Source organism: Syngnathus typhle, linkage group LG13, assembly GCF_033458585.1.
Source record: "Syngnathus typhle isolate RoL2023-S1 ecotype Sweden linkage group LG13, RoL_Styp_1.0, whole genome shotgun sequence".
In the NCBI taxonomy this organism is placed as follows: domain Eukaryota; kingdom Metazoa; phylum Chordata; class Actinopteri; order Syngnathiformes; family Syngnathidae; genus Syngnathus; species Syngnathus typhle.
The window spans coordinates 10359209-10629593 of NC_083750.1; the positions used below are offsets into that span (position 1 = coordinate 10359209).

Below are 270385 nucleotides of genomic sequence, written 5' to 3' on the forward strand. Positions count from 1 at the left end.
GAATTCAAGTGCGCATGCATGGTTGTTGTGATAACTAAACAATGACGCGATTAAGCGTTTGGGTCATGTGAAGTTTGCCTAAAAGGACAAAAAGAAATATTTCAATTATAATTTCATCTTTAGAAAAAAAAATTGGAATTATCACAAAAATCTAATGAATTTTCCCCCGAAAACGCGCTTATTATTAATATTGAGCCTATTCGTATTGTTATAAGTAGTATATTGGTCAAAACGATGTCAACGCGCATTTTGCCGCACTAGCAAGCATCTATTAAACGCTTCTTAAAAAAACTGCATCCTACATTCAATTTGATTGATATTTTATTTGTCACTATTACCACATTTGTGAAACTGTTGTTAAATCATTATACTGTTAAAAAAAGAATAAAGAAAAGCGTCTTTTTACAACTGTTTTGAGCTTTTTGTGATCAATCTGTCTCATATTAGAAAGCAACTAATAAATCCTTCTTTTTTTTTTAAAGCAGCCTTTTACTGCTCTTTTTAAGCGATTGTGTATCAAAATGTGACATTTTCCACATGGTGCCAGCCGGCATTAGTTGTCACACAAAACGTCTTTTATTCATTAATGGATAAAGATACGAAATGTGCCGTTATTTTTTTCACATGGACTTATTTTTTTGCACGATTAAATATTAATGCATTATAATTTTCATTTCTATTTTGATCTCTACTTAATAGAATATTGTGGAAGGGGGGGGGGGGGTTGAGGTCATAAATCTGTGCCGCTATCGGTAAAATATCACCAGTCTTGTATTGAAAGCGTGTAAGAAAACAGTCTTTTAAGAACGTCTTAAATTCACATAAAATGACCGTTTATTAAACAAACAAGCAAAATCCTTCCCAAAAAATAAAATAAAAATACTTATCAACATGTGAAGAATCTTTCAAATAGTATACGGCAATATACACGTTCCTTCAGTCACTTTTATAATGGAACACTTTTTTTTTTTTTTTTTTCGCTTAAGTCAGTTTAGGAAACACTGTCGTGTGTGTGTGTGTGCGAGTGTGAGGGGGATGTTAGTGTGTGCGTGTGTGTGCGCGCGTGTGTGTGCGTGTGTTTGGTCCATAATATCCTGGCTACAGTTTGGAAATAAATTACTATATGCAAGTTACACGTTCATTGAAAAAGAAGACATTTTTACCGTAAAAAGCACAAAAAAATAGAGACTTACGTGTTATTTGTGGTAACACTGTTTAGAAACATCAAGTCTTTTTGTTTGTGTTCTTTCTCATATTAGTCCATTTTTTTGTGAGGATGAATCGGGTAGGGATTTAGGGGACTGGACCGCGGAGGTTGTTTTTATACCTACAGTATCAGAACTTGCTGCAGTCATATACAAAAGCTCCCGAAGTGCGATAGATGGACTGGCTGGGCGGGAAGGACATCTGGCAGCTGTTATTCCCGTTCACCGGCGAGTTATTCAAGCCGATTCGCTGCGACTCGAACATTTCGCGCACCGAATGAAAATTCTGCTGCTGCGCCGCAGCGGCGGCCGCCGCCGGGTAGGCGGCGCCCAAGTGGCCCAGGTCCCCAGCCTGGTTGAGGTACCATGAGGTCAGCCTGCCCTGGTGGGCGTGCGGGTGGCCCTCCTGGCCCGAGTTGAGGCCGCCGTGGCCCAGGGAGGACGAGGTGGTGGTGACCGAGTAGTCTGGGAGCGTCTCGTCCTGCACGGTGGTGCTGGGGGCGGCCAGGTGGCTCGCCCGCTCCCCGGCGTACAAGCTCATTGCCTGCATGTTGCAATGGTAGGTGGCGTTGGAGGTAGTGGAGATGGAGTTCTGGTTGCACGGGGAGCTGTACGCCGAGGTCTGACTCGGCGAGTAGCTGAGCGACAACGACGGGGCGATACCTGTCCTTGAGGGGGGAAGCTCTGTTCCCCCTTGCGGGGACCCCCGGAGGGAGGTCATGATATTGTCCACGCTGAAGCCCTGCGCCGAAGCCTGGCCGTGGTGTTGGTGTTGATGGTGGTGGTGTTGCTGCTGCTGCTGCTGCTGCTCCGCGGTCTCCAGGCCCACCATGGAGCGGTTGGACGGGATGCTGCTGTGCGGGCTCCCGCTGGACATGCTGCTGCTGTCCGGGCTCTCGATTTTGGGCACGGCGCTCAAAGACGGCGAGTTGGCCTGTGGGGGTGTCACGGTGCCGTTCTCCGTTTTAATATCCTGGATTCGGACTGGTTGCGTGCCGGCCTGCTCCTGGTCCCGGGATTGCGGTTGCTGCTGCTGCTGCTGTCGGGGCGGCGCGTCCTTCTGTAGCCGGTCCTCCTTCTCCTTGAGCACGTCCTTCTTCTTGAAGCGCCGTCGCCTGCGCAAGAAGCTGCCGTTCTCGAACATGTTGTACGAGTCCGGATCCAGGGTCCAGTAACTGCCCTTTCCGGGTTTCTTGTCGTCGCGTGGCACTTTGACGAAACACTCGTTGAGGGACAAATTGTGGCGGATGCTGTTCTGCCAGCCTTGCTTGTTGTCTCGGTAGAAAGGGAACCGCTCCATGATGAACTGGTAAATCCCGTTCAGGGTCACCTTCTTGTCGGGTGAGTTCTGGATGGCCATGGTGATGAGCGCGATGTAGCTGTACGGAGGTTTCACCATATCCTTGGGCTGAGGCTGAGGAGTGTACGGTCCGTACGCGCGCGCCATGCCGGCCGGGTACTGATCGTGCGCGGCGTGGGTGTACATGTTCATGGGCGCAGGCATGCCCGTGTATCCCCCGCCGGCCGCGGCTCGGTAGTAGCCCGGGTCGCCGCTGATGTACGGCACGACGCCCAGCGAGTTCGGGCTTGAGACGGAGTAGCGCGCCTGCATGGCTTCGGCTCCTCCAGAAAAAGTTGGATTCCTGTGCGCCAAAAAACCGATCACGGCTCCCTTTTTAACAATAAAACAAATGTAAAGGGGGAAAAAGAAACGTTTGGGTAATTTTTAAACCGTCCCCATCGCAGAGCGTTTGGAAAAGTTCTGGACTTTGGACATCTGTCACCACGCAGAACTTTTGCGCAGTTAAATTCTTTCCTCCTTTTTGCTGCCAGTGAAGCTCCTCCTCGCTCAGGGCCACCGGCGTCCAATAGGAAGTTTTGTAGGGGCTCACCGGGGGGAGAGGGGAGGGGGGGGGCACGTCAGGCCCACGTCGAGTCACAACAACCCGATGAGGGAAGAGTGAGTTATCCTCCAAATGCGTAAATATCACCCAAATATGTCATATTGTCAACACATTTCATTTGGTTGTCGCTCTAATTTCTTTTTCGTTTTTTTAGAAAAGCAGATGGCTGCTGTTGGAAAGGAAACATCAAAATCTGGATTGGGTTCATTAATGGACAAAATGAAAAAGAAAATTGGGGAATTCAGGTGCGAAGATTTCCTCAGGGTTGCAGGCCCAGAGCCAAATGGCGTTTGGTCGTCTCAATTTGAGTCCAATGATCAATTGGGGGGCTTCTCTTATTCAGCACAACACAATTTGATGCTTTAGAGAAAATCCTCCCCGGTCAAGGTTTGCAATGTAGGGTAAAATAATAGAAAGAAAGAAAAATGACAAGAGTGCGCCCATCAAACGGGCTTCCAATGCACAGCGTGAAATTATTCATTTTGAACGCCCGGCGAGGCAAAGTTACGCTCGTGATATGAGTGTGTAAGTCTTCGCACGTCGTCTTAATTAAAATGTCCGTGCAGTGCTCGGGCGGTTTCTCCTTACATGGACCCGGGCATGAACTTTTTCCACCGCCTCGGGGCTGTTTGCACGCGCAGCCCACGATGGGCCTTCTCCTTAATACCAGCGCCTGCCCACCCAGGCCCTCTTAAATCCCACGCAATTGCAGCTATTCAGCTTAGTTAACCTTTTTTGTTGTTTGTAATGGATATATAAATAGGAATCATTTGAAATAGAACATGCGCAGGCTGTGCGTAAATGGGTACATATTCCGTCACAATTCAAGTGAGGACAATTTATTATTCACATTTATTTAATAAATAAATATTGATTTAATAAATAAATGTACACACACACACACACACTATGGATTTTCTTTTAACAGGAATTGAATGTGGCAATACTTTGGGTTGGCATACTCAGGGTGTGAGGAGTACAATCTTAAATTCAGTGTATTCAATTGAAAAAGAATAGGCAAGTGGAGGTTAAGTCATGGATTTGATTGTGGCTCTCTCTAGCGGACAGCAAGGGAGAAGCTGAACAAAATCTACACGGGCCAGGAATTCGGCGGTATTTGGGGGGGGGGGGGGGGTAGATTGGGTGTGACTTGTCGGGTCGTGGTAGGTGACACATAAGAATGTTTATTTGTAAACTGTATTTTAATGTTGGTCATTGAAGTGGTACTTGGGGTCGTTTTTAGGTGGTGGTGTAATATTTAAAAAAGAAGAACCACTATTTTATTTTATTTTTTTTACAAAACACCCATGAATCTTTTCTATCATTGCAGATTGAAACTTGATAGGGATTAAAGATATTTTAAAAAATAACATGTAAATGTGCTAATATGAACAATGCGTCCTATCTTTTCACTGACTAAATCATCAACTCGACTTTTACGCACTTATAAGACGCTGCTGCCACCTAGTGGGCAGCTAGACTATTACTACAGTGTGTTAAACGTCAAGGGAGGAAGATGGGAGGCTTTCTCCAAGAAGTGACCCGGCAGCAAACGGAAAGTTCTGGCATGGTCTTACCTTCTGATTGATGTCTCATCCATCCAGAATGTGACACAGTGAGCTCACGAAGCAAGTTTGAAAAAGCTCCAATGTCAGTCAGTCCTTGAAAGGCTCCTGGATGGAATGGATATCTGTCGTTAAAAAACAACATGGAGACAATTATGTAGACAATATGTGCCCTTTATATAAAAACAAAAAAACCAAAAGAACAGTTCAATTTTAATAATACTGAAAAAAAAAGTATGTAAGCTAATTGATTTTGTGTGGCCCAAAAAGGCATGAACAAAAATGATGCTGGCGTTTATAAAAACAAGTCATAAAGACAACCCAAATCATTTCGAAAGAAGTTACCACCATTAATGTGACCCGTACAACTCTATTGAGAAAAAATCTTCACGAGAGGGCAAGTGAAAATAAACTGAGATGGTGTTGCACAAGTGTGCACACCCTAATAATACTGTACTCTGTTCGGAAATAACCAATCAGATTGAAACTCATGAAAAGGGCCCGTGTTTTGTGATTGCTTACACGAGAGAAGCACTAGAGGGTAGCAGAGGAACAAAACTCAGAGGGGCAGCAAAGTCCAGGACGGTGACTTGGAGTATTTTGATTCGAAACTTGGACTTAAAAATCATTTATATTCTGCTTACAACTCTAAAAAGGTAACCTACCCATAAGAAATAAGAAAATAAAGATATCTTAAAAATACATCATGTGCCGTAGATTGTTGTGTGTCATTTTGTTCACGTTTAACAAGTGAAAACTATCAGACCACAACCAATCACACAAGCAGGCTGCAGAATTGTATCGTACTAGTTATCTGAAAATAAATTCCAACCCGATACATTTTTAGAGTTTGACTACTAATAATGGAAACAAACAGATTAGATAATACATTCCTTTATTGGTCATTTCCGGCATTATTAAGTGCAATGAATATACAAGTGCATCTGAATAAATGATGTACTATTAAAGTTAATTACTTTCACGAGTTCAATTCAAAGTAAACGTAATTTATGATACAGATTCATCCCTCAAATAGCAATTTTTCATAATTTACTACCTAATATCCTTATCAAAAATCATTTTCAATTTCCTGAGATGATGGATTTGGCGTTTTAGTTCAAATTATACAAAGCAAAATCATGAACAAGTTTTCACGTTTGGAATCGAACGACTGAAATAAATGACATTCCCCACGATGTTGACAATGCTGCACCTCTTTTATTTTTATTTTTTATGTCCAGTATTTGATTTGGTCCCTCTTCACATGACACAAGGCTTCACGTCCTGATAGGCGCTCTGGTGATGGTGCAGCTGATGAGGATGAGAATGGTGATGATGATGATAATAAGACGCTCCAGTGCCCGGATGCAGAGGGGACATCCCGTTGAGGCTTAAAACCAGATCCTTCCTCTCGCACATTGCACTAGAGTGGCTGGAGTACCGAGAGAGTCCAGCTGCAAACACCACAAAGCAAAATTAATCGCAAGAAATTCATGTTCATTATTGGGATCACATAAACCGTGATGTTATATTTATAAAATGTAGATTTAGTGCTCTGTACTGTCGCGGTATAGGATTTGAATGTCATCATTTTAAGATTATATTTTGTTGGATATGAACATGGTGTCAATTTATTTCTTATATAAAATAAATAAACTTATAAATAAAATTATCAAATAAATTTAAATGCGACACTGCATCTAGAAATTGCGTCATGTTCGATGTCCGTTTTGAGAATGTTGTTGGGATATGTTATGGACATTTATATGCTGCTGTTTATCATACATATATGTGTGAATTATATGAATTAATATCTACGTCACTTATTTATGCCTGGTGTCAATTTAAATGTGCTTTACATTTATTTTGATTAAATGCAAACGGTTATAAGAATTAAATTAGATGGAAAAAATGACTGAAGGTAAAATGTATTTCTATTTGCTTTCTAAAATTGCGAACGCTTGCAAACAAATTTTAGTTCTTCAAGACGAAGGTAAAAACAACTAATGCTGAATTGATTTCCATTAGGCCTAATTATATTCAAAGCGCAAAGAAATCGCAACAATAACCTACAAATAATTTCCCAACTATTTTATCCCAAATCTCTCTCAAATTGCTTCGTGCAAAAATAACCCAAGTTCGGTCAGAAATTGGAGCTACACGCTACTTATTGGGTCCATCTGACCCAATTTGGGTTGTTAGAGTACAAAACAAAAAATGGGTCAAATTTATCCATGTAGCGGGTCAGTTCTTTTTTTTTTTTTTTTTAAACATTTTTGTGCGGTATGTAATAATACAATGACGCATAAAACAAGAGTTACCTGGAATGTCGGCAGAATCTCGTCCGTTATGATGCAGATAACTTTGATCCAGAGAGTAAGAGGCCATCCCGTGCGCGTGCAAACCACCGTGCGCACCGGTGCCGTTACTGGAAGCCTGCTGTTTAAGATACGGTACCGCAGATGAGCTCCAGTGGGGGATCGCGTTGCCGTAAGGGCTCTGACAGTCCAGGGAAGCCACCACGGCTGGAGAGGACTGCAGCGAGCTGCCGCCGCTGTCCGGGCAGATGGAGTAGTCCGCGCTCGGGGTCGCGGACATGTATGACGAGCCAGAGCCGGCGGACACATGATGCCCCCCTGGCACCCCATCGAAGCCCCCATGAGGCATGGAGTTGAAGTCTAAATTGTAGCCGTTGTGGCACATTAAGGGCCCCGACGCGGCCTGGAAATCGAACCCGATGCCATTCATCATCCTGTACGTGGGCTTTAACGTTTGGCATTTCCTACGGAAGCCGCGAGGTCTGCGTCGGAAGGAGCCTTCCTCGAACATGAACTCACTGCCCGGGTCGATGGTCCAGTAGTGGCCCTTGCCGGGTCTGCCGAGGCCTTTGGGCAGCTTGATGAAGCATTCGTTGAGCGACAGGTTGTGTCGGACAGAGTTCTTCCATCCCTGGTAGGAGCCTCGGAAAAAAGTGAAGCGCGCCTGCAGGAACTGGTAGATCTCGCTCAGGGTGAGCCGCTTGCTGGGCGAGCTCTGGATGGCCATGACGATGAGGGCGATGTACGAGTAGGGGGGCTTCTCCGGGCGCCTCAAACCCGAGTTGCCGCGCTTGACTTTGCCCGATGCGTCGTGCGTGCTCGACGCGGGGATGGAGCGCACCACGCTTGAGTCCAAATGGCCGTGTAGGGGACTCTTGGTCGTCATCGTAATTTTTTATATATTTTTTTCCTAATCACCCACCGTTAGTTAAAAGCATTGAAAAACGCCGTCAGCCTCGCCTCTTCTTCCTCGCCTCGGTCCATTGCAAAGACCAGCAAAGCCCCTGGACTTTGCTCCAACACCCAGGCGACCACCTAGCTATCACTTCTCCAAATCTGCCTCTGCCCCTCTAACCCTTCGTAAGCCCTCCAAGAAATCCTCTGGAACTCAGCTCCCTCCCATCTGGACAAAATCCAGACTAGAAGCCGGACACTGTGGAGTGGAAGACAACCCCACGAACCCTCCCTCCCTGCCCCAACATAAACACTCCCCTCTATGAAGCCCCTTCATTTTTAAGTGCACGCTAAATGATGACAAACAATTTTAAACAAGATTCTCTGACTTCGCATGTGAGCTTTGTCATGCAATGAGACGTGCAGCCCCCAGTAGTGCTGCTCATCTACTCAGTGTTTTGGACTAATTAGAAAGCGTTTCCCATCACAAAAATAAAAAATATATATTTTTAATTATCAGCACAAAAGGCCCGCCTTCAAAAAAGACAATTCAAAAACGGCAGAAAATGAACAGTAAACCAACTCAAGTGCAAGAACTCATTTACTGCATTCCCCCCACGAACTCATTCATAATTATAACAATTAAAGTCCCGCAAGTCATTCAAATTCTTACATGTCACCCCAAATCTGAAAAAAAAAAAAAAAATCAGCCTATTCACGATAGAGGGCAGACCTGGTAAGGACAAGTCTAAGTGCAACTCAGCCCTATCTGCCATCTAGTTGTGAATAGTCCAATGTCTTGGGTTTGTAACTTATGCACTAGGGCCGTCGAGTGCAATTAAGTGTTGCGCAATGTTATCATAGAAACAAATAAAACAAACAACTTGTCATTATGTCAAAACGATTGTAATGAAGAAAGAGTTATTACATGCTATTATATTGGTTTATAATATATCATTTACAGCCCACACACAGACATTAGCTTTGGGATCGGTTTGACCCTGTTCACTGTTAATGTCGGCATAAATATTTTCTTGCTCTATTTTTTGACTCTCTTAATGAGTGGGGCCACTCGGGATTTACCCATTCATAAAACGTTCGTACGTTTTCAATCTTGTGCACTTTTCCCATTAATCTCACCCCGGGGGCTTTTTTAAGCTGTATAAAATATTGATATTTCGTTTTGGGAGATATTGAGGACCCGTTCGACATTTTTATTATTTTATTTTAAAACAGCTTTAGGGCCCTATAATCTAGTAATGCAACAACCACTGATAGTTCATATACGTTCCCCCGAATGAAGAATTGATCAATAAATCACCACACAGATTTTTTTCATTTTTATTTCAAAGATATAAATTGTAACAAATGCTCAACTTCGACCAAATATTAAACTAGCAACAACATAAACAGGTTAGGACATAAACCCCCCAAAAAATTAAATAGAATCTGTCAGATATTCAACTAATGTTTGGTCAAATTGCATTTTCACAACAATTACAACAAATTTCTTTCTCTCGTCGTCATGATAGGCAAAACAAATTTTGTGCTTTTCCACTAGATGGCAGAGAGCACAGGTTAACCTGTGCATTCACCTGTTGCCAGTCATACAACATAATTTGAGCTCTGCTAAACAAACTAAAATAAATAAATACGCGAGGACATAAGACATCTTCCTTATTCAGTTGATACTTTTTTCCCCCCTGTGCTTAGTCAACTTTGGGAAACACTGCAAAGTCACAAAGTCTGAAAGCGATGCCCGCAGCTTGGCGCATGCGCAAATCCAAGGTCCATATGACCACTCTGGTGAAGGTAAAGCGGCGATGCAGGTGGATTGAAAGGCGGCGTCATGACGACGGCGTAGCCTTCGACGTGGTTCGAGACTCGTCTGAACGGTTTGCTGAGGATGCTGTCTATCGTGAAGGAACTTGTGAACTTTTCGGGGGTGCTCGGCGACGCGTCCTCGGAGCTCCTCTGCTCCTCCACCGCCTTGTGTTTGCTGAGATGGATGCTGATGCGCTTTCGCCTCCGCCTGAACACGCCGTCGGCGAACGCGTACTCGCTGTGCGGGTTGAGCATCCAGAAGTTGTCCTTCCCCCACGGTCGGGACGGGTCCCGGAGCACCTTGTGGAAGCAGTCGTTGAGCGACAGGTTGTGGCGCACAGAGTTCCTCCAGCCCGTGTAGCTCCCGCGGAAGAAGGGGAACTTATTCATGAGATACTCGTTGATTTCGGCCAAGGTGAGGCGTCCGTGTGGCGAGTCCCGGATGGCCATGGCGATGAGGGCGATGTAGGAGAACGGTGGTTTGGGTCTGCGTGTGTACGGCTTGGATTTGCCGGCGTGAGGGCTGTGCGCCGCGCAGTCTCCATCCGAGCATAACTCTTCACACTCTCTCGGTCCTGCCGGCCTGGTGGTGGTGTCGTCAAAGTTCATGTTGTGGTGGTTCCCGTACAAAACCCCAAGCTTCATGTTCTTTTCCTTCTCGGTGTTTAAGTGAAATCCCCGTGCGTAAAAGTGCGCAAATTGCTTCCAGTGGTTGTACCTGTGCGATGCCTGTGCTCACCTCCAACCTGTTTGAGCAACACTTTATAGTTTACCTCCGCGACAACCCCAAAGGGGCGGGGCTTGTGATTCCTTCAAGAGAAGTTTCCCATCCTTTGACTCAAGGTACAAAGAAGAAAATCTCACGGAAGAATAACAAAACAATGTGACAAATGCACAGGTTAATTATGTCCCGTCTAGCTTCAAGTGAAAGAACATTACATTTACCTGTCACTGAAGTAGATGAACATGACTTGTAGGCAATACATTATCTTCAGACCAAATAAGCAAAATTCCCCACGGCACTCCTCATCTCTTACGTGTGCCCGTCACAGCTTTATTCTGTACAGTAAATTTATTTCTACTCTCCAGTAGTGTCAATTTGATCAGGCATTCATTCTCAGTTTTGATCTCTTCAAGGCTGTATAGTCATTTTATAGAAAATAAACTTCCGCACACTTGCCACTCCTTTTTTTTAACAGTATAGTTTTGCATATTGCGAATGCATTTTTTCTGTCCGGCTTTAGCGGAAGGTCCCGTCGACAGGTGTTATGGAAAGTCACAAAAGCTCATCCCCAATGACTTGATGACCATCAGCCATTAAACTAATCACTCACTGTGATGTCAGCATTTTTGAAAAAGCTATTTTGGTGTAATTTAATTGAGGCTTTGAAAATTGGAAGGACTTGAATTATGGAAACGCCTGTACCGTGACTCGACGAACGCTTTAATAGGTAAAGCCACAAAATAAGTGGCTGTTTTGAGTAAGCACATCATTTACAAATGCAAAAATACTTTTAGACAATTATCAATGTGCAGTCAGGTCTATGTTGAGTGAAGCACAAGTTAGAGTTAGGCAAGTCGGAGCAGCATTTACAGTGAAGCCAGCGCTTCTGCTCAACACTCCAAACTTTAAACACTAGATATCCTGCCTGCAAGACGACCGATATCAGCACTGACTCACAAGAAGCCTCACAAACATAAGCTGTCCCCAGATGTACTCTGGCTGCTTAAGGATGCAACTTCCAACAAAGAATAGCAATTATTATTGTGTTTTTTTTTAGGCTACCACAGCAACAACAACAACAAAAATGCATTAGTTTGCTTGTCGTGTAAAAAAAATAAAATAATAATGATTGCTACTGCCATCTACTGTAGTGGATGTGGAATTACAGTTTACTTCAGTTCAGCCCCAAAAAAACCCCCCACATTTAAAAGTACTGTTTGACAGCTAATCGAAAGAATGGGAAACCTTCAGATTGCACCCATAAGTAATTGCTGTTTATTTTTACTTTTTTTAAAAAAAAATTCATTTCTATAGCTGTAACTCATCGCAATTTAGGGAAAGCTATAAAGTCGAACTTATTTCCCTCAAAAGCAATATATAACGCAATACTAGCTTGGCAAAAGTGCCAAAGCCCCCCACATAAACATTGAAATATATTTTGCACGATAGATGAAGCCAGGCTCTTTGTAATTATACAAAAAAGCATTTGAATGTCACCAAGCATTTGAGTCATGTAAACCGTTGCAGCAGATTCCACACGGCGTCTAAAAATAACCCCGTAAAGATGTCCGCCTACGTACGTGTGCGGCGCAGTTTGCATAAGTCCCGCTCGAGGGTTCTGCCTGTGTACACAAACAAAAGCTCAGTGCGTGTGAGGCGGCCGTTAGTCGGCGGGGGTCAGGATGATTTCCAGATGATTAGGCCTCTCAAAGCATAAACAGTAGCCTCGGCATCCACAATGCCTTCTCGGGATCAAATTCAAAACACAATTTGATGGTCATTTGAAAAGCTCCATGTTACTATTTTTCATCGGCCTTTAATGCAGACTTTGCACAAACGTGTCATCATGAGACAGCTTGAAATGTAGTTGGGCTCGACTTTTTCCAATTGCCGTCTCCAAACGTGCACTCGCACATACTGTACACAAACGCATTACATGAAATTTTGCAAGCTCAGCGGTCGCACCATCCCTGTAATATTCTGCCATCTATTCCGAGACCAACGAGTTGAGAAACTGGCCCGTGCTCGCTTCGGGATTGGGGATTTTTTTTTTATTTCGGTCTTTGACGTACTTGTACTGACCAATAGATAAGACAAAAATTAAATAAAGGGTTCTTAAAACTATGTGCTAGAGATAAAATAAAAAAAAAAGGGAGGGTTTGGAATCTGTAAAAAAAATAATAATAATCATCTGCACTGTGGGCGTGTCAGGGACAAACAGTGGAGCCAGAAAACCTTTAACATAACAGAGAGAAAAGAGATTAACATCTTAATCAGACAATCTAAGGCACTAGAAAGAACAAAATGGCGACCCACCCAAATGACGATTCGCAACTATTTCACTCAAAGCTTCCGAATGCGTCAAATTTTAAATGCTTCTCGGCAACTTTTGCACCTAAGCTGCAACTTTTTTAAAGCAGCTTTCCTATATTGTCACAATGGTTGATTTGAAAGCTTTGTATGGAATTTGGATTTTGACAATCCCGCAAATGAATGTTTTGTTCCAGATGAGTCAACGCGGCAGTTGTGTATACAAAATAATCTGCCAGCCATATCTGCAAGGACAATGGTTGCGTGAGGCCATGCTTGGCTGCCCATCGCATGCTTACCCAAGGCGTGCGTCGCTCCAAAAGCGACATAAGGGTGCTCGACGACGTTGCTCGAGGGCACCGGCGCTGAACAACTACCGTCATTTCCAATCATAGCAGTTGTTCAAGAACAGATGCTGCATGACGGTTTTATTTGGTCTCCTTGTATTTTCATTTGACAGTCATTCATATATATTAAAATGACATTTAAGGAGCTCAAAAGTGGACGATTATGAAAATGATTAAAAAGTAACTTAGGGGGGAAGCGGTGAACATTTAAAAAAATATATATATATAATAATTACTGACATTTTTCAACCATACCCTACCTGATCCTACACACCCGAATGTCTGTTGTATGATTTCTAGTCAGGTCTATTTTTTCTGTTTTTAGGTTTCTAATCATCTTTTTATTTACATAGTCAAGCAGCAATAATGAGTTCAGCTTAAAAAAAGAAACTAACGTTAAAGCTGTCAGCAGCGGCGCTTAACCTTTCCCAAAAAAAGCATGCTCGACTTGTTTTGCACGCCTTTGGGCATCTTATGAGAACTAATGGAAAATATTACAAGTTTTACTCATGGTGTCTCCCCACACACGCACACAAACACACCTTCAGTTGTGATCGTGCGGAGCTAATGTTATGATACTCCGTCTCCAGGGTTTTGGAAAGCTTCTTCTCAACCAATTATGATGCAAGGGGTGGAAAAAAAGACTATTGTAGAACTGATGACAAAAGAGGAATACCCTTAGGGGAGGAAGTTATTTATGAAATCTCCAACGTGTTGGATGATAATCACAGGGCAGACACAGTCTTGTCATAAAGATTCCGTCTCGATTCAAAAGTGTGTGATTGCTTGCCGTTATTTGTTACCGTAGTTACCGGCGCTTTCTTTCATGATTGAATCGTCGTGTAAACACTCCAGGGCCAAATCAAAATGTGTTAAAAGAACTGAGCGGCAACTATTTCGGTGTGCTTTGGGCCTTGATTAAAAAGTCTTTGCTGGGAATCGTAGCGTAACATGGGAGACTTGAGTCAAAATTAATTTGGGATTCCAACCTACAGTACATCTCCATTGAAATCCTTTGTGCTTAAATCAATGCAATGTCTGTTTCTTATTTCTCGCTCTCTGGCACATTCCATAAACATCTCGTTGGTGGTCTGCGAGTGAGTGAGTGTGCGCATGGGGGTGCGTTTGTAGGAGGGGAGAGGGGGGGGGGGGGGCGGAGAAAGCCAAGCTATTGATGGGAAGAACGCTGGCTGCGGCCCAACTCAATCTGACAGCTCAGCTCAATGATATTTATTTCCAACCCACGTGCTTCCAATCGCGATTCCCTTCCTGCAGGTGGACCACGATGCCGAGAAGCCGCAGTATAGCTCTGGCGGGTCCGCTTATATAATGTGTACGCATTTAAAGTAGGACGAATGCTACTTCCTTGCACTCAAAGCACATCATGAGAGGTTTTTAGGTAATCAGACTGACATTCAGAAACCATAGACATTACTGTCTACATACCTCTGTGAAATTAGGAACACTGCCAGGGCTACACTGTTAAAAAAATAACTTGCAGGTTTTGGGGGCCCTAAAACAGTCTAACTTGGGAAAAACTTCAAAAAGCTGAATTCCTGACATTTATGGCAACAATGTTAGCGCAAAAAAAGCTAGCAATTGGTTTTGATTCACCAAATATTCAATAAAAGGCACAAGCACTCCATAAACTCAATATCTTAACTTCATTTACAAACTTAATATTCCCAATTGAACAGACCGGGCCTTCTAACGGAATGAATAATTCAAATAGAGAAAGTAGAAAAAGCGCTTCATCATTTTCTAATAACTGCTAATTAATACTAGTGACCAAATTTGCCTTTGTCTCGTTCATAATAGCTGAAAGTGCATTTTCGGTCACGTCGCGCAGACAACGCGTCCACGCTGGCGCCATTTAATGGAATGCCACCCGTCCAGATGTCACTCAGGAGCATTCATTTGTGTAATAGGCCCCGACAGACAGACAGAGACAAACAAGTGTCATAGTTCATTATTGTAGCATGTCAGAATCACCCACACGGCTTTCCCACCTCATGTTAAGCTATCAACAAAGTCTACATGTCACACAGAATGTTAATAGGCGTCGTGATAACTGCTCTCGACGCTCAGGTGAAGGATGCACTACATGTTTAGACATCAGAGATATCCTGAAAAGAAAGACTCATAAAAAGCTATGCGCTCAAGAAACACATGGGGGGGGGGGGGGGGGTTCGACCCCCCCCCCCTCGCATATCGCCGTGTGTGGCACATCTACAACAAGCGGAATGTCAACTGCACTTGAAATGTGATCCTCATCTCTCGGAAGTCGTCACTTTTGGAGATCTGAGGGAGATTTACTCGCTCGCAGCCCGCCTTGCGTCAAGTTGTAAAACTCATTCTCATAATGGTATTTCTTCGCAGGCGTCGATGCCTTGGGGGCGTAGCAACGGCGAGTTGTTTTTGCGCCGGGTTGGCGTCGAGCGTTTGCATAATCGAGGGCTAACCTGGGCCGTGCGGTGTTAGAGTTCAGAGGCTTGCGAGAACACATTCGCACAAACAGCCAGCAGCCGTTCTGTGCCAGTTAAGGTGCGTGAGAGACTGGGCCCCACCCCGTTTCATGACTCATGTAACCAGTGACATTTGATAAAGGCGCATTAAACAGTTGTCTATATAAACATTCCTGATTATTAGAGGTGAACACGAGAGGTTGTGTACGAGCCGAGTCGATGTGTGATTCATGTGGGGGAGGAAAGCTGCGACGCCATGACAGAATTTCATAAGCTTATACACAACCGGTTACGGACAGGTCCGAAAGAATTTGTTAGGGGACAATGCTGAGCGATCTCAGATTTGGTTAGATTAGGAAACGTATCATCTTAAAGCCGGAAATGGAAGAAATATTCTTAGCGGTCACGCCAGTGTAAACATGTCGGATGAAAAGAACAAAGGAGCACCTAATGAAAACTTCAAATAAATAGGATTCGTTATTGTTGCAAGAAGGGTGATTATTTTCAAAATTGTTTATTCCATCGATTAATTCAAGAATTGCATAACATTTGATTTTGCATTCAAATGTATTGCAATCTTTTGTCACACTGTATTGACCAATAATTGGTGTTTTTATTTTTATTTATTCTTTTAAAAATAATAACATTTTAGTTTGTATTAAAATGTATTGAAAATATGTTTTCACAACTACTGTGTTGACCAATGATTAGTGTTTTTATTTATTTTATTTTTTAATAATGTTTAGTTTCTCGAAGCTTCATTTTGCTTCGACGGGTTGACAATGAATGCTATAATCAAATTCTTTTGGGCCAGTCAAGGCAAAATAAACACTAAACTGGTCCCGAGTAAATACTAATCTGTGAGAATGTAAGGTCAGCGCGCACGCGGTGACTCACTGGCGGCCTGTTGTTGTTGAACAGGGAAGTTCAGGTTAGACACTTTGCATGCGCCAAATATTTTTCTCAGAAAATTGGGCGCGGGACTACATGCAAAAGGATGTTTTCGTTTCGACACCTAATGTCTGGCGACTTCTGAGAAAGGTGGGTATTAGCATAGCAAAGACTGCTCATGGCAATTTGGAGTCAACCGTGTGGATGGATGAATGGCTCTTTTATTCATAGGGACACATTTATTTCGATTAAGAGCCTGATCACAATAAAACTTTATGCGCACACCTTATTTGGAATATCCTGACCCGATACCAATCGCATTCCCTCCAAAATTTTACTTTGAATGAGTTTGGAAATCCGATCAGCGTGCATGAGAACACTCAAAATGTCCGAATAAACCGTTTTTACCGCGCGTCTGACGACAGAATTCGCGTTTCTGTTATTCCGGGTAGAGAGTAAAAGCGGAGCGAGAAAATCACACGTTCTGATGTATTATTTTTTTCCCCCGAACTGTCTGGAGATTTTTGTTTGGATTTCCTCTTGTTATTATCAAGACTTTGAAACTTCCATTTGTAATCAATGAAATTGTGCTTTGGCAACGTTTATGTAAATGCTGGCACCAAAGTGAGATGTGGGAACTTGAAGAACTTAGTAAAAAACAAAAGAACACAATAGACGACCAAAGTCAAAGAGTCTGAAAGCATGAAAGCATTTCCCGTCCATTGACCTATTGTCAGTCCGAGCTTGCCATGGTGTGGAATGAGATGAAAACAAGCCCTTTGTAATCGGACCCACGTCCAGCATCAAACAATCTCGACCAAGGAAAAAAAAAAAAACACACACACAAGGTAAAAGGGCACAAAAATAGTCAAACACAATGCCCTCGTAACCGCAGGGAAACAAGTCTGATACATGTCCGCTATTGAATTTTGCAATTGAGGTTACAATTATCTGGCGGCAAAAACCAAAGGTTGGTGGTTTAAAAAAAAAAAAAAGATCAAATATCTTCCACTGTACAGAAATGTTGATGGCTTAAACAGTACATGAAAGAAAGGAGAATTAACACAGTCTCTCAAGTTACAAGGCAGTGTGTGGGAATGACGTTTGGAGTAAATCTGATTCCTCGTCGGACAGGTGCAGACTGAGCCATTTTGCACAATTTGGAGGTGTGATGTCATTATTTCAAGCTTTCTCCCTCTTGTGTCATTTAAACTGAAGCATTGAGAACAAATGGGACCAGATGACTAACAAAAATTAGAATAACCAAAATATTTAAGCCCTTGTAAACATAATGAAAGGGAGGTGCATTGAGTGAACAAAAAAAACAACAAAAAAAGAGAAAACAAGACTAGCAGTTCATTAAGTGTCCCTTACAGGCATGAAGAATGGCGCTTTGGAAGCTCTCACGTGTGACATCGTACACTTGGCGTGACATCTTTATCGCACGCAATGTGACTAAACAAACAAAGGCGAAAGAAATGTGTATCTTCTACTAGGAGGGCGGGGGCCATTTTTTTTTTTTTCCATTATTATCTTGCTGGAAAACATCTTTGTGAACGTTGTCATAACTATTTTTTATTTTAAATATTGACTTGGGAAAGTTGTATGCTACTGCTACAGCACCTTTCTTTTCAATAACATTCAAAAAGTATTTATTGCCTGAAATATTTTTTGATTACGTCCGCTATTGAGTGCAATAATGACTTTGTTACTGCTACGATACATTCTAATTTGGGTTACATCACCGTCATAGGAACGGATCTTTGTGGCAAACAGAGGACCGCCACACTCTTATGTTTTTTATTTTTAGCAACATGAAGTTGTAATTGTATATTATCTTTCCTTCTGTGGAAACTAATGACTACTATACCTGAGCTGCAAATTATGTTTTATTACTGTTCCCCCCCCCCCCCCCCCCCATGGCTCCGCAACCAAACATGCATCTTAGCAACCATAGCATGCAATGCTAAATTTTGTTTTACAAGTTGCATGAGGTGTAAGATTGTAATCTTATCTGGTAAAAAAAAAAAAAAAAATTGAAATATTTGGAACAAAGTGTGCTTGTGGGCTGTTATGTGAATGAGAGCTAAGGTTGAGGCCCTGTACGGCAAACATCAGAGGAGAGGCAACAATCCAAACAAGACGGGATGCCACAATGTTTGAATGCTTACTTAATAAGCCAAGTGACAAGATGCAAAGCAGTTACCCAAATAGTTGAAGCGGTAAACAGTAATGACTAATGTCTCAAGGTAGCACAATTCTCCACCTCGGCTGAGCCCCATCTGGCACGCAATGTGGGCTGAGGAACATAAACAGGCATGTGGAAAAAAAGAATACGGCATTCAAGCAGAAATCTGGCCTTGTACTTTCGGAAGGGGTGTTCACAACTAGTTACACATTTGCTTAAGAGTATTTTGTGTGTTTAATATTTTAGGGCTGCTATGTCCTCGTGAAAAAAAATCCGCGTGCAAAAATGACACCCGATACTCGTGTCATACTTCCTACTGCATTGAAAGCAATTAGTATCACCATTCTACAAAAATGTCAAACATTACACCGAATACTGCTTTTTGCCACAAGTCAATGTATGAAAACCACCTTTAGGGACAAGTGAGAAAGTGAGTCAGCTCCCAATCGACAGACTTGCTGACTAATTGCTCGGAAGTCCCCGTGATTACCAGTATCACCAGTATCATTAGCTTGCTGGGAACTCCAAGCCACTTCTGGTAAAGTGTTCACAAATGCTCGAATCTTTATTGAGCATTCCATCGTCGCAATAGCCGCCGGTAAAGCGGATCATTAACTAATGAGCCATCATTTCTTCCCTCTTTATTTTTGCTAGTCGCACACAGTCTTGTATTCAAAAGTTGAATGGGTCTCTCTTTGGACTTGGTGTGCAAAATGTGTGCGTCTCGTCAGCTGTTTTCACAGCTGAGCACGGCGGAGAGGCCTTTCTACACCTCTTGACAGATGCTTTGGAACAAGTCAGGCTACGCTCGTCCTCACCTACAAGCCATTTAACTGGCAGGACTTGGCCGTTACTATGACAACCGCTCCCCAATAGCTTTAATCAAAGTGGGCACTATTATGAAAGAGAAAAAGATGGAAGCAATAAGGGGGCGAAAGCGGGAAGTCGACGTGATTGCACAGAGGAAAAAAAAATCATAAAGGTACTCCAGACATTATTTACAGGTAAACATGCAGCCATACATTCACACTGCACCTACCCGCATTTTATTTGTTATTGTATCTTTGCATAAATGAATAGCTTATTGAAATGTTACTCAATGACTTCTAAAAGTGCTTACCTAAACTTCACCCCGAATGCCTGCATAACAGCTAACTGCACCACGCCCCCTACTGGACAACATGTCCTGAGGTCTGCTATGTGAAATGCATGTAGTAATTTAAAAAAAAAAGAAAAAGAATTCAGTTTGATACAACATATTGTTCAAATTTGGTGTCAATATAAAAACTACATCTCTACACTGTAAAAAAATGTTGCTTGCTTTTTTGGGGCTAACAAAGAATTGTTGCATAAGCATCCTTAATTTATATACGTTTTAAGTTGTTCCAATTTAAATGACTGAAATAACACAAGTTGTGTTTTTTTACAGTGTGATCTTGAGGAATGCATTTTGCAAAACATCTTAGAAATGCCATTTCAAATTTAGACTATTACGGTCTAGACGATTCACTGTATGAACCAAAACACTCGTAAAACTAAAGACTGTTTGTGTAATCCATACGGTAAGAACATGTCAGATCATGACTAATCTTTATGATCACACAGCACAAGAACACCCACTAGCCAGCTACACCAAGATGGTGACGGTGCTGATGTTCCGCAAATCGTTTAATCCGGCGGCGGGGTGTTTCCCTGTCGTACTAGTCGCTGGTGTGTTGCTCTAACCGGGGTTGTTCAAACGTGCACGCCGCAGTTGAAATGCATTCCCTCGCATAAAAGCAGGACAGAACACTCTAAAGCTCCTTTAATGGAAGGTCAATATTGCTTTGCAGTTTTCATTTTCACACTTCACGTGGTGCACTTAAGACGGCCTGTGGTCGCTAACACCCGGGTGTTCTTGAATTTGCTCTGAATTGTGAACACAAGCTAGGTGAGGCCTCCACTTATTTCAGATACAAGCTATTGCTTGAGTGGGTGATTCGCACATCTGAATTTTGGATTAGAATCATCGTTTTAGTTTTTGTACTTATACCAACAACTCTGGATAATCATAACAGTCTACAAATTTGGGGTATTTGGTACATAGTACAACTAAATGTACACAGTGATAAGACAAATGAAGTAATCCTATGAAAATAGTCGTATTTTCAGGAAAACATTATTATTATATATGTGTTTATATATTTTTGAAAGAAATGAACTTGAGTTATGCTGGGGTCTTTTGTTGTTTTGTTTTTTACAGAAAAAGAATCAACCTAATTTTTCTAAACACAAATTTAACGCTAAACTTTTAAATCTACCCAAGCCAAAATTTATTAACAAAAAAGAGAATATAACATGATGATAATTGAATAATCTTTCTGAATTTTTGAGGGGGGAAAACAAAAGTTTGACAAGCTGATTTTTTTCTAATGAGAAAAACTACATCCTTATAAGATTAAGTCAGAATCTTTTAATAATAGTCTGCCTATTTTTTTTTCAGTTAAAAAAAAAGGTAGAATCCGATGCTGTTATCCTTTTGCCTTCTTACTGGCGCCACTTCTGAGCTAATTCACCTGTGCAAAAGTCAGCTAGCTCAAAACGCCACGAGAACACAAGACGTCGTCAACTCATCACGGTGCGCCGCCATCATCACGCAAAAGCTGCGAGCAATGACACGCACCTTGAGTAGGACCATGAAATAAATTCTATTTAAGAGACAGTCCGCACAGTTCAACCAAGTCTGTCAAAATGTGCAGTTAGCGTGCGTGTTTGTGTTTACATCTCAGAGCGGAGGAATCTCCCGAGTCCTTCTGTTTATCCTGCTCGGTTCCTGCACGGCTGTGCGGGACACAGCGAGTCAATTCAACGAACGTAAACAACGGCAAAAGAGGGGAGGGGGGGGGGGGGGGGTTTGAATCAAAGGAATATCGGTACCGCTTCCATTCGGAGTGACTTGGCGGCACATGTCCGCCGCAACCTCTGCACTCGGTGAAACCGCTCGAATTGCAGCCAATGTCCTTAGAGCCACATTTGGAGTAAAAGTGACTCTTAACTCGCCGTCTCTCCAGAGCAATTACGCTAAGTTGTGTGTTTATGCTCGCTAATAGGCCCCTAGATGGGTCCGAGCGGTGAGCGACGGCCGCCGCGGCTTCCCGTCGAGCGCAGATCCAGTAGTACCGTGTCAGGTGGACCTCGCCGTACTATCAAAGCGCAATCTCCTTGGAGACGACCTCTTATCCCAACAAGGACGCTGACCCTGCCTGGCAGCTGCTCCTGGGTGGTCCGGAGGCAAAGCCATACAAGAACGCTGCCTGGCTCGACTGAGAAAAACAGGCGAAGACAGCGCAATTGGGTCGATAAAGATTGGCTTTTGCGAAAAAAGTGGGATTAAAGTAATTGTCCTGGGTTCAAAGAGCAGCTCGGCTAATTAGCCGTTAGCACGTCTGTCTCTGATGACATTTTCGATATGTTTTGAGGTATTTGCAAGTGTCCCTGACCCCGGAGCCTTTTAGGGAAAATGGCTAGAAATGGGCGCGGGGGTGTGGCCTGTCCGCGTCTAGCACGTTTCCTGCCTTCCACACCAGCTCTAATTGGAAATACGGGTGGCCTTGTTTATTTGCATGGTTGAAATGCGGCGAGGTTGTATTTATATTTTCATGGCGCGTTCTCAGCAGTGCCGCATTACATAGCCTTTCCCTTGAGAGGACTGTGGGAGAGGAGCCCGTTGGGCGAGGGGTTGCACGAGGGAAGGGCTTGCATGAGGTCTTATTTCCTTTGCTTGGTCTTAACATTCAACTTGTGTCTTGAAAACAATAAACACCGTAATGACACATTTTAAGATACGCAAATATGCTTTCCGCTGAGTAAAATCAATCCAACTATTGCTTGACTTTCACAAAGCAAGCTACCGAGACCTTCTCGCATGAAGGTCCCATAAGTAGGCGCAGATAAAACTGATCTTAAGATGAGCCGTGTCAGAGCGGTGGTGGCGGGGAGTGTTTATCCATTTCCACTGAAACCCCTTGAGTGCCGGAAGGCCGGGCTTTCTACTCAAGCTGTGGCCACAGAGATCCCGGGCCCGACTCGGGATAAAGTAAACACACACACATATACACACAAATGCGCTCCTGCAAGGGCTCTCCCCGTCCTCCCCTCTGCCCGTCAGCTGGAGACCACACACTCAGACCACACAGAGTCTGAGAACAGGCCCAGTCAGTCTCACGCAACCTGGCGGCGGAACCGTCACTCGCCGTCTCTTTCGTCACCGCCCGCACTGATCACGTGACACGCCAAACAAAGTATGGCTGTGTCTGGAATTTTGTGTGTGTGTGTGTGTGGGGGGGGGGGTGCATTTAATAAATCAACTCCACTGATCTTAATTGATTGAGGGAATTTGATACTATAAACGTCACGTATAATTTATATTGCTGATTGTATACAGGCTATTAAAAGTAGTCTCATAATTGAAGCCAAGACTTCCCCAAGGGATCTTTTTATCTCTAAGCTCAAAACCCAAATGAAGCATAGCGGTCCCTGCTGGTCATATATTTTACTGCAGTAACCTAGGCAGGTCATAAATTAAAAAAAAACTTTAAAAAAGAATTCCACTTTTCCAGATATATTCAACTCTCGAGTGCGACCTCAGCATTTAATTTAAGAATTTTAAAATCGTCCCGTCTCATTTTGATTCAAAAACTTGCGCTCTATTCTGCACGATACCATTTTTTCCTTATCAAGCAGCTTTCCACTATTTATTTGAGCACGTCGACTCAGCAAAAGACACCTGAGTGATGAGCTGTGTCGGTGAGTGCCAGAAAGTACATAAAGCGGCAAATGAGGTCAACGGCCCCCTAACCGCGGGGTCAACAAGCAGGATCAGAGTCGGCGAAGGTTAAGTAAAACTGTCATCAAATTACGGGCGGGGGGCTCGCTAATACCCCTCTTGAAAAACATGCTTAGGCCTTGAGTCTGGTGTAAGGTTACCACAGGTATGTTAAAGTAAGCACAAGCAGTTTGAGTAAAATACATGGACAAGGTTAGCACAACTCACTTTAAAACAATATCATAAAAATGAGAAGGGCTGTAGACACAAGTTAGGAAAGAGCAAGCTTAAAACCCCCCAAATTAAATCGACCATATTTATATAAACTCATTTACAACACGTTCTTGGTGTACACACATTTGTATAGCAGCAGTTTTCAATACATGAGGCGATAAAATACTGCAATTGTCATTTCGCCCCAGCAGAGGGCGCTATTGTACAGGAATCACTTCAAGTAATACATTTTGGAGGTACGTTTGACAAGTTCCTCGTCCATTTGAGACATTTTAAACTGCACTAAAAACGACACGAGTAAAGCTGAAAACAAATAACGAGTCTTTTTTTTTTGTCTTCAATTTTTCATAACCGCTTCTAAACAAATTCCAAAAGAGACATGGACGCTTACTCAAGTAAGCTTGCTGCACCTTCATCAGTATATGCACTTCCAGCAAATTGCACACGCAGTTGGGATGAAATTTGGCCGCACGCAAAAATAAACCTTGAATGTCAAATACAGCTGAGCATGTAAAAAAAAAATGAATGCAACCTTACCTGGATATTTTTTTGAAGAGACGTCATTGGTCCACCATCCAGTCCAGAGAAGAAAAATCCCATCCAGTCCAGAGAAGAAAAATCCCACGAAGCTCTCGTTTTGCTTTTCTCATTGTGCGCAATAAACTTGCCAAACACATCAAAATGCGTTAACTCCATAGCACGCAGCCGCCGTTAAACTGGTTGGTAAGTAAGTTAGCATTAGTTATCATACCTGCGCACCTCATCAGGTGTCGCCCCGCCCCGACATACCTGTTCCAAATTGGACTTCTCAGTTTGCTGATCAGCGCTTGCTAAATTCATGCATATGTATATTGCATCTAATTATTGTTGCATAATTGTTGCAAATCCAGATTTTTTTTTATTATTACTCTAATGATCCCACTCTGCTCTGTGACTGCCTGCTATAAAATAAAAAATAAGTATTTTTTCATTTGCCATTTTCCACTCAATATCAATGTATGTCATCAATGCTTGCATTCTCAAACATCCACTTAAAAAAATTCAATCTTTAAGGAACAAATTGATTGCTTTACCTCTCCCCCACGTTGTTGTTGTTTTTTTCTTTTTCTAAAACTTCAAATGTCAAATTTAAAAGGCAAACACGATGATTTAATCAAGTCTATTTTATTGCTAGCATCTGTACTTCTTATGAACACTGTGTGGTCACTTTACTTTAGCCATAGCCTATTTTTAGTTGGACAATGCTTTAATTTATTATGTGCAGCACGATCGAGGCGCAACTATCCGTCCTGCTCTGAATTCGACTAGAATGACTGGCCGTAGTTTTTTTTTTTTTTAAAACTTTTATTCTACGTCACTTACTCAATTCCGGTAAAGGCTAGTTGAAATAACATATTTTTATGGCGATTGCTTCCCTTTCCCTGCACGACATTTCGCTCGTTCGTTGCTTTTAGGACTGTTGTTAAAGTTACAGGAAGCTAGTTTAACAGTTGTGTTAGCGTCGGAACTTTTAGTCGCATTTCTGCCTCGCTCTCATGTGACGAGCTCCCTTCCGCGGTCCATTGGTTTTCGTTACTATATTATTACACCGATCGGGTTGTTTTAAGGTGGAATTATGGCCACTGCTACGCCGTCTTCGCTCCAACTGCAAGCGACAGATGTGATTCGAAAAGAACACCTGGACGAAGGAGGTTTTGGAGAGGTGTACCTGTGTTATCACGTCCGCCTCGGTCCTGTGGTGATGAAGACCATGTATACGGGCAAACTTCGAAATGAGTATGTATTTTGGCATATATTCCCTGGGGGTTCCCCGTTTTCCATATGCAAAATTGCACATTTGGGATCACGTGCCGGGGAAGATGCCGCAAAGAAACCCGAGATTATTTGAATCAAAATGCTTTTATTAATTAGCGAGGGTGAGGGGCGAACTAGTTTATGTTTTTGACAGTCGTCCAGGGAAGTATGTGATCTGGCTTCCGCCGTTGTCTCAAGTTCCCCATCGCTCTTGCAAAACGAAACTAAAACTGATCTGCAACACAACTTCGTACCTTTGATCTCATATTTAACATGGAACTGCCTAATTGGATAAGAATAGGACAAAATGCCCCAAAAGTATCATTTTTGTGTGTTCTAAAATGCACCAAATGACTGATAGTTTACATTAACATACCGTAATTTTCGGACATTTTTGTGTGTTCTAAAATGCACCAAATGACTGATAGTTTACATTAACATACCGTAATTTTCGGACTATAAGTCACGTTTTTTTTTTTCATAGTTTGGGTGGGGGGGCGACTTATATACATACATGTTGTTTTTATTTCACTTTTTTGGTCATTTTATGGCTGGTGCGACTTATACTCGGGTGCGACTTTTTCCGGAGTAATTCCGAAAATTACGGTACAACCTAAACTACAATTTAATTACCTGTGGCTGTGGTACCATTGCGGAATACAAATACAGCTCTAATTTGACATTACTGAGAAAACATATTCAAAACTGACTTGTCGCTGAGAACGTCTGCAAATCTCTTCTCCATTCTCTCCAAATATAACCAGGGATAATAAGCGCTCTCTGCTGGAGGAAGGTAATATCATGGCGAGCCTGAACCACCAACGGGTGGTGAAGTTGCTGGGCGTTATCATGGAGGACCGAGGCTGCTCTTTGGTCATGGAGTTGATGCCCAGGGGCAACCTTCTGGCCATGCTGGAGACGGTTAGCGCCACGCCAATTTACATTTTACGTATGATGAATTCTAATACATGCTTTCCTGCTATGTAGGTGACTGTGCCAGTATCCATCAAGGGGAGAATTATTTTAGAAATCTTGGAAGGGATGGTTTACCTCACCGAGAAGAAAGTCATACATAAGGACATCAAACCGGACAACATTTTAATTGACAAAGATTTTCACATCAAGGTCAAAATGTTCTCCCCGTTATTCCGTGCTTACCCCCGCTATAACCGTTGTCCCGCATTGTCCAGATCGCCGACCTTGGCCTTGCCGCCTGCAAGACGTGGAGAAAACTCACCAAGGAGGAATCCCACAAGAGGAGTCACCTGGGCCTGTCAAACAGGACGAGGGCTGCCGGCACGCTAAGCTACATGGCGCCCGAGCACTTGGAGAGCGTCCACGCCGTCTCCACCGAGAAGTCCGACGTCTATAGCTTTGCTATTGTAGTCTGGGTCATCGTCACAGGCAAAGAGCCGTATGCAAGTAAGTTGACATCGAATATTGATTTCTGTTGTCTTGCTTTCCTCTGCTCCCCTAAAAACCTACATTGTCATCTGAGTTTCTTTCCCAGGAGAAAATTTCGTTCGCAATCAGCAGCAAACCGATAACCAGGAACTAGTTGGATCAAACCGGTTTGCATTTTTTTGTTTGTGTTCCAGATGCCAGGAATGAAGATCAAATCAGTCAGTGCGTCCGCAATGGCAACCGCCCAGCGATGAACCTCATCCCCGACCAAACGCCGGAAGAGATCTCAAACCTCATGGTGAGGTGTTGGGCACACAATCCGCTGCAAAGACCGACATTTCTCGGTAGGCTTGATTTCAAATGTAGCTCGTTGCAGAGGTGACTTCCTCACTCGACTCCTTTCCCAACAGAGGCCTACCACCGCTTTCGTCCCTTCTACGAGACCAATCTCGCACCACATGTGGAGAAAGATTTAGTTCATCTACAGGTGGATGAATATTTGGCATACTTGTGTTACGCCCATGACAATATTTAGAATGTCTGATCTCAATATTTCAACGCAGGCTCTGTACGAAGGCCCGGATCAGCTTGTGGAAAAGATGAAGTCTTTAGCGCTAACCGATGAATGTATTTCCACGGGTAAGCCTCGATGTTTATCTGCCATTTTAGTTATTCCGTCAACGTTGAACCTTTGCAAGTAATATGTCAACTCTAATATGTACTCTGATGAAGGCGGAAGATTCCACCGAAACATGTCAGGTAAATGAACCTAAAACCAATTTGTTTGATATAGAAGAACCAGAGAAGTAATATGTCAGAAGTTCAATCCATAAAGTCAACTATTTCATGATTGTATTTGTCTGTCAAATGCTTCTCGTGCTGAGAAATCAAAGCTGATGTGTTTCCTCCTCTTACCTTTTATAGATGGTCCAGCTTTTTTGGAGAGCACAGACAAAAGCGTCAATGGGCCGGTCGAAGACAGTATCGAGGACAGTGATGCCCTTGAATGTGAGACCAATGTAGCGTCTCTGGCAGCCACCAGCGAACCAGACCCAGAAGACTCTTTAGAGGAAAAACTGCAACCGGAGTTAAACTACCACATACACGGCAGCTACACCCAAGACAGCCCGTCTGACTTTGTCGCTAAACCGCACCGGAGAAGCTTACCAGATAGTCTGTCTAGTTTTACAAATAACACTCTTAGACCACCAGAGCGCGACACACCGTCCTCCGTCCACTCCTGGACAAAAGCGCAACCTGTGCAGCCCAGTAGCCAAGACCGCACTGGGTATTCCTGCCTCCAAGAGTCGATGACCACTTCCATGCCAAAGTTATCTCAAATCCATACGTCTGCTAGCAATAATTCCTTGCCACCTTTCAATCAGCAACATCCGTATTACCGCCTGCAGTCCTGTCCTACGTCCTCAGTGCCTGAAACGTCATGGGGTGCTAGCAACTACGGTGCAGCCCAAGAGTCCGGTACGTTAGAAGACCACGTTGAGTATAGGAGAATTTCTGATGACACTAACGTTAATTGTCTTGATCTTGAAGGCTCGCTTCACATCAGTAATGCAAGGGGGATCCAGATCGGTAACAACAACAGCCTCAATATTCACTTTGGCAACTCGGACGTTTCTTCGTTTCATCCTGGTCACATCTGGACCAGTTCTCAGCTCAAAGAAGGAATTCAGAAATATGGTAAGAGGTTGAACTTATTCAGGTTAACCCAAAAGAGTCAATCAAATGGGATCAAAGACGGATCCTTGTGGAACACCGCATTTGACTTACTTTTACTTTTCACCCGTAGAGGACCGCGCTGTGACCGGAGAGCACCTTGATGTACTGAGGAAAAACATCGGCGCCAACTGGAAGTTTTGCGCACGGCATCTGGGTTTGAGCGAGGTGGAAATAGAGACCATCGAGCACGACTTCCACTCGGACGGCCTGTCGGAGATGGTGCACCAGACACTGCAACACTGGAAACGGACCGGAGGGAGTCTCGGCTGTAAAATCGGGAAGCTTTGCCGCGCTCTCGAAGGCACCGTAGAAGCTAGCGTGATTCAGAAAATATTGCACATTTGCGCTTCTACTCCCAATATCTAATGAACTTCTTTCTTTTGTAGTTCTCCTCAGATTTGCCAAAGTCTCTTGTAGGAAGTCAAAATGCAATATTCTCTTGTAATAATAATAAATCAGCCCAAGATAAATCATTTTAAAACTTTACCCAGCGTGAATGTGACATGTCTGATTTGATTGGAGGCTCAAAGTGACATTTTATCAAGAACATTGAAGGAGCTGGGAAAAGAGTTGATGAATGTATATATTTTTTTTTAATCACAAAAACATGCATTGAAGCAGGTACTGTATATGTAAGCTTTTTAAATCAAATCATAAAAGTTTAAATTCATCTCACAACATTTTATTGCTCTGTACTTACTGTTTAAAATATTTTAGAGATTTCTTTTCACGCTGTAATGCCACAATCAATTTCTATGCTGTTTTTCCCAATTTCTCAATTAAATCAATAAAATGGGCGCCTGCGCTCTCTCAAAGTGAATTTTGCTAATCAGTGACAAATGACCCAATCAATCTGCAAAACAAACAACTGCCCTGCGTGAGTCTAAAGAACAAATAGAGAGGGGGGGGGGGGGGCACAAATAGAAAACTTTTTTTTTCTTTTTAGTGCCACTTTTGATCTGGGGACACCCTGTACACATTAATATGTAGTGACACCAAGGTTAATATAATATGCCGTGGCTCTTAATTTCACATTCCTGAACCATATTTTGTGTATTGCTCATTAAATTATTGGGTAAATGAAGGCCAAGCCACTTTTGCTTGGCCTGGAACCATCTCCAAGTTAATGTTAAGACTGTCTGGAGTTCGTTTTGAGCACGTCGGGCACAGCAGGGACCTGGTGCGGCTCACACTTGGACCGACTCTCTCCTTGAATAATTCTGCATAGGGAGCGGGATTAACGCCGGCGTCCATTGGAGGACATGGCCCGGAGCAGCGTTCAACAGTATCCTTGTGACATTTCAGCACGACCACTGGCGAGTCGGGTAACGGGAACTGTTCAGTCCTTCTTTGGACTAACTGAAGTCTCACCTTGACTCTTGGCTGGCAGCAGCATTTTCCCGTGGAGTTCTTGAGAGCGCCAAGGTTCCTGAAAAATACCTTGCGGAAGTTAGGCCTGAGTGTGAGGTAGATGATGGGGTTGTAGATAGTGGAGGTCTTGGCGAACATGGCCGGCATGGCGAAGGCCAGAGGCGGGATGTCGTCGATGTCGCCGAAAGAAGCCCACATGGAGACCAGAGCGTACGGGCTCCACGCCACAAAGAACCCAATGCAGACCGCCACGCTTAACTGAGGGCAAAGAGCACACAACCCATACGTGCTGTGAGGGACACACAAATATGATGCAACACGTTGGGTATCTTTGATGATCTATGGATTCAATTTGGGGAAATTTCAGGATACGTTATTGGTTACTTAATCATTGTGGATGTCTGCTGATGAGTTTATCGGTGGAGGTGGCACTGGCTTCTCATCCATTAAAACGCATCCGGAGTCAATTGTTTCTTATGAAAGCACTCTCCGATGTGGCGCCTTGGGCGACATTTTACTGCGCCCCCTCCCACACACACATTTACGATTTACATATTCCTGCTAAAGAAATCCAAAAGCATTGTTTCTACAATTGTCTTGAATTTCGATGGTAATGTCAATCAACTTAAAAAATAAAATACCAGACTAACTTTTTATTTTTTAAATTAGTAGAAGGAGCACACTTGCCGTTAATTTAAAATTTTGGAGCAGCAACTTGCACAGTTTACTTTACATTTCCTAAAATGTTCAATCTAATTCTGCCGATACCGGCCACCGATACTTAAGGGGGAAAAAGTCCTCCTGGTCAGGAGTTGAATAGCTACACTATTTGTGACAGTTTTCTTCCACAGATGATTCCTGCCTTGAAGCTCCATATCATATATGTTCTTTCATTCTACTAAAACACTTTTACTCTATCATTTTTTGTTTACCTTGATAATAATAATCTGGATGCTACTCATGTGCATGTGTCTGGAGGCATGCTGCTTCATGGTCTTGTGCGACGCGTGCACGGTGGCGAGGATGCCCGCGTAGGACGCCAGCATGACGACGCACGGAAGGATGTAGCAGAAGAAGAAGAGCACCACGGTGTAGGAGCGCGCCGTCGGCAGCTGATTGGACAGACGCCAGTCGATGCAGCAGGCGGTGCCGTAGGGCTCCGGCCCGTACTCGCCCCAGTGGCCCAGCGGGCAGCAGGCGAACAACAACGCGTAGAGCCAAGCGCAGGCGACGAGGAGACGGCCGTGGAGGCAATTGAATCGGTTCCCTGTGGACGTAGTAACATTATTTTAGATTCCAGCAATGTGCTCGTTTCAAAGAAAGAAGGCGCTCTGACTTTTTATAAGGAATAATTGAAAAAGGGATTCAATTATTTCAGAATCTAATGAGACAATTCAATCAATTACTGGAGCCTTTTTACTTCATTAAAATGCAACGGATGCAGTGGCGACATTGTGGTTCTATTCCCATATTAATGCCGCAACACCGATACCACTAAACTTTCCGGGCAGGTTGAGTAGCATCCGTGTTGTCTGTCGAGCAAGCGACAGCTCCCTGAAACCCTGAAGAGGTTAAGTGCTGTCGAACATTGCGTGTCGCTATACGTTCTTAATTGCACCTCCATCCACTTGGTGGTGCTGTTTTAATAGAAGTCATTAAATCACACAATGGCAAACAAGCGCAGTTGAACAGTTGGCTCGATCAAAGCCTTCTGTGCCGCCAGTCGGGAGGAAAACATTGCGGAGGTCAAGTAGGGGACTCCATTGCACAAGCGATATTCGCGGGCGGGTCATCAAAGAGGGTTTTAGCGCCCGGCTCTCGGCGGAGGGATTAGCGGGAAAATCGACAATGGGCCATTTAGGGATGCCGCCGTGGATCTTTTGGTGGGAGACTTACCGTACAGTGGAAAGCACACTTTGATAAAGCACACCACGCTGAGCAGGGTGAGAGTGCTCAGACTGCAGATGCCAAACAGCATGCTGCAGAAGGCGTAGATGGAGCACGCCGTATTCCCGTACAGCCACCTGCGTGGGAGGGCAAAAGGGAGGCAGGGAGAAAAGCACAAGGATCAATGACGTAAGATGCGGCTGAGTGTGAAAAGGAAACGTGCATTGGCACGCCTGTTACGGTGGAAACAAATCAAAGGTGCCCAACAATTGATGTCATTGGGAAAAAAATAGTGCTGAACAACTCAAAATCACAGGACACGGTTAGAATAGAAGAAGAATAGAATGGCCTTCATTGTCATTTTACAACTTATTTGTACAACAAAATTTGGAGAGCTGCTCCCTTCCTAGTCCAAACATACAAGATTTTTTAAAGAAATTATAAAAGGAAGTCTGAGAATAAAAGTGAAAGATATTATTTACAGTTTAACTATAAGTCTAAGAATGAAGGTCCAAACTATTAGTCCAAAACATTGATGTATAATCAATTTGAAATATTGATTTATTTATTGCTCGTCTTTATGAAAATATACATGGGAAGAGCACCTTGGAAAAAAAAATAAAAATCTCTCTCTCTATATATATATATATATATTATATATAAATATATATAAAATATATATAAAATATATATAAAATATATATAAATATAAATATATAGAATATAATAATAATAATAATATATATAAATATATAAAAAAAATAACACGATAGGCCGGGTTGGTCACCTGTGGTAGAAGCTGGATGTTACGGCCATCGGGTAGAGAGAGAGAGTCAGGCCCAGGTCGCTGACAGCTAAGTTGATGATGAAGAACTCGGCCGGCTTCAGGACATGTTTTTTCTTGTAGGACACATACAGCAGAGTGCTGTTGCCAAACACCGAGCATATTCCTGCGCAAAAAAAGTGTGTCAACCACAGCAGAAAGACTAGACTGACTTTTAATCTTTAGCAATAAAAGTAGCCTTTTTATTGCCAAAGATTAAAAGTCAGACACGTTTCAATTTTGAGCTCGTTTGAACGCTGTTGCTAATCATAACCAAAGCACTCTCATTGTTTCTAATTAAAGATCTTAATAATTAAGAAGACTTGTTGATACGTGAACCCCCGCTGTACTGTGCATAAACAAATCAAATGAATGAGGATTAAATCTTCCATATTGTCGATCCCAAAGGGAGGTTCGTTGAAAGGTAAATATTAGACAGTCATGTCCCCGTTAAACATGTAAACATGAATGTGTGTGTGTGTTTTTCCCCTTGCATGCTTTGGATTATTCTGTGCAACACCCAAATTGCATATTTCTCCTTGCTTGGGGAAAAACGACTATTTGCGTGTACCTCATACATACTAAACATGCGTATACGGAAAATGAAACGCAAGCGGCGCCACGATCCACACGACTAAGTAGCCGAGCAATTTACAGAGGTACCAGGCTGAAAATGATTTTTTGTTTTACTCACCAAAAAGAGAATACACCACAGCCACGGTGATGTCCAGAGGCACGGGGATGTTGGACTGGAAGGCGGTGTCGTCATTCAGCCATCCCATCTGAACACAACAAATGCATCACTGGTTGATATTTTTTTTTGTCGCCCTTTTAAAAATTGCGCTTTAGTGAAGTCAAGTGTATACGGTCAATTAAGTGTTGGATTTTCTCAGATACTCAAAGTGAGAAATACAGAATGAAGGCTCTACTCTTCATAAAAAAATGATGTGCCCGGCCTTTAACCATTAATATTTTTAATTCTGTAATTAGATTGAAGACGACCTCAATTTTGAAACTTACCAATATCCAATTCAATGAAAGATTATCTTAAAATGGACTCAATGTGGACTGTCGTGGTCGCCAAGGTGACGTTATAGACTGGCAGATAACAATTTGTAGCTTTATTAGAACATTTAAATGCATATAAATCAATTAAAATACATAAGATTTGTTTTTCTTTCTTCCATTGGAAACAAAATCTCCAAAAATCTTAAATTACATTACCAAAGTGTGCTACACAGTTGAACTACCCGTCCAATAATTTGACAGATTACTAGTTCAAAGACAAAATATCATGGAGGTCATAATGTCACCATGAAGACAAATTAGGAACAACATTAAAATGCTGGTCATTCTTACTTTGCGTCTTCAATTGGCCCCAGATAAATTCCTGAATCAATTCGGGGGGAAAACAAAATGCCACTGGAGGGGCGGGTGACGTGTCGGCTCCAAAAAAAAAAGTGTCCCGGATGCGCTGAGAAGCAAAGTGGACAGCATTTGAACGTCGGATGCTACTGACACACACTTGAGAGAGAGAGAGAGAGAGAGAGAATGTGATGGAGAGGCTGCTCTGCTGTCCAGTGAGCTTCTCAGCACCCCTCCACGAAGTACCCCCCGCCCACCCCCCCCTCAGCGCGACGCCCACAGATTTTTTTCCAACAATGTTGCAACAAAATTACTTAAGGCTGCTGGTTGATTTCCACGGCTCATATTTTTTATTTCCGTGGCCCCGAGTGATTTTCCCGCCAGGGCTATCCATTTAGTGAGTAACGCACGCGCTGCCTCACTTTGCCTAGTGCTGGACAAAAAAAGCCCCACAGGCAGATGCGGCTGAAGTAACCAGGGCTCTTTGAAAGATGGTGCTAATTTACAATGTGGCATTTTGCCCCACATGTCAGAAGATGTTCAATGGGAGCAACCTCGCCAAACATATTGCCATGTTTGGCCCCGACCTTCCAAATGGGAACACAGCGTGACGGGAACAATGACAGAACGACGGAGATGCTCTCGCGTCAGAGTCATTGATTTGCCCGTGACAAGGAGTCAAGCAGGCTGCAAAGATGTGCATGCCATTGTTTAGTAAAGGGCCATGAAATTCAGGGAAGTTGTTTGGTACAGCTGGATCTTAGTTCTATTCTCTATGTAGTCCTTTTTTCTTTTTGAAGACGATTTTTTAAACTTATTTGCAAAAATGTATTAAGTTGCATCTAAGCCTTGTTTTTCAATATCAACAAATACATATATATATATATATATATATTTTGTATTAAATCTTGCCTAAGTTTTGAATTTTTAAAAAATCAATTGAAAATCAGATGTCTCAATTGCCGATTAAAAAAAGTAGGCCACTTCTGTAGATAGCATTTGTAGTTAAGTACATTAAGAACATCGGGGAGAAACAAATAGAAGAGATATTGGACACAACTTCATGGTTTTTTAGGTCACTCTCAGGACACCGAATCGACTGATGTAGCCGTCTTAGGTCTTGGAAGGCAATTGATTCTTAGAAGCCTAAAGACGACCACAACAAGCCAGTTTGAATCGATTCACTGCTCTCACAGTGAAATGACGTGAACGAAGCATTTTAGGTCACATCGCTAATTGTTTTTTTAAACATGGTTTTGTTTTAAAAAAAAATACATAAATACGTATATGGGGTTTTTTTTCCAAATAAGTATTTTTAATTATGATTTTTTTAGGTGAGCTATATGTAGGTTTTGGGGTTGTATCTGTGATTATAAAACAAATGATGTCCCAGCTGTGCTTTTATTTATTTTCAGTTTTAGACCATATTTCTATACCTCACATTTTCAATTATTTTATTTTAGGTCACATCTACAGTTTTTTTTTCTAATATTATTCTTAGGTCTCATTCAGCTGCTCATTTTGCAAAAAGTAAAGGAACCTCATCAGTGCCACTCCATTAGCTACATCTCTGCCTTTAAGTGATATAAAGCATAGTGCCCCGAAATATCAATAAGTAATCAGCGACATCTAAAATAACTATTCGGTTTGTATGATTTTGATGACCGATTTTGTTGGCGTCTGCTTTGGCCCCTATTTACAGCACATATTTTCTAGGCTGCCAAACTAGGCTGCCATTATTCACAACAAAAATTGAAGTTTAAAAAAATAATAATAATCACTCTTCAACAAGACACGTTAAGATTTTTAAGCAGATAGCAGAGCCCGGGAAGCCATTTAAAGTCAGTGTATCATTTTGACCCTTTGGTAAGCTGTCAATCATTCACCTGTCCCATCACGTGCATGCTATGAAACTCCCATCACGCAAACAACTCTTGCAACATGAAATGAGCTCTCTCTCACCACGGCATCATTAATTATTGCTGGACATGGCGGGAGGAACATGTGTGGTCGTATCATGGGTGCTTCACATCGCTCTTTTGTTGCGTGGCGCCGCACTGTGCATGGTGAGAAAACAGAAAAAAAAAAAAAGATCTGTATTGATTATTTTTGTCATTTCATTTTTTTTTTTACTTTATTTCTTTAGCCCACAGAAATATTACCGGGTAAGTAAGTGACAGTTGGCACGGTGAGTTTTCTACTCACGAGCCTAACGATGAATTTGATGGCAGATTTTGATGTCGATGGTGGACGAGACCTCGACATTTTTGAAATCAATGAAGGTACGTGTGCTTGATTAATAATCCTCAAACATTTCAAGCATTTCCTTGTTGTGCTTTGGCTTCACAGAAGCAGGATTAAATCTGGTAGAAGGCGACATTGTGCTTGGCGAGGTTCGTGTGTTCCTCATTGAATATTATTATTCGTATTCATTTTGGGGAAGAGTATTTGATTTTTGCTCTCGCACGCTTCTCATTTTTAATCAACAGAAACAAAGTCGGAACTCCATAATAGGTGAACAGTACAGGTGGCCCACGACTATCCCGTACCACATGGGGGATGACCTTGGTGAGTACTATTATTCTTATTATCATCATTATTATTATTATCATTATCAACATCATTATTATTATTGTGCATTGTATAATACTGAGAGCTGTTGCTAATACGGTGCTGGGATCCTATCAAATGTTTTTGAAAGCACCCCGTCCAACACATCTTCTCAGTATGACATGACCAAGTGACATTTCATGGCCCGATATGAGGTGGTGGAAACAATCGAGGTGATTTTGCCGTGCAGAAATCAATGCAAAAGGTGTGATCCTGAAGGCTTTTGAGCAATACCGCCTGAAGACCTGCATCGACTTCAAACCGTGGAGCGGAGAACCAAATTACATCAGCATCTTCAAAGGAAGCGGGTAAGTTGCTTGAGCCGTATTTGAAGATGGCGATTCAAATTATGAATGGACAACCCCCCCCCGCGTTCTTCGAGGTGCTTCTCCTCGGTGGGCAACCGGCGCGTCGGGAAGCAGCGGCTGTCTATCGGGAACAACTGCGACCGCATCGCCACCATCGAACATGAGTTCTTGCACGCGTTGGGCTTCTGGCACGAGCAGTCCAGAGCGGACCGGGACGACTACGTGGAAATTATGTGGGACCGCATCACAGAGGGTAAGCACGAGACTTTAAGAACAGCTCTCACAACAGCGGTCCAAACAAACACAATGAGGAGTTTTATATCGGACATTATTAAATGATACGACCTGTTGGGTTGTGGGGTGTCGTAAATTACTTTGCGTGCTTGTTGTTGATATGCGATAAGAAAGGTCCAGCGTGGCAAAACTACACTGCTGTTTGTCCATAAAGTCAATAATAGCTGCCAATAAAGTGCAGAGAACTTTGATTAATTGCCCTATCGAGCAATAAATACGACGTCGAGTAAAAATAAGTCGACACACCCAAAAGAGGGCAAACGAACAGGGGTGTGTAGACTTTTCCTAGCCTTGTTTTGTGCGGCATCCAGGTCGAGAGAACAACTTCAACATTTACAACGACACCACCTCCAGCTCACTGGGCATCCCCTACGACTACGGTTCCATGATGCACTACAGCAAGACGGCTTTTCGAAACGGCTCGGAGCCCACCATCGTCACCAAAATCCCCGCCTTCGCCGACGTCATCGGCCAGAGGATGGAGTTCAGCGACAACGACCTGCTCAAGCTCTCCCGCCTCTACAACTGCAGTGAGGACTTTTATTGACACGCTTGACGTTCCGGTTGACGCTGGGCCAGAGCAGAAGACGACTTTACAGCCGTTCAAAGGTGACTTTGTCTTTCAGCTCGGGGCTCCACCTTTCTGGATTCCTGCGACTTTGAACGGGAAAACATCTGCGGGATGATTCAGGGAGCCGGCGACCAGCAGGACTGGCACAGGTTATCCAAGGCGGCAGGCGGCCCTGACACGGATTACTCCAACATGGGCAAATGCAGCGGTGAGAGGAGCCGTGTCGAAAAATCGATTTTTCTTCTCCTGAAAAGTGACCCCAGGCCAGAATTTGATTTCAATGGACGAATGTTTATCTTTAGGTTCTGGCTATTTCATGCACTTCAACACGAGCGAGGGCAACACCGGCGACACGGCCCTTCTCGAGAGCCGAATCCTGTACCCCAAGCGAGGTTTTCAATGTCTGCAGTTCTTCTTCTATAACAGCGGTGGCCCCAATGATTCGCTCAAGATCTTGGCGCGGGAGTACGACACAGCTAACCCTGCTGGGAAACTGCGTTTGATCACCACTATTGATGGTAAATGTCACTCTTTAGCTTTGGTGCAAACTGGGTCAGGGGTGCCTAACCTGTGGTTGGTGGGCCACAAATCGGACCTGTTAGCCAAGTCTAGAAACTCATTTCATCAGCCAGAAAAAAAAAAATCAGCATATTTATTTAGCCAAAGCCACCAATGTTACCGTAATGGCCACCAGTCGAAAAAGGTTCTCTACCCTTGGGTGGTTGACCAATAACCAAACTCATGTGACATAACAGGACCCCCTCAGGACCTGTGGCAGCTTCACCACGTCAGCCTGAACGTCACAAAGAAGTTCCGCGTGGTCTTCCAGGGAACCAAAGAAGGTGGGGGACCACCTTCAGGCGGATTGTCTCTGGACGACATCAACATCTCGGAGACGGTGTGTCCCGAGTTTGCGTGGCGTGTGAAGAACTTCAGGCACGTGTTGGAGAACACCCCAGCAGGCGAGGCCTTCTATAGCCCACCCTTCACCTCCAAGGAGGGCTACAGCTTCCAAATGAAACTTTACCCCAACGGGACGAGCACCTCCTCGGCGCAAATGGCGGCCTACGTGAACCTGGTGGCCCGCGAGGGCGACAGAGTGCAAACGTGGCCTTGCCCCTGGAAGCAAATGACCATGATGCTCATGGACCAGCACCCTCACATCCAGAAGCGCATGTCCAACCAGCGCAGTGTCACCACTGATCCCAACAAGATGTCTTCAGGTTGGCGTGGGAAAGCAGCGCTTCCCGTGATTGACTCGTGTTTAACGTCTACCCCGTCCATCAGGCTCAAACAAGCTCTTCTGGGACGACCCTCGAAAGGTGGGCGTGGCGGTGACCGACGCGGACGGCTCAACGTACTTCAGAGGGCCGGGCAGCGGTACCAAGGTGTACCTGACCCACCTGAGAGCCAAGAGCAGGGATTTCATCAAGGGAGGGGACGCCATCTTTCTCCTCAGCATGGAGGGTAACGTCTTTGCAAATCCTTCTTATCGCAAGTGTCTTACAATTCATTTGAGTTAAATGGAACATTGCTGTGTTTTGCCGTACCTCTTCAGACGTGTCTCATCTGACTACAAGCCAACCGTTGCCCAGCACCACGAGCGAGCCACAAGCCACCGCTTCATCCCCCCCTGGAGTCTGCGCACAGTGCCAGAATGGCGGCGTGTGCGTGCAGGAAAACGGGAAGCCTGTTTGCAAGTGAGGACACATGACACACGCATTAAATGGAAAAAGTTTGGAATCAGGAAATGCAATCTTAATGACACGTGATAAGGAGTAATATTGCCGGTGGAGGTGAACCGTTATCATGCTTCGATGTGATTGGATCACTCACTTTTCCACCGGTCTCAGGTGTGCCGTGGGGCCCGACTGGTGGTTCTACGGCGACAGCTGCCAGCATAAAGGCTCGACGGCGGACAACAGCATCCTCGCATTGGCCTCCTCGCTGTCCGTGCTGGGCGTCATGCTGGTGGTGACGGTGACCACCGCCGTTTGCCTGAAGAAGAAGTACAAAAAGCAGCGTTATGAAAACAACCTCGTCATGGGGAACAGGGGCATAATAGCATGAAGTGTTTTACCAGATTGCCCCTCGTCGGCTATTCCGTGTGAATACACCGACTTACTTCAGTTATGTACGATTCACTCCAAACACAAAACACCCAGACATTTGATTTTTATATTCACAAATTTTAAAATTTATTATACCAAAGACGGGAACATCTGCGTTGTCTCTTTTCCACGTGGATATATATTTGTTTGTATTACTGAACTCGACACGAACATGCCGGTGGTAACAATTACTGCTGGGAGGGGGTTGTGTTATGAAAATAGAATGTCAATCTTCATGTATGTGTACAAAAAAAAAAAAAATCAGTCTATTAATGTTCATTAGATACAGTGTCGACTACAGAGCATTAAAATTCAAACAAAGAGGGGGGAAGAGTTGTACTGTTGTTGCTTGACATATTTTGAACTGCAATTGCGCACGTGTGTGTTGTCGTTTTAGTCAGTCGAAAGGTTCTATAAAAGAGGGGAAGGAGCCATGGTCAACCTCCAGACGAGCAAACGCCTTCAATCCCGACACGAATCGAGGGCGTTTGCTGGCCTTCACCGACATTGATCCTTTAGAAGCGTCCGTATACAACATTTCTCTTATTTACAATCATTGGAAAAAAAACACAAATCACCATTTCTCTCAGAGAAGATTAGTAAAAGTGACTGAGTCACCATATAGAGTATGCAACTCCTAGGAGTTAGTATTCATAGTTTCTACCCAAAAAAATACAAATAAAAGGTCTATGCCACTTGATCGGCCGAGCGAGAGCCAGGAATTACTGAAGAAATACAGTATCGTAAGTGCCCTTATCTACAACGTGTGGTGTTACCGGTGTACCATTCCACAAAGTTGAGAGTAAAAAGATGATGCGTGTGTGTGTGTGTTGCTCTTAAAAAGGTTTTCTGCTGCTTTCCAGTCAAACGATATGGTGAGTTCAAACGAGTTCAACTGAAGCGTGGGATGCATATTAACACGCACGCATGTCTAAAAAGAGACTAGTATTGGTTACTGGGGTGTGGAAGGAAAAGGGGAGAGAAACAAAAGTTCCATTGCTTGAATGAACAAAAGAGGATGTTCAAAAGGGGCCGGTTTCATTAAAGGGCTCATCTGCGTGGTTTTCAATCAGGGAGCTGCTGGGAAACAAAATGCAAAGGAACCGAAAGGCAGTTTGGAAGATGATTTGGAAGATTCTGGAGTACTCAGGGGTGCGTGTCGTCATGGTGATGATGTCAATGGTGTGCATGCTGAGATGAGGCTGGCGTTCTAGAGCGGGGTGTCAAAGTAGTCCGCCGGCTGGTCCGCCCCGGGCGGCTTCTGCTGCTTCTGCTGATGCTGTTTCATGATCTCTTTAACCTCCTCCTCCAGCTCAGGGGGGATGATGAACTGGTCGTCCGGGTCGGGTTGCGCCGGGGCGGTGAAATACCCGCCGGACTTCTTGGAAGGGGCGTCGGCGGCCACTTCGATGAGGTTGTGACTCTTCTCCTGGCGAGCCACCGAGCCGTTGGCCCGCCACTTTCCGGATGTCGTTTTGCCGCCGTCGCCGCCACTTTGCCACGCCTCGTCCTTCTCCGGCCCATTCTCGTTGCCCGCTATGCTCATGTCCGCTCCTTCATCAGGGGGCTCGGGGGTGCACGGCGGCGGAGGAGGCGGCGGCGGCGGAAGAGACAGCAGGCCGCGCTCGCGGCCAAAGGAAGACGCTTGCGGCGAGGACGACGACTCGGATTTGAGGCAGTGAACATCCGCTTCGACTTCCACCCGGCTTCCGTTGGAGAAAACGCCGGCGATGGGCTCCTCGTCCTCGCTGTCCAGGCCGTTGTCGGAGAGAGCGCTGGAGAAGGTGGCGCTGGACAGCTGGCGCTGGAAGGAGCTGGCCAAACAGGCGGGGTGAAGTGCGCAGCAGCCGCGGGCTAAGGGTAGCTCGGGGCCGCTGAACAGATACTGGCAGGGCTGGGCGGCATGGGCCTGCTGCTGCAGCTGCTGCTGCGGCGGCGTCATGGGCTGGGCCTGGTGGTGCAGGTGCAGGGGAGGGTGGTGGCCCGGCTCGTGCAGCAGCACCAGGGAACTCTGCGGGGGTTCGTCGGACGAGGCGGTGGAGCCCACCTCGCTGCTCATCTCGCTGGTGCTGATCTCACTGCTCATCTCGCTGCAGGACGACGGCGGCACGGGCAGGGAGCCGTCCGAGGGGCGCTCCTTGATGCCCGCGGAGGACGCCGACGCCGGGTAGGGGCCCAGGCCGGGGCTGGGAGGTGGCCGGGGAGGGTCCGAGCAGCAGCAGGAGCAGCAGTCTTCGCTGACGCTGAGCTGGACCACCACGGCGCTGAGGCTGTCCGTGCAGCCGTAGCCCTGCGCCAGCGTGCACAGCTTCTTGGCGGCGGCCAAGCCGTCGGGCACGTTCCGCACCGCCTCCACCGCCTCGCCGGGGGACACGGCGTCCCACAAGCCTCGGCTGCCCAGGATGAAGAATTCGTCCTGCGGGGTGAGTGTGACCGTCTGCACGTAGGGTGACGGGATGACAGACGGATAGAGGAAGGAGTAGCCCATGATGCGCGTGGAGTCTGTCACGCCGTTGACCTTGTTGTCCTGCGGGGAAAATTACAAAATATATTTAGAACGTAGTCATTTCATAGCTTTTTTGTTTGCTGCAGCTTCCAGGATGCGTGGATATATATTTTTTTGTTCCAATTAGACTTCAGCCTCCATCGCAGGGCTTTTGGCACCATCTTCTGGCATCCAAAGGTGCTGCAAAGTGTGACACATTCTCCTTACCTCTGTGACAATGGCACGGTGCTGCCTGATCCGGCGATATTCCTCCTCCAGGCCGACATTGTGGAGAAGGGACAGGGACAGGGGCTTTCCGTTGCGGCACAGGATGGCCTGACACTTGCCCACATTGGCGGCCGTAAGAACGAAGCAGCCGCTGGGGTCGGTGGGATCGTGGCGGATGTGACACAGAGCTGCCGAGCCGCCCAGCTTCTGCCCGGCCGTTCCCAGCTTCCTGCGATGGTAACAAAGGGAGCAGCTACAATTACGGACCCAGTAAAGGTCGCGACAAGTTTGGGAGCTGAGCTTTATCTTGAAGTAATGAGTGGTGGGAAAATGAAACTTTAAATTTGCTTCATGGACCAGTTGTTGTATTCTTTGACTCCTCTAGGTGGCACTGTTGGTTTAAGAAATGGCAAATCAGTGCCATCTTGAGAGCCCAATAAACACGACTGGTTCATGAATCTTGAAGCGTCGTTTTCCCATCATTACATTTAACCATTTTCTACAGTGCTTAGTCTCACTAAGGTCACAAGTAATAATAATAAGTCATACGATCCAACACAACACATCCGTAGCTGCTTTTAAACACGAGATGGACCTTTGCATAACAAGGAACGTGTTGGTCATGTAGTCCTCTTCGCTCTTGGTCTTGTGCAGCTCCTCCGCCAGCACATCGTTCATGGTGCACTGCAACAGGTAAGGCACCTCCACGTTCCTGTCGCCGTCAAACACGCCGTAGAGAGCCTCGCGACTCCCGCAGAACCTGTTTACCGACAGCGCTGCCACACACAATCTGAAAAAGGAAAGAAAAATGGCCGTGAAGGGTCGACATATGCGTCTTTTGCTCGCTATCGATTACGCGGCAGGCTGATAACCATGGTAACGAGGCCACTCCAACCCGTATATTGAGCGAGAGGCGCACGCACGGCTTGCTTCTTTTTTTCCCCTTTGTCCGTGCGGAGATGTTTTCTATCAGCACCCTTAATAAAGTCGAGAGCCTCCACTGATTCTTTTCCCCCCTTCTATTATTGACTGATTAAACTCACTTGTTTTTGACACCCGAGGCCTCCGTGTAACCGTGACTCCACACAGCGGGCCCGCCAGGTGCCTCGTTCGATGAGAAGGTCGGCGGCGGATCAATACGAAAGCAGCGAATATTACTGGAAGAGGAACAAGAAGCGGAGCAAATTCAGCCGTCTTGCGTAGAAGCGAGAAGGAAAAAAAACACAAAGGTAGGACGAAAAGAAAAAACACGCCAACAGTCCCTTAAATTAATTCAAATGCACATTTTCATTTCAGATTAATTTACCTCATTACAATAAACAATATAAACAAGACATAAATATACATTGATTTAACTGAATGGAAATGAATCATTTTAATACGAAAACAATTTCAAACATTTTACGCATAAATTTTACATTTGTTTTAAATCTCCTCGAACTTGTTTGCTGGTTTTAAAAATCCAGTGTGGCCCTGGGCACAAAAAAAAAAAAAAACTCACTTGAGCTGCTCAAGGGTTTTGTGGTCCAGGTTGAGACGAGGATTTCCAGTCAGGTCCAGTTCCTGAAGCTTTGGAGGCAAATTCTCCGGCAGCGTGATCTCATTCAGCTCGTTGCAGCTCAGATCCACGCACTGACGTCAGAGGAAGACGTGCAAACGCTCACGCAAAACGATTGGCAAGCTCATCTTTCGGTACAATTTCGTTGCCGTGTATCTCATGTGGCCTTACTTTCATTTCCATCAGCTGCATGACCTCAGGGAAGACCTCGATGGAGTTGGAGTGGGCGATGAGCGTGTGCATACGCCGGCAGTTCATGATGGTGGTGGGCACAGTTTTCAGCATGTTGCCGCTTAGGTCCACCTCCTCCAGCTCTTCCAGCTTGGCCATTTTGCTGGTGGAGTGAGGACAAAGTATTTATATCATTGATCCAATTTTGGTATCAGTGAGCGTTTACCTTGCCGGGAAGGTCTGGAGGTGGTTGTAGGCCATGTGAAGGACCCGAAGGTGCGAGTGGCCCGTTAGCATGGGAACGCACTTGTCCGTCAGGCGGTTGTTTGTCAGATAGAGCTCTTGCAGGATGCTGTGGCTCTCTTCGGACAGCGTGGAGGGAGGCAGGTGCTCCAGTTTGTTGGCTGAAGCGTTCACGCATCGTAAACTGGAAAACGCAATGACAAGACGATGACAAAGGAAGTCCCACTGGAAATTATTCTCATTCTTGCAGCTACCTGACACATTTGAGGAACAGGTTGCAAGGCAGCTCCACCAGTTGATTGTGGTGCACATCCAAAACCTCCAGCAGGGGGCGCTCCACCCTTTCAGGCAGCTTCTGCAACTGGTTGTGTCCAACGCTCAGCTTCCTCAGGCTGCAGCTGCATAACAACCTGCGGCATCAAGCAGCAGGACCCAGATGGCTTTGTCAGAGAACCTCCAGCATATATGGGAGGTGTGCCGCGTACAAAGGGACTTCTACAATTTGGGGGAAGCGAGTGTCTGATGTGATTTATGACCCTCGGTGCCGCTTTCCATTTAGAGACACTCACCGCGCTGGGAGCTCGCCGACCAGGTTGTGGCTGGCGTCCAGCACTTCCAATTTCTTCGCTTCGCACAGCCAGTCTGGCAAAGACTCCATAAGGTTCCTTTGGAAGGAGCGGTGGGGGGGGGGGGGCAGAGAAAAAAAAACAGGGCGATGATGATGACAAATGGTGTGCAGTTTGTTAAAGTGCGGCAGCTAATATTTCTTCCGTGTGTGCTTAATTCATCACGGTGCCACGGTGGAAGCATTTTCAAGGCCGAGATTCTGATTAAGTGCTTTGAAACATAAATCCAACTCGAAGATTACTGTCTTCCCACTGACCTCACCTTCCACATTTCACATTAAAGGTCATTTTATCTTCTTGGCATTTTTCTCACCGTGAGATGTCCATGTAACTGAGATTGGAGGGCACGGGACTGACATCCAGGCTCTGCAGCTCTGCGGGGAGAAACGCAGAGCCGTTAACCTACAGCAAGGACGTCGACAAAAACAGGTAGCCGGGAAAACGGACGGGAGACACGCGCCACGTTACATATTCACACCGCTCGGCTGGGTCTGAAAGGAAGGAGGAGCTTGGGACCCACCGTTGTTGGAGGCGTAGATGCCCTTGAGCAGGCAGCCCTTCACCTTCAGGACGGCGATTCGGTTTCTCTCGCAGTGAAGCACCTCCAGGCGGGGAAACACCGAGGCATCCAGCTGCGTCAGCCGGTTGTCCCTCACGTCCAGCTGGGTGACGTGCCGTAGCAGGTCAGGCTCATCCGGCACCAGGTTGGAGATCTTATTCAGCCTGGTGGAACACAGAACACGTGTTCAAAAGCGGGCATATTAGGTGTATCATCATTTTCTAATTGCTTGTATACAAATCCAAATCGTCGAGTGGCGGCCAAACACATCAATCATACTCGACACTCTAAACAGGATGCCACCTAACTTTCATTAAATGCAACTAGAATGAAAATTTGAACCTAAAAGCTCCCGACGGCGAGCCAAACACGCGACCCACTAGGCCGCCCCGCCTTGTGTAAAAACCCGTGATTCAAAAAGTACTCCGATGCTGACACGCACAAAAGTAACTGCCCTATAAACTCTTCCACGTGAGCATGTCGCAAGCACGTTTGTTTTACCGATTCTTTTTACTGATTGAGCAAAGTTACAAGGAGTGAGGCATTAACTTGCAAATAGTGCACCTATGGCGGCCAGACAGCCGTCGGAGTCACGACGAGCAAATCATTCCCTGATTCTCTGCGGTCTGGCTTGTGTTTCTTCCCATCGCGAGAGGCACAATCAAAGTTCAATCTCTACCTGAGATCGACGTGTTTGACGCGGAGCAGCCGGAAGTTCTGCAGGGTGAGCGTCTCCAGGTTGTTGCCGGCCATGCACAGCTTCTCCATGCAGGCCAGCCGCTCCAGCACCTGCGGCACGTGGCCAAACTGGTTGAAGGAGAGGCCCAAGTACGAAAGCCTCTGGAGGGTGCCCAGCTCTTCGGGGAGTTCCGTCAGGCTGTTGCCGTCGAGCAGAAACGTTTGCAAACTGTGTGGGTGGAGGAGATTAATGAAAAGAAACCAATGATTAGTGCCCATGAAGTCGCATAAAACGACCAGCAGGTGGCGTCAAGCATCCAAGCGGCCACTTCTGGTATGTGCAGCATACAGGATCATTCCGACAGATTAACTTCTCATCCATCGCACTCACTCATGCGGCCTGTGCGTGCCTTTATGGTCATGTTCAATCAAAGCCGTCCGAGTGCAGCTGCGGAATCACGCCTCGCTAATGGCAGTGCTTCTCATCGCATATCTCAAAACAATAGATTGGCTGTGCGATGGGAAATCTCACCTGTCCATGATAAAAGCAAGGCTGAAAACTTTCAAGACACACATTATAAAGTGAAAAAGGAAAACTTGGGCGCAGCTGCTCTCACTTCCAAGCCAAAAGGTAAGCAGAGCTGCACCGCCTTTGATTGGGCGAACAGATTTGCTTGAAATTTTTGTCTGTCACCCTAAGTGCATATGCAGAATTTTAAAAATCCTCGCGTGACTCAAGAAGAAACTTCCTCCTTAACAAAATGAAATATTTCACAAAACACGTTGACACGCAATCCGGGTATCAGTCAGTGTTAGGTCACATGGTCACGCCAGACAAAACCTCAACTAATCCCATCTGACATAAAACAACAATTTGATTTAAGAGGCCTGTAAAGCAAAGCGGAGCGGAGTGCTACAAGCAGGCAGCGAGTAAACGCATCAAACAGGCCCAGAATTAATACGCCAAAAAATAAAAAAACAGCAGAGACGGACGGCCGAGGGGGCGGGGAAGACGACGTCTGAATGCCTCAAAAGGGGCCGAGCGTGTTGGGACTAGCGATGCGCCGCACGGCGTTTGCACTGCCAGGTGCTTGTTACTAGGTAACAGCTACATTTGACTATGTAAACTTTGGACGCCCGGGGGTCAGGTGAAAAGTTCAGCCAGTTTGAAGCTCGTGACGACCTCGCCTAAGTTCTGTCGATAACAAAAAAATAAAAGGGGTACTTCAATAAATTGTCCTTTTTTCTGTTTGTGTGCGCCACACTGTATGTTTGACTTTGCGCCCTAAAGACCAAGGTGACTCGCACCCCCAGTGTTACCTACTTGGTCATGGCCCCCACGGAGCCTGGCACAGAGGGCAGGTAATTGCAGCTGAGGTTGACCTCGGTCAGCGTGGGGATGTCACAGATGGCCAGCGGGAACTGGGCGAGGTGGTTGTTGGACAGGTTGAGGCTCCGCAGACGAGAGAACCTGAGAGACACCGCACGGCATTAAGAGCCTCTTAATGGAGACTTGCAGTTTAGCAAACACAACCCTGACGTCGGTGTTGTCTATTCAAACCGAGAGCGCTGACATTTGGAGAGGCGTCCCAAAGCAGAAGGGTGACCTTCACGTGGGGGAGACACTCCCTCATCTGTTTTTACTCACATACCTGAAAAGAGGCAAGTTGTTTAAACTGCCCACAATGGATTTTTTTTCATCCCACTATTTACATACACACACTAAGGTGACAAAAAAAAAAACCAGGTCTGCACGATTGATCAGGGCTGGCAAGTCATTCCTGCTGAGGGTGACTCCCGCGGGCAGTGTGTATGTGTGTGTGTGTGTGTGTGTGTGTGTGTGTGTGTGTGTGTGTGTGCGCGTGTCATTCAGCCATTCCATCAACCTCTGCAATCTGCTGAGTAATACCCGTATCACTTTCCTACTCGTCTGCTCGTCTGTCCTATCGTGCCATCATCTTCGAACATGCGCCTGCGTCCTTTGCGTATCCGCCCGAAGCCGCTCGAGCGATTTTATCTCCAGCAACGAGTTTAGGATCTAACAAATCTGTTTGTCTCTGAGCAGGATTAAAGGACAGTTTGGCAAAACTCAATGGAGGGGGGGTGTGGCATGGCCTGTGGTGGACGAAACCATTCAAATGCAAGAAGGGGAGAGACAGGGCGTATTTCACTTGGATTAATAAAATAAAATAAAATAAAATAAAAAATAAACACATTGGATGGGTGACAACCAAAATACACAACTTGGCATTCATCACAATTTTTAACCAGCACGTTAACAACTTAACCAAACAAACGAAGTGGAATTTCAAACAAAACAGATAATCATCATCAATATTTGTACTGCGCTACAAGTGAATTTGCATGGCCGGTGAGGAATGACCTCAGGCTCAGACAGGCTCACAGATGCATGCTGGGAACGTTTGGTGCCAAAGGAAACGGCCAGTCCGATTATTGCCTATCTGATCTGCCGCTAAGTATTTGGCCAGCAGAGCAAAGGCGGCGGCAGAGAGAGGAGACAGGCGGCGGGTCCGTGCATGGCTCTCCCAAAAGTGTGATGTTACATACACACACACACACACACACACGCACGTGCAATGCTTGTGATTTCTTTCTTTTTTTCCACAACCCCAAAAACAGCCTTTCACAAAACAGTCCCAAAAAAAGCACTCATGCACATGCTCTGCAAAAATAATTCTACTCTCAGCTAAACACGTCTTTCTCTTGACTGACCTCATTTTGTGTCATCGCGCTGAGTCAAACGAGGACGAGTCCACTCACGTTTGGCAGCGCTAAGGGGATGTTTCCGCATTTGGCGAGCGCGGAAGCTGTGCCTCGCCCACAATAAAAAAAAAATGAAAAACTGACTTTGTAATTGCTCGCACAGGGCTACGGTCCGATTGGAAATGTTCCGCTTCTGACTTCGGATCACAGAAGCCCGACGCGTTCGCCATTTGATCCGAAAAAAAGCAGCACGGGAGAGCGGATCGTACGTTTCCACAAGCGCGACGGCGCTCGGGCATTCCTGTCATTGCATTCGAACAAGAAGACAAGCGAAGCCCGCGGACACGTACTTTTCCTCTGAGAACTACGAGTGTTCTCTTTCCGCAAGCGCTTCGAATCAACAGAATCCGCCGGCAATCTTGAGCATCCACGTGACTGACCGCACAATCACGTGAGCTATACTGTACACGTTGGCAGTAAGCAGATGGCGGCCGTGGCGAGAGGGAGTCACATTAAAAGCGCCCCCCCGCTGATGAATATGACCTTCTGGGCTTCTTTGGCTCTGCCTGCTACATTGCTAGCCTCTTTGTCCCCTCATTCCTGTTGTTCAGACTGCAGGTGGGACACCTTAGCGGTCCAAAGCGGTCAGTCACGGTCTGCTATTATGCTGTGCTGTGAGTGACTTTTTTCCCCCCATCAGACAAATGTTTTAAGCAAACTGAAGAATGCTTAATCGTATGAATGCGGTACCTCTGCAGCTGCTGCAGCCATTGGTCGGCGGGCAGGAAGTTGTGTTTCAGGTTGAGATGGGTGAGGTCGTGACTGAAGAAGAGGTTGGGGGGAAGCTGTTCCAAGCTGCAGCAGGACAGATCCACAGAGTTGATCCTCTGCGACACCATCTAGAAAGGGGCCGGCCAGCGCGTGGGAACAGAGACGCGAGCGGTTAAGGGAGATTATAATCTGGACAACGCTGTGCGCATGCGGATTAGAGCCGAGGGGGCGAGCGGCACCAATCGCTTTCCAACTCGCCGAGAAGAAAGGAAAAGCGCAGCGGGTTAGTTCAGTGACCTAACGCATCATCGTGTTAGCTGGCCAACTGCATGCGTGCGCATGGCTTGCTTCTTGGCTAGCGCATCAAATACAGACAGGACCGGACACTCGCTTGTTCGATAGCAACAATTGGACCCAGAAGAAATGGACAAATTCTATTTTAGTTGTTGTGAAACTGAAAGGTGTGAGGTGAAGAGGTGATTTTTTTTTTCCCTTATCATATTGTAACTGAGCGCCAAAGGGGAGATGGCAGATAAATAAAAAAATATATTTATCTTCAAGCTCATAAATCTCAAAGGGGAAGTTCTCCCTCAGGGCGGACGTCAGAGTGAGGAGGCGGCGACCTTCATCAGTTGGCATCTTTGAGTCTCGCTTGAGGCAGTGCTCGAATGCAAACCGGCCGCTCTCCGGCAAAGCCGATTTCACAAACCTTCAAGTCTGAAAGAACGTGCTACTGACACCTACTTGGACGTCCGACGTGACGGCGTCCGGCTCTTTCCGAGGCGAGAGCAAAATTAATGTGTGGTCGCTGCTTGGCAGGCAGCGCCTCTATGCAGGCTTCTATTATGAGTGTCCCTCAGGGTGCTGCTGACATGCACGGCCCGATTCATATTTAGAAAAGAGGTTTTCTGGCTATGACCTACTTGAGTTCAAATGAGAGAAAGGAGAGGGCGCGAGGGAGGGAGGGAGGGAGGTTGATGCGAACCGTGAGTTCCACACTTAAGTGTGGACCACGATGAGGTACGCTCACTTTGCTGCGCTTGCACATGCCGTGTAATCGCTCGTGTTAGCTTTTTTGGTGTGCGTGTGTTTAGTAATGCGGTCGGTTGACCCGTATGTGAAGCACACGCATAATAAGCACACGTTATCTCACGCTTTTACCTTGGCGGCGTGTCTGTGCCAGCGGAGGTGTTCCGTGAAGCTGTCGAAGCTGACATAGTACGTCTGACTCTGAGGCCCGGCCGAGCTAAAGGCCAAACAGTGATTGTGCTTCTTTACTTCCTCTACCTGCAGACAAAACACGCACACGCACACACACACAAAAACAAACAATGAGAGGCATGAGCTACTCGAATGGTCGGTTAACGTGCTCAAGACGAAGTTATGTGACCATAAGGCTTTGTCATTGTTATTTGTATTCAGTTTGAATTGATTATCGTGGCGAATGACGTCCATAGAGGTTAAACGTGTTAAACATTTCCAATGGAAAATCCTTCTGTGTGTGTACAGTTCAACAGAGTGTAACCGTGCCGCCGACTCGGTCCGTGACTGTGGTGCCAAGGGCGACGACAGTCTGGTAGGAAGCGAGCCGTTGTTGACAGAAACAATTACGGCATGTGTCGAGATGCGACAAGAGTTTGGGTCAAATCCATCAAGGACGAGCCTTGAGCATATCTGAAAGGGAGAACGTACTTTCCCTCCGATGAGCGGCAGGATGTGCATCTTCCCCGTCTGGCTCTCCTTGACGGAGGAGACGATGAGGCAAGTGCCGCAGAGGATGACCTGCCGCCTGGTCCAGCGGTTGACGGGCAGCTGCAGTTTCCCCTTGCGCACGTTGTACATCCCCGACAGCTGCACCCGCTCGGAGCTCTCGATGTTTTGGGGCTTCCCTGGAGAGCGAGAGGGAGGAGGGAGGGGTTGAGTAAATGTCCATTCTCTGGCCGAGAATGAGCGCACACTGTACGAGATTGGACTTGGCAAGACGTTTGTCGATTTCGTAGACGAAGCAGGAAAATAAAAAAGAGATCATTTGGGAATTAAGCAACTTTCCATCCATCCATCCATCCATCCATCCATCCATCCATCCATCCATCCATCCATCCATCCATCCATCCATCCATCCATCCATCCATCCATCCATCCATCCATCCATCCATCCATCCATCCATCCATCCATCCATCCATCCATCCAGTTTTACGTGGGCTGCAGCCAATCCCAAACGACACCCCAATTAGAGGTTGACGACGGTGGTCAACTTTTACAGCAGGGTTAGCATCCCAGGTTAGCATCCGAGCTACATTCATTCAGCGCAACCGTAAGCCTCACATGTCCTACTTTGAATATTGCAACTGAATAGTCTGGATTTGACGAGTATAATCTCCCATCCAGTGCCAGGTACACTTGTGCTGTGATCTGGCGTCAGTCACCTCGCCAAGCAGCCCGCCAAACCCGACAATCGGGTTTGCTTATCGGACCTCCTTGTCAGACTCGCGACGCCTTATCGCCGTGTTGAAACATCCACCTGCTTTCACTCAAGCTCCACCTCCGTTTTGGGGTGCCTCCGCCATGTCCAGTCTCTCTGTTTGGTGTCTATTTTCACGAGTCGCGTCGTACTCTGTCGGCAATGTTTAAAAAAATCATTCGGAGCAACAGTTTATGTACAAAAATGTTGCGCAATCCCCCCGACCTCTCATTCTCATATATTTCACCTCAGTGTGAACACAAATGTGTGTGTGGGGCACAAAAATGGGTGAGGCTAAATTATGGGAAAAGTTTGAGAGCTAGGCAACGTTCATCGCCGCTTGTAGCTTTAATTGTGGTTACAATAATTGAATGAAGTCGATCGCTGATTTTGTTAAAGTGTTATTTGTGATCGCTGACCTTTTGTCCGCCAATCTTGTGTTTGCAGCAAAATCAATTGCTTAGTTTGCAGGAAGCGTTTGCTTTGGCTTGTCCAGTGGATAATGTCGATTGTACACGTTGGACGCTTTGGTGCTTCCACGGCAAAGGTGGAGACGTTGTCCCTCGTGTAGCCATCGACTAGTCTTGGGGTTTGTGGTGTTTACCACAGGGTAGGATGCTGCAAGTAGTTGGCCACTGGGGCATGTGCATATTTGGTTCTGGTTGCTAAGAAACAACCGGGCGTCTTTTTGCATAGTAGTTACAGCCCTGGTACAGGTATACGTAATTTTGCGGGCTGGCCGTCAGTCCGCCACTCATTTGCCAGTCCGTCGATATCCACGCAAAGCTATGCCGCATCTTAGCCGGTGAGTAAGCAGCCTGCCTCGCGCCTTCTAACTTCGCCATAAGGCAGAAGTAAGCAGCAGGAGGAGAACTGCATGTGAGGCATTAGACAAATTATTTAAAAGCTTTTAGCCTCAATATGTCACATGGGCACATTTTGTGCTATTTTTAGGCCCTTTTGTTGAAACGTGCCGTCCGCCAGCGATGCCAGCGAAAATACCGCTCCTCAATTTCTTCTTAATCGTCGCTAATATGCGCAAACACGCGCTGACAATAATCGTTGTGTCCGTCTCATCGGCCCTCCTAAATGTTGCTGGAGCGTGAAAGTCAAAGCCTGCCTGCTGCCTGCGGAAGGACAAACTTTCCAGTTGTGTGGGGAGATGGGAGGGACGCCCACGTGAGCATCCGGTTTACACTGCTGGAGGAAGCCAATGGAGGCTCTTGTCTTAGCTCAGACGTCAAAAAGAATTTCTGGAGTCCACGTGCGACACCTACGCTGAGAGTATTTTAAGACGACATGATGTTACTCATGCTGGGCATCCCATTGTCTTGGAAGGATGCAGCGGCAAGAAGCAGAGCTGTGTGTGTGTGTGTACTGGACAAATCTATTCCTAGACCGACTATGACAGGAGTGTGTATGTGCGCATGTCTGTGTGTGTGTGTGTGTTCCTGGGGATGCTTCCTTCCTTTTCTACAAGTTCAGGATGTGCGAATCTACACACGCTCACTAAAGACGACATCACCAACTACTGGCCAAAGGCGAGAGATGCGGTGGAACTTGAGGACGCGCTTGACACAGCTGCCTCACGGTTCCGAGGCCGAATTCCGGCTGACTGTGGAGTTTGTTCTTCCCGGGTTTTTGCGGGTTTTCTCCTGTTGCTTCGACTAAAATTAATTATCGTTAGATTGCTGGACGAGAAACACAGATGAGCACGATGTCTTCAACACGTTGCCCCACTGGGCTCGATATCTGTCATTGTTAACAATCGGTACCAAAGGCTGACCTCCCTCCCGCCATCCATCCCTTCATTCCCCAGATTCGGTTCTTTTCCCCACACTCGAAGTTTCCCGGCGATAAAAAGGACACATCCTCGCTCAATCATCCCGGCCTCGCGAAATGCAAGCAGACATCGGCGCACCTCGGCTATACGACGGGGGCACGCGGTACCGCGGGCCAGCCCTGACCCACATAAGTCACGGAAACACATTTGCAGCATCTATAGCGGCAGACAGATGTGATGAATCCCAATAATCCCTCAGCCTCTGTTCCACTCTTCCTAGTATTAGCAACTTAATCAATCTATTATATCCATAGCTAGTGGATATGGTTTGGTTCAGGAGCCATCAACGGGAGCTTATGCTAATCAAGAGCTCGACCCCTGCCAACGCTGAACTGTTCAAATGAGGGATCGGCGCAAAACCGGACACTAGGACAGAACGGCTGCTCGGTATCTGCAAAAATTGCCGGTACCTGATGAAAAGCATGCAACTGGACTTTCAGTGGACACAATATATTTGACTAAAGGCGACAACAATGGGGGAAGAAACAGGCACAGATAAGACAGAGCGAGAACAGTTAGCCCGTGACACAAATAGCTTGCCCTGCACTTTGCGGTCCGAATTGCTCTACAGCACCGCCGGGCACCTTGGCAGAGACAAGGACCGTTTGCCACCATCACAGGCGAGGTGAGCGGCCATTGTTACCGTGGCGCCTCCTTCTAGCCTCGCGTGGCCTTTTACCCTTCAGCAGAGACACGCTTTCAAAATGTGACAATCGATCCCGAGGCGCTTAAATGCCACGGCTTCGCATCAGATGACCTCACGCTAAGACGACGCCAAAAATGAAGAGTGCAAAATATTGGCTAATAAATCTCTACAGGGTGTAAATGCTAGAAAGTAGCATTAGCATTAAGGAGCAAGAATTTCTGCTATGTCTCGTGATGAGCACAAGGTCACTGACTGGATGCCATATGCATCTGCCTGACTCCATCTGTTTTGTGCAGCTTCACGCGACTTGCATCAAAAATAGCTCACGTGCATATTTTTAGCCGGCCGAGCGCACGCCTGTGAAACGTTTGCCGACGCGTCTCGCGGAATCACCGATGCTGTCTTCAGTGATCGCCTCCGCGCAATCGAATCCAGTAAAAGGATTGTTGAAGTGACATTTTAGGGGAAAGTTCATTCAACTTGTTTTAGACTCCAAACTCATGATACCAGATTCAGGCCAAGGTTAACTCGACTGCAGTGAGTTGAAATTCCAAAGTGGATCACGCACACAAAATTATAATCAAATGTAAATCCCGCTTTGTTTGAATGGCAACGTGAGCAGTTGATTAGCTCGCTGAGCTCCTCGTTACGGCCGGCGTTCATTGCGAACGCCATTAATCGAGCGAACAAGATAAAATTGCGCCGCGGTTTCGTGGTTAATCCACATCGGCGGATGCGTGTCGGGGCGCGAGGAGACGACTCGGTTGGCAAATTCAAACGCTCTCGACAATGAGATGATTTGCGATAAGATGACGGGAAGTGTACGCGAGTGGAAAAAGCTTTGTGACATGAGCGTTGGCGCTGCTGTTTACTGTCACGGAGGATCTTTCAGCTTGAGCGCCTCGGCCGTTGAGTTGTGTCATCGCTTGGCTATGCGGGTCTCAACGGCCATATTGATTGATTTTCTTTTCTTTTTTTTTAAGCACTTGCAATCATTTTAATGAGTTGTTGAAAATAGTTATTTTGTTAGTCTAAAACAGTGGTTCCCAAAGTGGGCGGTACCGCCCCCCTGGGGGCGGTGGAAAGCTCTGGGGGGGCGGTGAGGAAGAAAGGGGCGGTAGGGGGGCGGTAGGGGGGCGGCAGTCGATTTGTACACAACACGCACGCCGCTCTGGCCCAGTCAGATACGACAGCATAGCTACAAAAGCAAAAGCTCAGGTTTGTAATTTCAAGCTTGTAATGTTCAGAATTTTATCTTATAATAAAAACCGCATTCTGGCGGTCAACATCATCTTGAGTTCAAGTCAACATGAAATTGGGGACTCGCCAGAACGCGCCGTGTTGTGTTGTGTTGAGCTGGTTAGGGCAATGGTCCCCAACCACCGGGCCGCGGCCCGGTACCGGTCCGTGGGTCACTTGGTACCGGGCCGCCAAGCCGCACAGAATTTTTTTTTTTATCGACGATCAATTAATTCAGGTCAAGACGCTCGTCCCGGTCACGTGACATGTTTCCCCAGTCGAGCCCGCAAAGCTAATATGTGGCGACAGGCTAACTAACCAGGCAGTGAAGCATTCAAAACTGCTTCAACACATGGAGACCAAGCATCCTGCAATAAAAGACAAACCTTAAATCACTTCGGGTGTCATTGTCTCCGATTACGTCTAGATGGGACCGGCTCGTTTCTGAGAAACAAACTCAGTGCTCCCACTAATTCAACGTAATGGTAATGATATTATAAATGTATTATTTATTTATTTATTTATATAAATGTATTATTTATTTATATAAATGCCGGTCCGCGAAAATATTTCTGACATGTAACCGGTCCGTGGCGCAAAAAAGGTTGGGGACCACTGCCTTAGATCACGTCCGCCACCATTTTCTGTGAATAAATGGAAGAAAATGAATACATGAGAGGGTAAACTTGCTTTTCATACCTTCAATGTTGTCATTTTTGTCCTTAAGTAGGCCTATTTATGAAATGCGATAAAATGCTGTATTTTACATGGTTTTATTTTTTTGTTTTTGTTTTGGGGGGGGGGGGGGTAGGAGGGGGGCGCTAGGAATTCACTGGGGAGCCAAAGGGGGCGCCAGCCTGCAAAAGTTTGGGAACCACTGGTCTAAAAGGAGCTGCTGATGAGCTCGTGTCTCTTTTGTGCTTCGTGTTAACTGAACCGACGTTGACGCGAACAAAACCGCCGTCGCTTGTCGGGATTATGCTAATTTGTGCCAGCACACTCAATTACAGTGCTGGCAAATGTTTATTGGCTGTAATTATGACATCACTACTTTGGTGCTAAACTCGGGCGTGTTCCTACATGTACAAATTCAAGTTACGTCGGCATAAAGCGTCATGATGAATCGAGTACGGTTTGACATTTAGCAGCTGCTCTATCTCATTTTTGCAGAGCGTACTATTGCACAATCTCTAAATCGCCCACAAATCAAGATAACCCTGTGGCCAATTGCTGTTCCAAAGCAGAAGCGGATGCGGAAATGCTAGTGAAAAAAGGCCTCGCCACACGGTTTATCAATCAATATTCCGCAGCTATAAATCTTGACAGAAATGACTTTTGGCGCTATACGGTGAAAGCCGCAGCGCCATTTAAGTCTGCGGTCCCAACATGCTTTATCAAGTAATTCGATCAATATTTGCTAAAAACAGCCCCAACCTCAGAATCTCAGGTGTTGGCAACATTTTTTCCCCCCAGTTCCTCCTCAGTGATTCCCACAGTGGGGGGCGGATGCTGACGTAGATGAATGTGTCCCCGCCCCTGCCCCCTCCTTGCACAGAGCCGTCCCCCTTCCCCCCCAAACTCCACTCCTGCTGCTGTTATGTAACGTGCGTGCGTGTTACGAAACCTTACACTGGAAAACACGAGCCTGCTGATCAGCCAGCCACTCGTAGAGAAAGACTCGCGCTAATAGAAGAGCTGCGGGGGATTTTTCGACCCCTCCCCACCTCTCCTTTTGTTCAAGACATGCTGATGTCACCCTGGTGAACAATGTCTGTGAGTGTGTGCGTTACCTCACACGCACGCACACCCACGAGATGCATGTGTCGGATGCATGGCTGTGAAAGCGTGCAAAGCTCATCAATGAAAAATGAAGTGTGTTTGTAGAAAAGTATGCGGATATAATGCGGTGGGGGGGGGGGGTTGTCGTTCAGAGCGCCTACTGCTTTTTGTGGCAAAAGGGATTGATTGGAATAATGAATGGGGAGGCGCGTAAACAAGGTGAAGTCAAGCAGAGGTGGTCAGTTCTCAGAAAGGGCAGCACAGTAAACACTTTAATCGCATTAACTGACTTGCACGCACGTAATTGTAATAATCGCTTCAATTTCGCTCAGGAAAAAGCACGACGCTTCAAATTTAGATGTCACCCCCCCTAAAATGTTGGACTCCACTTTACCTGGGACAGATATTACAAAAGAAGAAATAGATTTATTTTTGGGGGAATAGATTTGTCCATTTTTAGGCTTACAGTCCAGTTGTCATGTAATTATGTCATGATGCACTATTAATATAATGGGACATGCAGTGTGAATCCACCCGTAGAATATCTGGCTGCGTGTCTACTCGCCGACAAAGCCCACCAGCGTTTACGTAATACAGTGTAGTGTAAAATCAGCTCAGACGTTAAAAGTTGTCAGCGTGCGCATTTGACTCCTTGTGAAAGATGAATTAGCCGCACTCACACACACACAAGTGACTTACTGTTGTGTGATTGTAAAGCAGGCCGAAGATCCAGGGTGGCCTGTTACGTAACGTGCGCCTCTCTTTTTCCCCCCCTCACACACACGCACGCACGGAACAAGACTCGCTGCTTATGCCTTCAAATTGAAAATATGAGCATGCAGTGATGCTGCTATCCATCTTCCTCCTCACGTTCATATTTAAAGGCTGACTGGTTTCACGTGCCAGCCGCTATTTCGAAAGCAAGATACACACGGCGTGACCTCGTTCTTTGCACAAAGGCTAAGAAGCCCCATTTGGGAACGTGTCACAATGTGTCCTTCGCGACCCTAACCCTACTCTTGACCTGCAAGAAGTGAACACGTGATGCTCGACACCGTTATCGGCGCGCCCTCGGTCTCGCTCATCGCCGAGCGGCTCGACGGGTGCACGGTCGACAGCTACGGGTCAGCGCCATCCGGGCACAGGGTGGCACACACACTCGCTTAGGCTCATGAATGATGCAGCGCCTGCCCTCGGGCTTCCCGCTTTCTCGCTGACACGTGAGGACACATAATCAGCCGGCGGCGCGGAGAGAAGCGCACGCTGCGACGGCTGCTGTCGAAGCGGGCCTAAATTAAACGGCGCAACAGGTGAGCAAATTAGGCCGAGAAATGTAATTAATAGCAAATTTGTGCTTGATTAATTGACATTCCCTGCTTGGAAGAAGAAGAAAAAAAAAACACTGGCAATTTGGTGTCTTAATCTAGATGGGCAAAAGCCTGCACGACAGAGCGCGGGCGGGCGGGCGTACCTCTGCCAAGGCACTAATGGTTTCATTGCAAAATCAATGAGCAAACACTTCTGGAGCTTTCCATACAACTAATTACAACCTGACCTGATGACATATTAGCATGCTACGTATTGTTTAAAGCTTTTGGAGAGTGTGCGACGGCACGGCAAGGAAACGGTAGCGTCATCCTAAGATAGAGTGCGGCGTACCCCTCTAGATCCTGCGGTTGGGGCTTAGTGATGCTGCAACCAAACCCCCCCCCCCTCAGGAAATGCAGCAGGGGATAAAAGGAAAGCATAGCGGCGTCAGAGCGGGGCTGACAACGGCAGCCTCTGATACGCCGACTAAAGAGGCGAGATGAGAACGTTAATTGGGAGGCTGGTGAGCGTTTGATGTGGCGGGCATACACACTTGCGACCGAGCAGACACTGTTCCCCCGACTGTTTTGTGGCCCCGGGTTTCCCTGTTCCTTTGTACCTAGACAGCTGGAAACGGTGGAGGAGATTTTATATTCAGTCATTACTGTGTCTGCTCTACTCTGTTGATATATCTGCAGAGGTTAGGCACCAAGCCCATAATCATACTTTCATTACTTATAATAGTGAGACAGCAGAAAATAGTGAGATGTTCTAATTATAGACGCATCAGGGGACTCGCATTAAAAAGAAAGCAGATTATGGAGCTGCTGCCAAAAGCAACTACCTACGAAGGTGGATGGGCACCTTCAGTCCAAATTGAAAGGAACCTACTCTTCTTCTACTCTACTAAAAAAAAAAACCTGCATTCCTGTACTCTGATCTGTGTGTGAGGTAACCGAAATAAACTCGATTGATCTGCCTGTCCAGAAATTGGACAAAAGCGTGTGCAATTTGTAGTCTGCAACCTGGCCAGCCCTGGCAGCATTTCCTTCCAAAGGCATTTGTTCAAGGCAATCTTTTCTCTGCTCAACAGACGCCCCGCTGACTTGTGGTGCCTTGTCGTTAATAATGCCCGACTTCAAATTCTCCCGAGAGATCCTGCGAGAAGCGCATCTTGGCTATCACTTGTACTTAACCTCTGACGGCGCTCGATATCAGACGCTGTGACTGGCAAACTGCATCGAATGCTCCATAACAAAATTAAACACTATATTTTCTTTTTTTTCCGCAAGAGCTACGATCCACTCCGGTGTTGTCACGCATCGTCGCGCATCTGCAATCCGGTAACTGCTGCTACCAATTGGGTTGTTCTCTAATCCCGGCAGAAGGGCACGGTGCTGAGTAATCAGACCCCGCATCTGTGCTTAAAGCTACAATCAGTCCCGACTAAGAGCCGACAGAAAGGCCTTTCACACAAGGAGGGCGAAGGAGGGGAGCGAGCGAATGAGAGGAAGAGAGAGATTTAAAGAGCTAACCCCCCCCCCCCCCCCCCCCCCCACAAACGACTAGTGAACGAAACGGGGGGACTGCCATGTTGTGGCACATTCCCGCGGCCCCGCCGGCCGGCCTGCCCTCCCTCCTCCTTTCTCTTTGTTTTGTTTCAAATGTAACAAGGCCTGGAACAGTGGAGAGCTGAGGCGGGCATCCGGGGTGTTTTGGCTCGCCGTTGTGTCACATGCAGGGGCCATGTGAACGCCGTGCCACACGGACGGACAAGCGGGGGGGGGAAAGAAAGGAAGTCCTTTCTTTAATGAGGGACACTTGAGAGCGAAGTGGTCCAGATCTGGTTGATGCTAAAGTTAATGGCAAGCAAGTGCAGCTCTTTCTACATTTTACGACCGTCCAAATGTAATGGAGCGGACAGGCAAGCCTGACGCTACAGTTGTCTGATTTGCATGCAAATACATTCCTTAAATGTCAGATTAAATGCCTTCTCATCATTTTTTTAATCAATGCCAGATAACCTCCCGAATGGAGTCAACACAAAAGTAGGACAAGTTATACGACACGCGGGTTGTACTTTGCTCCTTCCTTGGGTTCTTTATCCTGTCATGTTTCCGTTCACACGCCGGCCAATGAGGAAGTGTCATTCCTGTATTTCAGCATTCTTTGAAGGAGACGACCTTTGAACCAGGTGATTTGAGAGCGCCAAACCCCTCCCAACTCGTGTCCGAACACGGGGTTTAAAAAGCTTATCTCGCTGTGTGCAGACAACACAAAAAAAGGATTCTGTGAGAATTTGCTCAACAATCCAAGTTGTTAAGCATCGTTTTGGGCTTGGGGTGAAAGAATCGGCCTATTATTGGATCTTCATCCTGAGGGTGAAAATTGGAATGGCGCATTGACGCACTTGTCTTGCCTAATCGGAATTTTTGGTCGCCCCCCTTTCACGGCGAGCGCTGCAGATGTTGCGTGGTATTAGGCCGTGCTGCGGCTGATCAAAGCGGCGGCGAGCGAGCCCCCCTGCCGACCTGTCCCTAATCCCCCGAGGTGGGGGGGCCGTTGCTTAGCTCAGGGACAATGGGCCTTTAAATGCCTGAAGCACTGAATTACCTGGCGTTTGAAAAGTGCGTTTGAAAAAGCTGCTTTGCCTCTAGAAGTGATGAACCGATTATCAAATGAATCGTCTCGTATTTTAATAATCGTGTTTAGACACACACCTCACTTTGCAACTCCCACAAACTGAGAACGGCCAGCGGCGGGGGGGGGGGGTTCATATCTTTGATCAATATTTTATTTTTAGGTGACCGCTGATTGTTAGGGATGAAGAGCAAGTTGCAATAGAGAGATAGGGTGAGATAAATGAAAAGTGTCAGCTGGTGTGCAGGAGGAGGAGATCGAAGGGGCGAAAGCAAGATTGAGGGAGGGGGGTCCATCGATCGTGGGAGCGCGAGCATGGCGGGTGGGAGGATTTCAGCCAAGGAGACAATCTCCGTTAAACAGAAGAGCGTTCCGCTCCTCGCTCTCGCTGCTACGAGCGGACGCCGCCGTCCTCTGGGTAGATGGAGACGCGTGTATCGCCTATTTTACCGCCCGTGGCTGACGTGTGAAAGGATGAGAAAATGGATGAAGACTCAGATGTCAATAAAACCCAGACCAGTACGGTCAGAACACACAAAATCCAATTATGGAAGTCCAGAGCCGAGATCTGAACCCCGCGGCTCCAAACTATGAGGCTGAGGTGCTAACCACTGCTCCACCGTGCTGCCGCCTACACACACATTTTAATTTGGAAAACAAAAAATAAGCGCAGAGAGACACCAGCGTATTGAGTTTAAGTTCGGGAACGTGTCAAATCTGATTACATAATTACATAATGACTCAGCCATAGAACGCCCATTGGATGTCAGGTGATGTTGCCTTTTTTTTTTTTTTTATCTCCAGGTTTCGAAATATACATCGCAAACCGAAGACCGAACGGCCTTCCGGTCCGGTTCAGTAAAATCCAGTTTCTGTTACACAAATTAGTTTTGACCATTCACAAAAAGGCTTCTTCTCCTTCAGCCTGGTAACGGAGACGTACGTTATCATGAGCGTAATCTGCTTCTACGGGTTTGTGCAAGTCAGAGAGACACAAGAGATGACAGACGGAGTGATTCTCTCCGTTCTAGCAGCGACCGACGAAGCGGGATCTTCATTAAGCCTTTAAACCCTGCAGAGTCCTTGAAGTCATCACGTTAGCGGCCCGCCTCCTCGGAGAAAGCCCGAGGTAAAAAAGACGGAAGGACTCTTTTAGCGCCGTCGTCTTTTTTGAACACGTCTACGAGGAATGGAGACATTAGTAGCCGGCTCGCAACTTAATTAATACGAGCGATACGGCGTCGCGAGATATCTAATTACCACGGCGCGCTATTATATTTCCATGTTGCCATTTGGCCGTATTGATATTGCGTTCATTTGAATTTTAATTACGTCGAACGTCTTAAGGAGACCTATTAGGCGCATTCACCACACGCGGCAAAATGCGAGCGCGGGCTGCTCGAGGCAATAAAGCAGAGGCTTAATATTTGCAAACGCGAATCGCAGCAACACTGCAATACGGCTGCCGCTGAAATAGGTTTGGAGGATACCAAATCGCGGGGCAATAAAAAAAAAAGGATATCTATTCAAATGGATGGAACATTCAGATAAAAGCAATGTTGCCGTTATCATGGAGGTCTGATCAGATAGCGTTTTTTGAGCGTCCTGTCACAAACTACTTCCTCTTACCAAGTCGTGTAAAGTACATCGGAAGACTCGTCCGTCAAGCCGCTATAAACAAACGTGGCATGCTTTGACACAGTGAATTGCAACTGGATGATTTCTACTTGTTCACCGTTGATCGTTCGTTATGCTTGTATCAACAAAAGACCAAACAAAGTGCAATTTACAAGCTAACGAGTCCCGTTTGATAGGGCGAGCAGGGTGCAAAAGGCAACAAAGCGCCCCCACATGAGATTGTTTGCAAATCCGAGTTGGCTAATGAATCTAAATAATTCAGCGCCCCGCCTTGGCTTGGTAAAGACCTCAAGGTCCCGGGCCTCTTGGGAAACTTGGTGCCAATGTGCGTTAGGGCCCACTATTTCCTTTTCAAACACACACACACACACACACATTGTGTTTTGGAAGAGAGCCATCCAGGCAGCGGACAGCTTCATTACTTGCTGAGTAAAAGAGTGACCTGCACATTAGTCAAACAAAAGCCACAAGAAATTGAGATTATTTTAGCCTTCATACTTTTGTGATTTATTTGGTGTGCGGTAACATTTTTCTGAGGTGAAATGCTTCCAAAACTGTATCTCAACAGATAGCGCCCATTTTCTCTTCCGGATCGCAGGAATGTAAACAGGAAGTGCACAAGTGAGTAGTACGAGTGTGATCCCGCGTCGCTCCGGCAGGCACATAAATAGCCGAGCCGCAAGCCAATTATCCTCGGCGGCGCGGCGAAAACACGTGTTGTTTGAAAACACGTGCACGATGACAGGCTAAGCTCATACGTGCTAAACCCATGACTGCTTTGGTCGTTTACCGTTTACGAACATTAGGCTGTTTGGAGTCAAACCTATGTACAGTGTTCGCCTACTCAAAGCGTGCTATTGCGAGAGACGCCTAGCCTCGGATTGCTTTGCTCCAACAACGAGCCGATTCTGTCTGGGACTGTACCAGGACCACAAAGCAGTTGACGAAATGATGCTGGATTGAGGAGGCCCAAATTCCTCAGTGGAAGCACACTTGGATTCCGTGGCAGAACTTTGAGTCGACTGAGGTTGGATGCCTTTCTCACCATAATTGGCGTCAAGTATGCGAAGTTGGAACAGTACCGAAAGAAAGCATGCGGCCGTTGAATGGGTCTTCACGTGACCTGAATTTCATTTCTGTCTTTACACCTGAGTTCTAATAATGCAGTCGGGGTGCAAGGCACTACAAGAGGCTCCCTGTGCGCGCCCGCTCTGAGCGGATCACTCGTCAGCCTGCCAAAGAGGACAGCGGCTCTTTGATCCGAGGCGGCCCCGCTGTACATGCACATGTTTGGGTGTTTGGACAGCGCAAAAATGAGCTCCCTCCTCTGGTCACACGGCAAAAGCTTGACCTGACCGCGTTGAAGGTCAACCTGTCCTTCGGCGAGGCCCGATGTGTCCAATTTTATGCATCAAGCAAAGTTGGATCCAGTTTGGCACAATGCTTTTATTGAGCCACATAGCAGTCACACAATAGATACTACACTTCCTGTATCAAAAGGTCTGCGCAGACAAGGAAGCCTTCACTGCGGCCGAGGACTACAGTGGCGGCAGCTGCGCCAGAGAGTCGCCCAGAAAGTCAGCTGAGGCTGTCTGTCTCCACTATCGGGCCTGAACCAAGCCAGCTCAACATGTGGAAGAATGGCATGACTGCCCCCACCCCACACACACACACCCCCTTCTGCACTTCCTCCGCAGTAAACATGCTTGACATTCTCAAGAAGCCGGCGTACATTCCGCACGTGCTGTTGACGGCGCGACATGTGAAAGAGCGCGGCAGATGTCACGGTGGGGGTGGTGGCGGGCGTCGAGCGACGGTCCCGGTTCGGACGAGACGCCCCGTCTGAGGCACCTGTCCAAGTGCTATTCGGTGTCCCTCTGTGCTAGGCTGAATGAGCATTAAGGCCTTGTGCGCACGGCACCGTCGCCTTGGTTGGAGCGGAGGGAAAGGGAAGGGGAGGGGTTGCTTAAGTGAGTTACTCAGGTGACCGAGGTTAAGCCGTCTCACATGGGACGTGGCGGCGGCGCCCTCAGAACTTGTTTTTTTTCCCCCCCAGAAGAGCGAGAACAGGAGCGCAAGTGGCCATTGACAATGTCACGTTTGAGCTTCCGCTTCATAAAAGGAACCTCGAGAGCCTTGCACCGTTACACAAGTAGTCCCTCCCCATTTCACATCCCAAAGCAACAGCGTTGCATTGGAAAGGCTTTCCGAGCCGCGCCACAGCACGTTAACCCGGCCTGGCAGGAGGTTGTGACAGTTGCGCCGCTGCAGGCCGGTAGTACAGGCAGGCCCGGCGTAGCATCTCAATGACCACACAGGGAGTTTTAGAGCGTCCCGGGCCACGCTGCTCCCCGGCTCTGCTCTCCATCCGACCACAAAGGCATTCAGCCTTTTCACGGGGCGGGGGCCGTAATGGGGCGAAAAGCTGGAACAGGGCCCCCGTGTCGGAGCGCCATAAGTTGTGGCGGCGGCTTTGTGGTGATGTCATGCGTGGCCATGGGAGCGCAGTGTGCGGCTGCGGTCCGACAAAAGGCGCCCGAGGCCCGGAAGAAGCGACACAAACAACAATAACGACAAGAGATATTTCAAAGAGGCCCGAGTTCAACTGCAAAACTTTGCCCAGCTATTCTGCTTGGATTTGAAGGGATGCTCGCAACAAGCCAGCCTAGCACGAGGACCGGATGCAGAAGGATGCAACAGTCCAGTTCGCGGGCTTGGGAACCACCAAGGAGAGTCAAACATCAGCCAAAAATAACAGTTTAGTAGCCTTACCGTTGACAGCAGTTGCGCACATTTAACACTGGTTTGAATAATTATGAAACATAAATCTATAAATCAAACATGGATATGTTAAATAGGACAGACATTCAACGAACAGATTAAGTGCTTGTAACTTTAGTAATGAGGTGTATTGTGCCACGCAATGCATTCTGGCAACCTAAAACTGAACTTTTTTTTCATGCACTATACATATTTACAGTTGGCCTTTCACCTTTACTTCTCATCTGTCAATATGGGAAAGATGGCAGCATCGTCAAGGCCTGCAACAACATTCAACAAAAGAAAATTTACATACCTGCGTAGAAGCGCAGCAGGGAGCCCATTTCTGTATTAAGGCCTTCCTCTTGAACTCTCCAAGGGTCCTTAAATCCAAGCTTAAAGAGAAAGTCAGTCTGGATCTGCAGGGGCCTCTCATCTGGGCTAAGCCTCCTGACTGCTTCGCCGTGCAGCTGAACATACAGCGTGGGGCTGGACTCCACTGAGGAGCCTCCTCCGTGGCCAGGGGTCAGGGCCGATTTGCCGGCGTCGCGGCCCGGGTCCTGGATGTCAGGCGTGTTACCTGCTGAGCTGTCTCTGGAAAAGGAGCCGGCACTGCTGCTCGCGGGCAGGCCGTCGGCCATGTCGCTAAGGCAGACGTTGCTGCGCTGCTTGTAGCCGACACCGTTGCAGATGGGATCCAGGCCGGCGCCGGATGTGGGGCAGTCCAGCTCCAACTCATCCGAAGAGCTGCCGTACATGTCAAGGCCCTCCGTGGCGCTGTCGAACGACGGGCTGAGGACGGACGCGTCCGTGCCGAGGATCATGTCGTCGCTCAGGGAGTCCCTGTGCTCGCTGAGCCGGGCCCCGGAGCTCAGGTCGTCGAAAGCGCTGCTTTCCACATCGGAGCCAGAATTGAGGCCGTAGCTGTCGATCCCATTCCTGTGCTCTGAGTCATCGTCGTTAGGGGTATCCATATTGGAGTTCAAGTTCAAGTCTGACAGGGACCCTGTTATGTTGTCTTGGGACTCTGACTCAGGGCTGAAAAGTTTTCCATCCTGTTGCCTCTCATCTGCATTGGTCATAAGCAGCAGTCTCATCTTGTCACCAGGGCGCCCCCCTAAATCGGACGCTTGCAGGCCAGGCAGGTGGTCATATTCGATACCGGGGTCTTCGTTGACCTTGCACAGATTGTAGTTATACTCGTACTCGACGCTGCAATTGCCGTTTTGGTCCATCTTGGGGTTGTCTTTGCTTAAAATGCGCATGACAGAGGTGGACTTGCCGCAGAGTTTGCTGAGGCGGCTCGCAACCTCGCCGGCGGTGGTGTCCGCGGTGCAGAGGACCGGCCTGGGAGACGCGGACGTCAATCTGTCGTAGACGTGGATGGCGCCTCGGTGGAGGTCGGCTCTCACCCACTCGCGGTCGGCGGGCTGCAGCTGCATGTTTTGCCGGTGCTTGAGCAGCGTCTTGCGGTCCAGACTCCGGGTGTGCAGAGAAGCAGACGACAGGGCCGAGCTCATTTTGGAACCACCGCAGCCGGCCGTGACAGCCGAGGTGGAGGCGGCGGCGGCGGCGTTGCAGGAGGCGGCTGTGGCGGCGCTGAGGTTCCGCTTTAAGCGCCTGCGTTTTAGCAGCAGGGAGCCGGTGTTACTGGATAAGCCTCGACCGTTCAACGCCGCAATTCGGCTCGCATGGGGAACACCGTTGCCGTTCTTTGCGTCTATGGGGGAGGGAGCTAGATGTCCGCCGCCGTCCGCTGGAGTCCGCCGGCTGCTGGACACTCCGCTGGGCTTCTTCGCCAACTTGCATCCATCGTCAGCTGCAGCCTGCTCACTCTCCATCGTTGCCAGTGAGAAGTCCCCCGCTCGGAATAAATAAAGGTGCGCACTTGGTTCGGCCGAGCGCGTCTACATTTGAAAGCCCGACTACGTTCCCACCGTGGTGAATACCCGCCAAACGGGCGGCGGCGTCGCTCACTTGTTCCACTAGTAGTCATTCACTCCTCGCCTTTTCTTTCCCCTGTCGCCGTCTCCTCCGTCGCTCCGAGGGAACATTTTACCGATTCAAGTCGATGGAAAAGAGGAGGCAGGGCGCGTAGGGACATTTCAGGGCGGAGACGTGACTGCGCGTCCCGCTTGGACCAAAATACTCTGCTCGAATATGCAATGAACGTCGGGCGACCCTCCTACGCAAATACCGCCTGATGGATATTCATGAGGAGGAGTCAAGATGGCGTTGCCACACAACAACAAGGCGGTGCATCCTGGGATGTGTGTTGTACCGGCTCGCGTCCCTCTTGGAACAGAGCTGGGAGGAAAGGCTTGAGAACTACATCTCCCATTTTCTCAGCTCTGGGCCATGTGAGGCGGCTAAGGAAGGGAAAGCTTCACTGGATGTTAACCGTTGGTTTAGCTTAGTTCCGTGGAGCGACGTATTTTCTCACCTACTTTAGTGACGTTGAAGAGACGACGGTCGTACTGTGGTACCCGCTGATAAAGTTGTCAAATCCGCAGCGAAAGAAAGCTTGGTGGCGTTTCTGTCAAGTGTCCAAGCTGATAAAGTTGCAACCGGGACGCCATTTCACGTGAGCGGCATCTGTCGATATGAAGGCGTTTCCCGCCCTCTGGAGGACTAAACGCGAATTAATATTCGTATCCGCGGGCCACAGCGACCCCGCAGGTGAGGAGGGCATACTGAAAACAAGTTTTTTTAAACAAATTTGAAATTAGAGGCTAGGGAAAGTTGTGGCAAACAATATTGAGAGTAAAAGAAGAATGCTTGGAATATCTGTCATTTGTGACACACAAAAAAAAATATGATTTGCAAAAACGAAAATTTCCATTTAGCAAGCAATATGAAGATGTAAAACGACGTGGCAGGCTTTGGCAGGCCCCCAAGATTTCATATTTGTGTGAGTTTGTCAACAGTGGTGTAGACTCTAGTGGATAATCGCTCCCGATCATCTTTAATAATAGGGGGATTTCTCACTTTGTTTGCAAGGGATGGAAAACGGTCATACCTGCTAAAAATCGAAAGCTATGGCGGAATTGGTGATCGCCACAATAAAAAACATACAGTAGAAATGCATTCAGAAATGGGATTTTAATTTGCAATACGTATCTTTTACATGGCATTCTGTATTCCAAAAGGGTTGGCCGAGGGTGAGGGAGTGGAATAACACTTTGAAATGTATTGAGGGTGTCCAATTTCCATATGAGAAGGAAAAAGTTATTGCGGAGTGCATTTTCCTTCCTTTTTTTGTTTTGAATATTAGTGAGGCTAGTAGACCGGCAAAACTTTTTTACAAAGTGAACTGACCTGTGCTCCAAATGAATACAACACCCATGCAAACCACACAGCTTGAAATTAATCTCCAAGGGAGAAGACATACTATATTTCCCAAACCTGACATACAATTCACATCTTAATTCAATGTATTACAGAAAAAAAAACATGGAGTGCCCACAAAGCTTTAGTGGCAGTGCAAATGACTTGAATGAGGAAGTTTAAAAATCAGTCCATTAAAATGCACTTATTGTCCAGAATTGTGGCTATGTTCAATTTGTACAGAGGCAGATATCGAATTGGCTCAGTGGAGATGACAGCAGGAAACTTCATCCTGGCACAATGCTGTAGAAAATAATAATGCATAAACTGCATAAGCACTGTTTAAAAAAAAAAAAAAAAAAGACAGTGGCATATTGTTCAACTTGTAAAAAGAAAGCATACAATGCAGGTTATGAGGGATAAATACTAATAAAAAAAAAAAAAAGACAAAGAACACTGCAATTAGTCTTGCTCTTGGTATTATTTCAAAATACTTCCACCCAAAGACCAGCGACATCTACATTTAAGCCTCGATCTCCCCCCAAAAATATTTTAAAAAATGAAATATAAAACATATGCACATCGGTCAGATGCATTTTTTTTTTTTTTTTTTTTACATAAAATGTACACATTTCTGACACGAGTGAATGAAATATAATTTGTGACTTGATCAATATAAACAAAATGTACATTTGGAGAGAGCAACCCGCCCCCCCCGGATTCACAGTTAGCGATTTGGATGACAACATTGTCGGTACAGTACAGGACATGGGAAGGACAGAACTGTAGAGGGCGCTATAGCGTTGCAACCAAATCAAATACTGTATTGCACATAGTGACATGACGTTCTCCCCGCCAATGCGGTGGAAGATGGATGGCCCCCCCCTTGTGGTAACGCTGCATCCTCCTGCACAGTTCAGGAGCATGGTGGGGGGGGGGGGATGTTCTGTCTCCAGCCAGTAAACGGACAGCTGAGCGCCTACCTGAGAGCTCAGCGTGGCGACGTTTCAGTGAGCTAATTCCACAAAACGGGTTGGCTGAAGTGACGGGACGTGCTACTACAGCGGGTGGTGGCTTAACTGGTTGGTGGGTGTCGTACCGACGGGGTTGTCTAGAAGGGGGGGGGGGGGGGGCAAAAAGGCATTGACCTTATCAAAGAAAACGGGCACCGTTTGACTGTCCAGCACTTAAGGTTCTACCCCTGCAGCACCGCTTGACGCAGCGATGGTCAACTATGGTCGGTGAAACCTGGAAGGGGGGAAAAAATAAATAAAAAGGGAAACATTTCAGAATATTTGGACGCTCAGCAAGTGTATCTCCAAGCAGTGCATGCAGATAGAGACTTGGAGGCATTGAGTTAGGCGGCAACTTACCTGGTTAAATGACGACTCGACTCGTGCACTTCCATCTCGTTGCTCTTGAAGTCGTTGAGCTCTTTTCGTATAGCTGCCTGCACATTTAAAAACACACCTGAGCGTTAAAACCCACAACAAAATGAAATGCTAACTTTGTCGCTTTTTTTTCCTGCACATACGAAACGCCATCCAAGCGTGAAAAAAATAGATTACTGAAAAATAGATGCACTGCAAGAAATGTTCCAGCAGGGGGCACTGTGATGCAACGATACTATTATCTCTTAAAAATGTGACTGATATGATGCAGTTTTAATATACATTTAATATGTTAAATGTCTATTTTGGGTCACTTCAGGAAAAAAAAAATCATCAAATTTCAAAGCAATAGAATAACATTATTATCTCTTACTAGCAGCCAAGTTCCTCAAAGAGGAAGGGGAAAATATTAAAAATGCGCCTTTGATGTCGGGAGCAGGAAGGAAGACAGACATGTCTACGGCTCGCCGTCCCCAGGCGCCCCTTGTCCAATTCCTCCTTTACGTAAGCCGAGCTATTGCGTAATCAAAACAGTCAGTGAGTTCTACGAGTGGTCCTCAGGTGTGATCTTGCGTGCTCAAAAGGCTCACGAGCCAAGCAAAAAGGGCTTCGGGGGGCCTTTGCCTCCCCAGGAGTATTAAGTCTGAAATAACACTGTCAAGTTCCACCACGACGTGGCCTAAAAGTCGATTCATTTTCTATTAAATATTTATAATAGCAATAAAATGCATAATAAGAGGAAGCACTACTGGCCTTGTCAGCCGCGGTGAGTCGGGTCCAGGGCTTATCCGCCCGTCGGTCGTAGTCCTGGGCGTCTGAGACCTCCACGTAGTCGCTGAATCGGATGAGGATTTTGGCCAGTCTGAGCTCCTCCACGGTGGGCCTCTGGCTCAGCTACAACAACAAAAACAGCAGTGTTAAAAAAAAAAGTCCGCCTTCACCAGTTGTTGAGACATTTGCTCCATCAGGCATGAAATTACTTACCTGCAGAGTACCAGGAATCCATTTGAAGGTGGGCATTTTTTATTTTTATTTTAAGTGACTATTTGAAGTGTTTGAGAAACTAAATGTCTTTCTGCAAATCACAAATTGGCTTTTTCCTGAACCACCACTAGATGGCACCAAAGTCCAGTCTAATAAAAAAGTAGTCATTTGGTGCCCGCTTGCTAGGTAATTAGAAACTGTATTTCATTGTTATTTTTATGTAATTACAATCAATTTAATAAAACTGCTCTGTTGATAGTAATGTGAAATGAAACTTTGCTGAGGTCTTTTGAAGGAAATTTGCCCAGAATAATCTGAATTGAAAACCAAATTGGGGGAGCTTGCTAATGAGTATTAACAAGATATACAGCAGACGTCAGATATTTCTTTTATTTGTCAAGAGGGGAACGCTTGCAGGGGTGCTTAATTGAAAGCGACAGGAACACGCTCAACGGAGTCCAAAGGTTTGGCGGCCGGCATGATGCAAGGGCCAAGGGCAACAAGGACGCGGATCTCCCCGGGAACACAAAACAATGCAATTTCTTGTTCTGCTGAGTTCGCTCACCTTGCGAGTCAGCCGTCGCTTGATCTCCCGCTTCTCCTCGATTTCCTCCTGCTCGTTGCGTGCTGCGGAGAAGGAGGAGCGTTACCGCGGTTGTGCAATTACTAACGAGGGGCGCAAACAGGCATTCCGCCTAATGTGGCCAATTAGAGAGCAGCCCGATACGAAATCCAATATGCTTGTGTAACCTCAAATAGCTTTCATCATTAGCTCTTTAATAGCATTAGCGATGCGCGTCGGGGGAGCGCGATTGCTTTGTTCTCCCAAGTTTTCCCTTTGGTGCGCGCTCATGATTGCATGATTAGCCAATTGGATCAAAATAGAAATCCCTCCTTATTAATATGGATGCATGTGTTATCAAGTGGCCAAGATTGTCATCTTGTGATGGTAGCGTGTTAACAAGTCTTCTGAGTACTAAGACTCCGCCTTAGCATGTCTGATATTAACATAACATTAACATTCCACCGCACTCCTACAGGCCATGACGTAAAATCCTCACTAGCATGTAAACAAAGCGCTCCTCCGTTTTCGATTTAACCTTGCACGCTTGCGAGCAACGGAGGAGGCCGTGCTCGTAAATTCTTTGACAACCCCCCCCCCCCCCAATGTCGTCTTGTCTGCGGAGCCTCCGGGTGGAGCGGGGAAGTGTTGGTAAATCACACTTTGATGTGAAAGTCACAGAGTACCCCGGCAACAGGGCTGCGAATCTCTGATACAGCCGAGAGTCTGCCCGGCTGGACTTCCTCGGGGAAGCCCGCTCCACTACCGCAACCAAATGAATTGTTAGCGTTCCAAATGTTTCCATCGATGTAAACATTCCACAAAACTGTCTGTGTGTGTTGACGTGCAAAGGGTCAGAATGCTCACGTTTGAGGATATTCCTCTGCTCCAGCTCTTCTGCCGTCGGTCTCTGACTCAAGCGCCTTGTTAAAAAACAAACAAAAAAAAAACACACAAATCATCCATGGTTAGCAGAGTAATTGACCTGTACATGCTCTAAGACACACAAGACAGAATTTCTGAAGAGGATTAAAATTAAAAAAAATCTAGTTGACGGCACTTTTACAAGCTGCCTTGAAACAGGTCTCTAAAAAATAAAAAACGATGTGCTCTAATGATGATCAAGTCTGCTCAATCTGGCAATAAAAAGACGACCTTACAGGGCACAACGCTGCCAAAGAAACGGAAAGCGAGAGGATGAGATCTTTTTTTTTTTTTTTTTGGAAGCATGACAAGAAAGCGGGCAGGCCTTCTGGGAACATGCACCGTGTTCCAATCACAGAAGGAACGGCTGATTCGTGCGGACGATAATATTCCCTTCCTCGCTTGCAACCATATTGCCGACTTCTCCTATCGTTCGTAAATTGCTGCATTCGAGGTGGCGCTGCGATGTGGAGCAAATCGGGTAGAGATGCATTGCGGTGATTCGGTGTGATGCGCGAGCGACGAGGGGGGGGGGGGGGCGCTACGTGCTGCCAAAATTAGGTCAGCACCATTTTAAGAGCCTCATTTCAGTGAGATAAAGAATTTATCCTTGTTGGATTTTAAAATGGAAACATGAAAGGGGAGAAAGAAGCGTTTGAATAAGAAACACCCCGCTTTCTCATATTTCCTTCAGCTCGGAATTGGAAGTATTGTCAGTTCAAATTAAGACAGAATGATCATTTTGGCAGACGGGAAGAGTGAGTGCCGTTTTCCAAAATCTTGTTGACTTATGAGCAGTATTGGGATGTGCAGTCACGCTTGGGGAAAAAAAAAATCCTGATGCCATAATATATGAATTATTAGTTACAATTTGTCATTTGTCCTAATTTGGTGACACTTTGTGTACTTGGGCAACAATGGAACCATCACGACCCTGTGGTGTGCCCCCAGCCTATTCTAGTAAAAAATGGGAACAAGTTAGGGGGGGGAAAAAAAATTCTGTTTGCGTCGCCATAAATAAAATATTCTGTTATCCTTCAGTCTGAAGTTGGCTGGTTCTCATGAGCTTCTCCGTTTTATGTCATTCTTTCCAATCCCGCAGTAACTCAGACGTCTTTTAATTAGGGACATGGTCCTGAATTACAATACTTGGCCAACGCAAGCAGCCGCTAAGAGCTAGCTTACCTCGTGAGTTTGGTGCCAATCTGCTGCCTGGACTCCAGCCGCTCCTCATCCGTCTGCACTGGCAGAATGTTCTTCTCCTCCAGCTCCCTCTTGGACGGACGGTTGCTCAGCTTGATAGCCAGCGAGTCTTTGCGGAGTACTTTCTGAGCCAGCGTGCCTGAAATTCAACGGCTGGTGTGAATAGAAATTGAGGAAGCGCTGGAGGTGTTTTATAAATAAATAAATAAATAAATAGCTTAGCACTAAATAATAGATGGGTAAATAACAGAAGGGGCACAAGAATGTTTTTAATATTTTACCAAAGTCCCATAAGTGCTTAAGTGAAACTCCAGAACACATACGAGGTCTTGTAAAACTGTCTTCCGCTTCATTAGCATATTAAACCACTCCCGCTTTCAATGCACAATCTCAACTCACTTGTAAATATGGAGTCGTCGTCCTCATCGTAGTCATCGTCATCCACGTCATCCTCATCCTTGTACATGCTCGGCAGATCTTCATAGTCGGACTCGCTGGGCATGTTTTCCTTGTCGTCTTCGTAGTCAACGATGACCGACGGCACTTCCCGTCTGTCCTGAGGAGCGCACTGACTGCTGACGTGTAGCAAAGAGCTAGGAGAGAAAGCAAAATGATAATTTTTTTTTTTTTTTTTTAAGGAATTACGGCTCAATTTGTTCTGGCCTATATCAAATGAAAAAAGGGGCCGAACATAGCCCACGGGCCGCATGTTTCCTCTCCCTTGAGTTCTGTGTATTTCTGATACGTTGAGGTATGGCTTCCTTCCCATCGGTTTCATCCGATGACCCGCCGCCGTTACATAACCGTTTCCCCTCTTCCGGACTAATTGTACGCAGTGCCATGAGCATTTTCCTTCCTTACAAGCCCTCTCAAATGGCTTTTGGCGACAAGAAGACGGCAGCCGAGGAGCTTACGTAAGATCCAATCAGATTTCATGTGGCTTTTCTGCAAACAGGAAGGTAGTAAGGAGCTCTTGCAAAGGAGCAGCTGATCGCGTTATGTCAGGCCGACTTGATGCCGGGGACGCCTACGCTGCGCGCGAGCTTGCGCCCACACAACCACAAACACACACACCGAGTTCAAATCAATCTAGCCATGCTGCGCTGTGTTCAGTCAGATTTTGGAACGGCGCGGCCTCGTCGCGGCGTTTTTGATATCAACGGGCAACCTGACGTACACACACACCTGATAGGACTAAAATTGTGCTCAAGCATCTCAAGTAGTAAAGGGATATTATTACCGTATTTTCCGAACTATAAGGCGCACCTAAAAACCTAAAATTTTCTCAAAAGCCGACAGTGCGCCTTATAGTCCGCTGCGCCTTATATATGGACCAAATTCCTAAATTTAAACTGGCCCGAAGCATTGTGTCATGAAATCAATCATAAGTGGCCCGCTGAATCAAAAAGACTATGGATCATTATAAAGTAATTTGTTGCGTCTGAAGTTGAAATAAAAAAGATAAAATGGAGAATTATTTGATTGGGATTAAAAATCTGACATTAACGGTGCGGCCTTATATAAGGACAAAGTTTTAAAATGGGCCATTCATTGAAGGTGCGCCTTATAGTCCAGTGCGCCTTATAGTTCGGAAAATACGGTAAGTCTTGATTTACAGTGTATGGGGATGTACAAAATTGAATATCCTCAGATTGGAATCAAGCCAGGTCAACTAAATGCTTGGAAATATTTGGATAATCAATGATTACTCCCTTGTTGTCTTTGCTGTCCTGAGACTTGAGTCATTTATATGCACTTAAGGCGCAACATTTTGGTCCAGTTATCCCAAATCTAAACGGGAAGTGGGCACTTGGACCTGCGGTGTAAATCCAGCCAAGCATAAGAGGCATGGGAATAAATGCTAAACGCTGATCCATAATCCCGCCCTGCTTCTGCTTCACTATCGGCTTTACTGACCCCGACGTCAGGGGGCGACTTACCTCTCAAACCTCTGCATGGACAGCGCCAGCGTTTTGTTGAGCTCCTCGATGATGCGGCTCGGCCCGTGCAAGCTGCCGTACTGTAGCTGCAGAGGATGACCGTGGTTCTGGTGGAGAGCCGACAGCGCGGCCAACTGAGAGGGCAGCAGGCTGCCGTGGTGGCCCGGCATCACCTGGGCTAGGCCGCACTTTTGGGACACAGCGCCGAGGGGGTTGGGGGAGGGAGACGGGGACGTGGCGCAGTCCAGTCCCCCCAGAGGCACGCAAATCATGACTTTTTTGGGCGGGAGGGGCGGCGAGTGCTTTGCCCCGGGCATGCAGGGCAACTTCATTGGCTGGCAAGAATCTGGAGAGGAATCATAACGCGACGTTATTCAGACAAACAAACAAATCTCGTGGAGCTCAGACGCGCCCTGATGGAATTAGGTCAGCCTAATACCACTTTGCGCTGACTGACAGATTGACGACGGGAGGATTGAATAAAAGTACGGCAATATTTAGAACATTGGCTGACCTGTGCAATGGTTTGGGATGCGAGCAAAAGGCTTGGGAGGGAGAGCCGGCGGCTGTTTGTGGTACAGCGGCGGCTTGGCGGGGTTGTCCTGAAGGTCGCCTGCGTAGCTGACAGACTTCTTGGGGGCTAGGAGCATGGACGACTTGATGGGGGGCTCCTGAGCGCAGACTCCGCCGTCCATGGAGGAGCGAAATTCACCTGTTGCTGAGCGGATGGAGGGAGGGGCAATCAGTAAATAAATAAACAAATAAAATAAATAAAAATACAAAGAAGCAAGAATCTGCATGAAGCACCCTGCCTGCCCCAAAGTGCTTTTATATACCGTAATTTTCGGACTATAAGTCGCACCGGAGTACAAGTCGCACCAGCCATAAAATGCCCAAAAAAGTAAAAAAAAACATATATATGTATATAAGTCGCTCCTGAGTATAAGTCGCCCCCCCCCCCACCCAAACTATGAAAAAAAAGAACCGCGATTTATAGTCCGAAAATTACGGTAAGCATATAAATCCCCCCCCCCCCTCGAAAAAAATGTATAATGAAAGATTCTATCAGCAGCTAGCCTGCGTGAGATTTGAAGAGTGCACTTCAGAGATTGCTGATTAATGAAGAATTCAAAGAACAGCCAGGAGCTGACGAGTTTTCATCTGACAGGCATAATTTGAAAGAAAAGAAGAAAAAGAAAGGGGGGGGGGCGTGCCATTATGATGATGTGGTATGAAGCGGCTCACCTTTTTCAAAGATCTCCTTCAGCACTCCCCTCTTGATCAGCTCATCTCGAGTCTGGCGCATGGACATCTTCCTCTCCAGTGCTGGGTGAGCAGGAAAGGGGAGGAGATTTATTCAACCATCCATTTGCTGTAACCTCACAGCACGTACATTTGATCATCTAATCTTCTATAAACTGGAATGTCCAACTATCTGGTCCGGCTTGATGAACGCACAAGCGGAGGAAATTGAGTTGAACAACGCTGAATTGGGAACACTCCATTAAGAGAGGCGATAAAAGCACAAAACCCAAAGAACAACATTTTTATACTCTTGCTGCATAATGCACAAAATGATCTATTTTTAGGCTCCCGAGCATGGGAAGGCCTAAGTGTGTCGGGAAGGCTTGAGCAAAGAATCCTTGTTTGAAAAATCTACGCTCGGCATGAAAACCAATTAAGTGGAATGAGGATGAGCTGCAACACTCAAACGAATCCTCATTGTCCATTTACAGCATTTGTGGCCTCTAATTAACTCAGACGGAGTGAACGTGGATTAAAAATAGCATGCAAAGCGTTGAGATTAGGAAACGAGTCTGCAAAAACGCTCCAGACTTGATTTGCGTCCGGTAAAATGATTCTTTTACATCAATAAGCGGGGTAATTCATTATTTGGCCGAATGTTTAAATATGCTAACAATCAAATGGTCAGATTTTTTTGTTGTTTTTTTTAAAGCACCTGTCGGACCGCTTTACACTTCATGCCAAGTATAAACCAGCAAAGGCAAAACCTGTCAGAAAAGGACGGACGGGATTATACTTCAGTTTCATCCAATATGAAAAGTAATGAAGCAAAGCTTGACATGACATAACAGGGATGGACGCTGTTACGCAACGCCATTAAGTCAAAGGCTTAACGAGGACGCATCTTTGACAGTCATTGTTTTTTTTTTTTTGCCGGATGTATATCCAACCTGCACGCTGGAGCTACTCTGCGCAAAAATAGATTCATGGGTAGAAAGCTTAAGCTCGCAATTGCGGGAGATTTCATCAGAAAGAGCCGCCAAAAGACATTTGCTGCAAATAATGACATATTGCCAAAACATCGCAATAGATTGCCTGGAGTCGCACGTTATTACAAAATTACTCATATCGACCCATCTGAACTCTGCGCGATCACCCCCCCCCCCCTTTTTTTTGTAACCCCCCTGCTGCGGATTACTTTGACTCGTTTTATTTCCACTGCGCAATGAATGAATAGCGATGACGCCTACACGCTGGCATTTTGTGACAGTCCCGCAGCGACCTTTTTTTGACCCTGTGGATTATGCCGCGTCCTTTTGTTTGTTGATTATGCAAGATGCCTTTTATCATCAATAACTGGCATGGAACGATCGCTTTACGGTAATTGTATTATGACACGTTTGCCGTACACGCGTTCCTGCTTTTTTTTTTTACCATGTGGATTATTTCGATTATGCAAGTTATCAATAATTGGCAATGAATGGTCATAAACAACTTATTATACAACATAATGCATTCAGGCATCATTGAGCATTCCATGGACTTTTGATCACCGTATATTAAAATATAAAAAAAAAAGATATATTTAAAAAAATGCATCATAAAGAAGAAGAAATAAACAAGCCACTCTGGAGTATAAATCAAATTTGGGGGGGTGAAATTTATTTTACAAATTACAACTGTAAAGCTAAAGCCGACTGATGTGCTGAACGGCCGTCAGTGCTAAAGTAGAATGGTGCTAATCAAGAAAAAGCCTTAAAATAAAGTTCTATTTTAGGACGCCCCTGTGTGGAGTTGGAAGGGGCCCCCGAGTAGCCACTCAATCTGCAGCGCGAGATGAGAGGATTAGGTGCTCATCAGAGACTCGGCTCAGGGCATATTAAATCAGACTGGCATATCTGAGCTCTGCCCGTATTGATCTGCGAATGCTTCACTTCCACTGCGAAGTGACCCAGATAGTCGGAACACGTTCTACCAAAGCCCAGAGGCTCAACCGTGACTATTTATTTTTGTTGTTGTTCCCGAGACAATCCTCAAAGATCGAAAAAGAGGGTATTAAAACTTTCATGGGGATTTATCAATGAGAAGCTCGGGCATTAACGGAAAAAACATCAGAGGCTTGGCTAAAACTCATTGAGATGCGGACGGTTGGGCTTTCAATCTGGATTCGGGCCTCTCACACATACGCACAAACAAACACAGAGACAAAAAAAAAAAACCGGCCTCAATTGCATCAAGACTGCTGATCACCGTCGCTGAATTCCTAATGACGTATTTATTTGTTGTTTGCTCTATCTAGTACCCGATGACAGAACCAAGAAAGAAGAAAAGTATTGAAGCCATTGTGTATCCGTTTTCCTTCAACCAAGTTCAATATGGCGATCTTGCCGAGCGTCTCCGCGTTGACTGATTACATGCGGCAAATTTTCCATTTTAACGGCGATCGATTTGGAACGGGGTTCAAACGATGCTGAATGAGATGAGCGGCGATGACCTCCTCCTCTTAATAGCGCCGCTTTCGGCCTTGTTTTGAAATCTCATTTTGGCTTCAAATCGAAATGCAGCTAAGTAAATGTAAAAGTACAATTAAGGCTAATGATTGTTCCATTACCAAACTTTTGAAATGAACAAATGGCGAGATCGCCGACAGAAAAAGCAATGAGGTCACGGCGTCATAAAAAGCTCGGAGCACTCAACGGCTGGCCGGCACCCACTCGGTGTGACGCCATCCGACTCCTGCGGGGCAGATTTGCTAGCTAGCCAGCCAGAGGTCAGCGAGGTGAGCTGATGCAGATACTTGATTCATCCCCGAGGAAATGTGCTGACTTTTAATGGATTGCCACAATTTGCTTTGATGAAGCCATCACTTTCCCTGATGATGAATGCGCTCCTTCAATGAGCTTCGGGAAGGCACTTATCGAGCGTTCACACACCATTTCTGCGGGAAGAGCAATTTGTTTTTTTGTTTTTTGTTTTTTACTTTTCAACACAATTTTCTACACCTCTCAATTTGCAGCGACGGTGATGAGCTGAGCCTTCAAGCTGCATGTGAACTAAATTCTCCGGGAAAATAAAACGTTTCACTCAAAAGGTCAAAAGACGTGGGAGGAACATTTCCCGTGACCCAGAATTGAAATATCCACATCCCGCTTGCATACTAGCGTTTGTCAAAAATGGCTTATTTTGATGAAACATACCGGCCGAAGTCTGCTTGAACTTGTCGCTCTTCTTCTTCCTCCATTTCCAGGGTTTGAGGAGGCGGCCCAGCGTGGCCAGCCTGCTCCGACATCGGATGGGCGGCGTGTGGGCGCCGGAAACCAACGTCTCGGATCGCATCACGGCCAGCCTCTCGACCTCCTCGGCTGCGAGGGAGCAAACAATAGACAGAAAGGTGAGGATAGTGCGATGTCGGTGCCAAAAGATCCAGCACTTAAGCGCACTAAGTCCGAGCGGGATGCATCTGGGCCAAGTCGCCTCCAGAATTCTCAAGTAACTGGATGAGCATCAAAAAAAAAAAAAAATCCTGCATAACAGACTGCATTAAAAAAAATAAAAATAAATGCAGCCCCTCAAATATTTATTCTAATAGAACACAACCATAAAATAGAAATAAAGAATATCCTAATATCCTAAAAGAATGTAATATTGCTGCTAATTTTTGGACTCATCAGTACGTCAGCCATACTCCAAAATGCCAAACATTATACGCTTCAAGTGTTTTACATAAATCTGCCAATAAACACTTTGCAAGCAAAACGACACATCATCAAGAAGAACTCTTGCTGAGCTTCATTCAATATTTACACGACAACACCCTTCGGAGTGCCGTGTTTGATTACGCTGCATCAAAAATTGTTTAGTTGCAAGCTATGGCAAAGTTGTCGAATCTGAACGTTTGAAACAGCTCCCTAAAGTAAACAGCGATCATATTGCCGTCTCACTCAACACTGGATTGATTACACGAGTCGGTCAGCTAAGCATTAGCAACCAAGATGGCGGCACACAAAACGGCGGCGCACAAAAGGCCAAGCTCAGAACTAATCAGTAGAGTTGCTTGAAACGTGTTATGTATCACGCAAAAAACAACATTTCAAACTTGTAAAGTCATCATGTGCGAATATTAGCAACTTTAAAAAAAAAAAAACAGAACAAAGTCACCACAAATTAAATTATCGACATGCTTTGTTTTCTACTTTTATGCTTAAATCAAATGGAATGACACAGTTATCACAAGAAAGTACCGTATTTTCCGCATTATAAGGCGCACCTAAAAACCTCCGATTTTCTCAAAAGCCGACAGCCAATATTGAGCCACTACAGCAGACGTGTCCAAAGTCCGGCCCGCGGCCCAAATATATATATCCTATATATGGACAAAGTTTTAAAATGGGCCAGTCATTGAAGGTGCGCCATATAATCCGGTGCGCCTTATATATGGACGTTTTAAAATGGGCCATTCATTGAAGGTGCGCCTTATAGTGCGGAAAATACAGTACATTTCCCTTTCTGTAGTGTTTCCAGGAAATATAAAATGCTCTATCAAGCAAAATGGAAAACGCTGACATGACCTGGCTGCCTCATGTGTGGACATGCGCAGCGACCTCTAACCAAGTGTGAAATGCGCGTCAAGGTCAGCACATCGCTCGGCATGAACACCGCCGTTTGCCAATCCAACACAAACGTATCACTTGAGAAGCTAGTCAGCCGCCACCGCCACCACCCCGAGGTGTCGTAGGACAAGACAACAGACAGCGGCTCACGGTCCATTACTTGACTGCTCTGCTCCTTCGCGACCGACGTCGGGAGACCAAACACCGACGTCACGTCGGCTGATAAATAACAATGCAGATTGAATTCAGGCGGATTTCAAACAACTTCATTAAAAAGCTTCGAGTGAGATAGGATGGAATTTACACCGAGGAGGATCCGGAATCCAACCAGCTTCAAAGAACAAACTGGGTTTTAAAAAAAAAAAATAACACCATCGGCAGTGAGTTCATTGTGTGACAACAAACTGTCAAAAGAAGCTGTTGCTGGGGCAAAATGACAAAAATAGCGCCATAAAAGACACGCCGATGTTTGATACATCGTGGTGATCTTACGTTGCAGTTCTGAAGACGATCTCAGAATGAGTGCTGATGATCATGTCATGACATCATTGCAGCTTTTCTGTAGGATGTTTTGACAAAAAGATTTTGGGGTGTCAAAGTCTTTTTGTCAAAAGTCCAATATTCAAGAACTTATGATTGAGAATGTAATTTTTTTTAATGACAACACTTGTTCCCAGGTTGAGTTCTCCTCAAACCCTGAGAAATTTTGCTACAGGAAAAAAAAAAGGTGTAAAACGGCTTAAATATGTACAAAATATGCAATGCAATTTTAAAAAAACAGATATTAAATAAATTCCCTGAAAAAATTATAGTGGATAAAAATAAATGGACATAAGAAATTAAACACGAATGCATTAAAAAGTGCTTCAACTCATCCATAAAGAGCTAAAAATAAATGGCACGTTTTTGAAGGCAGGTGATCCTTTTGTGGCTGCCTCGGTATCTCCGCAACACCCAACAATGAATAATAAATAACATTACCGTAAACATTTATTTGCATCCCAAGAGGCCTGAGAGATGTCATGTGACTCAACTGGAAATGCCTTATAGGAGCCATCTCTATGTATTTATTTTAATTTTATACCGGCAGCTGTTTAGTAACAGTAAACATGCAACAAATATGAAGTTAGAAAGCGCACGAGTGGACGCATGGAGCGATTAAGACGACGATGATAAAGATGGGGGAAAGTGTGTGTACTGTGCATCCTCCTGTCTGTAGGCGCCGCAGGGCCCCCCCGGGGTGCACGCACGCACGCACGCACACGCCGCCGCCGGCCCACTCACCGTCCTGCGTGTTGTTCCCGCGGCTGCAGTTGCTGCAAATGTGCTTGATTTCCTTGCCGATATGACAGTGGATGGCGAAGGGCGTGTTATTGTTGTTGTTGTTGTGCGCGTCGACGCCGTGCTGGCCTTTCTTTCCGCCCAGGGACATGATTTTAGCCAGGCTGAAGGCGTTTTTCTTGGGCTTCTCCGCGGCGGCCAGGGCCACCGCCGAGGGGGCGGGCACCGCGTTGTGCCCGGCGAGCCACCAGGCGCCGTGCATGGCGGTAGGCGCTGGGTCCGCGCTCGGGTAGTGCGCCGTCTTGAACATCTTAGCTCCGGCCCTGCTTGAAGCAACGTGGAGCGCAAGTGCGACTTGACGGACGGCGGTGCAGCGCTGCAATCTGCGGTGGAGCCTATTGTGGCTAATCCACCATCGGGGAGAGAAGCAGCGCGTCGCTCTGATTGGCTGAGCCGTGCGGGCCCTCTAATAGGCAAGTGCGAGTTTTTTTATGCCCGGTCACGTGAACGACGCGCGCGCGCATGCGCACACAGACGTCCAAGCTTGCTTTCGGACGATAATTAGGCCAATCAAAAACAGTTCATCGTTATCTCACTTTGTTAATTAATCAAAATACTGTCATCGTTTTATAACGTGAGCAGAAAACAGAATTGTTGCTGTTCACAAATGATAGCGACCAAGCCCCATCAAAATGGAAATCCGAAAATTATTGACATCAATTTTCAATCAGTATTCTACAAGGTCCTCATGTGAGCTACTGACCCAGTTCCATCATCACAACACACACCTGACCCATATGGCTACTAATAGATTTGACATATTACCAATCATGGTATTAATATTACTTTTATGTTCCAACAACCAATACGTCTATCTCTGGTGATGTGTCCTTGCACTGTTCTCTGGTCTTCATCACACTTGTGTATGCTACGTTTCCATGCCACTCTAGTTGATCTCCAGATTATTGGACTGGGGGATGGTTTGACGATCAGAGTGCGAGCAATTGGGATTATCCACAATTGACCACCTACAATAAAGCCACGGAGGCCACGGACAGTGCAACGCCCCACTTATTCAAGACAAACGACAAGAATGTAATGCAAGCAGAGTAACAGACAAGCATCCGGGGAGTAGATTCATCCAAATCAAAGTCCAGAGAAGCAGCACTGGGAGTTTGGTCAGCACTTTAAATGGCTTAAGATCAAATGAAAGGCCCATTAAAGATTCCTGATAGGCCTTGGTGTTACTTTATCAGCAGTTGCGGGTAATTGTGTAATCGGTGTCAAATATTGGGAGGGATCAGACTCCCAAATTGGTTTGAACTGGCTTCCAATGTTGTGATGCAGGTTTTATTTGAAAAGAAAAAGAAAAAAAAACCCGAAAAGGTTGTGAGTGGACAGCCTGTCAGTACAAATCTGCTGTTCCTTCTGTCCATATCGCTGTGTCCCTCCCTACCCATCCGTCATTCTCACCTTGCATTCATCCAATGTGCTGCTTTGCTGAATAAAATCAAACTTGAAAAAAATACAAATGTACTTCAATCTAAAAACAACACATCCCCGGGAAGCTACTTTCATATGATGTGGTCATTTCTGTTGTTGTTTTTCTGCAATTTAGAAGTGGTTGTGAATATCTGAGTTGCTTCAAGAGAAGGGCAAAACTCATACAGTGGCACTTTCATCCGTTTCCATTCATTCTATACAGTAGCCTTTACAATGCTGCCACCTAGCGGCCATATTAGTAACTTCAACAACTTAAATTCTTTCCTTGAACTGTGTACATTCTTTACATCCATTCCGTGAATATTCCCATCCCAATGATATTTTAATAGAGTTTCTATTTCTTTTAAGTAATCTTCTGTTTTTGGTAAGGTTACAAAACAAAGGCCAATTGTAGGGGAAGAAAATGTTTAAAAAAAAAAAAAAATGGGTCTTTGAAGCTTTCAAACGTCATTAAGTCACATCATTCAAAGACGATCTTACGTATGGTAAAGCCTGCTATTTATGTCCTTTATGTCCTTTATATACTACAGGTTTCCGGTCTAGTGAATATTTTTGTTCAACAAAGATGTAGGGGGTCAATTAGACCCAATTACGTTACAGAAAACTTTAATTTCGTATATGTATAGGCTTTGAATACTAAAAAAATCAAATCTAATTTACCTGTTAAATGTTGAATCCGCTTACCGCATCCACGTCCAAGCACATTTGCAACATCCATTGTGTGAATGTTTCCACTCCACTGCCGGTGAAAAAAAAATGAGAAGACGGTAACCAAATGTAAACAGCTCCGTGCGTGCGTGATGATTGCCACACAAGTTACGTCAGACGTTTTCCCATAGTTGAGCTCTTTGCTGCCAGCCAATGTCCAAACATTTCTGACCACAGCTGCAATAATATCAGATTTTTACTGCGCCACATAAAAAACCGTCGAATTTAATATTTGGCAGCGTGTCTGCCGATTTTACCACAGCTTGCAAAGTCGTTTGACGGCAGCAACGACGCATTCAACTTCAACGTTCACTTGCCTGCTGCTGTCTCCACTCCACTAGAGGGCAGTAGTACTCCTTCCAATCTATGCACAGACCCGTCCCCTCTCACTTTTTTTCCCCACAGCCACAATCATACACATATTGTTCATTTATATACATTCACATCTGGCATTTGTGAGGTTCTTGTGCAAAACAAAATGATAATTTGGGGAATGATTACTTTTTGTGTGTGTTTTTCTGCAGACATAACACTGAGTCATTGCTGAGTGCTGCATTGCAGCTTGGACTGAACTGACTTGGGAGTATTTGTTGAAGGGACACTTACTCAGCAGAAATGCAGCAACAGTGAGAGCAGCACTGGGGACAGCAACCATAAATAAATGCCACTCAACATTTAATGGATGCCTCTCTTTCTCTTAAAGACCGCGTGACTGATCACAATAACACTGCTTCATTTGTTTTATGTGCAAATAATTGCGTGGATGTGTGAACTTGAATGACTTGGTTATAATCAAGATGTGTGATGTCCATTTAATTTGACAAATAGATACCACCCTCAAATAAATGTCTTTCTTTTTTTTCCATCTGGAAAAATGAATATCACAGTAGATTGTATAAAATACAACTAAAACAAGTGTAGAGTCTTATTACTCGTAAACAAGTTCCCGCCTCAGCAAACCCAGATTCACACACTTCATTTTTTGTTCACACAAGGACGAACGGTGAATTACAATGACCCGTGGATCGATGGCGCCCACCGCTACAGTATTCCCTCTGTCCTCACTTGCTTAAATATTGCATTGGCTTTTCTTGCCTCTCTGTGCCCAATGAGCTGACACACACTTACTATAAATATCAGCCATAAGCATATTGTCATGCAGCTTCCTTTCTGCTTGCTTGCTGGTAAAACACACACACGCAAAGGATTATTATTTCTCGGCTGGCTTGTGGGAAGCACATCACAGTCAGGAGCCGTTCCCATTTCCATCAAGTGTGCCACAGAAGAGCCGTTAAATGAGAGTGAAAGGAGCACACAGTTCCATTCTTATTGAAATCGTATTTCTTTTTCTCTCCATAGTCTCGGATATTGCATGACTATTTTTACTCATATTTCCCCCAGATTGATGTTTTATTCAGCACAAGAAGGCCCGGCCCGCACGCAGCCGAGCGGGGAAGATGGGTGTGTGTTTTTTTAAGATGCAAGATTTAAAAACAGTCAGTTTACATGCGTGTTTGAGGCTTAACTAGTCTTGCCGCCTCCTACCAGCACTCCTGTTGTGAGGAACACGGCACAATGCTTGGCTAACTGAATTTAGCTTTACTCTCTACCCCAATATTTTTTAGGTCATCCATTTTTTTCCACAATTTAAAACTGTTCTACGGTGTCTTATTGACATACTGTATCTGTAATATGCACTGAATGTTTTGCTCAATGTTGTTAGCGAAGCTAATGCTAATCTGAGCTTCCGACAAAACTCAATGCAGCTTTGCTTACCTTATGGTTTGATTTATAATATACGTAGTTATACAATAGTAGTTTCGACACTACTAATGAAAGCCTCTTCTATTTGTATTCTAAATTGCAATCCACATATGGCTGGATGTTGTCTTTATTTTGCCAAGCTCTTTTTGGGTAAAAATGAAAGTGTTGTTCTTCCATCTGACAAATCCTCACACAAAGCTCATCCAAAAGCCACAACCTTGCCCACCAGCCTTTTGGTTTCCTTGGCGATAAGCAAGCTAAATTCTGCTCTACTTCTTCAGGTGGAAGTGAGTCAACAGTGCTGTTGTACACGTCGCCCCCGTAGCGTCCGCACGCTCCACGGGTTTGTTGTAGAGTCGAGAGAGATAACAAATGTACAATTTTAACCACAACAAGCTGCTCTCCATAGAACTCACACACACACACAACGATGGTTGCCGTGTTTTGGACCTCAAGTGTCTGTTTGTGCAGACCTTTTCTTTCTAAATAAAAAGGATTCATTCATCTGATTGTGCTGGCCCGAAAAAGGTTTATCTACTCAACTGCAGATGAGGTGGCGATAAGCACATGCTATCTATCTATCTATCTATCTATCTATCTATCTATCTATCTATCTATCTATCTATCTATCTATCTATCTATCTATCTATCTATCTATCTATCTATCTATCCATCTATCCATCTATCCATCTATCTATCTATCTATCTATCTATCTATCTATCTATCTATCTATCTATCTATCTATCTATCTTGGTCTTAACGACACATGACAGCACGATATGGATGTGGCATGTACAACAACACAGCTTAGTGACTGCCACACACATACACACACACGCAGACATCACCCAAAATGTCACCATAGCAACGGGATGCGACCTGCCTTGTAAAACGTAACGTATAAATAATAAGAGTGCATTGCAGGGTGCTGGTCCAAAGCAAAAAGCAATGCATTTGTGCGTGTGCGTGTGTTTGACCACCAACAGCACAACATGGGGGCTAGTCCAGGACACGTTGACGCCTCTTCCCCTTACGTAATCGCGCTGGTAGTAATTACCAAGCATTAAAAAAGCTGCTATTCACTTCAGCATTTTGTTGTGTGAGTCCACAAAGTTGCGTAACATCTCAGTCCCATCCGCCGCGGGGAATGGACGCAGCCCAAATGGAGCAGTAATACATCAGCGTATGTGGTTTGGGTTTGATCGTCAGCATGACGACATAACGTAAAAAAAGGATGGTCCTACCTGTCCGCAGGTTGAAGGAGAAGCGGGCTTCGACCAAATAGGGGGTGTCTCTCCTGGAGCGCAATCTGCGGATTAGTCGGCGGTCAGTGCTGTCCGGTGTGGTCGCCATCAACCCGAGCCAGGGCCCACCGATAATTGCTCGCCGACTGGGGCGAGCTTCACCACAGTGGCGGCCACGCTGGGATGAAGGTGTCGATGATGAAGAGGAGGAGGAGGAGGAGGAGGAGGAAGAGGGAGTTGGAGAGGAGAGGAGAGGAGAGGAGAGGAGAGGAGAGAGAGAGAGAGAGAGAGAGAGAGAGAGAGAGAGAGAGAGAGAGAGAGAGAGAGAGAGAGAGAGAGAGAGAGAGAGAGAGAGAGAGAGAGAGAGAGAGAGAGAGAGAGATAGTCCACTATATTTATATAATCTTCCTTCAAGATGCAGCACCATCACTATTTAGTTATCATAAGAACACATATACTAATAAAACATATGCAAACATCTGAAACATAAAATCTGTGGAATGAAAAAAAGCGACAAAAAAAACGGTTTTTTTGGTAAATTGGTCAACTTGAATACAGTGTTTTTATAAATTTGTAAAAAAAAAAAAAAAGAAGAAAAATCCCAGCAGAGGTCACTCCGCTCCTCCCTTACGACTTTTAAAAGCGGCACGACACTTGGATGAGATTTACGACTATTAATTGTGGCCAGCAGAGTTGAACTGGATCAAGCACGGTCGTTTGCCAAAGAACTACAAAATAAAGGTAACTGCGTCGCGAACATATGAGCAACGAAAAGTCTTATTAGTGTCCATGACCACCACTCGTTTCGAAAGTGGGCTTTACGACACTCAGGTAAGGATTTACGTTAGTTATTTGTGGCAGGCAAGAAAAGTAAACAAGCCATCCCTTGAGGTCGCTTTTCGAGTTCCTTGACACCAAAGAGCTACAAAAAAGAAGTAAGTGAACATATAACCAACGAAGAATCTTTTAACTTTCCATTATGGTTAAACAATTCCGTTTTTAAAAAGTTCCTGTTTGCACGGACACAAAAGTAGTAAATAAGGTAACTTCTCGGGAAGTTTCTAAATTCTAAACTAAATTCTTTATATTAACATAATCGGAAACTCTATTTGTATCAAAAATGTCGGTCAACCTTTTCTCCAAGGAACTCGTTTTAATCAGTTCCTTTTTATACAGCGAGCAAAGCGACCGTCGCACATCGACACATCGCGAGATTTCAACGGCAGGCAAACAAATACAATAATCTCATTTATTCTCGCTCGATGTTAGTTTTTCCTTTTGAAAGTCATTGCAACGCCAACAATAATAAAAATTACAGTACGTGAATCTGGAAGCCTTTCTTGCATTTGCCGAATTTTAGATTTCAGAGTTGATATAACAAACCAAGTTGTTTAATCTTGTAAAACCTGTTCGGACACAATTTAGGGAGTGTTTGCTCTTCTGCACCCATAAAGCAACATGCTAGTTATTGTGAAAACTGAACTGATGCGATTTGTTTGAGTAAATCACATCGCAGTTCAAAATATTAACCCATCAGATTGGGTTAATAGTCCTCTTCATATGCTATTTATTTACTTACTTACTTACCACAGTTCATATTTATGCAAACCTGCAACAACTATACTTTTTGGGTGAAGGCTAAGGGCATTATTATTATTGTCCTCTGCCCTTATTTGACTCTTGAATCTGTCTAAAGTATAATGTACTATTTTCTTTTTGACCTCTATTTCAGTGACAATGCTGCTTCAGCGTCGCGCTATTGTGTCATTCGGCCTCCGCTTGTATTGCAGTCATGCGACCAGCGGACCTTTGGCGGAAAAGACCAGCTCCAGCTCAGGTAGCAGGAAGCCACTTTGATATAGTACAGTGGCAGAGTTTTTGTTGTGATATTTCATTATTCATAAAAGTAACACACTATAGAAGTCATACAATGTTGTGAATTTTATCTATTTATGTGCGCGTGTCTGATTCAATTCATTTTAGCATAGTGTCGTTCCAGTGACTGGTTAAGAATAGTAGTAAAATTCCCTCCTACAGCTGTCATACTTATTCATCCAATATTCAATTTTGGAATTGTTTGCTTGTTTTCTAGACATGTCTGAATTCCGAAAGGTCTTTTCTAAAGCCCAGCACGTAGCCATCATCACCGGGGCCGGTGTGAGCGCTGAGAGCGGGGTCCCAACATTCCGGGGTGAACATGAGAAATGGAGGAAATGGCAGTCCCAAGTGTGTGCTTTTTATTTTTTATTTAAGACACATATATCTCAGCAACTTTTCTTCAAATTTGTCTCGGCACAGCCAGCCAGTAAAGTTAGGTTATTTGTTGCATATTTCACGTGATTGATGTTACGCTTCCCTTTCATTTCCATTGAAGTCAATTGAAACCACTATCTCTTGGATTTGACAGGACCTGGCTTCCCCGGAGGCCTTCTCTCGCTACCCATCGCGTGTCTGGGAGTTCTACCATCACAGGCGAGAGGTGGCGTTGAGCAAGAAGCCCAACGCCGCGCACCTGGCCATAGCCGAGTGCGAGGCCCGGCTGAAAAAGCAAGGCCGTCAAGTGGTGGTCATCACGCAGTGCATCGACGACCTGCACCAGCGGGCGGGCTCCAAACACGTGCTTAGGATTCACGGTGGGTGGACTGAAAAAATGAATTTGCTATCAGTAACTATTAGTTGATAAATTGTGTGTGATGAACCCGTCGTGTCTAAGTGCAGGCAGCCTGACAGAGACGCGCTGCGTGAGTTGCGGCGATGTGGACGTCAACAGGCGCAGCCCGATATGTGCGGCCCTCAAGAACAAGGGGTACACACAAATGTGTTTTTTTTCTAAAAGCACAACGCGCACTTTGCTCTTCCATGCTCGCCATTTTTCTTCTCGTGCAGTTCACCTGACCCAAATGTGCCCGATGCTGACATTCCAGTGGATAAACTGCCAAGGTGAGTCAAGTGGAGTGTGACAAGTGGCTGCCATCACTGTGGAATTTTTCAACATTGACAAATAAGGAAGTTTTACTGGTTTATCAGAATTGTTGAGTTTTTTCCCCCCAATGGCACAATATAATTTTTTCCCCATTTTCAACTTCAGCCTCCCATTTCATGAAGTGTAGTGGGCTCTCAACTTCCTACTTACGCAAGGTAACCACTAGAGGGCAGTGATGTTCTAAAGCTGGATTTGCCCTGCAGGTCCATATGCCTGTTTTCATGTCCAATGTCAAGTGATACATATGGCTACGTTCACATTGACAGAACACAGAAAACAACACACCCCAAAACATAAGTTGAAGTCATTTTGGTGACTATTTTAAAAAGCCCCAAAAAAGAAAACCCACTGTTATTCCACATTACGCCACAGGCCAGCACAGAAGAAACCGACTGATGGCTCCGACGACATTGAATTTAATCACCTAAAAGCTTGACTGTACTTTTAACAAGGTGTTCCGAAAGCGATTGCAACGGTCTGCTGAGGCCCAACGTTGTGTTTTTCGGAGAGACGTTGGACTCTCACCTCCTGACCAAGGTGGAAAAAGAACTGGAAATCTGTGATCTTTGTCTGGTGGTAAGTAGTGTGCATGTGAAACACTCGTGTGGTACATTTCACGTATTCTAACTTGGGGCTGTCATCCCCCCCCCCCGCTAGGTGGGTACGTCGTCAATCGTTTACCCGGCGGCCATGTTCGGTCCCCAGGTGGCGTCCAGGGGCGTCCCCGTGGCGGAATTTAACCTACGAGCAACACCAAAGTCCGAGTACTTCACGTAAGTGGATCGTGCAAGAGGATCAAATGATGCGGGAGATGTTGGTGTGACAACATATTCGGCCCTTATATCATAGCTCAGATTGTTTTGGTTTGGCGCAGGTACCACTTCCAGGGTCCGTGTGGAACCACACTGCCAGCAGCTTTGGCGCCACACGAGTCCGAGGTGGTCTAAAGCGGCGCTGGGGCAAAAGAGGCTTATTTTTTTACTCTTGTTCTATTCCAAGTGTTTGCCTTGGAAGCACTTGGATGCCTACGACGTAGCGAGCGCTGCACATCTGTCAATACTTGAATACACCGCTCAATATGGGGAAATGAGATATAGCCCAACTATATGCTGATTGATTGATGATCGGGGAGAAGTTGTTACACATGCAGTCATTCGCGCTTTGTCTACGTTATCCTGTACGGTGGAACTGCTAATTTGCCCCTATTGGAAATAATATTTCACTTTCATCAAGCTTTCTGTTGAGGTGATGTTTTATGTAACCTTCCTCAAATATTTAACATTCACAAATTAAAATCACAGACCCAAAATGTCGAGGGATCAAGAAGGTGTTGGCCGAGGATTGTTATCACACCGCGGGGTTATTTACGTACGTTCTGCTGCTTTACTTTCGGGGGTTACTGATCTTTGCCGCTTCCATTGTAGATAAATTGTCATCCAATATGAGGTGCTGGGTAGAATGCAACAAGAGGATATTTCTTGCCTTGACCAAATGTTTGCTTTAAACTTTACAGAGCAATATCAGCTCACGTTACACACGTTTATTCTCATCGATTATTTTCCGTGCTTTATTCGTACTAACAGGATGGACAATCGCCGAATTGTCAGTTTATGTTTCACTAAAATTACAATGCACACTTTCTAAACTTGTACAGTACTGAAAGTCTGTTCATGCGTAGTCAGCCGGTGCAATTCTTATTAAAAGATTTCATACGCTGGTCTTGCATTGTTTATTCTATTTATGAATCTCCCCAACCTAAGGTGCATAATCATTTTTAACATCTATTTCGAGTTACTGATAGAGACGTCATGCACGGTGACCGATTTAGTCATTGAATTTCACATTCAGTGCACATTTATTTAATTCAGATCTGATCGTGACTATTATGACGCCTCGGCCAGTCCCAAAAATGCCCCGTGGCAGCGCCACTGCTATTTGGCATGACTTGGCATTAGGCCACTAACGGGAAGTGTCTGGCTGTAAACTGCACGGATGGATGGCTGCACGCATGCGGCGCAACATAGTGTGAGCGAGTGCGTAGATGACTATTGATCTGTTTTTTTCTGCGTGTGACTGATTTTCATTCGACTGGCAACTGTTTTGTACAGTGCTGCACACATGATCGGGATTTGTCGTTTTTACTTCAAACGTTGTAGGGCTCCAACTTTCTGTTTATCACGTACTTTTTATAAACGCCAAGAGACGATTGAATATTTTAAGATTTTTATTTTCTGAATTTTTAATCATTAGTATTTTATATTTTTAATATGTTTTTGTTATATTTTTTAAAATATCTAAAAAATTTAGGGCCTTGTAAAAAATATGTGCCAGTGTACTACTAAAATTTGAGATGCACAAAAAATTAATAGTATAAATATAGCATTAAAAATAACAATAAGCGTTTTAATGAGACGACTGCAATAAATCCCACTTTTTGTTTTCCATTAAATGAAACGAAGCCGCATTTAAAGTGATAGTTGCACCACTTAGCGGGCAACTTTGTGAATTACAACTCAATCAAGCCAACGATGGGATATTTTAGGTCCCCAATGAGCTTTTTAGCACATTTCCAAACGACAATATAACACAACCCCTCCTCCAAATTGTAGAGTTCAGTAACGTGTGGTGCTTCTTAATGAGGGCCATAAAAAAAAAAAATAAAAAAAAAACACACCATGTGCAAGCTGTAAACCCATTGCAGGTATTTTTCTATTTATAGCACATCATAACAACAACACCGAAAGGGAGACGGGTGTGCACACCCGCACACTCCTACGCACACTCCCACAAAGTGCAATCCACTCGCAGTGTCATCTTGCTAACCTTTTCCTGAACTGTGCATGTGTGTGTCTGTGCACAACTCAGCTGCCGTGACAAATCCTTAATAGTTAATCCACCCCATCCATTCTTTTATTATTTTAGAACCTTTGCATTGAAATCTTTGTTTTGTAACACAAACGATTAGCTGTGTTATTCTGTGAGGTTGTGTTTGCTGTTTGTGATGTCCAAACAGTGGTGTGTATCCGTGGCCCGCCCCATCGCCTCCCACGCTATGCTGATAGGGAGGGAGTTGTTGTTTGAGCGTGGCGAAGATGGGGAGGGGGGGAGCCCAGGTGCAGGCTAATCTGTTCTCGCTCGCCACTAATTAGGATCCAGGCTAGCGGCCACTTTCTTCCATTATCGATCACTGGCCAGAGAAGTATTTGTCTCTCGTATGGAACACAATCACAAGCCCTTCAGAGGCCTGTTTATCGGCGCTTGTTTATGTCAGTTGGAATTCCGTATTTTCGACGTGAATGATGATGTCATCCACGTGCAAGCACATTTCCTGCAGGGCTTCTATGCGAGCGTGGGACGGCATTCCATCTTGTTTGGCCAGCGCCGTACAAGCGGCCGGCGTGACCTTGCCTTGCCGCCCGTGAGCTGTCAAGTAGTCTATCAAAAGATGAATTACGTCTGAATCGCAGCTTTGGCAGGTAATGCAGGTTGAGGTCGCACAGAACCACGCCGGCCGGGAGCAGAGGGATAAGATGTGGATCTTTTTCCTTCCCTGATTTTTGTTTTTTCTTTTCTGTAATTGTGTTTTTGTTTACAGATGTGACAAATGGAGTCGTTCGTTTTCATGCTTAAAGGTGACCTATGCTTCTTTTCACAATTTAAATAATCCCCATCTATGTACGTGACAATATTCCCCCAAAGATCAAGCACACTTTATACCCTCGAGTTCTCGACTTGCTGAAATGAGTTGAAAAGGGTGAAGATGGACGCCGGGCTCCATGCTGCTTAGCCAATGGTGAGCAAGGATTTCATTTCATTCATTCATCTGTGCATTTCATGTGGTTGCATTTAAATGTAGCCGTCCCCCCCGCCCCCCCTACTGTACTTTTGCCGGCATGTGTGTGAACCCGCACGGGCTCACTGCACCTTCTCAAGCAGTAGCGGCGAGTTAAGTGGCCACTTCCTTCCTCGCACATTTTAATTAAGAATGACTCCAGCTCATTCGCAGTGTGCCGACGTTTCCTCCCAGGGGTCTTTTTCTGGCGGCTGTTTCATTTGCTGGTGTCGAGTCAAAGTGTCTGCAATTTTCAGGGCACGGGACGCTTGGGCCTGGACACGCACACACGCTCGCACACTGGTCTCTCCTGGACCGTATTGATTAGGATCAGGTGCTTCCAGAGTCCAATCATGTCGGTTTGAATTAAGGCCTACACACAAATTTCGTGACTGAGGAAAATAACAAGGCGATGCTTTCGAAATGGGAGCCCGGCAGGAGGAGATGCGAGTGTCTCCTTCTTGCCCTTGGTTTGGCCCTTGGAGGCATCAAACTCCCACGGCATCCCCCTCTCGTCTTTTGCGCTCAGGGAGGGGGTGAGGAGGTGTGTGAACGTGCACTTAAACCCGAAGCCAGCCAAAGTGCACCGAATAACACTTTTTGATGTCATTCACGGGGTCCACCCCCCCAAACCTGCTCACCTTCACATTAGCACATCGGGATCCACCTGTCAATCAAACGCACGTGAATGTCATCTGTCCAACACATTGTGGCGGATGTCTTATGAAACGGAAAAAAAAAACGGTCGTTAGTAAGATTTGTTTTGGATGGAGGGGGGGGCACTCCTCCCGCACAGCGGGAATATTGAAACTCCAATGAGGCGATGATGACATCAAAATCAATGCAAGATTAATCACGCAGCGGTCAAGCGGCTAAAAATAACAAAGCGTTTTTGTTCCATTTCCATATCACCTTGGTGGCGGCTGACAACAGTGTCCCTGTCAAAACCGCACCATTAGCATAGCGCTAAAAGCCTTGTCAAATGCTAGCGTCAAGTGTGTGCTCACCATGTTGGCCCTGAAGCAAAATAGATCTGTCTTTTTATACAAAAGTAGTGCTTTCAAAAATTTTTTTATTTACAATTGAGTTCATTTGAGCCTCACTTTAAACAGACATATTATGGCTGACCAAAATGTTTTTCTTCCAAGTAAAGGTTCTGCTTAGAGAAAACCATCTGAAAGGTGTGACTAATTTTCACTTTGACATTGCAGACTATTTTTAGATGTTTTTTTTTTTTTTTGGAACTGCTTTTTCACTCCTGTGTGTTTCTCTTTTCTGTGATCCCATCGGTACAGCAGAGTTGGACCCGTGTGAATGGAGGAGAATGAAATCGAGAGGGGGGGGGGGGGGGGGCAACAGAAGGCACAAGTGTCCTTGGAACCAGGCTGGACTTGTGCATGGAGCATCCATCTGTCAACTTTGTTGCTCCCTCAGTCTGTGCCTGCCTGGTGACTAATCTTGTGGTAATGAATGAAACAAGAGCCCATGATTCTGGTGCTGCCAAAGCGGAAATGATCTCGTTCCGTACACGGATGCATGTAGCCTTCAAACGTGCTGCTCTTAACCTGACACTTGAGAACATATTTATAGTTTTCATATATATCACCATTTTGTTTATGTTTTGGACTTTTTATTCCAACTCCTCTAAGGTCAGCAAATGCCAGTTTATCATGGGGGATTTGTTCCAGAGTAGTTTTTGCCTATTATTCCCATTATGATCACTCAAGGGTTTCCTTGATTTTTATTTGTTGTGAATTTCTTTTTTATCCTTTGAGCCAAAAGTCATTTACTACAGATGCCGCTTTTACAGTCAATATACTCAGCCCGTGATGTTCAGTATAAAACTTGATCCCTTCGAATGTAATGTAAATTGACAGTCAAAAAACATGATTAATAATATTATTGAAAATTCAATAATTTATTAAGAATTAGTATTACTAGCCAAACTAAAGGTCCCCGGATTATGTTTGCATGGTGACTCTTTGGTCCCACGACTTTTCTTTCCCCACTTATGTTCATGCGTGATGGATGCGAGCAGGAAACGATCATGTTGAGCAGATGCGACCATTCTAATCGTGGAAAAAGGCGTGTAGGTGGCAGACAAGGGAGTGAGAGAAAGCTAGGGACGCTGCGTGGACAGTCCCATTATTATCATCTTGAGACTTATCGTCGGCCTCGCACTGCGCACGCGTGATCCCAGCTGAGCCTGAGCTCCGCCAAGAGCCGTTAAGTTGCGAGGGGACGTCGCTCCGTCTTCCCTTTTTTTTTTTTTTGCCTGTGTGATTTGTACATTTGTCTCGGTGTAAAGAGATGACGCTGCTCCTAGTGCCTTGTTGTGGGTAAAGTGCGCCCCCCCTAAAAAAAAATCAAGCTGACTACATCTTCAGTTTATGAATGGCCCCGACATGGAGGAAGCGCCGCTTGAGAAAGTCCGAAGCCGGCGGAAGAGGAGTCCGTGTCCGCCGGGCTTCCCGGTGAGCAGCATCGCCTGCGAGGACGAGTTCGACTGCAAGGAGCTGGAGTCTCTGTTCCAAAACTACAACCTGAAGCTGGAGCAGACGTCCACGCTCAAGGCGCTCGCTGTGCTCATCGTCATGTCGTCGGCGCTGGCCGGCGGGGAGCTCCTGGGCGGCCCCGGCCACCTCACCATCTCCAAGGGCTCGCACCCGGTGCACTGCATCGTCTTCACGTCGCTCTTCATCGTCACCAACGTCAAGTACCTGCAGGTGACTCAGTTGCAGCAGATCGTCAACCTCAGCCTGCTCTTCGGCTTCACCTTCGCCTTCCTCTGCTGTCCCTTCTCGCTGGGCGCCGCGGGCTCCGAGACACACGCGTCGCCCGACCAGGGCGTGTGGCAGCTTGTCCTGGTCACTTTCGTCGCCTACGCGCTGCTTCCCGTCCGGACCCTGCTGGCCGTGCTCTTCGGGCTCATGGTGTCCGTGTCGCACCTCATTGTGACCGCAACCTCCGTCAGGACGCAGAAACTCTGGAGGACGGTGAGTAGCGACACGCACGCGCACAAACACACGTACACGTGTATCCATGAATGTTCGCATGTCCTCTCAAAACATGCGCACGTCACCCGCAAACATGAACACTCACGCGCATGTGATCACAGTGTGAATCTCACATCCGCCTGTAATCTCAAGCAGATGCATTCACGTACGTGTGTTTGTATATACACGTGCACATATTTGATGTGACTTGAGGGTTTTTATTTTAATCATCACTTGCAAGTGGCAAGGGAATGAGGTGCGTGCCCACAGCTCGGGCTCAGGCGTTTGTGACATGGTGGGTTTATCCCCCCTTGTGGATCACGGCCACGGTAGGCACCCCCCCCCCCCTTCTTGTTATTACAAAATAGTCATAAAGTGGCAATTTCAGGGCGAGTGGGGTTGGTGCAGGTGCGATCCGTGTATTCGGGGGTCATGCCACGGGGCTCATCTCCAAGCTTAATGGATTAGCTTCCCCTCGCTATCTATCTGCAGCCAACACTGTCCTTCACACGGCAGCCGAGGCGTCTCGTCAGCCGTACCGACGGGGAGGTGGAGAAACAATCTCCTCAGCAAATACGCTGTCGTCGGCTGGGCGCGTGATGAACTGATCAAATCTCAATTTGAAGTGAAGTGCACATAGCATCCAGTTTACTCAGGCAGCTTTATCTGATACGACTGCTTTGCTCACTCCAAATTTAAGTCAAAAGGCTAAGCCACCAAAAAAGCCAAGACATTTTGGTTTTGTGTGGCGTTTAGACTTGCCCTACTTCTGTTGCTGCTTCCTGGCAGGATGTCGCCCCACTCCCCCATTTCCAGCCATCTCCTCCTCCGAGGGCAATTCAGATCCCCTGGAGTAACAGTCACACGGTTTCTCCCGCCCCATCAGGCTTATTTGTATTCCTCACCAGCAGCGAGGGTCTGCTGAAGTTCACTCTTTATGTCAAAGCCCTTCCTCCCCCTTGGCTTGTCGTTTAGCTGTATTTTTGCAGGAAGGAAGAGACTGCACCCAAAGTGTATTTTGTGCTCTCTGCTAAATGAGCTGCAGGGAGCTGTCCTTAGTACTGAAGTTGCATGCGAGTCCTCTGCTCGATGTCCTTCGCTGTCAGAAAAATGGTTCCAGTGGGTGTTCCTCAAAATGCATGCTCTTTATTAATGTTGGATTGTCTTAAACTCAATCAAAAATAAGCCAGCTTCTTCTTCTTACTACTACCACACGGTAAAAAAAAAAAAAAATTATCAACTCATAATATGTCGGGATAGGCGGATGGATTTAGTCATTTGTTCATGTTGTCTTTCTTTAGACTGTAAATGACTCGAGGAGTGAATCAACAGCACCCCTGCTGGCAATATGCAAGAAGTGCAACCGGTTTCACCTCCATTGCTCCAACACGTGAATAATCAACCTTCAATTGCAGTTACTTTGTAATGACGCCCATTAAAACCGAAGCGCTTTACAAATAAAACACCACCGATTTTTTTTTTTTTTCCTCGCTCATAATTCCTCCGCAGAATGAGCTCGTAAAAACGTCACAGATTTCGTCCTTGTGGACCGCTGTGATGTAGATGCGCCAGATTCAGTGGTTGAACTTTCAGGGCTTGCCGCAAAAGAGCGCTCGCGTACTTTGTAGAGAAATACGTCCATATTTATTAGGAGACAAATCATTGCAGAAAAGCGTACTGCGTTGTGAATAAATTTCTCGTTATAGGGAAGATTATTGTCAAATGACCTGGAAATATGCTTTGGAATAAATTCCTTTTACTTCATGAAAACTCGGGTATCAGCGATGATGGTTGAAGCAGTTCTATAAAAATGGACTTCACACATTCATCACGCGTGCTGCTTTTCCATACCTCAAATTGATGGTAGTCACGTTTCAAAGACAAAGCACAAAAAAAAAAAAAATGCTGTCATTTCCAAACTCTTGTCAACTTCTGAGCAAACAAAGTGAAGTAACATTTATTTGGTTTTGTTTTGTTAGTTGGTGGCCAACACGGTGCTGTTCACCAGCGTCAACCTGTCGGGCCTATTTGTGCGCATCTTGACGGAGCGAGCGCAGAGGAAGGCCTTCCTGCAGGCGCGCAACTGCATCGAAGAGCGACTTCGCATGGAGGACGAAAACGAAAAACAGGTACGGGCCCCCCAAAAAAAGGAATACAGTCGAGCGAAATCGAAAAGAAAATACACAACTACAATAAACAGTATATGGATGCAGCGGAACCTCCTGAGCCCTTTTGTATTTTGCAATGTTGCTCAGTCAAAGTCATGTTTCCCATTGACATGAATAGAAATGCAATTAATCTGTTCTAGCCCCAAACCTGTTATACTTGAAACCAGCGTGTGCTTAAAAACAAATATACTGAAATATCTAAATAAAACTTGCATCTATATTAACTCTCACACTGTAATCCTGACATTTTGTTGTTTGTCTTGGATCCAGGAGCGCCTCCTCATGAGTTTGTTGCCCAGGAACGTCGCCATGGAAATGAAGGAGGACTTCCTGAAGCCGCCAGAAAGGATCTTTCACAAGATCTACATTCAGCGCCACGACAACGTCAGGTAAAGTACCCGCTCGGCTCATCAGACCCGTCTAGGTCCTCCAAGGAAATCCACTCGCCATGGGACATTTCTGCCTGGCAGCTTTAAAAGTGTCTCAGTGCATTTAAAGATTTGTCGTTTTGGATCATTAAACACAAGCCAACCCACGTCCGCTGACATAAAAGATCCAATTAGGGACTTGCTAGGAATCGGATAATAGGCCACCAGTGAGCAACTTCAGGGTCATGGAGGCTCGGCAGCACCCCGGAGGGAAAAAAATTTGGGGAAAGTGAAATGACGCTTGCGCCCATTTCTGCGGTAGTCAATTGAGCAAATGATGTTTCATTGGAAGGGAGGCTCCTAATGATTATTGTCTTAGGAAGTGAGAAACCTCTTACTGTATATGACCCACTTTGCATGGCAATGAAAAAGGAGACAAAAATACAAATCCAATTGAATTTCAATTCAAGCTTGCGCCATTAAGCGTGTCCAGTACCTTTAACTTTTGCCCCCCTACTCCTAGATTATTTTTTCATGAGGGCAGAGCAACCTGAGTTCCTCTCTTGAGTGCTCGAGAAAGTTCGCCTCGCCTCAGGATTGCGACACGACAAGGGAAGCATTTCAATGGAGACGACGAGGTTCTTGTTGCGTAACGCCGTGTGTGACTGTCTAAATATGGATCCCGTTTCAAAAGCCTTCCCTCTGATTGTTTTTGTTATTGTGCCTCGAAACACACACACACACACGCACGCACGCACATTGGACGCAGGACAGGATTTATGTCATTCAGGTGGACTTTAATTACCAGCTCAGTTTTTCTTTGAGCGTTTCTTTATTATGCTCGGCCAAGGTGGAGGTGGACGCTGTTTGGATCTGATTAGAGTCCGAGCAGGCGGATATTGTTGTGATCAGCTGCTATAAAAAAAAAAAAAGTGATTAAACTCCCGCAAAGAAAACGGCTGCCTTCCAACAAGATTTGGAATATAAAAGACCATTATGTTTTTTTATTTTTATTTTCACTATTTGAGGGACCTCCCATTTGCATTGCTTTTCCAAACCATGTCCACTTTGAAGCTAAACACCAACAGAAGATTAAAAAAAAAAATCATGGCTGTTTTCTAAATATGTAAAATTACTATTTTGAAGTCATTCCACAGGGTGAGATCATCAAATATGCAAATACAAAATGTCACTTGGGAATATTTTTCAGTAGAGTAGAATGCTGAACTAACATTTATGACTCTATTTTATAGTATGAGCATTACTGGGGTCAGTGGTTTAATAGTCCCTTTTATTTAAAAATAAAATACAGGACATAGAAAACAGTTTTTGTCATCTTTGCTAACATGTACCTCATTTGAATAAATTAAGCAATTAAAAGTCTAAATTAAATCATATTTTTACCCCTTTAGAAGTGTTCACCTTTCAAGACCGACTATTTATTTCATATAAATTAATTTTCTCAGCTATTCAATCCACTCCCATACATACAGTAGATTGTCAACCTAATAAAAAAAAAACAGAGAGCATAAAATTCTGCTTCCTACTTGTGAAAATAACTCAATGTTTTATTTAAGGCGATGGATTTTCCATGATATGTCTCTTAAATAATTTCAGTTGTGGCCTAAAAAAATTCCAAATGGCTCAAAGCAAATGATTTCTTCACCCAAATGTTGGTTCCCACAACCAGCCTGGCAGATCACAAGTTCACACGAGTGCTAAATGCAGTTTTTACACCTCCGTGCTCCACACGGGTTTTAAATATCTTTAAAATTATGCAGGGGCGAAATGTGCGAGAATAAAAAAAAAAAACTAACAACAATAAACTAGGAAAGTTTCATCAGAGTGTCTTCGACAAACTTTCTTACCCAATAATCGCTAAGGATAATCTTTTCGAGTCACCTGATAATCGGGCCCTTGATACAGTATTTGTACAGTATGTGTGTACTCAACTAAAATAATTTCCCTTGACATGATGTAAGACAGTCGGCCCAACAGTTTCCCAAGCAGATTGGCCTAAAAATCACACCAAAAAAAAAGCACACCCCAAGATAATCACTCTGGATAATCTTTGACATCTGATGATCGGGTTTTTTTCGACTCGGATTGCAAAGGGAGGGAAAATGCTCACATTTGTCTGTCTGAGAACTGATTAAATGGTTTCTCGCTGCTCGAAGGAAATATTCACTTCAGAAAGAACTAAATGAGAAGGAGAAAAAAAAGAAGAGCGAATTGGCTGGGAGCGTTAAGTGGGCCCCGCAACAGGATCTATTGTGTTATCTTGTGGAATTAGATAACGGGGACATGTGTTGTGTAGGCTGCCTATTCAAAATCAATTTGGGCTTTCTCCAGTTCTTTGCTCTATTATTGGCCGCTGTATGTGCCCACAATGCAAGATGAGTGTCGCATTAGGCATCACTGTTAATGCAACATTCAGCGTTCTAAATATTTGGCCGTCACAGATGGCGACCAATCCAAGTGTTGGCGCAAATGAATCCGGCGGCTCGGCGTGGCAAAGACGTCGCCTCGTCTCTGAAGGGTTGAAGTCAAGTTAGGACAGGGATAGAAAATAAAAGAAAAAATAATAAAGAAATATATCCTATGGCATTTTTCCTGACATTGTCTGATTCAAGGACGCCACAAAACGGCTGATCGGCGAACCAACTTGAAGTGCAAAATCAGAATGACTATTTTGACAACAAAATTCCGTAGCCGCGTAAAGCGGCCTGTGTTGTGGAAACGGCGCCAACAAGGTCCCGACGGGATAATATCCCTGAATGACTCCTCCAACCGAAAACGTCTTCACCTTGATCCCCGTGAGAATGCTCTGCCTTCTATTTTGAGTCGCTGTGCTTTGACTGCGGCGACAGTCAAAATGGGGCAGACTCTCTCTCTCTCTCGCTCGCTCGCTCCCTCCCTCCCTTTTTAATCTTTCTTTCCCTGCTGCTGGCCACTAATTGCCATCTTTGATTGGTCCGCTGTCGAAAAATCCAACGTTGCCGTTCAAACTGACCTCCTAAATGTCATTTAAAGAGCTCCCTCGCTGCTAATCTGATCCAGCTCCATTATCATGACAATAACAAGCCATTTCTCTCTTTTTTTTTTTTTTTCCCGCCCACCTCAGCATCCTGTTTGCAGACATTGTCGGCTTCACCAGCTTGGCCTCCCAGTGCACCGCTCAGGAACTGGTTAAACTCCTGAACGAGCTTTTTGGAAAGTTCGACGAGCTCGCTACGGTGAGTCTGTTTTGCATCGCCGCTATTGCTAAAATTGCGCATTTTGGTTAGGGTCTTCATATTTGAACAATTGCTTTGCTCTAAAGCCAGTTACTGTTCTACGGTTATCATCACTTTTCCTCTATGCATCTGTTGTGACCCCTGATAGGAAAAGGCTTCCCTTGTGTGTGTGTGTGTGTAGCATGACTTGAATGGTCTTAGCTGTCAACTCGGCGCGGTGTCACAGTGAATACTGGAAGACCTTATGATGTGTAATGTGATTACCGAGTGCTTCATTTGAGGAAGACTCTAATCTAGTCCAGACTCGCCCTGGGTTGAATTTTTCCGCCACACTGCATGGCTGTGCAAAACGACCGGAGGAGGAAGTTGCCATCGCAGCTCCTCCCCTTCGTAAATAGTTCACTGGAAATTTACATTTACGCCACTTGCCGACACCCCGCAGGAAATCCGGAGCCCTGATTCTAATCACCGGACTCACAACTGTGAGGCACATGTGTTAACCACGACCACTTTAACTAAATCAATGATTCTCAGAGAGCTCCATCTAGTGGTACGTAAAAGAGCTAAAAACATTCGTTCTATTAGTAAGAAACAGCCCAAGGCAAATAAAAGTAGTTTATACATTTCGATTTTCGTGCGGCCTAGACGGGTTGGAGCTTGTCATCCGATGTCAGAGCCAGACCTCGACCCGAAGCCCTCCCTCACGTTGATCCACTCGGGCAGGAAGTGGCGAGTAGCGGTGACTCATCATGGCAGTAGTCAGCGGGCGTTCTTCTCCTCTCATAGAATTTTTTTCTTGCGATGAGCGGGTGATGGTACATGGCCACTGGGCGTCATCTCGTAATAGCATTCCAGCACCATCCCCACACCACCTGTCCACTCTCTGGACCAGTCAAGCTGCTTGGGCTTCACGCCACGAACATAGAGTTCTCCTAAGGAGCACTTCACAATGCACACCAGTCTCTCGGATGTTCATCATCTCTAATTTCCAACGACAATATCGCTTTGGGATGAAGAGAAAAATTGCGGGCAAAAGTATTTCGCAAGTGGGCCTCACTCTTCTAAGATTCCAGGTTTGAATCTTCGCTCTGGACTTTTGCGATAGAGTGTCTGGTTACTTATACGACGTCACACTTTAAATAAAAACATTTAATTTAATTCTTAAATGAATGAATTTATTTATTTATTTATAACATATATACTAAATATATGTTAAATATTATAATATATATAAATTAATAAAACATTTAAAAATGTAATTATATAAATATATTTATATATAAATAAATACTAAAAAACAAACTGGTAACATTGGCAATATTACAGGTTTCTTCCCCAATTTCAATTACTTGTGTGATTACACTCATATGTTGTCTTTATCCATAAAAATTGGGTTTCCAGGAATCCCGCTCACACTGACAAGTGTCGGCAGTTTGATTGCCACCGCCCACTGGAACGCAAACTGAGAATAATTATAACTCTTCAGCGTCGTTGCCAGAATCCGCTAACTACCGCTGAGACGGAAGATTAGCGACGTTAACACCTCTAGGAAGCTTTGGGACCTTAGCACTCCCAAAAAAAACCATTCATGGTTGTTAACAAAATTCAGCCAAGACAATAAATCTCAAGTAGTGCCACGGTGCATCCGATGGATGACGTGTTTAGAGACGGTGGTTGATTTCCAAGCGTGCAAGTTGACACGCCAACTGCTCGCCTCACTCGATAAACACTTCCTCTCCTTGGCTGAGTCTTCGGCAGGCTGTCCAGCACACAAAATAACAGCTGAGAGTGCCACTGGCAAAAATGGCTGGGAAATTTAAAAAATCAAATGCTGTCAAATCATGACGGACAGAAAAAAAAAAAGCAATCTTATTGAAACATTCCATTTATTTCGACAGACATTTTTTGCTAGCATTTTTATTTGGGATATCCAGATTGTTCCCCTCAAATTGACGTAAGTTTTTTTTGCATATGGCCATTTTGGTCTCGGGCCTCGTCATTCCGGTGTGTCTTTTTCTCTCCTGTCACAACACCTCCGTGCATCACAGCTTCCAGACTCCTCCGCTTCTTGTTTCGCGGCTTCTTGATTGACACGCAGCAGCCTAGTTCCCTCAACGCCGCGTCTATTATGCCCCGTGGTTCTCTGGGCGCTCCGTCTCACGCTTCCATTTTTAGATGTAACCATCGACTGCCTTTTTGCTCTTCACCTTCGGAATTTCCCACGGTTGTTCGTGCAGTTTCACAACGAGACAAACTAAAATAGCAGCAGATTTCAAGCAGGTGTAAACATTTGTGCCCCTGCAATTGAGACCGTCACCGGCGTGGCGGCGCCGCTTTTCTGTCAACACCTTAAATCTGACGTGTAAACACAAGCCAACTGCCCTGATGGTTTTGCCTCCCGAGCAGATGCGAGGATCACCGTTAAGTCCCGCCGTTCCCCTCAGTTTCATGGGCTTTGGTTGCCATGGTGACTAGAGATGGCACAAGGGGGGGGGGGGGGGGTGACGAAGCGTGTGAACTATCAAGTCCTTGCGACACACTAAAAGCTTTTTTAGATTGTATTTTCACTCGTGGAGGCAGCACTTCCTCATTAAGATGCTGATCCGTGCATGTGGCGCATGAAGCTGAGACTTTGCCGTCAAACGCAAATATCAAACCGGTTATCAGATGCTAATGCCGTTAGCTAATGCTGTTCTGCGCTAACTCTGCTTACCTTTCGGTTTCAACATGATTCTGCTTTTTTTGGCAATTTCTTGGAAATGTCTGATATTATGTCAGCCGAGCTTCCGGGTCATGAACGGATAAAATTATTTGTTGTTATAGCTATAACCATTTTTGTGTGCATTTCCAAATATCATCATTTCATTTTAAAGGCATTCTCTTCCTTTTTCTATCCTCTCTAAATTGTTCATCCATAGCAATTTAAATGTACGTGCAATGATTGCACAAGAGTCACCGCTGCTTCCCAAATGGAATTTCCAGTTGTGTTAATGCATAGCGAACCAATTTATCCGGCTGAAGGCCATACTGGCTTTAATCACATTCAAAAAATTGACATGGAAGTCAAACGACAGCGACAGTTAAAGGCACAGTTTCGCCCGTCTGGTGCTTTGGGGCCTAAACTTGGAGGATGTGAGGATTTCTAACAAATAACAACATATCCTCTGTGACTCATAGCGCTGCTGCTGTCATCTGCTCGTTTGTGTGTGTCCGCTTTATTTTCCGGCTTGTTTGCCTCTTGCTTTTGTGTCATCCTCTTTGTCGGGGCGCAATGAAGTGTGCGTGCTCATTTGCAACAATATGCATAATGCATATCAGGTTGCATGTGTGCAAGGCGACACACCTGTGGAAATGCTCTATTATGAATCCGGCCATTATTTCTATCGATCGGTGACCATGCGTCTCGTCTTGATGTCTTTCTTCTCTCGATTAAAGCGGCTGTCCTTGCGTCACGTGCTGTGCGGTAATCTCGCTCGGGTTCTCAATCAGCTCCTAAAGCCACAGTGCAGATTAGCAAAGGAAAAGTACAGAGTGGCAGACTTTAAGCACCGGGGCTTTCCCCCCGCTCGCCGAAGCCTTGCCTCGTTGCCATCGCGCCATCTGTTACTGATCACCTGACCCGAGACAGTCTAAATGGACCCGGCTGGCTCAGTGACAACACAAGAGAGCCTGTTTGAAAGATGCTGAAGTGTAGCTTCAGTTGCTCTAACGTTGATGCACTGTGCACGAGCTAATGATGAAGAACATCCCGAGACGTTAATTTGCTACAATAAACGATTGAAAAATCCTTTCGCCGAGGAATTATGTAACAGTGATTTTAATTTACATAATAACTGCCACTGCACTGAGCTTCTAGCAAGGCTGGGCAGAGAGTCAGCACCACTTTTAAACGACTCCACTGTCCCCAACGCCAATCATATCATGTTATGCTAGTGAGAAAAAATAGGGTTGATTCAGAATCGTTTTGGAAAAATTTACTTGCGTCTCTGATTTGGAAAAAAATACTACTACTATTTTGGTAAACAACGAGGAACATTTTTGATTTGAATAAATGTTTTGGTTTTATCCTATTCATCGATTAAACTATTTGACAGGTTAACGGATTACTAAAACAACACTGGTTATTTTTGCTTGTAAATTTTTCAAGATTTTTTGTAATAATCTGTTTTTGCTTTTTTATTATATAGCATATCAGGTTTCCATAGTAGTAGTAATAATCATAATCCATCATTTATGTAATAATATTTGTGATGATGTATACAATACATAAAATAGTCTTCAAATCAGATCCGCCACCTCTATTATGCAATTTAAACGGCTATACACATATTTCTTAATAACAAATCAAACTTGCACCCATTAACAATAATATATATATATATATATATTGTATATATTGTATTGAAATGTATGTAATGTTATAGGAACCTGCTGTAAAACAGTTCTTGAACTGAGTCAGGCCAGTCCATGAAACTTTGATGTTACATGTCGACCTTTCCTTTAAATAAACAAAAAAAAAAAACAAATAAACATATTTATGAATTAAGGATCAGTTTCATCAACAAGTGGATTTTTTTTTTTTTTTTTTTATGAAACGTAAAAACTATAAGTTACAACCAGTGCTTGACCGGAAGTGATATTTCTTCTTCCCTAACTTTTGTGTGTTTAGTCTCTGTGAGCATCCCTGAAATCAGCCAAACTTGCAAACATGGGACACCAGTTTTAAAAATAGCGCGTCCGTCCGCCTAGCCGCGCTTGGGGCCCGGCCGGCCGGCCGCCGCCAACGTGCATAATTCCGAGTCTTTGTTGCTGTCCGCATGCACGGCTGGTGATCCCATTAGCTCCATGGAGACAATGAAGGGGTTGCAAGCGAGCGAGCGACGGACGGCGTCAACAGTAACCCGCTTCCCCTGCCTCCATCGCACGCTTCCATCATAATGGCGCTTTGTATTCGCCCGCCTTCTGTTTTCTTGCTTAGCCATAAAGGGACGGAGTCTTCGCTTTGAATAAAATACATTTATACGTCGGAACCAAAGATGCACTGCTCATTTGCATAATTCCACCCCGCTGCCTTGCTGTATTGTTGTGATGTATGCCCAAATGTTCCCCGAGCTTATTTGACCTCGCTGGCATTCATCATGCATGATTGTACACTATATCTATGCTACCATCATTCCGCTGACAGTGTGTATTTGTCATGTGTGTGTTGCTAGGAGAACCACTGTCGTCGGATCAAGATCCTGGGGGATTGCTATTATTGCGTGTCTGGCCTGACGCAGCCCAAGACGGACCACGCCCACTGCTGCGTGGAGATGGGACTGGACATGATTGACACCATAACGTGAGTGAGCTGATGATTTTATTTATTCTTAATCTTTGCGAGAGGCTGCCAGCCAATCACAACGGGCGCTTATGGACAAACTGAATCCACACTTTGATTTCCCACCTAAGGACACTTTTCAAAGTCTGGATTCTTACTTTTTCTTTGTCAAAGAATCCGTTCATCTCCCAGGTGTATGTACTTTCTCATTCGATACGCTCCATATTGAAGGAGAGAAAAAGATCATTTCTAATTTGATACGTTCATGGCTTGATTTCAGTCTGGCTGTGAAGATTGTGACATGGATTAGAGTTGCTGTCTTCTTCTTTGCTCTCATCTATTTTGGAATTGGAGAGCAAATTATAGCACATTTGAAGAAAAATCATCCTTGTCCAGGTCTGGAAAAGTTCTTTGATAGTCTTAATTTGAAGAGGGGAAAAAACGGCATTATTGATGTTAAATCTCAATCTTTTTTATTTGCCAAGTTTGAGCATTGAGTGGACAATGCTGCAGGTGTGCTTTACTTTCCATCCATCCATTTTCTATAGTGCTTATATTCATTAGCGTCGCGGATTAGCTGGCGCCGATCCCAGGTGACTTTGGGCAGGGGAAGCAAGGTAACCCCTGGAGTGCCCCACTTGCTACACCTACAGAAAGAACAATTTTCAAGTCTTCAATAAACCCTCATCGCATTGAGGAGTCCTACAAATATCAGACTCACCTTTTTTTCATGATACCTCATCCTTAACTCAATATACCTGTTTATTTTGGGTGTAATTCCACTGTCGTCCACTAGAGTAGTGTGTCCATTTCAGTATCTGTTAAAGGTGTTTCCGCCTGCACTCTCAGGTCAGTGGCAGAGGCCACGGAAGTCAACCTGAACATGCGTGTGGGCCTGCACACGGGCAGGGTGCTGTGCGGAGTGCTGGGCCTCAGGAAGTGGCAGTACGACGTGTGGTCCAACGACGTCACTCTCGCCAACGTGATGGAGGCCGGGGGACTGCCCGGGTCAGTCCTTGCCCAGTGGCTGAAAAAATCTATTCATGTGCATGATTGTATTTGTTTTTTGTTGCGTTCCACAGGAAGGTCCACATCACCAGAGCCACACTAGAGTGCCTGAACGGAGACTACGAGGTGGAGCCGGGAAACGGTCACGAGCGCAACGCCTTCCTCCAAAAACACCAGATTGAAACTTTCTTTATCGTGCCATCTCACCGACGCAAGGTAACGGCGGCTGCTGTTGATGACGACGTACTGCGCCACTTTGGGTTGTGTTCTTTATGAGGCCGTGGCCCCGAGTGAACCCTTAATACCTTCAAGGGTGTACTGTGCAGAGATTATCCACATGGAAAGTCAGACGAGGCTCGATTGAAGGAGGAGGCTTATCTCCTGGTTGCTTCTCTTGCTCTCAAATCTCGCAGGAGGTGAATTTAGGGGGGGGGCGCACCCTGAGTGTAGTATAAAGCATCAAGCGTGATCTAATGGAGCTCTCACACATTTGATGTGCAGATGATGGTCACTTCCAGCCTGTAATGGATTCAACTAGCAGGGGGGGGGGGGGTGAAAAAAACGCCTGTGGCGTCTTTTATCACAGATTTGCAGAGTTGAGCTTTGAGCATGCATCCAGATGCACGCGTGCGGAAAACACATCAGCGAGCAGCGCTCTTCTCACATGTCGCGCTTCCCAAATTGTGCTATCGCTGCAAGTCTCGTGTGAAATATGTTCAAGATGTGGCGTGTTGGACTATATGAAAGTGAGTTCAAAACGTCATTGGACAAAAGTAGTGCTTTGCTGCCATCTTGTGGCATCTCGGTACAAAAGAATATTTGGAAGTTGAGGAGTTGGATTTGGACAAAATGAGTGCTTTGCTGCCATCTTTTACGATTTTACTTCCAAAGAGGCACGTCGGACTGTTGGAAAGCGAGTTAAAAACTTCATTGGACAAAAGTAGTGCTTTGCTGCCATCTTGTGGGATCTCGGTACAAAAAATTATTTGGAAGTTGAGGAGTTGCATTTCGACAAAATGAGTGCTCTGCTGCCATCTTTTACCGTTTTACTTCCAAAGAGCTATGCTGAAGTGCTTTGTTGCCATTTTCCGCCATCTTGGTGCCGAGTAACAATGCCCAAGTGAGTTGAGGAACTTCTTTTCAACAAAAATTGCAGTCTTCTGTTTGCTAAATTACGTTTCTGCTCTACGGTATTTTCCGACAACGACACAATCTGCCTTTGATCACACCATATTAAATTGGAACCTTGCACGGAGCTCAATAGCGGAGCTCAGATCTGTTCAATCTAATAATATGACCTTGGGGGATTGACCCACATTGTATCTGTGGTTAAGGTCCTAATGCTGCTAATAATGACTACATGACACACACACACACACACACGTGCACCTTCCATTATACATCAATTCCATTACGCTGACTTTTGCAAATCCTCCTCGCCTCGCCGTCTCACGCAGATATTCCCAGGATTGATTCTGTCGGATATCAAACCGGCCAAAAAGATGAAGTTCAAGACCGTGTGCTACTTGCTGGTGCAGCTCATGCACTGCAGAAAGATGTTCAAGGCCGAGATCCCCTTCTCCAATGTCATGAACTGCGAGGACGGCGATAAGGTAAGCACTCCCGCTTTTTTCTCATTCCGAATATTCCCAAAATGTAACGAATGAAAAAATATATACCAACGCGCTGAGATTTGCGTGAACTACTTTCTGTCTGAGTAGCAACAAGAAAAAAGCAAAAAATGTGGTTCTGCTCCAGTGGTGGCAATTTTGCACTTCTCTTCAGTGTGGCTGCCAAAGACACTTAGTCTCAGCAGGGTGCATCCACTAATGAAGTTAAATGTGACTGCAGCAGCTCCATTTGAAAGTATAATCGGCGGCCCGCTCGCTCGTATTGTTGATGCTCCTTCAGCGCTGTTTCCATTCCAACATGATAACGCTCGCTCTGACCTCTTGCCCGCCCACACACACACAGCGGAGGGCCATGAGGACGGCGCCGCAGAAACTGCGAAACCGGCCCAACGCCAACCAGGCCAACGTGGTCCAGAGCAGCCCCAGAACCCGGGTCAACCGTTACATCGGGCGGCTGATCGAGGCCCGGCAGACCGAGTCGGACACGGCCGACCTCAACTTCCTCACGCTCATGTACAAGTGCTCGCAACGCGAGCAGAGGGTGAGCCACGCTACTCGAACTCCTTTTGGGACATTTGTAACGATCAATACTGACCACTCTGCTCCTTTTTTGGGACTGAAAAGTACCACCAGGTTCCGGATGAGTACTTCACCAGCGCCGTGGTTCTGTCGCTGATCCTCGCTGCCTTGTGTGGCCTTGTCTATCTTCTCATGATACCGCAGTACGTCAGATCACGACTCAGTATTATTTGTTGACTTGTTTATAATCTTTCTTTCTTTCTTTCTTTCTTTCTTTCTTTCTTTCTTTCTTTCTTTCTTTCTTTCTTTCTTTCTTTCTTTCTTTCTTTCTTTCTTTCTTTCTTTCTTTCTTTCTTTCTTTCTTTCTTTCTTTCTTTCTTTCTTTCTTTCTTTCTTTCTTTCCTTCCTTCCTTCCTTCCTTCCTTCCAGTGGCATAGTGGTTCTGGTGCTGCTTGTCCTCTGCATCTGTTTCCTGGTAGCATGTATCATGTATCTTCATATTACCAGCATACAGGTGTGTGCCGCCGGGCCGGGCCTTTCTGATACCTACGGACATTTGTGGATTAGCACAGATTATTATTTTTTTTAACCTGACCTAGATTATTTGCTGAATCAGTGTTTTCCAGGGTGCCTGACCATTCAGATCCGCACTGCTCTCTGCATTCTCATAGTGCTCTTAATCTATGCTGTGGCCCAAGCCTGCGTGGTAAGTAAGTTTCGTTTAGCACGGCGGCTCTTGTTCACTGCGTTCTGAAGTGCACACACGTGCTCTTGTTTGCCTTCGGTACAGGTGGGCTGCATGCCCTGGCTGTGGGGTCCCGCCAACCCCAACAGCTCCATCGTCATCATGGACGAGGACGGCGGCGCCAACCGTACCATGGCCGAGCTGCCGTGCGAGGGCGCCCGCTACGCCTTCCTGTCGTGCGCGTTGGGCACGCTCACCCTGGCGCTCTTCCTGCGTGTCTCCTGGCTGCCTAAGATGGCGCTGATGCTCCTGCTGGGGGTGCTCTACGTCACCGTGCTGGAGCTCAGCGGTTTTCGCAAGACCGCCGGGTGGGTGAGGCCCCCGGCCGGGCTCAGCGGGGCGATGGCGCGAATGAGATGCTCGTTTGCTTCTTTGATTTTCCGCCATTGGCTCAAAAGGAGGCTACGCGTGTTTCATTTGTTTCTCTGATCCAGTGAGGGGAAACAGGAATTTTGGGAGCCTACATATGCACTGATGTACAACACGCGTGTGCGTATGTCACGCTAGTCCGACATTCAGGCAATTAGACAAGTAAACACTGCGACCGAATCCACATTGTTGTATAACTTAGCACGTGTTTGCTGTCGACTGCGTGGGGGATCGCCTCAAGCCTCCCGTGTAGTTTTTCCTGGGTGGTCCGGCCCCGGCGCTGACTTTGTGTCTTGGTCTCTTCCACAGTGGGGGGTCCTTCCACATGCGGGGCTACGAGCCCATCCTGTCTCTGTTGCTCTTCGTCAGTGCCCTGGCCCTCCACTCCAGGCAGCTTGACCTCAAACTGCGCTTGGACTTCCTTTGGGCAGTGCAGGTCAGCCAGCATGTCTTCATCACAACACAATCATGTGCTCCACTAAAATAATCTATTTATAATATTGATGTAGTTAGAAGCGGCCGGGTTTCTGTTCCGTTTGTTTTGGCTCTATTTCATGACGAGAAAGACTATTTTGCATAGTAAGAGGCTTGGCAATGTGACCAGCCAGTTGAAATGGGAATCCATACATGTGAGGGGTTTTACTGACCCCTGCTGGTGGAAATGTGAAGGAATAATTTGAGTTGGCTTCAGACATTTTCACCAACTCACAAATATCAACCAAGCATGACTCACTTAGCAGACATTGTTTGGTTGACAGGCAGAGGAGGAAAGGGACGGCATGGAAAAAGTCAAACTGGACAACAGGCGGATCCTGTTCAATCTGTTGCCGGCACACGTTGCGCAACATTTCCTGCTGTCCAACCCCAGGAACATGGTGAGCACAGCTCAGAAACACAAGCGGGTGGATCAGTGGCGTCACAATTGCATTTTTCTTCTTCTAGGATCTTTACTACCAGTCCTACGCACAAGTCGGCGTCCTGTTTGCCTCCATCCCGAACTTCAACGACTTCTACATCGAGTTGGACGGCAACAACATGGGAGTGGAGTGCTTGAGACTGCTCAACGAGATCATTGCAGACTTTGATGAGGTTCGGCTGTTTTATGATCAACTGATGCTTAATGTGGATCTTAAACGTGAATATGCCTTAATCCAGCTCATGGACAAAGAGTGCTACAAAGATATTGAGAAGATCAAGACCATCGGGAGCACGTACATGGCAGCCGTGGGCCTCGTCCCCACCGTTGGAACCAAGGTGAGACACTGCGGGATGGTTGTACTTCAAAAACAATGGAGCGATACATTTGTATTATCGATCCTCTGCGAAGAATGATACGACTCCCAAATGACATCGTTGTTTGCTTCTATAGGCTAAAAAGTCCGTTTACGACCACCTGAGCACAATAGCGGACTACGCCATTGAGATGTTTGACGTGTTGGATGAAATCAACTATCAGTCTTACAATGAGTTTGTCTTGAGAGTCGGTACGTCTGCCCCCCCCCCCCCCCCCAACAACCACCAATCAAAATATAAAATGTTTGCGACTTATCTGGTTTGCTCAATGCGCCATGCCGGTTGCAGGGATCAATGTTGGTCCAGTGGTGGCAGGGGTCATCGGGGCACGGCGACCCCAGTATGACATTTGGGGGAATACGGTCAACGTGGCCAGTCGCATGGACAGCACGGGAGTACCAGGGAAGATTCAGGTAACAAATACAGAATATATTTAAGGAATGCATTTAAAACCATTATTTATTGACAAATCCGACATTTTTAGCTAGCTAGCTAATTATTTTTTTTCTTAAGCAAGATGTATTTTTAGATAGTGGATTAAGGTTGTCTCAATTTGGTTTCATTCCTCCCATTGACGAGAATCACTTTGAACCCAGGTGACGGAGGAGGTCTACCGCCTGCTGAACTCGGACTACGACTTGGTGTGCCGCGGCAAAGTGAGCGTGAAGGGCAAAGGCGAGATGCTGACGTACTTCCTGGAGGGTAAGGTGCAGGGCGTGGGCACGGCCACCATCTCGTCGGTGGTACGCTCGGCCAGCCTGGCGCGCCGCATCCACTCCTGCGGCAAGACCAGCGTGCCCGCCACCCTGGGCAGCGTCTCCTCGGTCGCCGCCTCCCCCAAAAACCGGCCCACGTGCCTGCCCTCCTCCTGCGTGCCTGCGGTGGGTGAAGTGGAGGAAGAGGAGGGCGAGGAAATAGATGTGACACAGATTGAAATTGAAGCAGTGGCCACCGTGGCCACCGTGGCCACCGTGGCCGATGCTGCGGTGTAGACACAAACACAAGTGTGTGACCTCAGTGAAGGTAAGAAGAAACGAGAGATGGAGGCCTTGAGGAGACCGGCGTGCATGTTTCCTGCAGGTGCGACGCTCATTTAGGAAATGAGTCCAGACAATCATACTCGCTGGATTTTGTTTTCTTTTTCCTTTTTTTTTTAGGGGATTTCAGCTGCTCGCCACTCTTTGGACACACTCAGACAAACCATCCATTCTTTGCAGGTAAAATCTCTGCTGAGGGGATCTTCTACAGTATGTGCATTTATTTATTTATTTATAAATGATTTTCTTATTGCTTTTGCACTGTCCTTCTAATGATGCCAAGGATGCATTGTATTATTTACAGCTGTCACTCAGTGTTTCTAAGCATGCGTGAGTGTGTGTGGTGGTATGACACAGCACAATGACATTTTTGGCTCTAACCGACCGCTGCATGACCTTTGACAAGTTGGCAGCCATAGCCATGAATACGATTGCCCCCTTAAAGTAAACCAAAGTCATGAGCTTTTCAAAACGGCACCCACTCCGTTGGCACACTTTTCAACACCATCCGATAAGCTAAAATGTGTCTTTTTTTTTTTTCTTTTTCAAACCCTGTCAGTCTATGGGTATCTTTTGATGCAGTAAATACATTGTGAGCAACAAAACTTGCAGAATTGGTGCAAACACAAACAACATGGCTTGGGAATGCAAAGCCAGCGGGCCATTGTGGCCAGATGTGTGCGATTCTAAAAAAAGACATTCAGCCCGCGAATAATAAGAGTTGTAGGTCGTTCTAAAAGGAAAAAAGGAGTTCCCTAAACCTGACTCGTGGTATTACATAAGACGGTATTAAAGCACACAAGCAGTCGATCAACCACTGGTGCATTTAGCCCACGTTCCTCTTATAGCCATACAGTGGACCCCCCCCCCCCCCCTCAGTATTTCTTTAGAATCCATCAAAGGTTTGCTAAAAACAGGTCTAAGTTGTGGCGCAGATGCTGTAATGCAATTTTGGTGCGCTAAATTTAAAGGGAATGAGAGAACCCGCTTCCATTGGCTGTGTTCACTCCCACAACGGCGCTACAGTTTATTTCTAACTCTGTTTGTCTGCAAAAATACCAAAAGAAAGAAAACTTAACTCACAAGTCAGAGTGATGTTTGACAATGTTTAAAATGCAATTTGTGTTTCGGGATTCCGTTTTGCGGCGGGGGTCAATTATCGGCGGAGAATCGTTATTTGAGGTGCGTGGTGGTCCGCTGTACGCCATACGGTTGTATCTTTAGCATTTACCTGCACCTGTGTACATACAATATGTCATGTTTCTGCCTTATTCCATGTCAAGCTTAATCGTCTTTGCAACCTGCCTTTTTACACAAATTCATTTTGATATGCAGGTTATACTCTTTTATGTTTTTCTTTGTAAATATCCAAACGCCTGTAAGCGACATTACAACTTGTACAGTGTAAAGATGGTTTCTTGAATATTTTGTAATAAAGATAATATTGGTGTATAAAATGAGGAAATGTCATAGTCATAGTGACTGATCAAAAGTAAACTATGAACTTACAAGGGGAAAAAAAAGTTTGTTGTTTTAACGTGGTGTTCAAGTACACGCACGCACCTTGTGAAGCAAAGAGGGGCAATTTGAGGTAAATGACAGTTCACAAACAAGCCACCCCTCCTCTTTCCATTAGCCAATGTAACTGCTTGCTGGCATATACGCAACATTTCAACACTTTTTTTTTTCCATCATCAGTAGAACATGAAAATTAATCACGTTACTGTATAATGATGACATGTTGCTTCAAGCTCTCTGAACTTCGTGAGCACATTACATACAATGCTTTATACTATAAAGCTAGCTGAAATTTTAAATAAAGCGGATGGAATTTGACCTCTCGCGACCACGTATTGTGCAATAAAAATTGCGCTGATTTTTTTGTCCGACCTGGTGTCACCCTTCTGTACATCGAAGGGCAGCTGGGATTGGCTGATATGACGCAACCGTGGATTTCAGCGGTAGAAAACAGATCTGATGGATTGCAAATGTAATCCTATTTTGAAAGCTAATTTAACATTTTGATTTTAGTAGGTCTATTTTTTACTTTGATAATATATGAAAATTATTTATGACGTCAATTGTGTAAACAGACGCAGTCACCAAAAGGCTCGCGAGCCATAGGTTCCAGACCAGTGCTTTATAGGGAATCCCTAAGCATGCTGGGAATAGTAGTCCTAACTACGTTTAAATGCAATGTCAATAATCTCTTCTTGTGCTAACACAACATTGGGTACAAATTTACATGATCAGTATATATTGACCTATTTTTAAACATTTATAAATATATAAAATAATCGACTATACCTTTTATTAGGCTACCTCACAGATAAATAAAAAGATGGGCTTTTTAATTTAGACCCCACCCACTTGCCGGAATTTCGCACCTAACATGAATTCGGTAAGCCGTTAATTTCTCCCTTGCTGCTCTTGTGTGAAGCACCAAACGCCCACCATGGACTTTCAACAGAGACGTGTGAGTTTTTACAACTTTTTTGTCAACGTACGTTTCCTGAGCGAACGCACGCATTTTAAATGATTGCAAATAATCACAGAAATTTGATTGGTTGATTAAAGTGCATGTATATGATCGCTCGTCTAGCAGAAGAAAGGTTTTGGAGCAAAAAATAAATAAAAACCGGCCAGTTATCCAATTAATTTTCCCAATCATTTACGATCTACACAGGATGAAAATCTCTCTGACATCTTGGAGGAATCTGAGACTACACTTGAAGAGTCTCCAGCAGCAGAACATCAAGCGGGTGAGAAATATGAGCGCTTTGCTCGTGATGTTCCGCTGAACGTTCGCAGGCCTGGAAGATCCCGCAGCGCCGTGCTGTCACGGCAACTCGATCAGCCGGAATTACCCTTAAAAAAGAGACAAGTGGACGCAAGCGGAAACATATCAGATGATCTCTACTCATGGGAACCATCCTTTTGGTCGGTAGAGAAAAAGCAGCGTCAAATGAGGACGAAGAAGAGTCGCAAAAGGAAGTCATTCACGGTAAAAACATGAAATATATTTTTTGACGAAAGTGTAATGAACACACACACACACACACACACACACACACACACACACACTGGAATTAATGATAGAATTAATCACTTGTCAAGTGATTGCTCTGAATAATTTTTTTAATTAGACTGCGCAGCTCGCAATGGTTGAAGTCTTAATACATTTGTAAGAATAGGAAGAATTTAATCACTTTTATAGCTCGAATTTGTTTTTTGTGTGCTATCAATGATCTCAATATACCTTTTGCAGGACGATTCGTATCCCCAGTGGCTGATGAACGTGATGATGAACATAGAGGAAGCGAGAACGCATCGGCTGGTGATTGAGTGAACGCCAACCACGTGCAAGTGTTGATTTTTTTTTTTCTCCCCCCCCCCCTCATGAAAACGCCAACGACGTGCAAGTGTTTATTTTTTTATTTTTTTTCACCCCCCTCTTCATTAAAAAAACAAATGAATGTCCACTATTTTAAACAGCATTGCATTTTTCTCTATATGAATTAATTGCTAGGTTCAGATTACACACGGTGTAAATGAACGAATCAATTGAGATGAGAAAATTATTTCAGTCTTACTGTACAGTATTGCAAATAAATTATTTGTTTAATTCTCCCCAATATGTGGCGTGTTTGTGTTAAATGTGTCAAGTGGGCTTTAGACAAAGCAATTGGAAAGAGGTTATCTTGATGCGTTTTGCAAATCGGGGTCAGCCATGATTCATTGGGTCAGTGGGTCCCGACATTCAGTGCCCAAAACCTGACGGACCCAATTGAGAGGGAGCTCATCATGGGGCAGGTCAAAGTCTAATTAGATTTTGCCTTTTGGATAAAAAAAAAAAAAAAAAGTTTAAAGTGAAGCCGACGCCTACCGATACTACACGGAAGGAAACGACCAATTACCGTCCGTTGTCTTCACACAAACATGTTATGACTCTGGCGACGTTATGCAATAAACGGGGTGCGTGTGTTTGTGTGCGTGTGTGGGTGCCTCATGTCCTTGTTTATCTCGCCTTCCTGATAAGATGAACCTTCACCAAAGAGGCTGCTGGAACAAAGCGGCTTGCGGTGTCAAAACAGCGCACCCGCAGCCAAACATGTTATTCCCTCCTTCATTGAAACATCTTCAAGGTCCATGTTTTGCTAACCTCTTCCGTCAGCGATGACTAAAACGCCCCCACCCCGCTTGTTATGATGTCCAATCACCGCGTCCCAAAGTCAATATTGACCGCAGACCCCGTGAGCCTTCAACCACGCACGTCAAGCGAGGTCAGCCTACTGCTGCTATGTCACAAATATTTTATATCTGTAGGCAGTCGGTCAATTATTAACACTAGTCGGAGGCCAGACGGATGCTTAAATACGAGCGGGCGGGGAGACGGGGACAGAAAAAGTGCAAAGCGTTGACATGTGTGGATTACACGCCAAGAAGATGCTGGTGACGGCCGTGGTTTTGGCAGCGGCGGTGGCGGCGGTCGGGTCATCCCCCGTGGTGGGCCCCGAGCCAATTCGCTGCGCCCCCTGCACGGAAGAGAAGCTGAGCGAGTGTCCGGCCGTGCCGAGCGGCTGCGGGCAGGTGCTCAGGGAGCCGGGCTGCGGCTGCTGCATGGCCTGCGCCCTAGAAAGGGGGAACCCCTGCGGGGTCCACACGGCCCACTGCGCCAGCGGACTGCGCTGCATGCCCAGGCCCGGCGACGCCCGGCCTCTCCACGCCCTCACCCGGGGCCAGGGGCTCTGCACCGAAGACCAAGGTAGCGTCGGCGCGGCGTTTCCCTCGCATAAGACTTAACGCTAATTGAAGTCTTGATGTGTGTTCAGAGGAAGCTGAAGAGGAAGCAGACCGCAGCTCCCTGCAGGACATGCTGGGCTTGCCCAACCAAGAAGCCGCCGACACCCAGGAGAGCATCAAGGCCAAAGTGAACGCCATCAGGAACAAACTGCTGCAGCAGGTACAGTTCATATTCTCCCTAGAGGAAAAAGAACGAGCATTGACACGGACTTGATTTCCCGCTCAGGGGCCTTGTCACATCGAGCTGGGCGCCGCCTTGGACGCCATCGCCAGCTCACAGCAGAACCTTGGTGAGAAGTTCACCACCTTCTACCTCCCCAATTGCGACAAGCACGGCTTCTACAAAGCCAAGCAGGTAAGCTGCAAACCCTCGTCGCTCGTCGCATTCACTCGTCGCCTCCCTTCACCGCTCTTTGTCTTTCTCCAAGTGTGAGTCATCTCTGGCGGGACCACCCGCTCGCTGCTGGTGCGTGTCGGCTTGGAACGGCAAGATCCTCCTCGGGACCGGCCACATCACCGGCGACGCCGAGTGCCACCAGGAAGTCACTCACTGAAGTAGGAAACGAGCCCCAAACACTCGTGAGGACACTTTGGTCCCTTCATGAAAAGTTGTAAATTATTTTATTTATTCACGGCAAGTCTCTCTTTTTTTTTTTTTAAAACTGTTTTCACATCTTTTTTTTGCTGTCTTCAATTGTAAATAGGGCAACACTGTATACATTTGTATTTCTGACTAAATAACTCCATTCCTCCAAAACCACAACCCTGCAACCACTGCCAAGCCCCATTTCAGGGCCTTTTTTTTTTTTTTTTTTTTTTTACAATTCATTCACATCAACACAGCGGCTCATTCATGCAACATGTTGACATTGTCTACACGCATCTTCATTTCCTCAATAGGGGATACTTAAAGTGCCGCAAGTATGTGTATGCTGGTCAAGCACAAACATATCAGAGCTCATCCAAGCTTCTACATTTGTCTACCTCTGCAGTTACCCTCCTTTTTTTTTTTTTTATCCACAGCGTTACTGCTTTTTTTGTCATTCTATCATTTATTCAAATATTTATTATGCAATATTGCAATGTTTATTCTTTTGTAATCGAGGACTCGTGTCCAGCAGTTACTGTATATTCTGTTATTTATGTATATATGTCAAATATCCAGTTCTGCGCAAAAGTTGTTTTTGCCGTATTGTCAAAACAACATATGTATTATAGAATCAGAAAAGACATGATTAAAAAGTAGAAAGTATTTAGTGTGACCTCCATTTACACGACACATTTGCGTCACATCCTGGAGTGATGAAGGCCAAAAAAAAAAATCCAGAGATCCCCGTGCGAATTCTTACCTTCTAAAAATATGAGACGAGAAAATAAAATGGCAGTTGTGTTCTGCTCTTCCAATGTACACAAGAATCAAATCGTCACCGACAATCATGAGGAAAAATCACTCTTCACACACCTCGCGCCGCAATACGATCAATAAGGATAATCTTTTAACGACATCCGATAATCAGGCCTCGGCGGACTTTGATCGGAAGGGGTGCTGGGAGTACGGCGCAAAGAAACCAAAGCCACAAAAGACATAAAAATACACGCCGTGTCTTTATTATTATTATTATTATTTATTCACCTCGAGCAGGCTTTGCTAAATGTTTTCAGCACATTTACAAAAAAAATATGTCCTGTCTTGCCATAACATTAACAGAAACTGTACAGAAACCAATCAGGATGTATTAACTTAATACAAACATGAGTCAAACACTATTTGGGAAGAAATTGTGCGCTTGTTTGATTATTAAAATAGCAATTAGGGATGTTCGATACCACTTTTTTCCACACCGATACCAGTGTGAGTATTTACTCTTTGAGTACTCACTGATGGAGGACCGGTACTTCTAGTACACAAGTGTCCAACTCCGGTCCTCGACGGCCGCTGCCGCTCGTTTTAGATGTTTCCTTCCTCCAACACACCTGATCATCTGAATTAGGTGTGCTGGCGGATGGAGACATTGAGAACATGCGGAATCGCGGCCCTAGCGGACCAAAGTTTGACATCTGTGCTTGTCCTTTTGAAATAAAAAAAAATATTCAGCACAGACTTCTTTCTGACGATTCAGCGATGTGTCAAACTGCCACAGTACAGCGCCAACTACTGCTGAGGAGGACGTACTGTAATATAATATACTGTCATTTTTGCATGAACTCATTCAGTGATATCAAAGATATTAACTGGGTTTGCAGTGAATGAGTTATAGGGCTGGTATCAGCCCGATTGTGATACCCGGTATCAGTATTCACCAGTCCCTAATGGCGATCCAATAGAAATGTACCCGGATCCCATTTCAGGCGCCTGACCAAAACGATGGCTCCTTGCAGTTCTTCCTTTATATTGATTGGATATTAGCGGTTAATTGTGCTGATTGCTGTGCTCACCAATCAACGTGGGCGGAATGCACTGGACTGGCTGACTCCCTGAGTAACTAACGCAAGCTTCCTTTTGGAGAATGCACTTTTGTGATTATTATTCAGGCCCAAGCACCGGACCATGCCAAGCGGTGGTGACGTTTATTTTTACCACATTGACTTATTTTAGGTGGCTTGGAAAACTCACTCACCCATTCGCCCCTTGTAAAGTCCTTGCTGTTCTCTCAACTGTGCCTTCCATCATCTTCTTTGTCACAAATGTTCATGAAGAATCCATCTTGTTCCTTGTACAAAAAGGTCCCGCAGATAGAGAGAGCAAACATCCACCTATCGGCTCTCTCCCGATATCCTCAGCGTCTGTGCTTGTTTACAGATCTTTAGCGCTACCCCCCCCCCCCCTCCCCGCAGAGTCCCTTTTGGGCTCCTACTGGCTCTGCGAGCTCAAGTGCCGGGCGACTCCTCTCTCCTTCCCATCCAAACCTGGCAAGGGTTGCCCGTATTTGTCCACACACCAACAGAAGCCTCGCTTTCTACCCTTGGATGGACGGCACTGCGAGTGAAGAGGAGGGACAAGGTGAAGCTAAATGTAAAAAACAAAAAAACCAGTTGAATGTGCAGCATTACGGCTAACGGGCCACTTTAGTCAATGGAGGAGAACGGCAATAGTTAAGAGGCATTAATGGGCAGATTGTGCTTGAGTGGACGCAGCCTTGGCCGTGCGCGCGGCCAAGGCTGTGGTATTTTCAGCAACTTTTATGGTCCACCTCCTGTTACACACACATATAGAGGCCTTAAAGGTAAACAGAAACCTGCTCAAATATTTGCTTAGGGACCTTCGTGAACAACTGAGAACCCAGATCTATTTTCAGGAGCCGGTGGCAGCACGAATCATCTGTTGCTGATTATACCCCGCAGCTCCAAATTATGGGTACTACAAATGACTTACAGAGTCTGCGTGGAGCTACCCGAGGGCTGTTATTTTATTGCCAATTTTACTAAAGGTCAACCCCCCCCCTCCTTGAGTAAAACACGCAACCTTCGTTAGCGATCGGGAGTACTAGTTGAGCTAAGAATGGCGAAGCGTCACAACACGTTTGCTATGAACTCATTGAGTGCCGTTATGAACTGGGTTCGCAGTGAATGAGTTAAGGAGCAACATCGATTGCTATCAAGGGACGCTTTGGCTCCACGTTACACGCACGTCCAATTTCGAGCCGACCGCACCCGTGGCTGGTGTGCGCGCGTTGCATACTGCTCTGCATCCACTCCACATAAACAAAGACAATGAGCCTGGCTTCTTATGAGATGATTGCAGGTCAAAGAGGAGCATGTCCATTAAGCAGGAGGCCGCCCGGGGCCGCCCTGTGTAATAAGAAAAGCGACGCAGCGGCGCCCTAAGTGCCTCCATATGAACACGTCAGAACCGCTCATTTATCACAACCCCGTTGTGGGCTGAGCTGCTGTGCGCAGGATGCACGAAAGGGGAGGGGAGGGGGCGGGGGCGAGAGCATGGCCGCCACTCTATTTCTGGGACCGCTTCTCAAAAGTCCAGCAATTATGGGGCGAGGACGCCGGCGGCCACCTTGACGTCTGTCTCGCTGGGAAGGTTCCCGAGCGTCGTCCCGGCCAGGCAACGCCGCTGGGGCTTGGGGCCTGCGGTCGCAGTCTCCAGTGCCAGTGGCTCGGGGTCTACCTCACTGGTGTGGCGGTGCAATGATGAGGCTCTAATAACTACCGATGAACACAGGAGGACAGATTCACGTCTATAATTGGACTGCAGGCGGCCCGCAGTTTGAGTCACTACGCTCGGCCTTTGAATCTCTATTAATGCAGCCTGCGAAAAAAAGACGACGTTTGGGCTTGCGCTTTGAACATAATAAAGCTCTCAAGGGCTGTTTATGTTTTGAACGGAACTATTTCGGAGCCCCGAAAGCATGTTGTTGTTGCAACTTTGGCCTTAGCGCTTGCCGCAGAGAGCCACTGATCGGTTTGGCACCGTCGGGTGCCTTTCCTGATGTAACCAGACCATTTCGGTGGGAGAACGTTCTCCAAGGGGGTGTGCGCATGGCGCATTTTCATTCCGTTTTTATTCATCTCTTTAATCCAATAATCCGACACATTTTTTTCATGTCAACGTAGCCACTGACAGCTGCACCTAAAGTGCTTCTGTTTCCTACCTGTTTTTTTTTATAAAAGCCCTTCTTGTCGCAGTTGGGGATGCGGAAACCTCGGGGGTTGAGGATGTCTGTAATCTTCAGGCTGCTGAGGATGCTCTCGATCTCTCGCCGGCAGGGACCCTGCGCACAACACAAAAGGTAAGTTGTTTTGGGTTTTTTTGCCGTAAATAGTTACTATTTCACCCTAAAATGGTCCACGGTTGTCTGTTGGTGATCAGCTGTGGCTCAACTCAAACATTCACGACACTTAATTGATGCGAATGTGAACGGTTGTTTGTCTACGTGCGCCGCGACCCTAAAAAGGACAAAAAGCGGTGCTATTTTTTGATCCACATCACAAAAATCCGTACGCAACTGATTGGCTGGAGTCGTGAGTGGTTCGCATTAGCGGCTGACGTGGGAGACAGATTGATTCACACTTGTCCAGGGTCAAATACGCCTTGCGGGTGGAGTGACTGTGATTCATGCCAAATTCTTCTTGGAGCTGACTTCCTAAATCAGAAGTGGGAAGGAACCATCGAATAACCTGGCTCCGACTGGGTTTACCGTCGAATCATTTGAGTCGTAGCTGCGTTAGCCAGGTGTGCTAGCTCGACTATGAGAAATTGGATTGGATATGTTTTCACTCTGGTACTCTGTTCTGAGCGCCCCTCAAACCTGCTCAAGTAGAAAGCCTTCCAAATCCATTTTAGGTTGGGCTAACTGCATAATTCAACTCCCTGTAATGTACGCCCTCAGTCGGCTGGGATAGGCCCCCTGACACAGCATATGGGAAATTGATGGATGGATGTGGGAAGGGGGAAGCAGTGGAAAGGAAGCTTGAAGGCAGAGCCAAAAAGCTCCAAGTACTCTGCTCCTGGCTAATTAAAGCGAGCACGCAGCCAAAGCCCAGTTTTCGTGTGCGTTCACGTCTCTGACCAAAAGGAGGAGATGGAAATAGTAGCAAGGCTTCCCAACAGCCACTCAAGACGGCCAATCCATCATCGGTTGGCTCCCGGCGCTGCCGGCACGCGGACGCCTTGTGGTCAAACAACCGCCTGACCCGGGTCAGCCGCGGGGCCACGGTTCCCCGCCGCTCGCTGCCGTGCCATTCTGTTGGTCGCGGCGCCTGCCAACCTTCAGCACGCTTCCCCCAAAACATTTCATCACCCGCAGGAAGAGAAAAACACCAAAACACAGAGAGAGAGAAAGAGAGCAGAGGAGAGAAAAACATTCCAACTTGATGATCCAGAGGAAGGAAACTACCGGTTGTGGTACTTACATACTCGGGCTCTGTTTTGATCTCCAGGGAGAAGTTCTGTTGGTCTGTCAGGAGTGGCCCGGGCACTTCCTCCATTTTAAAACTTTTAATTCTCTTCTGCTGCTCCCGTCGTAAGATTTCAGCCTTGGTAGACGGCAGAAAGGCGTTCAGCGGCGGTCTCGCGGCTCCCGTGGTTCTGCCGCGTGCGCCCTGCTGCGTCTTATGTAGGACGCCTCCGGTCGAGTTGTGCTCCTCGTCTCGAGTCTCGATGGTCTCTGCCGGCGTTTGGAAAGAGCACGTGGTTGGTGGCTGTGCCGTGTTTTGGTTTCAGACTCAAGCGCACACATTCAAAAGTGTTAAGTGGAAGTCAAGGCATATAAAAGTAGTGCTTTGGTGGATGAGCTGTCCATCATACAACCCATTTCTTTCCTCGCGGGAGCCTTGACACACCCTGGAGTGGTCGTGACTCGAGATGCACATATAGACAAACTGGGGAACTTCCTCATTAACGTAAAAAAATAATCTTAATAATTGAATTAAAGTAATTGACACCCGCTGAAAATATTTTGCCAATAGATTTTTTTTTTAACCTTTAGGAAAAACCCATTGAGATCTGCGGATCCCTTTTCCAACTTAGTCCCGGCCACACCACAACCCGAGTAAATAAAAACAAATTCTACAATAAAACGACATGAGATGACATTGAAACACGATTTTTATATAAATCAAACTCCCCAACTTACTTTTACATCGCTCTTTTGCCACGAGGATTGCACTAAACTATTACTTTTATCTAAACGAAGCACTCGCTTCCTTGGCACCACGTTCAGCAAGAAGCAGCAGATAAAATCCGCCCAACCTCTGCCAGTGGGCAAATCTTATGTATTCCATGCATGTTAAAACGACATTCTTACTTTGGCCGCTCACATTGAAGACCCTCTTGTTCCTCACCCCCAACACTTAATTAGAAGCCTATAAAGGTCCAGTATGAGCCATAAAGACAAGCCTGTGCTCATTTTGCGCTCCGTTCCAAAATCCTCAATGCACGCCAGTGTGCACGCATGCACGCCGCGAAAGCCAGCGTGGGTGAGTAATCAAGGTGCACGCATACCTGGCAGTTCATTGACGGGAGGCGTCGGGCTCTCCGCGAGCCGTCGAGCGCTGGTGGCGTTGGCGCACAGCCCGCGTCCCTCCAGAAGCGCTTGCAGAGGTCTGGTCTCGCCGGGCTGGTGCTGACAGGAGAGCCCGGCGCCGCATCTGCCCGTGTACACACCGCACGGCTGGCCGGAGCTGAGCGCGCACGTCAGGCAGCAGCCGCAGCCCGGCTCTCGGACCCTCTCGGCGCAGCCCTTGGGTAGAGGCTTGCAGGAGAGGCGCGCGCCGTCGTCGCACGGCTCGCACCTGATCACCGGGCCCAGCGCACCTGACCCGCGGCCAAAAGACAACATGACGAAAGTCGCGCAAAGTGCGCGCAAGCACGAATCCATGCTGGATGGAGTGTGTGGCCGAGGGGGAGTAGTCCTTGCCGCGGGGACTCGTTCTGCGCTCTCATTCACGTAAATCCACCGCACAAAACATCCCAATATATAGACCCAGTGTAGTCACTCCCCCCGGTGGAATTCCACTGATGAATTGCCTCCACTCCACTCCGCTCTGCCATTTCCAATCACAGCAATGTACTTGACTGCAAACGACTATAAATAGGCACGCAAAATATACCTCCGAGCCTATTAACTTCTCCATCTGCAACGGAGATTTTGAAAATAAAATACATCACTCAAAAATAATGCTTGGTTCAGATTGTTTGGATAGTTTGTGCGCATCAAGTGCCGCCTTTTGGTTGCTTCAATTGGATAGTGCTCTTCCTTGGAATAATAGCCTGAGCATCTGACAGTTCCTGTACATGAATCTGTACACAACTTTTCAATGAAACCACAAACTGTTGACTGTGATTTTTTTTTTTTTGATGAATTAGAATTTGAACACTAAGGATAGCCAGCAAGCTGCTTAGTAGCTAGCCAACTGTTTGTGAACCACTAACGAAGCAGTGTTTTTTTTCTCTCTCTTTCAGTACGAATGAAAACCGGTGAAATGCTGGGGATGGACAGCAAGAATATGCTATTTTCATTTTGAACACAAGAAACTCTGATATTTCTTCATTTTTCTGCATTCTTAATGGAAGCCATCCATTCAAACTAATCCGAACAAGTTTTCCAAAAACGCCGATATTCATTATGTGTTTTCTGCAGGAAGTGTCACCAAAAAAAAAAATCTCCAAAAATTGAAAACTACCCAAAAGTCCATTTATCTAACCTGCCAGTGGGCTGCGGGGGCACTGACCCCCCCCCCCCCCCCCCTTCTAGCTGCGCCAGTGGTTAGTTCGAAGGCCCCCAATTGGAAAGCGATTCCCCACCTCTTTCTGTCCAAAAAAGTGAGACATTCCAATTGAATTACGTCTGTGGTGATGACAGATCATAGCGGGACTACGTTAAAAATCAATCCAGCGTCTCCAGTCTCCTTATAGGCTTATATCCAACCAGGCTTGGCACTCTGCCCGTCGTCTCGAACTCTTAACTCGGCAGCTCTACAGCAGAGAGTCCTTCTCACTGGAATGCTAAACATTTGGTTCATATTCAGGAAGAGAGCGGAGGGGGGGGTGGCTGATTTTCCTCCCTCTCGTCTTTTTTGAGCCACCTGCACATTTTCCGCATAGCAGCAACCAATGTTGGCCGCTGCAGGAATGTCATCCCGCTGAGCAGCCACTCAATAAGGACCAAGTGTGAAGAATGCTGCAAGTACACACACACACACACACACACACACACACACACACACACACATATGCTCACACAGGATAGTACTGTACATTACATGTGTTCAACATGGGCTGCCGAGTTGGCACATTCTAATCTGGTGGAATTTGAAAAGTGTTTTCGAATCGTTTGGGCGGCGCTAGCCGGGCAGGTGTAGCTAAAAATAAACCTTGCTGCAGGGTGCGCGCCAGTCGTAATAAGCCACATATGTCCACGGCTGGTGTAATACTCTCAAGTCAATAACGTCTTTATGTGGATTTTTTTTCCCCCCCACTATACATTAAAGTGCTATTCCGCCCCAATTACATGCTAATGATGAACCCAGTAAGAGTCTTGCAGTCTGACCACGTTAAAATACGGCCACACTGTTTTAGGATTTATTCGTTGAGCAGATTGGCTCGGAAAAATATTCCACAAGATAATCACTCAGGATAAAACTGAAGAGACATCTAAAACTGAGGCCTTGTGCAGCTTTGATTAGAAAGTGGCCATAATTGAAATTGGCTGTGACTCCTCCCACAACGGCGCACCCCTCCCTCTTAGATTATTGTAGTGACGGTAGGTAGAATTCTTTGTTATCATTTTCAACTAAACCACTGCTGTGTATTACATATAAAAAGCATGTTTGACAGAAAGCCAAAAGCCATCTGCCCCCCTGAACTATTTTTATGACTTTTTGTGTTTTCCAGAAAATACCAAACGGTTCCTATCATCCATTTTTCACGCCTTGAGAGCAGTCCGAAGCCCAAACTGTACAGATTGTTATTTTGGGATAATTACCTCAATTTGAACCGCTTTCCCCTCCGCAGTGTTTATGTCTATGAACACATACGTACTGTATATACTCTGTAGGTGTGTTTGGGCGAGACAGGAACGGGTGGAGCTGTTGAGGAATAAGTCTGTCGTACATATCACATTGCCAGTCGGGTGAGTTTCATGCTTTTCTTTTTCGCCCGCTGATCTTATCGCAGAAGAACCGCATGCTAACGACTAATATAACAGCTAATAATATAATCCGATATGCTCATCATACCCGTTTAATCGGGATTGGGACAGTAATGGAGAAAAGATACAACTGATGATGATTTTTTTTTTCTTTCAAACTCCACTAAATAAAAGTGAAGGGGCTTTCAAATGATTCTGGTTTGCTCCAAATTCAACATTTCAGGATATTCCAAAGTTATTCAATTGGTAAATCTGTCAATTGCACATCTACCATATTGTAATTGTGCAGGTTTTTACCGAAAAAAATAAAAACCCTGAAATTTGGACCATTTTTTGCTAAGTACCACGCTTGGAAAAACAAAAAAAAAAACGTGCGCCCACACAGATTGTTACGAAACCGCTCATTTTGAACCTTGTAAAAGTTTAGCCTTTATCTGCCCAGTCTGAAATCTGATTGGAGAAAGGCCAGCTTCTTATTTTGGGGGATTTCTAACACCTTGCCCTCCCCCCTCCTGAGGTTATAATTAGAAAGACGGAGGACGTCGGTAGACAAGCTAGCAAGGTCGGCCGTGACAGTTTACAGAGTGTCGGCTCTGAATTTGTGCACGCCTCCCATGCAGACAATATGGCTTCCTATGTCTGCACTCGTCTGTCTGGCGCAGACTTTTTAACATGTTTTCACACATGCGCGTACATTTTCTCACATGTGTGAAGGAGGTCTGAGCGCTCTGTCAGTCATGCCGGAGCGGACGACAGAGAAACGCACAAAGTGCCTTTTCATTCACGCTTCATTTATTTTAGTCTGTTCACACTTCACGGCAACGAGCCGGGCTTTAAGTATACGCTCGGTGAAAAAGCAGCCGAAGCGAGCGGCCCGGGCCTTGTACTGTATCATTACAGACACGCCATTAGTCATTGTAAACAAAGACTCAATTAGGGTGGCGATATTCCAGAGCCTATTTATAAATGCCGTATTTGTTTTTGCGAGCGCCGGTGGTCTGCGGTCGTATAACGTGGTTTGATGAGAATATTGTCGAGAGCAAGATATCACTGTCGAATGTCAATAGCGGTTTCGCGGAAGAGGTTGAAAGCAGTAATGGGCGGCCTGTGGGGCCAATATGTGGCCCTTGAGAGCATTTGATATAGACCATGTAATTTTAGAAAAAAAAAAAGGTGTAAAAATTTGTAACACCGGTTAACTGCTTATTTTAAACAGAATGAGCTTCATGTGCCCTAAACTAAAAACGTAAATGGGAGTTGGCCCGGTTGTTGCACGGGTCAATCCGAAAAAATGGCTGAGTAACAATAGACTGCCCCCTACATGTCAACATTGGAACTGATTTCCACCGGAATAGATTTGATACAATTTGGAGATGCATTTTCTCTGCTCATGTCACAAAGTTTCAGTTGGCTGACTCCAGTTCTCAGTCGCTCCATTGAACTCCCAGAAAAAAAAAAAAACATTTTTCAACCTTTTGTTCCCCTTGGAGGAAATTGTTGCCCCACGAAGGACGTATGCAAAAATGGGGCTCTCCTATATTCTCTTCTGAACCTGGCATGCTGCTGTTTATTGCCACAAGCCTCCTGGAGGACATATTTCATGCTTTATAACTCAAATCTTCTCGACTCTCTTGTGTATTTTTCCTGCAATTACCTCTCCTGCCTCATTAATCTGCTGCTGAATTCATTCATCAGAGCAAATTGCCGCACATGCGCACATATGTGAAATATATTTGTTCCTGTGTAGTTGAACGGTGACGCTTTTTTTTTTTTTTCGTCTGGACTTTTTTTTTCCGCTTCTTGTAATTCAAATAACAGAGCACGATATGAGCCTTTGGTTCCGCTGCAGTCGCCACACCTGCGGGCCTGCGCTTCCTTCCTGCCCACCCCGGGAATTTTTCCACTTTCACCACCTGGAGATGGACAGTATGAGAAAGAGAAGGAGGAGGAGGATTTTCTCTCCCACCGCCATCAACAGAACGTGCCCAGGCTTGTGTCGCAGGTAAATGTTTGTAACCTATCTGTCTTCAGCAATCCAGGTTTACTTCTTTTTAATTAGACACTTAATAAGTGACACTTTAGGCGGAACACTTGACTAGTGGTTAGCACGTCCGCCTAGCAGAACTTCAAAATAACGCACACTATGCGATACAAGTGTTTCCTTGTGTTTATTTACAGAGCACATCAAAACAAAATTCAATTTGCATATACAAATAAAGTTATACACAGAGGTCCAGTATACATGAGGTACACATACATGTGGCCACGTTTAAAATCACTGTAAAGACACTGAGGTGAGATAGGCGTAAATAAAATAGAAATACATGTTATGTTTTCCACAGACAATACGAAAACGGTGGCTTCTTCTTCTCGGACAGACAGCAGTTTTCAAAATGTGTGGGAACAACTCCCTCTAGTGGGCACCAGAAGACTTGCGGGGAGGCGCAGCAGCACGAAAAGAACAAACTTAAGACAACTTCAAATATAGAAAAAATTGAAAATCAAGTTGATGCATCACCCTTGAAGCGCTAGACAAGTGAAAGCCCATTTGCTAATTCTTATTGAGGGCACGTTTTGCCTATAGGGGGCACCAGAGTCAAAATGAGATCATTTCATTGAATTGTTTTTAAATGTTCAATTGGCTCAGTGTCCCGCAAAATCATAAATGGGAATGCGACCTGGCAAAAGGGACAAAAATAAAAACACAATTACATTTCGATATAATTGGACCAGTTTGTGTCGTTTGGGTAGAGGAATACATAATATATATTAAGGTTTACTTCAAATAATCTTCATCTCACACACACAGACACTCACTCTTTTTCATGTAAATGTTGACAGCTGTCATACGCGTAAAACTTAGAGGAAGACTTATAATGCATAACGTGTTTAAGTATGGTTTAAAAAAATAAAACATTTGTATGTTGCATAGTTTATATATGCACGCCATGTATCCCATGAAACCAATCTACTATATACACGCACACCGCTCGTGAGATGCATTCTTCTAATCAGCAATGTTAATGACCGTTAATAGCGAGATAGGGAGAAAAAAAAAATCTACGGGTGTGACAATGACGTCATGAGAGTCCACCAAGATCCTGCTGGTAATCCTGCTCCGTTTACAGTTCCTCGGATCCACCTACTTACTCTTGATCATCACCTTGGAAACAAAGTTGACGATGGCGCTGGCCGGCTGCTCGGGGTCGTGCTCGGCAAAAAGGTGGCACACGTTGTCCATGGAGGTGCCGCTTTTTCTCGCCACGAAGCCAAAGATCCTGCGCAGGAGCCAAGAAAAGGGTAAGAAAAACATTGATTGATTTCAAAAACGTGTAGGGATGGTGTTCTTACTTTGCTGATGAGCAGCCATCCCTTTTCCATCTGTTATGAGAGAAAAGGAAAAAATGACCACCTTGATGCAACATCAATATGCCAGCCCCAACAGCGGTCATTCCCGTCATCTCACTCACTTTCTATCTTGAGGGTCCAAAGCACAGAATATGACCGTGTTGACGTTGTAATGCCTCCTGAAGAAAAGCCTACAAAGCAAACAAGATATATTAATTAGCACTCGTGACAGACATGACTGGATCTTGTGTGTTGGACTCACTTCCTCTGGTTGTCAGTGAGGGTGATTCCTTGCGAGGAGACCTTGAAGTGGACCACTGTGGAAGTTGGAGGGGGGTTGGAGCTCAGAATCATGCCGGTGGCTTTCTGCACCGCCTGCACCCCCGTCAGCGACTCCATGTCCACCGAGCCCAGGAACCAAACGTTACAGGCTACAGAGATGGGAATTGACCATTTTTGGTAATTGTGTCACTCGACAGCCAAGCAGTGTAAATTTAAACCGAACGAGGCGAGTTACCTGCTCCTTGTTTGAGCAGTTCCGCGGCAGAGTTTGTGACTGACTGAGACGTGTTCTCCACCACATCTTCGAGAGGATCTAAAAAAAAAAGTTGGAGGGGAAAATCGATAATTTCAGATCAAAATATGATTCACATAATATAAATCAAATCTTATATATATATATTTTTTTTTTACCTCTGTCTGGTATGATGAGTTTACAGGGCAGGGCCAAGGGAGTTATTGAATGTTGGCAAACCAATGCAGTTAAACTTCCTGTAAAACAAAACCTGGTTTGGTGGGGAAAAAATACATGCAGGGACTTTGATGCGTTCAGATTATCGAATGTTGCTAAATTGAAAAGGGTTTGGGAAATCTTGGATTGTAAAATGCACCCTTGAACGCCAGAGGGCAGCAGAGCGCCGCGCCCGTAGCGACAGATAATTACTAAACTGGTTATCGACTGTTTAACTGAAAAACGTTAGAGAAATCTTGAATTGTAACATGCACCCTTGAACGCCAGAGGGCAGCAGAGCGCGGCCCCTGTAGCGACTGGATTGACCTTGATTTGCCAAATGATGTCACTCACCAAAATAGGGCTCATTGGGGCAACCCTTCAAGCGAACACCCTTCTGTGAGCACTCAATCAGGAAATGGCGCACTAATTCATTGGCAAGATCTCCACCTGCCAAACACACAAAACCAGATCATGACTTCATTGCAATTGTTCTGTTTTCGAGAGATTCCACGGCTCCTCTGGAGCAAAAGCAGCAGGTCCGTCCGAGCTTGCCGGGTAATTCCCTTCAAAGACGTGAAGTTGCTGCCACTCGTGAGATGAATGGGATTATGATTCCACAGGAGAGCCTCGGAGGGTGTTGGGGGCGGCCAGGAGGAGCTGAGGAATGTCTGGACACAAAGGCTTGGAGAAAGACCCGCTCCTTGAGATGGGTTGGGTTTCACACTAATAAGAAACCACAATGGACTAAGCTGAGAGTGCGGAGGGGGGACCGTGTCATGATGTCACCACAGGTGCCTTTGGACCGCGTCGGGACCACGGTGAACAAAAGGGACAGGTGCGTGTGTGTGTGTTGAGAGGGTTCACATAAGCAGTGGCCAGAAAGGTATGTCCGTACACTTTGTGCTGAACTTGAGAAAGGATGCACACGCTTTTATTGTTCCACAGAAGAACGGTGAGATGCAACTCTTTGCGTCACGCTGCAACGTGTCCAGAGAATGTTCGGTTTCAGAAATAACTCCTCACTTCAGTGACCCCCATCGACGTGGGAAAGGAGGCGGCTGGGATGGATGGAGCACCTCCTTTGTTCTAGGCTGAAAGATTAGCGGCTGATCTGAGAGCTATCAGACAGCGGCGCTCTGTTTTGCTTCATGGCGATGACGCCCCTCGTACAGTGAAGACTCTCGGGTTCCACTATGAAGGCGACTACAGTGGACGGTAACACGAGATGGCTTTGGAAGTGATTCCCAGGATGTCCCTGAGACTCGCGTTGCAGTGAGGCCATTTTCTTTCCCTCCCAAAATTCATTCACTTAACGTTTGCTACCGCCACATACTCCAAAATGTTCAGGTATCAAATGTGTTTCGTACCTTTTTTGCTCTGCTGGAGAACAGAGGCCGGGGGTGTGGCCACCTTCATGGCCAGCCCGTAGGCACCTCGGAAGGAATGGCTGTCCCGCACGATGAAGCAACCTGGCTCCTTGTCCTTTAAGACTGAAATGGCTGCGCCAGACAAATATTTTCAGCGAAAAATGAAAGAAAAGTCAAACCTGCATTGAATATTGCTGTGAGTATGAAGCAAAGTGGAATGTGAGGGGCAACGTCAGCGCATTTCTGCCACTAGTGGCCGCCTCTTTTTAGGGCAAGACCTTGGTCCAGCTTGACCTTGTGGAAACGAGTTAGCATACCGTGACAAGTCAAGTCAATTTTCCGCCATGTTTTGCTCACATGCAAAGTTGGAAGCTCATGTTTTGCAGTTTTCCATTAGCCATCTGTGTCCAGTATGTGTGCTTCGAATTTGAACGCCATCAGATTTAATGGATGTGTTTATTTTTAACACCGCCTTGAAGTTAACCGGAATGGGCCACTTCCTGTGACTTTTCACAGCCGCAGGTTTTGGAGACATCTACTCATGATGACTAAGATGAGTCTGGTTTTCCAGGATGAAGATGATTTTTTTTTTTTGACCATGTGAAAGCCAGAACAATTTGAAGGGACAAACTCACCTTGGTCTCTGGAGATGTCAGGCTTGTACCAGAATTTGGATGTATCTTGTACAAATTTGACCGTAACCTGCTTGCTGGCAAGCACATCTGCAAAACAAACAAGAGCAGAGTGAACTTTGCGTGCTCGTCAAGGCCACCGGCTTGCTTTCGTAGCTCCCGCCTGGCTCACCCGGCAGAGGCGAGCCCGTTCTCGGGATCTGAGCCGACAGATCCGGCAAGACGTTGGGGAAGGGGATACTCAGGGAACTCGCGCTGTGCGGACTTGAGAATCCGCTCGGTGCAGGGGATGCTGTGCCCCCATGTTCCCCATCTGGTACCCTCTTCTTCTCAGGCAGATGCGGCAGCTGAGATTGATTCTCATCCAAGGAGAGAATCCCGTTTGGGGGACAGTGTGAGTCATCCTGTTCGTCAAAGCTTTGGGCGGGACTGTGGCCGAGGGCGTAGCGAGCCATACGGCTTCGCTGGCTGCTACGAGGCGAGCTGTGGCCGTTGGGTTCCGGGTGGACGCCTCGGTGGCCGTAGTCCAGTGAGGGGGAGTGCTGGGGGGCTTGCCTGTTGGAGGGGAAGCTGTTCAAAGAGGCTTGACGGCTCAGGACGGGGTGTTCCGGCCAAGACTGGTTCACTGATGGCCTTTTGTTGTAAAAAGGGAGAAAGATGAGAGCACGTCATTTCATATTCGGAAGCAGATGGACGAAAACGTACCCCTCATTCCGCTGATGGGAGCCAACATTGGAGGCGGAATGTGTCGTCCGGTGGCAGTTGATATTTGCCGCATCGACTCCAACGTGATTGACCATCTCTGAATATCCCCGTGATTCTGTGCGAGTCAAGAGAATTACTGACGGCGTTTCTTTCCATTTTGTATTTGTTTGAAGCGAGAGGGAGGAAGTACAGGAACGGCCTCATCATTGGGAAATACTGCCCCGAGAGGAGATGTGGATCGAGTCCAATCAATATTGTGGTGTACAGGAAATGAAAACAGCAGTCGTCAATCTTTATGAGACCACCTAGCAATTATTTCCGCCACAAATCAGATTTAATTGAGCGCTCTGACATAGTTAGCTGAAAGCTCTCTGTTGCTCCACTTGCCGTTTCCTTGTTTGTATTTGCCACTGTGTACACTTTCAAAAGCGGGGGGGGAAGAAAAGTTTGTCTTTGTGTCAAACTTCCTGGCCCACGGTAACCACGGCAACGAGACAGAACTGAATGTAGCTGAGATTCTGGCCCGAGCGTCTCTGCTTTTAAGAGGCGCAGCGGGGGCGGCGTTTAGTTCCCAGGCCTTCCGAGCGAAAGACCGACAACTGCGGGCCGCAACGCCGATACGGGGAAGTTGAGTCGAAATGAAATACAGGACGGCGATATCGTCCGTCTGTCTCTTTGTGGCCGCGTTCAGATTTACAATCTTGCTGCGCACTAGCAGAAAGGCTCCACGATGAAAGGATTAAGTCCGTTTCATTGAAGTCCTCCGGCCCATCCTGGTACCACTTCTTAGCTGTGGGAGCAATCTAGAAGATAGACGGTCTTCCACCACAGATAAAGCCCACAAAACCAAAAGCATTGAATCGAACCGAGGAACCCAAGATGGGTCAGGAAATGGTTTTTGGGTTTCGCTCTGAAAATCAAGCGAGAAATTGTCTTACCGTGGTCTGTCCGGAAGCCTCCGTAGGAGTGAATGGCAGGTGGAGGCGTTTGCCGGAATGACTGAGTAAACTCTGACACATTTTTCACTGAAACCATCAAAACGAGACATTTGTTATTTCCGTATGCTCAAAATAAGGTGGCCTCCACATTTGACAGGATCACAACTTAAGGACTTTGACAGACCGTATGGCGTAGGTGGAGATATAGGGAAGGCGGGAGTGGGCGGAGCCACATCACACCCGGCTTCGACCCTGCTGTCTGCGTCTGGACCTTGCGACCCGTAGTCAGCGCTGTCGTTCCTGCACAACACGGCATGCTGGAGACAAACAGGACAAGTTGCCATCAAGCCAACGTCCGGAGGCAAACCTGCGCCGTTGCATGTACCTGCTGGGATTGCGGCGAGTACGTCCTCTGGATTCTGTACTCCTCGCTTCGCGTCCACCCCGAGCTGCAGAACCTTGCGACGTCGCTCCCTTGACGGCTTAAACTCCGTGCCACATCCCCGTCGTTGGACTGGACAACTGGACGCGCAGAACCGTAGAGGAATCATTAAACGGGGGCCGAGTTCATTCTGGCAGGTTGATCAAAGGCTAACGCCTGAAGTCGTGTTTTGAAAGGACAGCTGAGGAATGCGAGGGAGCAATCTGGTGGGCTACTGTGTGTGGGGGGTTGCTCCGAGTACTCTGAGGAACATCACCATTCAGCACATGGGTGTTAATTTGATGTTCTCAGGACTGTCAAGCCCGAAGAATGCTAATGATGCCCAAGTGCTAAAAATGCAGCTCATCAGTCACATTGTCTAGTGAGTGGACCAGAGCTGTCATGTCTTGGTGGTCATTTGATAAGCAACAATGCATAACCCCCCCCCCCCCCCCGCTCCCTTTGAGTTTGACTCCGCCCCTTTCTTGCAGCTGATACGCTCAGACAGGTATTAGCTTTGTTTGAAGCAAATGGAAAAATGTTTGCCTGCAGGCTTACAGATCTTGGGAATTCCTCAGGCCAAGCTTCCCCTCCCCTCCCCTCCCCTCCACCAGCCGCAAATACATGCTGGAGTTGTGATTCACGCACACACCAGATGGATGACTGCCTCTCCTTTCCGCCTCATTAGTTTCCTGCTCAAAACAGCAACTTGAGTGCATGGCAGCTGTCATTGACCATTCCGAGTTAAGAGAGTGAAACTTAATAACCTTGTTGTTTTTCTAAGCTTGACTCACTCAAAATGGTCATGTGTGACTTTTTTTTTTGGGCATGGTCAAGATCATACTAAAAGCTATTTTGATTGCTAAACGGGAAGTAGCCTGTTGCTTTTCACTGGTAAATGTATTTGTTGAGCCACAATGTTCAAAAAGCCCCCCCCCCCCCCATCTCTTTCTCTCTCCTGGTGCACTATGCTGGTCCTCCTCCAGATAGCTAAACGGGCAGGCCTGAACAACACGGCGACCTGAGAAACGTACTGAAAACATCTGAAAAACGCTGGCAGCAAGCCTGCTATTTCTGCCACTCAAACACGCTGGGTTGGGAGGGGGGCTCTTCACTTCACTGCACAGTGGACAAGAAATAATGGTCTGGACTTTCACATGCTCAACTGTCTTACCCATCTGCTGCGCGTCGTTCTCGCCGAATCGCAGATGGATACCGTTGGAGCGCTCGGAAGCCGAGCCGTTGACACGCGCGCCGCCGTTCCTCTGGATGGAGCCGCTTTTGCTGGAGGGCGGCGTGAAAGTGGGGTCCAGGTCCATGATGAGCTGATTGAGCTGATCGATGGAGTTGTCAATATCCACGGTAAGAGATTTGAACTCCTCGTCCCGTGTGTTGTTGTTGTTATTGTTCAGTGCGGCTTGTTCCTTGCGAGGAACCGTTCCTCCCGGAGAAGACGTGGCCGGGTTCCGCTGCTCCGAGGTCGAGCCTTGTTTGGGCGAACTGCTCCTTTGTTTGTTCCCTTGGTACCTTTCTGCATCATTTCCATCCTCGGGCATGAAAATGAACTGTTGCGCAACCATCTGTTGCTGGCGGACCCACGACTGTGTGGAATAGCTTCCCTGTCTGTAGACATGCTTCGGCACGGAAGCGATGCTGGGGTTGGAAGTCACCACCGAGTTGATCCTGGGACCAATGTGGCCCCTTCTCGCCTCGCCATAATGTCTCTCATAGTCCTCCATAGGACAAGATGGCGGGTGATGGAGCTGGTTCTGGCTTTGCTGCATTTCCTCTCCTCCCGGACCAATGAAGCCGTCGGAGAGCAAGGAGTTCTGGCTGCTTTTGTGGCAGGAGGACGACAAGGTCCCGAAGCTGTCCACGCTATGCAGATCCTGCCCCGTGATGACCTCATCGTCCAGAATGTCCGTCTCCCTCTCTTGAGGACTTCTTGAGGGGTCGCCGTTAATGTGCACTTGAGCCGGGACTATCTGATGGATGGCCACTCTTGGGGCCGGATCATCCATCTCCTCAAGCGAGGGGTCCTCCACTCCGAATCCGCTCAACAGCTGTTTGAGCTGAACTTTCTCCTGTTGGCTGGGACCCTGGTGGGAACGGACGGCGGTAGAAGTCACGGCCGCCGACGAAGCTGCGGGTCTGTCCGCCCAGAGCGAGGTGCTGGACAGGCCTGAGTCGCTGCTGACGGAGAGGGCGTGATCGCTGTGGTCGGGGCTGGAGGTGGCCGAGGTGCTGCAGGTCCTCGCGACCAACGTGGGCTCTCCTCCGTTGGGGGTCTTCTTGCTCTGTGCTTTATCCTGGCTTAGGCTTTGACAGCGCGCCACTGTAACATAGGAAAGAGGTCTATTATTCAAGGTAGTGGCTGGTGAGAAGATTTTTTTTTTTTTTTTTAATCACAGGTCCACCACTGTTGTTGGACATCCATAGAAGTTAATAAATACACAAGATTGGATTATATAATATAAGGGCTCCAGATCTTGACAGTTGTGACCCCTGCATTCCTCTCCCTGCTACGATCGAGCCACCCTTCTCTGCCCCCTGACCTTTGGCATATGTCCAAACAACCTCTTTAATGCTCGAGAAGCACAGGAGGTCAGTGGTATGTGGCCGGGCCCGCTCATCATCCATCACGAGAGACGTCGGGATCAACACTAGAAGAATTTGCTCTCGCTGCTAGTTCAACTTTATGAATCCACTGAGGACACCCAAAAAAAACCCCACAGACTTCTCACTTGATCTATCGCCTTCAGTTCAAGACCATGATCAGATCTAAAGAGCAGACATGCATGATAATGCTCCCCCTCCTCACCCCCGCCGCTGATGTGTGACTATTGGCTTACCCCCCACATGCACAAACACACAAGCGGGAACGCGCATCCGGCTTGCCGGGCCGGGCCGGCTCGGCTCGGGCCTCCTCCCGCAGCTTCCCAGTAAATCCCTCTCGTAACATTCCGAGCAAGGTGCAAGCTGCTTTATAGGCAGATGTTTCCCCCTACGCGCTGACCATCACCCCTCCGTCATTAAAGCCTAACAAATACTCCTACCTTTTTTGCAACTCGCAGGCGGAGAATCCACATCTCCTAAGAAGTTGATGAAGAGCCGAGCCCACGCAGCAGCGCCGCCGCCGCAGCGGACACGGCTTTTTCCATGCCGGATAACGTTCAGGGTCAAATGGCTGGAGTGAGTTCTTTCCTCGCTGAGAAGGTGAGTGTGTTTGCACTCCACACAAGGAGTGTAAAAGGTTGCGGTGGGGTGGTGGGGGATCTCCAAATAAGGGCAGAGGAATGTAAACACGTGAGGCGGGGCTTAGAGGGGGGGCGAGGGAAAGGCAGGAACTCGACCTCCTGCTCTACATGAGGGGGACTACCCCTATCGGAAGGGGGCGGGGGGATGCTTTATAGGCTCCGAGAATGAAAACAACATTCCTTCCTGCTGATTTTTCACTCTTCAGAAAGATACTTTTTAATTAAAGCAGTTGCCTGGCACTCTCCGCAAGAAGTGGCAGCCCGGTAGTTGTCCTCCTCTCGCTGGCGTGTCATTAAATCACATTCCTGACGTCTTTAGCGTACAATATGGTCCAGAAACAGATGTGGCCCGCACTCAATTATGGGCTGCTGTAATCACACTACCTTCAGTGTGGATGGGAAATTCTACAGTGCTCATTCTCTTGTGATGATTGGTGGCTTGCGGAGTGAAAAACAAAAAAATATGCTATGAGTTTGGACCAATCTTCTGATAGTAGCATGTTGTGGAAATATGACAAGGGCTATGTAACATTCCATCTCAGTGTGTGCTCAAATTTTTGGAAATTTTAATGAGACTATTTGAATAGATGTAAAAGATATTTATTTTTTTCAGAATTTTCCTGCCATTTTTGACCGTCTGCTGCTATTTTAAAATTTTTACAAATGGTGAAATTTCTATAAGTCTAGCACAGCAACTATTTGCATTTTGTCCGCCATTTTGACCATGCAGCCACCCCCCCCCCCTTTTTTATTTTATTTTTTAAATTGCAACATTTTGACAGAAGTTCCCATTGCATATTATATTTGTTGGCGCTACGTAGTCTACATAAAAACTTGACGTCAAATATGACGAAGCAAGTATCACCATTTGTCACTTTTTGAAAGTGATTTTTTCCTTTAAGACAAACGTGCTTGGTTTAACTGCTGTAAAAGTTAATAGTTCTCAATTGCTGTATTCCACCCAAATTCTATGTAGCCTTGTCGCCTGTGGTCAGTCCCAACACAAGTGTCGTGTCAGATTTTTTGGAGGATCTACAACTATGCAATTATAGAATGCCCTTCCTTAAATTCCTTCAAATCCAACATCCCAACTGTCCATAATTCGAAAAATGAATGCCGATGCTCCTTTCTTCCTACTCGGCAAGCAACGACTCTAAACTACAGTAGCCCCGACCGACGGTGACATGACAGGCGGTCAGCTACCTTTAAATATTGACTTTCTGCAAGATTACATAGCAAGTGATGAGAGGGCAAAATACACCTATTCACTATTTCTCCTTTAATAAGCAACTTGCAAACGTTTCCAGCTGTTAGCGCCCCTTTTTGTCAGTAAACACCCTCTCTGGGCTGCTTTTGAATCCCTCTCTTAATTCACACATAGAGCTAAAACACACATTGGTACTGATTGGAGGAGAAAAAAAAGCCATTGAAGTAAATGAGTCCCCCCCACCACCCCCCACCATCTTAGCACTCTTGTGGCAAAGGTTTTAGACTTCCTCGGGTTGTGTCGCTTTGGAGGCTGTCAAAAAAAGGGACGCGGGGTGCTGGGAAGAAGATGTAGAATTCCCACAAAGTCTCGCTCGGATGTCGTGTTTGCATGAGAAAGCGGGGCTGTAAATATCCCACATGAACGCTTCGGAATCGAGCGAGGGGGGGTTGCGGCTTTGTTCATGTCTCCTTTTTTTATTTTCTTTTTTTTAATTGGGACATAAATGTTTATGTGAGCATAACACAGCGCAACTTTCATAAAAGTGAGTGATGGGAATTGGGTGGATGGGGATCTATTCTGGGAGGCTCTTGTGAATGGCGCCGTTGCGTGGAGAACGCCGACCACGGAGGGGACGGCCCGCCACCAATCTCCGAATGCCGAGGTTGCGCGATGGTTCAAGCGCGCCTACTCATTTGATGCTAGAAAGGCCCTGAGAACTCAAGTCTCGCTGCCTTTGAAGCCGCCGACGCTCACACATATCAACACTCCCTTCTACCTCATTGAAGCCAGTTCCTTCCCTCCATTTTTGCTCGCGCTCGTCCTCGTTAGCATCGCGGTCGTTCGGCGAGAATTACCGTATTTTCCGCACTATAAGGCGCACCGGATTATAAGGCGCACCTTCAATGAATGGCCCATTTTAAAACTTTGTCCATATATAAGATATATACATTTGGCCCGCGGGCCGGACTTTGGACACGCCTGCTGCAGTGGCTCAATATTGGTCCATATATAAGGCGCACCTGATTATAAGGCGCACTGTCGGCTTTTGAGAAAATTGGAGGATTTTAGGTGCGCCTTATAGTGCGGAAAATACGGTAGCTGAGAATTTGACGAAGCAATTGAGGGGTACTTAGGTGCTACGGTACCTTCTGCGTCACACATGTTCTGGTAGGAGTCCCAGCGGATCAGGGGGTCGGCGGTATTGTAGTCCACAGTAACGTCGGTGCCGTTGTGCCATCTGTCGGCACCTGAGGCCAAAAGAAACATCATATCTAGCAATGCGCTCCCTTTACGACAACTTTTGCTGAGTAATAACTTTGAAAATATCACACCAGAGAGCAATGCAAAAGTCATCAGATTCAAGATCATCCGGGTGTGCGATTCTCATGTCCAGTGGATTTATTTATCTTTGACATTTTTCTAAGAAATATGTGTTTCGTATTTGCTTGGAACCCGACGATCCTGATCCTTGTATGCCTGATAGCATAAATCTCTTCATATAAACATAGTATGCAAAATGAGGGGGGCATGGATTGATTTTTATTGTAAACTCCAAAATATTCTTAAAAAAAAAGTCTGATAAACTGAAAAATTATTTTTAAAAAATCAGATAAACCCACTGTACACAATTCCCACCCAAACGGAGGTTGGCTCTTGAGCGCTTTTCTTTTCTAGAGCTTTTCTTTTTGAAATCCAACTTACCGGGAATCTTTTCCGGTCCCTCCGAGAAAAGCAGCTCAACTTTGCCGTACTCTGGAAATCTGGAATCTGAAACGACACAGGGATGCAAGACGTGTAAATTAAACCTGGCATGCTCCTTGTAGGCCAGACGAGTCAAGACTTGTTTTTCCTTTTTTTACCTTTGTTGGCGGATTCCATGTCCTCTTTATCAAACATCATCTTATAGCCCTGCACTGCTCCCGTGTGGAACTGCAGCCTGAAAATCACCTCCCGCTCTGAAGAAACCTCACTCTTGTGGTAACATTTAATCTAAAAGGGGAATATGAAAATACGGTCAAGTCCTGATGTCATCTGAGGGTGTATTGTGCGCTGTTTATTTTCCTTACCATAATGTCCCCTTTGAGAAGCTGGGCAGGCTCCAGGGTGACGCAGATCCGCCCTCTGTGGCCTGAACCGATGTGACTGTCATGCAAAAAGTTGCAATCAAAACAAACTCTCAGGTCGCAATAAGGATTCCACAGTGAGTGACGGCACAACTTACTAGATTCCAGATGAATACACCGCTTGCATTCCCTGGTAGACTTTGACGTACGGTCGACATACTGGGAAGAAAAACAAACAAACGTGCATTTGTAGGATTTGTGACACATTTGCGGGACACTTAAGCAGTTTTGTGCCATAATTTCCATTTATTAAAATGTGACTCGGCTCAAGGGCTCGCTTTAGCTGAAGTCGGCCATGTGTCTGAGCATGTGTGTGTGTGTGTGATGTGGTCACGGCTGAGTGAACTCAAACGCTGCAGCTGTGCATGCCATGTAAAAATAAAGTGAATAAATATAAATTTAAAAAAATAAAGTACAATTTAAAAACAGAAAAAATAAAACAAATAAAAATAGATCAATAAATAAAAAAGTTTTAACCTCCAGAGGATTCAAAGTTGGGGATTCCGTGGAGGATGATGTAATGCAGGAATAAAGGCGAGGCGTTGATCTTCATGGAGCCGCTTAGGAGGCTGTTGAGGATCCAGACATAGCTAAAAACGACATATGGAAAGCTTGAAGAGTGACTTCATGTTTCTTAACATCAAATTGAAATTCTTCCTTCTTCTTACCGCTTCTGTGACGGCGTCATGAGAGCAGAGACTTTATCATCGTAGTATTTCCTCATGGCGAAACGGTCCAATGCTTGATCAGCACTTTGAAGGGAATTGGGGTGTGGGAGGGGGGGGGGGATGCTTTCAATTTATTAAACACTTCCAGCAACAATGATTCAACTTGCGCTGCCCCTGTCATTAAAGCGCGTTAACCCCGACTTGTACAAGGTCAAAAGTGGCACACATGCATACACACGCATAATGGAGACGAGTGAAAGTAAGCCGAGGGACAAGGGATTCCCGCAGAGAGGAAGAGAATGGCAGCTTTAAGTAAACAGGGAGGCGGAGACCAGGGTGTGTGTGCACAACTCGGCCATTCAGGCGTCCCTAAAACTAACAAGCGTGAGGGCCTTTTCACCCAGACCCTCACCCGTGCCCCCCCCCCCCAAAAAAAACTATTCTTTTGTAAATCGGACGCATTGTTTTCCTCTCTCTTGCTCTGACTTGTGAGATCAGCAATATTTTTCTGACGAAAGACTGGCTACTGTAAATTTGTGGAGCCTCACCGGCTAGACCGAGTCGAACAGTCACAGTGAGTGTCCGAGATGAATAGATGTCATGAAAGTGACACCGTGGCCGGCAGCTATTAAGGTTTTTCTTCTCAGGCTGATTCATGTAATTCTATATGGGGTGATTCACCGCTTAAATTGTGTGGTTTTCCCTTTTTTTTTTCTCTTTGTCAGCCTTTGAATGACATTGACCTTGAATTACAAGAGGTAAACAAATGACTTGACTTATTTTGCGGTCCGCCGGATGAGTCACGGCGCATTGTTGTGGTTTGTTCGCTGCCGACTGGGAGTGGGCAAACTATGACAAACGTTGTCTAGAACACGAAAATAGACAGGAGTGCTTGCTTACCTGGCCGATACGTCTGTGAAATGCACAAAGGATGAAATGACCACGCCGATTCTCCCTTTGCCGCCCTAGACGAACGAGTCATCGAAATGCAAAAAACACAAAATGAAAGGCTTAGTCTGGAATTGAAAACACTTTTTTGCCCATTCAAAATAGAATCACACGGGGAATATTTGAAATGAGATTTTAACATGATCCAAGTCAAAGTCATTTTGTCACAACTGATAAATAACTAGTTTTTAAATCAGAGATTAGTAAAAACTGCTCAACATTTGAAAAAGTTAAATGGTAATAAAAATTGCTAGTAACGTCTCTTTCTTTTTTTTTTTTTAAACGTGAAGACACTTTGCAATTTTTGTATTGACATAAAGCCGACCAAATATAATTACACTCCGGGGCAAATTTGGCCATAGTTTGACATTCCTTCTTTAAGCTCATATCAGGGTAAAAATAAATGACCAAATTTTGTTTTTCATTGGCGATTACAAGGCGGAAAAAAAAAAAATCCTTGCGAATACTCACCCTGCAGTGGATGACCACCACATGCAGCGGGTCGGCATTGAGCCAGCTCTCCATGGCTTTACAGATGGTGCAGATCTTATCTAGAGGCGGGGCGTGCATGTCAGGCCAGCCTGTATCCAAGGTCTGAAAACACACAACAGGTTGAATTCGGGTTAGTCCAATTTCAGAGACGGCAATTATTGTTCTGATGAAGACAATCAGAAAAACAGCAATTACGGCACTGACGATGTATTTTTTTGAGTGACCTCAAACCTTATTTACATACCTTTGGATTCATTCTTGACAGATCATGTCTTTTCTCTGACAGGTTGATAATCTGCGTTATTTTGATGATATAAATTACAGATGAGCTCAGCGTGAACAAAAAAAAAAAAAAGTTGGTCAACACTTTTCAACAGCATTCGACTGACCAGGTAATTGTCTGCGTGCTTGGACTTAAGCATTCGTGTGACATCTTTGAGATTGTGAGCGTAGATCTCTTCCAGGCATCCCCGAGGGAAGGACACGGCGATGATGCGCTCCGTGATGTACGTCAGGTCCAGCTCGTATCCCTCCTCCATGTTGAAAGCGAGATTCTCCTATCACAAGAGACCCGATGAATCGATCGCCGCCGCAGGTAACTCGGCTCGAGTCAATATTTGATGATCAAAGTCCTCGCTGCTTGTCATTGTGTCCCAGTTTCTCGCCGCTATATTCGGAGATTGACCTCAAAAGCAGATTGCGTGGCGAGTAGGCGTGTTTGCACAGTAACCGTCGTCATCTTAGCAATGGAGCGACTTGTTTTATTTGGAAAGATTAAAAGCGCTTATCTTGCAACGAGATATTTAATAGCGGTGAGATGACAGCAACAAGTCAGCAAGGGGGGAAAAAAAAAACTCTAGTTGAAACATGTTGGCCAGAGTGTATGGCGTCTTAGTGATGAGGTCATGACAAGAGACTTCCTGGCCTAGGCAAGAAAAAGCAAAGGCCAAAAATACCTTTCAAAAGTTGTCAACAAAAACACAATTTATCATTCTTATTGTGTTAGCCTTAGCAAGGTGAGTGCTGCAAAAGAATTTCAGAATTTGATCAGAGTTTGATAATTGAAAGTTCACCCTGCTTTTTTTTATTTTTATTATTGTTTCAAACTTTACAGTGTTAAAGAGGATTAATGTTTTATTGTGTTACAGCTTCCTGACAAATAGCCCTTATCTAAAAGTCGTTTTTAAAAAGGCGGGGCTTCCTATCAACGTTGCAAGGATTGAGACGATGCTGAATTCATTCACACACGGCCAATTGAATTAAGTGCACTCTCATATTTGTCATATTTTATGAGCGAGATGAAATCATGAATCCCTTGACACCGGCGGCATTTCTTGATAAAAGACGATCCAAAGACTGGATCCAACAAGCACGCAAACAGTTTCCAAATGAAGCGAAACCATATCATCATCCTTCTCATGTGACCTTCTGATTGTCAACTATGATGAAACTATTGACAGTCAAGAATGTGGTTGACAGTCAATTGTGAAATGACCGCAGGCTACATCCCGGCCGGCGCTTTGAAGGGGGCCCGAGAGGGAGCCAACCGTTTCAGACCGGCCCAATGAAAGAAGCCGTGTGTCTGAAGAGGTCATCGCTCCGGGAAACTTCGGTGAGTGTGTATGAAAGCCTGGCAGAAAGGAAGAAAATGTCAACTAATGGTAAATTAATGAGCAGTAGTTAGGGTCGACCTAGCTTTGTACTTTTTTGGGACGTGTCAAAGATTAGATTACAATCTAAGCAACACTTAACCTCCGTGCGACCCGCTGTTGTGAAAGTATTTTGTTTATACGCAGAGACGAAAGGTTGAGTAAGGTTGGATTTAATTCCACACCTCTAGTCAGTTATCTCTTTATGGTCGTTGCGACACTCCTACAAAACTAATGTTTCAAAGTCTGGAAGTGATTGGACTTAAGATCCGCACCATCAAGACTTGACTATAATCAATCGGAATTCTTGACAAAACCATTAGAATCAATTAGCTACCGACCGCAATCTAACCTGGCCGAGATAACGAAATGTCTGCCGTCACAAACTATTGTCTAACTAAGCAATAAGAAAATCAATGGTAAATTGCCACAGCCCTTATCCGAGACCACGACGTCTCCCATTCATCGGCCCGAGCCGACACGAGCGACTTGCCCCGGCACGCACTGCAGATAATTGCTCTTTAATTTGCTCCCACTGCTTTTGTTCTGCTACGAGGCGCAACATTAGCTCACAAGACGTTTTGATAAGGAGCTCAAATCCCAAGGCCACCCATGGCACTCTTGGCAGGGGAGCCAGCCTAGGCAAAGGTCGAAGAACATAAAAAAATAAAAAAGTGATCGGGTCTGCGCCCAACAAGCTGCGGCAGGATGTTTGGGGGATTTGGGTGTGTCTGGCTCACGCCACTCTTTGCCCTGCAGGTATATTTGGACTCAAGCCTTGTCCTCAATCCATGCATCTAAAAGTGTAAGAGCTTCAGGAAAGAGAAGCAATGTAAACAAAGCTCTATTCAGGAGCCCCGCCCTGTCACCTGGCCATCATTTGTTCGTTTTTTTCCATGGAATATTCCACAGTTCCCATTCCCGAACGTCGGCAACTCGTTGAATCACGGCCTTTTGTTTGTTTTCATTTTTGGAAGTTCATTGTGATGACAAAAGTTGGCAAGAACTTTGCATACTTGGCCGTCTTGGTGAATGAGACTGGCTTGAATCGCGTCGATGTTTGTTTGTGTCTGAGTTTGCCGGTTGCTACATGCGTCGACAAGCTGGCTGGCTGTGTTTTCCATCACCGACGGCGATGCGGTCATCATCGTGCCAGATTATTTCGGCATACTCGGGGGAAGCAAGCTGAATGTCTGAGAAACTTTTTACATAACGTGTTAGTCGTGAACTGAGTTCAAATCCCATCGAAATGTTTTTATTGTCACGATTAAACCAGCGGTTTGGGAGCTGAGAGGCGGGTAAGAAAAAAAAACAACAACTCCATTATCCCAAACGCAGATAGTTTTACCGAGCAAGGGCTCCATCTTGCCAATTTGTGAGTCATGCGGCATTTTTAGCCCAATTAAAGAAAAGTGCGATTCCACCGCAAACCTGCCGACATATGAAAGCAATCTCAGGGGTCCAACGACTTCAATCATTCAAACTCCAAGAAAGCTGACATGATTCAAATACACTTGTGGGGCCCTTGGTGGTTTTTGGGACATTTGAATGGACATTCATACTCATCTGGCATGTTCTTTTTTTTAATTACTTTGTGATGCTTCTGAACTCGTTATATGCAAATAGTACTGTATGGTATCGGTGGCGAATATTTGGGGATCTCAATAAGGCACCTGGTACAACTACGGGGGTCCTCAGTATCCGGAAGTCGTTGACAGTGAGCGGGAGTTTCGCCGGGTCGTGACTGTAACTGCCACTGTTGTGTGTGTGTTTCAGTAAATGTATTACTTTAACAAAAAAAAAGTCCATGCGTGCGACATTAGGCTTTAATGTGAGCTCCATTTGGGGCTTGCATCGGTTAAACAATAAATCATCGAACTTTTCTGGAGGTTGAAAAAAAATGGATCAATCAACATTGTGGAACTAAAGTAAATGTTTTTGTGTTGTAGTTCTAGACTCTTGTTTGCATGGGAGTATGTCGGGAAGAGGCAGGAAGCGGTCGGGACGGGTATTTTTCACCGCTCAGTCAGACATAAACAAGAGCGCACATCTCAGGGAGCTTGTTTAGTTGCATGATTGCGTAACGTGCCGTGTTGGAAACAGTCAAATCTGGTGATTGCTTGTAAAACAGGAAAAAAGATTTTTGTTGCCATGTTTTCGGAGAATCGCATTCTGTAAAACTTGAATTAGTTGTCTTCTATGTCATTTTGGTTATGTGTCACGTCAAGCGCACCATTCGCTAAAAACACTTGACGTTTATTTTTCCTTGTCATGTGTGAGGTTTCTTGTTCACACTTAGAAAATCAGAGGTCAAGTGATGTTTAGAATCTGGTTTTGTGTCGCAGCATTTACCCCCAAAAAAGGAATGACAGATTTATCAATCTAATTTTTTTTCTCCCAAAATAAATGAAGAAAAAAAAAATCCCATCATAATCACAGCATTCCTTAAAATCCAAGCTGACATGAGTTTCTTGACTCTTGATAGTTCAAATCAAAGAATGGCCTAAGTGGCTGTGATTAGCATCATTATTCTTCCAAATGTCTTCATACTTGGCAGGAATCTCAAACTGCAGGAAAGCATGCTCAAAGTGACATAATGGGATCATTATAAGGCCAGAATTTGGTCCTGCCTTTTCCTGTCATGTCCTCAGGCAGGCTCGCACCCATTTGGAACTAAACGAAACCATAAAATAAAAAAAAGCCACATATTGGGAGAAGTTTTTATTTTTAGCAAGTTTATAAGCTGGAAGGCTAACATGTATTTGTCACACATTTTTTATGAACGGAGGGGAAGAAAAACAACACAGGCCTCACAGGGGGAGGAAGAAGAAAGAAAAAAAGGCAGCCTGGTGGTTGCCTTAGTACTCCCTCATTATCCGTTCCTATCCCAAGGTCATGGTGGAATGTGTCCCGAAATGGATTTACATTCCCACTCTCTCCCTCCATGTTCATCTCAAGCATTTCTTGGTCCTTCCGCTCACTTTAATGGCTTTCACATGGCAGCCAAGTGGCGGCAAGTCCTTTTACCAAACTTACGGTGCTTTATCGCAAAATCATTTGTCTCTTTTAGCCATCTTGCAGCACAACATTTTTTTCTCCTGTCTTGCTCGGCCTCTAATGTTGGAAGAGATCGGCCTGCTGCCTTTAGCGGAATGATGCGTGAGGAGGGTGAAGATGGAGGCATGTGGCTCAATTGAACTCCCATGGAACGAGTGACGTGAAAATGATGGCTTGCCCGAGGCTGATGTGTGCGCCAAAGATGATTAAGCAATAGAGCCGAGTAAACACCGAAGAGACTCGGTCTCATTTGGAACGTCCGGCTAAGTCATCCACAATAATGGCTGCACGTGGTACACATTATGAGCTGCGCCCAACATTGCACCGAAGCATGGAAGCAAAAGTCACGGAGTGGCACGGCGAAGCGTTTTCTACGGCTTTTATACAGGGTCTGCTAAATTTATGGGGGGGGGGGGGGGGGGGGGAATGACGATCTATTGAGAATAGTGGAAACGGACCAGAGGAACTTAGGCAACTTTTAATGCAAACAAACACAACTTGTATTTTGCTAACTATTTATAACTAATGTAACATAACTATTGGCATTCATGGCGAGGATATTAGTTAGCACAACAAAGCAAGCAATTTGTTTGCTCCAAAACTATTTGGGGACAACTCTTGTTTTTTTTATTAGAAAAAAATAGAACCAATTTTAGTTCAAATGACTTGCCAAATTTTTTTTTATTTTTTTTATTAGAGTTCAATTGGGAAGTTTTAAGTCCACACAACTTTTTTTACATTGTAGTTATGGTGGCCTCATTTAATGCTTGCAAGGGCTCGAATATGGCCCGCGGCCCCTAGGTTTCCCACCACTACTTTAAGAGGTCAGGCTGACAGGCATACTTTCCAATAACAAGGCTAAAAAAATACTTTCACAAAGTGTTCTCAGTTTGAATGACTCCCTTCTCTGTCCTCAGAGTCCTGTTGAAAGTAGTGAACGAATACACACACGCGCGCGCGCGCAAACACACGCACACACATAGATATGAGGACACGGGCCAAAGGTAAATACTGCGTGAAACTTTCTGTTTTGCTTTTGCAAGCCCAATGAAATGAGTTAGGGGGGTGGGGGGTCGCTGAGGGGGAAAAAAAGCGCCACTGTGCTCCTCCGCTTTTACCTTGTGAGCAGGCAGAGGTTAAAATCCTCCCTGTAGATGGTAATGATTGACTATGTGAAGGTGGAGGAAAAAAAAAAGAAGAGAGTTCAGTCTTACTTTAGCAGGCTGCGTGGAAGCACTTTCAGTAGGCTCGCTTGGACCTCTTTTGTCAGTCAGAGGTGCAGAAAGGGTTGAGAAAGTGTCGGAGGGAGGTCACAGAAGCCTCAGCCCGTCACGGAGCGCGCTCATTCCAGCCGAACCTTTGGACAATCGGAGGGGACTCAAGATGGAGCCCAAACACTTGGGATTGAAGTTGTCTTATTCTGGGAGGGCGTTGAGGGGTTCCTTGCAGAGTTGCGCTGAACCGCTTCTCCTTCGTTACCTTGGCACGCTTTCCTCCAGTCGAAGCTGCTGCGCGCTGCAGTTGCCGCAAGTCCTGGCATGGGGATGGTCCTCCCACAGCTCCACTGGGCCGTCTCGCTTGGATTGCCCACGCCCCCCTTTTCAGCCCGGCCCCCCTCCAGCCTCTTCTCTCCCTCCCTCATTTTGCGCGTTTTTTCACACGCACATTTCCTCCAGACACCCCCTAACCGGACGACCCCTCCTGCCCCCATTCCTAAATCGTCCCATGTGGAGAAGAGAATGGAAATGAGTGATAGTGCGCCACCTAGAACAACACTTTTCTTATGTTATCTATGATTTATTATAAGCCGATTGCTGTTTTTCATGGTCTAATTTAGACTGTAGATGATTATTTTTATTTTTCTTATCATCTAAAATAATGTAAAAAAAAAAAAAAAAACTAGATGCCAGAATTAAAAACAGCTCGTTATATTGCGTCGTAGTGTAGCTAAATACTAAATACTGTACACAATTAATACTCTTTTATTCAATTGATCTTTGGACGTCATTGACTCATGGATTGGTCTTATTTTGTTCTCAAAATTTTAAGCTGTTTTATCAACAAATGAGAATTTTAGCAATTTATTTCACATTTAAGTGTGGTTGTAGATGAATATAAAATCCATGAAAAAATGTTGAAACGTATTTGCCGTATTTTGTAAACAGGTCATTGGCGCCGTCTTGTGGCAGGAATCGATACTGCTCGCCTGAAAATGTTTGCTTTAACTTTTCAAATACATTTCAGTATATATAATACATGAACACAGAGCGGAATCAAAAGTGGAAACAAGATCTTTATTTTTTTTTAAGGAATATTAATGACAGTAATATTTTACAGCTGATCAGCACTTTACTAAGTCAGTGTTTAAATGCACAACAGCATTTGAATTGAGCTTTTCTTCATTCAAGATAGAACATCAAAACTCAAGCTACAACAAAATGTTATTTAAAAAAAAAAGCAAGAATTACAGAAACTAAGTTGAACAAGCATTTTCAAATAAAACACTGCACTCCTCAATAAAAAAAAAGCCAAAATGTATATTATATATCATTTACGCAAGGCTGTGGATTATAATGAGTTTAAAAAAAAAACACCAGCTCCAAACACTCATCTAAACACAATTCATATTCAATTCTTAAACATCCCAAATTCTCATATATACCATAAAAACCTTTAAAATGTTTAACAGGAAAATAGTTAATACAAATCTAGTTGTTAGGCAAGTTATTCTTTTAGTCTGTTCTGTGGACTAAAATGTTGACCTAATAGTTGGCACTTGTGTTGTTGGATGCAAAGCTATAGCTGTATGTAGACGAATAATCCACACTGCCTCTACGAGACCCACTCCTGGAGCCAGACCTGGAGCCAGAGCGAGATCCTGGGTTGGAGACATTGTAAGGACTGCTGAGTCCCTTTGATGACACCGAGGAGGCCTGCAACATCTTCATCCCGTTGCTCTCTTCCACCATGCAGCTATCCATGGCATCCTTATAGGAGATCTTCAGTTTGGTCTTGGGACAGGTCAGGTTTTTCGGATAGTTGCGGACATCCTGAAGTTTCTGTGCCCCCATGCCGTCCAGCCAGCTTTTGCGAATGGCCTCCTCAATGCTAATGCGTTTTCCAGTGCTGGGCTCAATCAGGCCTCCGGTCATGTATTGGAATTCCAGGAACCTCTGGCCGGCATCGTAAGGTAGCCACGTCTCCTTCACTGCCTCCGCTGCCGACATCCTCCTCTTGGTTTTCACATCCTCAAAGCCAAGATAGGCTTTCTGCGCCGCCTTCAGCTTGTTGGCCATGGCTTCGTCGATGACACACTGATGGACGGCGTCCTGCAGTGTTAGTCTCTGTCCCGTTGAGGGGTTGATAATTCCTCCGGTGCACGCTTGGGCCTCCAGGAGCCTCTGCGCCGTGATGGTATCCACGATTCCTCTTCTGTGCGCCTCGGGAATGGTGATCTTCTCCAAGGTCTCAGTGTCAAATATGGCCGCCACTGGGCTCTGGTCATCAAACATCTCCGGGGGAGAGACGGTAATGGAAATACTATTGAAGCGCTTGCGAACGGTCGGAGAAGACGGCGCGGCCTGGGTGGGACTGCTGCAAGTGATCACGTCGGCAGCGCTGCTGGTTGAGATGGTCAACTCGGTGCTGCTGGTCTTACTGGAAATTTCGTCAGCAAACTGGGTCAAGGTTAACTTTCCAGAGCGATACTGATCGAGGGATTTCTGGTCGATGATTCCACGCGCCATGCAGTCCTGAATGTCGTACTGGGTCCCCGTCTTTCTGTCTACTATCACCAAGCGTGTCGATCCATCCGAGCCTTTGATAGTGATTTCTTCCCACTCGCATTCCTGCTCTGACAAGTCCAGAAAGGTGTCATAGTCGATTAACTCGCGGTGATAAGCCTCTCGCACGGACATCTCCCGATTAGTGTCCGGGTCAACGATCACCACCCGCCTCTTGCGGAGGACGTTGCTTCGGCTCTCTTGTACTACCTTGGCTTTCTTTTTGTCTGTTAGAGGCAGGAGTATCAGGCCGGTCTTGGGATCCGTGATGCATCTCTCCTTTAGCTGCAGATACGTCAGGTTCTCCTTTGTGTTGGGGTCAAAGAACCCTTTGGTGTCGTCCCCTTCGTAAGTTAGGATCTCATTCATCTCCTGATCAAAGTATCCTCGTTTATAAGCAACAGAAACGTCAATTCGATGGCTCTCTTTCGGGTCAATGATCCCACCGCTGGCAATCTGAGCCTCGAGCAGACGGATTCCGTGGCCTTTCTCGATCAGACCTTTCTCGATGGCCTGGAAAAGGGAGATTGTCTTTCCTGTGGCAGGGTCGGTATATCCGGTAACGGCCTTTTCCGCAGATAGCAACTTGTTCTTAAATTCTTTTCCAACCAGGCCTCTCATTGTTGCCTCGTCTACGGTCAAGAAGACATTGTTTACCGGGTCAACAATGAAGCCGGACGCAGCCTGAGCTTCAAGGAGCTCCAAGGTGGTCCCCCTCATGAGCAGACCTTCCTTCATTGCCTGATAAAAGGGCCATATCCTGTCGTTGGCCTCATCATAGATCCCTGCGATGCAGGTCGATCCATAGAGGTACGACTTGAGCTTATCCTCGATATCTTTGAGGGTGAGCTCACCTTCTTCTATCCTTATCAAATCGTTTTCATTCAGCAATTCAGAAGCGAACAGCTCCGGCACAGAGACTTCTCCACGGAGCCCCTTGACCGTCATGGCTTTTTCTGGGCCCTGAAGCAAGAGTAAACCGTGAACGGGTTCCACTGTGCACTTCCTCCTCAGGTCACCATAGCTGGTCTTTTCTCCTGTTGTTGGATCCAGGTAGCAGGCGGGTCTTCTGTTCAGAGCCCTGTAGAGCTCCTCATCGATAAGATTGCGATCCAGGGCCAAATCTTTGGGCAGGAACACACTCAGAACGGGGTCTAAGATACCCCCGACGGACTCCTGAGCCTGCAGCAAACGGAGCGCCGTCTCCTTGTCGATTCGGCCTTGTTTGCAAGCCTGGCCCACGGATAACACTTTCCCCGAGTAGGGATCCTTAAAACCGACACTGGCAGCTTCAGCTTTCACCAAGGCGTCTCTGTCTTCTGTGTCCACGATGCCCCTGGAGCAAGCGGTGTCCACGGGCATCTTCTCATTAAAAGCGGGGTCTGCTATGTAGCCCGTAGCCGCTTGAGCCTCCAACAACATGAGCGCGCTCTCCGGGCTCAGCAGCTTTTTGTTTTTGGCTTCGGTGAAAGGCATTTTCCCTTGAGAAGCGGTCATCATGCCGGCGATAACGCCCGTCCCCTTGAGATTCACTTGGATGTCAACGGCGACCTCGTCCACGGTCTTCTTGCCCTGCAGCAGCAGCTCCAGGGTGGCCTTGCTGATCACGCCGCAGTCACAAAGCTGGTGAGCTGTGACTTTGCGACGCACCCCGTCAAATACCAGCTTGGAAGGGTCGATGGTGGCCACCTTCATATCCGTCTGCGTCTGTCTACTCAACGTACTCGGCCTTTTCTGCAACCTCTCGATCTCTCTCTGCAGCGCGTCTCTCTTGAGGCTCAGCTCCGTCACCTCCTTCTCTGAGCTCAACAGCCTGCTCTTGTAACGTTCCTCGACACTTCGAAGCTCTCTCATCAACCTCTCGATCTCGTTCTTTAGACTCAACCTGTCTTGATCTGTCTTGGACCTATCCGAATCCCACTGCCTGAGCTGGGTCTCCTTCAACTCGAACTGGCTCTTCAAAAGGGTGAAATCCTTGAGAGCGCTATTTTTCTCATCAATCAAGCGCTGCTTGTTCCGAAGCTCCGTCTCCAGGGAATGTTTGATGCGGGCCAGTTCCTCTTCCAGGCGCTTCTGGCGGTGTTTGTCCTGGTCCAGCAATTTCAGCTTTGAAAGCAAATCATCCCTCTCCAGCAGCACCGCGCTGTACTTGCTTTGGGACTCGTGCACCATGATGGATGTCTGCGGAGATAGAAGCAAACAAAAGATTACAACGCGCCAACGGAGTTTGCCAAAAACAAACATCTGCTCATGTGAGTTGCATTCGGCCGTTAGTGATAGTTGAAACAAATCTTTGACATTTACAGCCGTCTTTGGCAGTGAATAAAATAAAAGCAGATCTTAGTAGCAGTGGCATTTTCTTACAATTTCAATTTAAGGCTCCATAATTGTTCATGCAAAAGAAGAGAATTAGGGGGGAAATTTTGAATTAAGCAGAGGCGTTCCTTCAGTGCAATGAAAAATACCTCAAAGGACTGCTTTTGGAATTTGTCTATTTCGACCATAAGCTTTTCTCTCTCCTTGGTCAGGTCGTTGATGAGAGCCTGGAGCTCCGCTGTCCTCTTGTTGCTATTCTGAAGTTGGACGTGCAAAGCTGAAATCTGAGATGCGTTTTCCCCGTCAACAGTGTCCCTGCTCATTCTCAGCTCATCCCTCTCCTGCCTCAGGAGCCTCAGCTCCTCCTCCTGCCTCTGTCTCTCCATTGTCACGTTCTGAGTCAGAGCCTTCAGACGTTCTATTTCGACGGTGCATTCGTTGAGGTGGCGGCTTTTGTCCTCGATGGTTTTGTACAGACTTTCATTTCTCTGGTTGAACTCCACAAGTTGGAGTTGATCTTGGTGGACCTTCTGTTTCATGGCCTTCAACTCGGCGCTCACGGCCGCCAGTTGGTCTTTGGTGACTTTGTGCTCCCTGAGGCTCTTATCCCGAGCCTCCTGGAGAGCTCTGAGGTCGTGCCCGAACTTCTTTTCAGTGTTTGAAGCCTCAACCTGGATGGACTTGAGGCTGGTGATGGTGGTGGTGTACTCTCGGCACGTTTTCGTCACCCTCTCCAGCTCCGACTCCAGCCTCTTTCTGTGTGTGAACTCCTCTTGGGTTGCCTTCTTTTGCTTTTCCATCTCAGCTCCCATGGCATCCAGAGAGCCTTGAAGTTCTCGGATACGGCTCTGGAGCCTGACGGCGCTCTGCTCGGCCTTGTTCCGGTCACTGGTCTGCTTCTCCAGCTCCACTCGAGTAATGCGAATCTCCTTCTCGGAAAATTGCAGCTTGTTAATCATCTCCAGGCAGGATTCGTTCTTCGCCTTGAGCTCTGCCTCCGATTGTCTCAAGTGATTGATTTCCAATTCCAAGGCCCTCCTCTTCTTGCCTTCTTCGTCAATATCCCGGGTGAGCATGCTGATCTGCCGGCCTTTTTCTTGAATGTTTTTGTTAGCCTCCTTTAGTTTGAGCTCGTCTTCATCTCTCTGCTGTGTGAACTTCCTGATTTGGACCTCCAGCTCACTCCGCATCCTCGTCTCTTGGGTCAACGACGTCCTCTGCTGGTTGGTCTCCATCTCCGCTCTGTTTTTTTGCTCTTCGGCGTGGGCGATGGAGAGTTTGAGCCTACGCAGCTCATCTTCGAGATCTCGCTTCTCGGCGACGAGCTTCTCGTACAGGTGCCTCAGCTCAGCCGAGTCCTCTTCCTTTTGCTGCGAGGCCTTCAGGATGGTGGTCTTGGTGACGTGGATCTGGGTCTCGTACGTTTGCTTAAGTTGACTGATCTCCTGGGTGCACTGTGTTCTTACCTTTGAAACCTCTGACTCGGCATTGCGGCGACGAGCCGCCTCCTCCTCCAGCAGTATCTTCAGCCTCTCCAGCTCACGCTCTTTGTCCTTGACCGTCTTTTCCAAGTCAATCTTGAACCAGTTGAGCTCATCCAACTCTTTCTGTCTGCGGCGAACAGCCGCCTCAAACTCTTCCTGTTGGCTGGTGTAGCGCTCTTCGGCCAGCCTTTTTTTCCTCTTTTCTTCTTCCAGTTGGTACTTAAGGCGGTTGAGCTGGTCAGTTAGCTCTTGGATCTGGCTTTGGGTACTGTCCAGGCTCTCCTTGGCAACAGAGACTTGGATGGATGTGGTTCTCTTGACTTCCTCCAGATTAATGAGCTGGTCTTTGGACTGGCTGAGCTCCAGCTTGAGACGGGCCAAGGCATCTTCCAGAGATTTGTTTTTCCCGCCAGAATCCCCGAGCTGTTCCTTGAGGCGCCTGATCTCCTCCTCCAGCAGCTCAATCTTGGTGTTCCTAATCTGAAGACAGAAAACCACTTTAGATCGGCTTGATCATTCACTCGCCGTGAAACGTTCTGGCACTGCCGCTTACCTTCAGCTCTTCCATGTTCTTCAGCAACTCCCCAAGGAACTTATAGTAGTCACCTGAGCGAGTAAGGAGCTCAATGTAGTTGGACTGGATGTCCGATGCCTGATGAGAAACAAAATTCCAGAATTACCTTTCCAACAATGATAAACTGAAAACAGGATGAGGTGTCCTTGGTTCATGATGACAATCCGTTGCTATCTCATTAGCTTCTAAGCAAGTGTACGTAATGAAGTGACCAGTGAAGACATCCTTACCTCCTGTCTAACAACAGTAGCAGGGGACTTGAGCATGGTTCTCTTGATGGGAATGTTGAGAAGCGTTTCCAAGCCGGAACTGTAGGAAGCCAACTGCAGTTCGTAGTCCTGAAAAGGCATCCGAACAGAGATGAAGATTGAGCCAACCAAGATGATTTTCGTTTCTACGAAGACACGCTTGAAGCCCGACCAACCTTAATGGAGGCAGCGCAGGTGTCGGCGTGTTTATGGACATCCTCCACCTTCTCCTTCTTGCCTTTAATTTCACCATAAAGTATCTATGGAAGGGTTGACAGTTGAATGAAACTTTTCCATTGTAGCTACTTGATATGCAAACAAGGAAGCAGGGGATGGGTGGAAACATGCCTTCTGCTGGTTGAGGTAGTCCGTGGCCATCTGGATGTTGGTGAGCTTCACATTCTGAAGGACATCCTGGCGCTTCCGGGCATTGTTTATCCACTGGTCCATGGAAGTACTGCTCTGATGATGAGTTTGCAGCTGCTTCTCATGCTTCTCCAGATCCCACAATCTGAAAGAGGAAGTGAGCCAGGAGGAAGGATATTTTGTAAGAAGCCAAACAAGAATGGAATGTGAAAGTGGACTTACCGGGTGTCGATTTGTGTTTGGATGCGGCGCCAGCGGTCAGAGAGTTGACCCACCAGTTCTGCGTATTTGGACAAGTCCACGTCACACCTGTGGAAGGACTCTGAGACTTGATCGTTACATTGAACCGCTTTGGCTAGCGCCGACTCCATCGCAGTTAGCAGGTCTTTTTTGTGGTCCAGCTCGATCTTCATTTGCTTTGATAGAATTATGAAAAACATCATCATCATCTGAAATCGTAAGGAAACAAAATTTAATGTGCAGTGTGAAAAAAAACCTTCAGAGTGCTCTGGTAGTTATCCAGCTCTCGCAGGTCCAGCGAGGCGGTCTCTTTTTCCGTCAGGCGGGCCTCGTGGACTTTGACAACGTCTTCAACCTGGAGAAGAGTCTCGAGCAAGGACTTCAGCGCTGACATTCTGTGGGAAATCATTAAACAGCACAGAAATGAATGTGGAGTCTGTTTTTGTATTTTTCTTTTTCAGAAGGAAGGCATTACCTTTGGATATAAGCCGAGTAGAGACCCTGAAGCCCTCCCAGTTTCTGGCTGATGATTTCCAGCTCTGAACGGAGGAACTTTGCTTGCTCCGAATCGGGAGGGATCCCTTCCAGCTGCTTGAGAATCTTCTCTCGTAGGTGCAGGTATTCGTCGTGAATGTAGTCCAGGTCTTGGTGCACAGTCTGGACATCAACATTGTATGCGACCCATTAAATCCAGCATTTTCCTTTTCTATGGTGCTTATCGTACAAATAAGTCAACGAGCATTCACAACTGTGGAGTCGAGCAACAAAGCAAGTGTTTTGTCCTTAACTCACTTGGTGGCAAAGCACTACTTTTGTCTAAGTGAAGCTCCTCAACTCACTCTTGTCCTTTTCCTACAAATGAATGAGTGCCGCACCTGCAGTTTTTCGATGTGCACTAAGCAGTCCTGCAGGCTGTTTTCCCCCGAGCAAATGTGCAGATGGCTGGTGAGTCCGGACTCGGACAGTTCCAACCTCCGCCGGAGCTCCTGCAGACTGCTGAGCAGTGTGATGCTGAGGGCCTGGATTTTAGGAGGCGCAGGTTTTTGCTCCTTGGCATCGTCTGCAAATGAAGACAAAGAGAAGACTCATTCGAGGATAACCATTTGACAAATCCAGCACGAGGGTCATTTATGGCCAACTCACTTTGGCCGGTCACCTGGATAACCAGGGTGTCATAATGGGTCTGGGCTCTATCAAAGTGGCTCTGGATGTTGATTTTATCCTCTTCCCTGAAAAGGTCGCAACCTTGACTGGTGCGCAGGAACTCTTGGTAATGGGTCTCCAGCCTTTTGATGATGCTGCGGTACTCCTCGGGACGCATTTTCGATATCTACCGTGCAAAGGGCGACACGTGAGGTGAGCAAAATCTGGAGCGGAGTCAAAGTTCTCATGGCTTACCATGGACACTGTGAGAGAGTTGATGTAGTTGATGTCTTTCAGGCAGTACTGCCACGCGATGAGACTCTTGATGTTAATGTATAGCTGATTCCAGATGGCAAGGATGGCCTCGTAGTACTGCTCATTCCTGGGGAACAAGTCCAAGATAGGTAGTTACACAGTTGATGAATCAAGTCAAACATTTTTGTCCCGTCGCTAATCGATGGCTGGAATAATTCAGCAGCAAAATCTCCATTCGGGGTGCTGCCACCTACTGGTGACTGAAATTAGTCCAGCTTGCTAACATCGCAACTCACCTGTTCTCCAGGTTTGGTCATGTGATGTATTATTATATGCCTGGATGCGAAATAATGGTCTTACTTGGCGGCGAGGCCGATGCTGAGGGGGTTTGGCGGGGGGATCAGCAGACACACGGAGGGAATCAACATGTCCAGACCTCCTGGTCCGGTCACGAGCCACTTGCTGCGCTGCGAGTTGTCTTTCAGTATGCCCTCGTTCCCTTTGAGAATCCCTTTCTACAAAAAAGAAAAAAGATCCATTTCAGCACTCCATATGTCGGTTCTACTGTCTTCTCGTGAGAACCAAATCTACTCACCTGGTCCTGTTTGAAGTCACACAGTGCCTGAACCATGATGGGGGTGTTGGTTGCAGTCGGTTCCTCCGGGTTGCGGGGCTTCAGCCTCACAATTGTCTTGGACTTGTTGACCAGGCTTTGAACTTGTCTCTTATGCTCCATGATGCGCTCCTTCTCTTTCTGTAGACAGCGGAACTTATATTCAATGCACCCCCCATAAAAAAGAAAAAAAAAACAGAGAAGCAGATTAGCAATCGCTACCTCCAGAAGTTTCACGAGCTCCATAAGGTTTTCCAGTGGCGTGTTCTTGTTGCATGTGAACTTTTTCTGGATGTTTTCACGGTCCTTCCTCAGCTTTTCGTAGGTCTCATTCGCCTCCTTGAAAAACTAAGCAGGAAATTCTATTCAGTTTTGATCATATTTGACAAATCTGGTGCTATTTTTGATGAGCGCTTACTTGGCTGTAGGCGGCGTTCTCCTTCAAATGAATGTGAATGCACTTGGTAATCTGGAGAAGCCAGCTCCACTGGGTCTGTAAGGTGTCCATGTAGGCCTGAGGAGGACCAACATTCACATTAGTACAGGAACACACATACTCAACATGATCAGTGGGCAGAAATGGAGAAACTCACTTCAATCTTATCAGAGGCCGGATGGTTGTTGCTCAAAAGGCCGTCAGCTTTCACTTTGAGCTTGTTTAGCTCCTTCTCCTTCTCCTCCAGATCTTTCATCAGCCTCTGTGTGAAGAAGGGGATGAAGATGTGAAGGGGAAAAGAATGCACCAAGTAGGAGGAAAAGGAAGAGCGCGAGCTTACCGAGTAGCTCTCCTGCTTCTTGGGGATGTACTGCTCGATGTTTTTGTCCCCCCAGTCGAAGACCAGCTCTTCCTCCTCCTTTTCGTTCACCCACATGATGGCACGGAAGATTTCCTCAATGATGCTTTGCAGGTCACGCAGCTGATTCACTCGGCCGTGTGACATTTTCTGTGGGTGAATGCACACCAAGTCAGTTCAAATCTTGCACTTTTGCTTTAAAATTATATATTTTTTCCCCAAACCTGCAAACTGTCCCATTCTTGTTCCATGATGTAAAGGTTGGACTTGTCGCCCCTCATGCCCTAAAGACAAGTCCATTTTTATTGCCTTTTTATTTTCACATATGAACTCAGTTAAGAGGAGCTTGAAAATACACACATACGCACACACAAAAGGTCACAGTAGGGTTAAGTAGAGCAACATTGCGTACCAGTTCGTCACGGGCCCGGTCTACTTCCTGGCTCCTTTGAATAGTGCTGTGGAATTTGTTGTGGCTCATGATTTGGTTCTCAATCGTGGCAGAGTCGTCCCCCCATGGAGCCGTCTGAATCATGCGCTGCAAATGTACACAATAAAGCGTTCTATTAATATGTATACATACATTAAAAATATCGGGGAATAGGATTTTTATTGCATCGTAAATAAATGCCCCCGATGAAGTTCTCCAAACTGTCCCATTCTGCTCTTTGGCCACTAGGTGGCATTATATCCCCATGTTTCAAACAGGAAACTATTCCAACTATGCCTCTCTTTGTTCGGCCCTGCTCTTTTGATAAGAACGACCTCTGCCTGTCCCTGCACTTTACTCCCGTTTTTTTTTTCCACTCTTCTCTTTCGAGTCTTTGTTCGCACGCCACTCCCTCCTTCCATGCTTAGTGGGCCGAAGCCACACAGGACGGCCTCTTTCACCAGCAGGACCGACACGGGTAGTAAAAAGCAGTCAGATCACATCAGGTGTTTTTTTCGTGTCAGGAAGCAGTATTCTAGAGGCGGGGGGAGGTTCTGACCAGGGCGTTTTCCCCAAAACATTTTAGACCGGCCCATTCCTTATAACATCTGTGTCAAATTTCACACTCATTTACTGTTCTTTTTGGGCCTCACGTACACACGTAGCTTCGCTCCCTCCAAAACTGAGCCGCCATATTCCCCGTCATTGTTTCACTCCTCGGCCTGTGGATCAGGTTTTGGCACTCTGTCAAGACGGTGTCAGTTACCATCAGGTCCGAGGGAGTGATAGGGAGAGCGTGCACTCTCCTCCTCCTTGGGTCATGCATGCATTTATCCACGTAGCTTGAGCAACTTCAACACGGCACCTTCGATTATGTCCAGCGTGTTGCAACTTGTTTTTACAGCAAGAGTAAAAAAAAAAAGCAATCTTGTCGAAACATCCGAATATGATCAGAACACAAAATGTCAATAATATCAAACTGGCAGTTTGTTGTCTATGTATTTAAATTTGCTTTTATTTTCCCTCGCTGTCAGTGGTCAAGTGTTTTCCCCGGCCATTCCCATAAAAAAAAGACTGCGCTGGGATTCCCGCTGACGACATTTCAACAATCGACACGGTGTGCTGTTTTACCTTCTGCTGGCTAATCCAGGCCATGGCGTCTTTGAAGAGCCTCCCCCCTTCGGCGGAGGCGCCCATGCTGCCGGCGGAGGCGCCCATGCTGCCGGCGGCGGCGCCGCCCATGCTGGCCGTGCTGCGTTTGATGGTCATGGTTCCCATGAATTGCTGTTGGACACCGCCGTACATGTGCTCCAGCTGGTTTAAACTGTGAGTTGCAAACAAATGCAATGATGTTCAACCTGACTGACAATGCCCAATTTTTTTTTTTTTTGGTGCGCTTAGTAGGTTTTTGTAGCTTACCTGGAAAAGACGTCATTGGGAATGCGCATCTGCTGCAGGTCCATGCCGTACGTCTTCAACAGCTCCATATGGTCGGCGGCCATCATCAGCATCTTCTCTGCTTCCACGGGAGGTCCTCCCTGGCACGACAGCGGCAATGAATAATGTATAAACCACCCTCATCAGACTGGTATGCCAACTTTTTGTTGATCAGTCAACAAGCAAGCGCTCATCTGCTTTGTGCTTATTTCTAGCAATGGATTTCGAGAAGAGAACTTACGCTCTGCAGGATCATCTTTGCTCTTTGCAGGTACTCATGACTCATGGCTTTCAACTGCATAACTTTCTCCTGAATGTCCTCCACACTGCAATACCAGAAAGTAATAAATATTCGGATCTTGACAAGGCAACTTTCATTAAAACGGCTGCCAAGACAAATGGCTATCGCTTTCACGTTATGAGGTTTTTTAGCACATAGTCTTTTCAAACCTTTATTGAGCAGAAATCCTTTTTTAATTTTAAAATTTTTTTAATTATCTATATATTAGGAAAAAACACTGTCAGTTCACCACAGGACACGTCATAAAAAGTCAAAAATCTCATTTGTCGCCATCTAGTGGAAGCTTTTAATTGTTCTGTGGTGTCAGTATAAGTCAAGGGCAAAGACAGAGGAACAAAGGTACAGTAGTTGTGATGGATTATTTAATATTTAATGCCATTGAAATATTTGCCATAGGAAATTGTGTGAAGGCTCAAACATTGAAAAAAAATCTTCATAACAAAATAGTATTATAGTGTTATTAACTATACAATGTTATTATGTACAACAGTATAGCCTTCATTCAGGTATAATGTTTTTAGTATGCTGAAATTCATAAATGCTTCAGATTTCTTTTTAATTTAATGTATTGTGAAACCAGCCGTATCTTTTTCTATGGTTATCATCCCACTTACTGAGCTGAAGACTTTCTACTGTGTAAAGTAAACAAATAATATAAACATGAAAATAGTGTCATCCTCAATTCTATAGGAAACATTTCAAGTGCCATTTTATTTTTTTAACCATGATATACCATTAAAAACTGTATACAATTAAGTTTCCTGAACTTCATAAAAACTTATCAGTTGAGGTGTTATTTCTGTTTACCATCCCACAGTTTGAATTATTGACCTTTTTATTGTAAAAATAGAATAAAATACAAGTCGAACCATTCATAGAACAGGGCTCGTTAATAAAACATTAATAGCTACAGCTTGCAAACGTCCAAAGGTCTGAGTTAGATCACGGCAGATGGGAATTAGGGAGGGGCGTTCCGAGCATTTCCTCTGTTATGGTCACAACCTTCCTTAAGCAAGAGGATTCCATGGTATCAGTTACCCCATAGTCATTGCGATAATAGTTTGTTTAACATGCTGATTCAGCACAGTTCCGACTATTCCCTTTTTATTTTTCCCCTCTGCTACTACTACCGCTTTGGCTTTAGTCTGGATTCTAATTGTAAAAAACATTCTAACAGTTTATTATTATTATCTAATTTGTTTTTATTATTATTATCGTTATTATAGCTTTTTTTTTAAATATATAAATGATGTGCTTTGGAATTGACATGTTTGATGACGTTTGAGCCAAAGCAACAGGTAGTTATGGAGGAACCTCAACTTACCTTATCATTCCTCCTCCGCCACCGCCGCCAGCTCCCATGCTAACTTGCATTTTGCGGCCGCCGGTGCCACCTCCGCCGTGCATAGAAGACCTGGAGTAGGTGGTCTTGTAAGCGTAGCCGCCGTCCCCCATCTGGTATTCCCCTCCTTGGAGACCGTTGCCAGATGTAAAAACGTCGTTTCTCATGTAGCTTGACGACAAGTCCGGCCGGGAATTACTCCGCTGGCCCATAGACGCCAGTCTGGACGTGGAGCCGCCGAACATGCTCATCTCGGCACGGGCTGCGAAACCTTTTTTTTATGTGGGGGGGAAAGAAAATCAGCCAGATAGGTTTTAGTGTTTTGGGGGGGACAGACCGTGCGCCTTTTTTCCCTGCGTGGCCGTCTCCTGGTGCGCTGAGTTCGGTCTGCTGTGAATAGGCGGAAGCTGCGCGCTTTTGGATCGCAAAGAAACCACACCTTTCACTGTGCGTGCGTGTGTGCGCGCATTTACGAAACACTCTCTCTAGCTGTCAGGCAGAGGACTGAACTCTCTCACTGACATTTTACTGCGCATGTAAAACTTTGTAAACTTAGGGAATTGCAAGCGCGCATAGCGAAAAATAACTGGGAATCGGACTTCGGACTGTGATTTGGAAAATACTCAAAGAATTAGAAAGCAGACTTATTCAATTAAAATCTTTATCAATGTTTGTGTTGAATTTGAGTGAAGCGCTCCAAAAAGTCCAAATGATTTGTCCTACGTCATTCAGACTGCCTGCAAACATAAATTTCCTGTGTGGTGACTTTTCTGTTGGCGTCAATTAAATGAAGCCTCAGCAACAATGGAGGAGGGGGGGGGGGGGCGTTAAACTGATAGCGGTGGTTTCATCAAGAATGTGTCGTCCCAGGTTCAACATTCTTGAGGTCAGAAGGAGGTCCATTTGAGAAAGCAGAGGCTGTCGAAAAAGTCAGTGACAACCGGGACCAGCCCTTCCCTTTTCGTCTGTGCTGCGCGCTCACGCTGCCTAATTGCGCCGTTTGCATGCGGCCACATGCAGGTAGGCGTGTCAGGAGTGCGAGGGTGAAGCACGCAACTTAAGTGTCGAGAAAGTAACCAGTTGCTGCACACATGCGTGTGTTTATATAGACATGCATGCATGGTATGAGGGGCCGCCTGGGACAGTACTAAAATTTGCATTTCAGTAGCGCGAATGAGGCCCCTCGTGTCCCCATAAAACGTCGGCAGCGACAGCAAGAGACAATGCGCCCTGCGGCTTTACAATTGCTGATCTATTGCAAACTACAGCGTCTTGTAGTAAACGTGTGGGAAAGAAAGGAGGGGGGGGGGCATGGCCGTGCATAAGAACTGGAAGTTCTCAGGAAAACCAACACCCGGAGGTGGAATTCTACTCCTCTTCCTCGGACGCGCGCTTGTGGGGGGCGTGCTTGTGCGTGTATTTGGTATTAACGACAGCGTAATCTCCATTTCCCCAAAAAATGATGACTGTCTGCTATGAACCACCATTTCAAGAAAAGCCAGTCTCACGCTCAACACACCCATCACGCAAGACACACCCAGCATTTTTCTTCTTTTAGCGCAGGTGTTTTTTTTTTGTTTTTTTTATGTATGAAGCTCGACTTGACTGAACTCGTTTGAGAGCTTTGGCAAATGTGGAATGAACAAGTGAGGCCTACGAAATTTGCAACATTTTTCAGGGCTTGCGTTGCCAGGATTTAACGTGTTCGTCACAAAATTCCCATGTAAAGTCTGACAAGTGAAAGTTGAACCTCCCCCAGCAAGATTCTTTCGACTGAAATGATAAGAATCTATTTCAGAGAACAAAATATGTTTTTAAGCTAATCAGTAAAAAGCTCTGAGTTGTTGTGTGAGGGGTAAATGTTTAACAGAGTTTGTTTTCTAATGGGTGGAGGCTCGCCCCTGTTTTGCAAGCCAGTGAGGAGTGACAAGCCAGCATTGTGACAGACAACACCTAGCTGCTTGACTCCTCCACGCTACAATTTGCAACGACTGCCGCACCACCTTGTGAGACAGCGTGACCTCATTCATTTCCAGACACTCATGCTGACATCATATGCTGAGTAGACAGAAACTATATGAAAAGATGTTTTCGCCCCAATCTCTATGTAGGAACCTGACGTTATCTCATTTGTTACCAACAAACATGTCCTGATTTGACTGGACAAGCCCAAATGTCTCGGTCGTGACTAATCGCCTCTTTGCAGGAGCGCTGATGAATGTGTTGTTGTGCGTGGGCAGCATGGCGACGTAGTGGTTAGCAGAACTATGGTTCAGGGTTTGAATCTTGGCTCCCTTTAGTTTATATTCTTTTGTAACATATTTTAGCATCGATAGCAGCACGCTAGCATTGCGGTAACACGATAGCCTCGCACTTGAGATGTTCTGAGTTTGAATCTCACGCTTTCCAAAAATATCGCATCCTGTTTATTTGGTCTTTATCTCTAAGATAAACAGTCGGTCGGCACTGTTTGCTATGGTGTGAATTTAATTGCATGCTCGTAAACACACACGCAGGCGGGCGCACACACAATGTGTAGAGTTTGTCATGAACCTGTCAAGCAATACGTTGCAAAATCCGTGAACAGGTGGACTCTGAGTCCTAATGGTCCTATTTTATGTATCTAGCACAAAGTGCAGTCTAAATCTAAGCATGGGTGCATTTTTTTTTTTTTTGGGAGGCCATTTTCGTAGTCGGGTGCAGGTAGAAATGGGCCTTTGCGCCATTGTGGGAGTGAACACACCTGACTTGATTCTCAGCCAATCAAGCAGCTCCCCTCATTCCTTTTAAAGTCAGCGTTGCACGACTTGCGCCACAATTTAGACCTGGTTTAACCTGGTCTAAAATGCAATCTACTTTCACGCACTAAATTGACAGGTCTGTCTGCCAGAACGCAAACTAGATTTGCCTGGGCATGAAAATGAAGATGTGCCAGTCTACTAAAATATGGCCCCTGTGTTTTAATCAGTCCGAATAAAAACCTCATACCAGCTCTTTGTGGTCAAATACCAAACTCACTACAGACACACCCTGGAGTTTTTTGTTTTGTTTTTGTTTTTTAAAATCTTTTGTGTATTACACGTGTCGAGCCGGTTTAAGAGTCATGACCAGACAGTCTCTCACTCTCTTTTTCTCACGCGCACACACACCTTGAGTCACTATATGGGCACATGCAAGGGCGGCTCCTGACACGCCTGCATCAGTTGCTAGGGAGGTGAAGAATCCAAGTTCAAATGGCAACAAACCACACACAAGTGGGACGTAAATGCAGGCACGACGGTTGACAGGTTTCTGTTGGAGCCCAGCCAGGTGTTTTACCTATTAAGTGTTTGCACCAGCCTTGGCTGAAGGGCGTGTTTGCATAATCAGAAAGTTATGTCTTTTTAATTGTTTTTCTGCTTCACAGGAAGATATACAACAGTTTAAAATGCTTAAATCTGAATTAATGACTGCACACAATACCATGCACATCAGGTGCTTAAAACGGCCATATACTGTACTTACTGTATTTTTTTTGTTTTCAAAGACACTGAATTGTACTAATTCTGAAAACGGTCGGTTACTCCATCCTTCCTGCAGGGGGCACTAATGTGTAAGAAACCATTCGGCAAGTTTTTTTCCCCCCCGCTGAGCTCAGGTTTCAAAGGTTCCACAAAGTGATCTTTGCGTGTAATGCTCAATTATGACCACAAGGGGGAAGCATTGCAGTACTCGTAGGAGTAATATGCTCCATATGGTCAGTATACTTCATCAAGCATGTGGGGGTGGGTAAAATATCAATACTGTATGTGTAATTTGCTGCCTTTTTACACCCCCATATTTCTAATTTCAGTCGTAGTTATTAAAGCACTCGATGAAAGTCCTTAATTAAAAATGAGCATTTGTTTACATACTTTAAACACCATTCTTGAGTTATATCCTCCAGTGTGTTTACGTCATTCTCTTAATTATTATTTTTGTTTGTTTGATGTATTTACAGTTAAACAACTCAATTTCAATTTAAGCTAGACCAAGATGTGATAAAACATTTTTTTTTATCACCATTGCCAGCTTAATGAGTTCAAACATTATGTTTTGGCAACGTTGTGTGAAGCCACAAGCTGCATGTCATAAAACAGAAAGTAAAAATATGTCATAGTAAATTATTACTTAGTCAAAAAAATCATCGATCCATTTTGTGTTTGCCTCATATGCACTCTTCTTTTTATATTGGCCAATATGGAAGACAAACCTCAAATGAATTATGCACATTAAACATGAAATGTATTCTTCATCAAGGACTATATTTAAAAAAAAAAAAAAAAAACTTGACATGCTCAAGCGCAAGTTTGATTTGTTGTCATCCACCGAAGATGAATGTTTTGAGGTTCTTTCTTTTGCACAGATCCACTTACTTGGTTAGACTTGCATAATTGTATAATTCAGAATTTAAATAGGAATTTATTGTATAGCTGCCAGCAGGAAGAGGGGCTGAACGAATCCTATTCAAATTCATATTAAATGGGAGTCAGCACCTGTCAGTGGCAAAACAAACCCCGCCCCCTCCAAAAACACCAACTTCATACTAAATGCGATAAGTGCATTTGTCGTCAGGTTTTAAATATTTAATTCTCATGATTTTGATTCTATGCAGTGACCAAGAATACGTGCCAAGTGTGCCAAATGTGAATGAGGAGGACGTCCCTATAGGTAGGAGCCATGTTAGGTGAGTCCGCCTCTCCACGCATCCTTCTGCTCAGGTGCGTTACTAGCTTCTCACTTCCGGGAGCTCCACTACCTCGGACCACTTGCTGGCACCGACACAATGGACCGGACGGCTGGAGGGAAGGTCGCCGTATAATTGGTGACCTGCAGCGTCGGCGACGCACACTGGCTGCAGACAAAGAAGTGTTTCCCGACAACAGAAGCGAGTCTTCCAGTCCATTTGATGTGGCTCCCCCGCTGGAGGTGAGCGCATTGACGCATTGTGGAGTCGACAGGGTGGGGGGAGAAGGAGGAGGAGGGGGTGGCGGAGGAGGAGGGGGGTGGCGGCGGTGGTGTTCGTAGTGGTGGTGTTGGAGGGGGGGCGCGCACTGCAACCCCTCCTTCCCGAACACAAACCGAGGAGGCATCTACCGGCGGAAGCGCGATGGCCGACACCGACGACCATCAACCGGAGAACGGCTTCGTGTCCCCCGATAGCACGTCGTCGTCGTCGTCACCACCGGGTCCGCTGACGCGCATCGACGGCGCGGTCTTGCCTTTCCTCGGCGGTTTCGGGAAGTACCAGAAACAGCTGATCCTGCTCACATGGATCCCGGCGCTCTTTATCGGATTCAGCCAGCACTCGGACAATTTCCTACTCGCCCAGCCCAACAACACCTGCATCCAACCTTTGACGAACGCCACCGCTTCCACCACAACCACCAGCAGCGCGACCACGACCGCCAGCACGACTGCAGCCGGCGGCAACGTAACGTGGGCCCGCTCCTGGGCGTCGGGTGGCCCGCAGAACGCGAGCGGGCGGGCTGCAGGCGTCCACAATGACACGGGCGATGACACGCAGTGCATGTGCAACGCATGGACCTTTGAGATGCACACCGGACTTGTCCAGAATGTTGTCACTAAGGTCAGTCGTTTTGTCTTTCCCCCACGTATTCATTCATTCACTCATTCATTGTGCACAAGAGGGAGGGAGGAGGGAAGGGGGATACCCCATGGAGGGTCTTTGCCTGCTTCCTTTCCACCATTTGCTCCCCGAGTGTCCCCTAACCCATGATTGCCATACTCTTCTTTTTCTTTCTTTATTATATGGTGCCCTCTTCGACAAGGGTCCACATTTGTTGGTGTCACCTTACTGACTGACAGGCCTAGTGGAATTTGCTGGCGATAGCGGCACAACCAAAGGACATAATAGACAGGAGCTGTTTGATTTAGGGCAAAGGTCTTTATTTCGTATGCATGCTCTGGAATAATGCAACTCCTGACCAAACGGCCCCCCACCCCCCCACAGGCTACCCCGTGACCAAACAACATACACGGCACGGCTCTTTTTTTTTTCCCATGGGGTATCATCGCTGTCATTTTATCAGATTTGCACAGCAATTAAAAACCTGGCTTATTTGTATGTAAAACAACCATGATTGGAGAACGTAATCATATCATCAACACGCGGCTGACGAGGATAATCAATGGAGATGAAAGTGCAATGTGATTAGCTCGCGCCTGCCAGCAGACAAGAGGAACTTATCCAGATTCTCCAAATGAATGCCGGTTGAGTTTTGCGGGCTTATCAGCACACACGCAGTCTGACGTTAAGCCAAGCTTTGAAGCGTCTCCGCACTAATGGTGGTTGGGGCGTTCTGGGTTTGTGTCCGCTATGGTGCCAACGGCCCATCTGCATCTTCAATAATGACTGATTTAAATAAAGCGAGTAAACCGCAGCGACTCAGGCCCAAAGTGAGCAGGAGTTGATTCAATCTTTTGGTCAGAATCATTGATTTATTCATAATGTCGGAATTGTTATACGGCTTAAATAACGTGCTAAGTTTGTTCTTCTTAACCAATTTCTAAAACCCAAAAGACAAGCATAAAACGATGGTCTTAATTCCCCTTAAAGTCTGCAAACTGCAAAAAAAAAAAAAGAATTACACAAATGTTATATTTCAATGCAAGATATGGTTTGGTTAAAAACCAAAATGCTAATGCTAAAGTCAATATAAATTCCTATTGACTTGCCAATGGGAAATTAGCACTGACTTGTGGGCAATGATATTCCTTCAAGTAACAAATGTTTACAGACAATCAATGTTTTTGTCTTGCAGTATTAAACTCGGGCTCATCTTCCCATGCTGGTGTCATTTGGGCACATTTTGTATTTGTATTGTCTTTGCATAAACACTGACAATGTCATGTTGATGACACCACATGCTCAAATGGTCTGTAAGAGCCTCAACCATGCATGTCAACCTTGTAAGAAGGTCGTCATGGGTAAAGATGAACTCGATGGTAGCACCGACCCCCCAAAAACTGCACAATCACCCCCCGCCACATGTTCCCGTCTCCAAGTAGATAAAATAGGATGTGGCACAGTAGCAGGAACTGATGACTCTGCATTTGTGCCTGTGTTTGGACTGCGTAGTCACAATTGGGTTCAGCTACCCGTGTCGTTGTGTAAGTAAGGCAAGTGTCAACACTGGAATAACACACGCACACGCCTGCACCAATGCCCCATGTGACTGGACCCTTATGATCATGCGTGAACAACTCGAGGCCACGCTGTACTCCGCACTGACTTCCTCTTCTTCAGCTGGAGGAAAGGACCTTGAAACCTTCCAACAGTGACGTGCTGAAATGACACAATTCAAACCAATTTTCATTATGTGGTGTTTTAAAAGCATTGCTAGCTTTAATGCTAAAGTCGCTGTATAATCCCATTGAGATGCTAACAGGAAATTAGCATTGATTTCCGGGAGTGATATGAATTTTATTAGTTGAATAACTGCTAAATTTTGTAATCTAACAATGATCATTTCATTAATCATGATTTCAGTATTCAATTCAAATTCAAAATGATCGTTATTCTTTCCATAATGGCCCAGCCATTTGGGCTGACACAGCATCATGTACCGTTTACATGGCTGAAAACGTCTCCACCTCACTGGAACTGCAAGTAGCATTTACAAGATATGGCAAAGGCTACAAAGTGGCTCATGTGGAGACCTGCTCTAAATCGAGTCAAAGCCGTCCTCGGGGTCCATCTTAATTGGACTGAGCCTCGGAAATGAGAATGTATCATTACTCTCGTGTGTAACTGACCCCTCTCGGTTCACACTTGCAGTCTGAAACATTAGAGCGAGACCCAAGAGCGTCGCAGGTCCCGACTACGGTGTGGGGGTGTGTGATAAGGGAGACCGTTACGCAAAAAAAGCAGCCCGGGCCTCAGATGTGAAAGATGATACTGTCGGCCGAACACCCGTGAGGAGGCCTTCAGTGTACTGTGTCCATTTTCTTCTGTTTGGACAGCTGCTCACCCCTTCATCCCTCCCTACCCCCTGCTGATCAGCGTGGGACACTTTGAAAGAGTCTCAGCTGTAAAAAGGAGGTGACCCCGCCCATTCATCCACTCAGGGCATGCACATGAGCGTCACCCGGCTGTGTCAATGAGGACAAATGACGCCGGTGTTAGCCGCAGATAAAACGTAGATGAAGACCCTGCGTGTCAGCTTTTGTTTCTGATAAATGCAGTGAACATTTGGAGAGGCGGGGTTGGATTACATCATGGACTATGGGTGGGACGCCAAATCAACATTGCTTTGCGGATTTGTCATTGTTAAATCATTGCAACATGCAACATTTCAGGGCAGAAAAGAAAAAAAAAAAAGAATTGTACACGCTAATGTCAGCTAGCCATGTTGATGAGCCAATTGGAAATGTTGGAAATCGAACAATTATAAATGAATCCCTCGATTAATTGAACATTTTATTTTGCATTAAATGGTGTCAACAAAACCATTTGCACATTTATTGTTTATGAACCAATCATTTGATATTGTTTAGTGATTCTACTCCAAATTATTTAAAAATATTGAGGGGGGAAATAAACGTTCTTCAGTGTTTCTCACTGCAGCAGTACACGTAGACCAAGTGAAGCATGGATTCGTTTCCTTTTTTGACTTGATATTGTCTTTAAGGCCCGCTCTTTACGCCCACAGTATCTTCCACCCATGGGTAAGGTAAAACTTGGAAGGGTCTGATTATCACTGTTGCTAGGCAGTAACTATGCCGCAGCCTCTCTTGCTCGCTGCATCTTTCTCTGCGTGCTTCTTTTCCATCTGATTCATTCTTTTTCATCCATGTATTGCTCCACTTGTTTAAATCTGCTGTAGTCCACGTTTGACTTTAGGGATTCCACGCACATCCCAATAAGCGTTCGCTAGCGCCCGATCCCTTTTCTTCATTTCTACATTTCTTCACGCAGCAATTAAGCAGCACCAACGCACGTTCTGTGTCTGACATTGTTCCGCTGCAGTCACTTAGGAGAAGTCAGCAGACGCTTGGAGGATTTTGACGGATTGTCTCTTTCCCCGCCCCGCTCTGCCGGGCTCTTCACGCTTGGCATTTCTGCCTGCGAATCGGTTTATACACGCGTCTTTCCCGAGTGCACACTGACTTCTATTCATTATCTTCTAATGAGCAACACAATAGCAAAGCAACAGAACGCGGCGAGAATGGGCTACGTAGCAGAAGAGCTGCGAGCCTGATTGTTCATTTATATTCTTATAGTAGCACCTCGGAGAATGGCATTCAAGAGCGCTGTTGTTTGGATGTTTGATTGACTTTACAGTAAGAGAAACCTGTGTACTACGGTTTTTGCTAGCGCAAGATGCTAGCACCATCTGCACCATGTAGGTCCCATCAAAGAATTCACAAGCTCGGGACCTAGTTAATAATACATGTGTATTGACAAATGCTTTAGGAGAAAATTGCACTCATGACATGTTGACAAGATGAACTTCCCCCCCCCAAATCTGTCTGCTCTATATTTTGGCAACACTTTAGTGCTGGTTCAAACGGCCGCAACCAATTTTGTTTCAGCCTACGGAGTGATCTTGTTTTGCTTTTGTTTTCATTCCGTCTCCCAGCTGCGAAGCGATTGCTCAACCGGAACTTGTTTTGCGACCCTGCTTTATTTTTCCACGGCTGACATCGATACCAAAAGCTTGAATGAGTGGCATTCCCGGATCATGTGACGATGACTGGCTGGTTCTGTGTGATCCTGGAGCATTCCATTCAAAGCAGGTCACTGCCATAGAGGTCATGGCAGGTTAAAGAAAGCTCCCCCCCCCCCCCCCCCCGCTAAGTCTGTCAAAAATTCAACACGCCAGCTTCAATGTTACAATGAAATGAGGCCGACTCACATGCTGATTTAACTGAGCCTCTGGGTTTATTGTCTTTACAGTGGAGTCTGGTGTGCAACTCGTCATGGAAAGTCCACATTGCAAAATTCTCACTCTTGGTGGGATCCATCTTCGGATACCTGGTGTTCGGAATCCTTGCGGACTGGTAAGGCATCCCAAGAATGTTGCCGTCAAATTGTTATTTTTTTTTTTACATCAACCGTGTTTGAAAATCATTTACAGTTCAAATTTCGACTTTGTATCTCATCGTGCAGGTTTGGCCGTCACCCAGTGCTGATCATATCTGTGCTCTTCATGCTGGTGTTCGGCCTCACTGTGGCTTTTTCCGTCAACGTTCCCATGTTCAGCACGCTGAGATTCTTTGAAGGCTTCTGCTTGTCTGGCATCACACTCTCACTCTACGTCCTCAGTAAGTCCAGTGGCGCTACTTCCTCTGAGCTTTTATGAAATGCTCTCACCAGCCGTGCTTTACTTTGACTTAAGTACCGTATTTTCCGCACTATAAGGCGCACTGGATTATAAGGCGCACCTTCAATGAATGGCCCATTTTAAAACTTTGTCCATATATAAGATATATACATTTGGCCCACGGGCCGGATTCTGGACACGCCTGCTGTAGCGGCTCAATATTGGTCCATATATAAGGCGCACCTGATTATAAGGCGCACTGTCGGCTTTTGAGAAAATTGGAGGTTTTTAGGTGCGCCTTATAGTGCGGACAATATGGTATTAGTCGTTGCAACGTTTTAATTTGACCATAACTTTAAAGGCAAATGTTAAAACTATTAACATGTTTTTTATATGTTTAGATTTTATTTCCTTGAAGTCCGTATGATGTAATTTACGAAGAGCAAATCAATATTATAGCCCGTGAGTGTGAAGCACACCTGCACATGTTTGCTGAAGCTTTTTTTTTTTTGTAAATATGAGTTTTTGTCTGTTCCATGCGGGCCCGCCTGTATTTCTGATGTGTTTTTGTGCGACACTTGATATTTACGCTGGAGCCAATCTGTATTGACAAAACTCTGCCAGCGGTCTGAGACTAAGGGACGGTCATTCAATAACACATTAGCAGGAATAATCAATCTTGTCTGACCTCCAGGCGTTCTCTTTTTAAGCATTCGCTTAAAAACGTACATTGACAGCGTGCCATAAAGAAAAAAGCGTCACGGTCGTCTGAAGTTCAGACCTTTTTTTTTTTTGGGCTGGATTTGTTTGCACTCTCCCGGCATTGGTCTGTGCACAGTGGGGATGTAACGCTAATCCCTTTCCTTCCTTCCTTGATCATCTATCCACGTGCCGTTGAGTCTCCTTCATGTATAATGCTGCGCTTGATCCTTTTGCGTCCCCTAAACAGACAGGGAGAGTATTTAGGACCTGAGCGTTCGGTGCTTTTGGAGGACCTTCAACAAAAAGATGCTCAGTAACACCCCGATTGAGAAGAAAAAAAAAGATGACACGAGTATGTCTGGTGGACAGAAAGTCTGATGGGTTTGTCATAACAAGACACACGGAAAAGTCCAAAGAAACCAAGACTGACATCAAACAGGAAATGAGCCATTTAGTTTGAGCGGACAAATCGGGCCCATCGGTATGTGGCTGGAATCCGTATAGTCGACTTCACAGAAGGACAAAATGAGCATGTGAAGATTAGCAGAACATCAAAGTTTGCGTCTCCGAAAAGGACCAAACTTTTAACTCCACAAGGTCGGATCTCGACGTAACCCTCAAGCGAGATTGCGATTATGAATCTCATTCCGAAAACCCGAGTGAGATTGCTGAAAGGATTGTAACAAGGCCGCGTAGATTCTAATTATTGCCGGATTTAGCATTATCTTTAAGATAAGCTGTGTGGTTCTTTTAAAACCGCATATAATTTTTTGTCTTTGTTATATGTTTCATTTGACAGTAAATCTAAACTGAGAGTGTCAAGCTTGAATCCTCCTTTTTCCCAATATTTCATTTGTGATAATGCAGTGAAGTAGATGATACCACATTATTTACGGTTGGTTAAAATAAAATAAAATAAAAAAAAAAAACCAGCTGCTGGACAATGTGCACGCCAGACTGGCCTGGCGTGGCGTGCTGAGGCTTTTGAACGGGTTCAAACATGGCTGATACGATGTGACACTTGTGCAGCTAATGACGCTATGTGCCGCGCGGGAACACTGAAAAATAAAGGGAAAAGTAGGGAAGCGGACATGCTGTGATTTTGCATCCGTTCAAATGAAAAGTCGTATTGCGTCATTTTACAGGAGTGATTCCGTTAGATACGAGAATGCGCTCGTGGGCCTGTGCGTGATAAAGCCTTCATTAATTAAGCAAAAGACACTTGTTTATAATGTTTACTCGCTGTGAGCAGTCTGTGCTACGCGCTGGGCTGCCAGAAGCGATATTTCTCCTCGCTTGTTTGACGCGTCCGAACGGGCATGTCACGCGTACTCATGTGTGAGTGCATGAGAGGGGAAGAAGAGCGAGGAAAATGCAGACAATGCCGCGTGAATGTGTCATGACGTTTTTTTTGTTTTTTTTTTAAAGCATTTCTGCTGCTGTCTGCTCAAGTAATAAGATTGCTAAATTGTGAGTCATTCTATGTAGTGGGCAAAAAAAAAAAGCTGCCCATGTTCCGTTTGGTTATTTGCACTCTGTCAGGTTAGTCAGGCAATGTGGGGACATTCCCGTTCCTGCCTGGTGATACACAAAATTCATGCAAAACGATGACAAGGCTCCGTGGTTGTTTGTCCACACAAGGAGCTTCCTTTGTGTTTGCTGGATGAGCGCAGACGGGTGTCATGAGATGTTCTCATATTAGCGTGGAGAATGAAGCTGCAACACCTGTTCAAACATGTTCACATTGAGCGTGTGTGTGTTTACAGCACGACTTGAGAGCAAATGTTTTTAGATTTCAATTTTCAGTTGAAGCTAGAGCAGCTGTACTGCTGCTGTGCTTTTTTTTTTTATTATTGAAATGAATACGTTATGGTGGTTTAAAATCAAGTAAAATAAAAATGGATGCCAATCTAATTGTTAGATTACTGTACATAATTTTTTTTTCCATTGTATGAGATGTAGCATTTTGCTTGGTTAGCTCATTGTAAGGTTTTGTTATATTGTTTGACTTGTTCTTGGGGTATTTTTCTCTCAGAACTATTATTCTATTTTTCAATTCTCTGTGATAATTTGCCACGTCCTTGACCGCACCGCCCGTAAACAATCTGACCCCATTCGTCATCTTGATAAATGGGTAAAGGTGCATATTTCTCCCTATCAAGGAGGGTTAAAGTTCCCTTCCGTGCATGCTCAGCAAAGCCTCTTCTGCTATGACTCCACATCACCTTCTGTCTGTCTGTCATTTGAAAGAAAAAACACTTCCCTGTTTGTGTCACGTCACCTCAAGTTATCTCACAAATTCTTCAGTGAAGTCTTGTGATTGACCAAATCAGCGTGGGCAGTCATTGTTTGGCTTTTGTAAAAATCAAAGGAATTCAAGTCTGCGTTGATATTGTGAACATTTTCCAGGATTTATTTATTTTTTACATTTTTTTTTTTGGGCTTGCTGTTATCTATTGGTGTCCCCCACAGAGCCGATGGCTTGTTTTTGTCCTGACTTTGTGTGTGTTTGTGTATATGTGTGTGTGTGTGTGTGTGTGTGTGTGTATGGGAGTACAAGGGTTAAGGTCAGAACAGACAAATACACTCACCCAAGCCTAGAGTTTTACTCCACTTTTTTTAATGGCTAACACTTTAAAGCAGATGAATTAAAAAGGTGGTGACCTGCGGCTTTTTGGCAGCACAGCTCACGTCCACGATCAATAGCGATGATCTTATTAACCGTCAATAGCTCCCTTTCATTGCTCCTCGGTATCGACGGTGGCCGGGGTTTTTTGTTTTTTCTGCCAAGTCTAAACGAGACACTATTTTTGAATAAGCGACATTTGCGGAAAAGCCCTTCAAAGAGTTAGTGGCAGGAATAAGTCACATTTCGATGATTTATGATGAATGTCTATGAGATGCTATTAACAGGCTTTGCCAAGGTGGGAAATCGTTAAAGTGTCACCATCTTTAAATCATCCCTAACAATCCAAGCCTAGTAATACAACCATGTCGTAAAGTGTAAAATACATCAATTATATCTTAAAGGAGCTACGTGATGTTTTGGACACGTTTTCCATTCCAAATTTACCAAGAGTCAATCTATTCGACTTCAATGGGTAAACAGCTGGAAGCAAAGAATGGTGCAAACTGTCTTGATAAGATGAAGAATTAAGATTTAGGGAGAACTGAATGTTCTTAATGCAATTGAAATGATCGGTGTCTTAAAGTGGTTTCGGCTTCTGCGCTAAAGCTGGCCTCCTCCTCCTCCTCCTTCTCGCACTGACAAAGCACTTTTCCTCACTCCTCCATCTGTAGGACGTCCAGTCCGGCCGGCCGGCCGGCAGCAAGCCCGGCTGGCTGCAGATCAGTGCTGACAATGCTGCACTGGCCTGTCACTCAGCGCCAGCCAAAACTAATCAGCAGCTTTGCACATGGCTGAGCTCGCTTTGGTCCATTTCCGTAAAGGACTTCAGTTTACCAGAGACGAGTCTGTCTTGAATTTTGACAATGTTTTATTGGCTTGCAAATGTAATCAAATGTCACTAAGGTCACTACACATTATTCTTTATGTGAAATACCACAATATGGTTGCAATCACTTCAGGACAATCTGCGCGTGTTGTAGCGTTCCACCTAACGACGAATTTTTAGAGAACAAACATTGGTTTTGCCATCAAACAAAAAAAGAAGTCGGAAGGATTCAACAAGCTGCGGCTAGCTACTATTCGTCATATTGCCCAACCCTTGAAACCTGCTGAGTGTGTGCACATGCTATTTTTATTTATTTTTTTGCAGTTCAAGTGAAGGCAAGACACAGGAGGACAACTGTTGTTTTTCTGTTTTTCTCTCTCCTTTTTTTTTTTTTTTTTTTATCTCTGAGGCCCCGCAAAAAGGCCCGTGGCCCAAGATAAGGCCACATTTGCGCAAACACCAGAAAGTACTGAACGGTCCCGACAAGCTGCAGAAGGACGTCATGTGAGCGACCAGTTGAGCGTTACGGTGGCTACAGGAAGTGAGCGCTCAACTGAGTAAAACAATAAAGCTGAGCCGCGCTAAACGTCTACCGCGGCTCGTATGCGGTTCATTTTCTGCTTCGGCCGCTCAGCAAAGCAGTCAAAGCTTCTTTGGGGATTACTGGTGCTAATTGGCTCCCGGGTCGTGTTGATTACATCATAATTGGACGGGAAAGTACAGTAAGGCACAACCTGGAAAGTTGAAGACTTAGATGTTAATAACGGCAGTTTTTTTACTGCAAGTTTCTAAAACAAATTTCTTTAATGGAACCTTTCCGCCCAAGATGGAAGCAATTAGATTGAGACATTTTCATCAATTTCTTTAATGCAACGTAACTGGTTGTATTATTGATTGGTTTGAACTTGGTGCCAACACTTTTGACTTTGTGGAATTGGCGAGCAAGAGATTTATGTCAGTTGGCCACTAGCTCAAGATCCGCATTGTGCGAATGCTGATCCAGTGAGTCGGGGTGGGGGTGGGGTGGAAATAGATTAGGGTCAACGTGGTGTGGAAAGAAGCTCAAGGCTGCTTTTGTTTTCATTTTTCTCTAATTTGTCTTTTTAAGCCTTGGTCAGCATCGTACGCCAACGTGACGTCTCTGTATTCTCACTTTTGCGCTTTCTCAGACTGCCCGGTAATGACTGACTGGCCCGTTTCTCCAACAATGCCGCCCACCACCAAAAGGAGGAATTCTAATCCCTTGCACTCCGCGGGCAGTGAACCGTCTCGCAATAAGTTGAGTCGGGTCAGACTCGCCGGGTCGTGCACCCGTTGCCCCGCTCTCCACTCATCGGCCCCGTCGTGCTAGCCGACAGAGAACGTAATTCATGGCCTGTCCAGAGGGAGGGAGGGGGGGCTGGAGGGCACTTCTTAATTGAAATTCCAGTCTTTTTCTGCTGGAATGGAGCGGGACGCCTAGCTCCCGACGCCCACCCTATTATGATGGCCTCTGTCACCTTGAAAACTCCATTTGAGCGAGCGTTCACATTCTGGCTGAGCAGAGAATTTAAAAAGATGGATGGATGGATGGACAATGTGAGAATAGCGCCAATGCGGTGGTGTTCACCCTCCGGGCTGTGTTGTGAAGCCTTCCCACTGTGGCGCCCACTAAAGGACTCCACTGTCTGTGGTGGCTCTCAGCCCGTGTGGTGTGAATGCTAATGCCGGTATGAATCGCTGCCATTCTAATAGCGGACAAATGAGCACAAGGATGCTTTTTTTTTTCTTCTTCTTCTTCTTCCCTCGCCCTCTCACAACAGCACACTCTTGTTCAATCTCACAATAACAGCAGCTGTCGATTTAGAATGTTGACACCCTATTGTTGACTTCAAAGCTGCGGTCGTCATTTGTCGTCCTCAAAATTGCAGTTATCGGGATGCAGGCGTTTCCTTCAAGTCATGCTAACAACACGGTAGAAGACGTAGCACGCCCCATCAATGAATCATCACCTCACTTCAGTGTGAGAGGTGTTTTGCTAAGAATGACATCATCGTTCAAATTCATGTCACTACCTGCAAGTCTGCGATGATGGACAGTCTCGCATATTCACGCTGTTTTGTTTTGTTTTGTTTCCCCCACCAGGGATCGAGCTGTGCCTGCCGGGTTGGCGCTTCTCCATGACCATGGTGGCCAGTTTTGTGATGCTGGGCGGCCAGCTGCTGATGCCGGGTGTGGCCTACCTGTGCCGTGACTGGCAGGTACTCCAGGCCGTCATCATCTGCCCCCTGCTGCTTATGCTCTCCTACATCTGGTGAGTCCTGGTGGGCCAGGTACAATTTTTTGCTAAAGCGGGTGAGCTCACGACCCATGGTACAGCATATTCCACGTGCTTTATCGATAATAAAAGTGAGACATTTTTCGACCGCTGATTCAACACGACACGTATTTGTTAGCTTTTTCTAGTGACCTTGCCCGAGACTGGAGCCCGCCATCCAGAAACGCACTCCGTCTTGGATCGTACACTGCTGATGTCGACAAACTCGTAGGGAATTAGATTTTATTGCCGTCTGAATGCCGAAATGTGGCGTCCCTCCAAGGCCGACCTGCGCGAGCTAAAATGGTTCCGCTCAGCAGCTCTGGAAAGAGTTAACCCGATCAAATAGCAGTAATGGAGATATAATAGACACGAGCGGGCTCGGCTGATTGACGGGCTTTTCCAATTCAGTGGAAGGATGATGGAGTGCAGGCGTCAGACAAAATATTGGCCCGCTAGCCACGTCATGCAAATGAATTCCTCCCTCCCTCAAATAGGTGGAACGAAATAGGAACCAATTGTAATCATTTCGATTTATCAACACAATTATTTGTGTACATCTCTATCATATTCAAGACACAAGTAGATAATTAAGATACCTACAAAACTTGGTGTGGATGGGACAGAAGATGCTAAACGTTCAATCGATCATCCTCGCAACGATTTCCTCCAGCCTTTTCATTTTCAGCCCGACGTGGCAGCACAGATAAGAAAAATGAGGTTTAACAGTGCGGCATATCCCGCTTGAAAATGAGCTTTCATTCCAGTCGGCCTCATTTGTCGCGACTGCTAAGCAAGAACTTCCCTCTCGTCTACTTGTCAGGATCTTCCCTGAGTCACTGCGTTGGCTGCTGGCCACGCAGCAGTACTGCCGCTCCAAGTGGATCATGGGACATATCGCCAAGAAGAACTGCGTCAATATGCAGCAGGATCCCGACAACATCCTCCCAGGTAAAAAAAAAAAATGCTTTGTCACTCGGCGGCACAGATTTATAGACTCCTTCTCACTTCCTTGAACACTGCGTTTCATTGTAGCCTTTTAAAAAAAAAAAAAAAAAAAAAGCTCAGATGCATGCGGAATAATCGATTGAAGAGGGGAACTCAGTGCCCTGCCGTGCTGATCTCAGGCGTTGAGCGTCTTGCTTGAAACTTGGATCTGCGGATCAATGCGAGACCTGATCGGCCCAGCGATAACCTCGCAGGCAGGGAATGCGAAATGCCGTCACATGGCCGACCGACTTCACGTGGAAACACCCGAGCGCTAAGTGTGAGGCTTGTTTAGGAGCTTCTTGGAAACTGTTGGGTGAAATGTCACACCTGGCTCTCTCACTCATGCTCATTTTGTCGAGTTTGGTGGTGAGATACTGTTGGTGGGAGCGGTGATGGCAACTTCTCTAGCAGGAGCTAAAAATGCAACTCTTTGAAACCTTACTTATATAATTTTTTTTAATTTACCAATTGTTTTGGCTATGTTGTGAATCTAGGTCAAATGTGTCAGTGGAAACTCATTTAAGAACAAGTCTTATATATTTTTATTTAATTTTTTTAATATACCGTAATTCTCGGACTATAAGCCGCTATATATAAGCCGCACCAGATAAAATTTGTGATTCAGGGTTCAAAATTTGAGAAAGAAGTAGCGGCATATAGTCTGAAATTTCCGGTATTAGCTAAAGCTTAAATGTTCATTTGTGTATGTCGCTTCCATTGGACTCCTCTGTGAGTTGAACTTTTGTGTTCCCAGAATTACAGAGAGCGCTTCAACGCAAGCCCAAAAAGACCTGCATCGTGAAAATGGCCCGAACGAGGAACCTGTGGAAGAATATTGTTGTGCTCTGCGTCAATTCGTAAGTGTTTTGTGACAGGTGTTCTGTAGCTGTATCCGATTTTTTTTTTTCTTTCAACATCCATGAACATTTCAACACATCCAATATTGCTGTGTTTACATTCAAGACACGCAATCATTAAGCGGAAGCAAGCAATAATAGCAGTACATTAATAATGCAAATATTTAACGTTACATCACGTTAGTTGCTGTTGTCTCTTCCTCGCCGTCGATGCAAACGAGGGGAAAGCAGCGCCAGAGCGTTGGAAATTATTTTGCTTGTTTTATGACGGACACGCCACTGATGTCACAAATGTGTCACCAATCTTTTGAACGGCGCCAAGCTTGCGTCGATGAGGCGACTCCAAATCCATCCTCGGGTTCAAATGTTCACTTGCTAACTTAATACATATTGATCCTCAATTCTTTCCCCGCTAAGCTATTTTGTTTTTCAACAAGAGTGCCTCCTTTTCCATTTTTATCCTGCTCTCTCCTTTTCCCTCCATCCCTGACCGGCTCTTTAGCACGTACAGACACTCACCACAGCATATCGCGTCGCTGACTCCTCAAGTCGGCGTAAATTTTACATGAGCGTCCGTCCTTATAAAACGTTACGCACGCACACACACAGGGAGGGAGTGCGGCCTCTGCTTTTTTTGTGTATCCTGGTGCCGAGGGTGCGCGTGCGCGCTTGTGTGTCAACATGTACGTGTTGACAAAGTGCATTGTAGATTTCACAACAGCACAGCGGACTTTGAAATGTTGTTTTATTAGATTGGGTTGACTTAGCAGTCGCTACTTTACGAGGATATTCATTTGAAACAGTAGATTGTATGGACTAAAAGACGAATTGCAAAACTAGAAGTCAAAATTCAGAGTTTATTCGCCTCTCTGATTAAAAAAAAAATGGTAATAAAAAAAATGATAAGAATAAATACAAGAGAAAATGAAGCTTGATTTTTGGACAACATTCAAATGTCGCAATTCTACAGCATTATTTGTTTAAATCAATGACATTGTCTGTATTTCCTTGTCTCTAGGCTAACAGGCTACGGGATCCACCACTGCTTCGCCCGCAGCATGATGGACCCTGAGGCCCAGGAGACCACCATGTTCCACGACTTCTACGCCGACTATTACACCATGGCGGGCATCGCGGTGGCATCCTGCCTGGCGCTGTGCCCGGCGGTGGGACTGATGGGCCGGCGCGGCGGCCTCCTCACCTTCATGATCATCACCGCGTTGGCGTCCTTGCTGCAGCTAGGCCTGCCCAACTGTGAGTTCTGTGATACAAAGGACGACTCTCCTGTGTTCAACCGGGCGGATCAAATGTAATTATGCAGGCGTACCTAATGAAATGTCCAGTACTTGCACAGCGAGGCGTGTCCCGCGCTCATGTCAGCTACTCATAATGGAGCGTTTGGACACCAGCGCAAACGGCTCTTGTGGTCAATGTGTAGCAGCAGGACACAAGTCCGTTTACTCAGTTACATTTGACTTAATGTTCAACTGGTGTCGACACATCACACTTTTTTTTTTGTGTTGTGATGAGCTTTTGTGTTTGATCGCTCACGACTGACACACCCTTTCTCCTGATTTCTCTTTCAGTGCTGGGAAAGTACAGCACCCATCTCAACATAGGTAAGCCTGTTTTGGTGCTTTCGGTTATGAACTGGATTCATTGCATGTCAAAGAAAAGAGGCCCAAATCCATGTGTGCAGCTAGAGCGCCCCTAGAGGCTGGATGTGCTACCACACTCTAACAATGCCACAATGCTGGATTGCCATGTATTTTCGTTGTAATGATGAGTTTAAAAATGATGAATGGAAACCAAATGATAATACACATCCTTGTTTTTGCGTGTAGATAGCTCAAGCACACTGAAGAAGAACTTCTCCATCGCCTTCTCAATCATCGGGATGTTCTCCTCCCACGCCGTCAGCAACCTGAGCATCTTCTTCTGTGCTGAGATCACACCCACCGTCATCAGGTAAAACCCATGACAACATTTTTTTTTTCATTGAATTGCTTTATATGTAAGGCTTAGAATTGTTTTCATACAATTTTTACTGTAGTTATGCCTTTGCTACCGCATGAGCGTAGGTTAACCACATTTCCACTTCGATTCAAACGTAGGGTGGAAACTGAGGAGAAATAATTGAGTATGTGCCAGAGACTTTTTTTGTCACCTTCACTGTCACATGTAGGCGGCAGCAGGCAAATCCCCTCTGAGCACTGCATGAGGGTTACTGTAAGCTTATGTAAGATAGGCTGCAGTTTGCAAAATACATCAAGGGCGCCACCTGCTGGATGGAAAGTAGTGCCACCTGGCAAATAAAGTGGCACTGCAGCACATTCTGCTGTCTAAAATAGGGTCTCCTAAGATTTCACACTGACGGAAGTGATATGATCGCCTCCTGAATTTGTAAAATACAAAAGAAATTAACTAACAGTCTCCATCGTGTATTTTAATTTTTTTTTAATTTTTATGACTTATGTGAGAAGAACATCTCTGGGAAAATTGAAGCTTCACTGCCCTCTTCCGGTTGAAGGCCGTAGACTAACCGGGCCAATCTGTGACCTTAACGCATTTTTTTTGAGCCACTCCTTTGTTGCCATGGCAACATGCAAATGTTACTTGGTGCATTGTCATGCTGGAAAACTATTATCAGGGTTCTGAATGAGGTTTTCATTCAAGATTTTACAGTTTTTGACGGTGTTCATTGTTCCATGTAGGGGCGGCGGCCTGGGCCTGGTCCTGGCGAGCGCCGGGTTCGGCATGCTGACGGCGCCCATCATGGAGCTGCACAACCAGAAGGGCTACTTCCTGCACCACATCATCTTCGCCTGCTGCACGCTCATCTGCATCATCTGCATCCTGCTCCTGCCCGAGACGCGCTACCACCCGCTGCCCGAGACGCTGGCCGACGGCGAGAGCTACACGCGCCAGCCCCTGCTGCCGCCGCGCAAGCCCGGCGAGCAACGCCTCCTGCTGGTGCCCTCCCAGAGCGCCCGAGATTACACGCGCGTGCACGACACGCCGCTGCACGAGGCCGCCGCCGCCGGCGTCTCCATCATGGACTCTGCCGCCTCGTCCGCTGCCGATTTGAACGCCCCCGACGAGGACGATGGTGCCCGCACGGGACCGACGAAAGACGACACCATCCACGCCAGCAAAGAGCACCTCCTGTCTTCCACGCCTGAGCCCTCGCACCCCCTGCTGTCGGATGAGGATAAGCCTTCAGAGGTTGTCCATGCTTCTATCGAGCCGCCGACTCGCGCCGTTGTCCTCCAAACGGACGACGCTCTGCATCCGTCCCCTACGCTGGAATCTCTTCCAGACCCGGTCTCCGAGGAGCCCCCGCCGGAATCCCCCGACCAGCTGGACGAGGACCCTCCACCCATGGAATCGGGTCCACCGTCGCCAGAGGACACCGTACCCGTCCCCCATTCCCCGTCACCCCCTCCCCCGGACATTGTGTCCCCGTCACCCCCTTCCCCGGACATGCCGTCCCATTGCTCAGACATCCACTTAGAAGTAGAGGATGAATCAATGCCACCATCCCCTCCGCCAGACCCCCCTTGCGGCGACGATCTTTCTCCCCCACCTTCCCCTGTTCCAGACTCTGTTTTACCCTTGTCTGGCCACACGTCTCCTTCCCGATTTCCTTCTCTGCCTCTTCTGCCCGCCGCTCCCCCCATTACAGAACCGGCTGCCGCTGAGGCGACCACATCGACTGAACATCCTTCACGGGATTCCTCAGACTCCGATCACAGCACTTCAGGAGCATCTCCCCCCTCTCTAATGGTCTGTACAGTTTCCTCCCCCATCGACTCTGGCGTGCTGTCAATCAGCGCCAGCACAGAAAGCAACGCCCTCAACGGCGTGGCATCGTCATGATGATGATGATGCGGCAAACAAATCCCCTCGCACTTAAAAAAAAAAAAAAAAAAAAGCCGTGCCAGCCTGGAGTTGGCGGGTCTTTAAAAACGATCCCTTTCCTTTTCCTGCACAAGAGACCGTTTCATGATGGCATTGTTTCCTTTTTTTTTTTTTTATGTCACAGGAAAAAAGAAAAAAAAAAAATCACCAGCCTATAAACTCCATTGATGGACAAATTAAAAAAAAAAAAAAATCTCAAGCGTCAATCAGAAGCAAGCGTCAGAACATGAGGACAAATGCTGCTGAGAAGTCCATGTGAATAAGTGTTTGTGCTTAGCACATTTAGTAGGCCACGTTCTCAAAAATAATTTCCCCACCTTTATCGAGCCCATGCAGAAGACAAAAATACAACACTGCCCTCCATAATTATTGGAGCCCCTGTTTAACATGTGTTCTTTAGCTTTAAATAAATTCGTTTTTTTTAACAATACAAGACTAACATTTAAAACAAGAGTAGAATCCAACTTTGAACTCAAGTGCATTTATTCAGTGGGACAAAAACATTACCACCTTAAAAAATAATTCTGTGTGCCACAATTATTAGAAAATGTAAATGACTAAACTTTGAATTGTCTGCCGGTCCTTGTCAAATTGCCCAGGACAGAAAGCTAAACAATAATTTTGGTAACTATTCAAGCTGCTCATTTGGGCCATCATAAACTGCTCGGATAGATTTTTTTTTTTTTAAGTGCACTGTGAGGAAGAATAAGACTTGTTTTGGGCTCAGTCCCCAAGTAAACAATCACAGGCAACGGCAAACCAGAAAACCAAAATGAAAATGTTCAAATGGTGCCAAAAATGAGTATTGCATGTTTTGGGGGCTTCTTTTTGTGCAGCCCCCTGCCATAGACTGAATGCGGACGGATTGAATTGGATCAATGGAGGCAATGAGAAGAAGCTGCATACAAAAGTGTCTTTTTTTTTTTTTTGGTTCAAAGCAAAATGGCGTAATCTTGTAGTGATTTTGTCAGCGAGTGCATAATTGTGTGTGTGCGAGTGTAAACCAAATGGAAAACTATGATTGACCTGATAAATGTACAAAGCTTCATCTTGCAATATTGCTGACATGACACACAATAGTCATCAGGCAAAAAGCAATTTTATTTTTTAAACATCCACGCACAACTCAACTGCTTTCCAAGACTTGACTCTTCCGTCGATACTTGATCGTCTCGTTTACAACAGTGCTCCTAAAGCAAACCAAGCATCATTACTGTAAAAACTCCAAAGCCAGAAAGATTTGTTTTGGGTTGTTTTGTTTTAAGAACATGACTCAAGGTTGCCGCCCTCATTCTATTGCGTGGAATTTGCCCTGGGAGGAACAGAACAGAAAGCGGCGCTCTCCGGAGACAAACTTGTGGTGCGTTCATGAAAACACGAAAAAACAACAACCCACCAGGTACCTACCAACAACGTTCTTCCTCCAAATGCACTGACAACAAGATTGTGCTTGTTTTTTTTGTTTGTCTTTCCTTCCTCCCTCCCATGCTTCCTTCCTACGCAAATGATGTAACGCAGCCTGAATCCAAATAGGAGCGTGCTTTTTGCTGTTGTCGCTTTTCAAGGTGGCAATCCTCGATGGACGATCAAGTTGTGAAATCTTCATGCCAGTTGTCTGATGCTGCTACACACCTGAAAGCACAAATTCCCTGCAATCATGTGACATCACATTGATGGAATGGTAGAGGCACACTGAGAAGGAAGCAACAAAAATGTAGGCCAAGTGTTTGACCTGCTAAAAAGTCAAACGTGACAATAAAGGTATGAGAAAGAAAATAAGAATAGAAAATGGATTGTTATGAGAAACTACTCATTGTACAGGAAAAAAAGGTGGCTTTTTCTTTTTGTTTGCTTTACCAGAATTTTGCTTGTCTTTTGTTTTCCTTACTTTCATTAATATGAAATAACCCCTACAAATATCAGTATGAGTTCAATTAATTTGAATTGTAATCAAAATTCACTTTATTTTCATGGTTCTGTTCTGCAGTTTCCATTCGTATGTGGCCCGAAAACCGGTACATAAGTTCAATGAGAAGAAAAAAGGGAAAAAGGAGCTTTCTTTGCGCAATTACTAATGCAGACTTCCTTCCATTTAGTGTGTGTGCGTCAGCAGCCATTTTAAAATAACAAACGACACGCTTGTGTCAAATCTCATCAAGCTTTTGCACGGTGCCGACTGAAGCGTCCGCAATATGACAATTTAGCACCGGGGCGGAAGCATTTGAGCGGACATCCGATCCAGTTAGATCATGTGGAGGACAAGTAGAACAGTGAATGTAAAAATGAAGGATGAAGGCAAAACGTGTGAAAGGTGATCAAGTGTTCAGGTTCGGCCTCCTTCCTCAAAGAAAGAGTTGAATGAATGTAAAAAAAATAAAAAAATTAATGGATTGTACTGTTTGATTTCTGAATGTTTGGTTAGACTTTGAGAATTCTTACATGCACTTGTATATAAGCCATACCTGTTGTCAGAATAAACCACTATTTATTGATCAGCTGTCCACTTTGTGTTGCCTTGCTGCGGCGGCATGGCGCAGTAAGAATGAGTTGGACTGTGTGACTCTTTGTAACCCAATCCTGCTACAAACTCTAAATCCTGTTTGGACAATTTCCTTGCAGGGGACACAATGAGGTTGCTAGGCAACGGGCCGCCGTGCAGGAAGAATGCCCCCACTGTTAACATGCTTTCCTCCTGACTGCAGCTTTATGTATATTGCAGCAGTGCTATCAATTGTCTTACAACTACACACACACACATGATAAAGACACCCCTCCCACCCACACACACACACCCCTCCCACCCCCAAAATGCAACAACAGGATTCAGACGGCTTGCCAAAGGCAACCTCTGCTCGGCTCGTAGAGGACAAAGGGCAGCTTAATGAATAGCTCGCCGGGACAGTAAAAAAGTAACAGCAATGTGCATGAGTGGGAAGAAAGAACATAGAGTGGACATGCTTTGAAGCCCGACGTTCAATCCCCAGCCAAACAGGATGTGAGACAAAAGGAGAACTTCGATTTAGGCCGCCTTTTTAAGCCCGACCCGGGGCTTTCATATCAGTCACTTCTTGTTATTAAAAATGTATTAAGGGCAGCGAGGTGACGTGCTGTCGTGGTTTGCAGGCCCGAAGTCGGGGAACGGGATAGCATGCCATCTTCGCTGTGCGAACAGTAAATGGATATGTGGTCTTTTAAAGCTATATATGGTCGTTTATTTATGAAAAATGGTCAATTTTTCCCCCAAAAAAGCCTTACTATACATGGTCATCTTTGTTTTCATCATACTTTTTTTTATTAAAAAAAAAGCTTTACTATACATGGTCTATTTATTTTTATTTTTTTTAATTAAAAGCCTTACAATACATGGTCATCTTTATTTTCATCATCTTTTTTTTTAATTAAAAAAAAAAGTCTTACTGTATACATGATCATTTTCCTACCAAAAAGAAGCTTTACTATTTATCCTTTTTTTTTCAATTAAAAGCTTTACTATATATGGTCAATTTCTCCCCCCCCCAAAAAGCCTTACTATACATGGTCATCTTTTTTTCATCATTCTTTAATTTTGATAAAATTAAATAATTAAAAAATCATGGTCAAAGCTTCACCAAAAGTGAAAAGTGCCACACCCGCCCTCACCCCCACTTTCTGATTGGCTGTTTGATCTGTGACGTCACTTGGACACTCCATTAGGTCCACCGCCATTTTCAAGTGTACCTAATAAGAGTCTAGTCCTTGGGGCCACGTTCCAATATGTTTTCCAAGTTACCCTCGTTAAGCGCACCTGCGTGAAAAGTTTTAGCCACTTTCACGTTCTGCAGGAGCTAAAAGTTTTCACGCAGGTGCACTTAACGAGGGAATCCCACGGACACTCCATTAGGTACACCTCCATTTTCAAGTGTACCTAATAACAGGCCACTTTATTAGGGAAATATAATGGTCAAAGGTCACAGGTGTCAAGCTCTAGTCCTCAGGGCCGCGTTCCAATATGTTTTCCAAGTTACCCTCGTTAAGTGCACCTGCGTGAAAAGTTTTAGCCACTTTCACGTTCTGCAAGAGCTAAAAGTTTTCACGCAGGTGCACTTAACGAGGGAATCACACGGACACTCCATTAGGTACACCGCCATTTTCAAGTGTACCTAATAACAGGCCACTTTATTAGGGAAATATCATGGCCAAAGGTCACAGGTGTCAAGCTCAAGTCCTCAGGGCCACGTTCCAATATGTTTTCTAAGCTACCCTCGTTAAGTGCACCTGCGTGAAAAGTTTTAGCCCCTGCAGAAGGTGAAAGTGGCTAAAACTTTTCACGCAGGTGCGCTTAACGAGGGTAACTTGGAAAACATATTGGAACGCGGCCCCTCGAGGACTGGAGGTCTGGTTTAAGTGAAAAGTGCCACGCCCGCCCTCACCCCCACTTTCTGATTGGCTGGTTGATCTGTGACATCACTCGGACACTCCATTAGGCACACTGCCATTTTTAGGTGTACCTAATAACAGGCCACTTCATTAGGGAAAAATCATGGCTGAAGCTTAAGTGAACGTGAAAAGTGCCACACCCGCCCTCACCCCCACTTTCTGATTGGCTGTTTGCTCTGTGACGTCACACGGACACTCCTTTAGGTACACCGCCATTTTCAGGTGTACCTAATAACAGGCCACTTCATTAGGGAAAAATCATGACCAAAGCTGAACTGAAAGTGAAAAGTGCCACACCCGCCCTCACCCCCACTTTCTGATTGGCTGTTTGCTCTGTGACGTCACACGGACACTCCTTTAGGTACACCGCCATTTTCAGGTGTACCTAATAACAGGCCACTTCATTAGGGAAAAATCATGACCAAAGCTGAACTGAAAGTGAAAAGTGCCACACCCGCCCTCACCCCCACCTCCTGATTGGCTGGTTGATCTGTGACGTCACACAGACACTCCATTAGGTACACCGCCATTTTCAGCTGTACCTAATAACTGCATTTTTTGTACGTGTCAAGAATGTGTATTTGACTACTTGCTCTTTATTAAGATCAGGGGATGCTTTGAGAATAATTGTCAATGTGAAGCCCTTTGAGACTGCTTGTGATTCAGGGCTATACAAATAAATAAATAAATAAATAAATAAATAAATAAATAAATAAATAAATAAAGTTGACTATTTTGGGGGACACCAACACACATTACACAACATAACACACATATAAAGCAGTTAACCAAATGTCAGATTTTGGTTTTCATGCCCAAAAAAATAAAAACAAGGAATAAACGACCAGACAAGTTTGAACAGGTTTGAATGTTTATTAAAATAATAATAATAAAAAATAATAAAAGAAAATTTCAAACCAGCAATCTAATGTGAAATTGCAGTAGATATTGGATAACAACATTCAGGCGTATATGTATGCATACACGTTATTTTAAGTGTTATATAATAAAGATTACCCAATGAGAAGCATAACCTCCCCAGATTGACAATAAAGCTGACTTTGACTTTTTTGACTTTTGAGACGCAACACATTCACTGACTGATCCGTTGATGCACGGGGGGAAGGAAAGTAGTTGACCCGTTGACTCGTTCTCGAACGGGAAAGTCAGGATTGGTTCCCTCACTGATCCATTATCGCGATCAACTGGAAATGCAAATCACTCACTGGCTCGTTCACTCACAGACCTGTTCAGTTGGTGAAATGGAAAGGCAATTCACGACTCGTATGGTAAACAGGAAGTGACGTCATTGTCTTCTTCGTTTTGTTTTACGGCGAGGTGGCACCAGCTTCAATGCGCATTACCGACACCTACTGGTTGAAGTCAGTGGACAACCCTCAACCGCCTGAGGACCGACGTTGGACGCTATGGAGCTGCAATGTAGAGGTGGGGACTCGCAGATAGGGCCTCCTGCGAGTGTGGGGACCCAGTCCAGACAGTAGAGCACATCATCAGCAGTTGCAGCGGCCACCAAATGGCGAACTGAAAAAATTTCTACGAAAAAGAAGCCTTACTATTTGTTATCATTAAAATAATAATAATTAAAAGCTCTACTATACATGGTCAATTCCTCCCCAAAAAAGCCTTAGTATACATGGTCATCTTTTTACATCATTTTTTATTTTATTTAAAAAAGCCTAAAAATAAAATAATACATGGTCATTTTTCTACGAGAAAGAAGCCTTACTATTTGTTATCATTTAAAAAAAAAAATTAAAAGCTCTACTACATTCATTCATTCTGGTCGTCCTCATACGAGCTTCCATAGAAGAAGCAATACATTGCGCAGTAATAATGACTGTGGGGTGCAGCTCCTCACAGAAACCCCAATCCAACCCTTAAGTGTGTCAAGCAGCAAGGTATCAGGCTCCATTTAATGGTCCTTTTGGTATGATTCGGCCAGGGATCGAACCCACAACCTCCCAGTCTTAGGGAGGACACTCATACAACAAGGCCACTGAGCTGATAACTTTACATGGTCAATTTCTCTCCAAAAAAAAAGCCTTATTACACATTTTTTTTCCCAGTATTCTTTCATTAAAAAATATTTTTTACACAAAAAAATTGTTTATGTGGTCATTTATTTATCTATTTACTTACTTATTTTTACAAAATAGCCTTACAATACATTTGTCACATAATACGGATGCATCAGTGTGCCTGTGTGTGTGTGTGCGCATGTAACAGCATCATTCTGCTGGTGAGGATGATACAGCACATTTGTTGCTGGGTCTGCTGCATCACAGCCAAGCTCTGCCATTGGCTGCCGGGGATGCTGAGGATGCTGCGACGTCATCCTCCAGGCAGCACCGCTGATCACGTGCCTGAGGGAAGCATTGACACGGAGCCGCACCGCAGCGCCGCAGCACTGACACGCACACACCGGCAAAGCCAAGGAGCCACAGCAGCGGACGTACAGCAACCACCGCAGCAGCCGCCCAGTCAGCCATCGCCGCACGACACCGCATCATGAGGGAGATCGTGCACATCCAGGCCGGACAATGTGGCAATCAGATCGGGGCCAAGGTACTCGTTGATTGTCGTCCAACCCAGCAAGTTGTCCCATTCAGTCAGAGAGAAACATTTGCAAGCATCAGGGATCTTTTGGTTATAATCAAGCAAGTATCAAATGTATGCATGGACTCAAATTTGATGTAATTTGGACACTGCGCTTGTGAAGGGCGTGGCTTTGTGTAATTCGATGCTACGCTCATGCGTAGCATGCCGGACTTGTGCGTCTTCCTGTTCAAAAAACATCTCAATCAGTTTAAGTCAATCTTTTAAAAAAAAATGAAACGAGTGGTTGGCACGCCCGCCTTACAGTTTTGAGGTTCGGGTTTGAATCTCTTTCATGTCTGGATGTGACATTAATACAAAAGCATGTATGTTTCCATGAATTCAAAACAAAAGAACGGATGTAAACACCAATGGTGAGACAAACTGAAGCGTGAACAAAACGGTTGTCTTCTAGTTCTGGGAGGTGATCAGCGACGAGCACGGCATCGACCCGTCGGGCAGTTACCAAGGCGACAGCGACCTGCAACTGGAGAGGATCAACGTGTACTACAACGAGGCTTCAGGTAAACCACAAACCAAGAGCATAAATTCTTTTTTCGTGAGAGAAAGTAGGTCCTGACACACCCAAATAATGAACACAATCGATGACAGCAAATAGCAACTTTAAATCTCTCTCTTCTCTTTTTTTGTCTCCATCTCCATGTCTACCTCCACCCATGTGTCCACAGGGAGCACAGGTACAGTATCTGCACTCTCATCTTATCGCATCTCACTGCTTCCAAGCATTTGCTGCAGTCAGGTTACTTCAGGTCACAACTCGCTCAGCCTTCAGCCGGTCGGATTCAGTTGCAACACCTCCTCTAGCTATCTGTTGCTCTATCTGTCCCACATCCATCTATTGGTAATTTTATTTTGTGAAAAGTTGCTCTTTTCCCCACATAGAAAAGTGGAGATGCTGCGAGAACAAAGTCCTTTTTCTGTAGAAAAGTCATAAAGTTCCAGGGAGAACAAAAAGTGGTTAGAGGTTGCTGCCGAGCACAGGGGCTCATTGTTCGAGCAAAGACAAGGCTTGAAAGGAAGACACATTTTGGAGAAGGGCGTCGCTTGAACCGACTGTGCCGACCTCGGCACTTTAAGAGGCCCAGTGGTCTGGAAGAAGCCATGCAGTATGTTGCAGCTCTTTGCTGGAGCGCTCAGCTAAAAGGGCGTGTCATATGTCAGAGACAGTTGGAGGGACATTCTGTCACTAAGTGTGGAATGACATCATCCAGTTCCTCTTTTTTCTTTGTCATCCCAAAGGCAGCAAGTATGTCCCCCGGGCCATTCTGGTCGACCTGGAGCCCGGGACCATGGATTCGGTTCGCTCTGGCCCATTTGGCCAGCTGTTCAGGCCTGACAATTTTGTCTTTGGTGAGTGGAATTATGAGCCAAAAAGACACACAAACACACACTTCACACAAACACAGCGTGACTGCGCGAGTGTCCCGAGAGCAGCCGCTGCATTCCACAGCGCACGGCCCTTCACGTTATTGTGCGAGTTGTTAGCGTGGCGCTAGGTGACACGCTGTCAGCTCTCTTGGTGGTCACAAGGGAGGGGCTGCCCAGTGTAGCCATCAACAAGCCACTGACAGGTCCTATTCATGGCCAAAGAAACAGTGAGTTGTAGTCCGACTCCTACCAGCGGTGGCGTAGTGGTTCACATAGCTAACTTTTGTGGCGCTAGCGTGGGGTCATTTCCCACACTGACCATTTCACCTTTTTTTCGTCAGTCCGGTCCCTTGTGTCAACCAATCAGCTCCCTCCTACCACCGGCGTCTTGTCCAGTTGTTCCGTGTTGTCTTGTAAAAGTAGGATAAATACAAACTCTCCATGTGACGGAAACATGCACCTCGCAGGTCAAAGTGGAGCGGGCAACAACTGGGCCAAGGGTCACTACACGGAGGGAGCCGAGCTGATGGACGCAGTTCTGGATGTGGTGAGGAAGGAGTCGGAGAACTGCGACTGCCTGCAGGGCTTCCAGCTGACCCACTCGCTGGGCGGTGGCACCGGCTCCGGGATGGGCACCCTGATGATCAGCAAGATCCGTGAAGAGTACCCCGACCGCATCATGAACACCTTCAGCGTCATGCCATCGCCCAAAGTCTCCGACACGGTGGTGGAGCCGTACAACGCCACGCTGTCCGTGCACCAGCTGGTGGAGAACACGGACGAGAGCTTCTGCATCGATAACGAGGCCCTCTACGATATCTGCTTCCGCACTCTGAAGCTCTCCACACCCACCTACGGGGACCTCAACCACCTGGTGTCAATCACCATGAGCGGGGTCACCACCTGCCTGCGCTTTCCAGGCCAGCTCAACGCCGACCTGCGCAAACTGGCCGTCAACATGGTGCCCTTCCCCCGCCTGCACTTCTTCATGCCGGGTTTCGCCCCCCTCACCAGCAGGGGTAGCCAGCAATACCGCGCCCTGTCGGTTTCTGAGCTCACGCAGCAGATGTTCGATGCTAAGAACATGATGGCGGCGTGCGACCCACGCCACGGCCGCTACCTGACCGTGGCGGCCATCTTCCGCGGCCGCATGTCCATGAAGGAGGTGGACGAGCAGATGCTGAGCGTCCAGAACAAGAACAGCAGCTACTTTGTGGAGTGGATCCCCAACAACGTGAAGACGGCCGTGTGCGACATCCCGCCGCGCGGGCTCAAGATGTCGGCCACCTTCATCGGCAACAGCACGGCCATCCAGGAGATCTTCAGGAGGATTTCGGAGCAGTTCACCGCCATGTTCCGCAGGAAGGCTTTCCTGCACTGGTACACAGGCGAGGGCATGGACGAGATGGAGTTCACAGAGGCCGAGAGCAACATGAACGACCTGGTGTCCGAGTACCAGCAGTACCAGGACGCCACCACCGACGAGATGGGGGAATACGAGGAAGATGAACCGGAGGATGACGACGGCCGCCATTGAGAAGGTGGTGCCTTGGGAACTGGAAACCGACCTCTGCAGCACAGATTCATTTTTCTCTGGCCGTTGAATCGATTGCAACCGAACTGCTCTGTTTCTCCTTTCATCTGAGAGGGCTTCATCAGTTCATGTAAATGTGGAAACCCAACTCTTTATGGTCCAGTTGCATACTATTTCTGGTGGCGGGGCACGCCTCCAACCTGGAGTTTTCAAACTGGGTTACCCACACCAACGCAGGCCACTTTGTCCTAACCAAGCCTTGTTTCGTGAACCGATATCAACACAGCAGATCAGTTGCGACCGATTCAATGAGCCGGATGAATGAAAAAATATCCCCACCCGCAGTCTAGATGTATGACAAGAAGAAGAGATGTCAATGCAGATATTCTCACTAGTACATGAGTCATTCTCAATGCAGGTTGAAACTGCCATTGCTTTTTGTGTGGTCAAAACAAAGTTTCGTCTCGATAGATTCCAAATAAAGATTATACATTCAATTGGGCAAGTGTCTTTTTTTAAGGCGTGGTGAGCTTTCAGTAGGAGTGTAGTGGAAACGAAGGTGTGGCTGACACCAACAAAACCAGTGAATCATAATTAGTTTTAAAATGAAGTCAAATCAGAATCATTTGAAATAACAAATTAACAAGTCCATTTTTTCTTTTTCAATAGCTCCTCCCAATGTTGCTTATCACGCCGAAAGTGAGCGTGATGAAGCGATTAATCATTGACACGCATGCAAACAATCCACGGGTAGTTTCGGCAGACTGCGGACGCTGTTTCTTTAAATGCGGCCACACCCTACACCGTCTGTCTGACAGGCAGGAATGCCTCAAAACATCTGCAGTGACATGACTGATGACCTCACGCACACACACACAAAGAGTCATGGCAAGGCCTGAGGGAGAACATGCGGGTGAGAGTTTAAGAAATACTACTCCACCAGACAAGATATGATTCATGATACTTGCTTGGCACATGAATGAGTCATAGGTCCGAAACGTTTGTGTGAATTTCAGTGGACTCTTGAGCTGATGATGAAAACCTGAATTCAACCTTCTTTTTAGTTCACAGCAAGGCCGCATGACCTAATTCTATTCCATTACCACATTTCAGTGTTGGTCACTAGAGAATAAAGCATTTCTGGGTCAGAAATAAAGAGGGCAATGTAACAAATCTGCTTTGACAGATTTCGCTGTCTTTAATGCGGGCTATTTACATTCTGAATGTTACAACTTGTATGAAATATCTGCGTATCAAAAGCAAAGGGAGAAAAAGAATTTCATGGAAAAGCAATTCATTATTCCTCCCCAAAAACATTTTTAAAACTAGGAAGGAGTACAAAACAAAAAGACAGATACTGCATCCATACTCGCGTTTGGTTGCAGGATTTTAAAACACGTTGGGTTATGTTAGCGAAAATGCTTCGGATGTGTTATTGCTGTAGATCTATTTCAAAGACCCCGAATAAACAGTCGCTGATTAGTTGCACTATCACTGAAGCTCAATCCTCACAAGGTCAGCTCCAGGCATTCCTAAAGTTAAACTATTACTAACTGATAATTTATCAAAATCACACCAAACGCATTGTTGCACATAAAGGCTCTAAAACAGAAACTTTGTTCTCTAGAGCTTATTATTTTCAAATGAAAAAGCAAATACGAGAGTGTTTATTCACTCTGTGCTGTAAAGGGTGTAAGGTTCTTCCAATATATCCAATACATCTCGGTTATTATTATCTGTAATAGCTGTATTGTGATTTACGGTTATGATGTTATCTTGATCATACCTGCATTTGCTATCTTTGTGTTTCTCTCAAGTAAACAAAATACTGTTGGTAAAATACTCAACCAAATCATCCTAAACCGTTTCAAAAGTGAGGGTCTGGAAGAACTTGGTTCAAGACCCACAACCAACAATATGAATATTGGGACTGCATAAAAGATATCAGCAACACAGTGAGGAGTGTTTCCAGTGGACATGCCGATAGCAAACGTTAACTTTAAGCTCGAGACAACGGTTCTATATTCCTCTCTGTAACCGATACCTGCTTGCGCTGCTGCTGCACCACCACCCTCTGGCCGACTTGCGACTTGGGTTTGGCTTTCAGGACAAAGTCCTCCTTTGACCCTGTGGAATCTTGAGAAGCCAATGAGAAACTCCTAGCCTGCACACTTTGACCCCTGACATCCAATCCATGCTCACTTGATCCCCGACCTGTCTGGACTACGGTTACCTGTGCACCACCGCCCGAAGATCCCTTTTCCACCAGCAAAACTTGTCTAGATAAGGTTGTTTGCTCGCCAGATCCCTGACCATTCTGGACGAAGGCCACCTGTGCACCCTGCCCCCCACCCGTAGACCCGTTCTCCACCACCAGTACTTGTCTCGGTAAGGTTCCTTGAGCCACCTGCCCAACTTGGCCGTCCACAAGTACCATCCCTTGAGATCCCTGGAGGCCCCCGATTTGAACCAGGCCTTGGGCCAGCCCAACCTGACCCACTCCCTGTTGACCGACTTGGACCAGGCCTTGGGCCAGCCCAACCTGACCCACTCCCTGTTGACCGACTTGGACCAGGCCTTGGGCCAGCCCAACCTGACCCACTCCCTGTTGACCGACTTGGACCAGGCCTTGGGCCAGCCCAACCTGTCCCATTCCCTGCTGGGCGCCTCCCGCGACAAGGACCATTTGGGACTGGGGCTCAACGACATACATGGGCGCCGAGGCGTAGTACAAGGTAGGCTGTTGCACGAGCAGCGTTTGACCGGGAATCACGACATTGTCTTGAACGTGGACCTTAGAGAGCGTGGATGATCCCTCTTGGACAATTCTGGATTTTCCAGATGTTACCTTGGAGGTGCTGAGAGTGTCGACATGGAGGCGATCATGGTCTCTAATGCTCTCCGTGTGAGTTTGGACATGCTTCTGAGGGGAAGGCCTGACAGGAGACACCGGTCTGACCGTTGGATGGATACATATGTCTGCATCCACTTGAGATGACCCCTTGCAAATCTCAGCCAGGGTTTTGAATTTAGGGTCCAGGTCATCGAGGAACGAGAAGTCGTTGTCATTCTCGTGGAGGCTACAGCAGCCTACGGAACCTGACAGAGATTCCCCGCCCTCATAGTTATAGACTAGTGCGGTATCTATCTCCTGGATATTCTGGGCAGCATGGTTGGACTTCTGCAAGAAATTAAAACAATCATTTATTGAGTTGAGTTCAACTTGAGGGGTGGGCAAGTTGGGTTTGGTACTCACACTGGTATAGTATTCCTCCAGGAAGTGATCGGACACAGCCAGGTCGTCAAAGGCCCCGCCCCTATACTGGGAGAAGTGACCCTGCCCTGTCATCGTCCCGCCATCCATGACATTCATCCTTCCATGGCCAGAAAATTGGTTGTACTCGTTGTACATGTGCACATTGTTGGTTGTTAAGTTGGAGTGCTCGTTGCCAGAGATGAGCGCTCCACCCCCTTCAACCAGTCCCCCCAAGAAGCCCTTTCCTCCCAAGGTCATGCCCTTGGAAATGATCCCCTGTTCACCATCTGTGATGTGTATGAGAGGAACGTCCTATGGGATAAAAGCCAGCGAGCCATTAGTCAAGCTTTTTCTTTTTTTTTTTTTTTACTGACTAACCGGGAAAAATCCAAGTACCCGATCTTCTCCTTGACACTCGGTGTGGTAGGAGATCAGCTGCTGTTTGGTATCAAACGGAATGGCTTTGAAATCTCCTCCGGTCCCTCCACACAAGCAGAAGAGCAGCAGAAGCGGCACCACTAAGGTGACACAAAAATATGACAGGTGATGCATCCCGACAGGTTAGAAGTAGTGCTAGCTAGTTCTGGAAAAATTCGACAGGTTAGAAGTTGGACCAGAATGGTGACAAATAAGTGTAAACACACTCACAGAGCAGCAGCAGAAGTCCCAACAGCAAAAGTAGAATTCCCCCAACACCAAAATCGGAACGCCTTTCAATGTGGGCCTTACACGTTTTAGTGTTTTCCTCACACGTGCACACAACAACGTCAAGCATCTGAAAGTCGCCGCACGACTTTCCTTGCTGGTCCTTGATCTCAACAGCCACTTTGTACATGCCTGGCCGCAAGTTATTTTGATCTCGCAGGATCGCCGTCGTGCCTGAAGTCAAAGACATTCAATGCGTTTTAAATGACAAGAAGTTTGTCAGTGAAGGAACACCAGCTGTAAAACTAGAGAGACTAAGGCGTCTCGGTGTAAGCTAACATTAGCATGAGTGCTCGGCGATCTTGACGTACAATCGAGCTGAGCAGTGCAAACTGGTAACGATAATAAGAGGGTAGCCAAAACTCGGTTGTACCATTGAGATGTTCCACCGACCACTTCCCGTGGCTGCTGGTCGAAATCACAGTGAACTCAAACGGGGCAGAGTTGGGGAACTCATCTTCATCTGCGGCCGTGACGTAGATGAAGTTTTGGTCGTAGCACATGGTCTGACTCGTGGCGGTCACTTTGGGACAGTGATCGTTGAAGTCCTCCACCTGAATGGCAATGGTCCCCGTGGCAGTCTTTGAGGAAACTTCTGAAACGCAACCAAGCATACATATCCCTCAACGTCCATATGTCCGTCCGTCCGTCCGTCCGTCCGTCCGTCCGTCCGTCCATCCATCCATCCATCCATCCATCCATCCATCCATCCATCCATCCACCCACCCACCCATCCATCCATCCATCCATCCATCCAATTTGCGAGCAAGCGAGAGCCTTTCTCCAGAACTCACCCTGGCTGATGCATATGATTTGGGCGTAGTACGTTCCGTTGATCAAAAACTTGGACTCTCGATCGGGCAGTTTGTTCAGCCTAATTTCTGCGTTTTTTTCATTCACGATCAACCAGTTGTCATCATCGCGGTATCTAACATACCTTGAAGAACGAGAACAAGTTTGATCTTGAGTCATAGGTCGCGACTACATGTGAAGTCTTTTCGGCCAAAAAGATGTCCGACCTCACGTTGGTGGCGATTTTCTGCGTGTCGCTGTCAATGGCGGCGTATGTGGTGATGACCGAGTTGATGGAGATCAACGTGTGGTCCTCAGACAGAGTCACCACTTTGACGGACGGCTGGAATCGGGGACCCTCCTTCTGATTGATCACGTTGATCTTCACCGAGTACGACTTTGAGACGATGGACGTGGAGGTGGAGGAGCTTCCGAAATCATAACTGGCCTTGTTGGAAACAACCACCGCCAAATTGAGGGACTTGAGCTCCTCGTAATCCAGCTCCTGCACAGGCAAAGCACAAGAGCAGGGTCAGTATGTTTTGGACAGTTTTCATCTGTCCTTTGGTGAATATTTACCTCTTTCAATTTACATACCTTTTGAATCATGATTATCCCCTGGTTGGTTTTAGCATCGGTCGTGATGCTAAAATAGCCTCCTTCGTTCCCTGAGATGATTTTAAAGACGGCCAGCCAATTATCCGAGAATTCCAGATCCAAGTCGATGGCCTGGATCCTCATCACTTCCACGTTGACGGTGTTCTCCTCCACACTGCCCTCGTACTGCACACAACAGGAGCTCAATTGGGCCCAAGGGATCGTTTAAAAACGAAAGAGATGTAATCGTAACGTACCGATTCTTTTTCCAGAGTGGGGACGTTGTCATTTATGTCCAGGATTCTGATCTCAATTTCACCCATTCCTACGTTTCCCTCGGGTTGTCCATTCAAATCCGAAGCTTTGACGACCACCTTGTATGTATCTTTTCTCTGAAAGAATACAGCAATAACATTGTCAGAATTCCCTCACCTTTTTTTAAAACATTTTTTCTCCATCGGCTCAGTTGGCGAGTTTTCCAGTGAAGCGCCTCACCTCCCTGTCCAGAGTGTTTCGCAGAACCGAGACATCTCCGGTCTTAGAGTGGATAGTGAACATGCCGGCAGTGCTGTGTGTCTCCACGATGCTGTAAAAGATCTGGGAGCTTATGGTGCCCTCTTGATCTGCGTCGGTGGCGATCACACTCATAACAATCGTGCCTGCGAAACGACCGATTGATGGTTACAAAAAAAAAAAAATTCTTTGCCATCACTTTAAGGAAGCAGACATTGTTGGATACCTGCGACGCATGATTCCTTGACAGTTCCCACTTGGCCTATTTTGATTATGGGGGGATTGTCATTTTCATCCACAACAGTAATTCGGATGTCAACATCCTTTTCGGCACGAGACCCATCTTCATATTTTGCCACTCCTTTTAACTAGAACAACAAAGAAAGGAACCTTGGGCTTTCCAGTGTGTCTGGGTTGCCTTTTTTAATAAAGTGATCTTACATCATAAAAGGCTATCTCCTCTCGGTCCAATACTTTATAGGCTTTCAAAAAGCCACTTCTTTGGTCCACCCCGAATACACCAAATGGAGGCTCGTCACAACCAGGTCCCTTTAGCGAATAGAATATCGTCGTGAAGTTCTCTTTATCGGAGCGAATCTGTAACACAAAAATTTGTCGAAACACACAAGACATTTTTTTTAATAGGCCAAGCATTCTCAATATGAACAAATACGAGCCAGTTGATGCCTTTTTTCGATGCACGACTCTGAAAAGTAACATTAGCATATCGTGCTAACATAACGTTGTGCCCAGGCTGGTACAACTTGTCACTAAAATGTGTCTACTTGAAAACAATGCAGCATCATGATGTCATCATCACTTGGTTTTGGCTTGTTTTGTGTGTGTTCATGATAAATATGGGGAAAGGGCACACACTCTGCCAATGTTTATGCCAGAGTAGTCGTGGTTTTCCTTCAGCTGCCTGGGATGTTCAATCCAATCTCTTTTCTGCCTGCGCAGTCCATTTCCTTCTGCCCGCACAGGAACGAGCTGCAGGCATGCACAAGGAGGGGATAAAGAATAGGAGTGGGAATAAACATACACGTCATGAGAAGTGTGGGCTTTCTAAAAAACAATCTGACTACTTGCACAATATAAGAGTCAATTCAGTTTCGAAAGCGTGGTCTGTTGCTTTCAATGTGAATACATTTGAAATCATTTTGAATAATTAAAATGAATATTTTGATATAGAGGCCAATTATATTAAACTCAGATAAAATATTAAATACATAAAATAAATTTAATAAAATGCATGGAGATTTTTGTGAGGAAATAAAATGTGAACAAATAATGGTCTAGTAATAAACCAATAGGTATTGACACACATACATTCATTTCTTTTGACAAGTGGAAAATTATGTTCACGTTAATACACTCTCAATCTTAAATAATAAAATAAAATTATGACTATTATTTTAAATTCGGTATTCAACTTTGACAAATGTGAGAATTATGTCAACAGACTCAATCTCAAATTCTTAAAATAGAAAAATGCATTCAGATGCTATATACATTTTATCTCTAGACATTTTTTATTTAATAAATTCTAATTAATTCCACTGGAAATTAACTTACTCAGGCAGCGCAACTGACATCTTTCAATTAAGTTCATCGTTCTGGCTCCACTTTTTAAATGCGCAGAAGACAAATCCGCTACGCGCAGCGCAAATCTCAAGACGCCAATTAAAAAAAAAAAGCTACGCGTTCACTTTTCATGTGCCCCAAGCGGGCTAAATTCCACTCGGACTTGAGACAGTCGACTTGCCGACTTGTCTTGACACGCAAACCCAGAAGCCCGCAAACAAGCCCCACCTGAGGAAGGTCCGTTACTCGCTTCGCCACTGGCGATACACTCACCGGAAAGCAGCAAAGTAGAGCAAAAATGATGCCTCTCAACAACATTGTCTTGACAGGGGAGGGGGTGAAAAAGTCCGCTGGATAATCCTCAATTTTTTTGCCCGTTGTTTTCTGTCTATTGTTGCTAGCAAACTTTGACCCTTCGCGGGGCGAGGAGGAAGAACATGTAAGTGCAACGGGTGGGTGGACGGACGGGCTGGTCCCTCCCTCCCGTGGCTAGTTGCTGCTGATAACGGCCCAGGCGGAGGAGGGAAGCGGGGAGGTGCATCGGCGGTCATCCACAGACAGCTTCCAGTTCAAACGTTACTCACTTAGCCAGTTTCAGCATTACAAATAATGCCATGCCTTCGTTAATTGATTCATATTTTTAAAAATGCATTTTGAGACTTGCTGAGGACTGGAAATGACATCACTTGTGCTCAGGTAACAACCAATCACGGTTTAGCTCGCAAATGTCACATGACCAAAACCAGAAAACAGGTGAGCCGTCAGTAGTCCTTATCTTTGACGTTATTTCGGGCAACACCAAGTGGCAAAATCCTTCTTAAAGGCATAAAACAAAAAATTGAAAATATAATGGAGTCAGCAAATTAATTAATAACAATCAATTATTAACTTTTGACTGCTGAAAGAAATAAGTATCCCACAAAGCTCAAAAGTATACTTACTAGACCTGAAAATGTTTAATGTACATTCTTTCCACGTTTTATGGAAACATTTTATTCAAAAGCTACATTTTGATTGATAAAGATGCATTTTTAAAATACAAAAACGTACCCAGACTACACTTCCAGTTGGCCAGCCTTCCTGAATGGTTGGGCAAACACATTAAGGGCCACATTTTTGAAACAGACAAATGTGCTGGCTCATTCAAAAAATAGATCAAATATATTTTTTGCACTTTAAAAGAAAAATACTTCATTATTTTGTAATGAGAATCATTCTAAATTTAAGTACAAAACATTAAACGGAAGTCAAGTCAAATATTTACTTTACAATAACATGTTGTGTACCGCCCCACAAGTCCAAACATGTTATTCTGATCAATCTCACATTGTGGACTACGAATTAAACACTCCGTAAAATGGATGAACACGCATGCTGACACATCCAAATCAGCTAAAGTGACTCTTTTTAGCATGAATACAGATCTTGCGCATAAAAGGGAGGATTTCCATCATTTTTAATGACCAAACTATCTCTTCTCCTTTATATCAGAACTACTGTAAGTGACACCATTTGTGTGTGTGTGTATCCCAGAAACGCACACCGCCACCATTTTCTTGGAAATACAATGTGTAATTATGCCAGATACGTTTCCGCGGTACCACTCCTTCGACTGACTGCACTTTGCATGGCGACAACACAATCAGCCAATGTGCGCCTCTTCCTTAATCTGCTCCTGTTCGCTGACTGCACTGAACAAACACGTCGGCTCAAAGTCACGGAATGCTACGCCGTGCCAAAGGTGTGCTCCCAGGGAATGTCACGGGCACGGGGCAACTTCGACACTCATGTGAGAACATATCAGTCTAAAGGCAGGCCAAAATATTTCAAACCGACACTGTTTATGTTTCAATCCAGTCGAAGTTTGTATTCATAGTTATTTTACTATTGATAAAAAGTGACAGAAGCAAAATGCACGTGACATGCCCACTTGAGTCGCCCCTTGCCACACACACACGCACACGCCCAGAGCAAATGGTTACATAAAGCACACTTGGCATATCTCATACACGCGTACAATCGTGTGACATTAATGCGACCTTTGTAATGAGATTACATGTACAGTGGTGTGTTGAGTTTGGACACGTGCAGATTGTTTTGGTCCAGATGTGTCAATTAAATTGAAACGCAGGTTGAAAGTTGTGTTGCGAGATGTTGTGTTGCCATTTCAACAAACTAAAAACAAACTAACACTGTCAAAGATGTCTCAAATTAAGATCATAGTTGAATTTGAAATTGTGCAACTTCAAGTCCAGATTAACCTTTGGCCCTACACTGAGTTTCTTTTAAATATAGCACCTGGTAAAAATTTGTACCTGCTGGGGTAGCCACCCTAGCCTTTTTGACCTTTTGGGGTCACCAGATTAGACACTATGCTAAACCTTTTTTGTCTCTTGAATTTTGCGTGTATTTTGTGATGCAAGTGTTTACAAACTGCAATGACGTCTCATTTTACATATTTACTCACCACTTCCACATTATTGGGAAGTTTACTGGAACAGCAAAATTCACAGTGAAAATGACTCATTTTTAGTTTATCACCAAAAGTGAAGAGTTCAGGGCTGTTGGGGTGTTATTGGGGGGGAGAAGGGAGGAGATTGCGCTTTCAAATTGTGTGTGTCCATGCACACGTCTCGTCTTGAACGTGTCACTTTCCTTCTGGGAGTGACAAGACTATTTGCTGAGTCGGTTTTGCGTTTACTGTTATGGCTCCCAGCCCTGGGCGGTTTCCTCGCGTTCACGCCCATGACTCACTGCAATCTTCCTGAAATTTTTCTCACCTTTTCTATACTCACATAAAGTCTGGTTTCATTTCTACTTTATTTCTGGTTGTCTTTGCACGGTTTACGCTTGAGGACATTGACCCGCAGTGTTGTCAACTACTTTTTTCTCTCTCTTTGGCTCGCTTCTCCCAAACACTTTTTTAGAGATAACAAGTGGGAGGACAACCTCCCCACCCGGTTGCCAGCCAGGCTCCATTTAGTGCACATTCCTGCAGAGCTGAGCGAGGAGCCTTAGCTGTGCTGAGGAAAGAGGAGGGGCACATAGAGGTTGTTCAACTGTGCAGACTTGGGAGAATTTCCTCAGACCGGATACACTTGAAAAACAAGTAGAAAAGACAATTGTGTCGAGGCTAGATGCACATAACACACGCATACTCCCTTAGAGGCATGCATAACTTTTATTTGTGCAGCAGCAGCAGTAGTGTGATATAGAGTGCTGCTTTGTGATGAAGACTTAAACAAAAAATTAGGAAAACTTTAAAAATCCCAAATTGGTGTAAATTCTTTTTGGGAGAAACAGCTCCTCCTGCTGGTGGATTTTAGAATTGGTAACGTTTGGAGGAGTGCTTGGTGCTTACGAGTCCTCCCTCGCTGATACGGAGCTTGCTGGGGAAGCTCGGCCTTTGGGTGGGGCGTTCAAGGTGTGTCCGGATTATTGACACACCGCCAGCAGCGAAAAGCGAGCGAGCGCAAAAGGTGCCATGGAGGCGTAAGAGAAGCAGCAGGAGTTCTTTCTTCTACGTGATTACGGCTTCCAAACCGACACCTGAACGCTCGAAACTTTTTCGCTTTTTTTTTTTTTTTTAATGCTGTGAGGGGATTGCTTTTTCCTTGGGGCAAAGTACAAATTTATATTTGAAAAGAAAAACGATGGCGAAAGCTGTCATTTTCAACGTCTGCCTGGCGCTGGTAAGTCCGACATATGTGTTGTTTTATGAACAAAGAGGAACCTTGTGAAATTCGACACTAACTATGTGTAACTTTAGATCCTGGTCGGAGTAGAGTCGTGCTTCGTCCCAAGCGTCCTGTACGTCCCGGTGCCGCAAAGTATCCCGGCCAGATTCGAGATAAGCAGACGTAATTACAATTTATTTTTATTCACGATCTATCCGCTATCGTAGTTTTGCAATAATAATAATAATAGTAAAAGTCACTCAACCTGTTCTTCCCTTTGCCCCAGTCAATGTGGCGAGCTGCGCGAGCGTCACTTGCAACGACCGCGCTTTCGCAGTCTGGCCCAACGGTTCGGTGACGGCCACGACCGCCGTCGAGATCTCGTCTAAAGGCAGAACTTTCTCCGTTTGGGTTGAACGCAACGACGGGCGGCACATGCAGATGGACGTCAACCTCATCGCCAGCGAGCAAATGATCAGACAGGTACAAAAGCACCCCCCCCCCCCTCCTTGCGCCTCCAACTTGCAAAAGTGTTCACACCGGTACTTGAGTAAAAATATTATGCGCTGATACTTGATAAAGCGACTTAAGTACAGTAACAAAATAGTTGTTCTTAATTCCCACTACTGACTGTGCCGTGTAGCCCACTGACGCGCTGCAACGGGTCAGAAGACGCTGGAGCCCCCCACCCATCAATATCCTGGAGAATGACCCCGGCCCCTATCCAAGAGACGTCTCAAGGGTAATTTTTCAAACACACGCGACACACCAAGCATTAAAATTATGCATTTAAATATACAGGAAAACTAAAAAGTCACTACAAAAAATACAGCACACTATAATGCCGGATTTCCAAATGAAGGGATGAATTTTAGTCAGGGTTTCCAATTGTCAAAATATCAAATTGATTCTCGTATTGTTGGTTTGTTGATATTGATCTTGTCTGGTAAGCAACACACGTGATTATGTTTCTTATGCAATCAATATTTAGTGTCATAAAACCGTTCCCCATTCCTCATGGTCACTTGGGACAATTATTTTAACAGTGACTCATATATACAGTACACACAGCACGTGTGCATGTGTGTGTGTGTCAACTGTCGAACAACAGCCTTGAGATAAGAAGGGAAGAGTTTTCCATTTATAAAGCTGAAACACACCCAACCATAACAATTACATAATAATATAGCAGCGTCATTTTTTTACTATTATGTGTCAGTTTCGAAGGATCTGTCAAAAGGGTAATTTTCTGCACAATTTTGCGACCGTTGATTTGTCTGAAATCCCTGTCAATCAAATTTGTAATCGGATAATTAGTTTTTGCTGCCTTAAAATGTTTCCAAAAGTGACTTGTATTGTATTATTTTACTTCACCCTCCCCCCCCCCCAAAAAAATCCCTTCCCGTCATAAAAGAATGCACCGTACATTTGAGCCTTTATCATTTTTTTTTTGGTTGCACACAAAATAACTATTGATGTCAACAATTTGCTTTGGTCATACGATGGCGCTCGTCTTTTGCTTCTGTTGCAGCTCGTATCCGACAGCGAAGCCTCTCGTCAGGTGTACTACACTCTGACTGGGGCCGGCTACGACAAGTACCCAGAAGGAGTGTTTAGGTTTGACAGCGACTCTGGAATGTTGACTGTGCTCAAGCCGGTCGATCGTGAGGAGTTCCCGCAGTTCGCCGTGAGTTGGCGCTTTTCCTCATTCAGTTTTTCCAATGAAATGGAATTCAATTGGTTTTAGATACAAGTTCAACTTACTCTCACTTTTTGTTTGATTCTATTGGAATCAATTCCAATTACAATCAATCATTTCATGAGCCATCTACAGCACCATGTGTCTGTTTTTCCTCTGCAGTTAATAGCCAGGGTTTTCGACAAAATTTCGCGGCAAGAAACCGATGACCCTTTGGGCATCCTTGTCAACGTGGACGATCAGAATGACAATGCGCCGCAGTTCAGCGGCCAAATGCAATTTTCGGTGGCAGAGAAAAGCAAAGCAGGTGAGCAACTCGACACACTGTGGCCTGTTTAGTGTTTGTTCTGGCAACAACCTTATCAAATGAACACACCGCAGGCACCGTCATGGGGAAGGTGAACGCCACCGACAGAGACCAGGCAGGCACCGACCACGTGAAGATCCGCTATTCCCTTTTGAGCGAATTGGAGCGATTTGCCATCAACCCGGAGACGGGGGTCTTGGCAACGGCCACCAATACTTTAGACAGAGAGGTGAGGCCCGCCGGATCTCGGGTCCCGCAATTTCAATTCTACCACGTGTGACGTGAATGGAATCTTCTTTCGTCAGAGTAAAGAAATATACAACGTGATTGTGCAAATCAAAGATATGGACGGCGGAGCCAAAGGTTTGTTCACCACGGGCACGGCGACCATCACGCTGACCGACATCAACGACAACCCGCCGACCTTCACAAAGAAATTGGTAATCAGCTAATGACCAGGTTGGCCCCCCTGCCCACAATTGTTGTTCATAATTCCTGAACCTTTGAATTTTTCATCGTGCAGTACGAAGCCACCGCACAGGAGAACGAAGTTGGCAAACTTATTCTCCGTATGCCTGTCGAAGATAAGGATTTAAAAGGCACATCCGCCTGGAAATCGAAATTCGTTATCACTAAGGGCAATGAAAACGGAAACTTCCGGATGGAGACGGACCCCAAAACAAATGACGGCCTTCTGTACATTTCTAAGGTGAGTTGATTTTTACTTTGGAGTAACACCATGAGGAGTCCAAGTCATCTCAAGTAAAGAGTGCCGACGTTTTTTCCAGCCATTAAATTTTGAGAAGTCCCAAAAAATGAGGCTGGAAGTGATGGCCCGCAACGAAGCCGAGCTGAGCGGCACCACGGCCCAGTGGGAGATCGTCCCCGTGGACTTGACGGTGGGCGACGTGGACGAAGGTCCCGAATTCACGGCGCCGACCGTTCGCTTCACCGTCAAAGAGAACACGCCCAACGGCACGGTGATAGGAACGTACAAAGCCATCGATCCGGAAACCAAGAGCAGCGACGGCATCAAGTAAGCGGTTCACTCTGATGGGACTTTGACTCGCTCGAAGAACGCGAGACTGACGAGAACTTTGCGGACCGTTTCGCCGCAGGTATTACAAGATCATGGACCCGGCCGCCTGGATCAACGTGGACAGGAACTCAGGAGAGCTGAGGGTGGCAAATACCATCGACAGAGAGTCGCAATTTGTCAAGGAGGGACTTTACAACATCACCGTGCGAGCCGTCGACGCAAGTATGTGGCTTTTTCAAACAGATCCTCGAATAGCGGACTTGAGCGGGAGTGTGTTCCCTCATGGCTTTTAGCTTCCAAGACCGGTACGGGAATGGTCATCATCCAGGTGGAAGACGTGAACGACAACGTGCCGGTTATCGTCCCGCCTGGCGAGAGGGTGGTGTGCGAGAAGGAAGGGGAAATGGGCTCGGCGCTGCTCGTGGCAGAAGATGCCGACGAGGCGCCCTTTAAAGGCCCCTTCACCTTCAGCCTGCCGCATAACGAAGAGGGAAAATGGTCCATCGTCAGATTCAATGGTAGGCGACGGCTTGTAGCTTGTCATTCTTCCGTCAGGCCCTAAACGGATTGCGCGCTTCCCTCGTAGACACGGCTGCCACGCTACGGCAGGACAAAGACCTCCCCTTGAAGGTGCATCAAGTTCCCGTCGAGGTGAAGGATCTGCAGGGCAACGGGAAAATCCAGACAGTGAGCGTCAGGATCTGCCAGTGCAGGAACGGCGCCTGCGTGACCAAGCCTTGGTCGGCCTCGCTGGGCCCGATGGGGTGGCTGGCGTTCCTCCTGCCTCTGCTCCTCCTGCTGCTGCTACGTCAGTTCCTCTCTTCTTTTTTGGATTTGTTCACTCCCTTATATGTTGGGAACATTAGTGTGTGACGTTCCTTCCATTAAACGGGCCATTTTGCTCTTGCAGTCTTGCTGCTCGCCTGTTTGTGCACGACAAAGCCAGACTTGCAGATCTTGGAGGACACGACCGACAGCGGCGGAATCCTCATCAAATCCAACACAGAAGCCCCGGGGGAAGAAGTGGTAAGGAGCGAGAAGAGGTCTCACTCCCTTCAATCCGAGCAAGGCAAAAGAACCACTTTTTTGTTCTGCGTCCACAGGACGCCAGTCTGATTAAGGTCCCCATCCCCGGCTCGGAATTCAAGGGCTCGGTGGCCAATCAGGATTGGCAAATAAAGGGCTCCACCCTGGGACGCCAGGACACCACCCTCTACAAGTCCGGCTTTGATGCCACCGACGGCGAGTTCATCAGCGGGTATTACGACAGCCAGTACGGAACCCAGCAGATGAACTACGACGCAAACTTTCTCAACACATGGCAAACAAACGGACGCTATTTGCATCAGGTGATGATGACGCTTCCGTTTTCTCGGAAACATCTGCCAAAGTATTATAAGAGTTTGGGCTCGTGTGTAAAGCTTCTGGCTTTGCCTTTCAGAAACTTTCCTATTTTGGAGGCAAGGAGTACGATGGGCGCTACGCGGACGACATCATCCACCAGTACGGCTTTGAGGGAGCGGGCTCGGCGGCCGGCTCGGTCGGCTGCTGCAGCGACGACGGCGCCAACGAAAACCTCGACTTCTTAAACACGTTGGGACCCAAGTTCAAAAATCTTGCAGGCGTCTGCAAAAAGACATGAACGACCAAGCTGGAGAAAAATAGCGTTTTGCCCGTTGGGTGCCCAGAATGCGGCGCATCGCGGCCAATCCCACCCTGCCGCCAACAATGAAAGGGAAGACGGAAGCCGAGTCATGTGGGCTTTTGCTCAAATTTTCTTTTTTAATCTCTGCTGCCTTGTCTCGAGTCCCAAGCACTGATAACCTTGCTGACACTGTACATGTTGCTTTTCTTTTTTCTGGAGTGGATTCTTGGTTGCTAGTCGCTGATGCGTTGATGTTTTTTGTTTTTTTTGGCAAGGGGTGTGTGTGATAATTTCGTAACAACTTCAGGTTTGGGGTTTTACTAATCCCATGTTTTCATAGTGAATGTGCAAAGTAATTATCTGTTTTAAATGGCTCCCCATTTTTTTTATAAAGAGTTTTGATATTTTTGATAATATGAACTAAGATACAGTTGCCTAAAAGACAAAAAAAGGTCGGGCATTCTAAGAATGAGATTTTTGATCAATTGCATCCATCTTAAAGCAACTGAGGGCAGCTGGCGCTCGAGTTCTGCTACCCTTAAAATAGGGGTCCAGAACTTTCAGTGTTTGTTTTTTTGCCCCGTAGCAATAAAATAATGTTCATAGAATCAAATAGCTTGATCAAGGAAATTTATTAAAATGCCTGCCTCTATTTTTTTTTCTTTGTTTTTTGACTACTACTGGTTCTAAACTGTACACGCGCATTCCAGCGGCGGCCGGGATTGTCAAAGGTGGAGCGGGTGTGGCTCCAGCAGCCGTCAGCAGTTATTGCAACATTCTAAGATGCCAAAGTCTACACTAGGGCGTCAACTGGGCCACTGCCAACGGCCTAACAAAAGAGTCTGATGACTAAAAATCTGACATTTCCGCATTTGGCGTCAATGAACGTTCGAAATGTCTCTCGGAGATTGCGTAAAGGTAGATTTGGCTTAACTTATTGACTTCAACAAGCTGACTTCTTTTCACTGTAACACCTGTAGTGTGTGCGACTGGAAAATAATAAAAGGAACTCTTGTACGAGTGTGATTGTTTTCTCTTGGAGGAGGGAAAAAAAACCAGGTTGCAGGTGTGAATGCTTTTTTTGGGTGTGGCAGTCTAGCTCGCTTAACTTCAAGCATGCTGCGTGTGGGACACCGTCGGTTAAAAAGCGCCCCACCTAACCTGGTCTAGATAGATTGAGTTACAGCACATAGCGTACAATCCTTTACACCTATGGTTTGAGCCGGGAATTTCAAATTCAGGCTTACTACTGTGCTAGATTGCAATATACTGGCAGTATTGTTAAATTTTAAAATAAATAAAATAAATAAAAAATATTTAGAAAATCAAAGCATCCGTTTTGCAATAATACAGAAAGGCATGTGACTGTTCTTTGGTACAACAAAATAAGGCTGCTGCCTAGCAGTGGGCTACTGGACAGGCACGATCTTTCATTTCTAAGAAGACCTCATAAGAAAAAGTATTGTGGCGTGCAATCAACATCACCCTCGAATGAATTCACAGCATATTTGAAACGGGGGAGATTCTGTAGATAACAAGCTTATCTACATTATGCAGCGACAACCATAAATAAATTATGCCACATGAAAAATGAACTAAAAACCAATTTGCCTTAAATGAAGACACAGGGATTATTTATTCATAGCTGATTTTGTGCACACAGGCAGTAAACAATCCAAAGAGTATTGTTTGGAAAGCATGCTGATCACGCACCAGTAGTGTGATATATTACAAAATTGGTTGAAAAAGACAACAATCTATAATCGTGAGGGATTACAAAAACACTATCAGCATGTGGTCAATATGTAAACATCAAATCCAAATCCCACAGAGGCCAATTAAGACAAGCTCGAAAAGTCAAATATAATGAAAATAAGCAGTTATGCTCAATGATTATTAATGAAGGATGCTTTGGCAGCCATGTTAGCCACATTTTGCAAATAAACTCAATCTAGTACACTTTACACAGCCAATTTTGTGTCTTGCTGAAATAAGGCCATTGAAACAGCCCTTATTGTGCCCTCTTAGTACACTGCTGGGCCAATGCAATTGTTACCATGACAACCAGGGGTGGAGCCTGAGCTTTGTGACTGAAGTGGAGACGTGGGCCGCCTCTTGTCATCTTGCCAGTAAGTGTGTGTGTAAGAGATCCAAGACTGGAACTGAGGACCTCTCGATTGTGAGTCAGTGGCGCCTCAAAGATCATCAAGTGTATCAAGAAGTCAAGGCCTGTCTGATAAAAATAAATAAAAAAGATCTAATAGACACCGTCGTGTCCATCCCTATCAGAGCGGTTTCTGCTAAGATGCAATTAATTCCAAAGCAGTAGCGTGAAATTAATTTAATGCTTCTTAATGACATTGCAGCCCGGTGTGGGCACAATCTTTAGATGGGACTCTTTGCATCGTTCACCGAAAAGGACAAGATTGAGATTGATGCCTCCCAGCTACCTTGAGTACAAACTTTATTTATCTGACATACAGTATTTTGAGTCATGTGACATTTTTTGCCGCAGAAATGGGATACGGTTACACATGAATAAATTCCAAATATTTTTTTTTGCACTTCCTTCGCAATAAGGCTGCGGGGTCCAAGCACAATCCCTATCACGTCCACTAGATGGCAGTGTTTACCTCTTAAGAGGAGAATGCGCGCTGTCAGATGTTTTTTTCTAAAGAGAACTTGTGAGCCAAGCAACCACCTGTCAGCGCTTCAATTAAACAAAAACTGTCACTTATCTGACAATAACTCCATGTTTTTTTTTCCCGTGCGCACACACCTGCCAACTCGTTAAAAGTCACAAGAGACTCCTCGATGACGATATTCCACACACAATCTCACAAGCTTTGAAGTCACTTGCATGAAGCCTACTGAAGTCTACATTTTGCAGCTGAAGATAGGTACAGTACAAATATATATAGTGGGCGGTTGCTGTATGAACAAACAACACAGAGACAAATAGACTGCAAAATAAGAGACTAAAGCAACTCAGAGTTTTCTTTGATTATATTGACCTGTTTTCTCTCCACGCAGCACGACAAACTAAAAAAGTGTGGGATGAAAGCATAACTTTCATCTTGTTTCTGCTATTGACGATCAAACATGGATCAACCGCACTCGCCATCAAACATGTCTGACTATGGCGTGAACTCGTAATGTCGACGATTAGGTGTAAAGGTCTGTGGTCCTGTGGCGATTCTTCTGTACCATCACAGCAAAACCTGCCGTTTGTTCCTCTAAAAGCGGTGAACTTCCTGTTCATTACTGCCCACCCTGTAGGTGGAAGACACTTTGGTTCCTACTGCGCAGAGCAATGTTCTCAGAGAAGTGATTAAAGTCCAGCACAGCGTGATTGGAACCAGCGTCGTACTTTTAACATGAGAAAAATCATCGACCCCTCGGGCGGGGCACATACGAGGAAACTCTTTGTTATTGTCCAGCGCTTTCATAAAAACTTCTTTTCCAAGAAGTAAAGAACTAAAGAACACATACGAGGGCAATTTAATTTAAAAAAATAAAATAAATCACAACATTTTGAGGCATCTGCAGTTCAGTTGTATTTAACTTTTAAGAAGGCTTCAATACATTTGCATTTCAAATTTGAATCAATGTTTACAATCAGGCAGTTTGTCTGCTACCTTTTAATTGAATATGAATCATTATCCACAATGGTACTGGGTCTAAATAGTTTGAGTACCACTGCACTAAGGACTTGAATTGATTTCAAAAAGAGCGCCAGAAGGATGATAAGACAAACTTCACACCCAAAAAGATTAGAGACAAAAACACATGTAAGAAGGGCGGCGAGAAAACCAAACGCCTCAGTGTGCCTTGCTGGGATCAGAAAAGCCGATCCAATATTTTCCTCTCTGTGAAAGGTGTCTTGCACCTGCTCAACACGGAAGAGAAGAAAAATGGACTCGTGAGCGCAACCCGGAGCTCCATGCCAGGTTTGAAGTCAGGGCGCTACCCCCGCCGCGAGGATCTATAGACCACCTTTGGTGCGACTTGCTGCTTTGCCTCCTCTGGCAGTACTTTGAGGCTGAGAGATGTCAGACTGTCTTCTCGCCCGAGGGGTCGTGGCCGGATAACCGCAACGACTATGTGTGGAGTTTAATTGGCTGCTTGCACATTTTAAATTTCAAGTCCTCCCACTTAGTCGGGGCTTAAATAAAGGATGGAGCAGGAGGTGGAAGCAATTCTTGTTCCTGCCTGCCTCAACAAAAGATGTGTACAATTGTGGACAAAAAGGGCCACAATTCACAAACATGACGCACCAGATGGTTGGTTTCACAGATTGGGAGGGCGGGGGGAAGGGGGGGCTGTGGTTACAATTCCATCTGGGAAAGAGCTGATAAAAACTGAAAAAAAAAAAGGGTCTCGCTGCTGAAAATAACTCCGAAGGTGATTGGGCGAACAATTCCATCCATGATGGGAAACCAGAAAATAGCATTGAATTGCCCATATTCTGATCAATCAATCAAGCTGGATCGAAATCTGAATCTATGATTGAAATAAACCTGTGGGTGGTATATACTTTCACTTCTTGCACACAACACCAAGACCTACGACCCACATTGTTGTTTAGATGCAACACTTTAAACCCAGATTCCTTTCATGAGCTTCGGCTCGCTCACGGGAAATACAATTGATCGATTTTCTGCCATTCTTGACCCGACACTCTCCTCATCAGAAGCTTGAGCACCTCACAATGCAGCCAACAGAACACAAATAGAGCACAAATGACAACGTGAGCTGTAGAAAAGCGAGATACAGAGGGTTATGTCATGCACTTGGCACCCAAAAAGGCGTGCTCGCGCCAAGCCAAGTCCCAGCGAGCGCACTCGGATTGTTTTCCCTAAATATTGGCAGTCCGGTGATAAATGCCAGAGAAAATCTGATTGGACTGAGTGGCTGTATTGAATGATCGGTACGAAACAAAAGACTCGCAGCAGCAAGTGCTACCGGAATGGATCCAACTTGTGTCGCGTGGACGCATGATCCATCCAATATCAATTAAAATTAAAATCAATCTTGCTTTCGACTCAATCATTCTGATGATGGTGATTAAGGAAGAAGAAAATATATGCCCTGCTCTCTGCTGCGGCTATAAATTGTATCACGACCGTTTTTTTCCCCCCCAGTAATAAGTAATCTGTTGAAAAAGTTGCTCATACTTTCTGCGCACACTCTTGAAAATGAGAAGTACCACTGCCACCTTCTGCAGTGGATGTGCTACTACAATTTATTTTAGTAGAAAAATAAAACAAAAACATGTTCCTTGGAATCACAAAAAAAGAAAATCGCATAAATTCAATCATTTGCAAGGCATGTTTTTCTAGAAAACTTGACAAGTGCTGTGCCATTCAATCATTTGTGACTGTGTGATTTTTAACATGCATGTTTTCCTGGAAAACTCGACAAGTGCTGATTTTTGACAATGGGGGCAAAAATGTACACAAAATGTCTTGACATTGAGAAACAGAGGTGTCAAAACACAAGACCAAGATAGCTGATGCTGCATTTTCATCAAAATACGCTTGAGAGATGATGAATGGTTGTTTTTCTGTTTTGGTTTGGTTTTCCCTGGTCTTCACCCTTCTAAATTCTTCTCGAGCTTTTTTAACCACTGACTGACAAAGTGTGTCCCTGTCAGCAAAAGCCCTCCCCATCCATCGTGAGTGACAGATAAAGGGGTGATGAGAGAAGGAGGAAAATCGATGCACGAACATTCCACAGTCTTTCCTCTCCCCTGACCTTCAATCCTCACCTCAGAGAGGTCAACTCAAAGCCACGTTATTTACAAATCCCAAAACGAGGCACGTTTTAGCATCCTTCTTTCAGAGGTACTAAATATGTCTAGACAGTATGACCGTACTTGCGTTACTGAATTTTTAAAATTACAGCCGGGAGTTTAATGAGTTTATGTAGAGTAATTAAAAAAAAAAAAACTTTAGCTGTTCTCTGTTGCCGAAATTCCAGTCACATCGACTTTGGTTATTCCAACAGCACTTCAAGCCTACGCTACTAGCTTAATGCAAAACACAAACAGCAAGCTAGCTAACATTAGCTTCCACCAAACAATGCTAATTTATCTCAGTAATTGGCTATATGAGGGCGAAAAGTAATGGCGATCAGTCTGCTATTTTCTTTTCGAAATGTCTTTACAACATCATGTTCTATGTGCCCCATATAGTCTGATTAGTATTGCATTTGAAGAATAAGAATTCAAGCCAGGGGCGGCCATTTTGTTACTTGCTTTCGACTGAGAATGACATCCCAGTGCTTAAGAGCTCAAGTATCGACCAATCACCTGTTTGTTTGGTCATGTGACAATTTAATGCAATTAATAACCAAAGCCTTTAATCAATGTTTAACCAAGCCCCACCACTACTTGAAAGATCTTTAATCAAGTCGATTGCGTCAGAAAGTGAGTGAATATGTGCATAGTGATGAAGTGATATTGACATCCTACAAACACAGGTCTCCAAAAAGTCAAAGCCGCTTTCGGAATTTGACCTTTAGAGGGTCCGAGACGACAAATCTCCTTTAGGTGGAATGAACGTATTAGCCTCTGCCGGTGATTAATTACGAACAGCAAATGGCTGCCATGGGTGACAGCTTGCGTGATAACATTTCTTATCGGTGACCTCCATCGGCAGACCCTGCCATAACTCACACAGTCCTGATTTAGAGCGACTCTCATGGAAGTTTTCTGTAGAGCCACAGTTAATTCATGATTGATTCCCTGATTAGAAAAAGTAGAAGAAGAAATGAATGCATACTGTAATTTCACCTTCAAATGATATCACATTACCTCCATATCATTAATTGGTGCCAGTAAGATAGATCGCCATCTTGTCAAGAACTAATTGGAAACAAAATTTGCTAAAGTACATATTCTATATATGTTGCCTGTGTCGGTGAAAACTCGGTTCTATCGATCCAAAGCTACGATCTGTTCTATTTGACAAGTTTGTAAACAACATTATTAATTTATAATAAAAAGCCATTAGCAGGCCCGGGCAGGAGTTGCGCGGAGGAAAAACACAAACGAACCGATAAAAGAAAAAATACTGCTTGTTTGTACACGTGAGATCCCCGTGGAGCTAATTTATATCAACATGATTGATTGTTTTATGGTAGGATTACTTTATCCAGAGGTTACACGTGTTGCATTAATTCTATCATGGTATTGACTCACTTAAGAAAGTTTTTGTTGTCTAATACCTGTACTAGACTGTACTAACATTGAAAATACACTTGTACCTCAACTTGGGAGTTGAAATCATTCTTTTTTTTTTTTAGTTACTTGAAATGCATTTGTTTATATAATGATCATTAAATCGTCTGTAAAGATGAAAAAAGAAAACCCAGTTCCATCATTTGTTTTTAAATCTCAATTTTCTTCTGCTACCTATTTTGGATGTAATTTCACTGCCTGCCATTAGAGGGCGGTATATGTATAGTGTTTTCATTTTGTTTGACAGTCCCAATCAATAAACGGTTGCAAGTGTAATTGTGGTGCTCTTTGACCACGCATGAGGGTATTAAAAAAACTTAATTGCCCCATGTTTTTGTCTATAACTTTACAGGCATGACTAACTAACCTTAAGCCGTAACTATACAGAGTTTTATTTTTTAAAGATGGGACGGTAATGGAACTCTATCCTACATAAGTCCGTACTCTGAGAAGGATTTTTCAGTCATAAAACCTTTCCTGCTAATAACGTGAACACTAAAGAGCAAGGTCGTTGGAAAGTACTGTATACACGTCTTGAGGAGGTAATCTGATTTTCTCCTCCGCAGAACATACCGGAAGTCCTTCAAAATGCTTGTTTCAAAACTAGCGCCAACGTCACCACGCTGTTAAAAACACATTTTGTATTTTTTGTTTTAGATAATTTGCCACACTTGCAAGAGGCAGGACTGCCTCAAACAGACCGACTTTAGCAAGACAAGAAAATGGATCTAAATTGTATTATAATTCTTGATCCTTCGGGTATTTTGTTGAAAGCATGTCTCAGACATATTATTGAGACACTTGGGAACTCTTTTAAATTATATATATATATAAAAAAAAAGCCTAATTTGTCTCCTTAAAGTACTGCACATCCACGAGGGAAATTAGCGACGATGCAAATCTTCCCCGTTCAGTTTTTCTAATTTCTCCCAGTATTCCTTTGAGGTAGCCACGATCTGAAACATGCACGAGTGGGCAGGTATGTACGTACTTTGCATTCCATTTTATTGACTGTTTTCAAATACTGCTTTGGCTGCTCATTTAATCGCACTGGAATTTTTTCAAGGTGACATTATTGCCCGCATTTCATGTTGCACTGTGCTCACCTAACCAGCCCCCCCCCCCCCCCCCCTTCCGCCTCTTCGATTTTTCATTGTCATTTTAAACTGTCAACCTTTACTCTGGCGTACCCTGCGTTTCTTTTGCACCGTCCTTGGTCCCATCGTTGTTACCACGCTTGGTTGTTTACTGGAGCGAGGGGGTAAAAAAAGAAAATTGCTAATGATGTTGGCTTGCACTTACAGCTAATTACAATCCAATAAATATGGTAAAGGTGGGTGGTGTGATGGATGTAGTGTGCCACAAGTCTGGTGAGCAGCGATGTCCAGGTGATCAATATCGGAATATTGAACGCATTACCGCACATAGGCGCCTAATGAACCAACGCTTTTTATCTGTTAATTACAATGTGAGAATGGGTATACACACACACACGCGCACACACACACGCCTTAGCATTCCTCTCACAGTGCGACGGCATCCTGGCCCGGCTAGATAATGGACGGTTATTTCGCATAACAAATCGACAAGCACATTCCTCTCTTTTCGCCCACTCACACTTTATCTGGCACAACCCTTCCCCAGCTTTCATTTACTGCAGGTAATTCTCAACGCGACAAATTGGACGCTGTATCTGTGGAACGTGACGCTCCCATTGTCCCCAAAGCATCTGAATTTATTCTGCATCGCTACGACTGTGGCCGGCTTTTAATATATTGGCGAGGTTAATCGGGTTAATAGTTGGTGTTGGCAAAATGAACAAATGTGCCTCAAAACACATTGCGGGAAACCTTTCTTGTGCATTGGTATTGATAGAATGAAATGATTTATTCAACAGTATAACAATTAGAATTTTGCTCTCTGAAAAGGAAAACAAGGACAAAAGGTGAAGGTAGTAAAATGTCAAAAAACAAAACGTTATTCAAATTAATAAAACGTGTCACTAAAATATTGCTTGTGCAAAAAAACCCAACAACTTCTAAGTGGCTGTTTTACAAAAAAGAAAAATGCTTTGTCCGATGTTTGAGTTCAAAACACACTCAGCTTGCTCCTGCAAAAGTGTAGCTGCCGAGTGTAAATGGAAAGAAAAAAAAAAGCACCCAGCGTACGTCCAATGAAATGTGGAAACAGTGCACGGACATAAAATAAAAAATTTACACCGAAAGTTTTTGGCTGACTTTCCGTTGCAGGTCAACTTCCCTTTCTCCAATTTAATTCTGTGAGCGGATTTATTTGGATTGCCTCTTTGCACACACAAGTCACGTTTCACGTACAACTTTCTTTTTCCTCAACCCATGAAACAACTTTCACGTACGGGTTGCATGTAAATAACTCGACGAGCAGTGCCAACAGAAATAAACGACGACAAAGAAACTAACTGTGTTGACCTGATCTTCCTTCCTATTGATTTGAATGAGCGTGACCTCCTCACTCCTCCAGTGACCTTACGGGCCAATTAGTAGCTGATTTAAAAGGACAGCATATTTCATTGTCAATAATTTGCGCCGATTCTGATCTGAAGCTTTCCGATTTTTGGAACCTTATTTACACTATCTTGGCTCAGACACCAATTGTAAATGCCCTGCAGTGCTTCACGGACTAAACATGATATATAATAAACGATATAGCGATGAGTCAATTTATTTCGAGTAAGCCTTTGGAAAAAAAAAACCCTGACATTTTCAACTTCCCCCGCAAGCACAAACACAAGGCTGACCTGTGGGGCCATTAGTTTTGGCCTCTTGAAGCGCACTCCAAAGCTCTTGGCAACTCTCCTCCCATGGGTTCCGCTTCTATTTATTTTTAACTTTGGCGGCTGCACCTTGTCCTTTCTTTCGCTTTGGGCGAATCTGACAGATAAGCCGAGAGGAAGGAGGCATACGTTCTGCACAAGTTTTTTTTCCCCAGCGCTCGCAGTTATTTACAATGAAAAGGATTTCGGTAAGCCCGCTCAGGTGGAATAGATTCTAAAAGCAGGTGGAACGGCGCTATTAAACGCTAAGCTCAGTCGACAATATGTCGGAGACATGTTGAAGATAGAGCAGTGCCGAAATGTAAATGCTAGTTGGAGAGCCTGGGCTAGCTGGCGGGCTTTTCTTAAAAGAACTCTTATGCAACTCCTGATTGCTTTTTTGCACAGCAGGCAGTGAAGCCCGCTTAGCGCAGGCTGTTGCACACGCCGAGCAAACTAGTCTGCATGACCGCTGAAGATGAAGGCTTTTTTTTTTTTAAGCGGTTCCTCTTGAGCTTGAGCAAGTATTGGTCATACGGAAAAGTCCAAGATGATCATTTCAAGTGTGAGAAGACGACTCGGAGGTACTAATCCCAGATATTTTAGACTGCATCCGAGATTGGTCATCAGCCAATCACACAGCAAGACAAGTTCAAATCTTTTTCACACTGCACTTAGCAACAAGTACCGTGTTTTATTTTTATTTGCGACATACGCAACACACATCCTCAGTTATCACAGACCATTTTCCCTTTTGTATTACATTTGCTGTTTTATCTGGTGAAAGGTTTTTGGAAAGTGCTTTTCTGAAAATGGCTGCAAAATAGCAAGAAGGTCATTTTAAGGACCTGTCAGTCGACTAACTTGTACAAACGACGTTCACGTCAGATCTTGAAAAGGTCCCTGTACTAAAATGCCACAGTCTCAAATAAATATATTTAAGATAAACTGCACATATCAGAGTGGCCTTTTAACGTTATGAGACTTTAAACAGCACTTAATGTTGATATATCACAGCTGTCAAATGTTATGTACTCCTATAGTAAAGCTCACTTCTATATTTTATAACAATTTGAACAAAATTAATATTTACATGCAGGTTCGCTTCCGGAAATGTAAAATCCAATTCAGAACTGATGATCACTGTCCGTGTGATGTAGACTCCTAAGAATTTGAGCGATACTGCAACCCATGAGTTCCGAACAGCAGGGCAGGAGCTTTCATCGCTTTAACAACGTTCACGCCATTCTTAGGGTTGGATCAGAGTTTACTCACTTTGGCCATGGCATTGCTACTCGGCCCTGGAAAAGACGGTCCAATGGAGCTGAAAATGAATACGGCAGGCGCCCTGCAGGCGTAAGAAAAGCCAGAGGCCATTAGGAGAAGTGCCAAAGAAAGCTTACCACACTCCATTATGAGCGGTGGTGGGCCAAATTAAAATCTAATTCTGGGCTGACGTCAAGAGTGAGAGAAAGAGAAAAAGTGTAATTTCTTCAATTTACACCCTTCTTCCATTCCATTAAAGATGTCATTTCTGCTCATCAGACACTGGATGGAATTTGTGCCCCGAAGGAGCTTTTTTGTCGGTTTGAAGTAATTAGCTGCTAAGAACAGCCTTGTGGAAGCAAGCATGCATGTGCGAGTGAACGGAAATTGAGAAATAAAAAAATAATAAAAATGGAGGGGGCAGCAGAAAGTCTTGTTACTTAGTGATGGGCCTTAAAGTCATGACTCATTGGAATTAACGACCATCTCTCCAGAGAGAAACCCATAATGTAATCTTCTTAAGATGACCAAGTCCATTTGGGAAAAAATAGAGAAAAAAACCCCCAAGAGTGCTCCGTATTTTAAGACTTGTTCAAAAATGAATATGAAACATCAGCTTCATCTTTTGGCACTTTTTTTGCAATCTGGATCAATTATGGTGTTACCAGCCGGAAGATGCGGGCGGGAACTTGGATTCGGCAAATTTCAAATGTAACATACGTTCAAATTTATTTAAATGTATTAGCGATCAGTTCGGTTCCAGGGACCTGACGCAAGGCTTTATAAATTAATAAGCCTAAAATGAGACTTTGAAATGAAATGACGTAGCAACGGGGCTAAGATTAAGAGATAAAAATGGACCTGTCTCCATTTTGGATGTCACCGCATGCTCATTGGAGTCAAAGTGCGTCTTTAATACTTTTGTCTCAGCTGCTGGCCGTTTTCTTGCAAAGCTTATTATAAAAGTGACTCACCCGCTCACCGACTGAGCTCTTTCATCCAGACGCTCGCCAGGCGGGGTGACCAGAGTGAGAAGGACCGAAGCCCATTTTGGTCTTTGTAGCCAAGCCGCCGGGCCCTGCGCCTCTGATTGGATTTATTGTGCCGGTGTCGTTTGATCATGACTCCGTCCAAAGCGTAGGAAAATACGTAAGATCAAGCTACCGCACAAGCTTGCGGTCCTGCCTGGCCCAGTAAGGGTGCTTATCAAAGAATGACAAAAGGAGGTGCTCAGAAATGAAAGATAGGCACACGCTTTTTTTTTTTTCTTTTTAAATACAAAAAAAAGCACTTCAATGGCTAACAGTGTGAAGCCTTAAATGAGGGCACCTCAGCAGGGCATCAAACTAAAAGAGCGGAAAGAGAAATTGGCATATTTAGGTGTTTTGCAACAGCCAGTTGTCATGACAATTTAGTTGAATTTCATGCTAAAAGTAATGCAAGCTGATTAGTCGGGAAAAAGTGTTTGATATTTAAAAAAGAAATGTTTTAATCAGAAAATATTATGTGATTAACACAATCTTTTGGCTGTCGTGAGAGCCATGCTTCAATTTATCACAGAGAGCATAGTAGATAGTAGAGATCGATAGTGGGACTCAGCAGCCGGTGCTTGACAATTCCCATTACGGTTGTAATTAAAGATGCAAGCAGTGATGAACGAGGCCTCACATCTGTTATTTTATGCCAAATTCCCAAATAAACTTTGATTGACACGGTCAGGCCACATTAGATTGATTTAGCATTGTATCCAGGGGCGGAACTATATGGTGCCCATGGCCACCCCTAGAAAGTTTTGTGTTTTTGTTTTTTTTGTGACATTTGGACCTGGATGACATATTCTTAAGACGCCATGGTAGTCCGCCACAAGTTTTAACTGCATATTTAAAAGAATAAATCTGCCACAATCTGTCTTAAGTAAAGAAGTAGTTGTTTTCAAGGTGAAATCGTCCATTGTAAATATATGTAATTAGAGCCATATAGTGTTGGACTGGCAGGTCTTAAATGGAAACAAACACAAAACTTGTGGACAAAGCCGCAGATTCCTTTGCAGGTACATTTCCAGACCTTTGAAATGAAAGGAAATGTGAGGAAAGTTTTTCTCGAAACTCCAGCAGCCCATTGTTGTGCCTGAACAATGTGAGCGCCATCTTAGCGCACCTTCCATTTTTCATAAAACACCGACCGCAATGAAAGCAGGACATTCATACTCACGACACAATATGTCGCGATTCAAAAGGCAACCAGCAAGACAACACTTGGTATTTGCAGAACTTTTTTGTCTTTTATGCCTGCCAGCGTCAAAGAAAATAACTTTTTGAAATGAATGGAAAAAAACAATAAATAAGCATTCAGTACTGTGTGAATGACTTTCTCCTCGGGCTCGGCGACTGCTCGATTCAAAACTTGCACAGCTCAGACTAACAATATGGCTTTGAGCAGAGACGCTAGTTAGCATTCGGTGTTGCCTTTGCTGATGCCCGCTAGCGTACGGCAGAACAGCTAACTACTAACACACCATGTTCGCTTTGACCTCTGGGGTCCGCTAACCTGAGTAGTCAACCGTACTGTAACAAAACTATTTATTCTCAGCAGACAACATACAAAAGTAAAAAGTATTTTGCACAAGCTGATGACGACCAGCCCTGCTCCTCAACACCCACCCCGTCCGGCCGGCGCTGTTTTTCATCTGCCAGTGAGGGGAAGCTAGCAGGGCATAAAACAGAAGAGCTTTACGCTATCTTCCCCGTTTCCACTCCCCGCTGTGCAGGCACCTGGACCGAGTGCACCGAGCGATAAGAACATCCATCATGCGCGCTCTCAGCTTTGGGAGTGCTTGCTGGGGTTGCTGCAGCGTTAAAAAAAAAAAAAGGAATCTGTGGCTGTAGAGGCGCTCTCCCGTGTTGCAGGATGGCCAGCCAAGGAGGCAATGCGCTCCAATAACACAGCCGGCCCGCCACGATTAAACTCTTAACAGGCCGGCGACATGAGGGCTCGAGGGAGCAGAGGGGCTTAGCTCAGTGGAAGTTTTCCACTGCTACTTTTTATTGCAGGAGTGAATGCCTGTGAGAGAGGCAGAGCAGACACAGACAGCAAGAGTTGGAGCATCGGTTCCCACTGTGCCGCTGATTGATCTCTGATTTAGTTCTCGTGTAAGAGCAAGGGAAGAAGATATTCCTAAAATTTGTCTCCCTTTCACTTCACTTGACGTGAAAGCGAGCAGTTCTCCCCATGCAAGCTTGCATGGCTTGACCTAGATACAACACGCATATTATATATATATATATAATTTTGTATTTGCGTGTTGGACTGTTTTCCTCATTTAGCGACTGTCCTTGTCCACATATACAATACCTTTATGTCTTCATTTTTATACAGGTACTTGCATACAAATCCTACAAAAGTCAATTTTCCAATGAATTCCCTTTCAGCCAAATATAACCTCAGCTGTCGACAACATGACCCGCAAATCTGTCGCTATCACTCGTATGTTTGTGCAACAGCGCTCCCTGCTCTCTACCTGATCGGGTGTGTTGACCTACTTCCTCACCGAGGCTTTGACCCTTGAACCCTAACTCCCCCGGACAGCCTTTTCAGAGTCGTCTGGAATATTTCAGCGGTTGTCCTGCGTGTGTCATAGGGCCAAGCCGGCATGATTTATTTTCGCCGCGCTGGCTGCGAGGGGGAAGGCAGGGTCAAAAGATGCGCGTTGTATTTTATGGCCGCTCCTATATGTTGTCCTAAGTCAAAGGCTGACGGCTTTTATTGCACAACTATCATCCAACATCTATTACTGCAGAGGCTAAACAGCAGTTGGCCTGACAAACATGATGCTTATTTACAAGCGAGGCCCTCTGCAGTCTTTGCAGTGGACAAACAGTCTTGCAAAAACGTCATTAATCACAAATGAGCCCCGACTGCTTAGGAAGAGAAACGACAATACGTTGCCGGGCCAGACGCCAACATACGGTAAAGAGTGTGATAGTTTTAACTCTCCCCTATGCTTTAAAAACATTGAAACTTTGATTTGAACACAGTTTTAAACAGTAAGCCATCATGTCGGGTTACATTCCAGACAATCAGTGATGGGGGGGAAGGTGTATTTGACATGATGAAATGAAGCTACAAGGTAAACAAAGCAAGCCACCAGTACCTGCCTCTAGTATCTCTTCTTGATTTGACTTAATGCTGATAAATGAGGCAACGGGCAACCGCAGCATTTTTCATTCTGATTGACTTGAGTGGATTTAGCGGTGCTCTGCAGTATTTCTTTATGCACCTTGCATTTGTGGAATTGCTCGCAAGGGCAAATGGTCTGTGACGCTCAAAGTGTTCACGTTCCAGTTACTTGACAGCGACAGAGTCGGTCAGGGGTTTTAACAGGTACTCCAAATTCTTTTGTGAGTAGACCCGATTCTAGTCAGCACTTAGGCTCCGCCCCTGAATTTCATGGTGGTTGGATTTAGCACTGGCCCCGGCCATTTGGATGAGATATGAGTCACACTGTTTTCAGCGAGATGAAATATAGGGTATGTAAAGTGAGATATAATTCTTTATTCTTGGTGTGTTTCGTTGAAGGCATAGCAGAGACTAGCAACTTTTTGCAGTTTTAAATTGTGAAGGAAAAAAAAGGGGAAAGCAAAAATAATCTGGGGCGGAATACAGAAGCGGAACATATAGAGCGATGATCTATGTTATTATTAACCATAAAAAATAGCTATTGTTTGAAAAAGCTTATCTCTCTCTTGTGCAAATAGTGGAGAACTTATTTCAACGTCTGACCTAAGTGAGGTGATGAGAAAACAGAACCAGTGAGTTTGGACCAGACTGCAGAGCAAAGAATCTGCTCCAAACAATGAATCGGATAAAAACCAGACATCCTTATAATACTGTCACTTGGCGTCAGTGACATTGTATGAATACAAATACAAACGTAATTTATTAACTAAAATATTGGACGTCACTTGATGAACTTTTTTGTTGTTAGTATTGTTTGTTTGAAGCGGCTCGGGTTGTAGAGCACAGAAAGGCTGTTTGCGATTTTGTCGTCCAAAAATGAAAACAAGCGTGCTTCTGCTGAATAGCTTAATTTCACCTTTGAACAATAAAAGCTAACATCAATTTCTCGCTGATATTCCAATCATAGCAATTACAGAGGCTCGCTGCTCTGATTGCTGTCTGGACAATTTTGGTCGCTGTGCGACCATAAAACAAACTCAGCCCAGCAATCAAGTCATTGTTAGTCAAGTCTATTGAAGTTTAAAGTTATTTCAATAATTTGGCTCCAAGGAAAGCGCCTGACTTCTTTCAATTGAGACATGAAGCTTCCCTTGATCCCAATGTCGGCGTGAACAGTTTTCATATTTTTCTCCCTTATCAGCATGAGCCACGAGCGGCTCATTACACACTTCTGCCTCCAAAACGTACTTCAATCAATATCCGTTATTTAGGGATGGATAAAGAAATTGACTCTTGAGAAAACAGGGAGGGTCGCGACAGGTGCCCTCACTCCGTCGGACTTAATGAAGCACGGCGACGTTGTTTCAAAGCCATCTGCGTCGAGAAGGCCGCAACACATGGCAACAATACGTGATTCAGAAATGTCAAAGGCTGACTCATTAGGCCGTCGGGTCGCCTAAACGCTTGACCCCGCAGTCCGTCTGCTATCGGCCCCTTGAGTTGAGCACCAAAAAAAGTCATTTTGAAATCAGGAGTGTCTGCCAAGTCTGTCCACACTGCGATGAGTCACATTCTTAAGCCCAGTTCAAACAGGCGAGCGAGCCAACTGCTCGAGTTGTTTGACGTACACCACGGCATGATTATCTCCCCCCCCCAACAATCTCGAGTCCCCACTGACAAAACCAGATGGTTGTTGTAGTACCAAGACTGGCCTGTGAGAGGTGGCATGGTGCCACGGGGCATTCAAACTACCAGAAAATACAAAGAAGCAACTACTCTGATGTTCTTTCACTAACCTTGGCCGGCCTGCACTCTGTGACCGCCCTTCGGTCGAAAAGCTGAGTGAGTCAGCCCCTCCGGTGTCAGAATACATGCTGCGAGCCACGGCGCAACTAATAACATAAACACCGATAACGACACACAAACAGAGCCGGTTGATGTTATTTTTTTTTTCTTCGACAAAAGCGACAACGTCCAATTACGTGCAGATGTTAACTTCACAGAGAGGCGTTTCAGCGCATCTGCTAGTTGGTGGGAGATGTCATTAAATCCAGCCCCCCGACATCCGGCGCTGATTGGCACAACAAACCCCTCGGAAAAACTTTCCTGTGTCATTCCAACACTCGCTGCAATGATGTTCGTAATCATAAGATACGAACTAGAAGTATTTTTTTTGTTATTTGTTTCCGATTGACACTCCGGCATTCAAAAGTCTTCATTTATTGAGAGATAGATTTGCATTCATCGCTCAATTGCCTCCTCAGCAACCTTCCAAAATAATCACTTGCACACCTGAAGGGGAAAATAGATAAAAACATAATTGCTTGCAGTCCTCAGAGCATGCTGCCCTTGTATGATTTAGCTGCATGTAGATTGGGTTAAAACAAACACAGCTAAATCTTCGGTTTTCGGAATGGATGATTTCAACTATGCAAATCAAAACCAAGGTTGCGAGACAAAAGTAATTGAGATGCTGACCAACGTTATTGGGGTTTGCTAAACTCAAAATGGACAAACTAAGGATTCACCCCACTGAAAATATCATCAAATCCAACAGTGGAAGGAAAAAAGGAGACATTTGCAAACGTCAAGGGCACAGTTGGAACCTCACTTCATTAAACCGTCATCATCATCACTATGTGGTGTCAAGTGGAGGTCCCATGTTGATAAAATAATTGGCTCTGTGCGCTACACAAGCATGCTAGTCAAACAAAAGAAAAAAAACTGTGGGCGTGCATACCTGCTCGTGTTTGGGGCGAGAAAAGACACAAACATCCAGGTTGTCCTCATTAGTCGAGAAATCATGTGAGGATGTTTGCGTGCTCGCAACGCAACTCCGCGTTTCTCTTGCATCCAACTTGCTCGACTTTGCAAGTGCAGTCAGTGACAAATTTGCATACAGCCACTTTGCAAAGGCGGCCTTTCCATGGGATGGCAAAGGAAGGCACGCAGGCAGCAAAACGTTGACCTTTAAAGCTGCGTCGTCGGCCAAAGCATTCCTGCACACGCGGCAGTAGCGGGCCTCGACGTCCCCGCTAGAATTAGCTTGATTGAGCACAGCCGCAATTGGATCAAGCGTTATCACGTACGCTCGGAGCCCGGGCGGGGCGCCCGCGTAATCTCCCGGCCCGGTGTGGCGGCCGGATGCTGGACTGTTTAGTTAACAGGTTCGGATCTAAAGCTTCGCCGACTCATTGGACTGAAATATTGCTGGGCTTTTAATTTGAGGGGCGGGCGGTGCGGACTCGAGGGGCAACGTCGATAACATAGGCAGGTGTTGAAAATTAGCACTAAAATGCTAAAACAGCGCCTCTGCTTTTTTTGTGTCCAATGGTATTTTGATGTCCATATCACACAAACCAACAAAACAATAAAAAATAAAAATAAAAAAAAAAATAAAATAAATAAAAAAAATAATGAACCCCCCCCCCCCCCAAATAAATAAATAAATAAATAAATAATTTATTTATGAAAATATTTCAAGTACTAGTTTATCAGTCATCAAATGTCAACTGCTGGTAAACACTCAACTGCTAAACACAATACAATGTAAAAAAGGAATCTTAATTGTCATACAAGTGCAAGTGGTGCTTTACAAATATTACAAATAGAAATTCAAATCCAGAGAGGCACACAAGCAAACCATGATTTGGTTGAGATGGATCGTGATGGCTTATCAAAAGCTCTCAGCCTTAACTGCTCTCAGGAGTCACATTGCAGAAAGAAGCAAATTTACAATCTTAGCAGCACGCTAACAAATGTCAGTGCCGGTAATAAAATCAAACAACAAAACACATGCGATCCACCTTCCTTAAAAGCCAGAGAAGCTGCTCGCTCGTGTCAACAGACCTCAGAGGGCCTCTTGATAGGAGATTAAATGAGCTCTCCAAAAAGAAAAGGTGATGCGCAATAGGAAGATTTAGTGCTTTCTACTCAAGACTGTACCCGAGCGCCGGGGGAGGCGCCGGCACAGCTGGGGGCTAATGCAGAGTAGGACGGCTGCAGATGGAGACGTGCCACGGGAAGATGAATCCCCAGCACGGGACGAGCGGCCAGAGAGCTACTGAGATTTTAATTACGCCCCCTCCACAAAAGCCAGCAACAAATTAATAATTCATACGCGACAGCAGATTTTCCTTTGGTTCAGTGGAGGTCTGCACGGCTTTGGAGTCAAACAAGTCCTTCTTGGCACCATTAGGGGAGGATGGTGGAAAGGAGGACGAATCCGGGAGGAAATGGGGGGGGAGGAACAATGTTTTCTCAAAAGGCCATCAGCTGAAACAAATTCCATCCTTCGACAGAATATGACGTACCGGTTTCGTTTCGTAGTAGTCGATTCTTCATATTTGCTCTTCGCGAATATGTTTTTTTCATTTGATTAATTATGATAAGTAACAACAACATCAATCAGAGACAGTTTATTGTGTCTATGAATGTATTTTTGAAAACGTCTACTTTATTTTTTGTTTCATAAAAAAAAATTCAACCTGTTTCTGAAGCCTGTAAAAATTTCACTTGCATCTCTGATTAAAAATAATTTTAAAAATTAGTTTGCCAACGTAATTATAACTGAACTTTTGCCCTCAATTACCATTGAATTAACAGATGTATAATTGTCTTTCATTTGTCTGTAATTTGTTCGGTAAAACATTCATAGCTGTCTATTTGTTACGGTTGTTGTCATTCTTATTTCACATGTATCCTTCAATTTTTATTATTTATTATGGTAGCAAAGCCTTCACACAGAAATAGCGTCTTTTCATTCAAAAGTGTGCGGTGGTTTTAGCAGGGGTGGAACCCAACTACGTTAATTTTTTGCTCAATTACCGTTAACAGTGATCTTAATTGCGTTCATACGGCGACAAGATCTAATCAATAGATCGGCTATATGCCTCGTTGTTCAAATGAAGCTCACAATCGGCCCTTGCATGATTCATTCCAAAGAGCAATCACGGGCAAAGATGCCTTAATGGACTAAGGACAAATAGATAAATAATGTGACAGGGAAATCAATAAATAAGAAGAGGGCATGAAATTAGAACACAGGCGAGACGATTACGGTGACGCATGATGGGAATGAATAAAAGGAGAGCTTTGACTTGGTGGCGCCTCACTGCTAAGCCTTGAGTCAGTATGACTCATGCAGTTACACGTCTCTGCCTATTGGGGGCCACCATTGTCCAACATGAAAATAAGGGTGAGCCATCAAGGCCATATTTGAGCTACCGTGACGATGAGTCACTCCCATCGGTCGGCGTGCTTCATACAAGGGGATCTGATGTTTTGTTTCATCATAAAAGCCTTACAAATCTCTGTGTGTGTTTATCAAAATGGGCACTGCGAGGGTGGAAATGTGATGACTTCACAGAAGGGAAAAGCTCCCATTTGCGTATTTCAAATTGAGAACTCAATTTTACTATTCTTTTTTTTTCATTTCACCGGTCTTATCCAGCATAGTATCTCTCTGTTTAATTACTTGACTTGACATTATCAGGTAGAACATCTTACAATGCCGAGAGGTGTAAAATCCAAGACAAATTTTCATTCTCCTATCAGATGGAATGCTGTGAATTTGACTCGACTGGAGAGTGCCGCTGCTTATCAATTCTAATTAAGTTTTCATTTCAGCTCGTTAGCCCGGCAAAAGGAGCCCTGCATGTGTGAAAATGGAGGGGGACTTCCAATTAAATATTTAATAGACATAATGTGAAGCTCAGGACTGGCGAGGAAAAAAAGACCTGCTAAGGGTAGCGGGTTATGACTGAGTCTCTTGGGGGTTGTGTAGGTGCTAAAGTTGTGGTTAAGTGGGAGTTAGGGTGACCGTTGACACATTTTAACACATTTAACTGACTGACTCTCCAAACAGTCTCATCCTAGTAATAATGAGGGTGTGCAAATTTATGCAACTATTAATTTCTACTTCTCCTTTGAAGCAGATAAAAGCAACTGAAGGTCCAGCTCGTCTCAAAAACCTGGCGTTCAAACAGGGGTGTGCAGACTTTTGATACTGACTGTGAGTACCTAATTGTGTTGAGGAAAAAAAATTACATATTGGGCATTTAAAAACAAAGATGTGTGTCTTTAAAAAAAAAAAAAAAATATATATCTAAAAGTGCTAATGCTAAATTCAATAAGAAATCCCAATGACAAGCTAATGAAAAATTAGCATCGAGTGACAAACAGGACGAGAAGCAGTGTCTCCCTTAAATAGACACTGTCGACTTCAAACCAGAAGTAGAAAGTCTGGCTTCCTCTCGCTAAACACTCTGATGTCCGACGGGAGCATAGAAGCAATTACCAAAAGCGGCCCGGATGACAAAAAGGCCAAAAGTCTTTGATTGGTCACCCCCGAGCTCGGGGATTGAAATGGACGGGAAGGCGGCGGATGTTAGACGGACAGATTGCAGGCAGAAGATAAAGTGAAGGAGCGGCAAACTTAGCAGACGAAGGAGCCGTCTGCGGACACGAGTGATGGAGCGCTAGGCTGCGTATGATGGGCCGGGATGTATCGCCTGTCCTTCCTCTCCATGGGGGAAAGCATTAACTTGATTGATTCCTTGGTGGTATTGCCGCTCTTGTTCTTTACAATCCAAGGAGAGATGTCGATTGTACTGCGGGTGATAAACAAATGTGTGCTCGCCGTTAAGGGGCATTATCAGCGAAGGACAGCCGTTTGGAGGGGGGGCGCTCCCGAGCACACCGGCCAAACTTTTGGCTTGAGTGATTCGAAATTGAAGAGGTCACATCTGAAGAGGTCAAGAGTCTAAATTGACCTTCGTTGTCACCATCACATTCAACAGTTGGCAATTCGCCTTTTGACAACTTTGGGCAGGCTTGTTATGCTTTGGCAGCCAACAGGGCATCATTAGAACGCAAAAGGGAAGGCACAATTACTCGGATGCGTTGGAGGGGTCAGGACACTTGGAGAGCCATGGTGAAATATGCAGAGGATTATGTTTATTTGTTAGGTGAGAGCCAGCATGATCTTCCGTAATGGCTCGTCTACAGTCCCTTAGGCAGCTGTCAGAATGGGAACGCTATCCGATGGGTTAACTTCCACCAACAGCTGCGCATGCTAATGGTCTTCCCATTTTCCAACGGCAAGAATACTGAATACGATCAAATTTAATGAGCAATTCTTCAAATAAGATTTGGGGAAAAAATGAGGTCACCCCTACAATGGTCTGAACTCCTACTTACACACATGTCGTTATTTTGAAACGGTTTTAAGTGTAATCAGATTGAGTAATTGTTTGCTCCTTGAATGTTTTCGTGCCAATTTTGGATGGAGCAAACAAACAAGCACAGCTGCTGGGCCCAACCCAGTTGTGCTCTCCATTTGGCTTCATTTACCATTAATCAATTCCAAACAAAAGATCAATGAATTCAGAACGCCCATCACCGCTAACTACTACTACAAAGAAACTTGTTGATGAGCGGGACTCTCCTTCTTGAGAGGTGCGCCACTCTTTTCCCATTCTTTCATCGCAGCGTGCAGATTCCAGCGGGCCTCCTGCTTTATTTTTCTTGTATAAAAAAACACAACCTTGGTGTTTATCTGCCCCATCAGCATCTGGCACTTATTACAGAGATGGGGTTGGGATTATTAGGATTAGCAGTGAATTGAGAAGGACAGAGGATTCATAGCAAGGTTAATAACAGCAAAGACTTTTTAACCCACGGAGCAGCCGCGAGGCAGAAGGCTGCAGGCTGCAGGCTTTCCCCAACCTTGCAAACATCTTGGCCTTAACCCACTTTGGGAATGAAGTCCATGGGAAAACCACACCTCAAATGCTTATACGGCGTTGGCTCGGGGCCTCTTCAATAATAAAAGCGTACAGCTCACCTGAGAGGGCAAACCGAGTAATGTGTCTGTATTTGTTACAAAGCATGGAGCTCTTTGTGTATTTCAGTATTTGCTATTCAAAAAGACAGGCAAGATATTGAAGGAGCACTAATCCAGAGCGACAGAGGAATAAACACGATCCCTAATCTCACGGATCCCCGGGAAAATCATTCAATTAGGCTCCGTCTGGCACCGTGCGCATTGGGGGAGGCGGCGAAGGTAACAATTTCTTCACGGAAAAAAGCCAGAGAGCCAAGCAAAGCCGATGATTGAATGCCACACGTTAGAACGCGGACCTTTTTTGGTAATGTCAAGAAGCGATAGGTGACCCTTGCGCGATCTGTGGCGCAATTTTGGATAGCTAACCACTTCTAATTTCTTTCATTACGAACTGAAAATATTGTAGACATGAGGGCCCGTAAGACTCTTTATCATATGATACGAACAGGATTTTTCAAGCTATTCTGTTCTAGTGTAGTTGCTGATCCAAGATGGCCGACCCTCAGACACTGCTGAAATAAAATAATATGAATATTTGATTGTTACTATATTCCTATATAAAGCCCAACACTGGTGACCTTCCGTGCAAAGACAGAGTAGGTTAATTACTTCCCGGGCAGCCGCATGCCAGACCTTCATGCCAGCTTCGACGACATCTGGCAGCGGGCATCTGGTGCCATACATCAAACCGCCTCCTCCGCCGAGGACGGCCCACACACTCGACAGTCAACATGATCAAACCCATGTCTAAAAAAACCAAGATTTACTTTACGGGGGCGCATCAGAGACATCTTTCTGCTGAGACTCCACTCCTGCTGTACTTGTTATTTGTGGGTTGAAAAGCGCAAGAACGGCTCAAAATGCCCGTTAATGCTCGCTCATCCACATTCTGAGCACAACGTCACCACACCCTCAGCTGCCTCCTCCATGCCCGCCTCCCCGCCATCGCCTTTGAAGCCACTTGCCGAAATGTCACAAAGCGTGAAGTGTTCCAAGTGCTCCCGAAGCTCTAATGAACAGGATGAAAACACAACGTGTCGCTGTCACGCCGACGACATCACAGTCTGTCCGGGAAGAAAAACAATCTTTCTCGGGTTAGGAATGTTGTCAGACTTCATCTCTTTAAACTCATTTCTGCAAAGTGAAACACTTTGGATCAAGGGAGGTCATTGAGCTTTGGCTGAGGCCTTAGTTACTGTCGCTAGGGATGTCAAGCTTTCAGGAGACAACATCAATTACACTGAACCTCAGGAAGTTGAGGCAGACGTGCTAATGCTAGCCAGTAACCACTAATCCACAGTGCTGCCAAAGTACGTAAACTGACTTTGGGCATGAGGCGGGCTACACCCTGGACACTTTGCCAGCCAATCACAGGAGCCAGACCTGGGAAAAACTAAGAGACCGCTGTAAAATTAGCACATTCCTCAGATTTGAGTATTTACGAAGAAATGTTTGAGAAAAATGTACTTGGGGGTCGTAAATGTCGATTCCAGGTGGACATCGCGCAATGAAAATAATGGGCGTGGCGTTCTGGAAAATCCAGACATTCTCCCGAAATTCCCGATGGCCACCTGGTGACCCATTTTTGGAAGAAATCCGCAAGCTACTCCTGTAGTCCATCCTGTACTAACATTAATTTCTGCAAGTAACAGCACTGTAGGCCACAGTGAAAACATCCACGTTTGAATATGAGCATGCTATAAAATGTTATTTGTGTGTCTGGGAACGTACGGCGGACATGGCAAGATCTCGCCAGGAGTATTCCATGGCCAAAGTGCACGTTTGCCAGCGTGGGGATAAATTCAAACAAGATGTGGACTGCTCTCGTGTCTTTGAAGGTGTTCCACATCATACCTCCACTCGGGCCGAGGGTAGGAGCACGGCCATAAAAGGACACTCTGTTTACCTTAACCTGCCAACGTCTGCTCGCCAGATGTTCCCAAATCATTCTTTCATCTCTCGGCTTAGAAGAAACATAAATACAGACGTTACTGCAAGTTTGTTACTGTTTTGCACAGCCAAGCACCGGGAAAAGTCTTGTTTCTTTTCCCGAAGGCTAAATTTAAACATGTTTTAATTTGCCTCGGAGATCCAGCCAGGATTTGAAGGCATATAAGGTTCAGCGCCGTGTCCTTGGGGCTCCTTGTTTGCGATGGAGAAAGCGATAGCGGGAGGCTGGGGCCTATAAACATGGCCTCCATTAAGTCACGGGCTTTGGCGAGCAAGTTCATGTCTCCCACAGTTACTGTTATTCTTACCTGAGGGTTTCAATTGGCCCTGATTGCTGGCGACTGCTAATGGTTATTCTAAGTCATTTACCTTTTGGTTTGTGTGGAAATACCAGAAATGTACTCTCGCTGGACAACACATGAGGCACAATAACAAAATAATGGCCATAATGATAATATTTTTATATATTTTTTTTTAATTGGGAAAGAAAACTCATTGTCGAAAGGGGATCGATTTTTGAACACGGCCTTTTTAAATGTGTGCACAAAGGGAGTATGAAACAAAACCAAGCACACCAATCTTTTGCTGCAACCCGGTTTACTTGACGAGGGAATTCTACCTCAACGTAGAATTTTCAACGCCTGTTTTGAAGCAAAGGGACATGTGCTTTGACGTAGTACACACAATACTTTCCATATACTGTACCGCTCGGAGAAAAAAAAATACGCCGGCGCAACCCTGCTGAAATCGTTTATAGGAGCATACTGTATCCCCTTTATGCATGTTAAGTCTTGTACTTAAACATTCTTTACAGCCAGGCCTGTCATTTGAATGTCATGTGGCATGTATTTGAATTGTGCGTACGCGTGTCGTTCTGTATAAAACGGTCGATTTTATGGCAAAGCCACACAAACAGGATTAGACAAATGGCTTCAAATCCCAGTTAAGGCCGGTTCCCATCACACATTCACTCAGTCTGACATTCTAGATTTAAATGGCTTTTGCACGCATGAGGGATTCACAGAACAGAACACGTGTGATCATAAACGGGAATCAGTCGCTGTGTTTAAATCACAGCAGATGTTATGTCGTGGGGAGTTCTGCTCTGGTATGATTCTGCGGAAACTCAAGCTAACGCTAATTTGTACAGCCAACACAGCTCTGCCTACCTCTTGGCTTTGGTATGATTGCAAGGGAGACGCCTCCGTGAGCAACATGGATGTTTTTGCGGGAAAATTGTTTCAGAAGGTAGAGGCGCTTAAAAGTGGCTCTTGATCTTCGTTAGCGGTTCATGTCATGTCCGGTATGAGGGGGGCTATTATGTCAATTATCCATACTGTTATGTAACAGATGAGTGGACGTGCACAGACTCATTTGGAGGTGAAAGATTGGTCTCATTGTCAGATTTAACACCTGACAGGCACTCCAGTGACCAACAATTGAACGTATTTTAAAATAAAGATTTTACCCAAAATATATTTAATGCATACAAATGCACTTTTATACAAACTGAGTTTACTTGGATGCATAATAACCGGTTCAATTCTCTCTCTCACTTTGTAATGTCTAAGTATGTTACGTGGACTTGCTGTTGCCATGGTAACCCCAAGTTTCACCAAACCAAGCACAACTAAAAGCCATTAGATTTTGGAACGGATCTTGGCGTGGGTATTACAGTGATCTTGAAAATGCGCTGTGTGCGTCACCTGACTCATTTCTTGTTGTTAGCAGGTATTAGTCTCGATTTTAGTCTCTGTAGGAGGTCTAAAAGTTCCAAATTAAGCTATTCGGTGAGAACTCGTGGTGGCCCACCCCGGTTTGTTCCGACATCTGTTTATTTGCATTAGTTGCGCCAAGTCCGTGGTGACTTTCTCCGGCGAAGTCACATGAAATTGTTGCCATATTCCAGACAAAAGCGTGCATCAAAATAGAAATAAACGGCTTCCTCTTTGAAACACTTCGCGTTCGCTCAGATGCTCGGCAGAAAATGAATCAGGTGCATTAAAGAAACAGCATGATGCTCCTCCTGCTGATGCTCTGATCTGTTTTTTTTTTTATTGCTCAGTGACAGAAGAAAGTGTTTCAACAGCCACCTGAACCCTCTTCTTGCACCTTCCTGTGTGCCGTAATAAGTGATAACGCGTTCAAAAAGCCGCCTGATTAGATCGAGCGCATTTGTCGCCGGCGTCCTGCGGCTGCTTTGTCTAATTTTACACGACATATGCGAATGCGCGGCCTTGTGTGTGTGAGCTGATCCGCAAATTCCTTGGAAAGAAAGTTGTAGCAGGAGAAATAAATAAAAAAAAAAAACAACAGCTTCACAGAGGGGAGAGAAAAGATGCGAAAGCAGATGCTGCTTGCTGGAACAACGTTATGTCGGCAGATACGATACGTCACACTTTCGAACGCATCTAAGCTAGCGGCAGTTTGAAGGCGATACAGCACAGGAACGCAAGAGTGGCTGTGACTGCATACACAGTAGATGAAATCAGATGAGCAACTGACAAAAGTGAACAAACATACAATGTTTTCTGTAAATAGTCGCTAGTATATTTAGTTACTCCACTACAGATATATTTTAGAATATAAGCAATGATTCAAGTGGTACATAAAAATAATAAATATATAAAATATATACACAAATAAATATATATAATTATAAGATATATAGATATAGAACAGAAATAAATCTGTATAATATATAGTACATAATTATATATAATTGTATATTTAAAAATATATATTTTTATACAAAAATATACTTATAGAAATCAGTTGGCTCTGTTAAAACCGAATGGATGCATTCAAGAGACTAAAGGGAAACCGCTTTACAATTCCTTTCATTTTGAAGTTGTGATAATTGAAGGTAGCAGGCTCTTCTCTGAGATCTGTGCAAGACATTGTCCTCTTTTCGTGATAATCCTGTAAACCCCAAACGAGCGGTGCGGCAATGAAAAGCTCAGCAAGCGCATGCAGCTAGCATCTCTCATTAGCCGTGCAACCGCCGTGTTGATGTTGGGCCCGTGCCGGCCTGTCTTCGGCAGGGGGTCGATGTGCATTTTGATACCCAAAGCCCCATCCGTTAGCAGAGACGATTGCAATTCTTGTATGTTTTGCTCAGTGTGTTACCATGGTTACCGCTGTCTCAAGCCAGCTGGAATATTCACTTTGACAGCTCATTGTACTTGCGACTGTAATGTCTACATACTGCTTGATTTACTCAACACGTACCACAATGCTTCCTTCTCTTTTACCGTCGTAATTTCTTCATATACAGCACCAAAAATTGTACTCAATGCACTCACGTCCATTGCAGTATAGATTATAGCAAAGTCAGTCTTTGAATCGAACTACAAAGGCTTCAGTCTTTTAGAAAAAGGACTTTTTGCTGTCGCTAAAGTTTGCGGACTCATTGTGTAGCCTTCCCGCGTGTGTCTATTAGCAGGTAAAAAAAAAGAGAAGAGGAAGCAGCAGTGCTTTTGTGTCTGCGTTGTATTTGACTCAGTCTGTAGGAGGTTCACCATGAACACACGGTGACCTCATCCAACAAGCATGCAAGGCCTGATTCCTCCCAGACCCGGACTGCTTTATCACACATGATAAAGCCTCACTTCTGGTAAGAGTGAGTTTGCAGGGAGGGCATGTTTAAAAGGTGAGCAAAGCTACTTAAAAGGCCGGAGACGCCCTCTGCTCCCACATGCATTCCGCTTCAATTGTCGGGAAAATTGGCAAAGCGGCGGGCATGAAAGAGGCTGATCAAGTTGAGCAAGAGTCAAAGTCTAAATCCAAAGAAGAAAAGGAAAAGTCCCACTTGACAAAACAAGGCGATGATGAAGAGGAAGAGGAGGAGAAACTATTTTTAGCACGGCTTTCACAGCTGCAAGCGTTTTGTACGGCAACCGAAAACAGGCGCTTCTTAACTCGGCCGGGGATTGACGTGGGAATGCTCGCGACCATATATGGACTTAAGCGAGAGGCGGATTGGTTTCTATGGCAAACTCCAACTTCCAGTAGATGTTGTGCGAAACAGAGGCGTCGAGCAAAAGGAGTTGCTGTTGTGTCTGTGCAGAAGTGAAACAAGCGCTGACATTGCTCCCACGTTTGTCCTCGTCTTGCAAATTTGCACAATGTATTATGGACGTACGTACGGGTCACTCCTGGTGTTCTTAGAGTACACATCTTTTCGTTCCCAAGGATTAGCTCCTATGAAAAAAAAGCTAGGTGGGCTGAGTACAAAAGCAAGAGAGGATTTGCTATCCCGCGACTCTAAAAGCTTAAGTGATTAATGAACCACCCACAGTGTGTTTTCATTTATCACACAGCCAGAGAGAACTGCGGGAATGTGTGGTCAAGTAATGAGGTGCTACTGGTACGCCTCCTGTGCAATGCAGGTACAAAACTCCAGGATCCACCTCGTCAAGGGCAAGAAATACAAAACGACTTATTGACTTGTTGGATTAGAATTTATGTGGTGAATGGATACTGCTCCACTCTAGCCTTATATTTGGTCGTCATGAATTTAGGAGCATCCGTCCGTCCGTCCGTCCGTCCGTCCGTCCGTCCGTCCGTCCGTCCGTCCGTCCGTCCGTCCGTCCGTCCGTCCGTCCGTCCGTCCATCCATCCATCCATCCATCCATCCATCCATCCATCCATCCATCCATCCATCCATCCATCCATCCATCCATCCATCCCATCCATCCATCCAGCTAGCTATTCTTAAAATAGGGAAGTGTTGACACAAATATTAATCTTTGATGGGGGAAATACACTACATTAAAAAAAAACATGTTTACACATCAATTGATGTCCTTTGGTAGGTTCACAAGATAAACAACAACTTTACATTGCTAAGCAAAGCCAACGTTCTACCCTGCCTGTTGAACATCGGTTATAAAACGATGATGAAAAGGATTCGTGCAAAGACCAGCCTCCCCTCAATAGCAATTAGCTCTCAAGAGAATTGCACGCTCCTCTCCAAAGAGACCATTTTAATGCAAGCCGACTCAGCCTTGACTCTGCTCGCGCAGTTTCATTCTGGCATCTAAACGCACATGAAAGCTTGGCACGTAAGAGCCCGGTGGCGAGCATTTGAAAGCTCTATGCGGAGAAAAGTTTGGACAACCATCAAGACATCAGCAATGACGTAAACACGAAATTCTTTTCTCTCGCTATCTTTCGGGTCGGGTTTATGCTGCATGTTCCAAGGACATAGGGATGGAATTTTTAGCGACAGACGATTCTTTGTGCTGAGCTACCTCGGGACTACTGAATATATTGTTACCTCAATTATTATTATCACAATAAGTGACATCCACTCTCCATTTCAAATTTTGTGTCAAACACAACAATGTCCATCTAGTGGCCAATGGTAGAATTACACCCAAAATAAATGCGAGGCAGAACATAATGGAGCTTTCTGTTGAATTTACTCATGTAATCTCAGTTACTTTTAAAATCAAGTAATTCAAGTACTTCAAACTACTACTACTAGTTACTTTGTCAAGGGTAACTATGGCAACACTGGATGTTGCTGCTTGGCGTTGACGTTTGTAGAGTTATTTACATGCAATTAGTGAATTTTTGCATTTGGTTTCACGTGTTCCAGCCTTGGCCTCCAAAAACGTTGCCGTTAAGTAGACAGAGCACGTCCATTCACAAGAACAACCAGCGAGAATCAAACATGCGGACGGCAGAGTGCAGTTTAACACTAGCCAGGTCGCATTAGTCAAGGACGTTCCTCAAAACAGAAGTCCATATCCTGATGGTCGTGGCCCGTCTTTTGGTTGATGGACTAAACGCAATCATTTGTCGCTCAGCTTTGAGAGAAAAATGTTGAAGGCCTTGTCAAACTTATTTCTGCCGGAGGGGCTTGAGAATGCAACGCGAGAGGGGTGAGTTGTAAATTGCCAGGATGGCCTCCGTAATAAAGAAGACACATTGGAACGGCTTCTTTTTATGTGTGGACAATAAGAGGAGATATGTTCTGCCCTTGATTACGAGGACGCCGGCCATTATTGCCGAGTATAACTGCACAAATAGCACTCATAATGTGAGCAGTTTTTGGCCAATTATAGTAATTACCCAGGCAGGCTGAATATGAAAACATATATTGTGGAAAGAAATGGAAGGGGAAAAGGGAGATATTAAAGCCCTTTTGTGTGCCTGGAGGCCACGCATAATTTCCATCTCTTTCAGAATATTCCATGAATTGTGTTTCACAGCGAGTATTACGGCAAAAAGAATACCTAATATATTTCCCAATAACTACTCTTGCCCATTATACATTTATAAAGATGACCATATGGGTGAGACTCTTAAGATGAATACAAATAGGACTTTAATGAATAGTAATAACATAGATATCGCCGACAGTCTTTTGTCGGATTTTAAATCGGCTTCTTTTGGGGTGACGTATGAGCTTCTTGTTTGGACTTTGCTCTGTTATGTACTGCAGTCAACAAACACACTTTTGATCAATCAATATCAATCTGCAGGCATTGCTTAAGTAGCTGCCAAAGCTTTTAGCCTAGAAGGCAGGCCGGGCCTTTATTGGAGGTTGGCCTTTATTGGAGGCAGGCTTAATTGGAGAGACGTCTGCTCCTTTGAGTCCTGTTTGATGCGTATATTTGCTTCCATGTTTGGATGAACACGGCTTGTTTTCTGACTGCCAAGTACAAAGAATGGTTGCTCATGTCAACGAGTCTACTCGGGAAAAAAAAAAATCCATGAGTTATGTTCACAGCCTAACGCAAAAAGGACCACGTAGAAATTAGAATATTATGAGGATGAGATATTTTTCCCAGAAAAAAATATTTTTGCAAAAAAAGAAGTCATCGTAAAATAATGCCGTTTCTGCAGGAAAAAGATGCCAATTCCCCAAAGTCAAAGAGTTTCTAATATACTTCATATGTCTTATATACTACTTAGTGAATGTTTTGTTTGAATGTTGAATTTTGCTTCACATAAAAGTTTGACACAACATTGGCATTCTTTTTCATGATTAGTCCAAATGGGTTATATGCCGCTCCCATCAGTAAATAAATAAATAAATGAATAAATAAATTAAATAAATAAACAACACCATCATCTTTTAATGGCATCTTGAAATTGCATTTCTATTTTCCTGATATCGCTAATTGGAGCGAGTTAGTCACAAAACAACAACACACTCGCTGGCTGCGATCAATCATCAAAACATGTAAGCCTCACCAATATTTCCCTTATTATTGTCAGCAGACAAGTGTGAAAGCATTGCTTTCCCTCGTGGGAGTGAAACAAATGTGATTTGCTGCTTTGACTCAGACGGACAGACAGGCCACCGTGATTAATGTGCCACTTGTCTGCTCACACACACACGCACACACACGCACACACACGCTTTCATCGTATCCACTGATACTTAGCCGTGATAAAGTGACACGTTATTATTGTAGGACAACAAAGACACATTCTCCTGCAGGTTTTTATTCCTCTTTTTCCACCTTGCTGTTGTTTTATCTTTGTTAAAAAGACAACATATAATGTAACCTTTGGTTAATCGAGAATTTAAGAGGCAACAATCACTAGTCGTGAAATGTAGGCTTTTTTTATTTTTATCAACGGCATGGTGGAAGTAAGGTGCTCGATGATCACTTTAGTTGATAGGTTAGGACTCATTTGCTTCATTCGGTGAATAACATGAAAATTGCGCAATTATAGATGCACGTTAATGAAGGTGTCTATCATCACTTAAAGTGACTCGGGCACTCTAGTGGCAAATCATAAGCAGTGCGGGGACTTGAATGAATCCTCATAATCAAGATAATTAATTCACAAAAATTAAGATGATTACGTTAAGAGCCTTTTTCAATGTGTCACTCAGGTTTTAACTTAGCATCAAGTCCTATTAAAAGTGTTTATGAGCAGCGTTAGCTTCTGCTAAGTGGCACTGACCGGATTGCTCGGTGAAGTTGTTGACACGCCAGCAATTGGATGTGTCCGTTTGTCATATACGCACAGTAAAGAGCATAAAGTTGTTGCTCCACTTTTTCAACATGCTACTCGTTGTTAACTTAACATCACACCCAATTAAAATACTTGTCAACAGGGTTCGCTTCTGATGAGGAATAGTGAGTAATTTGTTTTTGGTGAAATGTCCAAAAGTCACCTTATAATCAATGCTTTTTAATTTGTTTTGTTTTATTTTGGGTTTATTTCAAAATGGCAGACTAAATTAGCCGAAGAGCATTAGCTTACGCAATCAATTATTAAAACCCTTTATTTGTATAATCTATGACTGGAATAATCACGTCAAGTGAAAACTGGAGTTATTATACGTCTTAATAATTCACTTCATTAACCTACAAACATGCACTTAGCAATGGAGTCCAAAGAATTACAGTTATGTTTTGCTAATTTAGTCTTAAGTGGATGACTAATTAAGTTATTATTTGAGGAAATCACGTACAGTAATAAAATGGATATAGTTTGTGACTAACAACCAGCCCAGGATGTAGGCAGCTTCTCTCTCTCGAAACGTCAGCTAAGTCTAAAGTGTTGCGAGGACATATGCTATAGAAAATGTGTGAATGAAACAGCCTTTAAAGGTGTACGCATGAATTGCTATTTAATTAAAAGATAATAAACTATCATGAATATGCTAGACGCGCTAAAATAAAAGATTCAAAGGCTCACCACTGAACCAGACTGAATCATTTAAAGAATTTCCCTTCGACCTCCTTGCACATCACAAACAGAGCACTTAAGGCACATTCGCTGGTGATTCACAGACACTTGCATCATGTATGGCTGAGTTCTGTTGATCCAGACGCTGCAGTTTGATATTGAATCAATCTGAATTAATAATGAGGTCCTGTCAGCTCCATTAGAAATACAGGCTTGACCATTGCATTTTTAATTATCCCTGAGTACTAACATATCGGGGAGCTGTCCCGCGTGTCACCACACATAACTCTTGGCGAGAGAGAAGAAATGACTGTGTATTTCACACTGAACTTGATTGGAGTTTTTGATGATGCCAGTCTTGAAACTTTGCTGACACACCTGTGTCTCAAGTTGATGATGCGCTCGCCGACTAATTGAGGGAGGCATTGATTGTGTTTACATGCTTAGTCCGTACGTGAACAATAGCATGAATGAACTGAGATAATTACAGTTATGAAAGATGTTTTTTTGCCGAATACGTTTGAATATGTTTCTGAGAAGTGCATTTTTAAAGTGGATGGGTGCAGTCATAAACAACAGCATCAATTTGAGTGAAGCAGGTTTTTTTTTTTTTCGTCCTCTAAGAGTGTTTACGTGCTTTGTTGCTGCTGTCTTAGTTCGGAAAGGAGTTCAAACTGCGATCAGCAGTTCACTTTTTTAAAGTCTACGTGTAACTGCCTTTCTTGGAGTCTAATTGAGCGAGGCATTAATTTGTTCCAAGTTGACTAATTGGGCCACGGTGTCTGCTGTAGGGGCGAGCGTCATTTGAGAAAATAAGGTACTGAACAAAAACAAGCAAAAATAAAAACATGAGTTATGAGGATAAGAAAGATCCTTGCGTGTGTTATGTTGACGGGGTAAAAAGCGAAGATTGTTTTGTTGAAGTGTTTTTTATTTTTTTGCAGAATGTAACCAGAGGCGAGACTTGTTTGTTGAATAATTCAGTTGTCAATGAATAATTGAGTTATGGAGCATCAACAAAACTGCCTTTTTTTTTTTTTTACAGCATATGCAACTCTTGCTGCTAACGTTAGCAGTAGGTATGCTACATGAAGTCAGGTATATTGAATAGTCCTAACACCCTTATAACCTGCAGCCTCCGAAACAAACAGAGGCTACGGTAGTTCTTAAAACTCAAAAGAACATAGTATACATGAACGTACTTTTCCCAACTGCCTAATGACCATTAGGATCACAATCTAATTACAGGGACCGGACAGCTTTGAATCATCTATGCAGGCGGTTGACGTAACACACATGAACCTATTATAAAGAGATCACAGCAACAGAATTCTCAGTGGACACATGATAATTGACAACAGATAAGAGGTGTGCTTCGCTGGGAAATTAGACGTTAGCCCAAGTCATCGTGGGTCAAATGAAACTAGTCAAGGCCGTGATACGATCGTGAACGTATTATCGCACATGTTGACAAAGCAAGAAAAAAATGGACAAAGCACAAACATGTCAAAGCCAAAAGATCAGTTGAGTTACAGTATTAGCAATTTAGCAGCTTAGCTCACAATAAATTAGCCATTGGTCATAGGTTTGTCTGAGCAGACCCTGAGATAGAGTGTCTGAGGGACGCCTGAAGAGAAATGGAATTTGCTCAATTGAAATCCCACAGTCCTGCTGGGTCGAAAAATGTTAATCATTAGAGCCATTAGTCATAATCGGCAACATTTAGCGCTGGCGCTCACATCAACGAGCACAGACTTGAGCCAACAGTCGGGGGGCCGCCCGTGTAACAATCATCGGTCCTGACAGGCGGGCGGTTCTTTGGAGCTTTTCACGGGGAAGGCTGACCATCTCATTTCTTTTGGGGGATTTCATTATGGCACATTGTTTCGCGGAACAATGTGGTTTATGAGCATGAATGATCGCTACACGCTCGCCACAGGTTGAAGCGTGCGGATGATGGATAGCAACTCAGCCGGGTCATAATTCTAGTGCTGTCGGTGACTTGAAAGCGTTCCAGGCACAGTCATTGACAAAAGCACCTTTTATTTTGGGTGAGGCGTTAATCAAATAAAATTGCCCGGACGCTTCCGAAGCAGTCTGCGGTCATCCTGGCACGCTTTGCTCAGGGCAGATAAGTCGCGGCCAAAGAGCAGCCGGGTCATCTGCAGTGGAGCCTGCAATTAACTCCTTGGGATTAATTGCCGATTTGTGGCGCTTCAGAGTTACAAGGCACAATAAGGAATGCTATGATTGGCTTTCACACTAGCTTAGGCTGAACTTCACGGATAATGGCCAACATTGTATATTAGTATTCCATTAGAGTATCGCCTTTGCTACAGAAAAAGAAACAAGCCACCAGAGAATTTTCTGTGCAGAGGTAGTGTCACTCCGCTTTATGGACATTTAAGTGGAAATGTGAACGCTAGTGCGAGAATAACGTCAGTTTACGGAACGGAAACTAAGAATTATTTATTAGAATGAAGCCACAGTGTTATGAGAATGAAGTCATGCATGTGTGTATAAACGAACATTATTAATTTTAATGGCGAATATCAATTTTACAAGATCAAAATTGGGATTATAAACATGAATTCTTAATTTTTCCGGTTAAATGTGATTTTACAAAATAAAAGTTGGAGTAAGAATTACAATAATAAAGTCGTATTTCCATACCAGAAAACACCACAAACTAGTATGAAGTTGTAAGTTACGATCAATGATAGATGACTAACTCAATTCATTCAATTCAATTAAATTTCGCCACAAAATGTAACAGTCTGAAAAATATTTTACGTTTTTGTTTTCAAAGTACGTCGACATAACTACTTCGCTCTAAAGGAATACAAAGGGACTGTTGAGTATTTCACTCAAGGAAAACAATTTTATAAATAAAAGGACCACTCTTCTTGTGTTATTTGCCATCTACATTGCAAGGACAAAACGCCTACTTATTTGTCTTCTGTCATGTTTGCACAAGATAAATGGACAGCACCGATTGGTCCTTGGTGAGCAAACGTCCAATTTTGTATAAAAGAGGCCCTGGTCCTTGGTGAGCGAATGTCCAATTTTGTACAAAAGAAGCCCGGGCTGTTCATCAAATTCAGCCGCTTTTGATTCATTTAGACAGACATTGTCGCCTAAGAGCCATTTTACAGATGACACGAAAGAGACTAATCACCCAAAATCTGGCAGCCATAAAGACAAATGAGATGACGGGTTAATTAGTTTGGTTTCATCCTGTTCCGGCACAAAAAGGATTCCATCGCGGTGAGGCGTGTGCTGAGACCCGGCGCTTTTGGGAAGGCTTCAAATGAGCTCTACTGTAAGCGAACTGTTACCATGACAAAGTGAGGCGGAGCCAAACCACAGGAAATTAAAAAAGTCAATATTAAATAATAGCTTCCCATAAAATAAGAGTATAAGTGGCCAACAATGTCATCCTAGAATTATGAGGATGGGGAGGTCCCAGCTGTTTTTATCATCACTGTTCTACTGCTGACTGGACAGGTGGTAGGTAACAAATGTAAACGCTCTATTCCCACACGCTGACATGTCATTTAGCTGCCCCAAATGAAATAGTCGTGTTGTCTCACAGTTGTGTCAGGGAACATCATTCACAACAGTCTTGCCTATAAAAGCATAATAGAAGAAAGAAAACATGATTGGTGGCGTACAAAGAGAATTTCGCCGATGCATCTTTGTGAATTCAAACAGGCACAAAAGCCTTGCGCTCGGTAATATTGAGCCTTATGAAAAGGGAATTTCAATGCATCCCCTATAAAAAAAACATTTCAGATGAACAAAAGAAAGAAAATGGATTGACCTTCACAATCTCTGGCAGAAAATTCAGCTTAAAAGATTCTGGCAATAGTATAAACAGAAACAATACAATATAAAAGGAACACTAAGCTTGACTTTAACTAACGCTTCTTAAGGTAATTATTTATAAGTCAGTGTTAACCCTAACCCAAATGACGGCTGTCCAGTGAGCACATTTTACCAGTACAACATTTCTCCTGAATGGCATGGAAATGTATCGTCACAGCTCATGCGCAAGTACGAAAAAACAAAATTCACTTAATGGCGACCACCCGTCCAAGAGATATAAACAATGACCAACAGGGGGAGACAGAGAAGCCCCCTTAGTTGGCAGGCTTCGCTCCTATGAGGGTGGGGCACAACATGGGATTGGAAAAGATAACGTTTTTCCCAAAGACTAAAGTTTACATTTATTGAAGAAGGCAATCAGCTTTTGAGTAAAAATATTTTTGCTTCAACGCCAAGGCGCACCGGTAAACGAGAGCTCCTTGCAGGTTGTGCGGAACTGAATTTAAATATGCGCGGCCCCAGACGCCGCTAACAAAACACATTTGTCCGGGCCCAAGAAAAATACTCCTGACCACTTGTCAACCTAAAAGCCCTTTCAAATAAATCACGCCGACCTGTACAGTCCACAGGGGACGAGCTAAGTAGAAAGAAATGGAGGTAGAGGAAAATAAAGAAAGATTTTAGTGAGAGGGAGAAAATGTTAATGACTCTGTTGAAAGAACGTTGCCAGCAGCATCAAAAACTCGCAAATTTTATTTAATCTGTTTCCATTAGCCAGACCCATTCACTATCCCAGACTCGGTCCATTCATGGTGTTTTTTTGTTTTGTCTTTGCAGTAGAAACAAGTTACAAGGCTCGTAGTAAAAAAAAAAAGGAAAAAGACAGTTGTTAACTCTGCAAACTTTTAATTAGGACAAGGCACAAAACAGCAACACTGGAATACAAAATAAAACAAAGAATAGTTATGAGGCTGCCGTGACTAGCATAGTGCTAATTAGCAATATCTGGTTTAAAGGTGACGTGACGTCAAGCCGCAAAGGCGCACGTGCAAAGTAAAAGGCTTGATTGCAAGTCACATTTGAAGTTCATTGCAGTGTGTGAACAATGCATAGCGGAATGCTAATTATAGTTCAATTAGGGGGCAAGGCCGCAGACACAATATTTCATTCATCCAAACAGGAGAGGTGAAAGCAGACGCTAACAAACAACAAAATAGCCAACATCGTTGTAAACAGTACCAAGAGTTAATAGACTATATACTTTTAAAGAAGGATTAACACAATATAATTTTATGTAAGGCATATCAGGACCACACTAAACATAATAAAAAAGTATTTTTTTTTTTCAAGAATAAAAATAATTCTCTAGATACTTGGCTTTTTTTCCATCTGTGGTATTTATGCACTAGCAATGCGAGGTCTCAGCAATGTGTTCCTCGTATAGAACTGATGGCATTTTGACATTAGTGTCTTTTAGCTCAGTTAATTAAATAGTGTTACGACTCGCTATCACTCATCTCCCTTTGTTGTTTCCGAGACTCTGTCCGCACGGCGTTATACAATGCGACTTATTGAGTTTCCAGAGCGATTGCCCGGGCCTATTTAAAAGCTTCAACCTGGAACACATCGAAGACGCCGCTTTGAATTCCTGAAAGCATTATGGCTGCTTTCCAAAAAGTATAACAATGACTGCTTCACTTGTCATTATTATTATGGCTATCTTGTCTTTTCTACTGCTTCTCCTCCTTCGTGGAAATGTTTTATTCTTTGTCAAAGCACAACGATGACATTCAAATGGAGTACTTAAGTACATTCTTGGCTTGGGCTTGAAAGAAAACACTGAGTAGAACATATGGATTAGGAAAACATTTGCGGGCCCGGGCCCTGACGCAGCGCTGCCTGAATATTTTCTGATGAAAGCAGCTGAATAGTAGCGTCATCCACCTCTGATGAATACTATCTAGCTCAGAGTGAGGCCAGATGAGGTCTTAAGAACACGGTTATAGTATTTGAAGTCTTAGCCACAAGCTAACCATTCGGGCCGCAAGAAGAGTGTGTGACATTGGAGAGTCAACCGGATTTCGAGATTTACCCCCATCTGTTACGAACCGTATTTTTATGTTCTGCGTGATATATAGTAAATGTTTCGAGCATGTTGTTAATTTGCCCTCTTTTGCAGTAGAAATCCTTTGTGGAAAACAACACGACTTACTCTCCAATGTCAGAGCAGCCCAAAATAAAACGGATGACACGGTTGACCAGCTGAACTTGCCGGAACATAAAGCCAGCAGAGCGTTATCAGCGCATTCGTGCGGGAGGCGTGCCATGGCGGCAAGGAGAACAAGGGCAGACCTTCACAGCTCGTTTGATGAGGACGGACATAAGCAAATAAACGTTGTTGGCGGGGGGGGGGACACATGGGACTCAATACGGATGGATGGATGGATGGATGGATGGATGGATGGATGGATGGATGGATGGATGGATGGATGGATGGATACTCCTAAAGTCATTACCGCCAAATATAAGATGGATAGGTGGATGGACAGATTTTTGGTATTTATTTTATTAAAGTGTCTTTCTGCATATTAGAATAATTTGTGCCGATAATTTAAATAAGTAAGAGTGACTTGATCTCACGGCAACTGCTCATACACTTCATCCACAATCGTATTGATCACACTAAAGATGTCAATCGGCCTCCCCTGCAAGAAGAATCACTCAAGGGGGAAAACCGCCGCTATCATTAAGAAAGCAGCCAAAACCATTAAAGCAGCGGCTAGTCTTAAGCCTCTTTCATTTTTGATGTGCGCACACTTCAATAGTCCATTACGGTGATGTACACATCGCAGAGGAGCAAAAACTCAATCGACGGGCTCAGACGGCATTATGAGCGATATCAAGTTTGGTCTGGCGTCGGCACCACAAAAGAAGATTCTTTTTAGGCCGTATATACATCACTTGTAATTTCTTAACGCGATGGAAAGGAGATAAAAATAGCTTAACACTGTCATAATGCATCAAGTGTGACTCGCGGGCGAACAGCAAGAAGCTGACAGAATAAATGAAGAGAAAATCCCAAACTGCAGTCGGCTCCATTTGAATCGCCATAAATAATAATATTTTTGTTAAAGCACATTTGAATTTGTCTGCGGTTTTTGCTGATGAAAAATACCTTTGGTTGCGACCGTAGGGATGTTGGCGCCTGTCGTGCACAGCTTTAATAAAATTTTGGATATAAAATATCATTCCTTCATACCTCAGTCACCCATTCATCCACCAATCCAACCAGCCAGACAGTCAACCATCCACTAAATATGCTAACCAGAACTGGTTATTAAAAATGAATCAGCTAGCAAGTGACTACATGTCCAGCAAAATTGGAAATAAATATTCGAAAAAATTACAATATTCATAAAAAGTGGGCACATTTATTTTTCCAAGCACTGTGTTGCTGACATGACTTAACACGAAGCAAGCTGTGCTTTTAAAGACCGTCCACTTTCTCAAGTCCAATTAATGCTTAGCAAATGTGCTAGACCTTGAATGGAAATAAATAAACAGCCTTTGTTGAACACGACGCCAAACAATCAAAAGAAAAAAGACAGGAAGTAGGATGACACAAACATGCAAACACATGGCAGAAGCATCTTGGACTAAGCCGTCATTGAAGGATGGACTGTGATCGCACGTTATGCGGTTAGCACATCTGTCTGACAGTCAAGACATTTTAATAGAAGATTTTTTTGAGGATTCTCCCTTGCAACATTTTGCTGCCACATTTGGAAAACATAATTGCTCAAAGACTAAATTGACCATAAAAATGTTTTGCCTGTGGCAACTAGTTTAAGGTATACATAGCTTCTAAACCAAAGTTAGCACACAGGTTTAGACTATTTCCAATTTTTTATTGTATTTGTTGTTTTTAAAATGCTTATAGCAGGAATACTTCAAGACATTTTGTTGGAGAATTTACTGCCATCACTTTAGTGTCAAATTCGTGACACTTTAATGGATAAAAATGGATCTCCGCTGATACATCTGTCCTCCCCTGCTGTCTGTTAAACGTTAAACATCTGCAAAGTCCACGCGGTGACTTTTTGATGAGACTCCTTTTGTTCAGCCTTTCTAGAAGCCAATTGGGGACTATTGCGTCCAAGGAATTCACTTATTGTTTGAAATGATTGAATGAATCTCCCTCTGATAACAGCCTAGCTCGCCAGGTTTTAGCTCTTAAAAATGGAAATTTGACAACGTCCTTCATCAGAGATGTCGCCTGACAGTTTGACACCAAGCGATGCTTTGTTTTCCAATCAAAGTCTTCTTTGCCACCTTTGTTTCTGTTTATATCGGAATGCCTTTGAGGATCATCGCGTTCAACTAAATTTAGGCACCAAAACGCTTTGCTGCTGCTGCTACTGCTTTGCAATGAAAATGTGTCGCCATTAAACCTGCAATAAGGTCTCCAAGGGTGGTCAGCCTCCAATTTATTTTTAATGACATCTTTTGTGAAAGCTGTATTTAATCACAAGATTTATCTTCACAAAGTCCAAACCACACTACAGCAAAACAATTAAAACAAAGGATCGCACTGTGGTTAATTAGCTCTCCAATGGACTTGCATTGTTGCAGTTTGGTCGCAGGAGGATTACACCACAGCACCACACTTAGATGCCCTTAAATGGAAATGTCTTAGCATTAACTGTCATGCAAGTATGAAACGATACATATACGTATACTGTGCGTGTATATATTATATATAATTATATATATATTATTACATATATATTATTTTATCCATCCATCCATCCATTTTCTGAACCGCTTAGTCCCCACGGGGGTCGCGGGAGTGCTGGAGCCTATCCCAGCCATCATCGGGCAGTAGGCGGGGGACACCCTGAACCGGTTGCCAGCCGATCGCAGGGCACACAGAGACAAACAACCATTCGCACTCGCACTCACACCTAGGGACAATTTGGAGTCTTCAATCGGCCTACCAAGCATGTTTTTTGGGATGTGGGAGGAAACCGGAGTGCCCGGAGAAAACCCACGCGGGCCCGGGGAGAACATGCAAACTCCACACAGGGAGGGCCGGAGGTGGAATTGAACCCGCACCCTCCTGATATATGTATATTATATATTATATATATAAGAATACTATATATGATATTTTATATGTATTATTATATAAGTATATAGATTATTTTATTTTTTCCCTTGTTTTGGGTGGGGCCGATAGCATTTGGTTTCTAATTGACCCATAAAGCGTGAGCCCATCTAATGGGCCCTCTAATGTTTTTCTGCGGGGGAACGGCCTCAAATATATCTCTCGAGTTCTAAGTCAATGGTGCTTAAATCCCTCACCTCCCTGACTGTCACTTTTGTTTCTTATAATGCCTCAAGTGCTTAATTTCAAGAGAGGAGGTGAGACGCATTAAGAATAGAAAAAGACAACACGGTTCATCACTGGACGTAACGGAACAGTTTGTGGCATCATTAGCGAGATCCCATTTAGCGCGGCCACGGGGGGTTTCAAAACAAAACACAACCAAACTGGACTCCCACTGGATGAGATCATCAACAGATCAGCAGGACGTTAACAGCTTTCCAACCACGTTCCTCCTAACAAGGATATATTGTTTATGACAATGCAAAAGAAATGATTCCAAATGATGCTGATCTTCTAATCAATAATGCTGACAACTCATTTGTCATTTCCTGCGACTGTGAAATGGAAGATTTATCTTTTAATGAAATTCCACTTCATGGAGATTAGACATTTGGTACTTAAAGAGGCAGGCGCACATTACCATTACACAAAATCCATTTTTAACATTCCACTGACACAGAATCATCGAATAAACAATTAACTTGCTAATTGCAATTAACCTTCTGATTGAAAGTCACTGATCAAACTTGGTAATTATTATAATTTTTTTCATCCACGGGATATTAACCAGCATGCTGCAAATAGTGTCTGGGAGCATTTATTTACTCGATTGTAAATGGTGCCCAGGCCTTTATTTGTAATTTAAAAGCAAAAACAACAACAATATTACTGCTGCATTATCAAACCTAGATTGTAACTATTAATTAACATTTCGGACTTGTTTGAGGAATGATTTATATTTTCGACTACTCATAACAATCAGCGTCACGGGCCGAAATACGCAAATTGTGTAATAAATAACTTTATTTGCTAAGGTGAAAACACAAGTAAGTCTGCAAAGCTTTGGGACAAATGATCAACATCAATACTCGTGTCAAGACAAACAAATTGTTTTGGATTCCAGCAAGAAGTCGAGCGGCCAAAAGCGAGGTGTTTTCCACTTTGTTGGCAAGATTAATGATCATCACAAAGAGCCTTGAAGGACAGCGCTAGGGGAATTTCATTTAGCCTGTTCGTAGGCACATATAGGAAATCTAGCCATTACAAGAGAACACATTTTGTCCCTGCTTTGCATGCGGCGGGATGCCTCAATGTCCTTTGGAATCGCAGCATGCTTAATAGAAATTCAATTAAGAGCATAATATTGCAAAGGAGTGGGCTGGGTGTATTTTTAGCGTGGCGTTTGGAGCGTCTTTTAAGCCTCCAGTTAATGCTCAAGACCGAGCGCATCTGTCACGAAGGATGTGTTTGAGAAGCAGAAGATGAGAATCCATGTTAATGCAAAATGCAAAGATTTGGCTGGCTGTCGAGCACACTTTTTAGCTTCTTTTGGGAAATGTCACTCAAGGTTGAGGAAAGAGTTCAGATCAGAAGGTGCCGTGTTATCACAGGCGCGCCGACTTCCAAGTTTTTCAAGTTGCAAGAAGTCACATGGTCAATTTTTCACTTTGTCTTTTTAGATATGCAACTGCTTGAGTGAAAAAAAAACAAAGGCGATGATGTTCAAATTATTTCAATGTGGGAATTTGATAAGGTATGAAAGTAAAGACAGATAAAAAACGGAATCCAGTCCACCTAAGCGACCACTATTCAAAAAAACTTTAATTCACTTTAGTATCAGCAATGAGGCTGCAGTGAATGTTTGAAGATATTTTTATTTTTGGGGGGCCATGTTCTCTCTCTTACAACAACCAAAAGAAAAAAGCCATTTTGCCCATCAAGGCTAACGCCATTGTTGGAATATTCCATCAAAATCTCACCACCATTACGACTATCTTTACGTTGCCGGCTTTGATAGAAAAGACCTTCGGGCAACAGTGAAAGTGCAACTTAAAATTGCTTCCAATTGCAATGAGTGAAAGCAAAAGTATTCAAAAGCCATTTGGAGGAAAACCAGCTAGCGCGTTGACGTTTCAAAAGTGCATTTGTGCATACTGAACCGGACGGGCCGCTTCATGTGGATGAATGAGAATTTGAAGCAGTAATCAGCGCCGGCTCCTATAGCGTGCGGCTTTCGTTCATTATTGGAGATTAGCACCAACTCATATGACTTGAAAGCACTTTGGCGGCGAAAGCATTAATGACCTATGGAGCTGCAACGGCGAGCAGCAATCAAGGTGATGTGCGTCTAATTTATCCCAGAGGCGGCGGTGAAGTCCAGGCGTAATGGCGCGTTTATGAGAAGTCATTTCTGACCCCTTCAGGAAACAAAGTAAATTTGCCACCAGGGCACGAGTACTCTGTCCCTTGACCTGACTACCATTATTCTAACATTTGCATTAACAAATAGCAAGAGAAATTTAATTGAAAGTGGAGGTAACCTTTTCATATGCGAGGCCAATCAGTACGGAACGCGGAGGCGGGGGCTGAGCCGCATCACATCTAATATATTTGATTTTTGCACGAGAAAAGCAAAGTGGTGAAGTGAGTCGGGCAACCTCATTAAAAGTTGACCATGAATCGGCACGTCCAAAGGTCAGCAATCAGTCTTACCGTTCGCCGAGAGGCACAAAATTAACCTTGTCGTGTTAGGTTAGGTTAAATATACTCGTGGCGCGCGACTGTTAAGCGGAAATTGTTTTTTTAAAAGATTGATTCTTCTATTTTTAGATGACTTGGCTGCTTGTTTATTAGGTCTTTTTAATATGGAGAACAGACGCCGGCTCTGCCAAGAGAACCACTCGGTGAGAAAGTTGATTGCATTTACATGGTAGAGCAAAGCGCAGGCTGGGGCGTATTAGCGAGCTGAGCTGTGAGCGTTGGAGAAAGAACAGGCGCCTCAACTAATGCCAAGTGGGGAGAAAAGCCAAAATCAACAACTTTGTAATGTATGCTCTATGTATAAAATGGCGAGTAAAGGCAAGGTGCATTACGTTAATCCAGTACGTTCATTCATTCATTCATTTACCGTATTTTCTGCACTATAAGGCGCACCGGATTATAAGGCGCACCTTCAATGAATGGCCCATTTTAAAACTTTGTCCATATATAAGATATATACATTTGGCCCACGGGCCGGACTTTGGACACGCCTGGTGTAGTGGCTCAATATTGGTCCATATATAAGACGCACTGTCGGCTTTTGAGAAAATTAGAGGTTTTTAGGTGCACCTTATAGTGCGGAAAATACGGTATGTTGTTTGATATGTGTCACTTCTGCTGATCAGAATTTGGTACTTGCAGTGTAAATCCAGCCAGGATGTGATTTGATGATGACAGCAGCATCCGAGCATCACTATATATATTTTTTTTATGTCAGTCATAAAAAGAAAAGAAAAATCACAATTTCCGGTAAGGATGTAATTATACTTTATGTGTCCAACTGTGAAGCTGAAACTTTGTGGTGAGTAAAAGATAATAAATATTACTTTGTCTCACATATTTTCCACAAACTATTAAGCACATCTAATTTCACTTCTGCTTTTCTGTTTTCCTGGACCGCTTTCAACCCCCCCCCTCCTCCTCCTCCTCCTCCTCCCACCCCGGCCAGCTACAGTCTTGACGCTGCCACTGAGGTTAAGAATATGTGCTGGAAACACATTACTCTGGCTTTCAATGCAGACTATTGTCATGAACTATGTGTGGAGACATTTCAAGGTGACTTGGAGGTCATGCAATTAAAATTCAAATGAAAACAGAGCCACCAAGCAAAGGAAAAAAGCTGACTTATGAACAAATCCATTGCATTCATGTTATACGGCCGCCGTGGCTGCTATCGGAGTAAACACAGCGGTTATTTGTTCAAGATAATTGCCTATGCATGCTAAGAAAATAATCACGAAATTCCTTTCGCAGTATTTTCAGTTCCAAGCTAGAACATTTATTGCTGTCTTATGAAAAGAAACCAAGTTCATTCAATCGTGGACCAAAACCAAAAAAATAATACTGGACAGATTTTTTTTCTCTTGAAGGCTACAACAATGAGACGCGATAGCAAACAACGGCAATGAAGAAGAACATGGTGAACTCTTTAGATTTTATACAAAAAAAATAAAAAAATGAGTTGCTCACTAACATGTACTTTGTAGTAAAATCTCACAGGAGTAGACTTCTACCAGATACGCACCATTAAATGCCTCGTTAATTTAAGAACAGACGGGCTATATAGAGCATACAAAGTGCCATATTGTGAATTGTTTATAGGGGCCAACATTAAATAATTAGCATGGCGCTAGATAAAGCTTATTAATTACTATGGACATTGAGCATACCCTCCAGTGAGTAACGCCTTCTCCCTTAATGCCTGCCCTGCCATAAAACGTTTATTGCGATCCGGCCGTGTACAGCCATTGGCCTTAATGTGCCTCACATATGTATTATGTCTGCTGAAATGGGAGAGTATGGACCCCAAATATGAAATTCCTTTAGCGCTGATCAAATAGTTTTCCATTGACTTTAAAAAAAAAAAAAAAAACGTGGCTGCTTTCTGTAGAATCGCCGCCATCTCGCCGACACAGCATCAAGTAGCAATTGGCAGCCGCGTGTGTGTGAGACGCTTTTTCGTGTTTGCGTGTGACCAAGCAGGTGGCTCGACGGTTGTGTGCCGCATAGCAAATGTTGCATAGCTCACACCTGAAGACTCACCGCTGTCATCGCCGGCCGCCTCTAGGCGACAGCAGGAAATGAGGACACACGAGGATGCTCGCCTTTATCATCCGCCTCTTTTTATCCTCTCATTGGAGACTAAAGCGGACATTTGAAGGAAAATTTACTTTTTAATGGCTTGTATAAAAATAGTTGGATCTGACATGATCAAGTGGGAAATTAAACAACCGAGTTCTTGTTCTTAGAGTTGTCCAAAATATCCAGAGCCACTTTCACCGAAAATCTGACTGCGTGCACGAATTAGCATTTTATTCTCACCACCAACTATATATAATATGAATCAATCTTAACTTGAATCAAGAAGGCGGATTACAGAAAATGCATAATTCTCGAATTATTGGTCATTCACAAGACGTAGAAATTGACAAGCACAGTCTTTCTCGTGTTAAGCCAAGGAAATTACAGAGGGAAGCCACGCACACCACAATGGGAAGCGTTGCTAAGCTCCCAGCCAAGGAAACGTGACACTCAAAGGGTACATTTCCAACCTCCTAAACCTTTTACTACTGTATTTATCCCTCCATTTCCATAGCGTTTATCCTATTTGAGCATACAGAAGCCGAGATAAGCGTATTTAGATGGAATATGCAATACAATGTGCTTGTGTACAAGCTTCGGCGTTGTTCGGGCAAATTTGAAAAGATGCATTGTGTGGTCTTCTCAAATAGCAACCATAAGCAGAAGTGGTAAACACATTGCAGTCCAAGATGATGTAGTGGGAAACTATGTAACGTTGCCTCACATGTATCACAGTGCATTATAATGAGTCCGTCTTATGTGAATGATCATATTAAGAGTGATTCGTGTCAAACCAGAAATTGTCAGAGCTTGGAAACGGAGTGAATCATATAACAATTTAGTTGGAAGTGAAAGGTTTTGCAAAACATCATCACAGCAGAGTAAGACTGTAATTGCATCATAATAATTGTGAATTGTATTGCTATGTCATTGAATGAATCCTACAATTACAACATTCAAATTATGTTGAATTGTTTCACTAATGAGAGGGACTCATATACTGAAGGTGAAATTAACCGTATTGAATCGCTATCATTCCATAAAACTGGTCAATCAATTTGTATTAAATTGAATTGAATTAAATGTCCTACTTCTCAAACGTAATAGATATAAATTACAATGCAAAGGATCACAATTTTTTTTAAGTTGGACTTTACAAAAACTTAATAACTGATGTGCTCGTAAAAAGTAATGGAAAAATATTCCAAATCACCGTCATAAATACGTTTAGAGACGCATGAAGCCATCTCTGATTGAAATTTGCCGTTAACTCATGAAATTGGAGTCGCTCGTATTATTTCACGACACGAGTAATTCATATCCTATTTGGAATGAATCTTATCATACGATAAATGGAGCTAACCGTACATAATTGGAGTAAATGATATCGCATTGCATATTAAACGGACTAAATCGTATTTTACTTGCGACTTGAACCATATACATAAAGTCAATTATTTTGGGTGACATTGTGATTGAGTTGAACCGTATTGTAATTGCAATGAAACATATCAAAATTGGAGCAGAATGAATCATATCGTATTGGGATTCAATGGTAGCTTCATTGGTGACGCGAGTGAATCGTATCATTGGCGGCGAATCAGAAGTAATCTACATCGGCCTCAGTGACAAAAGGAAAACAATGGCCGAACGATTGCTCTGGTCCTTGTTGGCAGTCACGGTTGCTGTCACAAGTGGACACCTGGCTCCACTTCATCCTTCACACTCTTTATTCCCAGCTGGTTTTCTTCCGGATACCTCCTCCAGAGAGCTCAAGGTGACACGTGGCCGACTGGCCGTGTCCCCCCCCCGTCCCTCTCGGTGAGCCGCCATTTGGCCGTCCCGTCACCCCCGCCTCACCCCTCAGTCATCTCCTCCCCCCCTCCCACACTGCAACAGCGAGTGACCCAAACGCACCATGAGCCCTTTGTTGTTGTTTTTTTTGTGTGACGCTAACTATGAGGGGCAGGTTGACTCACTTCCAGCTCACTGACACAATCATTCACTGCTTGGATTGGGAATTGTGTTTGTCTGTGTGTGTGTGTGTGTGTGTGCGTGTCCACGCCGCAGGGCCAAAGCCTGTTAGACAGCCTGGCTGATTTTTTTTTTTCCATGATTTTGCAGGGTCAGCAGAGAACGCGGCCAAGTCACCACAGTGACCGAGTGAATCAATGGAAGCCAATTGGATGCCACCAAAAAAGGTGCTAGAGAAATTGAGCTTCGAACAATGAAAGAGAGAGGCAAAAAAATTAACAAAAAAAGAGGATGAGGAGCTTGTATGAAATGGCACAAGGGAGGGACAGGAAAAAGTCCGACATTCTTGATGGTTTGATGATTGAACCATGAAAGCTGCCAAATGGGACTTGAATGGAGGAATATGTGAAAAGCAGACACCGAAATTGCTTGTAAAAAAACTCACAAGCATCAACCCAAAAATATGAAATGTTACATAACATTTAGTTGGCCTGGGCTGACTTCAATAATTTAAATGAGGGTAACCTTCCATATGACTCAAGAACCAATTATTTTTCTTATTTAACAATGGATGATGTTGCATAATTACACCATATTTAATTGTCGCTGCTTTCCCTGTACTTTACGGCGGACATTTTTAATGTTTATCTGCTTGAGCAGACACAGATGCCTAAAGTGGACCTGTCAGCCTGCAAATAGTAACAAATTGTGTGTAATTGACGCACATTCTACATGGATTTTTATTAACCCTCAAAATTATTGAAAAATAAAAGAAGATAAAATATTGTATTTCACGTTTGGAAGAGGCCTGAATCCAATCTGAACATAATTTCATGGTATTTTTTTTTTGTTCAAAGTGTGCGGGAAATTGCTCCACAATTGTCTGCCTCCAGTGACTTTTTGACATTATAGTCATGTGGTGTGTGGGTGTGTGTGTGTATGTGTGAGGGAATAAAATGCAATATGTCTCACGATCACCTCCCGAGCGAGCCAAATGAGCAACCTGCCACTAACATCTGCTGTATTGGCGCAAAATGCTCCTTTCATAAGTCATATATAGATTACACACTGCATGACAGCTCAGCCTCAAGTACATCAAATGAAACAAAAGAATGAGTAGAAGAATAAATGTAGCAATTAATATAATAAAAAGGTCATTGAATGAATGTGTTGTAATTTATTCCCTTATGTTCTTTAGAGGCGTGATAGAAATCAAAGGAAGACAAAGAAAGTGGAATGTGAATCATTTGCTAACCTGCTGACTGCTAATCAACTGTGAATGTGACATTACGCACCACATCATCATCCTGCTCCCGCTGATTTATATATATATACATATTTAAAAAAAAAAAAAAAAAAAAAAGGAAATGAGATAGGAACCACCTACCAGTGAGTGTCGAATATCAAGACACAGCAATTACAAGAAATTGGAACATTCTTGTAATCGCATTAAAACATAATATGTGTCTAATCAACAATTATGTCGTCGCAATATCACTAAGTGCATCTAATTGTTTTGTTTTTTTTAACGCAATCAACCGTACCAACGCATTACCACCGGTTTTCTTTTCGATCTGATACCAGATCAAATTACACTGGTATCAGAAAATCTGGAGTCTTTCTGGTTTTTGTTATGTTTTGTAACTTTCCAAGGCACTCATGAGTGAGTTTGGGCTTTTTGTATTTCAGAAACCTAAATCAAGGAGTAGTAATACACGCAGTGATTCCAAGAGAGTTTTTGCAAACTATTTTACTGATTTCATTTATGATAGACGTGATGGTTTTAATCCCGTTAATGAGCGCGCCACGCATCTTCACAATCTAACAAACCTGGAAAGCAAACAAGCTTAAAACAGCCGCCATTATTCACACGTTGTTAACGAGCTCCTGCGCCAAAACTGCTCTTAGGGTTGGAAATGATCCCTACCGGCAAGATTATTAACAAAAGCGCCAGTTTTAGATTAAAAACAAAAAAAAAAACGATTGGTTTTTTTCCCTATTATTATTTTTTTTAGTTATCACTAACCACTAAACTGACAATTTATTGAAAGTCGGTGTAGTAAAAACAAAAGTGTAATCGCAAAAAAAGGTAAACATTCATGAATATAACGGCTAAACATGCTAAGATTTTTCACGAGTGACTACCGTTTACATTTTCAACGATAACCTTAGCAGTGAAGCTAGCGGTGTTGAGTCATCAATCAAAAACATACTATAATATGATTGGAATTAAGTCTCAAAAAGATTGAACCTTTCGGGGGAAAAAAAGAAAGAAAAAACACAATGAAAAGTAAATGACGCTAGTAAATGAAGCCCACCACTTTGATGTGCCATTTTTAATTAAATACGTACGTTTTCAATTCAAACAAAAATCAATGCCGCTTCCCTCTCTTATTGGGCTTGTCTGCAGTTCGACACGATTTTGCCCTAATCAGGCAATCAATCATCATTAGATCCGGGGGCGGCGTGTATCGCGGAAGCGTGCTTTGCTGGAGCTACAAAATCAAAGCATCAAATTGGTGCAGACGTGCACTAGAGGAGCACTATGAAGATTGCCATAGATGACGCTAGAGCTTACTAAAGAACCTTGAAATTTTTTTGGGCACTTGAGTTTTCATTGCAAAACCGCACTTGTCATATTCTGGACAAAAATACCGCATACATAAATCGCGCTTACGTTTCTGTATGTTGTGAATGCCGTTGGGCTCCATTGTTCCAACAGCGGGTTGCTTTGACACGGGAGTGGAGTAATACTTTGGTCTTGAGAGACGCCTTATTGAATGCATAACAATGACTCTTGATTGGAATTGATAATGGCTCTGAAGAAGAGACCGCTCTTTCCTTGGCTCTAATTTGTTCCGGAGCAACCTTTGACGTGGGATTGCCATTGACAAGGTAATTAGTGTCGAGTGCAGGAAAAAAAAAAGCATGTTTATGATACAACTAATGGAATAAAGAGTACGCTACTGTTCCAAAGTTTGGGGTCACTTAGAAAAGTCCATATTTTTAAACTACAATTGGCTAATTTTCAATGAATTAAACTAATCAGGAACACAATCTATACATTGTTAATGTTCGAGATGACTGCCAACATGTGGTTTTAAAGCAATAGCTATATAAAGGCCCAATTCCAGTAAGCATTCCTCCAGTGTTGATTGCGTCTGCTAATTATATCAGAAGGCTAATGGATGATTAGAAAACTCTCGAGCAATTATGCTATTTTCATGGAAAACGTAAAATTGTCTGCAGCTAGCATGTGTTGCTAAGTAGCGGTCTTTAATTCATGCTACTTGTCCGACAGCCCAAAAGAGAGCGCAAACCCGACCACAGACAATTCGAGTCTTAGCTCACATTAAGTTACGTTTTTTTCACCGATGTACAGCCATTTGGGAACGAGGAATACTACTTTATTTCCTTGCGCCGCGAGTTTTAAATTGTTCCACAATGGCGGATCTGCCGCATCCCCCTATGACGGAATGCTACCAGCACCTCACGTCCCTTTCTCATGAAATCAGCAAAAATAAAAAGAGGATGTGCGCATACTTTGTTAGGAGAAGTTCATCTATATTTGGCTTTTGCTTTGCTTGGCAACATGACCGAGTGACCTGTGGGACATTCCTGCATCAACAAAAACTCCGCATGAAGAAGCCAATGTGGAAGGTCTGCTGACCTTGTTGTGTTTTCTTCCAGCGTCATTAAGGCCATGTTCTCGCAGTGGAAGGCAGAAGAGGGAGGGGGCTCAAGCACGGGCCCCCCCCCCGGGACCCTCCGACACCCTCGCTTAGGAGAGTCAAGTGCAGTGTCAGCACGGCGGCCGACATGAATCACACGGCTGCCTCCGTTATCTTGTCTCGGCGCAAGCACCGGAATATATAAGCCATCAACTCGACAACAACCTTGACGCCTCCCTTGACTGGATATTTTACACCAAATTGTTTTGATGAAACGCGGAACATGGTCCCATACGGCTCCGACCGGGCCGACACCAAATTGGATGGACGGACGGCCGCTCGCCCTGCGGCCGAGACAGGCGCTGATGAAAGATAGCCTCCTTTGGCATTAATCAAAGAGATGAAGCGGTCTGATCCCACTCTCAATTAGATTAGATTACATAAATTGAAGAATTTGTTCAAAATGTGATATCAATTCTCAACAGGTCATTCGATTTGATCTCTTCTTCGCTGCCCGCTGCCTTGAATATGAATGGCTTTGACGCAAAACACCACCTTGTCATGTTAGGTAATTACTTTAAATATGGACACTATGGCAACCGTGTCTTCTCGTAATAGGATGAGGGTGATGATCTGGTAGAAACTCGGTTGTTGCGTCACATTTGCATAAAGCCGGCAAGGTTGTTTTTGAATTTATTCAAATGGCTGCCAATGGCTGTTACGTTCTATGTAACGTTCGGGCAGCTCCACTCTGACTCTGAATCAAATCGGGGGTCCAGTTTTCCTGTGTGAAGTATGTTTGTTCTATCTGTGCTTCTCTATGAGTACTCCGACTTCCTCTAACATTCAAAAAATCTGCTTGTTGGGTTCATTGAAGACTACTAACTCAGT

The 270385-nt window shown here is 45.0% G+C and overlaps 18 protein-coding genes and 1 long non-coding RNA gene across 33 annotated transcripts; 9 read left to right on the forward strand and 10 right to left on the reverse strand.

Moving 5' to 3' along the window:
- Positions 1 to 811: 811 nt before the first annotated feature.
- foxc1a (forkhead box C1a) lies at positions 812 to 3038 on the reverse strand. The gene has a single exon (XM_061296111.1). The coding sequence runs from the start codon at positions 2815 to 2817 to the stop codon at positions 1336 to 1338; it is 1482 nt and encodes a 493-aa protein (XP_061152095.1). The 5' UTR covers positions 2818 to 3038; the 3' UTR covers positions 812 to 1335.
- Positions 3039 to 5552: 2514 nt separating this feature from the next.
- On the reverse strand, positions 5553 to 8135 carry foxf2a (forkhead box F2a). Its single transcript, XM_061296160.1, has 2 exons — positions 6996 to 8135; positions 5553 to 6128 (listed from the first exon to the last, which is right to left on the reverse strand). Exons 1-2 carry the CDS (start codon positions 7876 to 7878, stop codon positions 5935 to 5937), a joined length of 1077 nt encoding a protein of 358 aa, XP_061152144.1. The 5' UTR covers positions 7879 to 8135; the 3' UTR covers positions 5553 to 5934.
- Positions 8136 to 9213: 1078 nt separating this feature from the next.
- Positions 9214 to 10463, reverse strand: LOC133166051 (forkhead box protein Q1-like). Its single transcript, XM_061296033.1, has one exon. It carries the CDS (start codon positions 10353 to 10355, stop codon positions 9624 to 9626), a length of 732 nt encoding a protein of 243 aa, XP_061152017.1. The 5' UTR covers positions 10356 to 10463; the 3' UTR covers positions 9214 to 9623.
- Positions 10464 to 24998: 14535 nt separating this feature from the next.
- Positions 24999 to 29428, forward strand: ripk1l (receptor (TNFRSF)-interacting serine-threonine kinase 1, like). 2 transcript variants are annotated; one of them, XM_061295015.1, is made up of 11 exons: positions 25000 to 25449; positions 26232 to 26388; positions 26455 to 26592; positions 26658 to 26889; positions 27066 to 27215; positions 27282 to 27358; positions 27435 to 27510; positions 27604 to 27630; positions 27796 to 28350; positions 28423 to 28569; positions 28679 to 29428. In XM_061295015.1, exons 1-11 carry the CDS (start codon positions 25289 to 25291, stop codon positions 28972 to 28974), a joined length of 2016 nt encoding a protein of 671 aa, XP_061150999.1. In that variant the 5' UTR covers positions 25000 to 25288; the 3' UTR covers positions 28975 to 29428. The 2 variants fall into 2 exon arrangements, with proteins under 2 accessions (XP_061150998.1, XP_061150999.1); XM_061295014.1 differs by lacking the exon at positions 27604 to 27630 and having other exon boundaries at positions 24999 to 25449; positions 27796 to 28569.
- On the reverse strand, positions 27821 to 39821 carry LOC133165397 (opsin-5-like). Of its 2 annotated transcripts, XM_061295032.1 has the most exons (8): positions 39674 to 39821; positions 39388 to 39527; positions 36017 to 36111; positions 33384 to 33471; positions 32654 to 32816; positions 31876 to 32003; positions 30912 to 31246; positions 27821 to 30237 (listed from the first exon to the last, which is right to left on the reverse strand). In XM_061295032.1, the coding sequence occupies exons 3-8, from the start codon at positions 36071 to 36073 to the stop codon at positions 29677 to 29679; spliced, it is 1332 nt and encodes a 443-aa protein (XP_061151016.1). In that variant the 5' UTR covers positions 36074 to 36111; positions 39388 to 39527; positions 39674 to 39821; the 3' UTR covers positions 27821 to 29676. The 2 variants fall into 2 exon arrangements, with proteins under 2 accessions (XP_061151016.1, XP_061151017.1); XM_061295033.1 differs by lacking the exon at positions 36017 to 36111.
- mep1bb (meprin A subunit beta b) lies at positions 36043 to 39907 on the forward strand. Its single transcript, XM_061295066.1, has 14 exons — positions 36043 to 36120; positions 36201 to 36219; positions 36286 to 36336; positions 36404 to 36447; positions 36544 to 36622; positions 36855 to 36972; positions 37047 to 37225; positions 37578 to 37796; positions 37893 to 38045; positions 38140 to 38355; positions 38593 to 39060; positions 39125 to 39304; positions 39396 to 39537; positions 39691 to 39907. The coding sequence occupies exons 1-14, from the start codon at positions 36043 to 36045 to the stop codon at positions 39905 to 39907; spliced, it is 2163 nt and encodes a 720-aa protein (XP_061151050.1).
- Positions 39908 to 40195: 288 nt separating this feature from the next.
- phlpp1 (PH domain and leucine rich repeat protein phosphatase 1) lies at positions 40196 to 68930 on the reverse strand. Its single transcript, XM_061294993.1, has 17 exons — positions 66623 to 68930; positions 51684 to 51880; positions 51153 to 51278; positions 49971 to 50119; positions 47821 to 47967; positions 46498 to 46725; positions 45780 to 45982; positions 45573 to 45633; positions 45203 to 45298; positions 44888 to 45043; positions 44617 to 44817; positions 44391 to 44553; positions 44163 to 44293; positions 43705 to 43818; positions 43257 to 43451; positions 42662 to 42890; positions 40196 to 42475 (listed from the first exon to the last, which is right to left on the reverse strand). Exons 1-17 carry the CDS (start codon positions 68145 to 68147, stop codon positions 41159 to 41161), a joined length of 5238 nt encoding a protein of 1745 aa, XP_061150977.1. The 5' UTR covers positions 68148 to 68930; the 3' UTR covers positions 40196 to 41158.
- A 465-nt stretch (positions 68931 to 69395) lies between these two features.
- On the reverse strand, positions 69396 to 90492 carry LOC133165390 (phosphatase and actin regulator 1-like). 4 transcript variants are annotated; one of them, XM_061295019.1, is made up of 13 exons: positions 90315 to 90492; positions 88994 to 89171; positions 81080 to 81244; positions 77883 to 77963; positions 77152 to 77355; positions 76638 to 76983; positions 75097 to 75290; positions 74680 to 74836; positions 73438 to 73493; positions 72574 to 72635; positions 71778 to 71918; positions 71007 to 71083; positions 69396 to 70881 (listed from the first exon to the last, which is right to left on the reverse strand). In XM_061295019.1, the coding sequence occupies exons 2-13, from the start codon at positions 89100 to 89102 to the stop codon at positions 70866 to 70868; spliced, it is 1608 nt and encodes a 535-aa protein (XP_061151003.1). In that variant the 5' UTR covers positions 89103 to 89171; positions 90315 to 90492; the 3' UTR covers positions 69396 to 70865. The 4 variants fall into 4 exon arrangements, with proteins under 4 accessions (XP_061151003.1, XP_061151004.1, XP_061151002.1 ...); XM_061295020.1 differs by lacking the exons at positions 88994 to 89171; positions 90315 to 90492 and adding an exon at positions 85937 to 87515; XM_061295018.1 differs by lacking the exons at positions 88994 to 89171; positions 90315 to 90492 and adding an exon at positions 83777 to 84848 and having other exon boundaries at positions 77152 to 77349.
- On the forward strand, positions 89585 to 93693 carry LOC133165405 (NAD-dependent protein deacylase sirtuin-5, mitochondrial-like). Of its 2 annotated transcripts, XM_061295049.1 has the most exons (10): positions 89620 to 89734; positions 89855 to 89928; positions 90726 to 90830; positions 91086 to 91219; positions 91401 to 91626; positions 91712 to 91799; positions 91880 to 91933; positions 92429 to 92552; positions 92634 to 92749; positions 92851 to 93693. In XM_061295049.1, coding segments are annotated over exons 2-10 (921 nt in total). In that variant the 5' UTR covers positions 89620 to 89734; positions 89855 to 89927; the 3' UTR covers positions 92924 to 93693. The 2 variants fall into 2 exon arrangements, with proteins under 2 accessions (XP_061151034.1, XP_061151033.1); XM_061295050.1 differs by lacking the exon at positions 89855 to 89928 and having other exon boundaries at positions 89585 to 89734.
- A 4316-nt stretch (positions 93694 to 98009) lies between these two features.
- LOC133165384 (adenylate cyclase type 1-like) lies at positions 98010 to 118436 on the forward strand. Of its 2 annotated transcripts, XM_061295003.1 has the most exons (20): positions 98010 to 98804; positions 100784 to 100933; positions 101243 to 101361; positions 104465 to 104576; positions 109790 to 109917; positions 110746 to 110904; positions 110979 to 111120; positions 112362 to 112517; positions 112879 to 113076; positions 113160 to 113257; positions 113484 to 113568; positions 113671 to 113760; positions 113845 to 114107; positions 114478 to 114604; positions 114927 to 115043; positions 115111 to 115257; positions 115324 to 115422; positions 115538 to 115652; positions 115750 to 115874; positions 116058 to 118436. In XM_061295003.1, exons 1-20 carry the CDS (start codon positions 98199 to 98201, stop codon positions 116451 to 116453), a joined length of 3432 nt encoding a protein of 1143 aa, XP_061150987.1. In that variant the 5' UTR covers positions 98010 to 98198; the 3' UTR covers positions 116454 to 118436. The 2 variants fall into 2 exon arrangements, 1 of the variants encoding a protein (XP_061150987.1); XR_009717586.1 differs by lacking the exons at positions 113484 to 113568; positions 114478 to 114604; positions 114927 to 115043; ... (3 more) ...; positions 115750 to 115874; positions 116058 to 118436 and having other exon boundaries at positions 113845 to 113983.
- On the reverse strand, positions 116197 to 128858 carry LOC133165406 (insulin-like growth factor-binding protein 3). Of its 3 annotated transcripts, XR_009717589.1 has the most exons (5): positions 128257 to 128858; positions 127167 to 127420; positions 125906 to 126025; positions 123920 to 124308; positions 116197 to 116337 (listed from the first exon to the last, which is right to left on the reverse strand). XR_009717589.1 is itself a non-coding variant. In XM_061295051.1 (4 exons), exons 1-4 carry the CDS (start codon positions 128630 to 128632, stop codon positions 124153 to 124155), a joined length of 906 nt encoding a protein of 301 aa, XP_061151035.1. In that variant the 5' UTR covers positions 128633 to 128858; the 3' UTR covers positions 122906 to 124152. The 3 variants fall into 3 exon arrangements, 2 of the variants coding, with proteins under 2 accessions (XP_061151035.1, XP_061151036.1); XM_061295051.1 differs by lacking the exon at positions 116197 to 116337 and having other exon boundaries at positions 122906 to 124308; XM_061295052.1 differs by lacking the exon at positions 116197 to 116337 and having other exon boundaries at positions 122906 to 124278; positions 128257 to 128855.
- On the forward strand, positions 120915 to 122553 carry LOC133165411 (insulin-like growth factor-binding protein 1). The gene is made up of 4 exons (XM_061295059.1): positions 120915 to 121263; positions 121331 to 121461; positions 121528 to 121656; positions 121730 to 122553. Exons 1-4 carry the CDS (start codon positions 120921 to 120923, stop codon positions 121853 to 121855), a joined length of 729 nt encoding a protein of 242 aa, XP_061151043.1. The 5' UTR covers positions 120915 to 120920; the 3' UTR covers positions 121856 to 122553.
- A 4194-nt stretch (positions 128859 to 133052) lies between the features above and the next one.
- Positions 133053 to 148284, reverse strand: LOC133165382 (tensin-3-like). Of its 2 annotated transcripts, none has more exons than XM_061295000.1 (26): positions 148135 to 148284; positions 147990 to 148040; positions 147725 to 147847; positions 147206 to 147270; positions 146306 to 146389; positions 146115 to 146227; positions 145736 to 145796; positions 145581 to 145656; positions 145374 to 145503; positions 145216 to 145281; positions 144660 to 144761; positions 140222 to 141382; positions 139012 to 139148; positions 138811 to 138943; positions 138627 to 138713; positions 137689 to 137803; positions 137156 to 137616; positions 136987 to 137073; positions 136352 to 136483; positions 135336 to 135431; positions 134945 to 135022; positions 134769 to 134846; positions 134514 to 134682; positions 134374 to 134442; positions 134255 to 134284; positions 133053 to 134181 (listed from the first exon to the last, which is right to left on the reverse strand). In XM_061295000.1, the coding sequence occupies exons 1-26, from the start codon at positions 148282 to 148284 to the stop codon at positions 134046 to 134048; spliced, it is 3990 nt and encodes a 1329-aa protein (XP_061150984.1). In that variant the 3' UTR covers positions 133053 to 134045. The 2 variants fall into 2 exon arrangements, with proteins under 2 accessions (XP_061150984.1, XP_061150982.1); XM_061294998.1 differs by having other exon boundaries at positions 144648 to 144761.
- On the forward strand, positions 148206 to 165868 carry LOC133165423 (uncharacterized). The gene is made up of 3 exons (XR_009717595.1): positions 148206 to 148340; positions 149246 to 149357; positions 165731 to 165868. It is a non-coding gene; the product is annotated as an uncharacterized LOC133165423 (long non-coding RNA).
- Positions 154732 to 168072, reverse strand: dspa (desmoplakin a). Its single transcript, XM_061295065.1, has 24 exons — positions 167759 to 168072; positions 166375 to 166459; positions 166116 to 166234; positions 165828 to 166020; positions 164679 to 164804; positions 164491 to 164550; positions 164249 to 164416; positions 164066 to 164170; positions 163891 to 163986; positions 163695 to 163820; positions 163455 to 163613; positions 163220 to 163374; positions 162860 to 162986; positions 162605 to 162791; positions 162337 to 162521; positions 161937 to 162118; positions 161718 to 161856; positions 161444 to 161637; positions 161204 to 161366; positions 161032 to 161115; positions 160838 to 160945; positions 160587 to 160685; positions 158699 to 160513; positions 154732 to 158414 (listed from the first exon to the last, which is right to left on the reverse strand). The coding sequence occupies exons 1-24, from the start codon at positions 168025 to 168027 to the stop codon at positions 155214 to 155216; spliced, it is 8145 nt and encodes a 2714-aa protein (XP_061151049.1). The 5' UTR covers positions 168028 to 168072; the 3' UTR covers positions 154732 to 155213.
- Positions 168073 to 172792: 4720 nt separating this feature from the next.
- Positions 172793 to 192796, forward strand: slc22a23 (solute carrier family 22 member 23). 3 transcript variants are annotated; one of them, XR_009717587.1, is made up of 11 exons: positions 172793 to 173384; positions 177717 to 177820; positions 177930 to 178084; positions 184365 to 184533; positions 185360 to 185487; positions 186281 to 186383; positions 187402 to 187637; positions 187970 to 188002; positions 188228 to 188351; positions 189098 to 191703; positions 191823 to 192796. XR_009717587.1 is itself a non-coding variant. In XM_061295005.1 (10 exons), the coding sequence occupies exons 1-10, from the start codon at positions 172905 to 172907 to the stop codon at positions 190260 to 190262; spliced, it is 2697 nt and encodes an 898-aa protein (XP_061150989.1). In that variant the 5' UTR covers positions 172793 to 172904; the 3' UTR covers positions 190263 to 192796. The 3 variants fall into 3 exon arrangements, 2 of the variants coding, with proteins under 2 accessions (XP_061150989.1, XP_061150990.1); XM_061295005.1 differs by having other exon boundaries at positions 189098 to 192796; XM_061295006.1 differs by lacking the exons at positions 172793 to 173384; positions 177717 to 177820; positions 177930 to 178084 and adding an exon at positions 183639 to 184249 and having other exon boundaries at positions 189098 to 192796.
- Positions 192797 to 197078: 4282 nt separating this feature from the next.
- Positions 197079 to 200756, forward strand: LOC133165417 (tubulin beta chain-like). 2 transcript variants are annotated; one of them, XM_061295067.1, is made up of 5 exons: positions 197082 to 197306; positions 197752 to 197860; positions 198026 to 198034; positions 198597 to 198707; positions 199193 to 200756. In XM_061295067.1, the coding sequence occupies exons 1-5, from the start codon at positions 197250 to 197252 to the stop codon at positions 200260 to 200262; spliced, it is 1356 nt and encodes a 451-aa protein (XP_061151051.1). In that variant the 5' UTR covers positions 197082 to 197249; the 3' UTR covers positions 200263 to 200756. The 2 variants fall into 2 exon arrangements, with proteins under 2 accessions (XP_061151052.1, XP_061151051.1); XM_061295068.1 differs by lacking the exon at positions 198026 to 198034 and having other exon boundaries at positions 197079 to 197336.
- Positions 200757 to 201432: 676 nt separating this feature from the next.
- Positions 201433 to 208191, reverse strand: dsg2l (desmoglein 2 like). 2 transcript variants are annotated; one of them, XM_061295002.1, is made up of 14 exons: positions 207980 to 208191; positions 206999 to 207112; positions 206564 to 206719; positions 206349 to 206490; positions 206105 to 206268; positions 205867 to 206001; positions 205610 to 205795; positions 205240 to 205517; positions 205015 to 205157; positions 204594 to 204815; positions 204164 to 204394; positions 203912 to 204033; positions 203516 to 203827; positions 201433 to 203440 (listed from the first exon to the last, which is right to left on the reverse strand). In XM_061295002.1, the coding sequence occupies exons 1-14, from the start codon at positions 208022 to 208024 to the stop codon at positions 202259 to 202261; spliced, it is 3432 nt and encodes a 1143-aa protein (XP_061150986.1). In that variant the 5' UTR covers positions 208025 to 208191; the 3' UTR covers positions 201433 to 202258. The 2 variants fall into 2 exon arrangements, with proteins under 2 accessions (XP_061150986.1, XP_061150985.1); XM_061295001.1 differs by having other exon boundaries at positions 203894 to 204033.
- A 2943-nt stretch (positions 208192 to 211134) lies between these two features.
- Positions 211135 to 217090, forward strand: dsc2l (desmocollin 2 like). The gene is made up of 16 exons (XM_061295008.1): positions 211135 to 211398; positions 211476 to 211566; positions 211670 to 211866; positions 212027 to 212125; positions 212915 to 213070; positions 213245 to 213389; positions 213464 to 213618; positions 213695 to 213829; positions 213913 to 214098; positions 214178 to 214425; positions 214508 to 214650; positions 214722 to 214946; positions 215015 to 215236; positions 215339 to 215454; positions 215532 to 215777; positions 215870 to 217090. The coding sequence occupies exons 1-16, from the start codon at positions 211360 to 211362 to the stop codon at positions 216068 to 216070; spliced, it is 2604 nt and encodes an 867-aa protein (XP_061150992.1). The 5' UTR covers positions 211135 to 211359; the 3' UTR covers positions 216071 to 217090.
- Positions 217091 to 270385: the final 53295 nt, after the last annotated feature.

Coding starts and splice junctions, on each gene's coding strand:
- LOC133165406 (XM_061295051.1), bottom strand. CDS start 128,632: ATGGATTCGTGCTTGCGCGCACTTTGCGCGACTTTCGTCATGTTGTCT. Junction 127,421..128,256: donor TCCCGTCAATGAACTGCCAG/GTATGCGTGCAC, acceptor AAACGCCGGCAG/AGACCATCGAGACTCGAGAC. Junction 124,309..125,905: donor GCTTTTATAAAAAAAAACAG/GTAGGAAACAGA, acceptor TTTTACATTTAG/CTTCACCTTGTCCCTCCTCT.
- LOC133165417 (XM_061295068.1), top strand. CDS start 197,250: ATGAGGGAGATCGTGCACATCCAGGCCGGACAATGTGGCAATCAGATC. Junction 197,337..197,751: donor ATTGTCGTCCAACCCAGCAA/GTTGTCCCATTC, acceptor GTTGTCTTCTAG/TTCTGGGAGGTGATCAGCGA. Junction 198,708..199,192: donor GCCTGACAATTTTGTCTTTG/GTGAGTGGAATT, acceptor TGCACCTCGCAG/GTCAAAGTGGAGCGGGCAAC.
- LOC133165405 (XM_061295049.1), top strand. Junction 91,220..91,400: donor GGAGGAAATGGCAGTCCCAA/GTGTGTGCTTTT, acceptor TGGATTTGACAG/GACCTGGCTTCCCCGGAGGC. Junction 92,553..92,633: donor TCTGTGATCTTTGTCTGGTG/GTAAGTAGTGTG, acceptor CCCCCCCGCTAG/GTGGGTACGTCGTCAATCGT.
- phlpp1 (XM_061294993.1), bottom strand. CDS start 68,147: ATGGAGAGTGAGCAGGCTGCAGCTGACGATGGATGCAAGTTGGCGAAG. Junction 45,299..45,572: donor AGTTACATGGACATCTCACG/GTGAGAAAAATG, acceptor CTCCTTCCAAAG/GAACCTTATGGAGTCTTTGC. Junction 42,891..43,256: donor ACGTTCCTTGTTATGCAAAG/GTCCATCTCGTG, acceptor TTACCATCGCAG/GAAGCTGGGAACGGCCGGGC.
- foxc1a (XM_061296111.1), bottom strand. CDS start 2,817: ATGCAGGCGCGCTACTCCGTCTCAAGCCCGAACTCGCTGGGCGTCGTG.
- LOC133165384 (XM_061295003.1), top strand. CDS start 98,199: ATGAATGGCCCCGACATGGAGGAAGCGCCGCTTGAGAAAGTCCGAAGC. Junction 101,362..104,464: donor CAGCGCCACGACAACGTCAG/GTAAAGTACCCG, acceptor CGCCCACCTCAG/CATCCTGTTTGCAGACATTG. Junction 113,569..113,670: donor TTCATATTACCAGCATACAG/GTGTGTGCCGCC, acceptor TTGCTGAATCAG/TGTTTTCCAGGGTGCCTGAC.
- LOC133165382 (XM_061294998.1), bottom strand. CDS start 148,284: ATGGAGGAGGGATACGAGCTGGACCTGACGTACATCACGGAGCGCATC. Junction 134,285..134,373: donor TTGGACCCTCAAGATAGAAA/GTGAGTGAGATG, acceptor CTCTCATAACAG/ATGGAAAAGGGATGGCTGCT. Junction 134,182..134,254: donor GATGGCTGCTCATCAGCAAA/GTAAGAACACCA, acceptor GCTCCTGCGCAG/GATCTTTGGCTTCGTGGCGA.
- foxf2a (XM_061296160.1), bottom strand. CDS start 7,878: ATGACGACCAAGAGTCCCCTACACGGCCATTTGGACTCAAGCGTGGTG. Junction 6,129..6,995: donor AGATTCTGCCGACATTCCAG/GTAACTCTTGTT, acceptor TGGTGTTTGCAG/CTGGACTCTCTCGGTACTCC.
- LOC133165390 (XM_061295017.1), bottom strand. CDS start 84,083: ATGTTCAAGACGGCGCACTACCCGAGCGCGGACCCAGCGCCTACCGCC. Junction 81,245..83,776: donor CGGGAACAACACGCAGGACG/GTGAGTGGGCCG, acceptor GCTCCCTCGCAG/CCGAGGAGGTCGAGAGGCTG. Junction 74,837..75,096: donor CGACGACTCCATATTTACAA/GTGAGTTGAGAT, acceptor GTTGAATTTCAG/GCACGCTGGCTCAGAAAGTA.
- dsg2l (XM_061295001.1), bottom strand. CDS start 208,024: ATGTTGTTGAGAGGCATCATTTTTGCTCTACTTTGCTGCTTTCCG. Junction 206,491..206,563: donor AGGAGATAGCCTTTTATGAT/GTAAGATCACTT, acceptor TTGTTGTTCTAG/TTAAAAGGAGTGGCAAAATA. Junction 204,816..205,014: donor AATCATATGCATCAGCCAGG/GTGAGTTCTGGA, acceptor GTTGCGTTTCAG/AAGTTTCCTCAAAGACTGCC.
- LOC133165397 (XM_061295032.1), bottom strand. CDS start 36,073: ATGATACGACCACACATGTTCCTCCCGCCATGTCCAGCAATAATTAAT. Junction 32,817..33,383: donor TGTGGTGTATTCTCTTTTTG/GTGAGTAAAACA, acceptor TTTTTTGCGCAG/GAATATGCTCGGTGTTTGGC. Junction 32,004..32,653: donor ACATCCAGCTTCTACCACAG/GTGACCAACCCG, acceptor CCTCCCACGCAG/GTGGCTGTACGGGAATACGG.
- ripk1l (XM_061295014.1), top strand. CDS start 25,289: ATGGCCACTGCTACGCCGTCTTCGCTCCAACTGCAAGCGACAGATGTG. Junction 26,593..26,657: donor ACAAAGATTTTCACATCAAG/GTCAAAATGTTC, acceptor CGCATTGTCCAG/ATCGCCGACCTTGGCCTTGC. Junction 26,890..27,065: donor AGGCAAAGAGCCGTATGCAA/GTAAGTTGACAT, acceptor TTTGTGTTCCAG/ATGCCAGGAATGAAGATCAA.
- mep1bb (XM_061295066.1), top strand. CDS start 36,043: ATGGCGGGAGGAACATGTGTGGTCGTATCATGGGTGCTTCACATCGCT. Junction 38,046..38,139: donor CAACATGGGCAAATGCAGCG/GTGAGAGGAGCC, acceptor GTTTATCTTTAG/GTTCTGGCTATTTCATGCAC. Junction 39,538..39,690: donor AACGGGAAGCCTGTTTGCAA/GTGAGGACACAT, acceptor CACCGGTCTCAG/GTGTGCCGTGGGGCCCGACT.
- dspa (XM_061295065.1), bottom strand. CDS start 168,027: ATGAGCATGTTCGGCGGCTCCACGTCCAGACTGGCGTCTATGGGCCAG. Junction 162,987..163,219: donor AGCATCGGCCTCGCCGCCAA/GTAAGACCATTA, acceptor CTTGTTCCCCAG/GAATGAGCAGTACTACGAGG. Junction 162,792..162,859: donor ACTCTCTCACAGTGTCCATG/GTAAGCCATGAG, acceptor TTTGCACGGTAG/ATATCGAAAATGCGTCCCGA.
- LOC133165411 (XM_061295059.1), top strand. CDS start 120,921: ATGTGTGGATTACACGCCAAGAAGATGCTGGTGACGGCCGTGGTTTTG. Junction 121,264..121,330: donor GCTCTGCACCGAAGACCAAG/GTAGCGTCGGCG, acceptor ATGTGTGTTCAG/AGGAAGCTGAAGAGGAAGCA. Junction 121,657..121,729: donor GCTTCTACAAAGCCAAGCAG/GTAAGCTGCAAA, acceptor TCTTTCTCCAAG/TGTGAGTCATCTCTGGCGGG.
- dsc2l (XM_061295008.1), top strand. CDS start 211,360: ATGGCGAAAGCTGTCATTTTCAACGTCTGCCTGGCGCTG. Junction 212,126..212,914: donor ATCCAAGAGACGTCTCAAGG/GTAATTTTTCAA, acceptor CTTCTGTTGCAG/CTCGTATCCGACAGCGAAGC. Junction 215,455..215,531: donor AAGCCCCGGGGGAAGAAGTG/GTAAGGAGCGAG, acceptor CTGCGTCCACAG/GACGCCAGTCTGATTAAGGT.
- slc22a23 (XM_061295005.1), top strand. CDS start 172,905: ATGGCCGACACCGACGACCATCAACCGGAGAACGGCTTCGTGTCCCCC. Junction 187,638..187,969: donor GCAGCTAGGCCTGCCCAACT/GTGAGTTCTGTG, acceptor TTTCTCTTTCAG/TGCTGGGAAAGTACAGCACC. Junction 188,352..189,097: donor ATCACACCCACCGTCATCAG/GTAAAACCCATG, acceptor TGTTCCATGTAG/GGGCGGCGGCCTGGGCCTGG.
- LOC133166051 (XM_061296033.1), bottom strand. CDS start 10,355: ATGAAGCTTGGGGTTTTGTACGGGAACCACCACAACATGAACTTTGAC.